A 270,303-nucleotide genomic window follows, 5' to 3' on the forward strand; every position below is an offset into this window, starting at 1 on the left:
AATTACACACACCATATTTGCTTCCGGATAGTGATGACTTCTGTAAGTTGCCTACCTTAGTACAGTATGTTCCCGTGTCCCCTTGGCGCTCTCAAAGTTGATTAGATATCCGGGGTAAAAACAAACAAGCAATAGATCGGGTCGTAGTCCCTTTTCTGATCCCTCGTGTCAGCACCGGGTGTGTCTCCAAATAGCACTCAGATCCAGTGTTGCACAAGACCAAGTCAGACTCGTGGTCATGGGGACTCTGAGTCAGATTGGGTCCGGACTGGGTGTCTCGGTCCGTCAGGTCTGAACTAACGGACTTATAACGGACTAACGGATTTAGCTACAAGCGCTTAACGTGTCACCGCAAACATTCCACCCTGCCACCGTCTCTAAGCTCCCATCTAGGTCTAAGTTCCTCTCTCGTGTTAAGAGGTCTTCCATCTCTGTTTCTAGCACTAAGTTCCGCTCACCCTGGATCCAGTAAAGGTCCCACATTGAATCTCGCGTCAAGTTGAAAATATCTCGTACCCTTTTCCCCTGCAAACTTACACCCTAACAGCAGGCTGTAAATAGATACTTTGGGAGGAATGGAAAATATAACTTACTTGGGGGGATCTTGATGGTAGACTCCGTGCAAAATTCATTTCAGATTGTTCTGCATTGTAGTCACTGGTGAGGTCTTGAAGAAGATTGGCACGGAAAGGATGGTAGCCATGGTTTATGTCATCAGGAATGCAGGAGGGATGTCCATGCTCAGGCTCCAAATGGCCCCCAGAGGGGTCATGGTCGCTAGCGGAAGGAGCAAGTCTGAATGAACGACGGATTCTCTTCCTATGTGAACCATCGACTGCATGTTGGTGGTTGAGGTCTAGTTTGATAGATGAGATTTTCACCATCTTCTCAACAGATAGTCGATTGCGTGCAGGGTTCTTTGTGTCCCCAGTGATAGAGAAGAAGCGCTCCAAATCAGCTGAATTACAAACAAATGAGAAGATGAGAATAGTGAGTCGTGCCAGTGGGTCGTCATTGTAGGCACATTTCCATGCCATGATTGGATTGGAATCCTAGCAAACACATGCAGAACAATAACATTGATCAGCTTGGGTAGGATGTGAAAGAGGATTTGACATACCGGTATGCGGACGCGAAGATTAGTCAGACTCCAATCCCCACCCTGGTACCCAAATGCGTCATAGCTATCTGTCAGGTAGGCAATAGCGCGCTGACCCAATGTATTTGGAGGAGTGGTGGTTTCAAACACACGACAATATAGACGCTCAATCATTGTCACCAGGATCCCTGTAGAAACTAGGGGGTGAAGAGGGAAGTTTTGATGAACGGGTTAAGGGTGACTGCGACTATAAAAAAATCATGATCCACTTTACTCCAGCAGGCCTCAAGGCTGGAGAGAATAGCGTCAACAGGAGAGTGTCCATTAAGAGATAATATGTCGGCAAAGGACATATCGGTGTAGTGCTTGTAGAGTCGACCAAAGATGAGTGCAACTTGGTCTGCCCTAGTATTGGAACCTTGGCAAACATTCACGGCAACAGCAAGGGGCTCTAAATGGCTCTTTATCCTAGAAATTAAGATTCTAAGTGGAATTATTGCTGGCAATATTGTATTAGCGTGCTCACTGTTTTAAGTCATTCCAAAAACAATAATGGAGATGATTTGGCAGGCTTTATTCACCGCATCACACCTAGTACCAGCAGAAGACTCAAGTTCACTCCGGCTTTTCAACACTATAGTTCGAAAGGAAGCCTCTAGGAGAAGACGTTGTATGGCCAATACATGTGATGTCCATCGCATGATTACAGGCCAAATGAGGGCTTTTGCTTGATGTGCAGTATCGCGGATAGTGCGCTGCTCTCTATATAGCAAATGAAGCGCCAGACAATGGTTATTGAACCAATTGATTATCTCATTAGCCTGTGCCAATCGCAATGACATTTCACCGTTATGCTTAATATAATCACCCAGAATTAGCTGCATCTATGAGAAATGGATTACTGTGGGGAGTGATTTCAATCAGAGGAACATACCTGATGGGCATAGCAATCTGTTACTATGAGCCGTGGAAAAAGATCCAATAATCTGAGACGTGCGGCCCTGGATTCTCCCGATGCGTCTGATACCCATCCAATGAGCCTCAGACCTAAAGTGTCTTCGATATAATCCTTTTCTTTCTTGATGCATGTAAGTAGGTTCTCAGCTGTCTTGCGTTCCCCTGTGTTATCATACACATTTGTCACCCACACCTTTGAATGATTGATTGATGAATATGACAGCGAAGTCTAGTTCCACTAGTAACCTACCATCCCTCTTGATGAGATCATAAATGCAACTAGGTGGTTCCGCGAAGTATCCTTCCACCCATCACATTGCCCAGTAGCATATGCACCCTTCATCAACCGAGTCAACTCCTCTTGTCGTCAATCAAATTCTGTGGTTAGAATCCGTCCCGAAAGTTTGTTCCGATTTGGAATTCTGAAGGCTGAGTTCAACATTGAAAATAATTTGACAACCTCTGGATCCTCAACACAAAGGAAGGACCATCCTGCAGACACAATAGCACGAAGTAATTGTTCTTCAAGTGCTACTTGTTCTTCATTTAACAGTGTGGGAGTTGTGGGTGAGGTGCTTCGACGGCGGGGAATATGAGCTGGAGGGACAAGCAGCATTACAGAGGAAGATGCTTGGCTATGAGTTGATGATGGGTTGTTGACAGGTGTTATATGGACATGAGGCATCGGACTTGTTGAACGCTGGTCTAACCACGCTTGTCCTTCAGCACACCCCTCTACGGAAGTGTGTGTGCATTTCACAAGATGACGAGCCAGCTTTTCTACTGTTCCTTGAATATCGGATGCGAGTGCAAGAGCTTATGTTTGCCATTTGATGAATATTTCTCAAACCAAATTAATGAGATATATGCATACCAGCTTCATGTAGTTCATCCGCTGAGCGTCGTTGTGTAATGCTTCCAGTTGAGATGCCCTCGGAATCCTTTGCCTCCAGTGTCCTTGTATGCCAAGTGAAAGGTTGTCTTACTGGTTTGGGGACGGTAATGTTCCGTTCCCCCGTTCGCCTCAGGCCTCAGTAATCCGTCTAAGTATACGCTTGATTTGGCTGTATATTGACGGGGTAGAAGTAAAGGCTACCGGGCCTTTACAACTACTCCGAGGTATATATATGTAATTTACATATCTCGGCACAAATAAATAAAGAAATAAACACATCACTATAATGGGAATTATAGTGATGCAACATAATATAAATATCACTATAATCGGAATTATAGTGAAGTAAGGTTAATCCCTTACATCCTCCTCCCTTGCGATATTGAATCGCAGACAGGGTACAAGCATATGAAAGGGAAAGCAAGCATATTAAGGAAATATAACACTCTACATACAAAGAATGTATGCAAGCGGGGGTACACTCATTGCAGGAGGCTATAGTAGTAGTTTGTAGGCAAAGCCCACTTAGAGTTTCTCCTGGAACATATGTACCCAGCTCTCGACAACAGCATTGTCGACGATGAAGTAGCAAGTGTCAATATGACAAGCTAGAGTAACGGTTGAGTCACCGTCAAAAATCAAAAAAGGAAAGGAAAAGAACCAACAACGGCATTGTTGTTGATGAGAAAAGGCAGTGACACCTGAATTGGTCCGCTGCGGGATTGGGCACATACTGTGCAGTTGAGTTTATAATGCCCACAAGTTTGCGGCATCATGGCTTCCACCAGCAAGAGATGAAGCAGTCAACCCGAAGGTTGATACTCCAGTGACAGAAGTAACTCACCGAAGGTTATACCCCGGTGATAGTCAGTGAGTCCAAACCCGAAGGTTGATACTCCGGTGACACAGGTAACTCACCGAAGGTCAATACCTCGGTGATGGCCAGTGATTCCAAAGGTCACTGAGGCCGCTCCTCCCTAGAGTGTTGTCTGGGGAGTAAGATAATAATTTGATATGAGTCAGCGCGATGCTGACCCACAAAGATAACCACTAAAGAGTGGCACAGGTTTGTTTCTCCTCCCTAGACAGTTGTCTGGGGGAGTAGTTGAAAATTCAACCTAGGAATCTAGGTTAAAAAAATAAGACAAAATTTCCGCCACACTTGAATGTGGGCCGGAGTTCTGAGCAGTGATCTGCTCCTCCCTAGATAGTCATCTAGGGGAGTAGAGAGGTCATTCTGTCCATATGAGTGACAGAATGGAAGCGCGGCCCATGAACTGGGCAGGCCTGAGCATGTCTGATCATTCAGACACGGGTTTTTGTTGGGGGCAGCTTGTCCGTCGGTGGGACAGCTTGTTCACTATGAAGTGAACAATAGAGAGAAGCCCTTTCCTTAGAAAGGGCCAGCCTTCCAGATGGGAAGGCAATAAGGAAATGAGCGTGGTGCAGAGAGGCACCGCGCATTTTGATGACCTGGCACTCAACAATGCCAGGAAAACACAGACCTTCCCTTGGAGGAGTGTCTGTTGGCAAGACAGATCGTTCACTCTGCAGTGAACGACAGAAGGGAACCCTTTTCCAGATGGAAAAGCAACAGAGAAATGAGCGCAGTACAAAGAAGCACCGCGCATTTTGGGGACCCGGCACCCAATAATGCCGGGAACACACAGACTTTCCTAGAAGTGGAGTGTCTGTGGGTAGAACAGATCGTTCACTATGTAGTGGACGATAGATGAGAACCCTTTCTTTGGAAAGGGTTGGCCTCCCTTCCGCGGAAGGGGTAGAAAACAATGCATCACCAGGTCCGTGGTCCGGAGCATCCTGGTGACCTGGCACTCAAAAGCGCCAGGAAAACGCTCCTCTTGGTGTGAAGAGGGCCTCTGAGGCCCTTCAAATCCATACTCCCTCAGATCAGGATGAGTAGGGGGAGAGTGTAATGAATCACCAAAATCGCGATGTAGAACAGCATCGCGCGCATCTTGGTGACCTGGCATTTAACAGCGCCAGGAAAGCGTCCCTCTTGGCCTGCAGAGGGCCAAGGAGGTGGTTTGGATTCGACTTCCTGCAGAGTGGAAGGAGTAGGTGCTCCTGGGTTGTTCAACCCAGGAATTGCCGAAGCGCTGGGCAGCTCTATGAGCTGGCACTCGGCAGCAGCTGAAGCGCTGCCGATTCCATCTAAAACCGATGGTAAACTAGTCGTTTGGGCCTCCAGTATGACGCTAGATCGACATTTGGCTCCCACTGGGGCAGGAGAGTCAATGAGACTTCCACACAGCGAAGCGCTGGGTGGCTCGGTGCCGTCACACTCTACAGCATTAGAGGAATGGTTATTCCATCCCAAACTGGGTGGAAAGAAAGTCTTAAAATGCCTCTCCAGTGTGCAAGTGAGTGGGGAGGGAAGTCGGGCCTGAGTGGCCATGGGTGGGTCAACTCGCGTTTTTGTCCGCGGTTCTAACTTTGTTGACGCGTTCACATAATACTCATGTGCTCTTGAAATAGGGAGAGCGGGCCCGTGATGGTGAACGCGAGGGTGGCAGTAGGACAGACACCAGGTGAGATTGAGATGCTGCAACAGGTTCAGCACCTCCTGAGATGGTACAACACGTATGAGACGCGTCGCTGGGCCCTCATGGGCCCAGATCACCACTTCCAGATGGAGTGGTGTTGACTCCCACCATGGGACTGGAGGAAGGGCCAGCCGTGTGGGTGTGAGTCCGGAACTTCCTGGTTGTGAGCATCAGGAAGTGAAATCAAAGGTTCCGGTGTGAACCTTGATTGAATGTGCGCGTCGTCAGGGACAACGATGCGTGGGTTGCCAAATGGGGTTCTGGCACCGGTGTCGTGGTAGCTTCCCAGATCCTGAGATTGGGAGGGGTTGCCTCTACTCTGAGGCACAGCCTAGGTGAGCGTGCGTCTAGGAATGGCGCACGCGCGATTTGCGCGTGAGAACTAGGCGCAAATGCGCGTTGTCGGGCTAGACAACGCGTGTGGGACACAGCAGGGTTCCGTCACCAGTCACGGTGCCGAGATTGTAAAAGGAAACTAGCTTAAAAAAGTGAAAGGTTGTCTTACTGGTTTGGGGACGGTAATGTTCCGTTCCCCCGTTCGCCTCAGGCCTCAGTAATCCGTCTAAGTATACGCTTGATTTGGCTGTATATTGACGGGGTAGAAGTAAAGGCTACCGGGCCTTTACAACTACTCCGAGGTATATATATGTAATTTACATATCTCGGCACAAATAAATAAAGAAATAAACACATCACTATAATGGGAATTATAGTGATGCAACATAATATAAATATCACTATAATCGGAATTATAGTGAAGTAAGGTTAATCCCTTACACCAAGCCACGCATCCCTTGCACTTGGCAACGCAGTGACTTTTATTATTTCCATAAAGCCTTTCAAGTTGGTGGAAGTATTCCCACATAGGACTAGAAACGCCCATGGTGAACTAGAGGAGGATGGGGGGTGGGATTGTGTGGGATTGTGTGAAGTTTTCGAAAATCCTAACATGAAACATGGCAAATCAGGCGGCAAAGTCACAGTTGTGTAACTCAAGCTGTAGTAGAATCATGCTCAGCATCTCTTGTGTGCTAGCAAATAGTCATTACAGCATCTAATCCATAACAAACAAAACATATCCTATGAAGAAAGGTTGCGGACAGGTCTGAATATCGGGATCCCCCGATGAAAAGTCCGACTTACACTGACTGTGGGAGAGACTTGTGACCATCTAGTCAGACTCCTTCCCAGTCGCTCACATGATTTCTCCGAGGTTTAGCCGCAACTTACGTTGCCTCCGAAATCTGTCGAGTGACTGGTACAACTTGCAACACGTGATGTTCCCACGCTAAGTTGTAATGAGTTGTACATAGGTTGCGGAATATAATTTTTGGTATTTACGCATGCGGTCATTGCACCCAACCCAACCCGTGGAGACTGGGGGAGCACATCCAGGGTTGTGAAGTCAATATCCGGGTGTGTGCAAAGTTTAATAGTTTATATATTACTTGGTTACTGGTCACCTGTTTGTACCCGGTGGCATAAGTGGTACAATGTTAGCTGAGGCTATGCAGTTTTTTTAAGTGGCACATGTTCGATTCTCACTCAGGAAAACTTTTTTTTTCATACCCTCCACTCCTTAGTGTACAGAAAACAACCATTTCACACAACCACTCCACGGGAAGGCCCGAAAAAAGTTTTCCTAAGTGAGAATTGAACATGTGCCACTTAAAAAAGCTGCATAGCCTCAACTAACGCTGTACCACTTATGCCACCGGGTACAAACAGGTGACTAGTAACCAAGTAATATATAAACTATTAAACTTCGCACACACCCGGATATTGACTCCACAACCCTGGATGTGCTCCCCCAGTCTCCACGGGTTGGGTTGGGTGCAATGACCGCATGCGTAAATACCAAAAATTATATTCCGCAACCTATGTACAACTCATTACAACTTAGCGTGGGAACATCACGTGTTGCAAGTTGTACCAGTCGCTCGACAGATTTCGGAGGCAACGTAAGTTGCGGCTAAACCTCGGAGAAATCATGTGAGCGACTGGGAAGGAGTCTGCCATCTAGTCAGACTCACGGACTTCGGTCTTTGTGACCGTTTGTGACCAGGTCTGCTCAGATCTGAACGTTGATCGATCCTCCGCGACACTGCCATGGATCCAGATCACTGTGTCCACCCAACTTCCACCTCGGGAAGTACTTTGAGAATCGACCGATACTAGTGTTTGCCGGTCCTTCTCTCTCGCAGCAACCAATCACGCTCTTCCCATCCTACTGTCCACATCTCACTGACAATCTTTTAGCACCCATCCAACTCACTTCAAACAGTCCCCCACTTCTTCATCCCCGCCAATTTTTTTGGCCCATTCACCACTCAACGATAGACCAGACGGGACTACATCGAGAGCCGACAACCCACGCATCCGGACCATGTTCAATTCGGATCGCGTTTCTTTACGTACCCAGCACCAACAAACGGGATTTCCAGGTGCCGCTGTGAGATCTTCATTTTTCCATCCTTCTTGCGGCCGAAAATACGCACCTTCCCATTCTCCTGACCGGATATCGGGCATAATCAACCTCTATCCACAGTTCCTTGTGATCGGGCTCATCAATCCTCATTTGGATGCGTCACGAAACAATACCAGACGGTTCTTTGTAAGTACAGCGCAGACAGACCGAGGGTAGAGTGCATCCCGATTCGACAATAAAGATCATCGTCTTTGGTTCAATCCGCTCTGAGATTCCTGGTGCTCCCCTATCTTGATCACTAGTCCACACAATACTCTGTCTAGGTGATGGTACGGGCTATTTGTTCACCTAGCCAACCGCAACCAGTAGAATGTCCGGGTGCTCGCACGTGGTCAAGCTCACGAGCAACATTTGTGAACCCACTCGTCCTGAACGTAACGCAGCCGACGTAACCAATGATTGCGCGCTGCCTTGTTAGGGATCAATCGTTGCACAAGCATGCACTCAAGACGTCTGAGGGCCCTTGTGGCTGAACCCTCAGAGACTAGACGACCAATCCGTGTGATCGCACATGTGGAGGAACATGCATTCGCATCAATAGAGGCTTGCTCAAAGAGAGATCGGACCAGGTACATCATGTAGAGGTATATGCGCAATAGAAAAATGCTTTCATCGTGAACCGAGTACACTAAATGACATGCGACGACATGCAACAAACAGACACGAGAAAGAGTGGGCAAGGCGATGACGTGAAGTGATACTTCTGTACGGTCATGAAGGCGTTCATAGACCACCACGAAGACGTAAGACAAGGTGAAGAGTGGACTCCTTCTGAATGTTATAATCAGACAGAGTACGCCCGTCCTCAAGTTGCTTGCCAGCGAAGATCAAACGCTGCTGGTCGGGAGGAATACCTTCTTTGTCCTGTATTTTCGTCTTCACGTTGTCAATCGTATCGGACGACTCGACCTCGAGAGTGATCGTCTTTCCGGTGAGACTATAAAGAGAAAAAAATTATTCAGTATTCCTACGCCCATAATCCACACAAGGCTCACGTCTTGACGAAAATCTGCATGCCACCACGCAGACGAAGGACAAGGTGGAGTGTTGACTCCTTCTGAATGTTGTAATCCGAAAGAGTGCGACCATCCTCGAGTTGCTTGCCCGCAAAGATTAAACGCTGTTGGTCTGGGGGGATGCCCTCCTTATCCTGTATTTTCGTCTTGACATTGTCGATCGTATCGGAGGACTCGACTTCCAGGGTAATCGTCTTTCCAGTGAGAGTCTTGACGAAAATTTGCATTCCACCACGAAGACGAAGAACCAAATGAAGCGTTGACTCTTTCTGAATGTTATAATCCGAAAGGGTACGACCGTCTTCAAGCTGCTTCCCGGCGAAAATTAAGCGCTGCTGATCCGGGGGAATCCCCTCCTTATCCTGTATCTTAGTCTTGACATTGTCAATCGTATCGGAAGACTCGACTTCCAGTGTAATTGTTTTGCCAGTAAGGGTCTTGACGAAAATCTGCATTCCACCACGAAGACGAAGGACCAAGTGAAGGGTAGATTCTTTCTGAATGTTATAGTCAGAGAGTGTACGTCCATCTTCCAGTTGCTTTCCGGCAAAGATCAGGCGCTGTTGGTCTGGAGGAATGCCCTCCTTGTCCTGAATCTTAGTCTTGACGTTGTCAATGGTATCCGAGGACTCGACCTCAAGTGTAATAGTCTTCCCCGTCAACCTAACGGTGGATTCGGCCGATCAGCAGGCTGCACAGATGAAGGAACGAGAAGTGATCGTCACTTACGTCTTAACAAATATTTGCATGCCACCACGAAGGCGAAGGACGAGGTGAAGAGTCGACTCCTTCTGAATGTTGTAATCTGACAACGTGCGACCATCCTCCAACTGCTTGCCGGCGAAGATCAAGCGCTGCTGGTCTGGAGGAATCCCCTCCTTGTCTTGGATCTTGGTCTTGACGTTATCGATCGTGTCAGAGGATTCCACCTCGAGGGTGATGGTCTTGCCGGTGAGGCTGTGAGGAGTGGTGATGAGTAAGGGTGTTGGGTTCGACGGGAGAAAGGACTGGATATGCATAGCGAGAGGGACCTACGTCTTCACAAAAATCTGCATGATATCTCGCGTTTCTAGAAAGAAAGAACGGACATCAGCCTCTGGGAGGGTGACGCAAGAAGGGACGACGGGCGCGCCCACGAAACTACATACAAGGTGAGGTTACTAGAAGATCGGGCGAATGGGCGAGGTCAGCCATGAGGCACATTGCATGTCAGAAACGTTCCCTTGCTCACCTACAGCTCTGAGAGGTGGTAGTGGTGGAGGATCAAGCTGAGTGGAAGTCGATCGGTCTTTATATCGGTTCTCGCAGCTTATCTCCGTCGGACTTATGGCACAGCTTACTCAATGTAACTTATTTCTCGGTTCTGGCTAAGTCATTAGGCCTTTAATCGATCAACCGGCGTCAAGTGCCAACGCTGTGTTGGCGCCATACGGCTATACTCATCGCTACCGTTAATACAGGCGGTTGCACGACTTTGGTCGAGTGACGCAACTTGCCGTATGCTGGGACATGAGTCCTCAGCTGTGCCGTCTTAACTCCAAGAATTTGTAATTTGTGCGTAAGTTTCCATGCTCGAGCTTGGGTACCTCATGGGGATGCATCACGGAGCTTAATGCATGCCACCGACCGATCTCCGCCTCGTTTTGCTATCTAGATCTGATGAGGTCAAGAGAGAAGTGAGGGGATGCACAGCATGCCCAAGTGGGGCTCGAGGAGATTTCAATTAGCCAGATCAGCCTTCGGAATCCATTCCACGCTTGAAAACTGGACATAGGAAACACAAGAGGGCTGATAGGTCTACGTAAATCCACGAAAATCGTCTTTGAGCTGCCTAATGCGATCGATCACCAAGCCGTTATTCGTTCTCCTTTAAGTGATACTATCAAAGCAAGCACAAATGCAAACATTGTCAACAAACTGATCGACTGAGCATGATAGGTTGGGGGCAGATGGTTGGAAGGTGGCGAGAAACCATCAGGAAGCAGAGACTGCGTTTCAGCGCTACTAGAATTGGTTTCCGCAGGCTCAGGTACAGTATCGTCGTTGAACTGCGTAGTAGAGGGTGCAGGCCCACTTTCAGAGCGTGCGGGTGCGACTTCGTGCATTTGCGCAGGAATTTGGGCCTTTGGCTTGGCCGCTTCCTTGGGGGATGGCGGTGGTTTTGTATGTTTGACAATTGAAGACTCACCCTCAGGCTGGGTGACCACCCCTGGTGCAAGCTCGCAGTCTTTGAGCGTTGCACGCTCGGCTATGACGACGTTGCGGCTCACTATACAATTTTCTAGCTTGGCGCTAGAATAGAGCACAGGCACCTGAACTTCCCCGACTAAACAAACATTCTGAGAGGGATGCTTACCCATCTTTCACTTCGACGTAGCCTATCAAGGTGCAGCCGCTCAGTTTTACGTTTTTCCCAATGACGCAATGGGGTCCAACGACACTTTTCTTGATGGAGGTCTTTGTTCCTATGCGGGCTGAAGATGCAACCAGCGAATCAGAAGAAATCTGACCCTGATGCAGGGGATTGGCAGCCATCTTAGGTGGCTGCTCCGAGTGCGCCGCCGCAGAAGCCATCGCCGACAGTGCTTGTCTGTTCAGTTCAGCATATGCACCAATAGTATTCGCCCGGGCAGCGAAACCATCCTTGAGATTGTGTAGCCTCGCACTCACGCGGAAGTCCGATGTGGTGGCTTCATCCAGGATTGCGGATGCGCTCGGGGGAGAGTCATTGTAGTTCCCGCTGGGTGCGGGGGAGCTGGTGTGAGACTTGCCAAGACCGGGTGACGTTGTGGCTGTCTCCAACTGCGGCTGCGAAACTTTCGAAAGTGAAGACACACGCGTCAATGAAGGCGAAGCGCCAGCGTCTAAGATGGGGCGCGAAAGGGCACCACCAGACAGCGCAAGTTGGGAACTGGTTCTAGATTTTCCGGAGACGGTTGTCGTAGAATAGGCGATAGCAAGTTCATTGGGGTTCGTTCCAAAGTTGATGGCTATTAGAGCACATCGCATTAGAGAATTGTTCACTCGTCAAGCCAGCAGGAGCTCCAAATAGAATAACGCGTACATGAACCCCACTTCTTGATGTAGCTCTGTCTGTAACTGAAGCTCGCTAGCCAAGGTATCACATCGTCCTTCAGTGACTCTAGGCTTGGACGTTGAGCCAGCAGTTCTATGCATTTTTGTTTGACTATGTAGACGTGGGAGTCAAGGTATGTTGTGGTCAATGCGATATTCGGAAATCTGAACATCGTCAGTACAGTGTTTTAGATCAGCAAAGAAAACTTTTAATACCTCCAGAACATCGACGTTCTCAACTCCAAATCATCCCCTGTACTTTCGCCCTGCACGAAGACAAGAGAATTACTCTCCTTGTCTCGGCCAAACAAACATGGGGGTGGCCCTTGTGTTAGTGTTAGAGTAACCCAGCAGAGCAACACGACACAAAGGGCACATACCGTCTTTCCCTGTCTCTGCTCGCTCATACAACAGCACGCTGACCATCGGTGGGTGAAGGTCAACACGATAATCATTCAAGATAGAGCTGAGAGGCAGCGATCGAGGGGGAATGAAGTCGCATGGAAGCACTATTACGTCTGCCTTGGGTTAATTGCGGAATACGCGAATTTGCAACTGCTTCTGGCGGATGAGGATAATGCATCGACATACCAAAAACAGATGGGAAAACTTGCGCAAAATATCCGCTGTTCCAAGAGACATAGATTCGGAGTCCTCAATAGTCTCTAAAGTTATGGACAAGGATGAGAGTGATGGATAACTTTCGTCCGAATGCCAAATTGTTTGTGAGATGTCAGACTTGTGAGAGTGAGGCAGAATGAGTAAAACATCTGTTCAATCGAGCTAAACAAGGGGGCTTAAGAGCCATTACGCGCCCATACCAGAAATACTAGCATCTCGTAACCAGACAAGAGGATAGAATATCATGGGCCAGTTAGCGATGGGCAACAGGGCTTTTGGTGTGGGTGTCGAGGAATTCCCTCTCGAGAGCTCATTTGTGAGTGGCTGTAAGCTACGACAGAGGAGGGGGATTCACAAGAGTTTCAAGGCAGGTCCATTGAACTAGGCATGTGGCAAGCACGAGTCGTGGCGCTTACATACTTTGAACCAAAACCAGCGAGGATAACTGCCTGGAACTCCGGAATGCGAGTAGGACGTTCTGGCTTTCTGTCAAGAGGCAGCACATTCATTTGGGAAGCGCAACTACTGTTCGTGAGGCACAAGCAATAGAACAAATCTTGTAAAGAAGAGAAAAGCTTGATAATCTTGAGTCACCTCTGAATTCAATCTTCAGTGCCGGCATTCACCGCTATCCCACGGTCCAAGCAACAACGACAACCATGCCGAGGATTTTCGCAGCATGCAGGACGTCATTGCTCTCCCAAGCAGCTGTTTCTCGCGCATCCTGTCCCACTCCTTCGACCCGCCTTATTGGAGACCCTACACTCATTTTTTCAACCAAGATCAATACCGTGACACCTCCGTCACTGCGAACACTTGGACGTGTTGCTCCATTATTGTCGACATTCCGACCCCGCGTATCGCCGTTAGCTCCCCCCCTATCCATGTTACCGACACCATCCCTCGCTTCATGCGCGCAAGTGCGTCATGCGGTTTACGGAGCGGAATATCAGCCATCGCAGCGGAAGAGGAAGCGAAGACATGGGTTTTTGGCCCGAAAGAAAACGAAAGGTGGACGAAAGATTTTAGCTAGAAGGAGGGCGAAAGGCAGAAGATTTTTGTCACATTAAAACCATCGTTCGTTGTCGCAGACGGTTTGTGTCAAATCCCCCATCTCTTGTTGTGCATTACCTGACATGCGTAATGGATATATTTCACTACGTAGTGTTATTGCTCCATCGTAGTGCTTCTCACCATCTCTGCTCCGACGCGGATAAGGCGAAACGGCATTTAAATCGGTTAGCAGCAAAATAATAGACATAAGGTGTTTAATGTAAGATGTAAGGGAGTAATGGAAACCGTAAGGAATAGCTTGTGTTGTCTTGGAATATTTGAGCTGGTGACCTCAAGCGAGTGAGTGACGGACATTAACACGGACGTCACCTAGAGCAGCGCGGTATTCTCGCCTTTTTTGAGACTCAAGGTCACCATCGAGTGAGCTTCGCTTCTTCTGAAAGAGAGATGGTAACGTATTCTCGATGTTCTCACCCTGCTCAACTGGCTTCATACGCATCTCGCATACGTCGGTGACTTGAGGTGGTTCCACTTCCTTGAGTTCCTCGGAAGCAGGAACTATGTTCTCTTGAGGGGCAACGGGATTGTCGGCATCATCCCCGATGTCGGTGCTGCCTGTCTCTGTGGTGTTGGATGGGGCATTGAGTTCGGAAAGCAGCATGGGTGGTGCAGGCTCCTCAATGACCCCGGTATCCAATGCTGCTGCAGGTTCATCACGAGGGCTTCCAATGGGAGGATCGACCGGGCTGGCATGCTCAAGTTCATCTGGCGAATGTGAAGCGTGAGAGGCCGGGGCTGAAACTGCAGGCTGAGTTTCCACAACTTCCAGTTCTGCCAATCTGAACTCCCCCTCGTCAATTTCCTCGATCTGTAAAGCCTCGGTATGCAACGCGCCCTGTTCCCCCTCCCCACCCGGAACCATTTTCACCGATAATGCATGGATGGGCAGCCCCGCTGGAGCCAGAGACTGGCGTTCATTATTCTCGAGTACGTCGCTTAGCCGGGTCTTGAGACTTTCAATGGTTGGGAAATTGGGGATTGGAGGTGTAAACAGTGGCGGTCTATCTTTAGAAGTTAACGGATCAGATTCGGCAGGCTCCCGAAGGGGCATCGACTCCAGGATCTCCCGAGTTTCCGTAACCACAGGTTGAGCCCCCACAGGCTTGAGGCTACGGGGGAGGGGCACCTGGGGGGCAGTAGGTGCCGCGTCCATCTTGGGACTGGGAGGAAGGGGGATATTTACAGCCATTTGTACCTCAGGAGTTTTCTTTGACACAGTGATAGACGCGGTCTTCCTCAACCTGTGCGGTCCAGGAGCTGGTCCAGAAACAGGTCGCGTCTTACTCGAGGGGACAAACCCAGGACGCCTAACTGGAGGCTTCTGCTTGGCTGCCTGGGACGCTGTGGTTGCTGTCGCGTTGCGAGTACGACCTTCAGGTCCAACCGGGTTCGTAGCGCTGGCCGCTAGCTTTGACGGCTGAGCAGTTGAACGCAATGGAATCGAGGTGACTGTGAAAGCAGGGGGAAGAGGGGGCAGTGGAGGGGTTTGACTGCTTGCAAACGGCTTAGTAGAAGTAGTTTGTCGAATTTTTGCGGATGAGGTTGAGCTCACGGATGATACTGATTTGGGAGCAGAAGGTCCAGATGCAGAACGAGAAGCAGTTACTTTTGCTGACAGGGTAGAGACACTCTTCTTTTGCTTCAATATTGGTTGCTCTGCCGCCCTCATGGGCCCCTCGAAAGAATTAGGGACTGAATCCTGCTTAGAATCAAGAGCTGGTTTTCCCGGAACCGCAACCACCGCTGCAACACCAAACTTACTAGCCTTTCTTGGCTGGATGAGTGGTTCGGGAGCATCAGCGATGGCAACTTTGACTTTCTCAACCCGAGCATCGCGCGATGGAGTAGGTCTGAAGCCCGGTGCACGATGCACCAGGTTAAGGTAAACAGGGCGGCGGGTGGCTTCAGGCTTCGTGGAAGCATGTCCCGGCGCTCTGGCCGCTACCCGTGCATTAGAATTTATCCCGGTGCTTCCCCCACTGTTAGTCCCCGCATCACTATCGTCACATATCCTTGCATTTCTCCCCGGGGGGCAGGTCACTTGATCGATCGTAACAGCATCAGCACCCGATTGTTGAGGCTTCTCGCTCTCTGTAGTCTCTAACTCAGCGCCAGAATACGAACGACATGGCCCGATGGCAGCCACAACATTTGGTTGAGGGATTAAATCCACCACATTCACACTGGATTTTGGGACCTCCCCAAGTTGCGCAGGAATTGACATAGCCACATTTGGTTCTGCGACATGTGGCCGACTTTTCGACGTAGGATGCAAACGGGAAGATGGTGCGGCGATGTTCGCACCAAAATCACTCTCAGAATCGGAGTCAGGCAAAGGGGTTTCGCGAGGGTGTCTGGTGCGCGAGCCTCTTTGCCTATCCTCGGCCCTGAGGAGCTCATCTAATACGTCCTTCTCCTTTCGCGTAGGCTTGAACTTCGGCGCCACTGGACGCCCCGTTCTCGAAGGTGGACGCCTTTCTCTTGTTTCAGTCCTATACGCGCCAGAGCCTGGAAGTGAAGGAAACACCGCGTCAACTTGACGCTCTTGTTGTACCAAAGTCGGGTCCAGTCTCCCGGAAAGGACCTCAGGTGGAGGCAAAGGTTCTGCTGTCGCTGCATCTCGGTAAACTGGAGCAGCAGCGTGAGAGGGAGGACGAGGATTATGTCGGGACTCTGGCCGTGAGGGCGGACGGGAGGGGGGCCGGGGCGCAGCACCCTGTGTAACGGACCGCTGAGCGGGTGCTCGTGTTGAGGCCGGGGCGGCGGGGCCACTCAGGGTACGAGCGTGAGATGCCAGAGGGCGGGACCGGGTGGACGCACCACCAGAGGCCCCAACTTCATCATATTTGGTTCGAACATTAACACCCGATGCACTATGAATGTGCGATGTGGCTTTGAGTGGTTGAGCTACAGCAGCAGTGTTGGTTGAATCATTGATATCGAGGTAACGCCGTGTAGTGGGTGAGAGTGGTTGCGCAAATCTATTAGCGTCAGTTCAGTAATCTGGACTTGCATAATCGATATAACCTACCCGGCCATACGTTCCGGCCATAGTTGAATGTATGACGCACAGGCTCGACGTGCAAATTGGCGGGCCTCGGGACTCGCATCTCGGGCAAACGTCTTAATCATTAGCTCGACATCGTCGATCCATTTTCCGGGACGAGGAGCGCCGTCTCTTGATGAGGTACTTAAAAAATCGTACAGGGCGTCAGCGACAGCAATACGAAGGGTCTGACTTTTGTCCACCACAACGAGCCTCAGTTGACTAATGATTGCCGGCATACGGCAGTGGGTTGCGAGCAATTTCAAGCACGAAGTTCCTCGAGAGATGTAGATTTTGCTGGGCTTCGTGCAAAGCTTTAGCACGGTGGGTAGATAGAGAGGAATGAGAGGCTCGAATCTAGGGCCCAACCGTGCGCCAACGACAGACACAAGTTCCACAGCAGGACCAGAGAGCCGTGTTCTATCCGATATAATCTGCATATTCGTAACTAATGAGCTTCATTACTCCCAGGAAATCTTTTCGATGTGCTGACCGCTTTGCACGTGGGTCTGGAGAGGCTCCTCATGCCAGGCAGGAAGTCTGCCTCCAGCTTGTAGGCACCGCCACGAACAATTGAGGCCAGAGTGAGAAAACATCTCTCCATCTTATTCCAATTCTCTTCTGTCTCGGGCTGCTCGATGATTTCGAGCGCGTCTTTGACATGTTGATTCCACTCTGCAATCGTATTACACTAAGCAAACTTCAGCAAGATCAAAGCGAACCACTAAAAAGCTAGACCATACTGGAGTCTTTTCAGGCACTGGAGCCGGCGGCATGCGATGTGCGCGGTTAAGGGCGCGTGAAACTGCACCGTTCTCTCGAGATGAGGGCGAGTTATTTGCGTCGATGTGGGGGACAAATAAGCAACAACAAACAAAACTCAGACATCTAGTACTAGCATTTCTTCGCGTTGAGTCACGCTAACGACTGATACAGAAATCCAACGGAGCATCCCCTTGCATAATAAGTTGAACAGAGGTGGTGGAACTGCCTTGGGGAATCCTCGAAACCGCAACACCTGCATTGTCTGCCGCAATTTCAACCACCAGACCGGTCGACAAACATACAAAGCATGGATGCAAGCGCGACGAAAGCTCAACAGGGTTTGAGGAAAGTTCAAGAGTCCAGACTGGGAATTCCTAATGAGAGATCATAGCTGGTCTGCCACGATCATGCAGGGCACCTTTGAGTCCAATGGAATTGAGTGAGCGTAAATAAGTGTTATCATTGTCGTAATGTGTAGGTAATCGATGGAAAGGGCAGATCATTCCAAGTCGTGAAAGAAAGGGGGAGCGTGGAGTACTTAAACAACGACGCATTTGTTCCTAGTCTTCTTGATAACAGGAGGTTCTAAAGCCGCAACGATCGCCTGCGATGAACACCATCAACGAGTGTGAATAGATAAAAACAATGAGCGTACCTCATCAAAGACGTTTTTCAGACCTTTTTGTGTCAAGGCGGAGCACTCGACGTACTTGACAGCACCCAACTCTCTCGCCAAACGCTCACCCTGCTCCGGCTGGACGGGTCTCTGCTTCTGCCTCGCAAGCTTTTCTAGAACTTGAGAGTCGTCTCGCAGATCAACTTGCGTCCCAACAATAAGGCAAGGCACCCCTGGGCAGTGGTGATGAACCTCAGGAAACCATTTTTCCTTTACGTTCTCAAAAGAAGCGGGTGATGTGACGCTAAAGCAAACGAGGAAAACATCCGTCTGGGGATACGACAAGGGTCGAAGACGATCATAATCCTCCTGACCTAAGCAGAGCAGCGAATGAGAATCACGGTTCCAGAGACAAAGTAGGCCGCGAAACCGTAGGACATTACCTGCAGTATCGAATAAACCCAGAGTATAGGGATCGTCGCCGATCATAACGGTCACAGCGTAGTTGTCAAACACCTGGCAGACAAGATTAAAATGAGGCGTTTCAACGCGTCCGTAGTGCACTTACCGTAGGGACATATTCGCTTGGAAATTTGTTGGTGGTATACGAGATGAGGAGGCATGTCTGATGAGGTCTCATAAGTGTTGACCGCTTGGGCTGTGCTTGGCGACGAGGTCAAAGCACACCTTTCCGACAGCACCATCACCAACGACAACACATTTAATGGTCTGCATGGTGGTCTAGAATACGCCGACTAGTGCCAGATGAAATGTAATGAGTTATGGCAGAGAGGCTCAAGAAAGTGGGGAGTTAAGTTGTTTGTTGCTTGGTTGCGGCTGCTTCCGCGGGGCTCGTATCGAAGCCGGTAGGATGACCCGGCCACATCTTGGGAGGCCAATGCAGCGAACGCACAAGACCGCGGCTTTTTTGCCAGTCCACATTGAGCCTTCCATTGAGGGTTGGTCGATTTCAATCAACAGGGATGCATACGTCTACCTGAATATAAATTGTGTCATGGTCGTCTATGCATGTGCATCACACGAGGCCAAATCATGTATCACGCAGATCCTGCAACTAATGTGGCACACATCCGCCGGGTGGATTTTCGGCCCCCAGTTCACCTGGATGGTCCCACCAGTCCCTCGATAGGTGGTGCGAAACCATGAGAAATGGGTGCCCCCCTGAGCTGAAATTGCAACTGTCCTTCCCAACCTGTTACATACTCCAGGTAAGATACACCTTGGAATTACAGACGCCATCGCTTTCCAAGATGAAGAAACGCTTTACAGGAAAATCCCATCCATACGCAGCGAGTGTCGCCGTCCGTAACCGCACATTGATGACTCGCTTGGATCATTACATTATAACAATTACTCCCCTGAAATGTACCCAAATAACGTAGACGTACCAGAATCATTACTCGGAGTTATCCCCCTCGTCATCAAGCATTCCGATTGGTGGAGGCAACGATTTGGTCGATTCAAGATTATACTGGACATTACGTCGATATGTCATAAAAAGTTGCGCTGCTACTTCGATATCTGCATTTGCGGTATTCACTTGCTTCAACAGGTCATCGATACTGCTGGAGACAAATGCAGCCAGCGGACATACCGAAATCATTGTGTTCAACTCAATGAGGGCTTCGAAGCACAGTGCCTACACGATCATTGGCACAGTAACACACTACTTGGATAGTGAATACGCTATAAGAACGTAAGACGTACTGCATGCTTGGAGATGCGTTCCAACAGGATAGCTTGAGTCTGGGTATGTGGGGACTCCATTTATTCACGACCACGAGAGTTGTTGTCGTCTGTTGTGATCGACGCACATCATTCATTACCTTCCAGGGGAAGATGGATCGCATGGTGACTTGGGACCCCCTGGGGTCAGAGAGGTTCTTGGCAACCTCGCCCTCGGAAATTAGGATGTACGAGTGGAATCCTCGTGTACGATACGTCGCATCCGTCTTCATTCCCACTGGCGATGCTCATCGGTCGCTTGCGCGTTGCAGACGAACAAAATAAAGCATTTGAGCTCAAAGAGTGACATGGGAGCTATAAGGGTAACCAGACGGTGCCTAAGATAGATGTGCTGCTAAGTCCATATTCAATATAGGCGATTGCATGGGCCCGCCACCCAAACTTCCATGATCTCATGGCCGTTTCGACACTGAAAGGGCCCATAGAAATGTTTCGAATGAACTCTAACCCAGAAGAGGCGGAGCATTATGTCAACCCTTCGAACACATCCAGCACGTCAGCCACGGCCGTCCTCAAGCTCAATGTTTTGAGATCTTACCTGACAGTTGAGTCACTGCCCATAAACCGAACCTCTTCGTCTTATTTCTTCCGAATATCCTTTAGCTATCGTTTTGTCCCTCAAACCCCAATTATCTAGCTGGCTCAACGGAAAGGGGTCGAGGCCATTTCTCTATCTCACTTTGGGATGTGGAGAGAGCTTCTTTCGCAGTTTCTTCAAATGCCAAACTCTCTGATACCAACTGGTCTGTTGGTCTCCCCAAGATTCCGGTGAAACCAGCTTCGGGAGGCGATGCAGATCCACTGAGATCATATCTATATGGCCAACTGGTCACTTCTTTGACCTTCCTTCCTACGATTCAACCATACCTGCTTGTTGCTGGAGTAGAAACCCATCATTTGGTAGTCATCGATATCCGGGACCACTCAGATCCACCCGGTCTCGGAAAAAAAGACCCCTCATCAACGACCAAGCACCCTCCGGCGTACGGAATTTGTTATGATCCTTTTGATGATTGTCGTCTGGCAACTTATGATGAGGAAGGAGTTGTTCGTATCTGGGACAGACGCCGTCTTGAGCGTCCCCTGATGATATTTTCCAGCGTGGATGTCCCTGGCCAACACACGCGCAAGAATGATGGTCTGATCCAGATGGCATTTTCTAACGTGCGAAGGGGAACTCTAGCAACTCTCGGAAAGAGCACTCCGAGTGTCCGATACTGGAGTATTATTGACTCCGGAATCACATCTCGTCGTTCGGACCCTTCAAGTGTGAGCCATGACGAAGCCATCCTGCAACCGCACAACGAAATGACACGATATCCCTTCGATCTTGAGCGTCCCCACACATCGAACATTCCAAGTTTAGTACATACTCGGCGCGGTAAGTCTGAATTCTGCTTCATCTATTTCTCTTTTTCTGAACGACCCGTACAGGAAAGTCGTTCGGTCACCAAGTCGCATCATTTTGTTTTGTTCCTGACATTCCCGGAGCGAATCACCTTCAGCACACACTCGTAATGACAAAGGATGGTTTCCTCGACATCAACCGCCCGCCTGTGCCTGCGGTACATTGCTGGAGTCCTCGTGGCGAACTAGTGGCAGCCGTCGGAAATGGATCAAGCTATCTCTATACTCCCGACCGCTCTCTTCCTGAGGCTCTCTCCAATATTGATCCGTGGCAGCTCACCATCGAGCATTCCACAACATACAGTCCACCTACTGGATCTGGATCTGCAGCGCCGCCACAAGAAGTGCAGGGTGACACACTAGAAACTGAAAACACCGAAACCATTGCGGAGCCACCCTTGGAAAGCCCAGCGCCGGCGGAGAAGCTTGGTTCTACTCAGACCCGACCAGGATACATTCCATTTCCCGTCTTAGATGATGCACTAAACAGCAGCCTCACTGCCACGTCCTCTCTTTCAGTTTCGAGGGAGGCGTCTCAGGATAAACGAGAGAAGAGTCCAGCTGCTATCACAAGCCGTCGATATGGTGGCACCGATCGACCTCAAGGCCCTGCCTCTACGCGTCCATCTCGGCAAAATTCGAGAGGCCCCGCCAGCAGAAAGAACATTTTAGACACCTCGGTAACCCCGTCCATGACACCGGTGCAAAAGATACCTAGGCCATTGAAGGATGTCCATAAAGCTTTCCAGTACGACATTTCTGAAATTATGAGAGCCAGGGTCCTCCAGGGATATGGGTTGGATAGTGTGAGCATTCCGAGCATTGTGGCCCCTGGGTTGAACTGAACTCTAGCCATTAAAAGATGGTTCACAACGCGCTTGTGACGTCGAGGAATCCTCTGGGAGCCGAAGGGAAGGACTTAATGCCTATGATGTGGGCGTGGCTTGAGGGTGAATGCTTCTTTCGACCATTCACTTATATTTCGATTGACCCTAGCATAAGAATCCCGCACCGTCAATGAAGTGGAACCTTCAAAAGTATACAATTTCGACTTCGCTTACCAGGGTGTGCTCAGCGTCTGGGAAGGTTTTGCACCACTCTCGGGGCCAGGAAGAGTACCTATTATGATTGTCTCGGATGATCCAGCCGCTATGCAACGTTCGACATCAGGTCGTGGACATAAAAGATCATCCGCACGAGCGAAGGAAAGAGCTCAGGCAGAGCAAACGTCATTACGTCAACAGTACGAAAATGCTGTTGATATTATGAACGGTCGAAAGCATCATGGAACACAGAGGGTGTGGCCTAGATGGGCGACCTCCACGTCCAAGGTTTCACGAAGGCAGCTGGGTTTAACGCTATGCGACTGGAATCTGATCGACGACGAACTTGTCGAGCAGATATTGAAGTAATGAATTTTCATACACAACGTTTGGAGCGCTAAATTCCTTCTCTAATAGATGGGATACTGACGGTGTGCCCGAGAGAGCAGCCTGTTGGGCTATCTTCCTTGGGAAATCCGACCTCGCTATGCAGATACTGATGCGGAATAGAGGTGGGTCTATCATTCAATCTGCTCCACCGATGAGAGATGCTTGAACAAGTTCCAGACGAGAAACTGCAGATGTTGTCCGGCGTTGTTCGCACACTAGTGGATCCAGTCGTTCGGTCGGGCAGTTCGTTTGACTCATGGAGAGAACATGCGAAGCGACTTGCTCTACGGTCGCAAAGCATATATGTCCGGGCGCTGTTATCTCGACTCGCCGGTGATGAATGGATGGATATTCTCCTGGAAGAAATGACCATGCCATTGAGGGAGAGATTGGCCATTGCACTTCTATTCTTGCCGGACGAGCAAGTATGCAAACACCTGCGATGTGTATACCCAGACCACTGACTTTGACGCATTCAGCTCGGACGGTATCTGCGCGAGCTTCTTGATGGCTTGGTCCGTGATGGTAATATTGAGGGGTTGCTCGTCACTGGTTTAAATCCACTTGGGCTGCAGATTATCCAAGGCTACGTGGACAACACAGGTGACGTGCAAACGGCTGCTTCTCTTTTTTGCTGCATCTCCCCCGCGAGATGGCACCACGTACCATCTCTGTCAGATCGACGTTCTGCCCACGCCCAGCATTCACAAACAGCAGCCAATCTAACAGACCTCGCCCGTGCTGAGAAGTGGGTAGAAACGTACCAGGAACTTCTCGATTGCTGGAAGTTCTTTCATCACCGCGTACATTTCGATATGCTGCGAGGGAATGCTGTCGTCAATTCTATTCGAAACGGTGAAGTCGCTCATCATGAATGGGTTCCTCGACAATTAGAAGTTCGTTGCAACTACTGTAATAAAATTGCCAACTCTTCCGCGCCAATGGCATTGTCCACTCCCAGCGAAGGGGGACCAGAAGGAAACTCGGAGAGTACTCCGGCACCTGGCGTGACAGGTTTGGGTACTAGTCCCACATCGATCTCCAACGTCACTGTACCCCCCACCAACGGTGGCGCCTCCAATCAACGAGTCCAGGTGCGATTCTGCAGTTGAGAGTGGGCACGAACATGCTTTGACATCTGTGTCGTAGACGGATTTCTGTCCGTGGTGCAGTCGACGGTTGCCCAGATGCTCTATTTGCCTCATGTCCATTGGGATTCCAAACGATGACATCCGAAATATAGAATTGAGCGAAATGCCAGAAAAAAGAGGTGCCGTTGCCATTGCCCGCTCTTCGATTTCATTAGAGGCTGATGTTCTTACAGACACCGCGAACGACGCCATGGTGTTTTGCCAAACATGTCGACATGGGGGCCATTCGGGTCATATTCTCGATTGGTTTTTAGGCCCAAATGGGGATGGAAATGGTCATGAAGTCTGTCCAGTAGCTGACTGCGACTGCCGCTGCTCTAGCTTCTAGTCCTTGTGGACGCAACACCCATGCACACCATTTGGATTGTGGCTCGCCAATGCATTATGACAAATTTAGCCTCACGCATAACTCACGCCATCTTTAAGATCCTTGGCCACGCACACTTTGTCCTTGTGAAGCCTGAGCCGTCCCAAACCATAGTCGTTGGATCGGAACAATCTCCCATACAGCGCACGGAAGGTAAGAAGATGGGAGAGGTTTTCGTAGATGAGCATTAGATAGTGAAGAGTGGAGTCATGTTGCGCAGGCGAGAAGTTCGGTCAAAAGATGGGTCAGAAAACTCTGGCAGATGGTGCAGTGATGGTTTAATTGAATAACAATATTGGCCATATAAGCTCCAGTACAGTAACAGCTATCATGCCCGAAGTATAGATGATCTTAATAATACTATAAACCCTGTTAAGATTGTGGTATTTTGTGCCTTCAAGGCATGCAACGACATCGTCGCGAGTGAAACGCAGACGGAATTGAAAATGAAGAGACTGACGAGCTTTCCCCGTTTGTGCCTTCTCCAAAGGAAGATGGATGCTGGCTAAAGGCTCGGCATCATCACCGCGATCGGATTGACACCTGCCCATACCAAAACAAAGCTCAGAGGCACGATCTGGGGGCGTCGTGATGTGATCGGCTCCTGTCCGCACTTATAAGGTGGACGAAACTTCGGAATGACGGGGCCTGGTTGTCAAATATACGCCTTTCAACACCTCGGTCAATACCGCCTTGCCATTTTCCCTGATCAAATATTTCGTCTTGTCTCCCGTGGGACGACTCGGCCCGAATATGGCACGCTGCAAACTGGAAAAACGTCCTCTTTCCATCATATCCAACAATTGATCGTGCCAATAACTGCTTCCCCCGGTCCATACGAATTCTCTCAAAAATGGCAAGTCTCCAAGTATTCTAAGACTTTCGAACCCTTCCTCGGAATGGGTTTCAGTCCAGCACCGATGGGACATCCTGAGATAGCGGAGACTGGGGATGTGCTGTATGAGGTCAGGACATAGTGATATAGTTGGCGATCGAACGTTGAGGTCAACATGAACTTCCAAGTGCGTGAGGTCGCGGGTGGAGAGCTGAATGTGTTTAAGTATCCCGGGCGGATCTTCGGCTTTAAGATCGTGTATCGTCAGATGGGTCACCGGACTACCACACATCAAAGCGGTATATGACACGCTACACACAATGAGTTCGGTTAAATTTGGAAGTGGGTTTCGTAGTGGCGAAATGGGCATCTCGGATTGGAACACTGTACTGTTGGTCATCCACCGGATCGACTTGATGGATTGCATTGTGAGGAATAATTCATCGAAACTCCTGACCTGAGCGGAGTGAAGGTTTGTGGCGAAACGCTCCAAGTGGGGGGAAAAGGTCATTCCGCGTAGTGCATGAGCAAAATCGCGTTGGTGAACAAGGATATGGAACTCGAGCGATCGAAGATTAGTTAGCCTGCGTATTCCTTCGAATAGATAATCAATCCCTTGCATAACCATAAGCTCTCCACCTTTTGGGGGGCCAATCGGGGAATGGAGCCTAATGCGGAGGTCTTGGATATGACCTGCTCGAGGCTTGACAATGATGAAGCGGGTTATCAGTTGGAGAAACTCTGATCCTAGCTTATAATTTCCCCTCGTGAACCGATAATCAATGCAGATGGTAAATGCCTTCCATAATCGCGAAGATGAGGCCAGCCTGCAATCCCGACTGACGAGCGAGAATGATTTTAGGGTTTCAAAGTCGAGCAACGCGACGGTCTCGTAGAGCAGATCGTAAGGTAGGTGTGATCGCCTCAGATCGCGAGACTTAGAATTGGTGAGCGTTGGACGCGACTAAAACACAAGATAAAGTAGATCATACCAGCATAATGCTCACGATTCACTGTTGGTGCAAGTCTGGTGCACTAGCTGCACGTGTAAGTTGGACATCGCTGGCTTTGGCCGAATTACCAGTCGTATTTCATCCGCTGTATGATACTCCCCTTTCAGCATGTTATCACTCCTTCATGTCCTGCAGAAAAGGAAACGTATTTTTTCCCCCTATCTCTGCGCGAATTCATATACCGTGCGAGGTAAAGTGGATTCAGTGGAACTGACCGAAAATCCCGGACAAATTTGAACCCCGATCATCGAGTGTACATACAGATAAGAAATGTGCCGAAATGGAAAATCGGTAGTACTAGTGTCGAAGCAGAATTTAGACAGCGCTGGCGATGTTTATACTTGGGCGAACAATTCATATGTATGTGAATATGAATTTGACAATCAAGATAAAACTAGTGTACATGTTTTCGCACAGAGGACACTTTTAAGCGTCAGAATTGCCGCGGGCAAATAAATCGTTAAACGAATTCATTTCCGCAAGATGTTAACCATTTCTGGGTAAGAAAAACTGGCGCTTTAGGGACTGGCGAAACGATGCCCACACTTGTGCCACGACAAAGCTTGCCGATAATCGGACAAGTCATCAAGAATGAAGCCTCGAAACTGTTGCGTAGCGCGATCAGAATTCAGATAACAGGAGGAAAGCTTTTCCCCATCGAGCCGTCATATCCGTCAGTATCATTTGCATCTGGTTCATGTCGAGGTGACGTTTTCACACTTCCACCTCCTTTTTCGACATCAACCGTCGAGGAAGATGCAGCAGCTGTTGTGCGTGGGGCACGGGTAACATCGCGGGACCTGGGTTCATTTGATAAGAAGCCTACAGGCTGACAGGAAATGGAAAGTTCTTACGTGTAATCATCCATGTTGATTGCTACTGGTAGCCCTGTCCGATCGGTTGTGAAGTCATCAATAGTGATGTCCATGCCCCGACGGAGCGGATTTTTGGCGGGCCTTGCCAAACCAGAGCCCCCCTTGATCACCACACGCGATGCAGCTGCACTGAATGGGCGAGCAGTGCTTTGTGCAAAAAATGGGTTCGGGTACACTCTACGAAAGATGACATAATACGCACTGCACATACACCTCCGTTGACTTGTAATCCGTCAGGGAAACAAAGGAACGGCACGCGACAATGGAGGTTGCAGTTGCAGCGGGAATAGTGAACATGATGTTCATGATTGCTAGCAAGATTGGCTATTCAGCATGTATAACGCGGGCACGGCTAATAGTTACTTACGATTCAAGTCCAACAAGAGGAAGACCTACAATTTGGAATTGCGTAAGATGATATGTGGACAAAGGTACTAAATGTCTCACCGCAGGAATCAGATTAGCAGTGAATGCTACGACGAAGTACACGACGCCTTGCTTGAACAGGAGAATCCACAGACTGGAGCGGCCTCCAGTATAAAGAAGACCAACAACGGAGGCGACCATGACAACAAAATCAAACGACATCGCTGATATCACGGATGAGCAAATCCGCAAGGCAAACATCTCAACAGAACATGACCCACTGTATAAGTAAATAAGATCGATGAATGCTGGCTTCGTACCAGTCACGACGCAGGCATGTGAAACCTCCGACCAAGAGCTCTTGACTGGAAAGGGTTTATCAGCATCGCAAGAATATGGGATGTGTGTGAAATGCATACCCGTAGCAACGCCTGATATGATCAAGATTCTTAGGAGCTGCAGGATCTTTGAAAGGATCAAAAAGCGCGCCTACCATGAAATAAGATTGCCCATTGACCAAGACTGAGGACCACCAAGGGGATAGTGATCGCATGTTTATGAGACCATATTGCAATGGTTCGCAGCATAAGCAAAGTGGACGCGCTCCCTATTGCTGTATTTCCCGCAAATTGATTAAACACATACTGTTATGGAGACGACGTTCAGCCAACGTTGCTCATTGATCGTCCACCTATCGACAAAGAAACGTTAAACGCACAAGAGACTGACAATCGACTTTGGACGTGACGTTCAAAGCGACATTGACGCCAATGACCGCGAACCACAGGCTGTACTTGCAGTAAAGGTAAATGATAAGCGGCCAGCGAGCCTTGCGCTGTGAGAGGCGATGGTAATCAATTTGTACCTCTCATCCGATCCATACTAGAGATCAAACTCACCTGACCGGTAACCATGGAATAGTCAAAAGGAAGCTGCGCAAAGACCTCCCATGTCGATACGCCGAGAAGAGCAAGACAGAACTTCTGGAATATGCCTATGAAACTTGAGCCAAAAGCTTGAAAGTTTACAAGGTATCAGCGAAACGTGAGAGGCCTACCCGCATCTCTCACAATTTCCGCGGGATCAGACCAATTGGGCATTCTCAAGAAACTAGCTTAGGGCTAAGAGGGGACGGAAAGGAGAGGAAGGGGGAAAACCAGCAAACTGTACCTCGACGAATATTTATAAGTGGATGCATCGACGGCGGTGGTGATAAAGTCCCCGACATGATCATGGACCCTTCAACGTTTCGTTTGGCGTAATTTGCGATGAGAAACGTTAAGTACGAGTATACGAATAGTTGCGTTGGCAGACATCCGTGGCACTTTGTTGATAAATATGCAGATGTGTGCGGATCCCATGCAAAGAAGTACTCTGGGTGAGGTTATCTGCATCCATGGTTCAGCCTGCCGATTGTCATGAGTTGAAGTATATTTGGCCATTGGGGTCAACACTCTCGACTGAAGTGATTGCGAATTTGTTGGGGTACTTCGCCAAGAGAAATCACGAACGACCGGGAGCCGTAGTTTGAGAACAGGCACCTAGGCCCGTCCACTGACAGTGGGCATGCGGTTGATCGACAGTGTTCCGTCTCAGAGTGACACGGGAGGTCAATACGCCGTCCTTAGCCGCTGGTCACACGCAAGCCATTAAGTCCATTGCTGGGAACGAGGAAGGAAAAAATAATAAATCGGGTGAAATTTCATAGAATCACCGAACGTTGGCACAGATGTGCCAAAGGGGCGATTCTGGACGATAGCGGCAAAGCCGAATTGCACAAGTGCATATCCCCTGGATATAGGACTCGGCTGCATGGCGGACAAAGGGCTAAGACCAAGGGTCGCGAGAATATCCATCACTTGGCTGCAAATAGGCAGCTAGGAGCTAGTTTATGGAACTGGAAGAACCAATGCCAGGGATACATATGCTCGTGACAGTAGTCTTCTATCCCAGAGTTGCAATATAAAGGCTCAGGCATAGGGCCCTTGCAGGGAATGGAGGAGCGAGGACAGGCGAAACCTGCAGCGCATGGACATACCAATTGATTGCTTCACTGCCTGAAGCCGTTGCCGCACTAACTCTTACACCCGGGCCGGTGCTGTTAGAGCAGACTGGAACGGGTCAGGAGAGAGGAGACACTCCGGGACAAGATCCCGAGAATGTTCAACGAGAATTATGAGGTGGGCCAATCAACGAGAGTACCGTAATGCGTTTCCTGAGCGGGTGCCACGGCAGCCAACGTGATCTGGAGCGTCTCGCTTACTTGAGAGAGCAGCCACTCCATGGAAAGGTTTTCCCGAGGTTATAGCCCAACTCGAGCCCTGCTCGCGATTAAAGTAAGAGCCCAGCCCTACCAAAGAAATGGTGGCCCGCCTTTTATGACTACTTCGGGGACATGTCCTAAACTTTCTCACGGATCTCGCACCACCATAACGAGATTCTAGCGTCCTGAATCCAAATTTCCATCTTCCCTATCTTGTATGCCTTACATGGGATTCGTAGAACCATCACAGCTCCAGTCTGAATGTCACCGGCTCTGAGGCTACGAGGAATCGGCCCTCTATGATGGAGTTTATGGCGATACATATATACTCCGGATGGATAGATAGGATGGGGTGAGGAACCGGAGCAGCTCTTTGGGCAAGATAATTCATTTTCCCGGATATCTACAGGTATGTGCCTGCGACGGGCTTCACGGCACTCTTTATACACTCATTTTTCCTCGTCTACCCCCCAACACGCGCTGCGGCACATGGGGTTCCGATAACAGAGAGTTTAGACCTTCCCGCTCGCTTGCAACGGGGAAAGCAGTAGCGTTGCAACACCTTCGATCATGGAGCTCGAATACCTTTATGTTTACTGTTGTGCCTCTCGAGCTTGTGCATGGCTTCCAACACCTCCATGAATCCTCGCCTGAGCGAACTTGCCCTCCCCCCTTGCGTCCCACCTCCGTTAGTAAGTGCTCCATGCGGTAGATTTTCATGAGCAATCTTTCTAGTACTTGCCTGGGTCTATGCAATCGATACGGCTGCCTTGTGATTGCTGTACCATTTGCGCACCTCTTTGTTCCCATTATCGCCTTCGTAAACTGCCAAATTCTTATAGGGCCGTGGAAGATGTCCACCGTTAGGGATTCGCGCTCGGAGAGGCGGTTTTGCAGGTCAACAGCCTCGCGAGCGCAATTGCAGGCCCCGTCCTATTGTTCGTCTCGGGCGCGCCTCTGGATTAGCTGCAAACAATTGCCGAGAGAGCGAAAGAAATGCCCAACAGCTTTCCGTCCGAGAGCTCATGCGCAGCTAACCTGCGCTGTTCACAGCATACCATACTTCGACCGTTGTGGTACAAGCTGGGGAGCGCTTCCCAAAAGTATATGCTTCCTTGGATTGGCTTAAATACGGAAAAATCACTCGAAGGAAGGTAGTCATGCATAATTTTGGAAATGATTGGGTTTGTAAATTTCGCATGGGTGTATATCACAGTACTTATTTCAGTGGCATCTTTGCCAAACTCGAGAGCTGCAGCACTGCCTGCCCTAAGACGGAAACTAGGTTGACAGCTGCGGAACAAATGTAGATTTGTCCTGCATATGAGCTCGTGTTGGGGTGGCTTCGCCGTTTATGGCTTGAATTGAGGCTACTTGGAGGAATATCTCCGCTTCGCCCAAATTGTCCCCAGCAACTTATAGCGAGAGCCGGCTTCGGGCATCATCTCGACACCACACTAGAAGCAACAACCCGGAGGACCACAATTCAGGTGACACGCACTCACTGTGCATCGGAGACACCCCCTCACGCGCACGAAGATGTAAATAGTACACACAGGAGAGCACTGCCACGCGACCATGGGCTGCAGGGCCGTTAAATAAAGGCTTGTGGCCAGCCCGGCTGCAGGGTGTCGAGCAGGTGCCGCACCCACCAAGATTCTAGCGTCCTGGACGGGTCTCTTGCGAATTACCATGCTACTTTCAGTGGGTCGATACTGCATGGTTGCAGTGACTCTTTGGTGCTTCTGGTATCTCATCACTCGGCGCCTCAAGAAACTCAAGGCATCCGATGACGTCTACCGTCTTCCCTGTCCTGTGTGTCGCACACAGGTTTCATGGAACTATCACTCATGTAAAGAGTTCGTAGTCTGGGAGTCATTGGCTCTGGGGTCACGAGAAACTGGCGCTCTACGATGGAAATTACGGCGATACGTACTCCGAATGGATAGATAGGATGGGAGGGGTCATCAGGACAAGAGCGGCTCTTTGGGTAAGATATATGATCTATCACGCCCGAGCGCAACTAGCCCATTATCCCCCTCTAGCATCCGGATATTGTGGGTCTCCTTTATTTACGGCCATTTCTCGGGTCTTAAATCCATTATTCTGTAACTTGCATCAGCTCATCGTTGCGGATCCTGTCGCCGTCTCTCATATTCAATCGAGGAATGTCTACAATTATATAAAATCGCCTGTAATTCGACTCTTGGTTGAACGGATGCTCGGAAGAAGTCTGGTGTGGGCCGAAGGGGATGAACATAGGAGAATGAGGGCTACTCTTGCCCCTTGTTTCTCGTTCGTGTTTAGTTTGCGTCTCATGCCATGCCATCTCATCGATCACGTTCGGATAACACAGGGCAGCGAGGGTCCGCCTAATGGAAAGCGCCGTCCTAGATAGTGCCCACAAGGTACGACGGATGAGATGCTTTGTTCCAACGTCATCATGGTTACCCGCACTCTTTTGTTAGCTGGTGGACGCTCTGCGAGACCACATATCTCAACCAAGACGTGTAGGGTGCATCCCAAATATTGTGAATATCATGGAGTGGACCTCAAAGGCAACGTACATGAAGTGTGACATGCTTTCTTGCGACCGATACTTATGAACCCACTAGTTTGGATGTTATTGGCCGTGTAGTACGTGACCATGGTACCCTCAAACCCTCACACGCTCACTCCACGCCACCAGGGATTTGGCTACGACTTTCGCTTCGGCGAATCCTCTGGAGCGAAAGACATATTCCGCTTATGGAAGGAGCAATCGATGCTCGGGATGACTTTTGTTGGCTTCGCAGTACGTTCATTAGACTGAAAGTTTCGCCGTTCCCTGGGGGAACCGACCTTCCGAATACACAGACTCCTCTCGTTTTGCGGGCATTCCCGTCCATCGCATCCCTCCCCGTTGGTAGCATACGTAAACAGGGCGAGATAAAACTTCGAGTTGGCGAGATCGGAAAGGATATTGTGGAATCGAAAATTGTACAATTGCGGGACAAGCAGGAGGGTTTGACAGATGACGACCTACTGGGCTATCTTGGTGAGTCCTTCTCAGGCGCGTTCCATGTACTATGCGCTTATCTGACCGTTATAGTCCGGATGTGCTGTGAGAGCGACGGTAGCGTATCAAGGAGGGATATCTTAGACCATGTTTGTGCTAGTTCGAACGCTTAGGGTTGAATGCTTACACCATTAATCTAGATTACAACCTTCATGTAAGGTGTATGCCAATGGCATCAGCGTTGCTTCTAACACCCTGTGCCCTCATTCTAGCATGGTTGGACAAGAAACGACAGCAGGAGCTTTGAACTATATACTCCACGCTCTAGCACAACACACAGACATCCAAGATGAACTTCGCGCCGAATTGGAAGTTTTTGGTAGGGAGCCGACATACGACGATTTTCAGAACAAAGAACAGCTCAAATTGCTAGATTCGGTAACAAAGGAAGGGTCTGTGCATTCCTCGATTTGTAATCGAATTACTGAACTTATGCTCTCTATCAGGATGCGGTTGTTCCCTCCGGCTCCGCACACTGAGCGAGTTGCCATCGAAGATGACGTTGTTCCTCTGGGCCAACCCGTTCGCACAGCAGATGGATCATATCTCCACTCCCTCCGCATTTGTAAAGGCCAAGTATGTCCCCAAGCATTGAGAATTGGTGCGACGAGCTTCACGGCACTTCTTACTTAGGTACTCTTCATTCCTCGTCTCTCCCTCAACACGCACTGCGGCACGTGGGGACTTGACGGCAAGGTGTTCAGACCTTCTCGCTGGCTTGCGACGGGAAAGGACGCTCCGCCGCGCGCCACGTTAACTGGTTGGAACAATATCGACACTTTTAGCGAAGGGGCACACATGTGTCTTGGCTACCGTCTCGCTGTGTTCGAGGTCAAAGCTGTTCTGTGTGCACTCCTGAAGACATTTAGATTCGAGCAGGTGACGGGTGTTAAGATTGTGAACAAGTTTTCAGCGACGTTGCAACCTCAAGTGGTGGAGAATTCAGGAGAGGCGAGGGAGATTGTGATGAATGAACCATGGTTGCCTGTCAAAGTCACTCCCGTGGACCACCAATGAATCTTTCGATCCTGCAGTTCATAAAGCTCGAATATCTTCCATACATACGGTTCTGACATTGATCCGTGGAGTCGCTCATTCGCACACTAATTGGTCATGAAATTCTAAAACTCCTAATATACAATACGTTCCTCAATCTTGCGCACGGCTCCCAAATTTAGCCACCTGCATGAATTCTAGCTCGTGCGCCCCATTTCCACCAGTAACAGCCAGATGCCCAGGAGGCAAATTGGACACAGACACAATGTCAATTTCCTCTTCAGAAATACAGAAGTGTGCGGCAGAATCCAGAAGTGGACGAATCATTTGTGCTCTTTGCAAAAGGTGTTTCAGTCATTACAATTTCACTACGCGCTATGCCCCTATCCCGACGTTCTGTAGTGCTTTCTAAGCTCATCACATACGTGCAACCCAAGCTCGCTGCTCACCTAGCGGAGCGCAAGGAGTATCTCTTTCGCGCACAACGCGAGAATCGCCTGACGACGTTAGGGAGAGTGGAGCCACCAGTCTGAGGGCACAATACGACGCCGGAGAAGGTAGAGAATGGACTGGTCCTGGATGTGATAATCGGAGAGCAAAGAGCAATCATCTTGCAGCATATTGTTATCGAATAAAAAGCGTTGTTCGTCAGGTGGAATGCCTGTCCTGAAGTGCACCCTTCGCTTGAGATCATTGACCGTAAAGTTTGGATCGACTTGGACATTTTGGCTCCACCCGGACCTGTGAGGATGAGCATGACCCAAGAGGCATCGTTGTCGGTTGAGACTCACGTTTTGAGAATGATACGCATTACACACAAAAGTTGAAGATCGAAAGTGGCCGCCTCTGGGGCAAAAGTCTCACTCGCTCGATGGTTATTGGCTTGGACGAGTTATAACGGGAGGGTTGGAGAGACAGACTATTCCCGCTACTCCGTAGCGGCCTGCAAATTTAGGTCCCACTGGGTCAGGATACCAGCCTCTACGATAACCTAGGGTCCTCTTTTCCTATTATGACAATCTACTAAATATAAAGGGCGCGGACGAATCGCGAACGCTGATTGGTTGGATCGAGTCTCAGACGCTTACTTCATCGCCCATTTAGGGCAGTTACGCTAACATCCTCACCCGTTTTGGTTCTACTTGCATTGATCATCACCCCGGTGGCTTATGTAAGTCATCGCTTGTTGAGGTTCTACATGCGGAGCCAGCTAGCTTATCTCATCTCCGGTTGCCTTAATCGGCTGGTGTTTTCATCACATGCGTCATCCATCTCATCTTCTTCACATGCCCCTCCAACCCGACCCCCCTGACTCCAATTTCCATTGATCCATGCACTTATCCTAGTTACATTGACAACACGCTCCCTCTCATCGGGGTGTTTGGAGCGACTCCCTGCTGTGACAGAGATGTCCAACGCGCCTATGCACTCTAACCATCGCACTAGCTATACGTCATGTTGGTCTTCCTCACTTCCGCGTGATCCACGCCCGGTTGTTCCCCGGTTCCAAGGTGTCTCATCGCTTCTCTCCAGTTGTAACTTCCTCCAGGCTGCTGGGTTCATCACCAGAGTGCAATTGCTCGAACTTGTATCTCTTGTTCATTTTAGGAATGATGTATTACATAAGTAAATTTCCACAGGAAGAATCTGCCACTTCATCTCGTTGCGATAACCGACGACAATAGGAGAGTCAGCCACAGAAGCAGTCTTAGCTAGCGCTTAGTAGACTTCTTTAGGGCGATGATGCGAGTGTGATCTAGCTTTTCATCACTATCTGCGAATGACAAGATCAGGAAAAATGATGCTGTTCTTGGCAAAGTAGCAGAACGAACCTTGAACAACTCTACTTCACGGTCATCCCCTATCAATCTCGAACATCAGCATACATATTGTAGCTTGGTATAAACTCACCGAAGCGGGAGGCAACTTCTTCAAGTTCTGCAGCCGTGAGGTAGTCCTTGTTGGGCATTTCAGCGAATACCTCGAACACCTTCCTAGCCTCGCTCTCGCTGTCTATATCCTTCATTTTTCTTGCCATCATCCCCAGGAATTCAAGGAAATCGATTGTCTTGTTTGAGTCGACGCCCGCTTCCCTAATCATGGCAAGGAGTTCGGCCTCTGTTGGGTTCAGACCCAATGAACGCATAACCGAGCCCAATTCACCCGTAGTTATGGCTCCATCATCGTCTGAAGGGAGCGGAAGACGTCCGGTTCCCATTTCTCGGTGTTAAACTTGGCCTCACCTTTGTCAAACAAGGAAAATGCTTCCCTGAATTCTGAAACAGGATGCGTCTTTCCTCAACATCCCAAGGTCAACCCAAACTCTACGTACCAGACTTTTGCTCTGCCGATAAAACGGTCAGTTGAATCATCACTTGGCGAGATTGATTGGGCCATTGCCAGAATGAGATACGTACCTTTGGACTACCAAATTTTGTTGGACAAAGCGCATGTCCGCGACCATGATTTAGCCAAGAAACACGGGATTGCATGGTGAACGGTCGACCGGTAGAACCGGAACGACACAACAGTGAAATATGGCAGACATCGATGGCATTAACATTAAAGTTCTCAAATCGCAACGACTGTGCGTACTAGTTGATCAGCCATTATGGGGGGAGTTGGTCGTAAGCCAAAAGTATGTGTTTATGGAATTACATATTCCCGCTACTCTGTAGCGGGTCTTGTAAATTTTTCGACCCTGATTGAATGCGTTTGATGACAAGGTCCTCTATTATTGCCAATTCTAGATAACCCAGGGTTCTCCCAACTCACTAACCAATTTCTCTTATACCGCACCACCTCACTGTGCCTCTCTCATGCTTTCCGGACCGCCGCTACCTTCCAGTTCCTCCACCGTTTGTACTGTGCCGCATATTCGTGATCGCCTACTTGCGCATATTCTGTTTGGCGACTGTTGCCAAATTCCCCCTTTCCCCGCGTGCACGTCCATCTTTGCATCCGATTTCCGAATTATGACAGATATCTTCATGATGTCTGTATGCCCAGTTCGAATATCATTGTTGTTCACCCGATTTTGGTCGCGCATTGAGACGTCCGAGATTGGAAGGGCCAATGACCTCAACAATTCAGTGCGGGTCATGAAAATTGAATATCATTGGTTCATCTGACGCGCTGATCATTTTGCGTTGATGCATTTGTGCTCTGTTGTGTCTCGTTCGCTGCGCTTGTTTTAAATTTAATGGAGGAACGAGACCAAATGGCCGTCGCCAGGCTATTCTTGTCGCATTCGCTCACCAAGAGGAGGACAGAAGAGTGGCGGGACCTGCCGCACCAGTTATAATATTCGTAATCAATACGCGCGCACAGAATGTGTATTGACGGGCGTGCACAAGGCCATGAGCACTTGCCGTTCAGCGGTTCAAAGCCTCATTGTCAATCTTGAAATTATTATAACTAAATATAAACCGGACCCCAAATTGCACAGAGTCAAGACAGGGCGAGGGCTGCAATAGAGTTATCCAGGACGGGTCGGAAAATTGCGCGTTCTGCTGTCCGGGCGAAATGGACGAATTCTTATTCAACGACCAGGTGCTCCAACTTCTGGATGGCATGATCAGATGGAAACATGCTGATCTTCTATCAGCTTGCTTTGTACCAGAACATTCCCTGCAGACCTGCCGATTGATTCCTATCGAGTCTCAGAGTCGATGATTGGACTGAAAACAATAGAAATCGTAAATGACATTGAAAACGCTCAATGTGGTGCCCATGACTTTCCGTATTCAGATAATCTGAATGCCGCCAGGCCAGGCACAGTTCTGATCTGTCAGTGAAGAACACCGTTGATTGTCCACATTCGCCTCAAAATTGTCAGTAAAGGAAACTGATCTAAGGAAGTCGGCGCCACACTGCAGTCAGCAAGCAGCGAAGAGGAGTAACCATCGCTGAGGGGATGTCTAGAGCGGGGACGCAACCCACTTTATTGCAAGTGTCAAATGCAATGGCGTGCTCCCTCGCAGATCCCCGATCCTGGCAGTCGCGCCATCGACGAGACCGATAATAGCATCCTGGCGAGGGGGACGACCATAACACAATTTCGTTGAATGGTCACATGCTATTGGGAATCACATGAGAAGTAAATGTAATATGAACACATTTTTCCCACGCAATTGTGGGTTTGGAAGTGACCTTGCAAGCAAGGTAATTGCTCATTTGTTACTCGTCTAACTTCATACGCCGCTGATTCAGCTATGGCGTTGCCATCTGCGTCAATCACGTTTTTATCCCTGAGTCATGGGCGGAAAATCGTTATCATACTATCACACGGTCATACCACTGATGCATTGGAGGGTCTTGGAAGCCATGATGAGCTAGTCGCTGCACGCGTTCTCATGATGGTGGCGTTACGCAAGTCGCATGTCGCCTCACATGGATCAAAGGACATGTTTGGTGATCTCCCATCCGCCGCAAACCGAGAATACCAGTCCATAAAGCCAAAGTTTACTTCAACATACACTGAACCCGATCGTCATTCCGTGTGGGGCAAGGACATGTGTGCAACCCATTAAAGAACCAAACATCATTGGGCGTTCTGAGCGGAACAGTGGGCTAGCCCATTCCAGTTCTCATCGGTAGGAATAAACATGGTGGATGTTGCTGAAACAAGGTCTTGATGAGATATGCAGCTGCCCAGATGATGGGGTAGATGGTCATCAAGTTCGGGGTTTCGTCCAACGGGTTCAATGTGTGCGCGTTCCAGTGTGCTTTCATTTAGCTTATTCCTTCTCACCGAGGAATTGTGCTTCAAGGGCCACTGCGCGACCATGACCTTGCTTGCGGGGATTTAATACTTTTACGAGTGTACTTACGGCGTTTTCGAGGGGATCTGCCGGTTTCAAAGTGAATGGGGTATCTATTGCTAACAAGAAGTGGGCCATTCTCTTGTACGGAATTGAGAACAACATACCTTGACAGAGCAAAGCTAGTACTTTGAACTATCACCAATTCACAAACTCGAACACATCCGGACCGGAAAAGAAATATTCTGCGATTTTCTCCAGATATTTGGGTGTAGGTATGTCTTTCTTTCTTAATGCCTCCAAGTCCCCGCCCAACGATTCAGGACCAAACGAGATCACCTTGAAGCCGTCATCGGCAGTCGCGTTGATTGGGCGTGCCGTGCAAATCCAATGGGTAGATCTGTCGACGTATTCCATGATTTGGATCATGGCTACGTCGATTCGCCTATCCGTGTCGTCTTTGATGTCTAGGAAAGATTTGGTCTTGTCCCAATCGATCGCATAACCTTTAACATAACCGTTGGCCTAAGGGATTCTCAGGGTGTAACGAGGTGATGGGAAGTTGGAGCTACAGACCATATCTTGCTGGACAGTTGTGGAGAAATCGGTGAGTCTGGAACACAACCTGATGTTTGATGTTGCAAATGGGGGATTGCCGCCGGCTAATTCCTTCACGTACTTCACTTGTAACAAAGCCTTGACCGTTTGGTCATTCTTGGGCTCAATTCATTCACTATCTTCCCGCAACTCCGTCTTACCTCATTCGATTTCTCCTCTACGATCGCCTCTTCCGCATGGAAATGAATTCAGCACATCTTCAGGCGTCCGGCGATCAAGATGAGAGCTTTCCCTTAGGGAAAAGTTAAGTATTCGCTGGATTGTCGCAGTCGCCACTTCGGGTCATATGATGCACCACACCTTGCCACAAGAGGCCGTCGACCTAATGACAGTGGTGATGCTCCCATCAGTGAATTTCTCCTTTCACTGAATAGAACACACGATACTCGACCAGTTGTTGGTTCCATTTATTGCATTGGCACAAAGGAAGCAGCCATTGCTCTCCATGATTACCTTGAATCCACTGCTCGGTTATATGCCTCTGCTGACAATATGATGCGTGTCATAATAATTGTTAGGCATGAGTGTGAAGGACCACTACCATCTAGAATGAACATCCTATTATGCAGGAAGCAAGTAGAGCTTCATCTTCTCGAGTAACTGTACATATACTCCAGTCTCAAATGCTCGCGGCCAGTTCTCCCTAGTCACACACTAATCAGCTTTCAGTACTCCCAATATCAATTTGACCACAAACTACCGATATATACTGCCCCTTAGTCTTGTGCACGGCTCTCGAGTCCGGTCACCTCCATGAATTCTGGCTCAAGCGAACTTACCTCCTCCATGCGCCCCATTTCCATTAGTAACTGTCCCATCCGGCTGATTTTCATGAGCAATCTTTCTCGGTACTTGCTTGGGTCCAATCGATACAGCTGCCTTGTGAGTATTAGGTCATTTCCCCATAACCTAAACTCTTCTTCTTTGTTGCCATTCCTGCCCTCGTACACTGCCAAGTTTCCTAGCGCCGTGGAAAACATCCAGCGATAGCGATCAGGCTCGCGTTCGAAAAGGTACTTTCGCAGATCGACAGCCTCGCGAGCGTAAATGCATGCCTTGTCCCATTGTCCCATCTGCTCGTATACGCTTGCTAAATTATAAAGATTCGTTGCCAGATCTGGCCGGTGCGCTCCTGGATCTGTCGCAAACAACTGCCGCGAGAGATCTATGGCTTGAAGGTAATATTGAACAGCTTCGTCCGCACGATTAAGGTTCGACAGAGCCCATGCACAATCCCCAAGAGCTAATCCATACTGTTCGCGATGTATCATGTTGCGATCGCTTTGGTACAAGTTGGATAAAATGGGGACGGCCTCTCGGAGCAAGGTATATGCTTCCTCGGATCGACCTAATTGGTTTAAGAATGAGGCAATCACTCGAAGGCAGGTGGCTAGTGTCCTAGAAGTGACAGAGTCGCTGGGGAATCTTGCGCGGGTTTCACGGCACCATTGAATGGCATTCTTGCCAAACTCGAGAGCTCCAGTGTAGTCCTCTGTCCGCCCCAAGAAGGTAACTAGGTTGACCGCTGCAGCGCAAGTGTACAGGGAAGACTTGAAGGATGATTTGTCTTTCACCATATTGACCATCTCCCAGGAATTTCGACTCGCTGCCAGTCCCTCCGCGTTCTTTCCCATTTTATAGTAGATTTCTGATAGTGACTCATACGCATGTGACTTGAGCATGGAAAGCTCATCCTGCTCTCCTACGGCCCGTTCCAGCAATTGAGAAGCTTCGTGGCATAAACTCATACCCTCCTTTAGCAAAGACGTGTTGTAGAACGCAATAGAATCGGCCAGACGGATCAGGGATTCTGCATGGATGGCGATGGTGAGAGGATCATTGAGATACCGGCCACCGAATGGGTCTCTTTGTATGTGTTGACGGAGCACGGAAGGGGTGGCGGGCCGCCCTCGCCAGAGGACATTGAGCAGGTGTGTGTCCGTCCGTGAGAGGCGCTCGCAAAGACCAGACACAACCTCACGGGCAAAGAAACGACAGTTGGCAGTCAGCAACTGGTATTGGGGAGAATGGCGAGAGATGGACGTAAGAAGGTACCCAACCTCCGACAGCCAGATCGGCGCGCCGATAGCCGTTATACTGATTTTGGCTAGCTCGTCTGCGGGACTGAAAACAAGGTCTTGGGCAGATTTTGCGAACGAGACGCTTTCGCGGAGCGGTGCACCGCCGAACATTGGGGCAAAGCTGCTGAAATGGAGTTTTTCCCACTTTGCTGCCCTTTCGACTCGTATCCAACTTTCGGTGGTCCTATTCCTCCCAAACCCGATCACCGCAAATTCATGATGAAGAGGCGCTTTTTTCTCCCGATATAATGACGCAGTTAAAAGAGGACCAATCCGCTGCGATGACTCCGAACCTATCATGCCGGTGTGGGTTTGGGTCCATAAATTGAAGCTGGCCAGGTTCTTTGACGATGCATTAAGCGGATCGCCGCTTCTGTATAGCTGCTCTAGAATGCACTTGTGGCCCTTCGTCGGCGTCTCATCCGTCGGAGCAGAGTTGGACGGTGCCTCGGTGTCGCTTTCGGCGCGCTTCTGGAGATCAGAAATGGGAAGACACGAACGTTCGATCATTTTGCCACCAGACACCAACCTTGAGCTCTTCGACCTGCATGGATAGTCAGCTAAGAAGGTTTAGATCGATGGGTTCGGACACGGACAAGGTGTTCTCCCAACCATTGCTTGATACCCTTGGCAGACTCCCTAAAGATCTCCTCAGTACGCTCTCCGTCTGTAGCCTCATCGAGTGAGTGCTGAAATGATTTAAGATGCCTAGGATGGACACGTTTAAATGGGCAGATCCTTCAAGAGCGCAATGGAATTGAGCTACCACAACATCGCGCTGAAGCCACTAATGACTTTCTCTGCAGATTCCAGTCTCGCCTTGACTACGTTCCCATATATTTCTACGAGGAGGGTTTGAGTCTTTACGGCGTCGGCGACTCTATCCAGAAGGCCCAGCAATTCGCGAGCGACCTCGTCATGGTCCATTTCTACAGTAGGCCGGCCTTTCCGGGGAGAAGCGAAGTGATTAACAGCTGCAGAGGAACGGGATAAGATAGCCTCTATCTCTTCTGGGATTAGTTGTAGGAGTTTCTGGGCAAGTATTATCACCTCAACGACGGGGCGATCTGCTGCATCGGTGTAGGGAAGTCCAGTGACTAGGGGATCCTGATGTGTCCCATCGGGTGGATGACCCGAGGGTACTAAATCGGCTTGGGTGGACACCTGTTCAGTGGAGGACTCAGTCGTAGCCACACCCGTCCGATCCTCCATCTCCATACTGATTGTCGTATCAGGTGATCGGGTGTGCGAGATGTTCGAGTCACCAAGTGGCGATCAATATTATTGTTGCGACGTCCTGCTATAGATGGGAATACGGAAACGTAGGTTCGGAGGTAGACGAAACTTGAGGACTCAGTACCCTTCGAAAGCCACTTATTCAGGCACTGGGGTTGAACCTGAGGCTGGTTACCTGCCTACGTTGCACCAGCCAGTTGGTCAACTCTTATAATTTATTGCTGCGCAAGCTCCTCATCCCACCCCCAATACAGTTGCGGTCCGTGGGCTGTCTGGTGCGAACGGCAAGGGGAGATGGGGACTCGAGTGACTGTCCTCGTGGAGTGTAATATGATGTAGGCTTCTACTGCGAAAGCCTCGTTTGAGCTTCGTAGATGACTCATCACCTGACAGATTTGGATGGTATCGGGGTTTCGAGATCGGGCCGGCCAGGGAACCCCGCTGTTGGATTGTACATCTTACATAAGGATGCTCCGTTCTGTGCCCGTCTTGTTCAATAGCACAACAAAATCATCCTCCTGCTGTTTCTGTATGAGTTGTCCATTTCGGCAATTGTTCTCAGAGGCGACACCTACCGAGCAGAGAGTCCAGATGATGATCAGATAATTCGTAATGAATATTTATGAGCTCGAATATCAGGAATATACTGATAGGGGCTGTAATGACAAATGCAATGCAAAGCGATGACATTGACAATGAGCGTTGATATCCTGGCCTGCGCGGGCACGTGGGACCCGGCGCCGGGCGTATTGGTAAGGTTTGCGCCAATAGAGTGCCATATTTGGTAGCTGAGCGTGGAATCAACGGTAATATCCTTTCGAGGTTGCTCGGTCTTCGGAACCTCGTTCCACTGCCCACGAATTCTTCCCACTCAGCAACATTCGTCTCTCGAACCAATACATTTTTGGTCTGCACAATCATCGCTCATCGTGCGCGAGCATTGACCCTTGTGAAGTCGGATTGGGATCGTTCCACGACAGTCGTTCTTTGGCGATTTCGTGGGCAGCACCGATGTCGAGCATTCTGCCATCGCCGGCGAACGCAAGGGCATCTAACTCATCCAGAAGGAAACGCCTCCTTGCCTTGTTGAATCATGGATGGAGTTAGTGCAGGATCCTTAACTTCGTTGAGATGCCTTGTCCAACCCGCATTCGCTTTGTAGGTCATTTTTGCAAGAAACTCTCTGCGGTTCCTCCAAGTGATCACCTGGATGGTGGGCACAGCGAGACTGGCGCTGGTCCTAGCACCATCCAAACCCTAAGAGACCCAGAAACTTCGAGTCAATTCTCCTCTCCGGATTTCGATGAGGAAGGCCTCGTCGACGCTGTCGTGGTGGATAATGGAGGATTCCAAATATACGCGGCTGAGGAATCACAGGATGATCACCCAGATGGCCTAAAGCCCGTCGAAATGCGTCAAAATCTGGAAACGAGGTCTGACCTGGGCGAGTCGGCGCCAGACGAAGCACATCCGCCTGGTAGTTGGTCCCCGAATCCTAATGGAATCTGGACCCCTATGGTCAGATTTATCAAGTGGCCATTCAACTGTAAATTTGCTAGTCTATGTGAAGCCCAGAAAAGCATGGAAGACCGATATTGGCGCGAAAAATGGTAAGCTGTTCCTACGAAGGATATCCTATATCCACTATATTCCGCACAGGTTCAACTCGAAATCCCTGTGTGTATTGGGGTAAGCCATACGGCCGATATCAAGAGCCTTGCTCGATTTCTGATCCTCCGCAGGAGTTTGTGGCTGATTTCGGCTTGGGTTCTGGCAATGGCTTTCGCTCGGCGACCATTCAATACTTTCGATAACATCTATTTCTTCTTGGTATAGTTGCCCTTATTTGCGTCACAGTACAGTACAAACCATGTTGGACGTAGGTTTGCCCTATCATCCTGTTCCCACTTCCGATCATGGTCATCTATGACATGCCCAGTGGGGGGAAGTCTTTGATCTATCAAACCTGGGTCACACTGGCTATTTGGCATCTGTAAGTGTGCCTTATCTCAACTTCATCCTGTTTTCGCCTCACACTGCTCGACCCGCTCCCCATCAGTGCGATATTTCATGTCCTAGATACATATTTATGCGGCTTCTTTCACACACCGAAGAGAATTTCGTGTGCAGACAATGATTTCGTAAGTCTGGATAATGGAACTTGAATTCGACGATTCCTTGACGCGTTCTTGCAGTTCAACATTGTATAGTGAGCCAGAAAGCCATCCGTTGACTGATCATTATGCTTAATCCGCTGGTGTACAGTTACTCCTGTGCCCTACCCGCAATTGGCATGTACTCCCTGCACCAGAATCGTCTCCCTGCCGTGGTTGGCGTGTCCACCTTCCTTGGTCTGCTACTAGGACTCGTGTGCGTATCTGGTGACGAACCTGACTCCTGCACTCGCATATCTGTTTAATCTGCCGATTGCCTCTTCAGGGTTCCCTTTCGAGCGTCCTTCCTCAGACATGTCGTCGAAGTAGCTGTATTCCACGCATTTCTGCTGTATATGAATTACAGCCGTGAAGTGGTATGTCCTCTATCCGTTGGGTCGAGGCGACCTCTCCTAATTGTCAATCCCATAGGCTGGTCGTGGGATATTTGCGCTCAAAGAGCAATTGAAAGTGCAGTATAAAGCCACTCAAAAGGCCCAGGTGGCGGAGCGTAAGAGTGCCGACCACAGGAAGTATGCTAGTTCAAGTTGTGCTGTCCGACATGACTTCATGCCTTTTTTTCCAGGCGGCTGACCAACTATATCTTTCATGAAGTCCGCGTTCCTCTCAATGCTGCTAGTAAATGTCCAATTGTCCAGAAGTCTTCGTCCTTGCACTCACACAATTCTTAGCCCTCGCTTTTCAGAACTTGGAAGCCAGCGGAGTGGCGAAACCTGAGACTGCGCTCGAATTCACCGCTTTAGGTGGGTCGTTAGGAATGATGAGCAAGGTTCTCTCCGATATCCTGGATTTGTGAGAAGAAATCCTATTAGTCTACATGTACCTTGTATTGATTCGCTCATCTTAGCAACCGCATGGACTCGGGAAAGTTGAGCTCTGTCGAGAAACCGTACAACTTTCACCGAGTTCTTCGCTCTATGGTCCCCGGTGCACGAATGCAAGCGGAAGTTCGAGGCTTTGCTTTCAAGACTGATTTTGATGAGAATATCGATATCATCGCCCGTCGGGCTCTTTATGGGGCACAAGGACTTGATGAATTCCAGGCGGAAGAGAAGCTTCGTGAAAACCACGATGATACAGTCATCGTGGGCGATGAAATGCGGTTGCGGCAGGTCGTCACGAATCTGGTGAGCAATGCGATCAAGTTCAATATTCCTGGCCCGGGTAGTGCGGTTACGTTGCGGACGAGATTGCTACAACCATCCACAGCGTCTGAGGGCCCTCACGTTGACGATCGGGAGAGTGTGTCATTGGGCGGTTCGCAGAGCAGCCAGGAGAAGGGCATGCGTTTGCCTCGATTAGATGCCCTCGTAGTCCGGATTGAGGTCGAGGACAAAGGGGTTGCGATCAAGCCGAAAGACATGGTGGAGAATCGCCTCTTTTCCGTGAGTTCGTTAACCTACTTTGACCTGCCGATTGTCTTATCTTCTTATCGTTCGTAAAAGCCTTACGTGCAGACTGAGATTGGACGATCTCAAGGTGGAAAGGTACATTGGTCCTCAAGCATTTCGATAACTTGACTCAGGAATTACCTAGGGAACCGGACTTGGATTAGCACTGGTCAGGCACATTGTTGCTCTCGGTGGCGGGCGGCTCGGCGTTATTAGCCAGAAAGGAGTAGGATCTACCTTCTGGGCTGAACTAGCGCTTGGCGTCGGTGCAAGGGCAATACGCATACCTTCGTGGGCAGAAGTGATCGCCGAAACATCGCCATCACTAGGTAACGACTGGCTTCGGCTCCCATTGCCCTCACCTCCACAAAGCGCTCAGAACACTCCTTACGGACAGTTTGGGCACACACCATCCACTTTGGGCCCAGACTCCAACTCTCCTGCTACGCCTGCGGATTACATTGGACCTGTCGATGAGAACGGTGTCCCGTTGTCTGTTGCAAAGGACAGCCTGAACGAACGTCTACCCCGGCCTGTTTTATTGGAAGCGACGAGATTTTCAAGCAATTGCAGTGGTGGACTGGGATTCAATGTCCCTCCACAAGTTCTGGAGGTGCCCGAAGAAACAGAAGAGGCCCCGAAGCCCAACGCTCTCACAGCATCTACGCTACAAGTCCCACAGTTCATCACAAAATCGTCTCATGCTGTCAAACCAACCGTTGACCCACCTAGCCAGACTGTGCAGCCAGGGAATAAGGGTACCATCCCTATACCATTAAGATACGATGAGACCTCCTCGCTAACGTCGGGACCAGCCAAAGTTGGCAACTTGCTCAACGTCCTAGTTGTTGACGACGATGGCCTTACGCGTCGGCTAATGACACGGATGCTTCAAGTCGGTCTATCCTTCTTTTTCTACGATTCCCGACCTCACTCTTCGTCTTCAGCGACTCGGGTGTACCGTTGAGACTGCAGAGGACGGGCTTATAGCTTTGACTCTCCTCGTCTCAGGAGAGAGACCACCGTTGTCGCCACCTGCCACTCCTCTTGAGATTGACTGCACGCCGCCTGGAGAAGTGATGGAGAAGGAAGGGTGCTTTCATGTCATATTCCTTGACAATCAGATGCCACACCTTTCAGTCAGTATCACGCCTTGTGTCTCGCGCTTACCGTCCTACGTCACTCTTCGTTATAGGGCGTGGAAATGACGAAACGTCTACGCAAATTTGGGCGCAGGTGAGTCTCCGTTCACGAATCAACGTACCAAATAGTGACCTTCTCTTACCCAGGGACCTAATCAGTGAGTATGGGAAGCCCGATGTCATAATTATGCTGAATCTACGTTTCAACAGTCGGGGTAACAGGAAATGCTACAACGGAAGATCAAAAGGAGTATGTGGAAGCAGGAGCTGATCAGTGAGTACTTCGATAGTTGTAGGCACCCGATGACTGGCCTGACCATCGGTCTCACTACTCCAGCGTTCTAACAAAGCCTGTGAGAGAGGAAAATCTCAAGGCCATGTTAGTCCTCGCACGCAGCCGCAGCCAGTCTGATCCGCACTTGACAAATCAGCCCGTTCAAGCGACCATAGAAACCCCGCCACTCCCATAACGAATTTCAATGCTCCCCCCATTTCAACTCTTCTTGGATGTCCGGGAATCAGAGTTTCACTAAGTTATCGATTAGTTTAGTTTCTTTGGGATCATGTATCTTCAGTTCACACTTCACCTTGCCCAACGACCTTGTAGAATGCCTGCTACAATTCTTTAATGCAATTCCAATTTTGCTTCCGTCTGGAGGTTGCCGGAACGTCTTGAACCTCGACAAATGTCCGCGGTAAGGGATCGATGCGCCACGTTCGTTTGTGTCTTCCGAAGGGTTGATCTTTTGAACGATAGGTAACACCCGTCAATCCTAAACCATTCCTTCAGAACCTTACTGGGAAGCCCGTTTTCGTTCGGTTGAAATGGGGACTTGAATATAAGGGTTATTTGGTCAGCACGGACAGTTATATGAACCTCCAGGTTCGTGGCTGCATCTCATTGGGTACGAATAGAATTATTCTGACCCTCTGAATAATTTGGTCGATAGCTGGCGAATGCTGAGGAATTCCAGGATGATAAATCGAATGGAATGCTTGGGGAGATATTCATTCGGTACGTTATTTTTTTATTCATCATCAACAAATAGTTGTAATTAACGTTTTTGGATAGGTGTAACAACGTACTGTATATAATAAGTGTCACTTCCTTAGCTTTTCCTTGTGTCTGTGGCTAACACCCTTTGTTTTATTCCGCTCTCTTCACAGGGAAGTCGTTGTGGAAGGAGAGTAACATGACAATCACTTATAAATTGCCCCCCCACCCGTTTTCTTGCTCCAAACGTTGTCACTTTGATGTGCCGCGTGTCTGCCGCGTGTATCTCTGATCGTCCATGTTCCCGCTTATCTTGGAGAGTGTCTGGTCACAAGGATCTACTGTATAACCAACTGTGTGATCTGCTATGATACATGGAAATCAAACGACTATGTGATACAGCGGCGTCATAGGCCAGGCAAAATCAAACCAACGTGTAATCCTTAGAATCAACAATGAGGCGCAGGATAAATATGGTGATCGCGTCAATATCAAGTAGTTTGCTCGTAATGGATGGCTTCCCACTCCCCGTCAGCGGACTTCCGCTCGAACGTTCTCCCATGTCCGCCCCACCAATGGAAAGTTACTTTTCGTATGGATGGGCAATATTTGGAGCAAGCAACGAAGAAGTGTTCTTGCGCTTTCACGTCTGGGCCCCGTAGTCCTGCCCATTCTATAGATTCAAGGTCTCGCAAAGCTGCGAGGCCAATCATCGCAGTGACATGGTCTGGCCCCTTATCCGGCATTTTCTCCTGCGTGATACGAAGCGATCTGACCGAAGGGAGATTCCCAAGGACCTCTGAATATGCGGTGATGCTGGTCTCGGAAAACCTGGCAGCGAGCGAGGTAATTGGCTTGGTAGATGCCTGAAGATTCCCCAGAAACAGTGTGCATTGCTCGTCTGACAGTTCTCGGATGTCAACGCTCGTCACCGGTCGGCCCCGCACCATACAGGAATGCTGTGGATGGAGGATGTGAATCGTATCGAGGTTTGGTAAAGAACCATCGGGGAGGTTGAATGGATGGTATATGAATAGCTTCAAGTAGGTTATCTTTGGATGGGAATTCCAGAATGGATCTATTTGGAGCATGTCATAGAAAGGTCCGAGGTCCAGGAAGAAATGTGATAGATCCGGAGTAATGGCGGGCTGCTCTGCCAACCCTTTGAGGATGCGGGGTTGGTGATTGTATGCGACTATTTCGAGAAACTGGAGCTTGCTAGTGCTTTTAAGCAAGCCAAAGACTTTTTGCAATGTTTCCTCGCTCTCCTTTCCGTCGTCTGATCCAAGTGATGCCCATATTTGTATTCGAAGGTCCCGGAGGTATGGCAGTCGCCTATCAGAAGATATAAAGGAGATCCTCTGGTTTATATTACGCCTTGCTACCAATCTGGATGGGGGCATACGAGTAGCAATCGTGAAGGAGTGCCAAAGTCGTGGAGCAACTCGCCGATGTACATTTTTGCTCAAGAGGCTGAGAGTTTCTAAACATTGAAAATCGGCTTGCTCTATGACAAGGCATAATATATCGTAATCAAGGGTCACTTCAGGGGCCACTGGATCCGGGTCATGGGAGGGGAGATGGTTGGGATCAGGAGATGGGAGCTGATGGCCCGTATGAAGGTAGGGCATCTCGCAATCGTCGTACTCTGTAGGAGTCAACTGAGTAATGTGTTGTGTAAACAAGTGCTACGTCAGACAGAAACCCGGCTACTGACCTACGAAGGGACACCAAGATGTATCGGAAGCAAAGCCCAGATACATGCGCATGCTTAAATTGTTACAAGATCACGGCTGTGTTCTTTTTTTTCAGCTGGACCACCGTTTTCTCGCTCTCTGATTGGCTGAAGCCTCGCTCTTTAAGGTTTTAGCCTTGACCTCGAGTTATGACGGATCCGAGATGGAATTCGATTGACTTTCATCAGTGTTGGAGAGTCTCCTGTGCGTGTTCAGAACAGATCGGCTTTCTTTCGGCTAAGTGGTATGTTTTGACATCGATTTGTTCACGATGAATGCGGCCAAGTTTTTTACCTTCCATCCAACTACTATTGGATTAGTGACACCCGTGCTCATTGACACTTTGACTTTGTTTTCTTTCATTTGACACGTCACCTAACGGCCAGGTTATACCTTGGTCGACACACTTATCCAATGATTGCGACGACACAACCCCCTGGAATCGTTCAATGTACAGAGTCTCAACAGTGCATTGAAACACGTTCTTGCTCTCTCATTGGCTGGCCGGGCACCCAGCGTCATTCCGGTTGTGTTCACTTGTCTCGCATCCGTGGTATATACCTATATCATTCCATGGCTTTAGAGCGCACTTTCAGGGCTTGACATGACCTCACATCAGATGAAAATCTCGCCCCTCAACGACGACTCAGACAGTCGTAAAAAGGTGGGTACATGGGATTTCTTTTATCATCATGTTTCACACTCCGCGAAACCTTTGAATTGTGCAGTACTCCGGGAGCGTACAACGTTAGGAAGAATGGGCACGGTTTACAAACGGATGTGGAGTGTGTTCGCCATGTTAGACTCAAGGTAGCAGTGCAGAGTGTACAACATTAGCCATGCTGGGCTTGTCGTTGTCAATCAGGATCGATAGTCGCATCATTGCGATGTCACATTCTAGACAACAGATTAGGTGAAGAGGTTGGAGCGGCATGTGAAGAAGTGCGCATCGATGAGATAGATGACGCATGTGGGCCGGTCAGGAAACTCAAACACAACCGGAGATGAGATAAGCTAGCTGGCTGGCCCCAAACAGGCGATGACTTAAGCGACCGGATCCCAAATCGGTGATGATCTAAGCAAGCAGAACCAAAATGGGTGAGGAAGAGCCCTAAAGGGGCGATGAGCTAAGCGAGTGCATCCCAAATGGGAGCTGAAGTAAACGCCTTCATCCAATGAGAGTGTGTGAGACCTCGCTCCAACCAATCGACATTCGCGATTCGTGGAGCGTGTCCGCGCTCTTTATATATAGTAGATACTGTCACAATAGGAAAAGAGGACAGAGTGCCCAGTGCACAGTATGGGGCCTAATTTTGCAGGACCCGCTACGGGAATAGTCTGTCTTTCCAACCCTCCCGTTATAACTCGAGGCTTAAGTCCAACCCAACAACCATCTTGCGAGCGAGACTTTCGCCCCAGAGGTGGCCACTTTCGATCTTCAACTTTTGCATGTAATGCGTATTGTTCTCAAGACGTGAGTCTCAACCGACAACGATGCCTCTTGGGTCATGCTCATCCTCACAGGTCCGAGGGGAGGCACAATATCCAAGTCGATCCAAACTTTACGGTCAATGATCTCAAGAAAAGGGTGCACTTCAGGACAGGCATTCCACCTGACGAACAACGCTTTTTATTCAATAACAATATGCTGCAAGATGATTGCGCTTTGCTCTCCGAGTGTCACATCCAGGACCAGTCTATTCTCTACCTTATCCGGTGTCGTACTGTGGCGTCAGGCTGGTCCCACTCTCCCTAACGTCGTCAGGCGATCCTTGCGTTGTACGCGAAAGAGATACTCCTTGCGCTCCGCTAGGTGAGCGGCGAGCTCGGGTTGCATGGATGTGACGAGCAAGTTAGAAAGCACTACAGAATGTCGGGAGAGGGGCATAGTGGGTAGTGAAATTGTAATGACTGAACACCTTTTGCAAAGTGCACAAATGATTCGTCCGAGTTCTTCTCCACCCCTGTCTTGTACCCGATGGACGCTTCAGAGTTCATATCATGATCGCTCGATTTGAAGCTACGGAAAGCCTCAGCGTCTACTCTCTTTAGATTCCATTTTCTCTCATCCATGCCCTCTGTCTTTACCCGTGTCGTCTGTTTTTAGAGCGAGCTTGGGGCTAGTAGCCCCAACACTTCTTTCGCTTGACGAATCCGGGTTTAAGGCACATCTGAAAGACTATTCTAGTCCCTTGATTTCACGTAGTAATGTCTTCGGACGCTAGTTTGCTCGTTTGTTTTTGGTCATAACTTTTACTACTCTAAAATCTGGACAGAGTTGTTGGGTCCTATGCCTTTTCTCCTCGTTCGGTGCCTGCACTGGGGTGATGTCATTTCTTTATTCTGTCGCACGCTTAGTTGCCGTTGAGATTCGGATTCCCAAGGGTTATACGTCAACAATCTGTGCACCAGCTTCCGGGCTCTCACATCGCTGCACTCACCCTACGCACTTACATCGTGTCCGCTGCGCCACCGGACTCACGCATCGCGTCCGCTGACTGGGCTCCGGGCCCTTACATCGAATCCACTGTGCACACTGGCCTCCGGGCACTTGCATCATGTCCGATGCACACATCGGCCTCCGGACCTTCATTTCACCTCGGCCTCTGGGACCTCTGGGCTTTGAGCACGTTGGCTGGGTACATTGTTTTCTAGACCTTCTTTTCTTACAATGCATACACTGAATGCATGGGCCTCTGGGTTATTCATTTCTTGCATTGTGTCCGCCATACATGACGGCCTCCGGGCGTTTGAGCGCATTGGCTAGGCACTTTGGCCTCTGGACCATCATGATGTCCCGAATGCTTTGGCTTTAGGGCCATCTTTTCTTGCATTGTGACCGCCGTATGCATTGGCCTCCGGGCGTGGAGCGGATTGGCTGGGCACATTGTTTTCTGGGCCTTCATTCCTCGTATTACATTGCATTAGCCTCACTCTAAATGTTGTGTCTGCTGTATGCATCCACCTCCATGCCTCATTCTTTTTGCTGAGTGTATTCGCCTCCATACATTGCTTCCGCTGGAACGCTTCGGCCTTTGAACCTTCATTCCTTTATGCATTGGCCCCATGCCTTCAACGCTGCTGTACGCATCAACCTCCGTCCTTCCATTCTGTTGCAGAATGCATCAACTTTCACGCCTTCAATTTACGTCTGCTAGGCACATCGCCCTTATGTCTGCCCCATGGAATGTCTTGGCTCATATATGTCTGGACTATGCTGTCCCTTTTCTCTTGCATGCGCGATCGACCTATTCATTCCGTTCATTTACATCCACCGAATGGTTGGGATTCATACGGTTTTTCTTCTGCTCGTCTAACCCTTGCTAGTTTGGTGTGCCGTGTCCGCTGACCGGTCACTCGCGTTCGCTGAACGCGCCTGTTTTGTAACCTCTTGCGCCGTACTCGCTGTTTGGCCTTATCGCATGCTGTCTTCGCCGCATTTACAGCCATGCCAATCGAGTTCCCTTGTGTTCTCGAGGGTCCTGAATTGATGATTCATATGGGTCGGTTCGTCCATTCTTGCGCCGTACCCGCTGTCGGCCTTATCGCATGCTGTCTTTGCTGCGTTCGTACAGCCATGTCAACCTAGTTCCTTGGATTCTCGAGGGTTCTGGATGATTTCATCGGATGATCTACGTGTGTCGGTTCGTCTGGTCTCTCCTATCCATTACACCGTACCCGCTGCCGGCTCTATCGCATGCTATCATCGCCCTGCTCGAACAGCCATGCCAGTCTAGTTCCCTTGAGTTCTCATGTCCTGGATTGTTTTCATTGGATGATCCACGTGTGAAGCTGACTTCGGCCCTTTATTATTTACCGCCTTTCTGGATTTTTGCTTCAGTGCTTTGTAGGTTTCTTTTGGTTGGGTGTTTCCTGAGTGTGTTCTCTCTTATCGATCGCCTGCGGCTCGTGCGCTGTATTCGCTGACCGGTCACTTGTGTTCGCCGAGTGGGCCGGTATTTTAATCTCTTTCACCGTATCCGCTGTCGGCCTTTTCCATGCTGTCTTCGCCGCGCTCGAACAGCCGTGCCAGTCTAATTTCTTTGGATTCCCATTGGTTTCATCGGATGATCAACTGTTTTCAAAAACTAATGCGTTGTATAGCCAACGATCGGCGGACTTCATTGTTTTCAACAACCGTTGCGCGTGCAATTGGTGGTCCAACAATCGACATTTTTCATGAACTTCCTTCCCCCTTTCTTCTTTTCACCACCTTCCCACCCCTCCTCCTATGTACTAGCCTGTTACCGGGTCGTGTCCTCAATTCAGAAGTCTCGGCGCAAGTCGAGGCTGTCATCACGCTACATATCCCTTGAGCCACCTCTGCATGAAGACAAGGCAGGATCAAAAACTTAGAGTTTTCAGTCACCCTGATTGGGAGGCAATGTCCGTTGCGTTCCTGTATAGCGAGGCAGGATGATTCGGCTAACTCCATCATTTTACCCCGCTGCGAGTGGCACTGCCACCCCCGGGCGCTGTGTAAGAGTGAAGGTACATTGTTGGGGGTTTGTTCGCCAGACAGCACAGCATGGCCACTTCTGAACATTCCTTAACGCTAGATGCCCTCGAGCATGAGATTGAGAAGGTTACCGTGTATAATGACCGGGCAGCAGTCACCCGAAGATTCCGAGTCGATTTCAAGGTAGGTTGCTTGTGCGATTGTTATATTTTGCATTGACGTAGTACCGTTATCGTGGTAGGTTGGGCAAAATGAAATCTCAATCGGCCGCCTGCCAAAGGTTCTCGAGTCTGATTCCATTCGAGTTGAAACGGAGACAGCCAGCTCTTCTCAGGCGCTCACTGTCTTTGATGTCATATACGTTGCTCCGCAGCTGGGTGGCGATTCATCACAATCCGACCCCTTTAAGGGGCTCGAGGATAAGCGCGCTGTTCTACAGAATAAGCTCGATATCATTCAACGACAGAGCAACCTCCTCTCGTCCTATGCAGAAGGTCTCAATGACAAAGTTAAGAAAGTCGAACAACTTGAGTCCTTCCTCGAAATGTATTCAACTCGAAGCGAGAAATCTCATGCTCTGAAGCAGGAGCTGAGCAATGAGCTAGCTGGCCTCACGCTCGAACTTCAGGAACGGAGGGAGCAATCGAATTCGGAGCATGAGGCGAGGAAGTTTGCTGGCGTCAATGTTGTCATCTTGGCTGAAGAGGAAGGCCCCGCCGATGTCATCTTATCGTATAGTGAGTAATTACGGAGCTTCGTCTCTTCGATCCACTAAGCAAGGTCTCAGTTGTCACGGCCGCATCCTGGAAAAGTCTCTATGACGTTCGGGCGGATGTCGGCTCACAAATTGCATCAAGCCAGTCAGGATCACCCACGATCACTCTTCAGTATCGCGCTTCTATTTCCCAAGCTACCGGAGAGGATTGGATGGGTGTCGCACTTACCCTGAGTACCGCTTCGCCACTGGTGGCGTCAGAAATACCGGACCTGCAGCCGTGGACGATTGGGCCACCTCCGCCGCCACCGCCGATCCCTTCACCGTCGTATGGTGGTCGTGTTGGGTGGAAGCGAAGCGCGATGCGCTTGTCTTCCAATGATTCTCCGATGCCCATTCTAACTCCTGTGGCCGAGGAAGCATGCTCGGAGGTGTGGTCAAATAATGAGCTCATTCTTCCTGGGACCTTCAAATCCAAAGTGGTTGTGGCGAGGGCCAGTGAAGGCGCTGTCAGTTCATCGTTCGAGGTGGAGGGACGTTCGACGATTCCAAATGACAACTCTTCGCACAAGGTCTCGATCGTGGTAAGTGCGGCTTATCAAGTCTCTGCTCGTCTATTTCTCATGTTCCAGCATGAATAGACTCTTGAGCTTGCCTCAACTTTACAGTGGGTAACTGTTCCAAGGAAGGCAGCTTCTGCATTCCTCCAATGCCGCATCAAAAATACCAGCAATTATATGTTGATTGCAGGTTAATTAAACTCATAATTTATTCAGCATAAATCACGTTTATGATTTGCTCACATGTAGGGCCCAGCAGCGTGTTCATGGATGGCAACTTTGTTTCGAAGTCAACTATTCCCGATGTCAGCCCCCAAGAAAGTTTCTCATGTTCTTTGGGTGTCGATCCGTCGGTCAAAATCACATATCATCCCCAAACAAAACTTGTGCGCTCGCAGGGCGGCTCGTTTTTCTCGGCATTACCCAAGCAGCAAATCACTAAATTTGTTCAACGCATCACCGTCAAAAACACACGTCCTTCAAGCCTTTCACGTCTTACCGTTCGGGATCAGGTCCCGAACAGTGAAGATTCACGCATCAAAGTGACCATGCTCCAACCTGATGAAAGGTATATTGGAGGTCCTGCACAGGGCTATACCACTGGGAAATACAACCAAACTTCGTCGTCGGATGCGGGGACACTCTCATGTACCATCCGCAAAGGGGTGGTGGCACAATGGGCGCAAAGGAAAGAGGATGACTTCGGGGGCACTGGCGGGGCGCGGGGAGATGGTGTAATTGAGTGGCTTTGCAGTGATGTCGAATCCTCTTTGGATTTGGAGCTTGAGTACGAGGTCTCTTCCCCCATGACATTCGCTGGACGACGGTTTAAGCTTGGGGGAGGATGGCAGATTCATCTGCTCGCCGTTTTAGTGGCCTTATGGCAGGAGTCATATCCCGATGTTTATTTCTGTACCGCTTTGCTGTGGTGGTCTATACATGTGCGTACTGGAGACAGTGGGGTGCAGCTGAGATACAATTCATGGTGATCAGTCGAGAGAGAAATGGACCTGCAGAAATGGAGGTACAATAAATGCGTTGCATGAGACCTGCACAACAACATGCGTCCGCCCACTTAGCGTGCGCTAAGTGGGCGGATGTATGTAGGTGCGTTTCCGCTAGACCATCGCGTCACTACCATCGCCTGCTGCCACGGCCAACATTATGAGCCTCTGGACCGTGGAGGCTTCCGAGTCCTTGGTGACCAGTCGAAGATGCGCAGGGACCGCGCCCCGGTTGCGTCGCCGCCACCTGCAAGAAAGTAGAGAGGAATCATCATTGCGCAAGCAAATGAGCAAGAAAAAATGGAGGGAAGACATAAAAGATGAATCTGGAATTGGTTATGGGACAACGATGCCAAGCATGAGATCTGGCCATGGATATGCAGAGATTTGGGACGGGGAACAAAAAACATAGAGAAGATACCAATGATCAATTTCGTGCCGCCGTTAAAAATACCAGGAGTTATAGGGCCTAGACGCGATGGGGAACGTCTGCACGCGAAATTAAATGAACGGGATGCTTGTGATCGGTGAAAATCGGGGACCATGAATTATTGCCATTTGCAAAATTCGAGGCAAACTCCGAAATTCAAAATTCCGCAAAATCTTTCGCGTCACTGCTCACTCAAAACTGGGCCGATTTTGGTGATTCAACATGCGTTGGAAAGCGTCCGAGTAGCGCATGAAGCAGGTGCAAACCAAATTGTTTTTAAACAAAAATTTTTTTTCTCGTGTTTTCCGTGCTGAGAGGTCTTGAAAGTCTGAATCAGCCCTGCCCCAGGTTACACAAAGAGCGTATGACTTGGTTTAATTCCTGGAAAGCCAAAGGGAACAACATAACAATGTGTAAGCGTAATATAATTCGGACAACTCCTAATATCATAGTCACGAGAGCAAAGTCACCGTTGTTGAACAAACCCGCTAGACCATGGACTATCCTCTGAGTGGCACTGTCCCCTGTGCACCTACAAGTGCGCCTACTGTTTTGGTGACTTCAGGTGTCCAGAGGATCACTGAGGAACATGGCAATGTTGTTGCAAGGATGTTGGCACTCCATGTCCATCCTGAACAGATTGCATTGGTAGCTGGTGTGAGCTTACGGACAGTGTATCGTGTACGTGAAAACTGCCAGGCGAATGGTGGCGCATTCAGAATTTCACATGGGCCATCCAAAGCTGGTCGGCCACACCTCATAGAAGAGAATGATATCAGTGTAAGTATTTTTCCAATCACTATATTCCTGGCCTCTCTAAGTGCATAGGTTAGTACTTGTTAGGTCTGTTGGAATTCCGCAAAGATTTTTACCTCAAAGAACTCCAAGCTCACCTGCATGAGTTCCGGGATCTTGATGTATCCCTTTCCACCATTTGGCGTGCATTACAGAATGCTGGATTGACATGGAAAAAGGTGGCTATTTATACCCATTTCCCTTGTATTTATTAACCATGATTTCGTGACAGATGACGAAGGTGGCAATCGAGCGCAGCGAAGTCAAACGGGCCAATTTTCTACTTGAAATTGGACAATATAAGCCAGAGCAGCTGGTTTTCATTGACGAGAGTTCATTTGATAAGCATACTACATATCGGGATTATGGTTGGTCTCTCCGTGGGGAGCGCGCGACAAAGCGCTGAAGGAGCGGAGCTGGATCACCTTATGTAACCAGTTTCCTACGTCCAATAACGATATTAGAGTTTGTGCTGATTTGCGTACTGACCGTGTTTTGGTTGCCAAATATATGATTGTTCACTGTCTAAACAACAATAAACACCCCCCAACGATCTCACCTGATGTATAGATCGTCTACGGATAAAATTCTATATTGACTTTACTATGATTTCTAGTCAATATTACACCTATATTTACCACTTTTCAGTAGGATGTGATTTTCCTGATAATTTACTGAAGGAAAACTGCTAATAAAATAATTCCGCAATAAATGTTACTCAATACAGGAGTGACCAAACTGCTCTTTCTATCGCTTAGAGTGCGTGCTAGTTATCTAGCAGGTTCAGGATCGCTCACTTTTCTCCTGTGGTGTGATAACCAAGTATTGCTGAGAGATTATTCAATTAAGAAGTCCCTCCACCAAATTCTCACTAATTCTCACTATGACACTTTTGTTCAGCTGTGTCTAACTGACCCTAACTCACGCTTAGAGTGACGTGTTAGTTTTATATTAGCTAACAACTAATATTTGCTTTTATCTTTTGGAGCAAACGAACCAACCACTGGTGAGGAGAATTAAACTTTTATTTCTACCTGAGGTTTGAGAGGGGGCAGAAGCGGTGGCCTTTTATGCTTTTCAGAGGCCTCTCTACTCCCACGCCTCGCACTAGTTACATGTGCTACATTTGTATTATAGATAGTTCTAGAATGATATAGGGGCTTGGGCTGTGTAAGCTTAATAATGGACTTAGGACATGACTCAGCAATAAGTAATTCATTTCTTTGTCTTTTGGGCCGATCTCAGCGGGATCTTGTAGCGCTGAAGCTATGCTCTACACCGCCTTAATTACGAACGGTTATCTTTAGAAATGACTCGGCTATAAAGGAACTTTCTAGACTGTTCTCTAATTGACCCCTTTTTGTGAAGCCACATCATTACTAATGTTCTAGAGCCTTCCCAATTAATTAACTGATCCGCGGACTTCTGAATCACTTCATGCTTATGATCCGAGATCCAGATCATCAATCATTCCTTTGTTCCGATTTATTTGGGCTTAAAATCAAAAAGTTTTGATGAATCATGGGAAAATATACAAGATCCGGTTTTTTAGCATTTTCTCCTCTTCTGATGCGATCAAAAACTGTCCGCCCGCGCCGGGGAATACTCTATCATATGGTATTCGGTCCGCCTGACTTCCGGCCGCCAATATATTTCCCTTGAGTCACATTACCTTTTGTAAGAATTAGCAAATAAATATATATGAATTATAAGGTGTTTCGCCGTTTGAGCGATATCTCCGTCAGTTTTGAAGCTTTTAGAATGAAACAAAACCGTGGATAAAGTTAAGAAACAGTCCTTCCAGATGGTAAAAGGATTACAGTCAAAAGTTTACTGGTTCCCGAGATATTTACATTTCTTTCCCAATGTTCCTTCTTATTCTGCCGTCTATGTGCTATTTTCTTGTTGTAGGGATATATTCTTTGAATATTACACCTATGTCAAGTTCTAGGCATGATTGTAGTAGATTAAATCTCATACTACATGGGTGTAGATATTTTATAATGATCTTCTAATGTCTGTCCAGTCTCATAAAGATCATGAGATCTGTTAAACGTCTGAACTTGTCACCTGTTCGTTGACTATTCTGATAGATCATTGTTTTATTCTTTGAATATTATTTCTCCTACAGCGCTGCCACTTCATTTGGGGTCGAAGGTATGAATAATCCTCATCTTTTGTGGAAAATAATCTCATACAAAGGCTCAGATACTCCATCTTGCCAGCTTTATGCCTCGATGGCATTATTTGGCTGAAGATTGTGGAAGGCTCATTCACTGCCGAGCTATTCACCGATTTCATCAATGGGCTACTGGCGCAAATGAGCGATTTTCCTGGGCCGAATTCAGTTGTCGTGATGGACAATTGCCGTATTCACAAAGGGGAACACATCAAGTCAATGATCGAATCTGTTAGAATGGGGCGGAAACGGTGTAGGAGAAATAATATTCAAAGAATAAAACAATGATCTATCAGAATAGTCAACGAACAGGTGACAAGTTCAGACGTTTAACAGATCTCATGATCTTTATGAGACTGGACAGACATTAGAAGATCATTATAAAATATCTACACCCATGTAGTATGAGATTTAATCTACTACAATCATGCCTAGAACTTGACATAGGTGTAATATTCAAAGAATATATCCCTACAACAAGAAAATAGCACATAGACGGCAGAATAAGAAGGAACATTGGGAAAGAAATGTAAATATCTCGGGAACCAGTAAACTTTTGACTGTAATCCTTTTACCATCTGGAAGGACTGTTTCTTAACTTTATCCACGGTTTTGTTTCATTCTAAAAGCTTCAAAACTGACGGAGATATCGCTCAAACGGCGAAACACCTTATAATTCATATATATTTATTTGCTAATTCTTACAAAAGGTAATGTGACTCAAGGGAAATATATTGGCGGCCGGAAGTCAGGCGGACCGAATACCATATGATAGAGTATTCCCCGGCGCGGGCGGACAGTTTTTGATCGCATCAGAAGAGGAGAAAATGCTAAAAAACCGGATCTTGTATATTTTCCCATGATTCATCAAAACTTTTTGATTTTAAGCCCAAATAAATCGGAACAAAGGAATGATTGATGATCTGGATCTCGGATCATAAGCATGAAGTGATTCAGAAGTCCGCGGATCAGTTAATTAATTGGGAAGGCTCTAGAACATTAGTAATGATGTGGCTTCACAAAAAGGGGTCAATTAGAGAACAGTCTAGAAAGTTCCTTTATAGCCGAGTCATTTCTAAAGATAACCGTTCGTAATTAAGGCGGTGTAGAGCATAGCTTCAGCGCTACAAGATCCCGCTGAGATCGGCCCAAAAGACAAAGAAATGAATTACTTATTGCTGAGTCATGTCCTAAGTCCATTATTAAGCTTACACAGCCCAAGCCCCTATATCATTCTAGAACTATCTATAATACAAATGTAGCACATGTAACTAGTGCGAGGCGTGGGAGTAGAGAGGCCTCTGAAAAGCATAAAAGGCCACCGCTTCTGCCCCCTCTCAAACCTCAGGTAGAAATAAAAGTTTAATTCTCCTCACCAGTGGTTGGTTCGTTTGCTCCAAAAGATAAAAGCAAATATTAGTTGTTAGCTAATATAAAACTAACACGTCACTCTAAGCGTGAGTTAGGGTCAGTTAGACACAGCTGAACAAAAGTGTCATAGTGAGAATTAGTGAGAATTTGGTGGAGGGACTTCTTAATTGAATAATCTCTCAGCAATACTTGGTTATCACACCACAGGAGAAAAGTGAGCGATCCTGAACCTGCTAGATAACTAGCACGCACTCTAAGCGATAGAAAGAGCAGTTTGGTCACTCCTGTATTGAGTAACATTTATTGCGGAATTATTTTATTAGCAGTTTTCCTTCAGTAAATTATCAGGAAAATCACATCCTACTGAAAAGTGGTAAATATAGGTGTAATATTGACTAGAAATCATAGTAAAGTCAATATAGAATTTTATCCGTAGACGATCTATACATCAGGTGAGATCGTTGGGGGGTGTTTATTGTTGTTTAGACAGTGAACAATCATATATTTGGCAACCAAAACACGGTCAGTACGCAAATCAGCACAAACTCTAATATCGTTATTGGACGTAGGAAACTGGTTACATAAGGTGATCCAGCTCCGCTCCTTCAACGGACGACTCCGGAGTGGAATCGGAGACTTAGCATGGAGGGACCTTGGCCTCAGCGACTCAAGCGGAGCGCTGTGCCATTGCTGTTTGTCCATTTGGTCCTTAATTTCACAGTAGGTGAGCAGGAAGTCTCTTGGGGGCATTTCAGGTCGATTTCGGACTAAACCAAAACGAGTATGTACAAGCGCCGATATATATAATGGAAGAGGCAAAAGCACAAAGAGAACAAAGGGTGACCGAATCGGAACGAAGACGTCCGAACGGGAACAAAGGGTAGAGGGAGCGGAGCGGTACCGAAGGTCATAGGGCAAGACCTGTGATACGTCCGAAAGGAGGTAGAGAGGGCGAGGCCCAGAGGGGCAGGAGGATGAGGGGAAGTGGGGATGATGACTAACTGGCTAGAATAGAAAGAAGCAGTAGTCCAAATAGGGATGAAGGGAAAATGTGAGAAATACATTACAGGTGGCGAGAGTGCCGAAGGCGGTCCGCGAAGCTCGGGGGTTGCGGAGCTTATGGAGGTTACGGAGGCGGGGTTGGAAGTCCGAGGAATATTGGCAATGGTGTTTACGTAGTATGAGGTCACCAATGCAATGGACTAAGGCCGAGGTGGAGTCAAAGTCCGAGGTAGGGACTATGACGGAGGCTCGGAGTAAGGTACAAGCGGTGTCCGAGTGCGAAGTACGGAACAGCGGTGGAAGGTCGTAACTTGGCGGAAGGGTGGCAGAGGAGTAACGGAGGGAGGAGAGAGGGGACAGGTAAGGGGAGAAGGAGTGGCGGAAAGGAGAGTAGTCAGGTCCGAAGGTGAGTATCGGAGCGGACGGGGGAAGCGTAGGAGGATAATGGGAGGGTGGAGGTGTTGTGAAGGGGGAGCAGAGTAGTAGGAGCGTGGCGAGAGGTAAGGAGGAGGTGTGTTGCCAGGACCAAAGGTGAGTATCGGAACGGCAGCGGTAGGTTATGACTCCGGAGTGAAGAGGGTGGAGGTCCGGAAGTCGGGTCGGGGTCGGGTATGCATGGATATGACAGAATCAAGGTATATACATGTCTACTTCTATTTCAACAAGTGATGCTAACAAGTCTTTATTAGTGGCAAAAAAGTTGTCTATCTTTCACCTTACAGCCCTGATTTCAGCCCAATCGAACCATCCTTTGGTTGGCTGAAAGGTTTGACTCAACGCGATGAGGTGCTTCGTGAGGATATGTGCATCACTGATAATGATGATGCCAAAATCGCGACAATCACCCGTTTGCATGAATATATTTTCCATATCACACCTGAACTTGCACATTCATGGTTCCGTAAATGTAATTACATTTTGTAGAATGTTCAAAGGCAATTACGTTTCTCAACCTCCTCGACGAGCTCATCAATGGGGAAAATCCCGATAACGGAGGTGAGAAGGCTTTTGATAGTCGCTTCATCGCAGTCAACGTCCAGGAGGCCACCCACAACCTGAGGCATGCGGGCCACATTGATGCACTGAACATAAACCTCGATAAACTTGACCAATCCATTTTGATAAAGATAAAGAACAAAATCGTGCACAAAGTCGAAGCGATCGCAGACGATGATAAGCGGGAGTTGATCGGAAAGTTTCACCTCCTTGAGGAAATTCTTGACTTTTTCTGGATTGTAGTAATTGCTCTCACAGCAGATTCGTTCAACCTCGCGGATCTGGCCAGTCCGAGTAGCGGCCTGGATGTACTTGAAGTGAACCTCGGAGTCTTGACTGAGATTTACAACCGAGCCAAGGTAGTAATATAGCCCCTCGAAGCTCTTATACAACTCGAATAACTCGATGAGTTTGACTGGACCAAGAATGTCGGAATACTTGGTTGTGATCTGGACCACCACCTGAAGGTTTTCGCACATATTGATCCGATCCTCGTAATGCTCGAGAGCCTGCGGAATCTTGGTCAGTGAAAAATAGTCTAACTTTGAGAATCGCATACACACTGCAATGTGGTCGGTCGTAATGGCTGAGCATCTCATTTCCGAGAATTGCATCTGCCACCTGGGGAGCATGAACTAAATTCATCTCAAGGAGACGAGTCTGAAGATGACCCTGCTCAGGTTTATTATCTTTGAGGGCATCGAGGAGGAAGGACATGGTGGGTTGAATAAGGTTCTGTGACATGAAGATGTCTATGACGCGTTCGATATCTACAAGGGGCCCATTCTCATCGTTTACGAGCTGGGCTGCAAACTCGGCACCCTTCTCAGGGTTCGCTCGCATAATGTGCTGAAGAAGCGCCGCATAATCAGGGTGGTAGCCAACTTTCTTTGTGTACAATAGAATCTTGTCAAATTGGCCCATCTCGGCGAAGCATGCGACAACCTTATTGGGGACGTTGGCGCAAAGATATACCGAGAGAGCGAGGGTCATGTTGTGTAAGCGAACAATGTCGCCAAGTTCTTCTGTGCATTCAAGCTGGAGCAATTTATGTGGTCAACCTCTATGCTCACGCTGGATGAGGAGTTGTTACCTTGTTCTCTTTGAGCCATTTCTCAAGCAGTTGCTTACGGCCCTGGGCAAGAACAGGGCGCGCCAATTCAAGTGACTCATGCTTGTTAAGCTTGCCTTTCTCAAGTAAAATACCAAAGTACTGAAATATGGGTGAAAGAGTGCCTGGTTGAACAGGAACTTGCTTGAATTGCTCTATGGTTTGCGGTGTATGAAGAATGCCCTGAGAGCAATCGTCAGTGCGTAACAACATAAGAGTGTCGAATTATCGCTCACTCTTGGCGAATTGGCCGCAATCTTGGCAGCTTCACTATATTGGCCGGAGGCGAAAAGCTGCTGATACTGCTGAACATACAGCTCGTCAGCACCAGGTAAATTTGCCTGGCTAGCTAATTTGACTGCCAGCTCGGTGTTGTTCAGAACGGTAAGAATGTAAGGGATGACGGTCTGCTCGTCAGCGCTCACACTCAACACTGGGCCCTGCTTATTAACCCCGATAATACCGTTAGTGGCCTCATGTTCTGCAGTAACGAAGACAGTTTCGCCGCTGATACGGTTCATGTAGACGCATGTGCCAGTTTCGAGATCATATAGGTGAATGAAACCGGCAGTGGTTGAGCTCCGCTTCCTGAAACGGGACGTGGGATACGCACTGTTGCTGTTGCTGAGATGGAGCCCGGGATCTGGCGTTGGCTTTGAGTTGGGGCTAGGAGTAGTCCTAAAAAGCCAATTTCGGCTCGTTGAAGGCGACGCTGGGGTGACAGCTCGCGAGAAAGATGGCTCTGGTGTTTTAGGTGGTTGGTAAGGGATGCTGGTACCGGAATCGACAGAAATGTCTCCAGCGAAATCTTTGCTGGTCTGAGAAGATCTGCACGATCGCCAACATTTCACGGAGCTGATACGGGAAAGCAATGGGGCTTTTGTCGGTGGAGATGATGGCGTTGGAACCGGGAAAGCAGCAGGGGAATCGTTGGACATCAGTCGGGGACTCGGAGACTTTATTTGCACCAGTAATGGAGTGATGGTACCCGATACACGCTCCTCAGGAATATCATCGAATAACGGTTGATCTTGATCTTCATCGACACAGCTGAAGGGAGTGTATGAGCGCAATCCTGACGAATCGCCAGAATAGGAATTCACAGCATTGGGGTCAAAATCTTGTGGACGCGACTTCTTGTGCAAACGCCTACAAGGGCGAGGCGGAGACGTAGGGGGAGGGGTAATCAACGGGCGGGATGAGGTTGCAAAGCTAACCGCCATGTGAGACGGACTTGAAAATGTCGACAAGGTGGGTGACGTTGTAGGCGGGATAATTGCCCATGCACAGACTCGGCTCGGATATCCGATTCTACAATTAGGAAACGACCTTCATTCACGTGACGACTCGGTACAAGTTTGGTATCTAAAAATAGTCCTAATTCCTACGATCCCGTCGATACCAAGAACGTCCCAATCGGTGGAGATTTGACGGAGTTCCGTGTTGGAGAAGTTAGGCACAGCAGGTCACGGGCATGTGCGGGCGTGGGAATCTCAAGCGGCAACCCAGAATTCCAGCCTCACTCGTTCCCACGGCGTCTAATAAATTGGTAAAAATGCCCATTGGCTGTGTGAGAGTTATCTCCGGCTACATTTCCAATTTAGGCTCTTAATTCCGTAAATCCGTTGAGATATCGCTTATTTTCCTTTATTTTCATATTTTGCCATCATTTCAGTTATTGATTGATATTCTTTTATTGTTACTGTTATCCTTTTTTATTATTTCGCCTAATAAGGTATGCAGGTACCATATGGTACCAATATTTCTCATCAATTATTCTAAAAATAATTGTTCCTTATATCCTGTACATACCGGGTTTTGGAAAAGAAGTTCTCCCCTCCCCCAATTTTCTCTAAGGTGCTAGGACGCGCTAGAGAGGGTGTGAGTGTGTGGAATTCCAACAGTAGGAATAAGGGCAGTGATCTAGCTCACAACGAGTGAGTAGTGGACGCTGAGCCCGGACCTTGCGGAAATCCCGGAGAACCCACCACGGAGTTTCAGGATCGAGCATAGCGAAGTCAAGAGAGAAAGTAGAGGTTTTGGAGAGTTTGGCCCCACGAGCTTAGTCGGCATAGAGAGCTGCAAGCCCTCTTTCAACGTGGCTAAGGGAAGAGGATCTGGGGTATGAGACCGGTTTTGCAACATAAAATGGCTAGTTAGGTTTAGCGATGAAGAGGACGGGGTCTGGTAGCCTTTCAAGTGGTGACAGGAGCTGGTCGATGCTATGGAGGATGAGCGGGCATGAGCTATTGATGAACCCGCCTGTGTGGCACCTCCGAACTCATGGCCATGAAGGCTATCGCCCATCCCATCAGGGCCTGTGTGATACATGATGTGAAATGGAGGATGATGGCTGAGGTGGTGTGGAGTTGTGGCTCCGATGTCCCCTTGCTTGTGACAGTGCGCAGGCAAGGCTTGTAACACGTGATCGGTCATAATTACTAAACATCATCCGCCACCTGGGGAGCACGAACTAAATGAGAAATGCAAGGTATTTACATGAAAGGTATATATTTGCACGGGAAAAGAGTGTGAATGGGGAACCGAGGGTGTGAAGCAGTTGTGAAACCAAGTACTAGATGAGAACCAACCTATTGCCAGACAAATAAGCATCTTGAGTGTGTTGTACTTCATCCTTCGCACGCCTTATAATGCGTACACAGGTCGCAAAGGGGGGTTTAGGCTCAAGGAGTTCACTGAGTACTTTGGGGCTGAGATAATTGGTATCAGTCAAATCGTAGATGGTGCGAAAGCCGTGTGATGCAAACTGCTCTTTGTACTTCATCGCGAGGTGAGATTTTGGCAGCAGTTCTTCTTCATCAAGCACTTCAAGGAGTCTTTCAATTGACATGTAGCGTAAATTTAGCGCTATAAACAGAAGCAACAGTGAGCAACACATGAGATCATCCTAAAATGCGAACTGACGGATTGGAATTGCACCGGGATTTACACCTGCATCATGACTTGCATATGCCTGAGGCACGGCGGTATTGAACGGCGCAAATCCTGTGGGATATGGCCACATGGCACCTGGAATTGGTGGTGGAGGATAACCGGATGTCGCACCAGGTGTTTGTTTAGACTTGCTGGGTTTGGGTGGACGAGTATCATTCTCACTTGAAAGTTTGAGCGAGTCAGGAGGAACTGAGAGGGTTGCACAGTGCAATTCCTATGTATTCATAAGTTTTACATAGCAAGCAAACCAATATCAGACTTACGATGGAAATTGCCCACAAAGTGAGCTCTGCAATGGTCAAGTGCCGATGAGTCCCATCAGGCCGGACAAATGTCAGGGCCCGGCCTCGGACTCGGAGGCTCCCTGACCTCAGCCCCCATCTAACCTGTCCTCACACTATGCGGGGCATGAGATGTATAGTAAAAGGAAAGATAATATACACTTGCCTATGCGGGGCATGAGATGAGAAGAAGGGTAAAGGTCTCATCTCCCCACATGGTTGCTATATAAAGGAATGGGTCACATGCCCACAACTATACAGCTCCTAGAGTTGTGTAGTGTGACCCGGAGGGAACATCCAGGTGGCAGTGCCCAGTAAGCGTGGGAACGTTCTGGGCGAGTTGCTTGCCCAGAACTGTGGCTGTGACCCGTGGGAACATTCTGGGCAAGCTGCTCGCTCAGAAAGTTCCCACGCTATCCCATGTGTGCGCGTGTACACAACACACAAAGGCAACAACAAGGCAACAGTCAAAGAATAAAGGGGGTAAAGTAGGTGGGGAGTCCGGGGCACCCTAAGGCAGGGTGCTGAACCCTGACAACAAAACAGGATTCCCCTCCATGTTGATTACAGTTGCCATATTTGTTTGTGAGTTGCCGCATATACGTTGCCAATGTGGACTCGACCAAGTCTGGATTGGCACTATTGTTGAGCTTAGCACAAGAAGTTTTTGAGGCGGTTTTTGGTTTCGCGATGGTCTTACAAATTTGTTAGCATTAGCGTTGCATGAGATTCTTGAACATCTATCTACTCTCACACCTTTTTTTCAGCCTTATTTCGCCTGTCCTTAATCAACACTTTCAACGCCTTCGGAGGCTTCATCTTGGACACCATTTTCTGGAGGACCACCCGTTTCTCGCGTTCTGAGACTATTTCTTGTTGCATTTCGGAATACTCGTCCAGTGTCTCGAGGCTGTGTGCCTTCTCTCCCGCTCTTGCAGTGCTGAGCCTATAGCCCAAGCGTAGCCGGGTCTCATGGCAGCCCATTGTCTCGGCAATCTGATCCTGGAATGTCCACCATGACATAGATATGGGTAGTCGAAGAAGTTTGACGACATCGTCAGTCTCAACTTCGAAGTCTATAATGTAGTCTATAGGAGTAGGTAAACATGAATGACACCAGTCTCAGCGGGGTGAGGAATGAGAATTGGCACTCACCTTCAACTGCCTCCTCTTGGACTAGCGCCGGAGCATCGTCTGCGCCCAGCACACCAGTGATCTCAGATTCATCACTAGATAGATCTTCAAGTTCACTCATCATCGCATAGTCGGAGTCAGGAATGACTGCAGAAACTTTCGCTGCATCTTGCAGCTTTTTGTTCTCATGCTTGACATTTATAACTTCTTTTGGGTTAACTGCACCCAAAGTGGCAGGACCGCTGGGTGCCTTAGGCATTTCTTGAATTATTCGCGCATTTGCGACTGCAAATGTGTACTCTGGAATGCCGATCTGCTCTGTTTGGTCAGCCTCAATTGCTTTGGCTTTAGTGCGCGGCTTTCTGGTCTTCCTCACGACGGGAGGGTCAGCGGCAGAGGCGAGAATAGGAGAAATGGGGGCGAGAATGGGGGAAACAAGGGCAGGAACCGAGGAAACAACCTGGGGCTCACTTGGTTCCTCAACCACCAGGCCCACAGGAAGGGGGTTGACGATCTCAGGCGGTGGCATTTCTTTTCGACGCCTACCACGTTGTTTCTGATTCACCATGGGCTTAGCCACAGTCACTACTGCGTGAGTGGCGGTGGGATCAGATTCGCTCGGTGGTGGCACATCCACTGCCCGTCGCATTCCTCTTGTTGTTGTTGGAAGAACGACCTCGAAACCCATATTTACATATATTTGTATTGTATACCTTCCTAATTAAGAGTCCACCATATTCTCGTCCAGCCGCCCTCAACTTGGTTCTCTCTATAGTTGTGACCATGTGGACATGTAGATGGGAGTAAGAAGAGAGGCGGAACTGTACAGTTGTGAGAATCCGAACTCAGATGATTTACCAATTTGTCGCGCATTTTGGTGGCTGTACTTCAGACTCATCCCCAGTGCCAATGTCATGTCCATTGCCTCCATAATCTAATATTAATGTTGTGATGTTCAGAAAGTGCTAAATAAAGGACATGCGCGCACAACATTGCACTCAAATCACGATACTATTCCACTGTTCATGTGCAAATCGGCAAGAAAAAAAATCTTCTCATATTGCTGCGCCATCCGAACAATCATGAAGCGCTACTTGGACGCTTTCCAATGCATGTCAAATCGCCAAAATCGGTCGAGTTTTGAGTGAGCAGTGACGTGAAAGATTTTGCGGACTTTTGAATTTCGGAGTTTGCCTCGAATTTTGCAAATGGCAATAACGGGACTGTTAGAAAACTGTGCAATGTAAAATTCCACCAGTAAATGTCCGAAACGGTGGCTCCAGAGCATAAAGTTGGACAGCGGCCGGATGACCGGGGTCGGTAAGATCCCGTACAAAAAAACCGGGCCTCGTATGAGGGACGGCCAGTTGAATTCATGGGTCAGCCACGTGAGTCGTGAGTCACCATCGACGCTGACTCGGTTCTGACGTCGCACTGCCACTAGACGATAGATATATAAATGTGGTTGCCAACTTGCAATCCTGTTCGTCTTGAGGGTTGGTTCCAGGTAGCACAGCATGGCATCTTCTGGCCTCCCCTTAAAACTCAATGCTCTCGAGCATGATATCGAGAAGGTCACCGTATACAATGATCGTGCAGCAGTCACTCGAAGATTCCAAGTCGATTTTAAAGTGAGTCGCACTTGGGACGGATCACTCGGTCATATTAAGTATTAATTGACACCGCACTAACACGTATCATGGTGATAGGCAGGACAGAACGAGATTACTATCAGCCGCCTGCCAAAAGTCCTCGAGTCTGACTCGATTCGGGTCGAAACAGAAACAACTAGCTCTTCGCAGGCGCTCACTGTCTTTGATGTTGTCTATATCGCTCCAAAATCAAGAGGCGGTTCTTCTGGGTCTGACCCCTTTATCGGGCTTGAAGATAAGCGCTCTACACTGGAGAACCGGCTCCAGACTATTGAGCGGCAGAGTACCATCCTGTCGTCTTATGCCGAAGGCCTTAGTGGTAAAGACACGAGTGCAGAGCAACTTGAGTCCTTCCTCGAAATGTACTCAGCTAGAAGTGAGAAGTTACACGCTCTGGAACAGGAATTGCGCAAGGAAATGGCGGATCTCTCGCATGAACTCCAAGAAAAAAGAATGCAATCAAATTCCGAGCATGAGGCAAGGAAGTCTGCTGGTGTCAGTGTCACCATCCTCGCTGAAAAGGAGGGCCCTGCCGATCTGATTTTGTCATATGGTGAGTAATCACGAAGTTTTTTTTTTGCTTGACTAAACTAGGTTACAGTTGTCACGAACGCCCACTGGAGAAGTCTATACGATGTTCGGGCGGATGTGGGCACTCAGCTTGCGTCAGGCAAGTCAGATTCACCAACGATTACCCTACAATATCGCGCTTCTATTTCACAATCTACCGGAGAGGATTGGAAGGGCGTCACTCTCACCTTAAGCACCGCTTCACCACTTGTGGCATCGGATATTCCGGACTTGCAACCATGGACCATCGGGCCACCACCACTGCCTATAGCAGTGCCGCTCACCCATAGAGTCCGAACAAAGCAAACTGCAAGAAAGTCGACTGCGCCCCTGCGAACACATGAATCAGTATTCGATGAATCGGATGAGGATATGCTTCTTGCGAGTTCCATTGCTTTCAAATCTAGGCAGGCTACAGCAAGGGCGAGTGAAGGTGCTGTCAGCTCGTCCTTCGAAGTAGAAGGCAGTCCAAACATTCCTAGTGACCGCACGTCACACAAGGTGTCTATCGTAGTAAGTGGGACTTATTGATCCTCTGTTCACTCGGTTCTCACATCACGACATGCGTAGTCTCTTGAGCTTGCCGCAACATTGCAGTGGGTGACCGTTCCGAGGAAGGCACCTTCCGCATTCCTTCAATGCCGAATCAAGAATACCAGCAACTATCTGTTGATCTCGGGTTAGGGGCAGATCATTTCTTTTGTCACGAAACCTTGACATTTATCCGTGCACAGGTCCAAGCAGTGTGTTCATGGACGGCAACTTCGTTTCCAAGTCCAGCATTCCAGATGTCAGCCCTCAAGAAAGCTTCTCGTGTTCTTTGGGCGTCGATCCATCGATCAAAATTACATACCACCCCCAATCTAAGGTCGTACGCTCACAGGGGGGTTCTCTCATCTCAATGTCGAGCAAGCAGCAAGTTACCAGATTTGGTCAACGTATCAGTATCAAGAATACACGTCCATCAAGCCTTTCACGTCTCGTCGTTCGGGAACAGGTACCAAACAGCGAGGATTCGCGCATCAAAGTCACTGTGCTCCAGCCTGAGGAGAGGTACATTGGAGCCCCTAGCCAAGGCTATGCCACCGCGAAATACAACTCAGCTTCAACCCAAAATGCGGAGACGCTTGTTCACACTGTCCGCAAAGGTGTGGTGGCACAGTGGGCACAAAAGAAAGAAGATGACTTCGGGGGAACTGGTGGTGCGAGAGGCGATGGAGTAATTGAGTGGCTTTGCAGTGATGTGGAATCGTCAATGGACTTGGAGCTAGAGTACGAGGTTTCTGCTCCCTATGGCACTCATTGGACAACAATCTAACCCACATGGAGCATACTAAATATCTCTGTTGCTTGCTACTCCTGTTTGTTCTGTGATGTATTACATAGGGGACCCAATACCATTGATCATTACGATCCAGCTATCGAGACGGAAGTTGTTTGATTCGACAATAGATCACTATTTCCAATCCAATCCTTGTGGAGCCGAAACTTCATACTCGAGTTCCAAATCGAGTACGGCCTCGACGTCTGAGCAAATCCATTCGATGATTCCATCCCCCTTCGCACCTCCGTATCCCCCAGAGACGTCTTCATGCTTTTGTGCCCACTGTGCAATAACGCCATTTTGCAAAGTGTAATGCAATTTCTCTTCAAGGCCATTGGTTGACCCCGAGTTGGCACCAGTGCCTCCTGGAATGCTGTAAGACTGACTCGGTGCGCCTATAAGCTTCTCGTCAGGGTTGACCACTGAAACTTTGATACGAGAATCTTGACTATTGGGTATTTGGTCCCGAACGATAAGTCGTGAAATGGCTGAAGGACGCGTGTTCTTTATCCTGATCTGTTGATTAACGGAAGTGATTTGGCGTTTGGGTGTTCTGCTCAGGAAGGAGCCTCCTTGGGTCCTCACGTTCCTCCTCTGAGGCTGATAAATGATTCGAAGAGATGGATCCACACCCAAGGAACAGGAGAAGTCTTCTTGAGGGCTGACATTAGGCAATTCGGATTTGCAGACAAAATTGCCGTCCATGAAAATATTACTGGGGCCTTAAAGAGGCATACATGTCCACCATCTGTTCTTGAATAAACACCATGGATACATGGACGTACCTGCCAAGAGAACGTATGGACTTGTATTCTTGATGTTGCATTGTAGGAATGCTGCGGTCGTTTTTCTTGGGACCGTCACCCACGTTAGCGTTGATGGCAAATCCAACGACTAAATTCATACCAGTTGGCCTCGAATGATACGGAATCAGAAAGTATTGTACTTACTGCAATGGACACTCTATGCGACGAACCACCACTTGGAATAGTGGATGGGCTTTCTATCTCAAAGGTCGACCCGATGGCGCCTTCTTTAACCCAGGCAGTCACCCGTGGACGGGACGAATGTCGGGGTTCTCCGGTAGGCTCGCGTGGTGTATTCGGTCGCCAGCTCCTGGAGGGGCTCCAGGACCTGTTGCGGCGAGGCGATCTGGAAGAGTTCGTCCGCGTGTGAGTGCGTCTTCGGCTTCGAACGGGACTTCTGCTTCTAGGCCGTTCCCTCCTGCTGTATACCTTATCGATGTCCCTATCATATGAGACAGTGGCAGGGTGAAATAGACGCGGGTCAGAGCCTGTGCCGATATTCCATGGTCGTAAAGTTGGAATCACCGAGCCAGTCAACGGCGACGTGGTACTCAGTGTGAGCGTGACACCATCCCAATCCTCTCCGGTGGATTGAGAGATAGATGCACGATAATGGATGTTCATAGTGGGAGGGTTTTTCGCATTGGAGGCAAGTTGAGAATCGATGTCGGCTCTAATGTCATATACAGGATACCATGAAGCGTTCGTCACAACTCAAGGTCTAGATTCAGATTACCGGAAGTAGGGTGAGTGTTAGGGCTCACTGACTGTATGACAATATCACCCATGCATTTCCATCTTTATTGGCGTCAAGAACCACATCAACCCCGGCGTACTTCAGACGACCGAGCTGAGAGTTATTCTTTAATCGCATCTCGGAAAGTCGTCTCTCAACCGTACGCATCTCTTTCCTCGCTTCCGTAATGGAAACATGGAGCTTCTTGTTCTGGGCTATGTGTGTATCAATGAATGATACCAGTTGTTCGGATGTAGCATGTTTCGCTGACATGCTGTGGGCATAATCGCTAAGGATTCGCTCCGCATCTCGAAGAGCTCTGAGATGATTCGAAAGGGCAGAACGTTGGTCTTCTAGCTCGGAAAGCGGGTCGGGCAGGGATAAATCCTGAGTTTGCTCGCGAGGATCCATCGAGACAACGTTTAGCACGGTCAAGAGTTGGAAAGTATCTACGCTCTCCGTTTCAACGCGGATAGAGTCCGGATCGAGCAGGCCCGGTAGTCGAGTTATGGAAATATCATTTTGTCCAGACTATGGTGCAAGAATAAAGGTTCAGTTGGAGCAAGTCCTCCAAAGTGTTTGTGGGCACCGTATACCTGCCTTGAGGTCGACTTGAAACCTCCGTTGGACGGTGGCGCGGTCATTGTAAACAGTGACCTTCTCAATACTCTGCTCGGATGCGTTGAGCTCTATCATCTTGGTTGAGAGGTGAGCCGAGACGACAACAGAGTTTGACACCGGCGGCACTATAGACCAAGGAGGGGGGGGGAAGTGCCCTACTCACTTGCCACTGTCTTATGTTCTAACGAACCTACCCGTGGCTGTTTGTCACCTCGTGTTCGCGCATCGCAATCGTGATACCAGTTACATTGCTCAATTCAATGACAGGCCATTCCAGGCCGCTGTATTCATTTCTCCTGTTGTTACTCTCTGGTGGGCGCTATATATTTCCCCGGATCGTCACGAACTATCTTGAATGCAGCAGAAGGAAGCATGCAATTCGCTGATTCGATCGAAGCGACGGTTGGGTGGTCACCGGTATCGAGTCCATGCATAGCCAACGTTGGGGACTCGAGTATTCACATTCGCTACATAGCGAGTGGGGCACTTCTCAGTGACATTCAGACACTTCGACCAACCAACACTCGATCTTGTGAGTAATGTTCTAAACTTCTAACGGTCCGAGCTCGGGCCATCCCGGATTTAATTGTCTCTTATGAGACACAGCTGAGGATCCTTCCACCGGATGACTTGAACCCCTCAATCGCGTATTGCTCATCTCTAAGCCCGAAGCACCAAAGTGAATATGTCACACCCAAACCACTCTCGTATAAATGAGAATTCCACTGTTCTTTGGTCTGTTAAACATATTCAGTTTCGTGTCATGGTTACCACTGTCGTGGTTCAATCTCCCCTCCAAGTTAGATGTGCTTGTACAAGCCAACCAAATGATGAATCCGATGCGAAGGGACTCCCTGCGAGTTGAGAGGAGCTCAGGAAGATTTTACAGAGCCTCCCTATGTATCAAAATCATGGGAGTTGGTAACCTTCTTTCGTGTACTCGCGAGAATGAGTACCATTTAACCTCTCTCAACAATTGGCCAGCCATGATAGGCACGATGTAGGACGTCTACAGTGAATCGGGAGAAAGTGCTGTGAGGAGTCCCTAAGACTTCTCTGCCCATTGAAGCCACCATTGCATCAACGAAAGGTAATAAGAATGTGTCCACCCTCAGCCCTTCGTCATCATTGAAAAATATATCGGAGGTCTTGAGCGGTGAGAGCACGTTGTCGAAGTCCGAGAGGAAGAATACACAGGGTAGCGTTTTACGGAAAAGTTCAAGAGCGAGATGCACTCGAGGTTTTTTGACGTCTGTTGCAATGAAAATTGGGGTGTTCAACGCAGAGTGTTCCAAGCGAGAATGTAAAGTGCCCAGGCAATTACGATGGTTTGACTGGTTAAGGTATCTAACATCCGAGAGAGGAGGATGAGGATATCGGTGAGCAGTCTCATCGATATGTAAATTCGGAGGGGTGAGGTCGTGGGCACCGTTGGGTCCCAAAGTATCGGACTCTATACGCGCGATCTCCGACATATCAAGATGGAAACCTTTGTGAAGGAGTGTCCACCACATAGACCTTGAATTCCTGTATCCATCAATAGCGAAGCTGTCTCCTAATCGAAGATGGATCCCAACGTATCCAGCACCTGTTTCATCTCCCCCAACAAGAGAGCTAATAGAACGAGCAATTCGTAGCAAGGCAGGATTCTGGAACACCATTCGCTCCCGAACTTGCCGTCGGAACCGTATGCCATCTGGCGAGGTGAGACGAAGTCGTGTTGTACCAAACAGGGTACCAAAGTGAATCAAGCGGTAGCTCTCGAGCTCAGAGGCCATGTCAGGAATATTGATCCTTTGATAGTATTTTGGTTTCAAAGGGTGAGAATCATGTGCGTTATCAAAGAGCTGAAAATGGTACGGGTGGAGATCTTTTATATGCGCCGTTTCCACCGTGCTCACGTTCAGGTAGCGGCGCAGCCACGCAGAGGATGTGTCCCAACGCTCGATTATGGGGCACAGATCTGAAAGGTGCTGTAAATCCACGAGCATACTCCATGGTATAAGAGTATATTCATGATATTGGGTGCACTCGGGAGGGACAATCGAGGATAGCATAGTGGAAGCGTGACAATGCTCCAGGCCAACTTTGGAAGACAAGGCGACATTGCGATACAACTTGTCAAACTCGAGATGACGGATCGGCAACCCTAGCCTTATTGGAGGGATAATAAGGGCCCTATTCGTCAGGTGTGCGAGTACAAGAGCATTCTCCAGGGACACTCTTTGATTGTGAAAGCCACTGTGGGGCAAGTAGGCAAGGTACTTTTCATTACGTTTAATTCCATAATGTTGCGACGGTGGGAATAAGGAGCTCCGAGATCCTTCATTGAAGTTGGCTGCGCTAGAAGATACTGCAGACATCGAGGACTCAGAGATACTTGTCGGCAGGAATTGATGATGCAGTTCCCACCTCCGGACGTACAGGACGAGATAGAGTCCCAGTATGATGGCAAGTATCCCAGCGAGGGATGCAAGCAATATGCGTAAGGACCGTTTAGAGTTATTTGATAGCGTTTGGCGGCGATGTTTGCGAGGGAGAGGTGAGGGCGAAGGGGTAGTTTGTCGACGGGTCGGGGGCCGTAAACGTCCCAGACCCTTCTCCAGCGAGACAGACGGGGAGTTCGCAGCCTGCAGCTTGCTCTGATTCAGCACTTCGCAATCCAAATGGTAAGCTAACCGCTATGCTCTTGACTGAACGACAGGGTGTAAGGAACTCACTTGTGGGGGAAGAAAAATGGTCGGAGGCAAATTCACAACGACGCGACGCGTTGTTTACGCGTGTCTTCATCGGCGCTCATTCGCTCCAATATTATCGATGCCCAAACCGGCGAAGAGGAAACAATCTTCAAATGCGTCTCGCTTGGACTCCCGTACCCCTAGTGCAGGGCCCGAAGGACCACGGAAAAAATCGAAATCTACTGTCTTAAGCGAAGAGACAACAACCGAAAAACAAGCGGATCCTTCCAGTGAATCTCCCTCGTCCACTTCTGAGGGACCCGCCCTAGTGTGCGCCTCGATGACCTGCACCGGGTAAGCTTCTATAGGATTTCCTCTGGGTTTTTGATAAGGGTTGTGTAGGGGGAGACTTGGAGGGGCGTACTTCAACCCAGAAACTTCGATTCTTTACCTTCTTGAAGACACTATGGATAGCTTCCATTTTGACGTGGCCCGCATGTGTACGCCTCTCTTCGGCGTGTAGAATGGCGTATTTTCATTCACTGAGTCATAAAAGTCCTCGAACAGGCCAAACCCGATATTGTTATCGCCCCTTCTCGGGCGGATGAGCGCTTTCTGTCGGCTTGCAGGGACTACAGTAAGTATATCCCTCGTCTCCAGTTCAGCCGCGTAGTTACACCACTTTTTGTGCGTTCAGTGGAAGAACACGGAGGTACATTCCAAGTACGACCTCATAGAGAATTCGTACCCGAGAAAGGACGAGACAAGATGCTTTGTTTGAATCTCTTTTCGCACGCCTCCTACGATAATTCCGAAACTTCTGATTCGTCTACTTCGAGGAACGCTTATGACTTCATGAAGAAGAGAGCGGTTCAAATTGATCCGACCGTTCAGCAGCGACTGGCCCGTGTTCGCTCGGCGAACTACTCTTACGATATAGCTCCGTTATGCGTGAGTGCGGCATATTCGATTCGAAACGTCTTCCCAAGCCCTATATGCTGTAGTTCTCATCTGCGGGAGCGCTCCTTGATCACTTGTGTCGGGCCAAAATTGCTGGAGATCTGCATAACGAAGGAATAAGTAGTCTTGACATTCGTTCTATTGAGCCGCTTGCCATGTGAGTTCTTTATCCGCGTTTTGTTTCGGGTCTGAGCTCCCAGTCAGGAGCGAAGTAATGCAAATCAATTCTGATGCGTTATCGTATGAAATTGCGTGTGCAACCTAGAGTCCAGCTAACTGGATCCACAGCTCCCTCCAAATTTTCGAGGACGAAGACCACGCCTCAGTACACTCTGACCGTTCTAAGGAGGGTCTTTCGCTTTTTGGTAATGCACAAACGTCTTTGCGAACTGAACAACATTCACATCTTCTCGTAGGGATATTGAACTTCACCAAAACGAGTTTGGGGAAATCGCTTCTGAAGCAATGGTGCCTTCGACCTCTACTTTCGATCTCCACCATCACAAAGCGACACGATGCTGTTGAATGTTTCATTCGAGGGGAGAACTTGAATATCTCGGACACGATACATACCCACCTCAAGGGTCTCAAGAATGCCCCTCGCTGCATCGGGATTATAAAGGCAGGGAAGGGGAATGCAAGTGATTGGCAGGCGATCGTTAAGGTAGGTGACAAACACCTTATGAACTTCCAGAGGCTCAAGAACTACACAGGCCGTTTTTCATTTCAGTATTATGGCAGAGGTCGTTAGCGACCTTTCCAATTCCAAGCACGTAGCCATTCTGCAAAAGGCTAGTTTTCCGTCAGCTTCTTCTACTTCTACTGAGCCTTCACGCCAGCTGACGGCTTCGGTTGATGTGGTCAACTTGCGAGAAATGGGGGCATTGATTAACGAGACCATCGACTGGGAGGCCTCCGAAAATGAGCGTCGAATTTGTGTGCGCCAGCACATCGACCCCGAACTCGATGAATTCAAGAGAATATATCATGGCCTGGACAGCCTGCTTTCTAAAGTCGCGCTCCAAGTCAGGGAAACCGTTCCTTATGGATGGGCTTCGTCGTTGAACGTTTTGTATTTCCCTCAACTTGGTGCGTAAGTTCATATGTCTGAAAACCCTGGTTTAGAGTATGCTTTAGGATACCTCATCTCTGTACCTTTAAGGGACCAATGGAAGCACCAGTCGGACTTCGAGGTGGTCGAAGGATGGAAGCATCAGGTGTGTGCTGAGTTCGGAGCCACATACGCAGCCTTACGTTAAGGACAGTTCTCGTCCGAGTAAGATTCTTGGTGATGGAGTGATAAAGCGGGCTGATAGAGTCATCAGGGATTCGGCCTACTTCAAGAGCAAGGAAATGCTCGGTTCGTTGACTGTACCCCCTGCACGCATGCAGTTTCCGATCAAGTCATAGATTTGGACGAATACATCGGAGATCTTCATACTTGCATCTCAGGTACTCTATCTAGCTTCGTTACACCAACGTACTGAACTTATCCCAGATCGGTGGGAGGATTCCAAGCGCAACAGTGCTTGCACTGGATGATTTCTTGCAGCGAAATCGAGATTATTCATCAACTACAAAACAACGTTTTACCGTACCTCAAGAATTTGCTTCTGACGTGCGAACTTTGTGCTGAATTAGATTGGTGAGAATAACGAGTCCTCTTCACATGTTGACGGACGAGAGCTCTCCACCCGACAGCTTATTGTCTTTCGCTACTGCATCTCGCCTATACGACTATTGCCGTCCTGAAATAGTGCACGAGAACGTTATTGACATAAGGAAAGGACGGTACGTGTCGTTTCTTGTGATGACGCATACTTGGAAAGTGACATGCATTTTCAGGCATCCACTCGTTGAACAACTTTCAGATCTCTTTGTGCCTAATGATTTATACCTCGTTGGAGGTCGTGAGATCTCCGCCGAAAACCCCGAAGCCGAGGTGGTCGAAGAGGCTTCGTCCGCGCTTCAACATCCTGAACACCGCAGTGTGATGATATGTACAGGAGCTAATGCTTGTGGGAAGGTACTCCCCACCGGATCTCATTCATTAACGTTGCTAAGACAACCCCAGAGTGTGTACTTAAAGCAGGTACTAATATTTTGTATCTCCTTGCATGTGTCGAGTTTGCACTCTGAAGACCCGCAGAACGCTCTTATTCCATTCATGGCTCAGGTACGTCATAAATTCCCCTGAGGGCACATCTCACTCCCTCTCTAGATCGGCTGGTAGGGAAGCTGCAAGCAACATCTAGCAAACTCACCTCAGACCTCTGTGTAGTTTTGTCCCGGCAGAGTCTGCACGTTTGGGGGTCATAGATAAAAGTATACAAGATCTTTTGTTTACCTGACGACAACTTACCACGAGGGCACTCGAGTTTTCACGCGTCTTCAAACCACGGAATCGGTATCAAAGGTAATTACACCTAAAACCCTATTTGCACGAGCACTCAAATGTCTAGAAGATTCAATCGTAAGGGCACAGATCTAGGGCAATGATCCATTATTACGTTATCGCTTTCGATCCAGGGCTTTTATGATCGACCTCAATCAGGTGTCCCTGGCCCTTCGCAACGCCACAGCCCGCAGTTTGGTACTTCTCGATGAGTTCGGGAAGGGGACACTCTCTACAGGTTAAATGTGTTCCAAGCAGCGTTCGGGTTCTGCGACTGATCACCAATCTGTTCATCTTACGGGTCCTCACTTCTTTTGGCTATCAGATGGTGCTGGTCTTTTCTGCGGCGTTATTCAGCACCTCCTTCAGTCTTTTAATGATCAAAACATCCGTTCCGATGGAACGCCCAAAGTTCTCGCTGCTACTCATTTCCACGAAGTATTCACAACAGGACTCATAGATATGTCTCTTCCGATCCGATTTGTACACATGGAGGCCATGCTGACCAGCGGAGGATCTGAGATCAGTCAGGTACTCGGCTCGACCGCTCATGGCCAGGCATTCGATGATGACGGAAACAATGTGAACATTCATTACTTGTATCGGTCTGTGTCTGTATACCTTGCCGTGTGCTAGGACCTCAAACGTTTATGCATCGATCGATCGATTATCCGCCGCACTGCGTGCATGATCAGAGTGGCGGAAGGGTTGTCAATGACGTCCTCCCATGCGACAAAGTGTGCTTTATTGTACGGCATTCCCAGACGCACAGTAGCCCGTGCGGAATACGTTAGGTAAGCATAGAATTTAGAAGACGTCGTTCGCATAAGTCATTCGCATAAGTCGTTCGCATAACTGGCTTTCCATTTTCCAGTGATATTGTTTCACATCATCACATTGATGCCTTGCTGGATGAAGAAATGACGGAAACGGAGAAAATAGACTTAGAACATGCTGAAGAGGTGTGCCGAGCGTTCTTGGAGTGGGATCTTGAAAATGGGGATGAAGATCAAATACACGTGAAGGAGGAGTTAAAGCAGATTCTTGAGGTCTGGATGTCTTAGATTGATCGCAGCTTTGCTTCTCGGAGATCGGGTAGTAGCCATTCCAACAAATTGCAAACAGCTGACAACAAACTTGATCATTTTCCTTTCTCCCCGGTCACCTCGCTAAACTAAGTGCACTAGGATAGTCCTATCCACTCATCAATTTCTGAGAGATTACTTGCTCATAGAATAGACTCATGCTTGAAGCTTCAAGTAACATAGCTATTTCCGTGATCTGAACGATCGATTGACATTCTGCCCTTCTTTCATCCCGCTTCCTGAATAAGCAGAGATTCTAGGGGGCTACTTGAGGCCCCTCCCAACCCTCCATAACCGAGCCGGGTGGCCGCGTCATGTTGATTTGGCAGGCCGTTCAAATACACTGCGTGTAGCTGAAGCTGCGTGGTTTGAATGTCCTGCAATTGCCTACCGTGACCTTTAACCCATCAATGGGATTACTTCTTCTGGCGGTATCGCATCCGTGCTTGTTCCTTGAGTAGGGTAATATCTTTCACCGTTCTCACACAACACACGGACTGGAATGTTGCTCTTTCGGACCGACAAGTCACTCTCGACATTTAAATAGCTAGAACGTTCCGTCATGTATATAATGTCTTGCCTCTTTCTTGTTAAACCTTCGCAAGACATCTTCCCTTCCTCTCACTGGTTCTTGGTCGGCTGGCGATTTCCCACGTGGCCTTGGATCGTTTGTCATGGCACCTCCTGGCCCCGACTTCTTTCTTGGTGGTACCCTTGAAGTCAGAGTCGAATTGTTTAGCCAAGCAAGCTGTATGTCGAGTTCTTTCACCTCCTGTGTCTCATTCTTGTATGGCTCATAAGCCTCACCTAGCAATGGTACATATTCCTCGATCACGCATCGAAGAATTCTCTGGACATATTGCAAAATTCTTCGCGCATCCTCCTCCTGCATATTTCTTCAGCATCACAACCACTGTGCATGAAACGACGATTATTGGTGACGAAGATTTCCTGGTAGATTTGGTCGACGTTGCCCGGCAGCATACCACACCCCTTCGTCCTGGGGCGACCCATGGCTTCGATGAAGCCCTCGAAGTATCGGAGGAACTGTGGAGGATCTTTGAGGTCGAAACCTTTATTCACCATCCTCACGTAGGCCAAATACAAGAGGGTCTAGGTACATGCATGGCAATTCGGCGTTTATCTCGCTCACATGGAATATTAGCGTCTTCCAGCCGCATTAGAAGATTATCAGAACCTTTGGCAACGGCGGGAATCCCAATTCTTTGGCTTGTAAGCACTTTATTACAGGCATAATATGCGCTTGTTGATTCGACTCATATCATACGAAGACATCGCATGAAAGTGATTTTATCTTGGTAAGGGTAACTTTGGAACACATTTTCGTTGTTGAAGTTCATGTTATTCCATCTAGGTTCAAGCCAAGCACTTGGATCAAACCCTTCAGAACATGAAAGCGGCTGGTTACACTTTCACGCACCAAAATGATTATGGACTACCACCCCGCGACGACAAACCTGTGATTGTCGAAGGGAGGCGATTCTTCGGCGAGGCAATGATCCACAAGCAATCTATTGAGGAGTTGGACCATACCTTCTGGTCCCCTTCGAGAGGTTCTTATGGGAACATTGCCGTTATCCCAGAGGGGCGCAAGATAGCGGAGGACTTGGCGGATGCTCGAGCTGATGCGACAGGTTTGCGTCGACCGAAGCTGAGTCTATCAACAAGACCACGCTCCTCTTTTGGAAATCCACCCCTATCTCCAACCATCAAACGTATCACGTTGCCCTCCCCTAGCCCATCCGTGAATAGTGCTATATCGATATCAGGTCCACCTGCAGTGTTCGGCATTGTCGGTGTCAAACGTTGCCCAGGCACGCTGACCAAGTTGCTGCGCTTGTTTCTGTTTCCTGAAGCTATCCATCCATTTCTGGACCAACCGAGAAACTCACCAGATCAAGCTTCGCTAGAGAGCAAACTTCGAGGATTAAATCTTGATGTCATGTCTAATGTGAGGGAAAGCTCCCATAAGATCTCAGCATCCCCGGGCCCTTCCCTCTATTCTCCTCCGCTGAGCCCACCAGCCGCATCGTTGTCGCCCGGATCGCAAACCCGAAGTCGGTCAGGGTCTCATATTAGCGTCAAGCGGCTTGGAAGATTGGAGGCTAGCGTTCAAACACTTCCTTTCTGCTGTTACATCAGCGCTCGACAAGTCCAAACTTTAGTCTCGGACGTTCATACTCTTGCGATGTTGTTTCCAAACGAGAACGATCGGTTTGAGAAGCTGCAGGGTGCTTCTGCTGCTCACTGGTTCGATGACTTCCCACGCTACACCGATAATTTTACGGAATACCATGATCCTTCGGATATCTCTGACGGAAGAAGCAGGGCGAGAGGGATGGAAAAAGCGGCGACAAGGAATGAGACGTATCGATGCATCCAAATTGATCTACGCGAGTTTGAACTTGGTATGACTTCAACAAATCATCGAACCTTTCCCTTTCCAACTCATTAACTATAAATCTTACCATCTCCAGATAAGGTCGGCGTGATAAGCCATTTGTCCACGTTACTGCACATGCGTAGCATCAACCACGTTTTCTTTTCCTCGTTTAAGACTACCACCATCTTGGTACGTACTTCCCTGCTTTTGATTCTTTCGCACGGATTAACCATGGTAATTTGGGGGGGAATAGATTCCGTGCGAAGATGCAGAGGAGGCACTTAGTCTGCTGACCTCAGCGGGTCTTTACTCTATAGGATAGAGAGGAATGTATTACTTTATATACGAGTCCTGAAAGGCTCCCAATGGCTCCCACAACGTGGGTCTCGTTAATGAATTTGACATTGCGCTTTGCATGTAATCGGATCCTTGGGTTCGTGTATAGGAATCCGCCAGGTCCCGGGTTTGCAAACGAGGTTGATGTGTTTCGCATTGCCGAGGTGTCCGTCATATGGGTTTGTCGGCGGATTCGCACCCCAATACCTGGGACAATGTTACCGTTCTAACGTACTCAACTAAAAGTGCAGCTGACAAGCTCTTGTGACCTCTCTCGACCATGATCTTCTCCTCGCCATTGGAAGAATAGTAGCTTCATTATTTAAGACAAATTGAGTCTGAAAGCGTGCAGAAAGGGGGTTCATGCGTGCTTCATGTCAATCACGAACTCTAGTGGCATTCCTTGTAAGGCAATACGTACACGAGGCAGTAAAAAAAAATTCGGTTTCAATGGTCAATATCAGAAAAGGGGGGAGTTGATGAGAAAATGGATTACCTCGTGCGATCTATAGGGCTTGATTAGGCGACGAATTCAGCGACAGCGGGTATTGGGGGCCTCAATCATACATGGTTGGGGGGGAAGCCCGGCGAAAGCTTGACCAATCACTTGCCAAGCACTAGACACGTTCGAAGAGGGATATAAACCTTGTTCGGCCGTAACTCATCAGGGTCCAGGGCGGCAACGGGAAAATGAAAACAAGTCCCCACACTCACCTGGAGGAAATTCTTTCTGTTGTTCCATCCCAGTGGGGTTGTGAGATACTTTCCATTCAGGTCGATCCGGTCGAAGCCTCCGAATCGTTTTTCGTCAGAAGAGAGAACAACGTGATATTCGCCAGGCTCCTCGACACCCACACGGTAATCGGCGAACGACTGTGTGGGATGGAAGTTGAATATGAAGAGTAGACCCGCACGTTCGAACACTATGACTTTGTCAACCTAATGGTAATGGTGAACTTAGCAGCTTTGGCGACCTAAATTCCAACTACAAATTCCATTACCTCATGCTTGAGAGAGACATACGCCTGGGATAAGGTGAATGAGTCCTGTGAGATAGCGGTCCTGATGCGATCGAGCAAGTCACCGCTCACGAACCTGTGGCGCCTTGAGCCAGCCATATTTCTCATCCAAGTTGTTCATCTCAGCATCGAAATCGTTCAGATACTTGTATCGCAGGAGTTGATCGTCGGGGAGATTAAATTGCCTTCGAGCATAGTGGAAAGAATTATTATTTCCCACCCTTGGGAAGTCGAGCCACTGGAAGGAAATGTCGATCAGCAATTCATCTTGGGGAGGGGGAGGAATTCACCTCTGGATGACCGAATTCGTTCCCCTCGAAATTTAAATATCCTTCACCACCTAACGAGTGTACCAGTAATCTGGATCACGTCGGTTCAGCCTTCGTGGGGAACTAACGTCATATAATGAGGTTACCTGATGATCTTGTGGAGCGATATGCCCCGCTCGATGGTGGGAGTGAATGGGGATAGATCCGACATATTCGTATCTTAATTGCAAAATTTCCATCAGCATGTCATGTCCACGTTCGGATCACACTAACAACTCACACATCTCCTTGTCCATGAGCCAGAACGCAAGTGTCTTGTCTCCAACCAACGCTTGGTCATGACTTTCAGCATAAGCGACACTCTTCTCCCTCCAGCGACGGTTCGTTAGCGTGTGCACGATATCGCCCATTTTCCAATCATCATCGCTTTTCTCCTTGAGAAGTTTTATCCACATGTCCGGGACGGCCATTGAAAGCCGGTAATCAAAACCAAGTCCTCCATTGGTCGCCGGAATACAAAGAAGCGGCATCCCAGACACGTCTTCGGCGATCGTGATCGAGTTGGGAAATAACTCATGGACCAGATCGTTAGCCTTGGAAGCCATTTTCAATGGGTGGAGGTGGCGTTAGAATTCTTGTGGCTTACCACCATAAGGTATACGACTCCTTCCAAGTCGACTTGGTCCGCAAAGTACTCATGATATCCTCCCGAGAACCCCGTTCCGATTCCATGGTGAATGTAGAGCATACTAGTAACCCCATCAAAGCGGAAGCCATCGAATCCGAAGGTTTCGATGTAGAATCGAAGATTTGAAAGCAAAAATCTAAGCACTTCGTGGTGGCCATAGTTGAACAAACGACTGAGAAGAGAGCAGAACGCCCTTAGAATCGTGCTGCGATGAAAGGGAGGTGGCGTACCTATCCCAGAGATCGTGACGACCTTTACCGCCTTCATGGAAGTATTGATGATCGGTACCATCAAACTGATTAAGGCCATCGAGGACGTTTTTGGATGCATGAGAATGCACCACGTCTAGGAGTACAGTTAGTCCTAAACCGTGTGCAGTATCGATAAGCTCTAGCAAGTCTTCAGGGACCCCATATCTCGAACTCGCGGCAAAGAAAGACGTGACTTGATAACCGAATGCTGATGTACGAAGTCTTTCAGCACAGAATATTGCTAAGAAAAGGATTTCGAAGGGCCTTACAGGCGTAGTACGCGTGTTCCATTATCGCCATGAGCTGAATGGTGTTGTAACCCAGTTTCTTTATTCGAGGAAGTATGTTTTGCGTGAACTCCTTATAGGTACCAACTTTGCCCTCGGGAGTCGAGATACCAACATGTGCTTCATAGATGCGGATACTATCGGGCTTGGGTGGGGAAGAGTGTTTGCGGATGTATTTTTGAGTAGGAGGCGGGTTCCAGAAACGAGCGTCGTACGTCGGAGAAACAGTAAGATCCTGGGTAACGCGTGTTATCCAGGCAGGGAGACGGTCTACTTGCTCTCCAGAGGGCAAAACCAAAGCGATCTGTGATGAGAAGGATAAGGGCATGAATATTGGAATAGGAGTGACATAAATGTATGTGCTATTCGCTAACTTTGACTTTAGAGTCGTGGGGGATGGCGCAATCACCGGTCGGGAGGGGGGGTATGGCGATTGACCATACACCAAACTCATCCCTCGCCAAAGAATGTGATGATCGGTTCCACCCATCTTGTTAACGCAAGGCCCATCCCGTCAGAAACAACGAGATCGAGAAGGAAAGATGCTATTCTTACTGAAGTCTCCAATCAGATATGCTTCCTTTGCATTCGGTGCCCATTCCCTGTAAATCACCGTGCCATCGTTGGCGACGTTGAAACCCAACTTGTTGTAACCTTTCGAAAAGGGATCGTAGCCTCCTTCGGTTCGTTGGATCTGTTCCTTCCACTTCTCGAAGAGTTCATGCCGAGCCCTGATGCCAGGAAGGAATGGTTCCAACCATGGATCGAGCTCTAAGACTGCTTTCTCGTCGAGGACCATCGTGCAGTGATAGTGAAGTTCTGGTTCGGAGGAACCATGTGCCTGAAGTGAACTGTATAAATATATTGGCGCCACACATTGAGTGGAGTATGCTGCCGGTCGGGCACTAGAAAGTATCGCGGCGACGTCCCCGACAACCGCCGAAGCCTCTTAAATTGAGAGCGACCCGGTAGAAGTACATTGAAAGACTGAGGGGGAGGTGGAGAGAGAGCCGAAGAACGGGCAAACGGGCTTAAAGGACATAAGAAAAAAAAAGCCTAGCGCCGACACGTAAATACACGGGCCAAAGGTTACAACCACCTTCAACAAGACCAAATACTACTTACAGCTAGTACCATGCCAAAGGCAACGAAAGAAATTAAGCCGATAATAAGAGATCGCCATTAGAACGTGAAAACAGATATAGGCACGCGAGCCGAGGCGTACGGCGGACGCAAGGTAAGATTGACAGAGTAGACACGAGGCCTGGGGTACGGGGGCCGGTGCGTGCAGCGGACGCGAAAAAGAAAGAAGGCCCAGAGGCCAACGCGTGCAGCGGGTAACTTACCTAGGACTAGTGAAGAAACTAGCCTTAGGAACAACTTACAAGATCGCAAAAAGAGGTCATCCAGATATCCCGAGGCATGCAGCGGACGCGAAGGAACGGTCTATCTAATGTCCTGCCTAAAGGATGTGAGCACACATGCACAACTCTCATTTACAGTTACATAACGCACAACTCATGTGATTGACAATTCGGGGAAGAAATGAGCGCTCATCATCATGTCCGATGGAACTGCCAAAAATAGAAATTGGTGGAAACGCTGGGATGGGTCGCGGGGGTAACAAAATAGAGTACAACAACAACATCCCTCACAACCCGGACCCTTGCATTCACCCCAAGTTGAACATGCCTCACGATGCAGATATCTCTGACTTCAAGGAGTGCACAACCAAGCGGTTGGAAAACTACTACTATCTGACCTTCAAGTGATTCTACAATATTCGTACAGAACATGGGTCGTCACCTCAGGTTTTACACCACCAGTATGCCATCGCCACCAAAATCTGGATGACAAACTACCACTTTCCCTCCTCGTCCATATACGGAAGAGAGGATAAACAACTTCTATCGCTACATTGATGGCATATTGCTACTCTTCACCGGAGTCTATTACTGAGTACATTTCCCCTCACTCTTAGCTTTTCTAGTTTCGCCAATGTTCACTCTATGCAGCAAGTTCTTGATTACGTTTGCTACCAATCTTGCGACCCAATGGATTCTTGATGTCCTCTTACCTCAGAATCTGTCTGGCAAGGTTGGGTATATCGCGAGTGAGGCTGCGTGAGTTCTCAGACAGATGCCTGCATTCAGACGCTGACTGCAGACACTGCATATATCTATGTGACAGATTGAAGCGACACCGTGCTGACACGGGCATCCAATGCCGAACCCTCGACTCCCCAAAGTTCACGGTAAATGACACTTTCACGTTCCGTGATTCTGCCAATCACGATCACAAAGTACACATCATGGACCGGGTTGCAAGTGCGATCAAGGGTAACTATTATGTCGTCCACCGAGACGGGGAAGAGATGGATGTACCATGTGATGAAGTGGAGAAGTGGATGAAGGCAGCGATTTCATCACCTTAGAAGAGAAGAGTCATGTGCATTCGGACAGAGCTTCATTAATGAATTGCTGATCACAGAATTTTGAGGTTGAGTTGAGTAACAACGGGACCGTGCACATCATGCCCAGCATAGATGAAGACAAGTCACCTCAGTACAGCTGTGGGAGAAACTTCCTTCGTGGATGAAAGTGTTGACCCGTGGCTGACAATAGCCGGAATGGCCCAGAGCAATTGCAGAACGAGAAGAGAGAAGAGAATGGCCGATGGATGGTCAAGTGCCAGTAATTTGCACCACAGATAAGAGTCGGGAGTACAGCAGTCTGAAGCTAGTTTTGCACCATTTTTAGAAGGTCACAAGGAACACAGGTTTTTTTCGTTTAGCTGTAATCTCGCGCCCTAAAATGCCAAATTTGGATGGCAGTCGGCACGAAAAAATCGGGCAACAGTTGTTGAAAGGGCGACCTTGGACGATTAGAAATTGTTCAAACTCATGTGCTTTGATATACATGTGCGGGCTATAACCAGATTGCTCGAATTGTCCAATGGTTAAGGAATTGAAGGCGTCAGTGTATTATGTAATTGTGAATTGCCCATGCTACTTCCGATGCGTTGAGTCCTGAAAGAAAATGGAAATATACAGTATCTCCTGCCAAATTTAATCACCACTGTTGGTATTGCGAGTTCATGAACTGAGGTGGCGGAGGCGGGGGTGCATATGACTGCCGTGCGTAGCCTGGCTGCACGCCGGGCTCATATCCCCCATAAGGTTGGCCCTGGGTCGGCTGTATCGGGGGTGACGGAGTTGTGGAGGGGAGTGGCGGTGGCGGTGGGATATTCGAGTAAGGTAAAGTGCCTCCAAAAGCCTCAAAAGCAGACTGAGGCCGATTAGGGAGTCCAGCTGGAAATGGTGGAAGACCTGATGGCCGAGGGGCATATTGCCTACCGTTCTGCGGTCCAATACGTCCATCTTCCTGGGTGACGTATGAGTTCCGATGGGGAGATGTACTACCATCTCGGAGGGGCTGCTGCAGCTGCTGATAAAGGGTGGGAGGGGGTGGTGGTGGTGGGATGAGAGAAGACAAAGACGGAGGTGGGGGGATATTGAACCCACTACTGGCAGCGTGCTGATAGCTTACCGTTGGCTGCGATTGCGAATGAGGTGCCTGGTTTTGTTGCGGATTCGGTAGAGGACGCCCGCCAGGAGCAACTGCTCCCAGAGGAGAGTTCACTCGCAAGGACTGGGGCGAAATGCTTGGAGGCGGGCTGGCAACCAAATGTGGCGCGTCGTATCTATTATCATGCTGGGCTGTTGCACCATAAGTCTGATTCAGGGATGGAATGAAGTGTTGCTGAACCAGGGTGACAGCCTCGGGATCGTGTTCCTGAGGACCATAACCAGGGTAAGGGGATAGGGGCGACCCAAATTGTTCACCATTCGGTGACTGCTGATAACGGTTGAAATGATGTTGGGAAGGAGATGGTGAAGGTGAAAGGGAGTCCCTGCTACTTGGATGGGGAGGAGTTGAATAGGCCTGCTGATAGTTTGCTTGCAACCGAAGATCAGGAGCAGTGAGGTCATTGAACGAGGCACGACGATGCGAAGGCCTAAAACTTGGCGTAGGACTTGGTGAAGGATACGGTATTGAATATGCATCTTGGACCCCTGGAACGAAGGGGGAAGGAGTCCTTCGGATGGGAACAAATCCGGAACTCCCGTTCTGAGAACTTTGGAAAGGGTTGAATGACGAACCGGATGATCTGGTTGGTGAAAGATGTTGGGTTGGGACTGATCATAATATGGATCGTGATACGTCTGGGATGCATTCGGATAGCCACTAGCACCCGTGGAATGACGCGAATGACGGGGATTTGAGCTTGTGGGACTCTGAATCGAAAGCGAAGACATGCTTTGAGTCAAACTCGCTTCAGAAAGACGTGAGAGACCGTGCATCGACGAATGCGTCGGATGCACCCCCTTCAGGTGGTCAGAGTGTGGAGGAAAACTGTCCCTGCGCCGAGCTGGCTGAACCGCACCAAAATCATTGTATTGCGGACGGGGTGTGGTGATTCTGTTTGGATCTTCCCATGGTGCCACATATAAATCCAGTTTGGCAAGTGAGCTCGATGGCCTAAGAATTTCGGGTGGAGAGGCTGATAGATTGTCATTCGGCATAATGTCGTTGGCGTGTTTGTATGGAGTGGAGAATGAAGACTGGCGTGAACGGCTTGAATTTGTGGCAGTAGATGGTCTCAAGGTGGAGCTTGACGCAATGCGTTGCGATTCTGGTGCCGCCGCTTCAAAGATCCCTTCTCTGGAAGGTCGGGATTTGGCTGGCGGCCTAGCCTGTGGTCAAATCGCTAGGTCACCCTTGTCGCCCGAATGGTGCGGGGAGAAACTCACGTTTGACCAAAATGTCATCTCAAGGTATATTTCTCCACTGTACTTCCCTTTGTAGGTGAGAGGGTACCATTCTATTTTCACTATTTGAACTTGTGATTTCGCAGCATAAAGAGGACGCGACACACCATCAGTCTCTCCCTTTGTAAGCACGTCCTTCAGCTTAATATTCACTTCCCCTATAAGCTCCGGCTCTCGTGGATCATCTGCGTAACAAGATAGGCGCATTGTTCTATCCCTGTTCCAGTTTGCTTTTGGGGATTTCGAGGGAACGGGTGGAGGCTGGTCCCCTGTAGCGCCGGAGGGTGCATCTTCATCATCATCCAAAATGGCGAACCGTATTTCGTCATCCCACTCTGGATGCTGACCTCCTCTCTTGACTATCTTAGTGCGAAGGCGCTGCTTGCCAATGTCTAGTGTGCAGTAAGGGTCTTGTCTGCGAATAAAGCAAAACACTCTTGAGTTCACTCCACGCCGCTAACGCATCTCCACTCACTTCCCGATGTGGCGCTTATTTGGCAGGTTTTTCTGGTTATTTTTGCGTTAGCAGATGCCCATTGTTCACGTGGAAACGCGCGCACCCCCTTAAGAACCACTACGATCAGCGTCCCGATCTGATCAGGAAGAGGAGTGGACATATTCGATGGGCGTCACCAGCGTCCGGAGCGCTCTCGACACGTTGGATGCAATTTTGAGAGCGTCGAGCCCGATTAGTGGCGAACTTCAGAATGTTCAGCAATCCCTCCGATATACACAAAACATAACAGGGCTGTGTTAAGTAAAGTCCCACACTTTGCTCCTTTGTTCAGTTTCACAGCTTGCGGGGCGGTAAAAGGCCAAGCCATTCAGGTTCACCCATGAACACAGCAGTATCAAATTAAAATACATATGTAGGGGTTTGTCTCAGTCCCTGGTGCACTGCGGCGACGTGCACATGGCTATGCTTCTGGTCAAGCCAAGAACACAACAGTTTCAGCGGCACAACAGTGCAGTCAACATCTCCACATTGCATGGACTTAGAGTTGTGTAAGATTGGTGGCGACGGCACCAGGTACGCACTAGCAGATGGTGGAAGACGCTCGGGATAGGAATCAGTCACTCGGGTCTATGCAAGTAGTCTGCGAAGTTACAACGTCCGCCAACGCGTGCCACACAGGATGCTCCGGGACTTGACAAGCGACACAGCATGAAATCAATGTGCAAGGAAAACTCTTTATTAAGACCCTTTGGCCAGTGACCCATTACTTATTCATGCCTCAGAAGCAGCAGCAGCAGCTTTGCGTCTGCAAGAAGACCGTGGTTAGACACAGGCCGAAGTTCGCACGTGTCTTGGACTCACAACTGGTACCCAGCGGCAAGGATAGGAATGCTAAAGCCAAAACCGAGGAATGCGACAGTCTTAAAAGCGAACGCCTTTTTATTCCTGTATTGGAAAGGCATATTCTGCGCATGGATGAGAACAAACGTGTGATTTCACAGCAGCGACGTGAGCCACCCACATTATAAACAGTGTTCTCAATATGCACACCCCGCACACCCTTGATGGCTGCAGGGGATTGCCTCAGCATCGTGGTACGGGCCGTCGCTCGGAGTAAAGTCGACATCACTGCACTCGAATGGCCGAACGTTAACGGACGTCGCTGTTCCAGACCCACGTGATACGACTGCAAGCTTCAACTCAATATTCGATCCACTCGTCTAAATTTGGATCAGCTCCTGCGGTCTTAATAGAGGCTGGTGACCTGCCTACTGTGGTCTCGGACATTAAGACGAATGTGAACTTTAGGGCCCCAAATGTCGCACTCTCGCCCCCATCGGGGGAACGGGGCTGGCCCTCACCGAGGAATCCCGTTGGACCAGTGCCGCTGGATTGACTCGTCGGCAAATGCATCAAACAGAGTTAGAGGTACGGTTCCGGGTTCATCGCGATCTAGAAAACCAGCATTTACGCCTCGCTCTAGGAGCACCAGAAGTGCCCTATCGCCGTGGTGCGGGTCCGGGATTTCGGCCATGGAGGGGAAGGGGAGGACCTGCTAGACAATATGGGACACGGAGTAACCATCCCCTTCAAACACCCTTCAGCATTGTACTGATAACTTTTGCTCTAGGATTCCGCCTCCCGGTCCCAGTTATTCCAACTCGGCCACGACCGCCAACTCCTGAAATTGACCCGGAAAACGGACGTGTGGATGTGAATGATTTTGACCTCTCCATCATCACGTCCCCGGAACCCGGTGACGCGAAGTCCATTACCGATTTTCCACAAGGCACCTCACGATCCTCAACACTCGGGATCGGGTTGTCCAGTGGCTTAACCTCAAAAGACCCTGCATGGCCCAGGATTCAGGTCGACGGGATGGTCCCCAGAGCTAAAATGCGCAAAGCTGACATATTAAAGACTCCCTCTGAAGCAAGTCGGATTGGCGACGCTCGAACTTCGTCTCCGATGGACCATCACCGCTTCACACCCCCGCAGTCTTCTGTTTGTGTTGCCTCCCCACGATCTGTGATCTCTTCAGAGAAGGCGCCTGCTTCCTCACATCCGTACAACGTGGGCAACTCAGGTTCCGATGTCTCCCGAGCTCAGTCAAGCTCTTTCCCCAAAATCCTTTTCAGACCAAAGATTGTTGTGAACAATGAACGGCTACAGCGCAAAACATGGTCTTCACCACCAGTCAAACTTGAAAGTGGCGATGTTTGTCTTCCTTCATTGAAGCGAAGAAGAGACCCGGACAGCGTGGTCCAACCCGAGGATCGCGGGCCTACTGGGAAAAGGGAATATAACAATAGCAATATTCTCCCCAATCATCCATTGAAGCAAAGGAGCGACGATGTTGTGCCGCCCGAGGACCGTGAGGTTATCGTGAAAACGGAGTCGAATGATGAAGTTGATACTCCGCTGCCACCTTTCGACGACCGCCAGGATGGTGTCCTTTTTGAGCCCATGAACGACGCCTGCCGTTGGATTCCCGGAAGATCCGACCGTGAAATCAAAGCCTCACGTCGATTATGGCGAAAGGAATTCTCAAATGGTCCATCTATGCGGGGGAAAATCATACACAGGGTGATATATCGGTTCGTTCCCTGCTCTTCGAGTGGTTGTCGAGGCTAATTCGAGTTTGTAGGAGCGATGGTATGGCCATTCACTGGTAAGTCATAGCAAATTATCTCTCCTTTAAATGATCAAAGTGTGCGTAGGCGAAGGGCAACATCAGGCATCCAAGCTGATCCAACCGACTTTGGATCACCACATCGTAGTCACCCACCTCAACCCCCCGGGGCGCGAATGTCAGACATCGAAAGCGGTATGCTGACCCACGTTTGGTCGTTTACCAAGCCAACCGGTTCATCGATCCCTTCTTTTATTATAGCTGACAATGAAAAAGGAACAAAGGAACCCGAGAACAAAGCAGTCCAGGTCAAGCGCGAGGCTTCGGTTGAATTTGAGCACGAGTCGCCCAGGGCCGAATCATCTGAACCGAATCGACTTCCTACCGGCGATGACTCGCTCACAGACATGCTCACTGATGATTCTTATGACGAGTTGTTGCCCACCCCTTCAATCCTTCCCACCTATGATTCACAGAACAACTCCGATCTTTCGACCACAGAATCATTCCCCAATGTTCAAGGACTTCTTTTAAGCAGAAGTGACCTTATTGGCCTTGCAGAACATCGTGAGGGATACCGCCTGCTTTCTCTGCCGTTTCATGTCATGTCAGTGTCCAAAGATGGTGACATGGAATTTACCACTAGAGGGCCCCCGAGGTATTTGTTCCGGATCACATGTGGCCTAAGTTTCAAACTCGTACACATTAGATCTCTAATACCTGACTGGGAAATTCGCGCTTCTGCTGGAAACAAGCTTTGCAGTGTTGATCAATGGGAAGACGGTCGTTCTTCGAGTGTCTACTTTGCTTACAGCTCCGCAGCCTATCCGATAGCCCGGCTCCAGATGCAAGGGAACGATCGGGTGCGATCCCGTTCTTCGCTGCACCAACGGCGAACAGTTAACTCGATTTGTTCTTAGGCTCCCACTTTGGACCACATCCAAGCAAACCCGCATCGACACGCAATAGTCGATCGTGTGTGTGCTTTACCATCGTCTCCGTCCAGCGTTAGGTTCGTTACTTCAGCTAATGATGGGACATGTTTCCATTGGAGTGCGGAATCTCCAAGTAGCGAACCAACTGTCGAAAGACTGAATATATACACCTCAGCCCCTTTGAATGACCTATCATTTTGTTCTGAAACCTCATCTTTATATCTCTGCGGTAACGATGGAACCGTTTCTAAGTTTGATATGCACTCCGCAACCAGCAGCACAGTTCTCTCTTTGGACGCTGCACCTCGTCATCTTCACGTTCATTCCTCCAATGTCATTCTGCTCGAAGTTAGTATTCTTTTGGCATCTGTATATTTACTCCCAGCTAATGGTTCGACACAGACAGACGATCCTGATCTCGAGTTTGAGATTCGCGATCTCAGAACGCCAAGAAGTTCCTGCAGATTTGGTTACGACAGGAGATCTCATTTGTCATTCGAGGGCCGAGGTGAACATATGTACTCCTATCATCAGCTTCATTGGGTTCTCATGCTTCGTTTTTTAGGAGATCTGCAGAGCGGTTTATTTGCTCGAGGCGATGCAAAAGGCACTGTTCGTTTATGGGATTTAAGAAATGTGGAAGATCATTTCTCCGTAAGCTGACATTCCATAAAAACCTTGCTGCTGACCCTTATGCCTCCTCGATCCTCGAAGTACACTGTTGCCCGTGGTCGACAAGTCCCTCACGTTATCTTCAATAGCATAACGCGAGATCGTGTACAATTAATCTCGTGCCTGGCCGACAACCGGCTCTCTTTCTCCACCCTTGTTGCTACACCATAAGTATATGATCTTAAGTACTATTGTAATCATGGTTATAATGTTGTATGGCAGTTCACGTCGCTAAAGGAATGGGCGAGTATATTCAGTTCCAGCACAACGTGGATTCGTGCTGCTGAATGCTAAACACTCATTCCTTAATCTAGATCGCCAGCGAGGATTTCCACTTTCCGGCGGAAAGTCACAGTCTTCGACATCTCGCCAACTTTGCCGAGGACTTTCAGTTGCGAACGAAGTCGCTTACTCGCCGCTTTAAAGATTATTTCTCGATGCTCGTGCACTCGTTCAGCAAACGCTTTGTAAACCCGATCGTCTCTTGCAAAATAGTACGTCTGAACCGAATCATTCATTGATGAGCAACATCGATAACGTGCAATGATATGCTTTTTGGATTCTGCTCACGGGGATTGGCTTGCAGTTTGGGCATATACGGAGAACCAGTGACCACGCTGTCAAGAACTACGTTAATGTTCAACACGAGTGATTGGCTTTCGTTGCCCACCTGCCATCGCAAGAAGGTCAAACGTGGCATTTGCAACACTGAAAGAAACTATTAATACCGCAAGTCTCGCTCGTACCAGGGCGAACCGCTGCCCTACGCACTAGTCCTCCAATGCCGCGATTCCTTCCGCTTTAGTCATCTCTTTTGTAGCAAAACTTCGCACAGCGTTGTTAGCCGCTGCAACTGGCTTTCCCTCAATACCACCTTGAAGGCAAAGAGACACGCTTTCTACCGAGTTCCTTACCCATTTATCTCCTTCTGACATGATAAGAGTTTGGAGGTAGCTTGCGACCAAGTCGCTTTGGGAGCGCTGTAAACCATAGTCTATGGCTAGCTTTAAATTTGTGCCTTTCCAAGGGAGGCCATAAGAGACAGGTCAGACCCGTACGAATGTAATGGCTTACGAAGAGCTTTGAGCAGAGTCTTAGTTTTTGGCTTCTGCATTTCTTCATCTTCGAGATGATTTACCCAGCGACTTAGGGCACCAACGAGGAGGATAGCCACATCTCTGTGGGTTTGACCTATCCTCATCGCGTGAAGAAGCGCTTAGCGTTAGAACGCATAAACCCTGTTAATTTTAGGATCGGCGCAGAATGCAGAGGGGCAATATTTACGAGTCACGTCCCCGGATTTTTGCAGAAGTAACTGGAGAGAGATTGGAGGCAAGTCGACGCAGGCGGAGGGATTGAACCTACATGGAATGCATGGTCTCGTACCTCCATCCTGAGATGACTAGCTGTAATTCCGGGGTTGTGCAAGTCAAGAACGTAGGCCTACAGGAACATAATATCCTTGCGCTCAACAGCCCGAAATACCTCAAATACTTGGGGCTCTTTCCATTGAAGCGGCTTAGCTGGGGCCAATGCTGATCTTACCGTATTTGTGGAAGTAACGGAAGTCGATCTTCTCCTTGTTCCGCCTTCCTGATCGACATCCGGCTCATGATGCTCTGTTTCACTGAAGGAAGGGTGTGACCGTATTTGCCTGATGATAGCTTCTGCCGCGCTTAATTCCCCTTCTCTTCGCAAAAATGCAAGGTTTGGAAGTCGAGACAAAAGGCAAGGGGTGCTATTGACCCGACTTCGATGGGTAGGCCCCTTTTGGTCTTCTGAGAGGTGCTCGATGATATAAAGGTTATTAAACATATGATGGGCAGTATGAGGAAACGACAGGAGGGTCACCGGCCGCTATTAGAGCAGCGAGAAAGGGATAATTAGAGGCAAGGGGTCAATCTAATGCTCACGTAATGAATCAATTCAATCAGAACCACCACAAAATTGTCATGCACACATGGCCGAAGACGAGGAGGCAATACTTCAGGCTTTAGAGGCTCATGGAAAGGATTTCATGAGCCAATTCGGCATGCCGGAGCTCATGGTCAATAGAAAACGCAAGTCTGAGGTTGCGCATGATCAACCAAAATCAAAACAGGATGATGTTACCGGTGAGTACCCAATGCCCCACTACCTGTTATGCTCAAACCGATGTGAAAACTCGTGAGATGCCCCCGACGTCGACGCGGAAGCGCATATTCTTGAGAAGGCTTCCGCCTCAATAATCAAGGATGAACACGGAGTTGAAGTTGTTTTCTTTGCCAACTCCACACCCAAGGCGCCTGAGCGAGTGAATGACAAGTCTTTCATGGTATGTGTTGTGGCGTCACAGCGGTAGCTGATGTTGACATTATATCCGAGTCATCCAAAGTGTCCCATATCACTGCCGAATCTGTGGCCCAAAACTCTGGTGCGATGGCAGCTGAGGCTGAGGGGTATGATTTGTTATCTTCTTTAATACGCTCAAGGCTCAAGGCAGCTCTGTTACTGTAGCCTTCTTCTGAACAATGACAAAGAATTATATCGACTTGTCCACACGGAACTCCTTCCCAAGTCTATTGAAAATTCATTGGACATGACTCCGGGCAAACGAGGTAGAGCCCTCGAAGCTCGAGTGCTCGAATTGGCTTCCATAGCCAAGCTAGGGCAGGGGGCAAGGAAACTTAAAGAGCTTGACGCTTTGAAGCAACCATTGCGTATTCAAAAAAACATCAAGATAACCCAAAAAAAGCGGGAGGCAGAGGAATTGGAAAGGGTATGCAATCTTTTCTAATATCATTTCGCCTCTCATGGATTGTTAGGCCAAAGAAAGCGGAAATTACCACCCTGTGTTAAAAAAATTTTTCAAATCTCAAGTCCAACCCAAATCTGTGCGGAAGCGACCCCGTGGCCTGTCAATGGGTATCGGGAAGTATACCAGCTCAGGGTTACAGTTAAGCAAAAGGGATGTTGCTAGAATAAACGGTGGAGATTCGTCAGAGTCCCATGGAAGCCGAGGGAAGCCGAGGGGGCCAAAAGGTCAAAGATGAGCGTGTTGGCGTCCGCTACTGCACAGTTTTTGCAGCTTCCTTTGATAAGCTATTTGAATTTACACCTCGCCCCCGTGCCTGGGAGCCTACCCTGGCTTTTCCTCCGCTACCGCTGCCTTTCACGCCGCTCTTCCCTCTCCGCGAGACCATGAGACCCTCCTTAGTATTTGCCTCACTCATCGTTGCGCTGCGCCTTCGTCTCTTACCCATCAGCCCCTTATCAGTTGACGTCGGGTCGACTTCGGTATCATTGTCCACTCCATCATCCAAAGTTAGCACCTCGACATCCTCAACGTCCGTCATTGGCGTAGAGGTGTTGTGGGCCTCATGTGAAGCTTGATTTGGATGCGACGCATCGGAATGCCTGTTTTTCGCATCGTTGCCCAAGTCAAAGCCAAGCTCCCAATTTTGGGTGAACTTCCTTCGACACATATTTGTGCCCCCTTCCAAGTACTCCTCCTTCGTCACACATTTAGCAGAGTAGCTCGTTGATGGAGACTTTGCATTTTTCGATGTGCTCTTCCCAGCTTTTGAATAAGTCACTGTTGAGGAAACGTTGGCCGTGCGCACGAATGAATGGAGTGATTCAAATGTCGCAGTAACAGGGCTTATTTCGGGGAATCGCAAATAAGTTTTGTTGCATACCCAACGTATTTGCACATGTACATACTCTTTCGCTTCATAAATCCCGACGTGGGCCTCTGGTGGCGCCAAGGCACGTAATTCCGTTTTCCTAGAGAACATTGTTCAGAACTGCACATAAAAAAAGCAAGCATTCCGTACAATCTTGGCACTATCCCTTCCATGCAAAAATTCCCACCTACAAGGCCGATATTGGCCCAAAATAACCCCCGAATATCATCTGGCACATTGAGAGAGTAGATACATTTTGCTATTGTTTCTGGCAATCCAGACTGGTGAAGACCTGGGTTTGAATTGTGAACATGAATCAACTGGGTGGGAACACTGAACTGACCTATATCACTTGGGTGGAAGAGAACTTCCGGTACAGTGAAGCGCTCATTTGCCATGTACAGTACAGGCTCGGTTCCATCCTGCTTCAATGATTGTGAGATAGCCCCATCGAGGTCCATAGGGGACGGATCAGCGGAGGAATCCTTTAAGGAAGTTCGAGGAGCAGCATTTGGCCCACTGCGGATATAGCCCTTCATTCTGGCACCAAAATCCGGAAGAACGTATTCTTGCACAATCGGGTTCCGGCGTGGATGCAACCTAATCATGTAACCTAAGAGAGAGGCATCTAGATTCCCGATAGAGCGTAGTGACTCACCGGCACGATTCTAAATCCGAACTGAAGCTGCTCGAAACGAAGCAGCACTTCTCCTTAACTTCATTCATGACATAAAAATGCTCCATCATATCCCAGTGGCGAAAGGAAACTATCTCTTTGAGATAATTCGTTAAAAGCTTTCCACCGATGTCGATCCTGTGGAAGAACCGCACATGAACAATTGTTAGCTGCAGGGGCTGTACATAAACAAGCCTTTTGATACTGGGGGTTAGGACTTTCCCTTTCATAACTGGGATAACATGAGTAAATGAAAAACCCGAGTCCACTAATATGTAGCATTCGGGAGGAGGCATGTCTCGTTGAGCGAACAAAGGCCCATACTGAGCCAGCGGTGCGGCTAGACAGATGGTGGAACCGATTCAGGGGCTCGCTTTTCCGATGCAAAATGGGGACGCACCAGGGGTGCGGAGGTAGGATTTGAATTCATACTCCTCGAAGACAAGTTGATCGTATGTATCTTGTACGGAGGGAAGGTTGAAATAAGGTTCGGTGACAAGAAGGGACGTCGCACGAGTATCGACCTTGCAGAAACGCATTTGCCAGTCGTGATATCAATTACCGCGTACAGTGCTTACATTTAAGCATTCTGGAGAGAATAAATTATCCCATACTGCCTTTTCCGTATCCCAATCCGTTAAGATACCCTGCTCGATGTGATGAGTCGTGCGACTGGCCGTGAAGTTGCACTACTTGCTCTTTCGAATGGCCTCCTATAATATATCCCAAAGAAGTCATCGCAGGTCTCTATATCTTGCCCAATATAAAGCTTTGATCCTCCGCCTTTGGATTTGACAACAGCGTTGGGAACCAGCCTATGAAAATGGGCAAAATCTCAGTTGAATGCGTTGATTCATCCTATATCTGATCAGTATACTTTCCTTGGCTGTTCATCGTTGTTAGCGAATCCGGCTTTAATGGTTGACGCTCCATTGTCGAGAATGAGAATTGGTGTCATTCAAGCGCCGCAGTGAATTCATCGGACACAACCCAACCTCAACTCTATTGAGAGCGCTTTGGGCGTGCCGCGCTAGTCTTATCACAGAGTGTCTAACGGTGCTCATGATCCCATTTCAATGTCGGTTTCATGTCCCTATCTCGCTATGCCTCGCCCACAGGCATGCTTCTACCTCGTCTAAAATATGGCTACATCGCCAATCTCGCGATGCGTTCGTAAAGCTACGTTCCACTGAGGGTTTACGCTCTCGAAGTGCATATAAACTTCTGGAAATAGACCAGAAGTATAAAGTATTCAGGGGTGCAAATGTCGTGGTGGATTTGGGTGCGGCCCCTGGTGGTTGGAGCGAAGTCGCCGTGAAGCGAATAAATCAGGTCAAACCGAACGGGACTGGCCAGTCCCGAGTCATTGCTGTGGACGTTCTGCCTATAGACCCTATTCCAGGCGTCGAATCTATCCAGGGAAACTTTCTGATTCCCGAAACTCACAAATTATTGATATCCAGCCTTGGCGGTTCCTCTGTCGATGTCGTGATTTCTGACATGTGTGCAAACATAACAGGAAATCGTGACAGAGATTCTGAGAACAGTTTAGACTTGTGCCGTGCAGCCTTCGGATTCGCGAAAATGCACATTCCAGGAGTTATCAGACCGCAGGAAGGAGGAAATTCTACAAACGGCAAGGGCGGCATTCTTGTGTTAGCAACTGGCTTTTTTCTCTCAATCTCCCAATCTTATGTCTCTCCACCTAGGATGAAATATTTTGATCACCCAGTCATGCGAGAATTTGAACAGGAGCTCAAGCGAGCCTTTCGCCGAGTGAATATTTTCAAGCCGAAGTCGTCAAGATCGGAATCGGGCGAGAGATATTTTGTTTGCATAGGCCACAACGAAAGGACTTCGTCTAGCCACCAACGAAATATATTGTAGCAGTGTTACCAACAAAGAGTCCATTCGAAAACATCATACAACCTCTAAAGAAGTTCGTAAAAAGTCCGTACAATATGCTCACTTGGTTCACGCCTGCGATTCCCCAGGGAAGCTTCATATTCGTTTAGGAGTTGACGTTTTGCTGTTAACGAGTCGTACTCCGCCGCGGTTTCTCGTCGGTGTGTCTTGTGTATCATCAGCATCCTCCTCATCCGTTTCCTGCGATACGAGACTCTCGTGTGCCTCCATCTCGTCCTCGCTGCTCGTTCTCCGCTTATCTCCTGGATAACTGCGATTAATAGAACGGGAAGGGGTGATAGGATGGAAGTTTTTGTAATCAGTAACGGGTGTTGTCGGTCTCGAAAGCAACAAATCATCATGGGAGTCGCCAGCGATGGGGCTGATATTTGCGATGGACAGTGGCAACGACGGGAGAAGAGCCTGCTCTGATGAGGCAGTATTCGTTCTATGTTTGTTTGGAGATGCGCCATTTTCTTGCTGCCAACCTGATTGCCCCAAGGTCGGGGGAGGCGAGCGAAAGCGCTCATGCGGCATTGGAGGTGCTTCGTCAGCGTCCAGGTGAACGGTACTTCTTTTGTCATGTTCGGATATTGGCTCTAAGGATTCCCGGCTTAGCGAAGCACCCACTCTACCTGGGGTTCTCTTCTCGTGAATGGTAGGCCCTGATTTGCCCGGACTGTGGTAGTAATACGCTGCGTCGGTTTCTTTGAACTTAATCGTCGTTCGATGCTGTATTGGACCGGACTGGGTGCTGGCTCCTTGTTCCTCCAACGGATGATCACCTTCGAAGGAATGCTCCTGAACCGAAGAATTGAACGATGGCATGGGCGTGTCATAAAGCTGTAGCCGTGGCAAATCAGTGAGATTATGCCCATCTGCGCCGGCATTACTGGACATTGATATTCCCGCCTCCACATCGTTTCCTCTCCGACGGTTCCGAACAGAAGCAGTTGTGTTTATTCGGCTAACACTCTTAGCCCGAATGATACTTCCGAACGCACCGAAAGAGCCACGGAGAGCATCCATCCCTGGATCTTCGGTAACGCTGACATTATCACGTTTTTCCACGTTCTGCCGTGATGCCTGCAGAAGCAATGTAGTTTTCCGGTCAAGATTGCTGAACGACGTTGGGTCGACTTTGGACATCTGGAGGAGCGTTATACCAGCACCTATCACGGTTTGTTTGAGAATCTCGTATATTTACTTAAAGGACGATACGTACAAATTATAAGAAAAGCCCTATTTTATGTTAACCATTAGATCAATAGTTGTGCCGACATAATACTGCCACTCACATTACAACTGTTATAATCTGCGCTACGGTAGCATGTAGGCCTTGATAGAGAACGACCTGTAAGAGATCAATTAGAGGATAGTTCCGTAGAGACAAACCGGTCTGCTTACTGATGTGACCAGAGTGAAAAATGTAAAGATGACCTTCGGATCGGAATATCAGGAGCAAGTGTGCACTAAGACAGAGGACTAGCTTACATAATACGTTGGAGTAACTATGCGCAATGGCGTAAGACACATCGCACAAGCAACTATAAGGGGAAATGCACCGCTCACCCATTGCTATAACAGGGAACGACGTAATGGACTTGTATGAGTAACAGGTAAAAGATGATCAAATCAAGGGTGCCAATACCTGTGTTGAAAAGCGCCAATGCCTGAAAATAGGTGAGAATAATCTAGCCTTCAGGCCAAGAAACTCACCAAGTTGAGGAAATAAATCTCGGTCACTGAAGGGCTGTTCAACTGTTTGATATAATGGCTCAGATACGGAACCACGCACCAAGTGTTATCGCAACAAAGCCAATGAGCTTCCATAACGACATTCGTTAAGCTTGAAAGGCGCCGAGGGGTGAAACAAACTCACGAAATACATGAACCAATATTTGAACTGGAAACGCCCTCGTTGTTAAGTTAAACGATCATCCATTCTACTTCATTCACGTACTTGGTTCTGACCACGGGCAGTGGTCACAATCGAGCTTCCCAATCCCTGCGTGCAGCTAACGCTGAGACCCCCAAACAAACTACACACCAAAATATACCAAAGCATATTCTTCTTTCCGTATTTTGGAGCAAAGAAAAAAATGATAACCAAAGCAGTTAGGATAATGAGGGAACCGAAAATGATGAAACCCAGTGATAAGAAGAGGTGTTGGAATTCACTGATGGTTGAGGCGGCCTGCTCCTGCGGTCCGTTCAGGGCAATTATCACGGAGCCAACCTAAAGACGGACACATGGGGAGAAGTTGTGGTATGGGGGGAAATACACCCACGATGCAAAGAAAGCAACCGATCCACCCGAAAAATGTGAGCGTCTCTTCCAGGAAAATCGATGATAGTATGGCGCATATAACCACGGACAATGCGCCAAGCGGTGTAACAATTATAGCCTGAATATCGAGTAAATCTGAGGTGAAAAAATGGCCAAGAACGATATGTGTGGAGGACACACGGGTATGAAAGCGTAACTCCCAAAGTTGCAAATTTCGCCTGAGATGCGGCATCAAGGAAGACTTTCGGGCATTCCTGGAACAGAGCACTTGCCTAAGATCATCATGATCATACCTGAGAATCAACCGTGTTCTATGTCACCCTCCGACGTAATTGAGTGGCCGGCCCAGATCGCAGACATACCTGTCCACCACAACGGTGATTTCAGATAGGCCACCCCCTCTCCTGCAGTTTCTTGGGACGACTGAAGACCTAATAATAAGGGGGCAAAACAAAGAACAAATAATTGAGCATTCAGGGATTGTACCATGCACCGCAGTGGTATGGTTACCAAACCTTTCTTTTTAAAGACGAATGAGGAGCCGATGAGAACGCCGGAGATGACTGCTAGTAACACCCCAACAACTTTGAACTGTGGTGGTGTAGAGAGGTGAGCACTCGAAGTGGACGATTCGGCTGCCCTCGCCGAAATGATAAACGAAGACATTGTTGAGAGGTACTCCTTTGCAGTGAGAATGTTTCTGAAAAAGTCCCGGATTTGCTCTCCACACCAGAAGAACTTTACCCTCGGTCTCTCGTGGTGAACGACAGACTCGGCGACGATGATCCGTTACACGGTGAGAGTGATGTTGAATCACTGATGTTACCAATTTAGTTTATGGATCTACACTGCCACTATGCTGCGGATTTGCCCACCAAGACCGTGGGAAACTGTGCTTTGCATAACCTTGGCGGTTTTCAAGTTACGTGAAGTCTCGAGTTTACATCAAGCTCGATGGTGAAACATTATTTTTTTTCCATTGAGTGCTATCGTTGCTCACCTAGTTTAGTTGGTCATCGCCGTTCATGGAGGCGCTGGGCATCTTGGTCGTTCTCAAGCTGCCGAAATAAAACTCGCCCTGAAAAGGTACGACGGGTCTGCACAAGGAAATCTCGACTAATTACCTTAAAAAGGAAGGGCATGCAGTGTCTCGATACAATCCATGATGTCCGGAGAATGTGACGGCATAGCTGCCGTGTCACTCGGTATCAGTGTGATGGAAGACGATGGCAGCCTCAATGCAGGTGATTTCCCTAACGGAATATCCCCAGAAAATGCCCTGATTTCCTTATGAAGGCTATGGCTCTAATCTAAATATCGAAGGAAACGTGGAATGTGACGCTTCCATCTATGCGGGGGCTGATGGAGCATTTGGTGCAGTGGCAGCCGTTTCAGGTACGCTTCTCCCTTGACGGTTCCAAGAAAGGACGTCACGTTGAGAGCACTGGCAGGAATTAAGAACCCAATCAAAGTTGCACAAAAAATCTTAGAGCAATCGCGAATCCCATCCCCAATGGGAATGATACGACCTTTGTTAGTCCTCTTTCAAATGCGTTCTTTTCCATATGGCTCACCTCACTGACAAGGATGCTCGCCTCCCAAGGCGCCGTTTCATTTGCGCAGAAGACCGATATTCGAACTGTCTCTCCCGAAGAACTCATCACCCCTCGAGCAACTCAAAATTGGAAGACATGGAAGTGGCGCATGGAAGAACAAAGACATGAGATGGGAGTACCAGAGCACGACGTACAAGATACAGTAGGTGCTGTAGCACTGGATAGCAAAGGGAGGCTAGCAGCTGGTGTGTCAAGGTCAGCCGAAGTCAAAATCTGGATCCAAATTATGTTCCTAAATCGTCTAGGCCTCCGCCAGTGGTGGGATTCTACTAAAGCAGCCAGGTCGCATTGGCGAGGAAAATTCCCATCCATTCGTCTTGATTCTCGCTCCTTAAATTCTCTACCAGGCTGCGGTGTACGGTGCGGGCTGTTGGGCATGGTCCCCCGATGGATCACCTAATGGTGTTGCTTCTAGTGTCTCAGGTCAGTCTTCGGATTGTGAAAAGAGTATCTGGGTCTGACTCCATAGTACCCCTTGTTTTAAGGACAAGGAGAGGCTATCATAAGGCTATCCCTAGCGCGAAGACTTGGCGAGATGGCTTCAACTCGCCTCGATGAAATAGATGAGATAATTAAGGAAATATTTGAGCAGCCTCGCAATGGTACCCCAGTTCAAATGGTGTAGAACCATCTGCCTCATCAGTTAACTGATCATTCCAGATAATCCCTTAGAAGCTGGGACGCTACTCCTAGTTAAGGAAGCGCAAGATGACGGAACTTTCAAAAGTAGGTTTTTTCCTCTCACGTTCTCTTCGTCGCCGGCTTAAGCAGCCGTGGACCAGCACGTTTATGGTGCGCATTCACAACAGCAAGCATGGCAATAGCGTTTGCGACGTCTGAGAGACCTCAACCTCAGGTACGATGCCGAATTATAACCATTTGGTCTGAAGAACTGAACAAAAGTAGAGTGTGATATTGCGGAAGCCACCTGGTCAAGAACAGAATCGTGGCCTGTACCTCACTTGTCTTTCCCTCGTGTAACCGTATCCTGCCGACCCATCCATACACGATGAACCAGTGCAATTTCCAGTTTGCACTGGTGGAAGTATGATCTAAATTATAGGTACATGCAACATCGGGTTGAGATTCGAAAGTGAAATGATGTAAAAAATGCTAAAAGAGTTACAACTTTTGAATGACGATAGCTGAAGAGCCTCCTCCACCATTGCAAATGGCAGCAGCGCCATATTCACCCTGCTTGAGCTCATGCGCAAGAGTGACGACAATACGTGAACCGCTGCTTCCTAACGCGTGGCCAAGAGCGACAGCACCACTACGAACATGCGCATTAATAAGAAAGAACTTCATGAGGTTCTAGACACGGTGACTTACCCATTCGGGTTGACTTTTGCAGGGTCAATGTTGAGGATCTTCTCGATTGCACGAATGACGGCGCTGAAAGCCTCATTGATTTCGAAAACAGATATGTCCTCCAACTTCAAGCCAGCTTTCTTGACAGCAGCAGGTAGCGAAATACTCGGGGCGAGGGGGAAATCGATCGGTGGTAAAGCAGCATCGGCATAGGCTACGAAATAGAAATAACTTAGGCTGGGGGAAGTAGACTCGGGGAGCAAGGACATACAAATGATACGTGCCAATGGCTTAACTCCCAACTCTGAGCCCTCCTAGCGCTTGTCAGGACCAAAGCAGAGGCACCATCATTCAGGTTTGAGGCATTGGCTGCGGTGACAGTTCCATCTTTCTTGAAAACGGGTTTCAAGCTCGGAACTTGTCGAACAACACCTTCTTGTACTCCTCATCCTCAGCAATGACCGTCTCCTTACCCTTCTTGTCCTTAATAGTAACAGGGACAATCTCCTTCTCGAAGGCCTTCGCTTCGTACGCCTTCGCAGCACGCTTGTAAGACTCGATGGCGTGTCCATCCTGATCCTCTCGAGTGATACCATGCTTAGCAGCAGCGTTCTCGGCACAGTTACCCATGTGGAAGTCATTGTACACATCCCAAAGCCCATCTTTCAATAACCCATCGGTCGCCTGGATGTGCCCGAACGAAGGATTGACGCGAGGCACGTAATATGGCACTTTGCTCATGCTCTCCATGCCACCGACGAGCAGGACATCGCGATGGCCAAGCTGAATCGCCTGGCTAGCGAGGGTAATGGACTTCAATCCGCTCGCACAGACCTTATTGATGGTCGTTGCCTCGGTCGAGGTGGGCATGCCGGCACCGAGAACCACTGACGAGCGGGTGACTGACCCAAACCAGCTTGAAGAACGTTACCGAAGTAAACTTCCTCTACGTCTTCTGGTTTGATGCCCGCGGCGGAGATAGCACCCTTCGCAGCAATGGTACCAAGTTCTGGAGCACTAAAGTCTTTGAGGACACCTGTCGAGGACGCGAATCGCAGGGTCAGCAAGCGTGTCTCGATGGTTTACTTTTCGATCATACCTTGGAATGACCCTACAGGCGTTCGGACCGCGGAGACAATGACAGTTTCGTTAGGCGACGAGAAGTTTGCTTGAGCCTATTGCGAACATCGGCATTGCTTATTATAGCGTTCCGAAACAACAAGCGTGAAACTTTTACTCGCCATCGCAGTTCTTGAAAATGATCTGACTAACTGACGAGAAATGGGGAGGAGGCTCGAGGAAACATGGAGTTTATTTATAATGAATCGAGTCCCTTTAGCGAGTCGTCTGATTGGAAGATGGTACGATCAGTACGCGAAATCAAATTCAACAATACTTTGAGTCTGACCGTGTTAGTATTTAGGTCCTCGGGATTCCTTGACACTCACGGACAAACGAGGCGTATAGTTTCAGCTAGTTATATACATCTTGCACACTGGGCAGGGCTTCCCGGTCAACCGGCATTGCCGACATCACATGTTCAGTATGAACTGATTCTTGCAAAGTTCCTACATGTAGTTAAACGGTGTGTGATGGATGATCAAGAATATTAAAGAAAAGTGAAGAACCCCACCAGAGGCGTGATAGGAGTGCAAGTGACAAAGTGAGATGACGAATAAATAATGAAAGCCCCAAGCTAGCGTTGCCGGATAATTTTTGTTGGGGTCCCAGCCGTGCAAAATTGGGTGAAATATCTGACCACCACGCATCTCACGAGGGGTGTTGCTTTGCACGTTTGGACAATTGCATCAAAATTATTGCCACACTCCAATCCAACCTGAACGAGCGGACAAACCAACGACATCCACATCGGACAACAAGAACATGTGCAATGAGAGCAAGAGCAAAACGCTCCTGCCAATCTGACTCACGCTGCTACCTTCGAAAGGCCGAGAGTGCTGAGAATCAGGTTTCCGTGATGGCGATAGTTGAGCCATTCCCTCTGCACTCAGTCAAACTGATGACGGTGCCTCCTGCTATCGGAGTCAGGTCCCAGGAGTTTCGAACATCAGGATAAGATCAACTTCGGGACGTTCCGTATGTGCGGTAGAAGGAGCAAGAGTCGTAACTCCAGTGGAAATCGAGTGGGGTCCTGTGCATGTGGCATCTAGTGCTCGCAAGAGGTCTATGTAGTGGCCCTCCTGTTGATGGCTGACTCTAGTAACTGGGTACTGAGACAACACGCCCGCTCCCACAGCAAAAATTGTCTGTTGAGACCAAGCAGAAGCAGTGGTCTCGAGTGCCAGGTTGATTCGTAGCGGAGCGCCATCCAACCAAAATTAGAAACGCTACTTCTCTTGCACCGAAAGCATGAAGCTGGAGATCAATCTTAAGGCAGAAAAGCAGATTCCGTCCGCTCAGCCGCGGATATTTGAGTAGTACAATACCGCATTCTCATATCAAAGGACGGCCAAGGATGATGACAGTTGTGGAGTGGATGGAATGGTAACAATTCCTAGTCAGCTCGCATAAGATGCCACCGCACGAATATCATGCCAGACGTGGAGCATTAATACTACAACCTTTGGTTCAAATTACAATAAGTGAGGGAGTGAAAATTAAGTACGAAATATTCTTCTGCTTACTCATGAGCCACCGAAATCAAGATAATCCCCAACGCCTCTTGAGCCAAGGGTCTCGCCATATGCACCTAACCCAACACCAACACCGGGAGGAGCACCAACTTCGTCTATTTCCTTCATCTCAAACTCTTTATTGAACTTCTGCTGTAAATCAGCAATGAGGGCAATGACTTGCTGGCACGCCTCCTGAAGCGCTTGAGAGGGAGATATGGAGCCATCAGTTTGGACTTTGAGGATGAAGTAAGGTTCAAGCGGGTGGGGGACTTTGTAGCCTGCGAAGAGAACGCTGGCCCCTCTGAGAAGTTGTCTGTATCGAAAGATGTGACAAAACAAAGAAAGCTGAACATGCGCCACAAGAAAGGGATGCAGGCGAGCTTACGAGCGTATCATATTCGCCATGGTATGATCTTGTTTATTGATTCTGAACGTCGCCGCATTGGGAATTTTCGTGTCTCCTGAATCTCTAATCTTGCTCATAGCAGCACGAAAATGCAAGTAAGGAGCGGGGTCCATTCATCAAAATGGTAATAATCTACATACAACTTCTCCCCATCCCCTAACGTATAAAGCTCAAATCGATTTGGAGCATTCATAACTACAGTTAAATATGTCAGATGCAATGTAGATCGAAAAGCCAAAAGAATCATTTAAATTAAATTGTCCTCAAGGCTCCTTGAGCTCGGAGGATTGACAGATTATAGATATGGAAATAATCACTTGAACAGGGCAACCGAACGGAAGCTTACCAAGTGCTTTTCAACCCGCTCCTGAAAGAATAATCACTAGAAGCGAGGACCACCGGACTGAGATGGTTAAATACGTTTACCAGCAAGTCAAAGGAGACAAGGAAAGGTCAACGTTTTATACTCAGGGCTCGGAAGCAAAAATATCAACCTAGTTTTGAACCTTCATCCACATTTTCAAGGTATGGAAATTTTGGATTACTGGGCCATTCTACCTTCCTGCTGCGTTTTCATGCTTTGCGTTGCTCCTCAAGGGGGTGGTGTTTGAAATTCGCATGATTTCGGCCTTGATTCAAGTTGATTTGGATGTATCTTGAGCTGACTGTGCGACCTTTTTCCTGAAGAACAGACAATGCCGACCCGGTTCTCCAAGACCCGTAAGCACCGCGGACATGTTTCCGCCGGTTATGGACGTGTAGGGAAACACCGTAAGCACCCAGGTGGTCGCGGTCTTGCTGGTGGTCAACACCACCACCGGTGAGTGCTCCCGTTGCACACCAACTCCTTATTCAGTTTACTCACCCTCGACTTTAGGACAAACATGGATAAGGTGTGGTCGGAAGATTTGGCGATTGAAAAATCCTATTCCTCATTTTACAATCTTAGTACCATCCGGGTTATTTTGGTAAAGTTGGTATGCGCTATTTCCACTTGAAGCGCAACCCGTATTGGTCCCCGACTATCAATGTGGACAAGCTATGGTCGCTCGTCCCTGAAGAGGAGAAGGCAGGACTCACCTCAGAAAGCGAGGTTGTGCCTGTCATCGATGTTCTCGCTCACGGGTATAGTAAACTCTTGGGTAAAGGATTGTGCGTATATTCATCCATTGTTGTATTGATATTCTTCACTCATGTCATCATTCTTTCAGTCTGCCAAAAATGCCTTTGATCGTAAAAACTCGGTCGGTTTCTTCCAAAGCAGAGTGCGTCCCATCCCAACTTTTGAACTACCGTCATCCTCTAATTTGACAATTGTGATGCCAACAGGAGAAAGATAAGAAGGGCTGGTGGTGTTGTCAAGCTTATAGCATAATCCCGGCGTCGTCACTCTGTCCCCTTTCTCATTTATTATCACTTCATTGCCACCGTATTTGCCCGCCGATACGCCATATCTGAATCATGTCTTAATCTTGCTTGCTTCGGCGATGCGGACTCTACACCGTCACCGAGTCTGGAGACGATAGGTTGATCTTACCTATCCAATGGGTAACTGTTGTCGCACCCTGTGGGGGCCCTCGTGTTCTCAACTTGCATGATTGTGTATAAATGCCTTGAGAGCCCTTCGACCGGAAAAGACAGCACTGTTTGCCAACTTCGCGGTGAACACCAGATCCTGCACATTCCTCATTGCTATGAGAGCGCTTTCTCAGTGTATAGCTGCGTGTATGACACAGTTTGCAGTACACATTGCACATCGTATCAGTTAGGTAAAGTACCTTGCTTCCAAGGTCATTGCCAGGTCACAATTGCCGGGTATCGTCACCATACCCGTCACCACTATCGGCGTTCTGTCATCTCTGGACTTCTCCACTTCATGTGTGTGACATCGTTCCAGCAACGTAATCCTGTTCCCAATGGTCCTTTGTCTTGCTCAACTCGTCAAACCGTGTCAAGTCCGCCCGCTTCAGAGCCTCACACACAGGCTGCGTGAAAAGGGTTTCATCGAAATCTTTCAACAGGCGAATGTTTTCTCTCCCTGAGCTACGTGATAATGGACTGAATGATGTCAGTGCACCCGTGAGTGGTATTGCGAGGTCGATGATTGTCTGTCCGGTCATTTGGCCTTGCACCCAACAGTCCGTGAAAGCAGATGCTTCAGCTGTTTCCAGACACGTACCACGTCATGCCTTTGCACTAAGGCTTAGGATCATGGTATTTACGAGGGCACATGTATTCAAGTGGGCATGTCTGAGCGTTGATAGGGAGCAGGAGACCTGATACCGGACAACAAAGAACCGCCAAACGCATGCATCCCCGCTCATGTCCCAGCATGGACGCGATATGCACGGTCTAATGTTAGGTGTCGCTGAGCTTCCGAACCACAACGCTTTTGTGAGGCACGAGAGCTGTAGAGCGAAATGTTATTGCTTATTGGGGAGGGCATCTCGATCAACAATAACCAAAAAAAAAAACAAGACGAGTCGAGATGTATTTGTCGCCCAAGCGCCAAATGAGTCATCACGTGATGATTTTTTGGAGGGCGTAGGAACTGTATAGTTTTTTCGGTTGCAGCCCTTTCGTTCCGTCAGGTTAGAAAGGCCCGCCGAACCGCTGCCCCATTATTTGCTGACAGTCGAGCCGCTACAGAACCTGGTTGCATTATCTCTCCCTCCCCTCCCAGAAAAGTATGGCTGTTGGCAAGGTAAGATAAACTAACGCGAACACGGAAGTGCTACGAATACTGAGGGGTTTGACTCTTTGCTGCATGATGCTACATAGACTAAGCGCGTAATCAAGGGCGGTAAGAAGGGTTTAAAAAAGAAAGCCGTCGATCCCTTCTCTCGCAAAGGTGGGTACAATTCCCTACATTGACTTGTATTGTTTGATTGTTCAATCCCATCCATCAGAATGGTTTGACATCAAGGCTCCAGCCTACTTCGATGTTAAAACTGTCGGCAAGACTCTCGCCAACCGGACACAAGGCACCAGTACGTTGGTGTTGTTCTGAATAGCATTACTGTTCTGATCAAATAAACTTCAATTCACATACAGAAACTTCCGCGGAGGCTGTCCGTCATCGTCTGCTCGAGGTTTGCCTCGCTGACCTCACCAAAGATGAAGATCAGTCCTTCCGTAAGATCAAGCTCCGTGTCGAGGATGTCCAGGGCAAGACCGCTTACACAAACTTCCATGGCTTAAACTTCACCTCTGACAAGATGAGGTCACTTGTCCGCAAGTGGCAGACGCTCATCGAGGCCGACATTGACCTAAAGACAACTGACGGCTACCTTCTTCGCCTTTTTGCCATTGGATTCACCAAGCGTCGTCCAAACCAAGTCAAGAAGACCTGCTACGCCACATCGTCGCAAGTTCGTCAAATCCGCAAGAAGATGTTTGAAGTTATGACTCGCGAGACTGTCAACGAGGACCTGAAGGGATTCGTACAAAAGCTTGTACCGGAGGCTATTGGGCGTGAGATCGAGAAGGCTTGCCGGGGGATATTCCCATTGCAGAATGTCCACATCCGGAAAGTGAAAGTGCTGAAGACCCCCAAGTTGGATGCCTCCAAGCTCGCGGAACTTCATGGAGACGTCGCTGACGTGCGTAGCGGTGCTGTATGATTTGGATGATTGGGGCGTGAGTGCTAATATTCATCTTTATAGGATACTGGGACAAAGGTGGTACAGAAGGGGGAATTCAAGGAGCCAAAGATCCTCGATTCTGTCTAACTGTTTCGGCCCTTGTTGTGCACCTTCATCATCCCACTCATGCATCCATATGCCTGTCTTTACTATTAATTCGAAATTAGGAGTAAGCGCATGCTATCGACTCGTATGGTTGGAGCCACAATCCATAAACCCAGTAACGACATGCACGAAATCTCTTTTTTTGTCTGGAAGGCTGTGTTTCTTAGGGCAAAGCTGAGACCCAAAGCTTGGACATGGTGTTTCTTGCGTAACTGGCCAACGACGTGAATTAGTGTCGCGCTATTCGAACTTCAAAATGATATTGGTGAAGTCTTGACACTTATGTTCCACAGACACTTACGTCGTTCAGTTGACAGTTGCGGGTTCGGTTACCGAGATCTACTCACTTAGCAACTGATCACAAACCACTGCGCCGACAAGTGAGTGGGTTGTTTCTGAGTATCTATGGTTTTTGGGGTGCTGCGCAACTTCACACTGAAGTGGCAGGAGTTGCTGTAAGCTTCCCCAAGATGCCTGTGGAACCCCGTCTGCTTCGTCACTCAATAACCCGGCATTCAGCGTCTTGATGTGTCTGAGTGTCCGCCGTTGAAGTCAGCACGGTGCTGTATATTTTACTTCAGTTAAAAGCTTATCCCACTTGGATAATGCACATCTCAAGTCCCAAAAAAATTGTGAAAGACCTCGGTCACTGGTAATCTGTCCCTGCGCCATGACTATTGGCCACTTCTGTGGTTCCTCCGTCTCAAGGCAAGAATTCTCTGAATTTATAATATGCAATCTTGCGTCTTCGTCGTATGCGTGATCTCATCATCAAAATGAACATCTAATTGGGCTAAACACGGAATGGTGCCTTGTACTTTCTTCGTTTCGTTCTGACGGTTGTGGCTCCAAGATGTTAGCGATGCTCTTGTTGGTGTCTACGATCCGTCGTGATGGGGTTCGTATCCTGAAGTTGATTACGCAAATCCTAGTACCAGTAGACTATTGTAACTGATTCAACTGCAGGTCAAATGGAAACCAGATACTTTGGTTTCTACCCCTGCGTTACTTTTGGTCCTCCCAGATCTCCCGCGAACTATCGCTTCTCTCTCACTGCGATATCTGGAGGTAACTCTCTCCACAATGGTACGGTTACATCACTGATGGCTGGTCGTCATTATGTACCCCCGTTGAGACGAAGCAAAGGTGCAGCGGTTGGCTTTATGATATCAGCAAATTTAGCGACAACCCTCTGACGCGGATAGCCTTGTAAATTTTCGGCACTTGTTCATTACAGGGTAATTGTTGCTTCATTCCCTATCTCTAATACATAACTTTGATGGCACCCTTTGCAGATCAATGACTCCCGAAGGCTCGCATTCCCGCTCGTGATGTCACGGTCAGTCTGGGATCACCCTGCACCAATCGTAGGCTCCCTATCTTTCCTTCATTGTCCAGGTTTCCTTGCCATCCTCAGCCCCGATACGCGAGAGGTTGAATGATAATCCAACCATGAAAAGTTGCCTGAAATTAATCGTTATTATGGGAGTCTGCCCATTACCTGCTAATTGCTACATCTTGTCAATGTTTTCTCGCTGCAGCATGTGGTGATCACGCAATTGGCGACGTGCACGATCGAACGGTACATACCAATCCCAATCGTGAGCAACTAGGGATGATTTGTCGAACGCCGTCGATGATCACAACGTCAATGATCTGCAATACTGGACTGCCATGCCGCTTATTCTTGCCCAAAGATCTTCAAGTAACGTTATCTGTGCCGGCCGGAGGATCTGAATCTTTCACGCTCGTTATACTTCCTCCTAACAATATTGATGAGGCAATTTTGAAAGTGTGATGGCGGGAGGAACCTGACTTGCGAGACATGGTTTCGGACTCCAATGATCTGCGGGGACGGGTGAAAAGTACCAGAAATAGAAAGCGTATTTCTCGTGAGGCACCCTCAACGTCGATCGGCAAAAGCCACACTTCCAACTCTGGTTATTTGAAGTGTTCCTCTCGAAGTTCCGTGATTGATTTCAAATTCCTCTGCAACTGGACGTCCAGGTAATCGAAGTTGTGTCCCCCCCATCAATATTTGCATATACACTAGTGAAGATTATCTCCGTTGATGGCCCGGATTTTGGTACTACGCCAGACGCTCGGCTCCCTGCTAAGAGTGCATATATAGTATACCTCCCGTAGAAGTTCGTCCTGGACGGCCCCCTCTCTGGCCTCGCTCTGATTGTTTGATTGTTATCTCGAGCTTTGGTAAATCTGATGGATTCCAACTCTCTGCCCTCCCTGGAAACTATTGTCTCGTGGTATGGATATTCAGTTCTGGGTCTGGATTTCTCAGCAATGTGGGTGGTGCTCCTATGGGTCTTCGAGTCTTTCGAGCTCTAAAGCGCCCTGTCTTCGGGTGTTTTTTTTTTTTGCACACGCGAACAATGCAGACTTTTCGGCGTGATTACAGTACAGACCTTCCTTTACTTCGAACGATTCCGTGCCGATGGAAGGTTCTTGAAGTTCATGGTGAGTGGTCGATGGGTCCGAGCTGCTGCCCGTTCGCTTGGGCATTCCATAACTCTGATGGGCACTGGGGCTGAACTAACATGCTGTGCACTATCATTAGGTTGGCCTTTTATGGTACGTTGAATTGCTGGGGATAGCGAATTGGCCCCCGCTCCGAACCTCGCTAACTGACAGGCTATGCATCCCTCGCAACATATAGGGTTCTGCAATCATTTCAACTGTTCGTCATCATCTTACTGTATCCGAGCCACGCGCTCGGTGCTGATTGCCGCCGATCTTACATTCAAGAGTCATATGTGCAACTACATTCTACGCGAGCAGAATGTACCCATTTTCTACGTTTATGGAGCGTTTGACATGGTAAATTTTGGTCCCGCGGCTGAACATTGCTGCACAGTATTTGCACTAAACCACATGTTTCAATTAGGGCCTTCACCTTTCCACAACTTCTCAATGTTGGTATGACTTCCTAGACACGCGCTCGCCTTGCTCTGATGAGTCTCGTCGCCACACCTTGTGGGTCTTTTTCTTAGCTCATTTCCTCCGTCATATCGCAAGGATTCTTCGTTTATACCACATATCGTCGTAAGTCCTAATATGCTGCGTCATCATAGTTGGGAGGGTTTGATTCTAATGACTTCTCCATAGTTATATCAAACATTTCCTTAGCACTTTTTCAGGTGGGGGCGTTCTCGTATCATACTTTTTACCGAAGCTGTCTAACCGCTATTCAGCTTTTCTTAATATTGAACGAGACTGCTTTTGGATTGAGTGCGTCCCTGTTTTATTGCTTGGTATCATATAATGATGGGATTGACTGAAGTCGTGTCCAATTATTCACTCAGTGTTAGCGGTGAAATTGTATGTGTGCGGTCGGTCTTTTGGGTCCGCTTTCTTTGATCAAATTCCATATCGCAAAAGTTTTCGATGGTCTTTGGGATCCGCGAACCCGCTGGGCTTAGCAAATGCATGGTACACTCGTGTGTTTGCCCTGTTGGCGTCAATTTGTGACCTTGTTACAGCTGGCGCGCTCGCTTGGAGCGTGAACCGACGTCGGAATGGCTCCCAAAGGTATTTCTCGAGTCAATTGGTAACGACGGTACGATAAAAACTATTGCTTCCCCCACCCAGGGACAGTATCCTTAAGGTTATTATCCTTTATGTTGTCGGAACTGGGCTCATATCGGGGTGAGTGTCCGTCTTGCTACTGTGAAATATCTACGATCGTCACGCTTTTAGGGCAATTTCTGGCTTATTGGCTGTGGTATGTATGGTCTTCTATCACTAGATCACTTTGGAATGTAATGCTGGATCAATAGGGAGGCTTCCTTCATTTGACGCCAGTTTTTCCCCTATTTGGGCAGTGTGTTGGATCAGGTATATTGATTAGCGTCAGAGCCGTTGGTTATTGACAACTGATATGGATGATTTCTAGTGTCAACAATCGGTTTTCTAGCCAAGTATGTTCATGTTTTCGGCTCATTGGCCGGGACAATATCTATAACTATTGAAGCCTTCATTCTCGTTCCCCATTATACAGTTCTCGTCCTGATAGACCAAAGGGGTTAGGAGGGGCAAGTTGTCAAACTTTCCTTCCTACATTGACCGAATTCTCATTTCCATAATTCGCATTAGGGTTTGAGCACTATGCTTATCACTATCACACGAGACATGGATCAAGAGTCAAATTATGACGGACAGCGGGAAAACGAACTACAGAATCGAATGACGAGACACTATGTGAGTATTAGAATTGGCTGGTCCCTTGATTGCCCCGGGTCCACGATCTCGTACTGACTAGGTGTGCGAACAGCATGAGTATGATGTGGAGGAATCAAAGACTTATGGTGACCGTCCAATGTTTGAAGGTCGTCTCACACCCGACACACCCCTGACTTCACAAACCCTGAACAAGCCTGACTTTTAGGTGAGTCCCCATCTGCGATGCCGAGCGGCGCATCCACGTGACCACAGCGCTACACATATTGATACCATATTAGGTAATGGGCGCCGGGTCGCGGTTCCGTCGAGCTGGGCTGGTCGGAGTCGCCGAGCGTGAACGCCAGAACCTTGGAGGCAGTGCACAGCAATTTTGAACTGGAGTCAGTTGCACCACGGACTTTTAGGTCCTTCTGCTCATTGCACATCTGCAAGCGAATGAAATGCCTAAATTTGTTGTCAATACCTAACCCATAGGACAGCTTTCCTACGACGAATACGTGAACGATTCTCTCAAGTATGTAGATACTTCGAGGTTGACCTGAGGAGCATGGTAAACTGTTACCTATCAGCCGTCCCTGCCGTGCCAACGGGAAAAGAGAGGCGAAAAGATTGGCCTGTCAAACCCTGAATTCTCCATTCTAAATATAGTCCAAGTACAGCCCGGGAACAATGAAGTAAATTATGGCGTGCGCATTGAGCTCGGTCCAACTTCCGGGGCATAGTTTATTGCGAGATCAAGGGAGCTGAAAGGCACACGAATGACACTAGTGAGACTTTGATGGATGGGAAACTGGGATCACGAGATACATCATCCCACAAGTACGGCCGCTGGGACTGCAACAAATCCGTTCTTACACTCGAATAGGCACGTCTGGGCTCCAATTGTTCAAACAACAGAATTCGAATCAAAACCAGGGTCCAGTACTAGTATGGCTCTAACTCTGCGTGAACACGTGCATGTTATGCCTTTTCACTTGACGCTACTTATGGCTTAGGGAATATGCCACTAGTGGTGTCCGGGGATATGGTGAACACACATATTCAAGCGGGCATGTCTGATGCGTTGATGAACAGGAGAATCATCCGGGGCTACATGGATCCGCGGGCTTCTCACGCCCTCTCCAAGAGCCCAAACACGGACGGATATCATACGGACCGAGGGCAATCATTGCTGAGCGGCGATTTTTGGGGAATTATTCGATGCTTCCTCGGCACCGATGGCCCAGAGATTTGGTTACAGACAGAGACTACGTAGCTTACTTTTCATTATATGTGTGACGACGAAGACGGCAGGGAAAAGTGATATGCTGTATGAGAGATAATGATCTAAAAAGGAAACGAGCGTTTTTGATTGCCCTGATGCGATGAATTACTAATATACGATCCAATGTAGGGTGGACAGCGCTCTCCAGCTGCGGACAACTCCTGTAGCTCCGACGTGAGAGCTACGAGTTTCCTTGGATGCAACGTTATATAATGGACCTGATCAAGCTTTGGGTCCTCCCCGAACCTCGTCTCTCACGGGCCTACTTCCCAAGCCAAGAAGCTCAGGCTCGATACGCATGGATAGCACACACCGACCATCGCCAGAGGTCCTAAGTATTCTCCAGACATGGATTGCATTCTCTGTATTAGGCTCCGCACTTTCAGCAACGTAAGTCGCACTTCATCCTTCTGGCTGCTAGTACAGCTGGCTTTGTGCGGTTAGAAGCTACGTTACTTTTCAGAATTACTAATCCAAAATCTACACACAATAGGCTCTTTGGCATTATCACGGTCCAAACCTTTTTCTACTACAAACGCTTTCCAACCGATCATGTTTTCTTGAAGATCACGGTGAGTTAGGAGGATCGATTCCTAGGCGCCCAGTGTCGTCGCTGCCATTTGAGAGAGAAAAGTATGGATTTGGTGCTCACTTCTGACAAACCGTGCGCAGGTTGCTTCCTTATGGCAAGTTTCTGTCTTGTACCCGGTCAAGGACCTCGAGTGTGCTCATCCCCATCCTGCACATGTATTTAAGGATTTTGCTATCACTTCAAATGTGAGCCTTCCGTGGTGGATGCCTGTCAATTCGAATCTGACCTATCTCGATCTCCGCCCTCGCCTCCTCCCTCGCCCCGGGTAAACAGCTTGTTGACGGCAATCGATATTTATGCTTTCGCAATGTCTCTCGGTTCGGCAGCTGGTAGAAAATTGATCTGGTAAGAACGCTGACTGTTGTTTCATGGCGCGCAAGTGACGTACATTCTCTCCCCCATCCCTCTCCAAATATCGTCTGGGCGCCTATTAACTTCGAATTGAGCATAGGGCTCAAATATTACCGCAATTTACGAACGTATGCGCAGCCCTTCTGGAATCTCGCTGTTACATGTTTGATTTACACCTTTTTACCCAAGCTGCTAGCAGGTATTGTGTCGCAATCACTCTTCGTCTATACCACCTTCCGTCGTCAGTGGCCAGTTCTTTTCTTAACCGCATCTTCACATCCTCACAATCTGGCATGACCCTTTAACTTTGAACCGTCCCGATACTGCAGTATTGCGAAACATGTTCTTGCTGCTCGCTTTGGTATGTCGGGGACGGTCGTCTTTCACTACCCTTCATCGGACTGAGCTCCTGAGGAATAGGCACTCCTGATATCATTCGAGGCTGGTTGGGGGCTTTGTACGTTCCATTTAACTACCCACTCAACTTTCTCGAGCATATCTCACCAATATCGCGCATAAAATTTCTGTCTTGGTAGTTGTCTCCGTATCGATGTGAGTAACCCCAGATACGTGACTGTCCTCCTCATCATGCGCTAAATATTAATATTCGCTGGATCTCGACAGATTACAGCGTACATATCAAAACCCCAATCCACTCTACGCCGCACGATTGTGGCCCAGTCGTATATTCGGTCCCCTGAACGCTTGCTGTGATATTGTTGTTGCTGGTGCTCTTGCTTGGGGTATCCATCGACGAAAGAACGGAGCCGTGAGGTGAGTCACTGCTCGTTCCTTCGAGTTATGTTGAGCATAGGAAGCTGAATCTCTATTTTCTCACTACTGTTGGAAATCGTAAGCGATAACGTTTTGAGAGACATCATGCTGTACATTGCTTGTACAGGTTTATCAACTGCGTAAGTGGACTGTGCTATGATTCGTTCGAGCTTGACCTTCATGATGGAACTTCTTAGGTCAGTGTCAATTGTGCTAGCTGCGGTAAGTTCAGGGTTGTTTGGATTATCGTGAACCAGCGAGTTTTACGCCGCGAACTCCTAGGGTGTTGTAGTCGCTTCCCCAAGGGTCATCCCATTCATTGGGCCAAGTGTTGGTGCTGGTAAGCCACCACCTCCCTAGTAACGCTGTTGTCGAGCTGATGTATCCCTAGTCTCAATCATTGGATTTCTTTCAAAGTGCGTTACCCACTCAATCTATCATTATGAATGTATCGCATATTCATTGAGGCTGATACTTCATGATAGCCTTCACTCCCGTTCACTTCTGTATGATGCCAGGACTCAAAGAGGCGTGAGTATATGTTAGGGAATGATTCGTTCCAAGCGCCACTGGACTTACCTTGGAACGAAACGTAGGGGATAAGTTTTCTTATTTCTGTCATGCGTGACGTGCAGCAAGCGTCTGATCGTGAAGGCCAACATGAAGTTGCGCTGTGGTCAAGAGTTTCAAAGTTCGATGTGAGTTTACGTTTCGTTCGAGCTCTCTCAGCTTTACTATCTTTATCGCAACCCTTCCCCTTGCCCCACACATCTTATTTATTTGCTGACTTACTTGTATCGCACAGAATGAATACAACGTAGAGGAATCAAAAACATACGATGATAACCCAGCTTTCGAACGACAACCCACATGTACTAGGAGGCTAATCTCAATGCCTAAACGCGAGAATTCTCACGTGTCCGGGATCGAAGAAGAGATCGTGGAGGTTGATCCTCAGCTTGGGTGTGAAAGGACGACTAGATAACGTTGGTGGTGATGCCGAGCTTCCTCTAGGTTGGATCCTCTTCCATCTAGTAGAGACGGACATTTACGACGGCACACAGGCACACAGGCACGCGCGCACATACATCGCATACACATCCCGTCGCTTCTCGTTTATTCCCCGAAATCACCGCTGTGTTATTCCATGTTATTCAATTATCGTTATTACATGTCTGCTTCCATCTACTTCTCTAATTCATCCCACATCTCGATCTTATCTCACGCGGACCTTGCTTCGTTGTTGCCGCATTTTGAAAGTGTGATGCCGGCAGGAACCTGACTCAGCCTTCATGCGACAAGGACCCAATCACCTGTTGGCAAAAATGCTCCAGACATAAACAGCCTATCGGTGCCTCATCGTCCATTTCGGCATCTTCGATGTCGGGTGGGCAAAAGCCACAACTTCCAACTCCGGCTATCTGAGTGTTCGTCTCGAAGTTCCGCTTGAAGTTCCGTGATTGGCTACCAATTTCTCCCCACGTTCACTGAATCGTGGTTACATGGCATCAGTATGCCTGTGCACCAGTGTCAACTATCGCCGTTGATGACCCGGAATCTGGTGCGTCAGATGCTCGGTGTTCCTGGCTCCAAAGCAGCTGCGAATGCACATAGACTTCATCTCGGATGGTCCTTTTCTGGCCTTACTCGGGCCTTGTTCTGATTGTCGTCTCGAGCTTTGGCAACCCTTACAGACACGCCGACCTCCCAGCCCTCCTTGAAATTGTCTCGATATCCGGTTTCGGGTCTGGCTCCCTGAGTAATGTGAGCAATGCTTTTCTGATTGATCCTTAGCATCCTGGTCTTAATTAGCTGGATGGGGCTCCTTTTGCACATGCGAACAACGTAGACTTTTTTTGGCGTGGTTTACAGTTCAGATTTTACTCCGAACGATTTCTGGGCCGATGGGAGGTTCTTGAAACTCGAATGATTGGTGAGTCCAAGCCGCTGCGCGTTCGCTTGGACCATTCCATGTGGTTCATCACTTTGACGGACACTTGAGACTGAACTGGCATGCTGTGCACTATCACTAGGTTGGCCTTTTATGGTGTGTTGAATTGCTGGAAGTAGCCAATTGCCCCTCGCTACGAATTTCGCCCGCCGATAGGGTATGCATCCATCGCAACATAGGATTCTGCAATCGCTTGTCACCTATCTTACTGTACCCAAGCCGTTGCGCTCGCGGTCTTGATTGCGGCTCACATTGCATCGAAGGACCATATGTACAACTACATTCTACGCGCGCAAAATAGACCCTTATTGTGGCGTTTGACATAGTAAATTTTGGTCCAAGCTGTTGAGTGCGCATTGTGGGCACAGTATTGGGCTTGAGCCATATGTAGGGCCTTTCACCTTTCCACAACTGGGGTATGAGTTCACTCGGAAGCGCGCTCGCCTCGTGCTGATGAGTCTCATCGCCATGTCCTGTTGCCCCCCCTGCTGGTTTTCCCTTTCAGCTCATTTCCGTCCTAATTCATTCACTTACGCATCGCCGTAGTGAGGCCAGCCGATACGCAATCATGGTTCTACATAATAGGTTTTCCATAAGTTATATCAAATGTACTTTTTTAGATGGGGGTTGTTCTTGTGTCATACGTTTAACGGAAGATGTCTCACACGGACCTTGCGCAATTCAGCATTTGTTGGTACAAGACTTCCCTGTGTTGAAGTTGCTTGGTATTAGATAATGATGGGATTAACATGCCCGATTATTCATCCAGTAAAATTCGAAAAGAAGAGATGGAGGAGTATCGGGGAGGAGGAGGGAGACAAGAAAATATAAGCTAGGGGCTGGAGCAGATGGGAATGTAGTCGAGAATCGCGGTATTGGCAGCAGCAAATCCGGGATAGAGTAATATGCAGGTGGCAGCAGCGGCAGCGGGTCAAAAGCGTGAGCCCGGAAAGGCAAGCGGCAAATTGGATCTCACTCACCAGGGGAGCGCGAGATAGGGAGAGGGGAAAAGGGATCCGTCAGGGCCCCTTTATAGGCACGACCTAGGTAGTATGAAACCTAAGGTAGTATGAAACCTCTCCTCAACAGCGAAAATTCAGTACGTACCTCCACTGAATGGTCCGCTTCGCGCATCTGCGCCGAAAACATTCAGCGTACGACTGAGGCAGCGTGATTTGACCCGTTCAGGCTAAGTTGCGCGATAAATCATGGGAAAACCGCGATCGGTGAGAGAAGGCATGTGAATGCCAAAGCGGTCGCGACTGGGCGCAGTCAGGTTTCCCAGCCAGTGGCAAACAAGGGCGGAAACCTGAGGTCAGCTGGGGGCAGACTGCTAACCCGTGATTAGTCTCGTGAAATGAAGACATTAAACAACAATTAACATGCCCGATTATTCATCCAGTAAAGGTACGCGTTACATATGGAGGTTGGAGTCTTAGAACCTCGGCATTGTAGCCCGCGCCGGACTTATTGTAAGGCGAGCCATCACATTGCGGGGCCCCATCAACAAACGGAGCTGGCCGAACATAATATTGTGTCAGGAGGCATCATCACCAGCGGTCCCGTCGAGCTACTAGTCGGAGTCGTCGAGCGCGCGGATGCCGAGACCTTCGAGGCAGTGCAGTGAATTGAACTACTTGGATTTCGACTGCACCGCGTTATCTTAGGTCCTTCAGCTTATTCAGGCATAAGTATCCGCTCTTTGATCACTGCCTTAATGCAGCGAATGTTACGGTGCATGATTTTGTAGGACACATTTCCTACGATGAGGTGAGGGATGTGAGTTAGTCCAAGCGCCACTGGATTCGGTTCAACTTCCGGCATAATTTGTTGCGAGATCAAGAAGTTGAAAGGCACATAACACATGAATGAACTCCACGAGTACGATCGCTAGGACTGCAATGAATCAGTGGTCTACTAGGACGGGCATGGCTAGCTATTTGACGGTTTTACAAGTGTCACTCGACAGTTCGCAGCAGCTCCAACTCTAACTGTTTCTGCGTAAACACGTACCACGTCATGCCTTTGCACTAAGGCTTAGGACCATATAGGACCATGGTATTTAGGGGGGGGGGGGGGGCATGTATGAGTGTTGATAGGGAACAGGAGACCTGATACCGGGTAACAAAGAACCGCCAAACGCATGGATCCGCGGGCTTCCTTTCTCATGTCCCAACAACGCAATATGTCCAATGAGAAACTTCTGGTTGTCATTGGCAAGTGCGCACACCATCATGAGCTGTGCACACTCCAGAAGCTATTTGGAGGAGTTTTCTCCGCATCGATGGCTGACCTAGAAGTGGATAGAGTTGATTAGTTGGGAAAAGGGACATGCCGTGCGAATCAATGGGAGATAATAATACTAAACTAAAAAGGTTCTGATCGCCCTGATGCAATTATAAGCTTCGGACTTCCCCCAACTCCGGCGTGAGAGGTATAGTTTCCTTGGGTACAACGTATATAATAAACCTAATCAAGCTTTGGGTTTCTCCCCAACCTTGCCCTCTGGCAGGAGACTTGGGGGCCCACTTCCCAAGCCAAGAAACTCGACACGCATGGATGGCCGCAGTTGCGCGCCCCCTCCAGGAGGCCCACCATCGCCAGAGATTCTAAGAAATCTCGAGACATGGCTTGCATTCTCTGTATTGGGTTTCGCACTTTCAGCAACGTAGGTTGCACTTCAGCCTTCGTTCTCAACCTTAAATCTGTCAACGCTTCGCTGGCATTTGTGCCGTCCAAAAGCCGTGTTACTCCTGTAAATCACTAATCCAGAATCCGCACTCATTAGGCTCATTGGGGTTGTCACCGTCCAAACCTTTTTCTACTACAAACGCTTTCCGACCGACCATCTTTTCTTGAAGATTACGGTGAGTTAGGAGGTCCGGTTTCGTGCCACCTGTGCGAGGGAACAAAATATGATTTGGTACTTATTCTTGGTAAATCGTGCACAGGTCATTTTCTTGTGGCAAGTTTCTGCGATGTGCAAAGACCTCGAGTGCGCTCATGCTCATTCCGCACATGTATTTTAGGTTATTACAACCACTTCAAGTGTGAGCCTTCAATACTGGACGCCCGTCAATTTGAATCTGACTTGCCCTTGTAACCCATTTTTTGTAAATAGATTATTGATGGCGACCGACTTCTATGCCTTCACAATATCTCCTGGTTCCGCAGTTAGCAAAAGATTGATCTGGTAAGAACGCTGACTGTTGTTTTATGGTACATAAGTGACGTGTATTCTCTCTTCCCCATGCCTAATCCCCAACATTCGAACATCGTCTGGGCTCCGATCAACTTCAAATCGAGCCTAGGGCTCAAATATTCCCGCAATTCACGAACGTATGTGCAGCCCTTCTTGAATTACACTGTTACATGATTGATTTACACCTTTTCGCCTAGCTGGTAGCAGTTGTTGTGTCGCAATCACTCTTCGTCTATACCACTTTCCGTTGTCAGTGGTCAGTTCTTAACCGCATCTTCATATTTTCACAAGAGATTTTGGCACGACCCTTGATTTTGGACCGTCCCGATTCTGTAGTGCTGCGAAACATCTTCTTGCTACTCGCTTTAGTATGTCGATGACGGCTATCTTCTATCGTCTTTCACGGGACTAAATTCTGAGGAATAGGCATTTCTAGTGTCATTCGAGGCTGGTTGGGGGCTTTGTACGTTCCTCTCAACTACCACCCAACTTTCTTAACTCGAGTATATCTCACCCATATTGCGCATGAAACCTCGGTCTCGATAGTTGTCGCCGTATCAATGTGAGTAATTCTAGTTACACGACTTGTTGTCTTCATATCAATATTCACTAGCACGCAACAGATTACAACGCACATATCAAAACCCAAGTGATCCGCTTTTCGCCTCACGAATGTGGCATAGTCGTATATTCGTTCTCTCGAATGCTTTTTGTGATGTTGTTGTTGCCGGTGCTCTTGCTTGGAGTATCCATCGACGAAGGAATGGAGCCGTGAGGTGGGTTGCTCACTTCTTCGTGTTATGTTGAGCACAGAAGCTGAATCGCTCGTTGGCTCTATTTTCTTTCACCTTTGCCGCCGGTGCATTGGAAAAATAAAACTCAAGCGATAGCATTTTGAGAGACATCATACTGTACGTTGCTTGTACAGGTATATCAACTGCGTAAGTGGGACGTGCTGCGGTTCGTTTGAGCTGACTTTCACGATAGAACTTTTTAGGTCAGTATCAATTGTGCTAGCTGCAGTAAGTTCAGGGTTGTTTGGATTATCGTGAACGAGTGGGTTTTACCCTGCAAACTCTCAGGGTATTGTAGTCGCTTCACCGAGGGTCATCCCATTCATTGGGCCAAGTGTTGGCGTTAGTAAGTCACAACCTCGCACCCCGCTCCCTTCGCCGAGCTGAGGTATTTTTAGTTTCAACCATTGGATTTCTTTCAAAGTACGTATCCTACTCAATTTAAATATCATCATGAGGGTCTGCTGCATATCCACTGAGGCCGGTGGCACTTCATGGCAGCCTTCACTCCCGTTCGCTTTTGTATGATGCCACGACTCAAAGAGGTGTGAGTATTTGTTAGGGAATAATTGGTTCCCAGTCTCCGGAACTCACCTTCAAAACTTAGGGGATAAGTTTTCTTATTTCCGTCACCCATGACGTGCAGCATGAGTCCGATCGTGAAGGCCAACCTGAGCTTGAGCTGTGGTCAAGAGTTCCAAGGTTCGATGTGAGTTGATATGTTTTATTCGGACTCTCGATTTTTTGCTAGTACTCCACCTCACCGCAATCCCTTCTCTCGCCTCGCACGTCGTATTTGTTTGCTTACTTGCTTGTATCGCACAGCATGAATACAATGTGGAGGAAGCAAAAACATTCGGTGATAACCCCGCTTTCGAGCGACAGTCTAAATGTAGGAGGCCAACCTCAATGCCTGAACACAGGAATTCTGGTGTATCGGGGATTGAAGAGGAGATTGTAGAGGTTGATCCTCAGCTTGGGTGTGAAAGGACGACCAAATGATGTTAGTGGTAATACCTCGCGGCTTGGTTGGCCCTGTAGGCACCATCACTTATGGCTTGTAATCGTGATTTTTTTTTCCTCTGGTGAACGTCGGCCCGAGGGATTAGATGGAGGCTGGAGTCATGAATGCGGATTTTTACTGATTTGTTGTCATGTGTGTTAACGTTAACGTTCGGTTCTCGTGTTTACTCTTCAAACTTTCTTGCTAGCGTAGCCCGGTCACCTTGAGATGACCAAAGAGTGGGTTTTTATGACCGCCCCGAATTTGGCTTCTTCTGAGGAAAACAACGTACTATGGCCCACTTCATGATCAATCCCGCCCTCTCCATAGTATGAACATCCATACATAGAAGCAAAAATGTGCTGGGTCAAATGCCACGTTTTCGGGGCTGAAAAACAAAAAAAAACATATTATCCTCGAACCAGAGCAAGCAAAAATACTTAATTGTAATGTTGGAACATCAACGGCTATTACTGTCGAACCGAGTGAAGATGGGGATTGGTTTATCTTTACTTTTCACGTTTGTACAACGGTACAACGGACTCGTGCAGAAACGCGTATAAATTTTTGGACTTCCTCTCCCCTTTAGCTCCCTTCTACGAGACTGAGTCTTACATCATAACCTTGCGTTTAACATGTAATCCCCTACGATGATCTCCGAGGCGAGTTCTGCAATCGCATAAATTGGAATCTGAGGGTGGGCTGCAGGTATGAAAGGCTGGCAAAAAAAAAAAACATACTGTACTAACACGACCAACAACCGGTCACGCGTCACACGAAGGTCTTGGATTGAATTAAAAATCAACACAACTGAATTGATTGGGTGCCTCCGGCAATTGCCGGAGGCCGTGGGAACCGGTTGTTGGTCGTGTGAGTACAGTAGGTTTGCTCAGCAACGTAAGAAAGAGTAGTACAGAAAACCGGGCACGCACGAAAATACTAGCATCGATGACGCGGAGCTTCTTAATACCCTTCACAGTTAAGTCAGGGTTAACAACACCCTCAGGACTGTCCTTGGCTGAAATGGCAAGAGTGCCTAGTGAACAGGAAGTGAATCAAAAAATCAACCCATTCGCTAACCCAATTATAATCAGAACCTACTTGTAGGATGGAAAGCGGAGACTGGAAGATGGAAAGCAAACATCAGCATCCCCCCAAGATCAAAACGCTTCAAGTATCACATGCACCTGTATTGTTACGAATATACTATATAATCTCTTCATCCATTTGTGCTTGAGCTAATGAACCCCATTCTCCTAGAATGTAGTCTCTGAAAATAGGCGCAGTCAAGAAGTTTCGTGCATGCTTGAGGGCTAGTATGGGAAAGAGTATAGTAAGCTTAGCTTCAGCCAAGTCAGTCACACCCAAGCCTTACTGGCCATGGCGGTGTGGAGATCGGGTTCCTTTATGAAGAGTGCAAGATTGATCAAAGGAGCATCAAAAGGATTGCTTGACCCAAGTTTCACGCTTCCCCTAGAACTAGGAGACAAGTTGACCATCGCAATGGTCATGAAATTCCCCTCTGAAGGTTCAGGATAGAGTGTACTCGCAAATCCGTCATCTAAGATTAATTCAAAGTGTGGTGAATTTGGACCTGGGCAATCGTCGACGATGCCAGGTTGCGACCAGATGGGATCGTCAGAAGGTAAACGGAAGAACCCAATCAATTGAGCGATTGTGTTGGACAAATGACCTAAAAAAATGGATAGTTCAGTGTCAGGGGACGACTCCCGGGTCCCCATGACCCTCCCCTATGGCCCACAGCCTCAGGTCTGGCCAGCCCTATCCAGGGCACAATCTACTGTGGGTAAGAAGATGAATAGATAAACAGTAGGTAAGGTACACTTGCCTACTGTGGGTAAGAAGATGAGAAGGAAGCTAACTTCTCATCTTCCCACAGTGGCCACCATATCAGGAAAACTTCCGGGGATACCCGGAAGTCACATGAAGGAGTAGGAACCGGGCCCGGAGCATGCGGCATGCGGAGTGTGCAGGCATGCAGGAAGCGCAGCGGGTGGAAGTGGGTCTGGATGCGGGTCCGGGTCCGGGCTAGTCAGGGTGTGTGCCCTGACATTCAGCCATGTTGCAGTGCTTAGCTTGATCGACAGTACTAGTGCAGAGGTTGATTTACGTACCGGCTTTGTTTGGGTTATACAAAAATTCTCAATTGTACACAATGGGCATGATTCAGATTGGCCCCTCTAGTATTGCCACTCTAACTGGACATTCTGATTGGGTGAGATCTGTGACCTTCTCCCCAGATGGATTCCTCCAGGTATCGGCATCAGATGATCAGACCATCAAGTTATGGGACCCTCACACTCAGAGCCATCTCAAAACACTTGAGGGCCATTCTGATTGTGTGAGATCTGTGGCCTTCTCTCCAGATGGATTGCTCCTGGCATCAGCATCAGGTGATCATACCATCAGGCTGTGGGACCCTCATGCTAGAAGCTACCTCAAGACACTTGAGGGCCATTTGGATTGTGTGAGATCTGTGGCCTTCTCTCCAGATGGATTGCTCCTTGCATCAGCATCAGGTGATCATACAATCAAGTTGTGGGACCCTTACACTGGGAGCCATCTCATGACACTTGAGGGCCATTCTAATTGTGTGAGATCTGTGGTCTTCTCTCCAGATGGATTGCTCCTGGCATCAGGTTCAGATGATCATACCATCAGGCTGTGGAACCCTCACACTGGGAGCCACCTCATGACACTTGAGGGCCATTCTGATTGTGTGACATCTGTGGCCCTCTCTCTCAATGGATTGCTCCTGGCATCAGCATCAGATGATCATACCATCAGGCTGTGGAACCTTCACACTGGGAGCCACCTCAAGACACTTGAGGGCCATTCTGATTGGGTGAGGTCTGTGGCCTTCTCTCCAGATGGGTTACTCCTTGCATCAGCATCAGATGATCATACCATCAGGCTGTGGGACCCTCACACTGGGAGCCACCTAAGGACATTTGAGGGCCATTCTCGTTGGGTGAGATCTGTGGCCTTCTCTCCAGATGGATTGCTCCTTGCATCAGCATCAGATGATTGTACTATCAGGCTGTGGGACCTTCACACTGGGAGTCACCTTGAGACATTTGAGGGCCATTCTGATTGTGTGACATCTGTGGTCTTCTCTCCAGATGGATTGCTCCTTGCATCAGCATCAGATGATCATACCATCAAGCTGTGGGATCCTCACCCTGGGAGCCACCTCAAGACACTTGAGGGTCACTCTGATTGGGTGACATCTGTGGCCTTCTCTCCAGATGGATTGTTCCTTGCATCAGCATCAGGTGATCATACCATCAGGCTGTGGGATCCTCACCCTGGGAGCCACCTCAAGACACTTGAGGGCCATTCCCATTGGGTGAGATCTGTGGCCTTCTCTCCAGATGGATTGCTCCTGGCATCAGCATCAGATGATCATACCATCAGGCTGTGGGACCCTCACACTGGGAGTCATCTCAGAACACATGAGAGCCATTTATGTTTGGTGACCCCTGAGGCTTTTAGCATACTTGGCACCATTTATCTTTTTTCTATACCCCTTAGTATTCTAACCACTTTGGTGTCCCATGGACCTTTCACAGCTTTTGGAACTGAATCTGGAAAAGTCACCATTCTTAATATTTCACCTGCCCTTGATAAGTTTGGCAGTATATAGACTTGCCTGAGAGATACTTCAGTCACTATGGGTGTTATGGAAATGGGATTGTAAGGAATGGACAGGGAATGGATGATGCACACATTGCATGCATTCCTTTATTTCTTTATTTTTTTAATAATTGTCAGGGCATACACCCTGACCTAGCCCACACCCACATCCACACCTGCACTTGCACCCGCACCCGTGCCCGCACCCGGCTGTTGCACTTCCTGCATGCGCCCTGTGCCGGACGCTCCGTGTGGCCGGATGGCCTGGACCTCGGGTCTCGGGTCTCATGTGACTTCTGGATATCTCCGGAAGTTTTCGATCTATTGTGGCCACTGTGGGAAGATGAGAAGTTAACTTCCTTCTCATCTCTGACCCACAGTAGGATTGTGCCCTGGATAGGGCTGGCCAGACTTGAGGCTGTGGGCCATAGGGGAGGGTCATGGGGACCCAGGAGTTGTCCCCTGACAATAATCCCCAGACTAAACAATGTATAACACCTGTATGTGTCACGACCTGGCGTTCCCCGGAGTCAGATGACCTCCTCCCTGACCTTTTCCCATGCCCAAACACTCCCTGCACACTCTGCTTGCTGCCTGTCGCTGTCCAACCACTCCCCACCACATCTCAACGTCTCCTTCCCCAATTGTCATTAAATGACTCAGTGGTGCAGAGCGCCACGACCCCTTGTTCCACATTTCACTGCACCTGGTTATCTCACAGTGAAGGTCACATTGACTTTCGCTGTCTTAACCACATGCCTCTTTGTTTGTTTTCCTTCTTCTTTCTTCCACCCGCAATCTCTGCAAGATCTGGCGACTTACTTTCTATTCAGTTCCCTAGCGCTTATATACAGCCTGTAACTATTGCTTGTACAGTAGTTTGAAATCAACTAGAATTCCCCTCCTAAGCTTACCTCTGTTCCCCATAAGACCTCTGACCTTCTGAAGTATTGGGACCGCATCGAGAACAAGGCGCAATGCTCCTCCTCGAGTTGTTGAAGCTGAAATCCCGGCCCACTCACCTAAGTAGCCTTGGCCTCAAGATCGGTGAGGTTGACCCTCACTAAAGCTCGGTCGTGAGTAGGACACCTGTATCGTTAGTGGCCAACGTTCAGTTGCCGACGGCTACCATTGGCAAAGCTTCACACGGTTCTGACAGTATTTCGGACTCCCTATCGCTCTTGATGCCCTTACGATGTCATGATGTATGACTCGCTTGCAGGTCAGGAACCCTGCAGCAGGACCTTCTATGATGCCTTATAGAGACTACAGCTCTAGTACGCCATTTGAAAGAGGTAGGACAGAGGAGAGACAATTTGAGAGTTTTACGGCGGGCGATGAGTACTACCTACGCTCCTCAACCCTGAAGAGGTGACGCTGAGACGCTAGCAAAAGCGACTCTGATGACGACTTTGAGGATGGTAATGAGGGCAAGGAGACAGCTCAGGCTCCACCACCGCCGGTGACAGAGAGAAGGACATCAGGTGCTGCAGCTGAAGCAGCTGCTGTGGCTACCCAAGACAATGGTGAGGATGACATCGAAGAGATCAATCCCGAGGAAGTCGATCTGAAGGATAAAGTTAACTTCATGCTCACCAGAGCAATCTCGGAACTAACCCACACTACCCGCAGTATCCGCCTGATCATTCCTACACCTCCACCACCAGCACCACCTCCTCTGCCACCACACCGCGAACCCCCCCGCAAAAAGGTCCGCGAACCCGACCAGTTTGATGGATCAGACCCTAAAAAACTCCGCACATTCTTCGTTCAATGCAAAGTAAATTTCAAAACTCGAGCCCACACCTTCCCCAACAAATCTGACAAGGTGTTGTATGCGGTGTCATACCTAAAGGGGCCGGCCCTTGACTTATTCGAGCCCAACCTCCTCTGCAGTCATCACCTAGGTTGAGAACCACGATGGATGAATGACTGGGCAAGGTTTGTGCACGAGTTGGAGCGCAATTTCGGCCCACACAACCCTATCGGCAAGGCTGAGGAATTGTTATTTAACCTCACGATGAAGGATGGGCAGCGAATTGGTAAATACGTGATCGAATTCAACTGCTACACGGGCAAGTTGGATAATTTCAGCGAAGGGGCACTCCGTGCCATGTTCTATCGCAGATTACCCGATCGAATTAAGGACAAGATCACTTGTTTTGGTAAGCCCACGTTGTTGTACGACTTATGAGACCTAGCTGAAGATATTGATGGCCATCACTGGGATTGTAAGGTTCAGACCGAGTGGCACAACAAGCCCATTCACGATGCTAACAACAAATCACCGCATAAATCCTCTCCCGCAAAACACCAATGCCCTTCCGACCCTCCACCCACCACTAGTAACAAAACACTGAAGGACAAGGAGTCCAACGGTAAACCAAAATCCGACCTTGCTGCAAAACTCGGCAAAGATGGCAGGCTCACTAAGGAAGAGCACCAACGCCGCTTTGACAACAAGCTTTGTATGCTCTGTGGAAAGGCCGGTCATGTAGCCAAGGACTGCTACAAGGCTGGTTCTAGCTCAGCCAAGGACAGAGCAGCCAAGGTGGCTCAGACTCATCGTCTGATCCAAAAAATTAGCTGGCAACCATCCAGACCACGCATGATCGGATGGTTGTGGTCAACCGGTTCGTGCGCAGAGGGAGGTGCGCTTGAACGTGTCCACCCTCTCCAGCCCCAATTCTTTTTCTGTCCCGGTTTCTTTTTGTTCCATTGATGGTTGATTTCCTAGTTCAAGGGGGAATGCCCCCGGCTCTCCTTTGTTTTCCACTTCCAGGACTTCTGTCTCCCATTCGGATATGTTTTCTCCTGGTCTACTTTCTCCAGACAAATGTGATCCCTCTGTTGTTTTCTCCGCTCTCATAGAGGGGAGGAGTGGTGGTGTAGTGGTAACACCCGCCAACCTACTCTCTTGCTGGCGTTTGCCGATTGAGAGGACGTTGGTTCGACTCACCTGTTGGGAGGTCGCAGTTCTCCAAAGTCTCAAGAGGCACGTGTTTATGCGTCAGGCCAACAAGCCGAGGAGCCGGTCTCATGATCACTTGATCACCAACTTCTCCACTACCGATTACATTGAGTATAGAAAAGGTTCATATCATATGACTAAGTCTTCTATTCACTACCCGAAAGGGGCCTCTCATGGGCACAACCGGCCAGGAGTTAGGAGTTCAATTGGCATGGACCCAGACGTTCTATAGGGAATCACTCGCAGCATAATAGGCTCATGTGATACGGACTACCACTGTCACAATTCAGAAGAATTTGGATTGTTCAGTCGTGAATCTGGGCATTGGCGAACGATGTTGGTGTTATCCGGGAGCTTAGAATCATGTGGAACTTGAGTATAGAAACATGTATGATAATATGCCTTGGGCCTCGCCCCTTCCCCTTGGTGCCCTAACGGGCAGCCTCTATGGGAAGTAAAATATCGAGAATTACACACACACACACTCCGCTCTCATAGATTCTGGTTCCTCTGACTGTTTTATTGATACAAAACTGATTAATAAAATAAAGATCCCGACCTATACCGTGACCCCTATGCAGCTCCGCTTATTCGATGGCACCACAAACAATTTGATAACCCATGCCATTGATCTCCCCATCCATTTTATTACCGGTGATGTTACCCCGATGACATTCTTTGTCACCCCATTGGATGGCTCTTGCACTATCGTCCTTGGACATAACCGGCTTGCCTGATACAATCCGTTGATTGACTAGGTAAAGGGCAGTTTAACTTTCCAGACGTTGTAGGTGGGATAATCGCCCACGCACAGCACCGGCTCGGATACCCGCTTCCAGCATTCAGGAAACCCCTTCCATTCATGTGACAACTCGATACGGATTTGACATCTAAAAATAGGGCTAATTCGTACGATTTTGGAGATATCAAGAACGCCCCAATCGGTCGAGATTTGACGGAGTTCTATGTTGGGCAAGTTAGGCACGGCAGGTCACGAGTATGTGCGGGCGTGGGAATCTCAAGCGGCAACCCAGAATTCCAGCCTCACTCGTTCCCACAACGTCTAATAAATTGGTAAAAATGCTTATCGGCTGCATGAGAGTTATCTCCGGCTGAATTTTCAATCTCGGCTCTTAATTCCATAAATCCGTTGAGATATCGCTTATTTTCTTATATTTTCATATTTTGCATCATTTTAGTTATTGATCAATATTCTTTTATTGATACTGTTACCCTTTTTTATTATTTCGCCTAATAAGGTATCCAGGTGCCATATGGTACCAATATTTGCCATCTATTCTTTCTAAAAATAATTATTTCTTATAATCCTGTACATACCGGATTTTAAATAGAAGTTCTCCCCTCCCCAAATTTCTCTAAGGTGCTAGGATGCACTAGAGAGGGTGTGAGTGAGTGGAATTCCAACAGTAGGAATAAGGGCAGTGATCTAGCTCACAACGAGTGAGTAGTGGACACTGAGCCCGGACCTTGCAGAAATCCCAGAGAACCCACCACGGAGTTAAGGATTGAGTTAAGTCAAGAAGTAGGAGTTTTGGAGAGTTTGGCCCCACGAGCTTAGTCAGCATAGAGAGCCGCTAGCCCTCTTGCAACGTCTGAACAACCCAGTCCGATTCCCCAGAGCTCCCCTGAACCATCGCTGAATGTTGTCCCTCCAGCGGACACATCAGTTCCCATCCCTAAAGACACACCGAGTAATTGTTAGACACTGGTCCAGGGTCGGCACCGAAGGTCACCATTGCAGGCCGCTATAGGCTGCGATGGCCATGATGCTGCGAACAAGGCCCGAGGGTAGGGCATTTGGCCTCAGCAACTCTAAAGGGAGTGCTGTGCCCCCTAGCTGTCTCTTGGCCCTCATTTCAGACTCACTGGGGTTGCCTTGTTGGGGTCAGGACTTAGGGGTCATGGTCACATTGATATTAGAGCTAAGGTACAATAAAGTAACATACAGGATATATACATATAGGGAGAAAGAATGAATGGAAGCGGACCTGGGCCGAAGGCCGAAGGGTCCGGAAGCAAAGGGAACAAAGAGTGGGGTTGGCTGCATAGCGGCTGGCAATGACCGAGGGTCGAAACAAACAATAACAGATAAATAAAGGAAGGAGCGTAGGGCTGCAATAGCGGCGATGGTATCATAGCGGTGCTGGACTTGGAGTTGGGCCGGAGTCGGGCGCGGGAATGGTAGCGGCCCTGTAGGGGCCAAGTGGGCAGGGTAGAGGAGTCGCGCTGGGCACAGTGCCGGAGGCGGACTTGGGGCAGGGAGGTTGGTGTGGCTGTGGGGGAGTCGGCCAGGTGCAGGGGAGCCTAGGGGCAAGCAGGGGAGTGAGCAGGGAGTCCTCAGGGAGGATAGGGCTGAGGTCAGGGCTCGCGTAGTGGGAATGGGCTCGGGCGGCATCGGGATGGGCGGCTAACGGGCTGGAATGCACGGCCATGACAGTAATCCTGACCGCCAGGCTCCTATGATCGAGTTGGTCAGCCCTGCAGCGTTTGTCCATGCTGCCCAACTCAAAGGTTCTGTAACTTTCAGCCTGAGCATCCTGTCCCAAGTGAGCAAGCTGCGCTCATCCACCTTGTCCGAGCCCACCGACCTTGACACCATACCGAAGGTCTATCACAAATTTGCTGATGTGTTTAGCAAAAGCAAGGCTAACACTCTGGTGCCACATCGTGAGTTCGACCTGAAGATCAAGCTAGAGGAAGGTGCACACCCCCTGTTGGGAACCTTGTATTCCCTATCCCTGACCAAACTTGAGGCTCTTCGAGCATTCCTAGACAAGCACCTGGCAACCGGCTTCATTAGGCTGTCCTCATCGGCTCATGCTGCGCTGGTGCTCTTTGTCCACAAGAAAGATGGATCGCTCCGTCTTTGCATAGATTTCAGGGGCCTCAATTGGATTACAAAGAAAGATAGATACCTGCTGCCTTGCATAGCAGACCTGCTGATGCCCCGAGCCGAGCGAAGGTCTATACAAAACTCGACCTGCGGCATGCCTACCACCTTGTGTGCATCGCTGCAGGTGACAAGTGGAAGACCTTGTTCCAAACCCGCTATGGTTCCTATGAGTGGCTAGTTATGCCATTTGGGCTTACAAACGCACCTGCGGCGTTCCAGCGGTTCATCAACTCTATCTTCGCTGACCTCTTAGATGTCTGTGTTGTCATATACATGGATGATATCCTAGTATACTCTGAGGACGAGGCCTCCCATGAGGAGCACATCCAGGAAGTCCTCTGAAGGCTTCGGCAGCATGGGCTATTTGCCAACCCGAAGAAGTGTGAGTTCCATACCGAGACTAAGTCCTTCTTGGGATTCACTAACTTCTATTGGCACTTCATCCACGAGTATTCCGATATTGTGGTACCACTCACCCAGCTCACCCAAAAGGGGGCTCCCTGGGTATTCACTGATGATTGTCGTTTGGCTTTCCAACGACTTAAGGACACCTTCACTTCCGCCCCCATTTTGACCCATTGGGTTCCTGACGTGCTGATCATAGTCGAAACTGATGCCTCTGATTATGTGATTTCAGGCATTATCTCTATCCGCTGTGCGGATGACGAGATACGCCCTGTCGCTTTTCGTTCGAGGATGTTGACAGCGCCGGAACTCAACTATGACACCCATGACAAGGAGCTTCTAGCGATCTATGAAGCATTCCGAGGGTGGTGGCATTATTTGGAAGGTTCCAGTACCCCTGTCGATGTGGTTACTGACCACAAGAATTTGGAATATTTCTGCACCACAAAGCTCCTAATCCGCTGCCAGGCCCATTGGTCTGAGTTTCTCTCTCAATTTAACTTGGTTGTCCGTTTCCACCTGGGAAGACTCGGCACGAAACCAGATGTGTTGACCAGACGCTGGGACATCTACCCCAAAGAGGGGGATAGGGACTACGCTCATGTAAACCCCCAGAACTTCCGACCGGTGTTCACGCAGGAACAGCTCGTGTCCTCCCTAAGAGCTACATACCTCACCAAACCCGTGCTCCAAGCAAGTTCCCTCATCGACGTCGACGCCATCCACAAAGACATCCTAGCCACCCTCCCCACTGATCCTGCCATTGCCGACTACCTCGCCGGCCCGATCCCAGAGGACTCTCGTTGGTCTCAAGACTATTATGGCTAGACAACCGAATCTACGTCCCTGATGCCAACAACCTCCGGCTTCGCATCCTGAGGTATAAGCATGACCACCCACTCTCTGGCCACTTCAGGCAGAACCGAACCTGATCCGCCAAGAGTACACCTGGCTGGGTGTACACACATTCGTCAAGGACTATGTGTCCTCCTGTATGGCATGCACCCGCGCTAAGGCCCCATGACACAAGCTGTATGGCTTGCTCAAACAGCTCCCTATTCCCGAACGCCCGTGGCACTCCATATCAATGGATTTCATTGAGCACCTTCCCGACTCCTCTGGCTTCACAGCTATCTTGGTTGTTGTTGATCGGCTATCAAAGCAGTGTGTCTTCATGCCAACAACCGATACCATAACAGCCCCAGAGTTAGCGAAGTTGTTCCTTCTTCACGTCTTCTCCAAGCATGGCGTTCCATCCCACATAACCTCCGATAGAGGTCCAGAACCCATCTCCCACTTCTTCCGCTCCCTTGGCAAGGCTTTGGACATTTGCCTACACTTCACCTCGGGTTACCATCCTGAAGGTGACGGTCAGACCGAATGAATGAACCAAACACTGGAGCAGTATCTGCATGTCTATTGTAACTACCAGCAGGACAATTGGTCTGAGCTCCTGCCCCTGGCGGAGTTTGCCTACAATAATGCACTGAATGCTACAACCAGTGTTTCACCATTCTTTGCTAACAAAGGTTACCACCTGAACCTTGCTGTACACCCTGAGTGTTAGAACCAGGCAGATACAGACGACTCCGGAGTGGAATCGGAGACTTAGCGTGGAGGGACCTTGGCCTCAGCGACTCAAGCGGAGCGCTGTGCCATTGCTGTTTGTCCATTTGGTCCTTAATTTCACAGTAGGTGAGCAGGAAGTCTCTAGGGGGCATTTCAGGTCGATTTCAGACTGAACCAAAACGAGTATGTACAAGCGCCGATATATATAATGGAGGGGGCAAAGCACAAGGGGACAAAGGGAAACCGAATCGGAACGAAGACGTCTGAACGGGAACAAAGGGTAGAAGAAGCAGAGCGGTACCGAAGGTCATAAGGCAGGACCTGTGATATGTCCGAAAGGAGGTAGGGAGGGCGAGGCCCAGAGGGGCAGGAGGATGAGGAGAAGTGGGGATGATGACTAACTGGCTAGAATGGGAAGAAGCAGTAGTCCAAATAGGGATGAGGGGAAAACGCGAGAGATACATTACAAGCGGCGAAAGTGCCGAAGGCGATCCGCGAAGCTCGGGGGTTGCGGAGCTTACGGAGCTTACGGAGGCAGGGTTGAAAGTCTGAGGGATATTGGCAATGGTGTTTACGTAGTATGAGGTCACCAATGCAATGGACTAAGACCGAGGTGGAGTCAAAGTCCGAGGTAGGGACTATGATGGAGGCTCGGAGCAAAGGTACGAGCGGTGTCCGAGTACGAAGTACAGGACAGTGGTGGAAGGTCGTAACTTGGCAGGAGGGTGGTGGAGGAGTACCAGAGGGAGGAGAGAGGGGAAAGGTAAGGGAGAAGGAGTGGCGGAAAGGAGAGTTGTCAGGTCCGAAGGTGAGTATCGGAGCGGACAGGGGAAGCGTAGGAGGGTGACGGGAGGGTGGAGGTGTTGTGAAGGAGGAGCGGAGTAGGAGGGTGGAGAAGTAGTAGGAGGGTGGCGAGAGGGGCGGTGTTTGGTCCAAGGTGAGTATCGGAGCGGATGGAGATAGGGGAGGAGAGGGGAGGAGTAGAGGTGGTGTGAGGGGTAGAAGGAGGTGTGTTGCCAGGACCGAAGGTGAGTATCGGAACGGCAGCGGTAGGGTATGACTCTGGAGGTGAAGAGGGTGGAGGTCCGGAAGTCAGGTAGGGGTCGGGTATGCACGGATATGACACTGAGCGAGATCTGACTTCGGCATGAGCCCAGGAATACTTGGTCGATCTCGACTCTCTCCACCAATTTCTGCGTGAGGAAATGAACCATGCACAGCAGTGCTATCAAGGCCCTGTGGATGCTCGACGACTACCTGCTCCCCTGTTTGACATTGGCAGCTCCGCATTCATGAAGGCCAAGTACTTCCGCACCACTAGGCCTTTGGCGAAGCTCGCCGATAAGAACTTTGGGCCATTTGAGATCATTGTGCAGCCAGGTTCTCACTCCCGTACCCTCCACCTCCCTGACACCATGAAGGCTGTGCACCCAGTCTTTCATGTCTCCCAGCTTGAGCCCGCTGTCCCCAACTCCATCCTGAACTGCACGCAGCTGCCACCACCGCCAATCGAAATCAACGGCAAACTCGAGTATGAGATCGCTGAGATCCTTGACTCTGAAATTGATTGCCAGCGAAGCTGGAAGCTGTTGTATCTCGTACATTGGGACGGTTACGAAGGGATGACAGAAGAGACTGAGTGGCTCCCCACGACTGAACTTGGTCACGCTTCAGACCTCGTTGCAGACTTTCACTCATGATACCCGGATAAGTCGGGACCAACACATGCCTAAGACATGGGACGGAATGGATGGATTGCGTTAAGGATCATGTAAGAACAAAGTGGAGTAGGAGTCGGACGTGGATGTCGTGGGCTGATCAACTCTAGACCCTGTCACGCTCGCCTCCCTCTCCCCTGCTTCCCTCGCCTTGCGCCTCGCCCTCGCCTCCATCAACCGCCTCTCTTCAGTGTCACAAACGTGTTCCAACAGTCATCCTGCCACAGCGGTTAGACCAGAGATCACTTGATGGATGTCATGAAGCACATCATAGATCCTGTCCTTGTTGTTGACCACCTCATCTTCCTCCGTTTCCACATCGTCCACATCCATTGTTGACCCCTCTCCTTTTGGCGCTTTGATACAAGGTCGCTTCTTAGCTTGAGGCGTCCCCACTCCACATATGCACTTCTGCCTGGACTTCTGACACGCAGCGCAGATGCCACGATCACTGTTGCCTTTAACACACTCCATGCCTCCTTCATGCAACGTTCACAGGGGGGTAGTCCTTCCCCCGCCACTGATGTAGCAGCAGGATGCTTTGATCAGGACAATCAGTAAAGGTTCCTGGCAAAGATCACACTGATAAGGGTACTCACCTTGCCTGCAACCACATCTGATGCCTTCGGTTGCCTCTCCTCCTCAGCAGTGAGGTGTGCAGCCTCAGCTCGAGCCCTGGCTGCCTCCTCCTGTTGTTGGGCCTCACGACATGCAATCTCAGCCCTGCGACGCCACAACCTCGCTTGCTTCTGTTCCATCAGCTCTACATCGTCATTGGACTGATCGATGATGTCCTCCTTGCTCCACATCCTTATATCTGCTGGATTTTTCTTGGGAGCCATGAGGATGGAAGATCAGATTGTTGTGGTGGTAAGTTCGATCACCGTGCCAGCGGAACCAAAGTTTCGGGCTCAGCCAAACTGATTCCCATGCCAGTTCCTTGGGACTTCAAGGGTTCAGTCCTAAGAGGGGGATACTGTCACAACCTGGCATTCCCCGGAGTCAGACGACCTCCTCCCCGACCTTTTCCCATGCCTGAACACTCCCTGCACACTCCGCTCGCCGCCCATCACTGTCCAACCACTCCCCACCACATCTCAACGTCTCCTTCCCCAATTGTTGTTAAACAACTCAGCGGCGCAGAGCGCTGCGACCCCTTGTTCCATGTTTCGCCACACCTGGTTATCTCGCAGCGAAGGTCACGTTGACTTTCGCTGTCTTAACCATGTGCCTCTTTGTTTGTTTTCCTTCTTCTTTCTTCTGCCCACAATCTCCGCAAGATCTGGCAACTTACTTTCTATTCAGTTCCCTAGCACTTATATACAGCCTGTAACTATTGCTTGTACAGTAGTTTGAAATCAACTAGAATTCCCCTCCTAAGCTTACCTCTGTTCCCCATAAGACCTCCGACCTTCTGAAGTATCGGGACTGTGTCGAGAACAAGGTGCAATGCTCCTCCTCGAGTTGTTGAAGCCGAAATCCCGGCCCACTTGCCTAAGTAGCCTGGCCTCGAGATTGGTGAGGTTGACCCTCGCTAAAGCTTGGTCATGAGTAGGACACCTGTATCGTTAGTGGCCAACGTTTGGTCGCCGACGGCTACCATTGGTGAAGCTTCACACGGTTCTGACAGTATGTACATATATAGTATCTGGGGCCAGGAAAAGGGCTTTGCTTTTCTCCCCCCTGTTGAATACTATGGTTTGGGATGGTAGATCACTGCACCTCATTTTTGGAGAGTTTCAAAAAAATGAGGGGTAGCCAATGTTTTTGAAAAAAAAGTTAGAATTTATGAAAGATTGATGTAGGGGATGATGGCAGAGATCAGGTGGAACATATTTTTTGTAATTAAGAATCATATATACTCATTTTAATGAACCTGTGTGACTTGTATTTCCACACAGCATATCCTGCTTGTCCCCTGCTTAACCCATTCCTTGTTAGGGTTTAGTAAACAAGATAAAATTTCCAGAATGTTGCTGACATGCATTTTGGCTGCAAGGCAGGGCTTACACCATGTGATTTCACCACTATCCATCATGCTCAATGTCTGGTGTCACAATATAAGATTCAATATCCTCGCCACTAAAACTGCTTGATTGGTGTCTTTTAATCACTCCCTCACTGTGAGGCCCCAGCCCATGTCTATATTCCACTCACAACATCAATTGATGTTGTGTTGTCTAATAATTATGTTGCGATGCTAATATAGCATCATGGATGCTTCTCTATTTATTTGTGCTGAGAATGTATTAAATTGTATATAAACCCTCGGGGTAGCTGTAAAGGGTGTGTTAGACACGGGTCCGGGGTCGGCACCGAGGGTTGCCGTTGCAGGCTGCTATAGGCCAGGATGGCTGTGATGCCATGAACAAGGCCCGAGGGTAGGGCATTTGGCCTCAGTGACTCTAAAGGAGTGCTGTGCCCCCTAGCTGTCTCTTGGCCCTCATTTCAGACTCACTGGGGTTGCCTTGCTGGGGTCAGGACTTGGGGAGTCATGGTCAAATCGGTATTAGAGCTGAAGTACAATAAAGTATCATACAGGATATATATGTCAGGGATGGCTCTGAAGAGGCAGGGGTAGCGGCGTGATGCTTGGCGTTGGCAGCCTGGTGTCAGGGACTCGTCTGGGGTCGAGGGGGCCCGGGTGTAGCGTCCAGGACTGAGAGCCTGGTGGGGGGCGGATTGGGCATGCATACTGACAGGCCTGATGTGGGACAGTGGTCCCTGGCCACTTAGACTGAAGTGGAAAGTTGAGAAGAAGGCTACTTCTTCGGTTCCCACTTCAGGTTCGTTTATATACATGCGGCTTGGATCACATGACGGGTGCCACGTCACCCTCGCACACAGCCGTAACCACCCGGGTATCTCCATGGGAGATCCCGAGGGCATCCGGTGCAGGCATGCGTGCTGGGCACAGCGGGAAGTTGCCCGAGGTGCCCAGGCCGGGTACGTGGTGGGTGCGCTGCAGATGGGTCAATGGTACATTGATACAGAGAAAGTCATCCATGTAGAATAAAGAGAGAATAAAGAAGAAGTAAGATAGGGAGAAACTGAGGAGGGAAGGATGAGGGGGAAAGAAGGGAAAGGGGGAGGAGGTAAGGAAGGGTGGACCAGTGGGGTACTGGGTCAGGTTGGGCTGGGTGGAGCCAGGTCAGGTGGGTGTGCCCTGACATCACCCCCCCCTTAAGCCGCTTCGCCTCGAAGTGGCCAGGTGGTTCTCCCTTTCTCTCCCTGGGGCTTGGGGGTGCGTCCTGTGAAATTCTTTGATTCGGTCGGGGGCATGGGTTAGGTGGTCCCGCTGGAGCCATTGGTTTTCAGAGTTCGGCTAGCCAGTGAACTTTACCAGATACCAGAGTTTCCGGCGTAGCCACTTAGAGTTCAATATCTTCTCGACCTCATACTCTTCCTCTCCTTCTACCAGTTCCAGGCCTGGGTGTGGGTCAGCAGGTCTTTCTGCGATACCGTCCGGGAGGTGTGGCCTGACGTTTGTCACAGACACAACTGGGTGGATTCCCTTCTGTCGGGCGGTGAGCTGGAGCTTAATGGCAGCTGGGGAGATGACTTGAGTGATCCTAAAGGGGCCAAGCCACTTGTGGTCCAGTTTTTTAGTCAGACGGTCGGTCATGTAGTTGTGGGCATTGAGCCAGACTTGGTCACCCTCTCAATACTTAGGGGCCGGGTCACGGTCCCGGTTGTAATATCGTGCCATCTCGTCTGCTGCGTGCTCTAGGGCTGCCTTTGCCTCCTCTTGCATTTTCATCATCCTTGACGAGAATGCATCGGCGGCTTCCACCTTGGATGTGCGCATGGGTTCTGTCCCCATCCTAGGATGTTGGCTGGTGTCGAGTTCAAAGGGGGTTCGGTGAGTGGAGGAGTGAACGTGGTTGTTGTAGGAAAATTCTGCTAGCGGGAGCCAGTCCGCCCAGTTGTCTTGGCGGTGGTTGACGAACACCCGGAGGTAGGCCTCGATCTCTTGGTTGACCCATTCCGTCTGTCCATCCGTCTGGGGGTGGTAGGGTGTTGAAGGGGTCAGCTTGACGCCTAGGAGGTCTGCAAGCTCCTTCAAGAAGCGGGAGACAAAGGCGCTCCCCCTATCGCTGAGGATTTCCTCGGGGAGCCCATGGTGTCTCCAGACATGCTCCAAGAAGAGTCGTGCGATACCCTCCGAGTCCACAGTTGTCATGGTGGGGACCGCGTGGATGCGTTTGGACAGCTGGTCCACTACGACCAGGATGGCATTATATCCTCTGGACTCTGGGAGCTCCCCTATCATGTCCACTGAGATGACCTGCCAACGATGGGTGGGGATCTTATTCGGGGTGAGCTTCCCGACCTTTCGTGAGGGGAAGGATTTGACGCGATTGCAGGTGTCGCATCCGCGTACATATCGCCCGACATACTGTCAGGGGACGACTCCCGGGTCCCCATGACCCCCCCCTATGGTCCACAGCCTCTGGTCTGGCCAGCCCTATTTAGGGCACAATCCTACTGTGGGTAAGGAGATGAGAAGGAAGCTAACTTCTCATCTTCCCACAGTGGCCACAATATCAGCAAAACTTCCGGGGATACCCGGAAGTCACATGAAGGGGTGGAAACCGGGTCCGGAGCAGGCGGCGTGTGGAGCGTGCGTGCATGCGGGAAGCGCAGCAGGTGGAAGCGGGTCCGGGCTAGTCAGGGTGTGTGCCCTGACACATACTCAGCCATCCGGGGCCACCAGTAGTCACGGGAGACGAGTTCCAGGGTTTTCCATCGCCCTGGGTGCCCCGTCGCCCGTGAGTTGTGGTGTAGCTGTACCAGATCATGGCGGAGTTGGGGGTCTTTTGGGACATACACCCTTCCCTGGTACAGGATCAGGTCACCCTGCTTCTCCCATTCATCCGACCTTAACGTCCCTTCACCCAGCTCTCGCATGGCCTTCACTACCTTCTCGTCATGGTCCTTTGCCTCACGTATCCTTCCCAGAATACCCACCTCTTCACCTTCCACCGAAACTGCCTCTGTCGCATGGGCTTCGAACCAGGCAGGTTGGAGAAGAGTTAGCCCCTTGTTGTCGTCTCTCCCCTTCGGGTGGTCAGCACAACGGGAGAGTGCATCTGGCTTCCCCATGAGCTTCCCAGGATGGTGGACAAGGGTGAAGTGGAAGCGGGAGAGGAAGAGGGTCCATCTAGCTTGGCGTCGATTCAGCCTCTGGGCCATCTGGAAATAGCTCAGGTTGCGGTGATCGGTGTAGATCTCAACCTTCTCTTCAACGCCTTCTAGGAAGTGCCACCACTCTTCAAGGGCTCGGACGATCGCCAGCATTTCCTTGTTGTACACTTCGTAGTTGCGTTCTACGTCCGTGAAGCTTTTGGACATGAACGCTACCGGGTGGAACTCCCCATCCGACTGGAGCTGGGAGAGGACTGCACCGGTTGTGAAGTTCGAAGCGTCGCATTTGAGCTTGAAGCAGCCGGAGTCTGAAGGGAAGGAGAGGACGGGTGCAGTAGTGACGGCTTCTTTAAGGGCTAGGAAGGCACCGTCCGCATCCGGGCCCCAATTCCAGGCTTGGGTTTTCCGGGTCAGCTTGTGGAGGGGGCATGCTTTCTCTGAGAAGTCCTTGATGAACCGGCGATAGAAGTTCACAAACCCTAGGAAGGACTGCACCTCCTTCACTTTGGTCAGGGCCGGCCAGTCAAGAACTCCACGGACTTTCACGGGATCCATCGCCACATTGCCCTCAGAGATGACGAGGCCCAAGTACTCAATCCGTGTCTGCTCGAATTTACATTTCTCGGGCTTCAGGAAGAGCTTCCTCCTTTGCAGCGTCTCCAGGACCTCCCGTACTACCCTCCGGTGTTCCTCTAGGGTCGCAGTGAAGATGAGGATGTCGTCCATGTAGCAAATGACGACTTCCCAGTCGATGAAATCCTGAAGGATGTCATTCATCATGGTCTGGAAGGTTGCAGGGGAGTTGCACAGGCCGAAAAACATCACCATGGGTTCGAATAACCCCCTGGTTGGTCACGAACGCTGCCTTCCACTCGTCCCCATCTTTGATCCAGACGTTGTTGAACCCCCAACGTAGGTCCAGGGCCGAAAAGTACTTGGGTTGCGAAGGCGGGTGAGAACGTCTGAGATGAGGGGGAGCAGGTACGAGTTCTTGACCGTGATTTTGTTCAGTTTCCGATAGTCTTGGACTAAGCGCAACGACCCGTCCTTCTTCTTGACAAAGAAGACTGGCACCCCCATTGGGGATTTGGATGGGCGTATACGCCCGTTCTGCAGGTTTTCCCGTAAGAACTCGTCCAGTTCTTTCTGCTCGGGTTGCGAGAGAGGGAAGGTCTTTCCTCTGGGTAGCTTCGCATCTGGCACCAGGTCTATGGCGTGGTCCCAGGGCTTTCGGGGGGTAGCTGATCAAAGGCTTCCTTAGAGAACACGTCCCGGAAGTCCTGGTAGTGCTCTGGTACCAATGTCTCAAACGGCACGGGCTCTGCCCCCGGGTCGTGGGCCTCGTGGGCCATCCACTGGGATGGCGTCGTGGTTGCTCTCAGGTCGTGTCCCCACCCCGGGGGGATGATCGCAGCGTAGATCCCGTCCCTGGGCTCTACCATGAGGTTTTGGTCGTCTCCCGCTCGCGGCCCCCTGCAGGAGGATGGGCAGCAGGACATGACGACCTTCTGTTGTGCCCAGTCCACCTCTGGGTTGTGATGCAGCAACCACGAGTGCCCTATGATGAGGGATTGGCGTCCCAGGTTTGCAACTGCAAAGCGGGCCCGTTCTGTATGTTGTCCGAACGTCAGGAGGGCTTCCAGTTCTTCGGTTATGGCCCCATTCTTGTTCGGGGTGCCATCGACGTTGCGGATGGGTATGGGCTGTGGGAGCAGGGTGGTCTCAAGCCTGTGCTTCCGGACAAACTCAGGGCTCATGAAGTTCCCGGTGGCCCCTGAATCCAGGAGGGCTGACACTGATATGGGGGCGAGAGAGGTCAGGGCGGTGTAGGCGGGATAATCGCCCATGCACAGAGCCGGCTCGGATACCCGCTTCCACCATTCAGAAAACCCCTTCCATTCATGCGACAACTCGATACGGATTTGACATATAGAAACAGTCCTAATTCGTGCGATTCTGACGATATCAAGAACGTCCCAATCGGTGGAGATTTGACGGAGTTCCGTGTTGGAGAAGTTAGGCACAGCAGGTCACGGGCATGTGCGGGCGTGGGAATCTCAAGCGGCAACCCAGAATTCCAGCCTCACTCGTTCCCACGGCGTCTAATAAATTGGTAAAAATGCTCATTGGCTGCGTAAGAGTTATCTCCGGCTTCATTTCCAATTTTGGCTTTTAATTCCGTAAATCCGTTGAGATATCGCTTATTTTCTTATATTTTCATATTTTTGCATCATTTCAGTTATTGATCAATATTCTTTTATTGATACTGTTACCCTTTTTAATTATTTCGCCTAATAAGGTACCCAGGTGCCATATGGCACCAATATTTGCCATCTATTCTTTCTAAAAATAATTATTAGATATAATCCTGTACATACCGGATTCTGGAAAAGAAGTTCTCCCCTCCCCCATTTTCTCTAAAGTGCTTGGATGCGCTAGAGAGGGTGTGAGTGTGTGGAATTCCAACAGTAGGAATAAGGGCAGTGATCTAGCTCACAACGAGTGAGTAGTGGACACTGAGCCCGGACCTTGCGGAATCCCGGAGAACCCACCGCGGAGTTAAAGATTGAGCATAGCAAAGTTTAGTCAAGAAAGTAGGATTTTGGAGAGTTTGGCCCCACGAGCTTAGTCGGCATAGAGAGCTGCGAGCCCTCTTGCAGCGGTCAATGTCACCGTGAGGTTGAGTGACCTGGGGTGGGGGATTGTTTGGAAAGGACGTAAATGGCAGGTGGAGACACTGCTACTTCGGGTGTTAGCTCTGGGCGTCTCTCACTTCTGTGGGTAGAGGATGCGCTTTTCCTCTTTTTCTTTGTGATAACTCGATGGAATTTCTGCAGTGGCGTTGACTCGCGCACGTTGCGGTATTTACACGGGTTATCTTCTACAGGCGGCTGGGGTGCATCCCTCACTGGTCGCCTTCCTGAAAATCCTCTTCCTGGGGGTCTGGCCCTGTCTCTCCCTCTTCTGCCTCTGGTCCCTCACCCAACTGCCTCTTCAGCCCTTCTATCAAAGCTCATAGGTCCTCCGGATGCAGGCATCAGACTCGGTGGACCTTGGGGTGTGGGCACTCTCGTGCGACATGGCCCGGGGCGTTGCAATTGTAACACAACCCCTTCCGTCTTTGGTCAGTCCTCAATCGGTTGAGGTCCATTGGTTGTGGACCTGTTCCTGACGTGGGACGGGTTGCGGGGGTTGGGGGTGTGGGTGTGGGCATAGGTCACGAGGTGGTGGGTGTAGGCTGCGTGTAGGGGGGGGGTGGTGGCTAGAGGGGGCCTGGTTGGTGGGAGTGGGGGTCTAGGTGGGGGTGCTCGTGGCTGGGTGGCTTGGAAACGTCGCCACTGGTTGTTGAGGAGGGTGGCCTCGCGTTTCCATTCAGCCCAGGTGGTGGGCATAGGGCGGAGACGGTAAATGCTCTCGTGGAGCCGGGTGTTGATCGCTTGCTCGAAGCGGTCAACCAGCCCTACGTCACTTAGTCTTGAGGCAGGCCCTAATATCTCAAACTCCTGGATGACCTTGTCCATGGAGTCGCTCCCCTGTCGGATGGCCGCCAGCTTCTGCCGGGCGGTGGCTTCCCGATTTGGGTCCTGGAACATGTCATCGAGTTCCATGTTGAACTCGTCCATGGTGAGTGCTGGGGACCCTGCCGTCAGCAGCGAGATCGTGCGTTGCATTGCCCATGCTCCTGCCGGCCCTCCTTTCATGTAGGACAACACAAAGAGAATCTGGGAGAGGGTGGTGGGGAACTCGGATGTGCGGACGTGGAAGTAGATTCCACATTCGGCTTTGAAATGGTCCAGGTCCTCGCTGGCTCCCGAGAAGGGCGTGGGGGGGCGACCTTAGGTGGCTTGGGTCTGGGGGCGGGTGTGGGAGCGGGTGCAGGGGTGGGCGCGGGTGCAGATGCAGGAGCAGGTGGGGGATGGTTAAGGACTTGGTTCTCCGCAATAGCCTGCAGTTCCTGGAATCGGGCTAGGAGGTCATCGTACTGTTCTTCCATCACCATGGCAGGGGAGGCAGGGGAGGCGGGGGAGATGAAGTTGAAGCCTTCTTCTGCTGTCAGGGACTCGTCCAGGGTCGAGGGGGCCCGGGTGTAGCGTCCAGGACTGAGAGCCTGGCGGGGGGCAGATCGGGTGTGCGTACTGACAGGCCCGATGTGGGACAGTGGTCCCTGGCCACTTAGACTGAAGTGGAAAGTTGAGAAGAAGGCTACTTCTTCGGTTCCCACTTCAGGTTCGTTTATATACATGTGGCTTGGATCACATGACGGGTGCCACGTCACCCTCGCACACAGCCATAACCACCCGGGTATCTCCGTGGGAGATCCCAAGGGCATCCGGTGCAGGCATGCATGCTGGGCACAGCGGGAAGTCGCTCGAGGTGCCCGGGCCGGGTATGTGGTGGGCGCGCGCTGCAGATGGGTCAATGGTACATTGATACAGAGAAAGTCGTCCATGTAGAATAAAGAGAGAATAAAGAAGTAAGATAGGGAGAAACTGAGGAGGGAAGGATGAGGGGGAAAGAAGGGAAAGGGGGAGGAGGTAAGGAAGGGTGGACCAGTGGGGTACCGGGTCAGGTTGGGCCGGGTGGAGCCGGGTCAGGCAGGTGTGCCCTGACACCTGGGCAGTGGCAGGGCGGTGGGACCGTATAGCGGGTAGCCCTCTCTCAGGCTGATGTCCCTGTGCGGCTTCTTAGGCTGAAGCAGGAATGTATTATTATTAAGGTGAAAAGCTAAACTAGGTTGAAACACTTGCCTGAAGCGGGAATGAGAAGAAGGCTGCTTCTTCGGTCCTGCTTCGGCTAGGTTTATATACATGTGAAAACAGGTCACATGGAGGTGCCACGTCGACCTCGGATGAAGCTGGGTCGTCGCAGGCAACTCCGTGGTCTATCCAGAATATAAGAGAAGAGAAATACAAGTAAGGATGTGCAGCGTGTTTGGTGTTGCAGTACCTGTGCAGGGTGCTTGACATCGGACACGTCCGTTGTAGGCGGGCACAGCCGGTACCACACAAACAAACCGATTATCACGATTCTACCACCCATATCAAATACCCCACTCCCGAAACACATCTACCATTGTTCCATATATCCCTTCCACGTTTCCCATATTTTTTTCGATTTTTTCAAGCCATTTCTGACCACGCACAACCATCAGTTTCCAAATTGGGTAACTGTCACCCGCACCGCTTCCTCTGTATCTCCATCAATTCTCCACCGATCCGGACGAATATGGTATCGTTGGAAAGCCCTTGTCAACACGAGTCGAACGATGTTACGAGCGACGTATTTGGTTCAGCGGTTGAGGCGATTGCCATGTTTCTTTATTTCCTTAACAACGTTAATATTTCTTTGATATTGCTTTTTTCTTGAGTGTTCCTTGTGGATCTGTTTCCGTCCTAAACCCGTCGGATCATTCGGATTTCCACGTATTTCTTTCATATTTATAGTTACCCTCTTTCCTGTATTTACAAAAAAAGGACTCCCCTAAAACAGAGAGAGGTGCTCCTGTCAGGGTTCAGCACCCTGCCCTAGGGTGCCCCAGACTCCCCAACCAATCCCTTCCTTCCATTCCTTCATTGTTGCCTTGTTGTTGCCTTTCTGTGTTGTGTACACACGCGCGCACGGGATAGCGTGGGAACTTTCTGAGCGAGCAGCTCGCCCAGAATGTTCCCACGGGTCACAGCCACAGTTCTGGGCGAGCAACTCACCCAGAACGTTCCCACACTTACTGGGCACTGCCACCTGGATGTTCCCTCCGGGTCACACTACACAACTCTAGGAGCTGTATAGTTGTGGGCATGTGACCCATTCCTTTATATAGCAACCATGCGGGGAGATGAGACCTTTACCCTTCTTCTCATCTCATGCCCCGCATAGGCAAGTGTATATATTATCTTTCCTCTTACTATACATCTCATGCCCCGCATAGTGTGAGGACAGGCCAGATGGGGGTTGAGGTCAGGGAGCCTCCGAGTCCGAGGCCGGGCCCTGACAGCTCCCCAACAAGAACATGAAGTTCTAGCAAAGTTTACCAGCGCCCAGAGCGGTGAATACGAAGCCAAAGAGGCTCAAGACATAGTGCAGGGACAGAGTTCCCATTAGTTTGATTATCAGTGAGATTTACGAGTTTTATCATTTTTTTTATCACATCGCACCCGGACCATTTCTCCTCCCCCCTCCTCATCATCCGAACCTCCCCTGAGCATTCCCAACACTTGGCCCCCTCTCTTTCTCGTTAGGGTGGTAGATCCCTTGCCCCCTTACACCGTATAAGGATAGAAAGGAGAGAGAGAGAGAGAGGAGAGAAAGAAGGAAAGGAGGAAAGGAGAAAGAGAGGGCAGAGAGGGGTGCAGCACGGTGCGGCACGGTGTGCCCTGACATCACCCCCCCCTTAAGCCACTTCGCCTCGAAGTGGCTAGGGGGTTCTCTCGTTCCCTTCCAGGGGCATCCGGGTGTGCTCCGTGAAACTCCTTGATTTGGTCGTGCACATTGGCCAGGTTGTCAAGGGGGAGCCATTCATTCTTGGAGTTTGGCCAGCCTGTAAACTTCACCAAATACCAGAGTTTTCTGCGGTGAAGGAGAGAACGAAGGAAGGTCAGTTGGGAGGTTCAAACGAGACCACCACCAAGCTGTTCCCTGGTTCTTTAGTTAGGATGGGGAAGTGTACTAGTGTTGTTTATTGTAAATATAGTACCAATCCGAGTGTTTTGGCTAATTCTATTTTTATGGGTTAGTTTTAAAGTTCCTGGGAATTGACTTACAGATAAACCGAGCCCTGCGGAGCTGTTTCTTTATTGAAATTTATTAATTTGTCTAGGTGTAATTCTGTGTAGCATTGTTTAATTTGGATTTAAACTTGAATTTAATCTTCTACTTGGTGAAGTTTCAAAGATTCTATTCAGTTAATGAATTTGGATGGTGTCTGGAGTGTCCCTTGAGTTTGTTCTATTTTTGTCTTATTTTATTGCTTGTTTTAACAGTAGCAAAATAACTGTTTTGTGTTTACACTTTGAAATCTGGAGTGTTAACCAGCTCTCCTGTTGAAATATCTACTTAATATTTCTCTCCTTAATTGCTGCCTTTTACTACAGTGGCAATCTTAACTGTATATCACTTTTTCGCACTGGAGTGACAACCAGAAATGCTTGAGAAAAATAATACTCTATTTTCTTACTTCTCTAAGGGGGGCGAAAAGTCGCAGAAAGGGTCTCCCTTTTATACTCCTTGGGTCGCCTTCCTTTTTCACGCTCTACCTTCTATTTACAGGATTTATTTACAGTGTATTTTTCTCAAACTGAATAAAAATGAAATTTTCATGCTATAGTTCTACTGCGCTTTTGCTGCGCTGAACTGCGGTTCTACTGCGGTCAGACTGCGCCTGGAATCCTTATTGTCCTTCCTCGCCTAAGCTATTTTAATGGTTAATTAGAATTTGTCTGCGCCGCATTTGCCGCAGTTCCCTATTTCAAATTCCCCATATTTCCCATTAAGTTCGCTATGACTCGGTCATACTGAATTCAAACCTCGCATTACTATGCGTGCGACTGTGCTGAGACCTTCAGCTGATTTATTCCAATTTTATTTAGTGACATTTAGTTAAAATGAGACTGAAATGATAAATGAGTGAATTATTCAGGTTTAAAACTGAAAGAAAAAGTTGCTAGTAATCAAGAATTACTCAAACGAATGTGTTATAGCTCTCTACTTCATTAGAACATTGTTCCCTAAAATTCCCGCCATGGTCCGTCATAGTTTAGTAGTTTTCGTGAATTTCGTTCATATTCCCTGATTCCCCTTTGTATTATCACATCCTAATCCTCCATATGTATTGTTCGTTGTTATAGTAGGTCTTCCTCGAAGATATCATATTTTTATGTATTTTATTTAGGGCTCTAGACCTCTTGAAGCTGTCTTCCCGCGTGTTTTCAGGTTTCTAACTTCATGTCCTTGTATCTCATTCATTTCTGGATGTTTTCTCACGTTCTTGGTATCATAAATTTCATTTATTCCCACCTTTCCAATGGTACTAAGGTTGTGTCCTATTTCCCTGTATTCGTTGAGTTAGCAAAGTTTCGCGCGCACATTCGGTAATCACGTGCGTCGTTCCCATAGTTGTTCGTATGCGGGAGCCGTTTTCGTTTAGTTGTTCGGGATTTATGATATGCGCGGGTGTTTATTTCTTTCATATGGGCTTCTGTGATTTATTTCAGATTTTTCCCTCATGATCTAAGGTTGTTTTGCACTTTTCGTGCTTTGTTTGACCGGGCTCTTCCTTATTTGGACGGAAATTGGTCTTCGCGATCTGCCGAAGTGCGGATCTCAGTTCCGACGGCCGGTTCCCTGCGCATCGCCACCCTCACGTGTCATTACACATGATGCGGATTCCTATATTCCCGTCATGGGTATAACTTCACAACGGCTGGACCGTTTGGGCTGAGAATTTGCATAACTATAGTTTCCTATTTTTCATAATTTCCGTGTAACTTTCGTTGTATGTTTTAATTATGGATCCTACGCAATCATCGTCTTGTCCCTGAGCTCGGACTTTTGATGTCGCTATTCCCGTTATTGGATTTCTCATTAACGCATGATCCTTTTATTATGAAAATTTGGGAGGATTAAGAGTAGATCCTTTCCTTTCTAATGGGCTATCAAGCTTGTCTCGGTCGTTACTAGTTAATCTTCACGCTTGCTTTTTAGACATTGTCCTCGTTTTGCAGGAGTTTTAGTCATATCTCCGTCGTTTATGGGTAGTTTCCCCTGTAATTACTCTCATTGGTTCCGTTTGGGTGACATCTACATTTCCTATTATAAACACGACTTTGACTTTTGCATTAGTTCCTGAGGAATCTTTGTTCCGTGGTACTTCCATCCTTGCTACGTGTGCGGACGTGGGAAAGTAGTTTCCGTGGAGGTTCTCTGATTATCTTTATAGTCAAATCTTGGTCGATTGTCCTAATTCTTGGTTTAATATTTGCTATAAATTCCCCCGAGAATTCCGTCTCGTTGATGGTAAGCTTGAAGTATTTTTGTTATTTTTCTTTCTTTCGATTTATCGTGTATAGTCGTAATAATTCGTAAAATTCGTAAAATTCGTTAAAATTCAGGTCCTTCTATGTTCTCATATCTACTTGTCGTATGAGGTTTTTGTGATTTATCTGGGATATTTCCATAATGGGTTTTCATAGTGTGGCCGTTATTTCTCCTACAGCGGTGCCAGCAGGAGTCGAGGACCTCCTCGACTTCATACTCTTCTCCCCCATCTATGATTTTGGGGCCTGGGCAGGGGTCAGTGGGTCATTCAGCAATCACGTCTGGGTGGTAGGGTTGGATGTTTGTTACTGACACCACTGGGTGGACTCCTTTTTGCCATGCTGTAAGTCGGAGCTTGACTGCAGTGGGGGATATGACCTTGAGGATTTTAAAGGGGCCTGTCCATTTGTGGTCTAACTTCTTGGTCGGGCGGTCCATGGTGTAGTTCTGAGTGCTGAGCCAGACCTGGTTGCCCTCCTTGTACTCAGGCGCTACTTCTCGATTTCGGTCATAGTAGTGGGCCATCTCCGCCGCATGCTCCAGCGCCACCTTCGCCTCCTCTTGCATTTTCATCATCCTCGAGGTGAATGCATCTGCGGCTTCGACTTCTGACATGTGCATGGGTTCTGTCCCCATTCTGGGGTGCTGACCGGTGTCGAGCTCAAAGGGGGTGCTGCAGGTGGATGCGTGGATGCGGTTGTTGTGGGAGAATTCCGCTAGTGGAAGCCAGTCTGCCCAGTCATCCTGGTGGTGGTTGACAAACACTCGGAGGTAGGCTTCTATCTCCTGGTTCACCCGCTCCATCTGTCCGTCCATCTGCAGGTGGTAAGGAGCGGAGGGGGTCAGTGTCAGGGACAGTGCAGGAGAGGCGGGGGTAGTGGCCCAGGTGGTGGCAGAGTGATGGGAATGTATAGCGAGCGGCCCTCACTCAGGCTCACATCCCTGTCTGGCTTCTTAGGCTGAAGCAGTAATGATTGTCATTAGGATGAAAGGCTAGACTAAGCTGGAGTAAGATACTTGCCTGAAGCAGTAATGAGAAGAAGGCTGCTTCTTCGGTTCTGCTTCGGCTCGGTTTATATACAGGCAGGAACGGGTCACATGGGGGGTGCCACATCAGCCTGGGTGGAGCCGGGTTATTGCAGATGGCTCTGCAGGTGATCCCGAGTGTCAGAGGGGAGAAGTACAAATGGGGATGCATGGTGTATCCGGTGGCGCAGTATTCACATGGAGTACTCGGCGTCAGACACATCTGTGCTACATGGGTAAGGGGAGAGGTCATCCGTATAAAGAAAGAAAGGAAAGAAGAGAGACAAAGGAGAAAGGGAAAGAGGGAGAAGAAGGAAAGAGGAGCAATGGGAGGGTGTGGTGCAGAGCAGAGCAGTGTGCCCTGACAGTCAGCTTGACCGCTAGCAGGGCTGCTAGTTCTTTGGAGAACTGAGAGACGAAGGCGCTCCCTCTGTCACTGAGAATTTCCTCAGGGAGGCCATGGTGCTTCCAGACATGCTCAAGGAAGAGTCAGGCGATTCCTGCCGAGTCTACTGTCATGACTGTGGGGATTGCATGGATGTGCTTGGAAAGGCGATCCACCACGACCAGGATGGCATTGTAGCCTCTCAACTCAGGGAGCTCTCCAATCATGTCTACGGAGATTACCTGCCAGCAGCGTTGAAGGAGAGAACGAAGGAAGGTCAGTTGGGAGGTTCAAACGAGACCACCACCAAGCTGTTCCCTGGTTCTTTAGTTAGGATGGGGAAGTGTACTAGTGTTATTTATTGTAAATAAAGTACCAATCCGAGTGTTTTGGCTAATTCTATTTTTATGGGTTAGTTTTAAAGTTCCTGGGAATTGACTTACAGATAAACCGAGCCCTGCGGAGCTGTTCCTTTATTGAAATTTATTAATTTGTCTAGGTGTAATTCTGTGTAGCGTTGTTTAATTTGGATTTAAACTTGAATTTAATCTTCTACTTGGTGAAGTTTCAAAGATTCTATTCAGTTAATGAATTTGGATGGTGTCTGGAGTGTCCCTTGAGTTCGTTTTATTTTTGTCTTTATTTTATCGCTTGTTTTAACAGTAGCAAAATAACTGTTTTGTGTTTACACTTTGAAATCTGGAGTGTTAACCAGCTCTCCTGTTGAAATATCTACTTAATATTTCTCTCCTTATTTGCTGCCTTTTACTACAGTGGCAATCTTAACTGTATATCACTTTTTTGCACTGGAGTGACAACCAGAAATGCTTGAGAAAAATAATACTCTATTTTCTTACTTCTCTGAGGGGGGCGAAAAGTCGCAGAAAGGGTCTCCCTTTTATACTCCTTGGGTTGCCTTCCTTTTTCATGCTCTTCCTTGTATTTACAGGATTTATTTACAGTGTATTTTTCTCAAACTGAATAAAAAAATGAAAATTTCACGCTATAGTTCTACTGCACTCTGCTGCGCTGAACTGCAGCTCTACTGCAGTCAGACTGCACCTAGAATCCTTATTGTCCTTCCTTGCCTAAACTATTTTAATGGTTAATTAGAACTTGACTGCGCTGCATTTGTTGCAGTTTCCTATTTCAAATTCCTCATATTTACCATTAAAATCGCTATGGCTCGGTGATTCTGAATTCAAACTTCGCATTACTATGCGTACGGCTGCGCTGAGACCTTCAGCTGATTTATTCCATTTTTATCCAGCAACATTTAGTTAAAATGAGACTTGAAATGGTAAATGAGTGAATTATTCAGGTTTAAAACCGAAAGAAAAAGTTGCTAGTAGTCAAGAATTACTCAAACAAATGTATTATAGCTCTCCACTTCATTAGAATATCGTTCCCTAAAAATTCCTGCCATGGTCCATTGTAGTTTGGTGGTTTTTGTGGATTTCATTCATCTCCCCTGATTCCCCTTTGTATTATCACATCCTAATCCTCCATATGTATTGTTTGTTGTTATAGTAGGTCGTCCTTGAAGATATCATATTTTTATGTATTTTATTTAGGGCTCTGGACCTCTTGAAGCTGTCTTCCTGCGCATTTTCAGGTTTCTAACTTCATGTCCTTGTATCTCATTCACTTCTGGATGGTTTTTCACGTTCTTGGTATCATAAATTTTCATTTATTCCCACCTTTCCAATGGTACTAAAGTTGTGTTCTATTTCCTGGTATTCATCGAGTTAGCAAAAGTTCGCGCACACATTCAGTAATCACATGCGTCGTTCCCGTAGTCGTTCATATGCGGGCGCCGTTTCTGTTTAATTGTTTGGGATTTATGGTATGCGCAGGTGTTTGTATCCTTCATATGGGCTTCCGTGATTTATTTCAGATTTTTCCCTCATGATCTAAGGTTGTTTTGCACTTTCCATGCTTTGTTTTGACCGGGCTCTTCCTTATTTGGACAGAAATTGGTCTTTGCAATCTGCCGAAGTGCGGATCTCGGTTCCGACAGCCGGTTCCCTTTGCATTGCCACCCTCACGTGTCATTAAACATGATGCGGATTTCTATATTCCCGTTGTTGGTATAACTTCACAACGGCTGGACCGTTTGGGCTGAAAATTTGCATAACTATAGTTCTCTATTTTTCATAATTTCCGTGTAAATTTAGTTGTATGTTTTAATTATGGATCCTACGTAAACATCGTCTTTTCCCTGAGCCCGGACTTTTGATGTCGCTATTCCCATTATTGGATATCTCATTAATGCGTGATCCTTTTATTATGAAAATTTGGGTGGATTAAGATTAGATCCCTTCCTTTCTAATGGGCTATCAAGCTCGTCTCGGTCGTTACTGGTTATTCTTTGCACTTGCTTTTTAAACGTTGTCCTCGTTTTCCGGGGGTTTCAGTCATATCTCCGTTGTTTATGGGTAGTTTTCCCTGTAATTACTTTCATTGGGTCCGTTTGGGGAACATCTACATTTCCTATTATAAACACGACTTTGAATTTTGCATTAGTTCCTGAGGAATCCTTGTTCTGTGGTACTTCCATCCTCGGCTACATGTGCGGATGTGGGAAAGTAGTTTCTGTGGAGGTTCTCTGGTTGTTTTTATAGTCAAATCTTGGTTGATTGTCCTAATTCTTGGTTTAATATTTGCTATAAATTCAACCGAGAATTCCGTCTTGTTGATGCTAAGCTTGAAGTACTTTTGCTAATTTTCTTTCTTCCATTTTATCGTATGTAGTCGTAATAATTTGTAAAATTTCGTTCAAATTCAGGTTCTTCTATTACCTCATATCTACTTGTCGTATGGGGTTTTGTGATTTATCTGACATATTTCCATAATGGGTTTCCATAGTGTGACTGTTATTTCTCCTACACTGTCCCCTAGTTCTTTCAGCGCTTTCACCACCCTCTCGTCGCAGTTCTTCACCATGTGTATTCTTTCCAGGATGGTCATCTCTTCCCCCTCTACCGTGATGGCTTCTGTCACACAGGCTTCGAACCACTCTGGCTGTAGGAGGGTCAGGCTTTCGTTGTCATCCTTCCCCTTCGGGTGGTTGGTGTGGCGGGAGAGGGCATCTGGCTTCCCCATGAGCTTTCCTGGCCAGTGGATGAGGGTGAAGTGGAAGCAGGACAGGAAGAGTGACCACCATGCTTGGCAGAGATTAAGCCGCTGTGCAGTGCGGAAGTAGCCTAAGTTGCGGTGGTCGGTGTAGATGTCAACCTTTTCTTCTGCTCTGTCAGGGGACGACTCCCGGGTCCCCATGACCCTCCCCTATGGTCCACAGCCCTGAGGTGTAACCAGCCCTATCCAGGGCACAACCTACTGTGGGGAAGAAGATGTATAGATAAATAGGAAGTAGGCTACACTTGCCTACTGTGGGTAAGAAGATGAGAAGGAAGCTAACTTCTCATCTTCCCACAGTGGCCACCATATCAGGAAAACTTCCGGGGATACCCGGAAGTCACATGAAGGAGTAGGAACCGGGCCCGGAGCATGCAGCGTGCATGCATGCGGGAAGCGCAGCAGGTGGACGCGGGTCCGGGTCCGGGCTAGTCAGGGTGTGTGCCCTGACATGCTCCTTCTACGAAATTGTCAGGGACGTGTCCGGGGTCGAGGGGGCCCGGGTGTAACGCCCGGCACTGAGGCTGTCGGAGGGTGTGGAGCGGGCATGTGTACTGACAGGCCCGGTCTGGGATGATGGTCCCTGGCCACTCAGACTGAAGTGGGAACTGTGAGTTTGTAAGGGATTAACCTTACTTCACTATAATTCTGATTATAGTGATATATATACCTCGGAGTAGTTGTAAAGGCCTGGTAGCCTTTTACCTCTACCCCGTTGAATATACAGCTCATTAAAGCTTATGTTTAGACGGACCTACTGAGGCCTGAGGCGAACGGGGGAACGGAACGTTACCGTCCCCAAAATAGTAAGCAACCTTTCAGAGTTGTTATTAAAAGGGATGCTATGCTACTTACCTGAAGTGGGAACTGTGAGAAGAAGGTTACTTCTTCGGTTCCCACCTCAGGTGCCTTTATGTACATGCGGCTTGGGTCACATGAGGTTTGCCACGTTGTTGTGGGGACAAGTCCGTGCAGGTCAAACCAACACTTATCACACATTTCACCCCCTACTGCATCAGGGACTAGGATTGGTGAGTCGTGGTAATAGTAGGGGTTGTAGAGACTGTGGAGGTGGTTCTGACGAGTCCAAGATCGTTGGATTTGGTGGAGTGGTTGAGGAGATATGACTTGTTCTTTACTTTCCTTACTATTTTCATTCATTCACGCATGTGACTTTCCTTTTATATTTGTATCGGACTCTTCCGTGACAACTGTACAGACAGTTAGTTAGAGGTTAGACAGAGTATCAGCACCGTACTCCAAGGACCATCCTACCTGAGAGATAGAGAGAGACCTACCCCCCCTAGACCTGAGCCACGAGTCTAGATTGATAGACCCGTTACAATGTCACCCTGCATACAGCTGCAGTCATCCAGGTGTCCCCATGGGGGATCCCGAGGGCATGTGCTGCACACGCACATACTGGGTTGCACCGCGAGGCCATCCGGGTCATCCAGGGCTGGGTGTGTCGTGCATGTGTCGTGGGCGGGTCAATAATACATAGATATGGGGAAAGGTTGTCCATGTGGATAAAGGTAGAAGAAAGAACAAAGGAACAAAAGAACAAAGGGGCAGAAAGGAGAACAAGAGATGAGGAACTGTGGTGCAGGGTGGAGAGTAGAGGTGAGCGGGATACTGGGTGAGGGAGGGTGGAGCCAGGGAGGGTGGGTGTGCCCTGACAGAAATGATGCCACTCTTCCAGCACTCGGACTATCACGAGCATCTCCTTATCATAAATTTCATAGTTGCATTCCACCTCAGTGAAGCTTTTGGACATGTGTCAGGGCTCGGCCTCGGACTCGGAGGCTCCCTGACCTCAACCCCCATCTAGCCTGTCCTCACACTATGCGGGGCATGAGATGTATAGTAAAAGAAAGGGAATATATACACTTGCCTATGCGGGGCATGAGATGAGAAGAAGGGTAAAGGTCTCATCTCCCCGCATGGTTGCTATATAAAGGAATGGGTCACATGCCCACAACTATACAGCTCCTAGAGTTGTGTAGTGTGACCCGGAGGGAACATCCAGGTGGCAGTGCCCAGTAAGCGTGGGAACGTTCTGGGCGAGTTGCTCGCCCAGAACTGTGGCTGTGACCCGTGGGAACATTCTGGGCGAGCTGCTCGCTCAGAAAGTTCCCACGCTATCCTGTGCGCGCGTGTGTACACAACACAGAAAGGCAACAACAAGGCAACAATGAAGGAATGGAAGGAAGGGATTGGTTGGGGAGTCTGGGGCACCCTAGGGCAGGGTGCTGAACCCTGACAACATGAAGGCTATGGGGTGGAACTTGCCATCGGCTTGGAGCTGGGATAGGATGGCGCTGGTGGCGAAGTTGGAGGCGTCATACTCGAGCTTGTAGTGGCCGGAGTCAGTGGGAAAGGCGAGGACAGGGGCAGAGGTGATGGCTTTCTTAAGGGCATTGAAAGCCTGTTCTTCACTCTCCCCCCATGCCCAGGCCTTCGTTTTGCAGGTTAGTGCATGGAGCAGGTGCACCATCTCGGAGAAGTCCTTGATGAAGTGGCGATAGAAGTTCACAAAGCCCAGGAAAGATTGTACTTCTTTCACCTTTGTCGGTGTTGGCCAGTCAAGGACTCCTTGGACCTTCACCGGGTCCATGGCAACGCTGCCTTCGGAGATGACGAGTCCGAGGTACTCGATGTGGTGCCGCTTGAACTTACACTTTTCTGGTTTGAGGAAGAGCTTCCTCTTCCACAACGTTTCCAGCACCTCCCACATGACCTCTCGGTGTTCCTCCAGGGTAGACGTGAAAATCAAGATGTCATCCATGTAACAGATAACGACTTCCCGGTCAATGAAATCCCGGAGGATACCGTTCATCATGGTCTGGACAGTTGTGGGGGAGTTGCACAGCCCAAAGAACATCACTGTGGGTTCGAACAGGCCTCGATTAGTCATGAATGCCACCTTCCACTCATCACCATCTTTAATCCGCACATTGTTAAACCCCCAGTGCAGATCCAGTGCCAAGAAGTACTTTGCGTTTCGAAGGTGCACAAGGATGTCCGAAATGAGTGGGAGGGGGTACAAGTTCTTGACTGTTATTTCGTTAAGCTTTCGGTAGTCTTGGACTAGGCGCAGGGATCCGTCTTTCTTCTTGACGAAGAATACGGGGGCACCCATCAGCAACTTCGACGGGCGTATGTGTCCGTTCCGCAGGTTCTCACGTAGGCACTCATCTAGTTCCTTCTGCTCTGGTCAGGATAGGGGGAACGTTTTGCCTCTAGGGAGCTTGGCATCAGGGGTCAGGTCAATGGCATGGTCCCAGGGCTTCTGAGGGAGTAGGACATCAAAGGCTTCCTTTGAGAACACGTCCTGGAAGTCCCGGTAGTACTTGGGTACCAGCTCCTCCAGGGTCCGCAGTTTCGCCTCCATGTCTTGGGCTTCCTCTGCTAGGCATTGAGATGGCATCGTTGTCGCTCTCAGGTCGTGTCCCCACCCTGGCGGGATTATGGTGGCGTAGATCCTGTCTCTGGGTTCTATTTCGAGGGTTTGCCTGACATCTGCTGTAGGAGAAATAATGGACACACTATGGAAACCCATTATGGAAATATGCCAGATAAATCACAGAAGCCCATACGACAAGTAGATATGAGAAAATGGAAGGACCTGAACTTTAATGAATTTTAACGAATTTTTTTTTACGAATTATTACGATTATATGCAATAAATTGAAAGAAAGAAAATTAGCAAAAATACTTCAAGCTTAGCATCAACAAGACGAAATTCTCGGGGGAATTTATAGCAAATATTAAACAAAGAATTAGGACAATCAACCAAGATTTGAGTATAAAAACAATCAGAGAACCTCCACAGAAACTACTTTCCCACGTCTGCACACGTAGCCGAGGATGGAAGTACCACGGAACAAGGATTCCTCAGGAACTAATGCAAAATTCAAAGTCGTGTTTATAATAGGAAATGTAGATGTCCCCCAAACGGACCCAATGAAAGTAATTACAGGGAAAACTACCCATAAACAACGGAGATATGACTAAAACTCCCGCAAAACGAGGACAATGCTTTAAAAGCAAGCGCGAAGAATAACCAGTAACGCCCGAGACGAGCTTGATAGCCCATTAGAAAGGAAGGGATCTAATCTTAATCCACCCAAATTTTCATAATAAAAGGATCACACATTAATGAGATATCCAATAACGGGAATAGTGACATCAAAAGTCCAAGCTCAGGGAAAAGACAATGTTTACGTAGGATCCATAATTAAAACATACAACGAAATTTACACGGAAATTATGAAAAATAGGAAACTATAGTTATGCAAATTTTCAGCCCAAACGGTCCAGCCATTGTAAAGTTATACCAATGATGGGAATATAGAAATCCGCATCATGTTTAATGACATGTGAGGGTGGCAATGCGAAGGGAATCGGCCATCAGAACCGAGATCCGCACTTTGGCAGATTGCAAAGACCAATTTCCATCCAAATAAGGAAGAGCCCGGTCAAAACAAAGCACAGAAAGTGCAAAACAACCTTAGATCATGAGGGAAAATCTGAAATAAATCACAGAAGCCCATATGAAGGATATAAACACCCGCGCATACCATAAATCCTGAACAATTAAACAGAAACAGTGCCTGCATACGAACGACTATGGGAACGATGCATGTGATTACCGAATGTGCACATGAACTTTTGCTAACTCGACGAATACCAGGAAATAGGACACAACTTTAGTACCATTGGAAAGGTGGGAATAAATGAAAATTTATGATACCAAGAACGTGAGAAACCATCCAGAAATGAATGAGATACAAGGACATGAAGTTAGAAACCTGATAACGCGCAGGAAGACAGCTTCAAGAGGTCCAGAGCCCTAAATAAAATACATAAAAATATGATATCTTCGAGGACAACCTACTATAACAACGAACAATACATATGGAGGATTAGGATGTGATAATACAAAGGGGAATCAGTGAAGATGAACGAAATCCACGAAATCCACTAAACTATGACGGACCATGGCGGGAATTTTAGGGAACGATATTCTAATGAAGTGGAGAGCTATAATACATTTGTTTGAGTAATTCTTGACTACTAGCAACTTTTTCTTTTGGTTTTAAACCCGAATAATTCACTCATTTACCATTTCAAGTCTCATTTTAACTAAATGTCGCTGAATAAAAATGGAATAAATCAGCTGAAGGTCTCAGCGCAGCCGCATGCATAGTAATGCGAAGTTTGAATTCAGAATCACCGAGTCATAGCAAATTTAATGGTAAATATGAGGAATTTGAAATAGGAAAACTGCGACAAATGCAGCGCAGTCAAGTTTTAATTAACCATCAAAATAGCATAGGCGAGGAAGGACAATAAGGATTCTAGGTGCAGTCTGACTGCAGTAGAGCCGCAGTTCAGTGCAGCAAAGCGCAGTAGAACTATAGCGTGAAAATTTCATTTTTTATTCAGTTTGAGAAAAATACACTGTAAATAAATCCTGTAAATAGGAGGTAGAGTGTGAAAAAGGAAGGCGACCCAAGGAGTATAAAAGGGAGACCCTTTCTGCGACTATTTGCCCCCCTTAGAGAAGTAAGAAAATAGAGTATTATTTTTCTCAAGCATTTCTGGTTGTCACTCCAGTGCAAAAAAGTGATATACAGTTAAGATTGCCACTGTAGTAAAAGGCAGCAATTAAGGAGAGAAATATTAAGTAGATATTTCAACAGGAGAGCTGGTTAACACTCCAGATTTCAAAGTGTAAACACAAAACAGTTATTTTGCTACTGTTAAAACAAGCAATAAAATAAGACAAAAATAAAAACAAACTCAAGGGACACTCCAGACACAATCCAAATCCATTAACTGAGTAGAATCTTTGAACTTCACCAAGTAGAAGATTTAATTCAAGTTAAATTCCAAATTAAACAACGCTACACAGAATTACACCTAGACAAATTAAGAAATTTCAATAAAGGAACAGCTCTGCAGGGCTCGGTTTATCTGTAAGTCAATTCCCAGAAATTTTAGACTAACCCATAAAAATAGAATTAGCCAAAACACTCGGATTGGTACTATATTTACAACTAATAATACTAGTACACTTCCCCATCCTAACTAAAGAACCAGGGAACAGCTTGGTGGTGGTCTCGTTTGAACCTCCCAACTGACCTTCCTTCGTTCTCTCCTTCACTGCTCGTGGTGACTGGCAGGAGGAGGGGCAGCAGGACATGACGACCTTCTGCTGTGCCCAGTCGACCTCTGGGTTGTGGTGCAGCAACCATGAATGCCCAATGATGAGGGATTGCTGCCCAGGTTTGCCACAGCGAAGCGGACCCACTCTGTGTGTTGGCCAAACGTCAACAGGGCCTCCAGCTCTTCAGTGATGGCTCCGTTCTCATTGGGTGTCCCATCCACATTGCATACTGGGATGGGTTGGGGGAGGGGGGTCGTCTCGAGCCCATGTCTCTGGACAAAGTCTGGGCTCACAAAGTTCCCAGTCGCGCCGGAGTCTAGCAGCGCCAACACAGCGACTGTGGCAAGGGATGGTAGGGCAGTCACCTTCACTTTCAGGTTGAGGGAACACGGGGATTGTTTGGCAAGGACATAGATAGCAGGTGGGGAGATGGCCACCTTGGGGGGTAGGCTCTCGGTTTTCGTGCCTTTTCTGGTCGAGGATGCGGTTTTCCTCTGTTTCTTAGCAATCACCTGGTGGAATTTAGACAGTGGCACGGATTTGTGCGTATCTCTGTATTTACACTGGGTGCCCTTGCTTACAGGCGGCCAGGACACATCCTTCACCGGTCGTCTTCCTGAAAATCTGGGGAGGGTTCCACTTCCTCTCTCCTCCTTGTTCCCTTCAGGTGTCCCCATCGGCTGGCTCCTTAGCCCTTCTGCAAGTGCTCAAAGGTCCTCTGGGTGCATGTGGTGCACTCGGTGGACCTTGGGAGGGGGCACTCTCATGCGAAGTGCCCAGGGGCATTGCAGTTGTGGCATAGCCCTCATTGTTGGTCTGCTCTCGAGCGGTCGAGGTCCATCGGTTGAGGTGGCAGGGCTGGGGGGCGCAGGGCTGTGGTCGTGGGGGCAGCAGCGGCAGCGGCGGCGAGTCACGGTGGTGGTCCTGGTGATGGGTGTGGGGGGAGTTGAGGGGTTGGTGGTGGTCTGATGGGGGGAGGAGGCAACTTAAATAGGGGGAGTCGGGGTTGAGTCGTCTGGAAGCGTCGCCATTGGTTGTCGAGGAGAGTAGCTTCTTGTTTCCACTCTGCCCAGGTTCTCAGCATGGGGCGTAGGTGGTAGATGCTTTCGCAGAGCCGGGCATTGATTGTTATGGAAATGGGAATTTCCCATTTTAGACTCTTATGGGTTCTGTATCACATGATTTGTATAGTAATTGAGTTTAACCAATGAAAAAACAACCAAAAACCCGCTGTGCTAACATCTGTTACAACTAATGTTAAACTGCCTGTGATAACATCTGTATAACCATATGAACCCCATTTCCCAACCTTTCCCTCTTCCTGCGCTAAGGACGGACGAAAATGGGCGCCTCCGGCCCCATTTTTGTAACATTGATCGCTTGTTCGAAGCGGTCTACCAGCCCTACATCGCCTAGCTGCGAGGTGGGGCTGTGGATCTCGAACTCCTGGATGACCTTATCCATGGAGTCGTTCCCTTGCCGCAGAGCGGTGAGCTTCTGTCAGGTGGTGGCTTCCCAGTTGGGGTCTTGGAACATGGCATCGAGTTCTGCCATGAACTCGTCCATGGTGATCGTGGGGGATCCCGCCATTAGCAACGTGATTGTGCGTTGCATCGCCCATGCTCCCACAGCTCCTCCCTTCATGTATGACAAGACAAAGAGGATTTGGGACAGGGTGTTGGGAAACTCTGCAGTGCGGACATGGAAGTAGATTCCGCATTCCGCCTTGAAGCGGTTGAGGTCCTCACTCATGCTGGCGAAGGCGGTGGGGGGGGGGCAACCTTGGGTGCTTTGGGCTTAGGCACAGGTGTAGGCATGGGTGCAGGCACGAGCGGGGGGGTTCTGGACATGGCTCTCAAGGATGGCCTGCAGTTCCTGGAACCTGGTCAGCAGGTCCTGGTACTGCTCTTCGGTTACCATGCTGGAGGAGGGAGGGGAGATTAGGTTGAAGCCTTCTTCTGCTGTCAGGGACGGCTCTGAAGAGGTGGGGGTAGCGGCGTGATGCTTGGCATTGGCAGCCTGGGCAGCAGTGGGGCAGCGGGACCGTATGGCAGGTAGAGCCCTCTCTCAGGCTGATGTCCCTGTGCAGCTTCTTAGGCTGAAGCGGGAATGTATTATTATTAAGGTGAAAAGCTAAACTAGGTTGAAACACTTGCCTGAAGCGGGAATGAGAAGAAGGCTGCTTCTTTGGTCCTGCTTCGGCTAGGTTTATATACATGTGAAAACGGGTCACGTGGAGGTGCCACGTTGACCTCGGATGAAGCCGGGTCGTTGCGGGCAACTCCGCGGTCTATCCAGAATATAAGAGAAGAGAAATACAAGTAAGGATGCGTGGTGCATTTGGCATCACAGTACTTGTGCAGGGTGCTCGACATCGGACGTGTCCATGCTACAAATATGGAAAAGGGAGAGGTCGTCCATATAAGGATAGAAAGGAGAGAGAGAGAGAGAGAGGAGAGAAAGAAGGAAAGGAGGAAAGGAGAAAGAGAGGGCAGAGAGGGGTGCAGCGCAGCATACCCTGACAATATATAGGGAGAAAGAATAAATGGAAGCGGACCCGGGCCAAAGGCTGAAGGGTCCAGAAGCAAATATGAATAAGGAACGGAGTTGGCTGCATAGTGGCCAGCAATGACTGTGGGTCAAAACAAACAATAATAGATAAACAAGAAAGAGCATAGGGCTGCGATAGCGGCAATGGTATCGTAGCAGCGCCGGACTCGGAGTTGGGTGCAGGAATGATAGCAGCCCGATGAGGGCCAAGCAGGCAGAGTAGGAGGAGTTGCACTGGGCACGGTGCCAGAGGCAGATTTGGGGTGGGGAGGCTGGTGTGGCTGGAGGGGAGTCAGCCAGGTGCAGGGGAGCTTAGGGGTAAGTGGGGGGGTGAGCAGGGGGTCCTCAAGGAAAATAGGGATGAGGGTTGGGGCTCATGCTCACGCAGCAGGACGGGCTTGGGCAACATCGGGATGGGCGGCTAATGGGCCAGAATGCACGGCCGTGACAGGGTGGACTAGTGTCAGGGCACACCCGCCCGACCTGCCTCCACCTGGACCCGCCTCACCTGGTACCACCCGGTGCCCCCCCTCTTCCCCCCTTCTTTATTTCATGTTCTCCTTTCCTGCTCCTCCTTCTCTCCACCTCCTCCTCTATTTCTATTTCTATCTTACACGGACAACTTTCTGTTATATCCATGTGTTAGAGACCGGAGCGAGACGAAGGAGTTGTCTCCATGGCGGAGGGCTTCGGCCTCAGCGACTCAGGCCAGGAGCGCTGTGCCAAGTTACACGTCCGTGCCCTAATTTACTTACTGGCAACGAGAACTAAAAAGGGGGGTCAACTCTAGTCGATTTTATCACTGGGGTGTAACCTATGTACAAGTTAAGTATATATAGTTACAGCGAGGACAGGCCTGTGAATGGTGGGGCCGAGCAGAGTGGAGCTAACGGAGTTAAACATTAGCCGATTGAATATTGCTGATGAGTCAGGTTACAGAGTTAGTGGAATGGCAGGCAATAACCCAAAAACAGAAAGGAGGGATAGGCCCGAAGGTAGACTTGCAGGGCAAGCAAGTGAATTGCCCAGCGGGGGCGGGAGTGCGCTAGCAGATGTCGGAGCTGTCCAGAAGCCTTTGGGGCTCCGTACTTAGGGAGGCATAGGTAATATATTGGAAAGAGGGGGTGGTGTCAGGGCACGCTGCCCTGTGCCATGCCATGCCGCCTCCTTCTCCCTCTCCTGTCTGTCTTCCTTGCTTTCCATCTCCCTTTCCTTTCCTTCTTTCTTTCTCCACACAGATGACCTTCTCCTTCATACCTGTAGCCCAGATGCGTCCGATGCCAGGTACCCTGCAGGGGTACTGCACCACCGGATGCTGTCATGACCATGCATTCTGACCCAGATGCCAGCCCTTATTCTGTTTCCTTTTGTTTCATTTTGTCACCTGACCCATTCAGTTTCTTACTATATATAGATGTATATTACATTATTATAACTTTAGTCTGAATATCGACATGGTTTGTCCCCCTAACAAGGCAGCCCAAGCCACTTCGAAATGTGGGCACTGAGACAGTAGGTGGGCACAGCGCTCTCTTGGAGTCGCTGAGGCCGAAGCCCAACCCCGGAGCCTTGTCCCGCCAGTCGTCCCCGTTTGCTGACCCGTACCTAACAGATGCACCATGCACCTCTACTTGTATTTCTCTTCTCTCTGACACTCAGGATCACCCACGGAGCCACCCGCGATATCCCGGCTCCATCCAGGGGTGATGTGGCACCCTCACATGACCGATTCCCACCTGTATATAAACCGAGCTGAAGCAGAACCGAAGAAGTAACCTTCTTCTCACTTTCTGCTTCAGGCAAGTACCCTAACTTAGTTTAGCCCTTCATCCTAATAACAATACACTTTCTGCTTCAGCCTAAGAAGCGGTGGAGGGACGTGAGTCCAAGGGAGGGCTGTCCGCTATACCACCCCACTACCCCGCTACCACCCGAGCCACCAGCACCGGGTGTTATGCCGCCGCCCCTACCTCTCCTGCACCATCCCTGACAGGTGGTGACCATCAAGGGAGTCGGAGGTGATTGTGGAATACGGGGGCTCTGAGGTTAGTGAAGAAGGAGTGGAGGTAGTCCGGAAGGATTGGAGGTAGTGGAAGGCGATGGCCATGGATGGATATGACAGTATCCCCTTCTTAGGCCTGAACCCTTGAAGGCCCAGAATTAGTAAGGTGAGGGGAGCTGTACTTACAGAAAAAAGAAATGGGAATGAGGAGTCGAGAGAAAGGAGAGATGGGAGAGGAGTCGAGGTTCCTAAGGAGCTTCAGGACCAGGCTTGTCTGGGTACTGAGAGTGGAAAGCTTCGACGAGGTTGGAGGAGGTACTATCACCAAGTGTAATCCACTTCATGAACCTTCATGAACCTTCATGGATCCCATGAATTTTTGTGAAACATCATAAAGGTTCATGAACCTTTATGCTTATATACAATATTTATATTGAAATCATTAATTTTCAACCCAAAAGTTGATTTTTTTGGCAAGCATGAACCTTCATGAAAATTTTCATGAAGCAGCATGAAATTTCATGCTGTTTCATGAAACTTCATGAAGGTTCATGACTGCTGACTTCATGGGGAGTCATGAAGCCATGCATCATGAATCTTCATGCAGAGCCATGAATGTCCATGCATGGTCATGCATGGTCATGACTCTTCACAGGAATTCATGAGCATGCCCAACAATTCCCATACCTGCACATGAATGCTCATGACCCTTCATGAATATTCCTGACTCTTCATGGAGAGTCATGACTGAGCAGCACATGGCTTGAGTGTGCAAGGTGCAACCAAATTTCCCCCCATTTGTCTCTCCTTCAATTCTCCATCAAATGTTATGTGGTAGGTACCATTTTTGTCACATGAATTAAGGCTTTTTTCTGTATCTCATTGTGATGCAATAGTCCCAGATTATATGAAGGAATTTGGATGAGCTGGTTCACTATATGTGCACTTATTCTGCTTACTGTGCTCTCAAAAAATATAGAAAATACTTTGGGTTACATGAAACACTTGATTTCTCTCAAATCATTGCCAGTTTTATTGCCAAAATCCATGAAGATTTGGTGTAGATATGGCCATGCACCCAGGGTGAGCACTTATTGTGACTGTGATTGTGGCTCTACTTGTTAGAAGGTGGCAGATTTGGATGGTTCCAGAAGTGGAATGGAGACTTAATACATGAGGACTGTCAGAGACCAGGTTGAGACGAAGGAGTGTCTCCATGGCAGAGGGCTTCGGCCTCAGCGACTTATGCCAGGAGTGCTGTGCCAAGTAACACGTCCATGCCCTAACTTACTAAACTGGCAACCAGAACTGAAGGGGGTGAACTCTAGTCAATTTTATTACTGAGGTGTAACCTATGTACAAGTTGAGTATATATATAGTTACAATGAGGGCAGGCCCGCAAATGGCGGAGCCAAGTGGAGCGGAGCTAACGGGGTTAGACATTAGCTGATTGAATATTACCGACAAGTCAGGTTACAGGGTTAATGGGATGGTAGGCGATAACCCAGAAACGGAAAGGAGGGATAGGCCCGAAGGTGGGCTTGCAGGGCAAGCAAGTGTATTGCCCAGCGGAGGCAGGAGTGCACTAGCAGACATTGGAGCTGTCTGGAGGCCTTTGGGGCTCCATACTTAGGGAGGCATAGGTAATAAATTGAAAAGAGGGGGTGACCATCGAGGGGTACCAAGGTGATTGCGGAATACAGGAGCTCTGAGGTTAGTGAAGAAGGAGCGGAGGTAGACCGGAGGGATCGGAGGGAGTGGAAGTCGATGGCTGGGGATGGATATGACAAGGACCTTGGCCTCAGCAACTCAGGTGGAGTGCTGTGCCACTACTGTTTTGTCATTAATTTTGGAGCTAACATATAAGGAGGGTCTGTCAGGGACAGCTCCGAAAGCAGCAAAGTCCCGGCGTGAGGGACCTGATGGGACAGATGCCAGCTGTGCATAGCAGCGATCCTGTCATGGGGGAGCATCCCCGACCACTTAGCCTGAAGTGGGAAGTTGAGAAGAAGGCTGCTTCTTCTGTTCCCACCCCAGGTGCTATTATATACATGTGGTCAGGGTCACGTGGGGGGAGCCATGTCATCTCCGCACACAGCCGGACCTCTCTGGGTGTCTCCGCAGGAGATCCCGAAGGTGTGCCACTCTGTAGGCGGGGATGCACATGGTGGGTGTGGCGATTGGGGGAGTGGTATTAGGTGTGTGATGATACATAGAGAAAAGGGAAATCAACCGTTGTAACAGGTCTATCACCACTAGACTTGAGACAGAAGAGAGTGGGAGGGTTGGAGTGGTCGCATGCACAGGTTTGTTAACTGGTGTCTGGATTCCACTACTCCTCACTGTCTAGCTAACTATACAGCTGGTCACGGTATCACGGAAGAGTCCGGTAATGACAAATAAGGAAAGAACAATGAGAAGGGGAAACATCAGGTGGAAATGGAGTCAGAAAAATAAGAAATGTGTAGGAGGGAACATTGGCTAAGGGTGGTAGAATTGCGGGATTTGGCTTGTTTATGGTACATCAGCAAATCCCCGTTACACCATGGAATAGAAATAGAGACAAAGAAGGAAAAAGGGCAAGGAGGGAATGAGGTGTGGTAGCGGGGGGAGCGGAGTAGGGCGGCATGGCACTGGGTGCGGTGCTGGGTCAGGTGGGGTGTGCCCTGACAGGGTCAGAGAAAACAAAGGGGGCTGAATTGGGACAAGGAGCCTGAATGGAGACAAAGGGGTCTAAGAAAAGGAACACCCTTACTCCTATTTGGGCAACCACTTCTTTTCATTCAGCCAGTTAGAGCCATACACCCCACTCCCACCCCTCCTCTGTCAGGGCACACCCGCCTCACCTGGCTCCACCTGGCTCCACCCGGCTCCACCCGGCTCCACTCCACCCACTACCCCCTTCTCCCCCTTCCTATTTCCTCCTCCCTCCACTTTCCCCTCTTCCTATTCCTTCTCTGTCTCATTCTCTGTTCTTTCTATTTCTATTTACACAGACAATGTAGGGGTGGTGGTCACAGACACCCCAGAACAGGCGATATATCGGGTCTCACATGAAGAATAAATGTTAGGAAAACATACAGTGGAAAGTTGGCTAGGAATTAGGTGACGAGGTTATAGTATGGATGGTAGAGGATGTCGAGGCAATTCCGATGCACATTATGCGAGGAGGATCGGTGAGATATTGACAGAGATATTGTCAGGGCAATAGCCCCGAACCCCGAGTCATATGTAAATTAGATACATATAGTCACGTGGGTAAGCGGAAACCTCCGGGTAACTGCTTACACACCACCGTAAAATACACATACTTGTATCACTTACGGCTTTGTGTGCTGAGCTACCCAAAGACCTCACAGATATGCAGATTTCAGTTGTGTATTGCGATGCATGTCACATGTTCATTGCGCACACGTGGGAAATGGGGTGCACAGATGGTCCCTGGCATCCCTCAGGCTTCATAAAAATGGGAATAAATATCCATTGTTCATGGTATGGCTGTTTGAGAGGATGTGCCAATTTTGGAACCATGGAGACATGTGGTTGGAAAGTTAGGAAAATGTGCCGGATATTCCCCACCTCAATGCTATCTTACTCAATTCTCCCTCAAATTGGATGCGGTTTGTTGCGTTGGATAGCTGTAGTTTAGGCGAGTTGGTTTACATGAAGGGAGCGCAGTTGTGTCAAGTGGTTTGGGCTGGAGATGCAGGTTGGGTTTTCCATGGCCACTTTCTATTGTTTTATAATTTGTTGCTTGTGATATTGTGTTTCCTATTCTATTTACTCTTGCGATGTGACCAGATGAGTCATGTGGAACATGCTGGAAGCTCGCAGATGTGTTTTCAGGGTTGTTTGTATATAAAATTAGCTAGTTACATTTGTAACAGAGATTTCCCCTCCGCTACATTTAGATCTGGTCACCAAGTGAAGTGTGCTGGAGGCGTGGTCGAGTGCAGTAGTCTTGAGGGAGGCAAGGAAGCCTCACAGTGTCCTCAGGGAGATCCACACCGAGTTATAGGATGCCAAGTCCCAGTTGAGTTTTGAGTTCGGTCTTGATTCTGTCCAAGGAAGCTGCTTGCTGGCCCCCCTTTTTCGTTTCTCATCCTGCTGGGTGGGAGTAGGTGTGGTGTGAAGTAGTTGAGGTGGTGGTGATCGTGGTGGTAGGTTGGTGCGCCACTGTGCCGTGCATCCATTCCCTATCCGGTCCCCAATCCCCCTTGTGTGCTCCGCTACCCTGCTTGCAACGACTTTCCTTGATCGATGTACTACTGACCCGCCCATGACCCACACACAATGCACCCAGCCCCGGATGCTCCGGATGACCCCTGGGTACACCCAGCACGCGTGCCTGCAGCGGATCCCTTTGGGATCCCCCATGGGGATACCCGGGTGGCTGGGGCTGTGCATGGGGATGATGTGGCAACTCTCATGTGACCTAAGCACCATGTATATAAACATACCTGGGGTGGGAACCAGAGAAGCAGTCTTCTTCTCACCATTCCCACTTCAGGTAAGTAGCTTAGTTTTCCTTCTAATGATAATAAACACCATTCCCACTTCAGGGACATTTGCCTGTGCCGGACCCGTTGCTGTACGTGCCCACTTCATACCCCACCGGGCCCTCAGTGCCGGGCGATACACCCGGATGCTCTTGACCCCGGACCGGTCCCTGACATCCTCCTGCTCCTCTGGGCCTGCACCCTCTTTACCCCCTCTCAGATGCACTGGGACTCTGGAGTTGGTGCAGGAGTTGGGTCAGGTCAGGTATGTATGGATATGACACTATTCTTCTTCACGGTGTAGGAGAAATAACGGCCACACTATGGAAACCCATTATGGAAATATGCCAGATAAATCACAAAACCTCATACGACAAGTAGATATGAGAACATAGAAGGACCTGAATTTTAACGAATTTTACGAATTTTTACGAATTATTATGACTATACACGATAAATCGAAAGAAAGAAAAATAACAAAAATACTTCAAGCTTACCATCAACGAGACGGAATTCTCGGGGGAATTTATAGCAAATATTAAACCAAGAATTAGGACAATCGACCAAGATTTGACTATAAAAATAATCAGAGAACCTCCACGGAAACTACTTTCCCACGTCCGCACACGTAGCAAGGATGGAAGTACCACGGAACAAAGATTCCTCGGGAACTAATGCAAAAGTCAAAGTCGTGTTTATAATAGGAAATGTAGATGTCACCCAAACGGAACCAATGAGAGTAATTACAGGGGAAACTACCCATAAACGACGGAGATATGACTAAAACTCCTGCAAAACGAGGACAAAGTCTAAAAAGCAAGCGCGAAGATTAACTAGTAACGACCGAGACAAGCTTGATAGCCCATTAGAAAGGAAAGGATCTACTCTTAATCCTCCCAAATTTTCATAATAAAAGGATCATGCGTTAATGAGAAATCCAATAACGGGAATAGTGACATCAAAAGTCCGAGCTCAGGGACAAGACGATGATTGCGTAGGATCCATAATTAAAACATACAACGAAATTTACACGGAAATTATGAAAAATAGGAAACTATAGTTATGCAAATTCTCAGCCCAAACGGTCCAGCCGTTGTGAAGTTATACCCATGATGGGAATATAGGAATCTGCATCATGTGTAATGACACGTGAGGGTGGCAATGCGCAGGGAACCGGCCGTCGGAACCGAGATCCGCACTTCAGCAGATCGCGAAGACCAATTTCCGTCCAAATAAGGAAGAGCCCGGTCAAAACAAAGCACGGAAAGTGCAAAACAACCTTAGATCATGAGGGAAAAATCTGAAATAAATCACAGAAGCCCATATGAAAGAAATAAACACCCGCGCATATCATAAATCCCGAACAAATAAACGAAAACGGCTCCCACATACGAACGACGCACGTGATTACCAAATGTGCGCGCGAATCTTTGCTAACTCAACGAATACCAGGAAATAGGACACAATATTAGTACCATTGGAAAGGTGGGAATAAATGAAAATTTATGATACTAAGAACGTGAGAAAACATCCAGAAATGAATGAGATACAAGGACATGAAGTTAGAAACCTGAAAATGCGCGGGAAAACAGCTTCAAGAGGTCCAGAGTCCTAAATAAAATAGATAAAAATATGATATCTTCAAGACAACCAACGATACATATGGAGGATTAGGATGTGATAATACAAAAGGAAATCAGAGAATATGAACAAAATTCACGAAAACCACTAAACTACGACAGACCATGGCGGGAATTTTAGGGAACGATATTCTAATGAGGTGGAGAGCTATAACACATTCGTTTGAGTAATTCTTGACTACTAGCAACTTTTTCTTTCAGTTTCAAACCTGAATAATTCACTCATTTACCATTTCAGTCTCATTTTAACTAAATGTCACTAAATAAAAATGGAATAAATCAGCTGAAGGTCTCAGCACAGCCGCACGCATAGTAATGCGAAGTTTGAATTCAGAGTCATTGAGTCATAGCAAATTTAATGGTATATATATAGAATTTGAAATAGGTAACTGCGGCAAATGCAGCGCAGCCAAGTTCTAATTAACCATTAAAATAGCTTAGGCGAGGGAGGACAATAAGAATTCTAGGCCCAGTCTGACCGCAGTAGAACCGCAGTTCAGCGCAGCAAAAGCACAGTAGAACTATAGCATGAAAATTTCATTTTTATTCAGTTTGAGAAAAATACACTGTATATAAATCCTGTAAATAGAAGGTAGAGCGTGAAAAAGGAAGGCGACCCAAGGAGTATAAAAGGGAGACCCTTTCTGCGACTTTTCGCCCCCCTCAGAGAAGTAAGAAAATAGAGTATTATTTTTCTCAAGCATTTCTGGTTGTCACTCCAGTGCGAAAAAGTGATATACAGTTAAGATTGCCACTGTAGTAAAAGGCAGCAATTAAGGAGAGAAATATTAAGTAGATATTTCAACAGGAGAGCTGGTTAACACTCCAGATTTCAAAGTGTAAACACAAAACAGTTATTTTGCTACTGTTAAAACAAGCGATAAAATAAAGACAAAAATAAAACGAACTCAAGGGACACTCCAGACACCATCCAAATTCATTAACTGAATAGAATCTTTGAAACTTCACCAAGTAGAAGATTAAATTCAAGTTTAAATCCAAATTAAACAACGCTACACAGAATTACACCTAGACAAATTAATAAATTTCAATAAAGAAACAGCTCCGCAGGGCTCAGTTTATCTGTAAGTCAATTCCCAGGAACTTTAAAACTAACCCATAAAAATAGAATTAGCCAAAACACTCGGATTGGTACTTTATTTACAATAAATAACACTAGTACACTTCCCCATCCTAACTAAAGAACCAGGGAACAGCTTGGTGGTGGTCTCATTTGAACCTCCCAACTGACCTTCCTTCGTTCTCTCCTTCAACGGAAAGTCATGCACATTCATGAACATTCATAAGAAGGCATGGGGGTGCATAATGTGTCCTGTCAATTTCCAACTTTAACTGGTTATATTTGGTCATGGAGGTTCATGAAAGTTCATGAAAACTTTCATGAGACCACATGACTGTGTATGCTCCTGCATGAACCCTCATGAATCCTCATGAATTTCTGTGCAGCTTCATGAAACTGCATGAATTCATGACCCTTCATGACTTGGGATTACACTTTTTTGCAGTTACTGGGTCGGAGGCATGATCGAGTTCGCCGGCAAGGAGCCATTGCATCTCCTTGTCAGTCCCTTAATAGCCTAGCCACTTGACCAGGTAGAGCAACTTGTTGCGTCTACATTGGTTGATCTTGGAGTCGAGTATCTCTTCAATCTCGAACTCCATTTTGCCTTTGATTTCTATTGGAGGTGGAGGTGGCTGGTGGCGGTTCAGAATGACGTTCGGGACAGAGGGTTTGATCTGTGGGACATGGAATACCGGGTGAATGGCTTGCATGTTTTTTCAGCAGGCGGAGAGTGAGGGAGTGGGTTCCAATGTGGGCAATGATCTCGAATGGGCCGAGGTTTTTCTCAGAGAGCTTCTTGGAAGTGTCATATCCATCCCTGGCCATTGACTTCCACTCCCTCCAATCCCTCCAGTCTACCTCCGCTCCTTCTTCACTAACCTCGGAGCTCCCATATTCCACAATCACCTCGGTACCCCTCGATGGTCACCACCCCCTCTTTCAATTTATTACCTACGCCTCCCTAAGTATGGAGCCCCAAAGGCCTCCAGACAGCTCCGATGTCCGCTAGCACACTCCTGCCTCCACTGGGCAATACACTCACTTGCCCTGCAAGCCCACCTTCGGGCCTATCCCTCCTTTCCGTTTCTGGGTTATCGCCTACCATCCCGTTAACCCTGTAACTGTCAGGGCACACACCTGACCCCGCGCCGCGCCGCCCTACTCCGCTCCCCCGCTATCACTCCCTGTGTCTCCTTTCCCCTTTTCCTTCTTTCTTTCTATTTCCGTTCCATGGTCGACTTCCCCTTCTCTATGTATTACTACACACTTAACCCTGCTCCCCCGATCGCCGCGCCCACCGCGCGCATTCCCGCTCACAGAGTGGCACACCTCCGGGATCTCCCACGGAGATACCCAGGGGAGTGCGGCTGTGTGCGGGGATGACGTGGCTCCTCCCACGTGACCTCAGCCGCATGTATATAATAGCACCTGGGGTGGGAACAGAAGAAGCAGCCTTCTTCTCAACTTCCCACTTCAGGTAAGTACTGTAGCTTCCCCTTTTAATAATAATTCAACTTCCCACTTCAGACTAAGTGGTCGGGGACGCTCACCCCGCAACGGGACCACCGCTACGCATAGCCGACATCTGTCCCATCGAGTCCCTCGCGCCAGGACCTCACTGCTTTCGGAGCTGTCCCTGACAGTAACCCAACTTGTCGGTAATATTCAATCAGCTAATGTCTAACCCCGTTAGCTCCGCTCCGCTTGGCTCCGCCATTTGCGGGCCTGCCCTCATTGTAACTATATATATTACTCAACTTGTACATAGGTTACACCTCAGTAATAAGTTAGGGCACGGACGTGTTACTTGGCACAGTGCTCCTGGCATAAGTCGCTGAGGCCGAAGCCCTCTGCCACGGAGACACTCCTTCGTCTCAACCTGGTCTCTGACAGGAAGGTTGGGTGGAACGGAAATACTTGGCCTTTACATAGACCGAAGTTCCTACCTCGAAAGTTGGGGCAGGACTCCGACAGGAGTCTGCCAGGCCTTGGTAACGGATCTGAGTGTGGTGCGTTTCCTCGCAAAGGAAGTGGTGGAGGGAGTCGAGATCTACCGAGTACTCTTGGGTGCATACTGATGTTAGGTCTCACTCTGGGTGAATGGTGATGTTCGGATGGTAGCCCTTATTGGCAAAGAACAGAGAGACGCCTGTGGTGGCATTTGGAGCGTTGTTGTATGCGAACTCCGTGAGAGGTAGGAGTTCGGACCAATTATCCTGCTGGTAGTTACTATAGATGTGCAGGTACTGCTTGAGCGTCTGGTTCATCTGTTCGGTCTGTCCATCTCCTTCTGGATGATAACCGGAGGTGAAGTGGAGGTGGATGTCAAGGGCCTTACCAAGTGAATGGAAAAGTGAGAAACGAACTCCGGACCCCTGTCGGAGGTGACGTGGGAAGGAACTCCATGCTTGGAGAACACATGGAGGAATAGCTTAGCCAGTTCCGGAGAGGTGATGGTATCGTGGGTAGGAATGAAAATGCACTGTTTAGACAGGCAGTCCACGACGACCAAGATGGAAGTGAATCCGGAAGAGGAGTGTTCAATGAAATCCATGGAGATGGAGTTCCAAGGAGGTTTGGGGATGGGGAAGGTGCTAGCGGAACATCAGATGGTTGGATGTCGGACGATGGCAGTGGTGCCAGAGACGATGGGGGAGAGCTCGGAGTAGCTGTCTTGGTAGGTTTGGAAGTTCGGAACGTAATACTGCTTGAGACCCAGTCAATCAACGGATTGTAGCAGGTAAGCCAGTTGTGTCCTAGGACTAGGGAACAAGATCCATCCAGCAATGTGTGTGACAAAGAAAGTCGTGGGGGTGATGTTTCCGGAAGCGAAGCAGGGGGGAATATCAATGGTGCGGGTTATGATTGAGTTAGTGCTACCATCAAAAAGGCATAGTTGTAGAGGTTTAATCTGATATGTCTTCAGGGCCAGCTTCTTCATGAATGTGTGTCAGGGACAGCTCCGAAAGCGGCAAGGTCCCAGTGTGCAGGACTCAGTGGGACGAATAGTGGCTATGTGTAGCGGCGATCCCATTGTGGGGTGAGCATCCCCAACCACTTAGTCTGAAGTGGGAATGTGAGTTATCATTAAAGGGGAGGGCTACACTACTTGCCTGAAGTGGGAATGTGAGAAGAAGGCTACTTCTTCGGTTCCCACTCCAGCGGTTATTATATACATGCAGGGTCAATCACGTGGGGTGCACCACATCACCCTCGTGCACAGCCATGGCTCTCTGGGTGTCTCCGCAGGAGATCCCGAGAGGGTCCATTGCAGGCACAGGGTGAGTGTGGCAGCAATGACGGCGATATAGGGATGGTAAGATACAGGAGGGGAAATGGGCATGTGCCCTGGTGATACATTGAACAGCGGGAAAGGTGGTCCATGTAAGAGAGAGAAAGAAAGAAAGAAGAAAGGAAGAAGAAAGAAAGAGGAAAGAAGGAAGACGTGGTGTGGAGTGGGGAAGCAGAGCGGGGGTCGGGCAGGGCATGTCGGGGCATGCCCTGACATCACCCCCTCCTTAAGCTGCTTCACCTTGAAGTGGCTGGGCAGTCTTCTCTTTCTCTCCCTGGGGCGTGAGGGTGTGTCCGATGGAAATCCTCCACTAGGTCAGGGGCATGGGTCAGGTGGTCGCACGTGAGCCACTGGTTCTCTGAGTTTGGCCAGCCTGTATACTTTACCAAGTACCAGAGTTTTCGGCGCTGCCATCTGGAGTCTAGAATTTTTTGACCTTGTACTCCTCTTCTCCATCTATGAGGTCTGGGCCCAGGCGGGCGTTGGCAGGGCATTCCACGATCTTGTCAGGGTGGTGTGGCCTGATGTTCGTCACGGACACAACCGGGAGGATTCCCTTCTGTCATGCAGTGAGTCGGAGTTTGATGGTGGCAGGGGAGATGACTTTGGTGATCCTGAAGGGGCTGATCCACTTGTGGTCTAGCTTCTTGGTTGGACGGTCAGTCGTGTAGTTCTGGGTGCTAAGCCAGACCTGGTCGCCTTCTTGGTATGTAGGGGCTGCCCCGCAATTGCAGTCATAGTAGTGGGCCATCTCATCCACCATGTGCTCCAGTGCCGCCTTCACCTCCTCTTGCATTTTCATCATTCTTGAGGAGAACGCTGTAGGAGAAATAATATTCAAAGAATAAAACAATGATCTATCAGAATAGTCAACGAACAAGTGACAAGTTCAGATGTTTAACAGATCTCATGATCTTTATGAGACTGGACAGACATTAGAAGATCATTATAAATTATCTACACCCATGTAGCATGAGATTTAATCTACTACAAGCATGCCTAGAACCTGGCATAGGTGTAATATTCAAAGAATATATCCCTACAACAAGAAAATAGCACATAGACGGCAGAATAAGAAGGAACATTGGGAAAGAAATGTGAATATCTCGGAAACCAGTAAACTTTTGACTGTAATCTTTTTACCATCTGAAAGGACTGTTTCTTAAATTTATCCACGGTTTTGTTTTATTCTACAAGCTTCAAAACTGACGGAGATATTGCTCAAACGGCGAAACACCTTATAATTCATATATATTTATTTGCTAATTCTTACAAAAAGTAATGTGACTCAAGGGAAATATATTGGCGCCCGGAAGTCTGGCGGACCGAATACCATATGACAGAGTATTCCCCGGCGCGGTCGGACAGTTTTTGATCGCATCAGAAGAGGAGAAAATGCTAAAAAACCGGATCTTGTATATTGTCCCATGATTCATCAAAACTTTTTGATTTTAAGCTCAAATAAATCGGAACAAAGGAATGATTGATGATCTGGATCTCGGATTATAAGCATAAAGTGATTCAGAAGTCCGCGGATCAGTTAATTAACTGGGAAGGCTCTAGAACATTAGTAATGATGTCGCTTCACAAAAAGGGGTCAATTAGAGAACAGTCTAGAAAGTTCCTTTATGGCCGAGTCATTTCTAAAGATAACCGTTCGTAATTAAGGCGGTGTAGAGCATAGCTTCAGCGCTACAAGATCCCGCTAAGATCGGCCCAAAAGACAAAGAAATGAATTACTTATTGCTGAGTCATGTCCTAAGTCCATTATTAAGCTTACACAGCCCAAGCCCCTATATCATTCTAGAACTATCTATAATACAAATGTAGCACATGTAACTAGTGCGAGGCGTGGGAGTAGAGAGGCCTCTGAAAAGCATAAAAGGCCGCCGCTTCTGCCCCCTCTCAAACCTCAGGTAGAAATAAAAGTTTAATTCTCCTCACCAGTGGTTGGTTTGTTTGCTCCAAAAGATAAAAGCAAATATTAGTTGTTAGCTAATATAAAACTAACACGTCACTCTAAGCGTGAGTTAGGGTCAGTTAGACACAGCTGAACAAAAGTGTCATAGTGAGAATTAGTGAGAATTTGGTAGAGGGACTTCTTAATTGAATAATCTCTCAGCAATACTTGGTTATCACACCACAGGAGAAAAGTGAGCGATCCTGAACCTGCTAGATAACTAGCACGCACTCTAAGCGATAGAAAGAGCAGTTTGGTCACTCCTGTATTGAGTAACATTTATTGCAGAATTATTTTATTAGTAGTTTTCCTTCAGTAAATTATCAGGAAAATCATGTCCTACTGAAAAGTGGTATATCTAGGTGTAATATTGACTAGAAATCATAGCAAAGTCAATATAGAATTTTATCCGTAGATGATCTATACGTCAGGTGAGATCGTTGGGGGTGTTTATTGTTGTTTAGACAGTGAACAATTATATATTTGGCAACCAAAACACGGTCAGTACGCAAATCAGCACAAACTCTAATATCGTTATTGGACGTAGGAAACTGGTTACATAAGGTGATCCAGCTCCGCTCCTTCAACACATCTGCGGCTTCCACCTCGGATGTGCATGTGGGCTCTGTCCCCATCCTGGGGTGTTGCCTGGTGTCGAGCTTGAAGGGGGTTTGGCAGGTGGAGGAGTGGACGTGGTTGTTGTAGGTGAACTCCGCTAGCAGGAGCCAGTCCGCCCAGTTGTCTTGGCAGTGGTTGACAAACACTTGAAGGTAGGCTTCTATCTCCTGGTTTACCTGCTCAGTTTGTCCATCCATCTGTGGGTGGTAGGGTGTTGAGGGGTGAGCTTGACTCCAAGGAGGTCTGCGAGTTCCTTCAAGAAGCGGGAGATGAAGGCACTTCCTCTATCGCTGAGGATCTCTTCAGGTAGGCCATGGTGTCTCCAGATGTGTTTGAGGAAGAGCCATGCGATTCCTGCTGAGTCCACCGTTGTCACCGTAGGGACTGTGTGGATGCACTTGGACAGGCGGTCCACTACAATGAGAATGGCATTGTATCCCTTCGACTCAGGAAGCTCCCCTACCATGTCGACAGAGATCACTTGCCAGCAGTGTGTGGGGACCTTGTTTGGGATGAGCTTGCGACCTTATGGGAGGGGAAGGACTTGACATGGTTACAAGTGTCGCACCTGTGCACATACCGTCCTACATACTTTGCCATCCAGGGCCACCAGTAGTCACAGGAGATGAGTTCCAGGGTCTTCCATTGCCCTGGGTGCCCTGTCGCCCGTGTGTCGTGGTGTAACTGCACCAAGTCGTGGCGGAGCTGTGGGTCCTTGGGGACGTATATTCTTCCCCTGTATAGGACTAGCTCCCCCTGTTTCTCCCATTCATCTGACCTAACCATCCCTTCTCCTAGTTCTCACATCGCCTTCACCACACTCTCATCCAGGTCCCTTGCTCTGCGGATCCTCTCAAGGATAGTCATCTCTTCTCCTTCTATGGAGATTGCCTCTGTTGCACAGGTTTCAAACCAAGTTGGTTGGAGGAGTGTCAGCCCCTCGTTGTCGTCCTTACCCCTCGGGTGGTCAGTGTGGTGCGAGAGCGTGTCCAGTTTCCCCATGAGCTTTCCTGGGTGGTGGATGAGTGTCAGGATACCGAGCTGCTCGGAGCTAAGGTTAAGAGATCCAGTGGAAGTGGAGGTAAGACTAGGAAGGTCTGGGTCGGTCTCAATAGGAGAACCGTGAGGTGTGCTAGGTGACACAGGCTCCAGCTGAGCAGCGAGGGGAAATGAGAGAAGAAAGCTGGTCTTCCTGCTCGCTACTCAGGGTGTAATATACTGTAGCCTACACACACAGCTAATCTACGAGGCACTGTACATACCAACAATCAATGATCCAGGTTTGTCTGGCTGTGTTGGATCATGGATCATGGAACATGGATCTTGGAGTGGGATCAGATCATAAGGCTGTACAGGGATCATGGATCATGGAATCTGGGTGATCATAGATCATGGAATCAGATCATGATGGTAAGTAGGCTGGAAGTGGCCGGAAGTGGGTGTACTCTGACAATGAGGGTAAAGTGGAACTGAGAGAGAGGAAGAGTGACCACTGTGCTTGGCACCGGTTCAGGCACTGTGCGGGTGCGGAAGTACCCTAGATTACAGTGGTTGGTGTAGACATCGACCTTCTCCTCTGCTCCTTGCAGGAAATGCCACCATTCCTTGAGGGCGCACACTATTGTGAGCATCTCTTTGTCATACACCTTGTAGTTGCGTTCCATGTCTGTGAAGCTTTTCGACATGAAGGCCACCTGGTGGAATTCTCCATCTGTCTGGAGCTGAGAGAGGATGGCACCAGTTGCGAAGTTGGAAGTGTCGCACTTGAGCTTGAAGTGGCCCATGTCAGTGGGGAAGGTGAGGATGGGGGTGGAGGTGACGGCATCCTTGAGGGTGTGGAACGTGCAGCCCTTGTCCGGTCCCCAGGCCCATGCCTTCATCTTGCGGGTTAATGCGTGGAGGGGGTGGGCTATCTCTGAGAAATCTTTGATGAACCAGTGGTAGAAGTTGACAAACCCCAGGAAGGACTGCACCTCTTTGACCTTAGTTGGGGTCGGCCAGTCGAGGACTCCGCAGATTTTCATGGGATCCATCGCGACACTGCCCTCGGCGATGATGAGGCCGAGATATTCGATTCGGGTCCACTCAAACTTGCACTTCTCCGGCTTCAGGAAGAGCTTCCTTCTTCACAGCGTTTCCAGAACCTCGCGGACGACCTTCCGGTGTTCTTCCAGGGTAGCAGTGAAGATCAGGATGTCATCCATGTAACAGATGATGACCTCCTGGTCGATGAAGTCTCGGAATATGTCGTTCATCATGGTCTGGAACGTTGCTGGGGAGTTGCATAGGCCAAAGAACATGACGGTAGGTTCAAACAACCCCTGGTTGGTCAAGAACACTGCTTTCCATTCATCGCTGTCCTTGATGCGGATGTTATTGAACCCCCAGTGGAGGTCTAGCGCCAAGAAATACTTGGCGTTTCGGAGGCATGCAAGGACGTCCGAGATGAGGGGGAGGGGGTACGAGTTCTTCACCATGATCTCATTGAGCTTGCGGTAGTCCTGGACCAGGCGTAACGACCCATCCTTCTTCTTGATGAAGAAGACTGGCACCCCCATCGGGGACTTGGACAGCCATATGCGTCCGTTCCACAGGTTCTCACGGAGGAACTCATCTAGTTCCTTCTGTTCTGGCCTTGACAGGGGGAAGGTCCTCCCTCTCAGGAGTTTGGCCTCCAGTGCCAGGTCTATTGCATGGTCCCAAGGCTTCAGTGGAGGTAGCTGGTTGAAAGCCTCCTTCGAGAATACATCTTGGAAGTCCTGGCACTGCTCTGGCACCAGTGCCTCAAACTGTGTGGGTTCTGCCTCTGGCTTGTGGGCCTCCTGGGCCATCCGCTGCGACGGCATCGTAGTCACTCTTAGCTCATGTCCCCACCCTGGGGGAATGATGGTGGCATAGATCCCATCCCCAGGCTCTATCGCAGGGTCTGAGTCGGCCCATGCTCATATCGACTGGCAGGATGTTGGGCAGCGGGACATGGTGACTTTCTGCCATGTCCAGTCCACTTCCGGGTTGTGGTGTAACAACCATGAGTGTCCTATAATGAGGGACTGCCTCCCAAGGTTCGCGACAGCGAAGTGGGCCCACTCTGTGTGTCGCCTGAATGTCAAGAGGGCCTCTAGCTCCTCGGTTATGGCTCCGTTCTCATTCAGGGTTCCATTGATGTTGTGCACAGGGATGGGCTGGGGAAGTGGGGTCGTCTCAAGCCCGTGTTTTCTGACAAACTCAGGGCTCATGAAGTTCCCTGTAGCTCCGGAATCTAGGAGCGCTGACACAGAGATGGTGGCAAGGGAGGTTAAGGCAGTTAACTTCACAGCAAGGTTGAGGGATCTGGGAGGCTGCTTGGACAACACATAGATGGCGGGCGGCGGGACCGCTACCTCCGGCACCGTTTCTGGGACTTCTCTGCCCTTGCTGGTTGAGGACGCGTTTTTCCTCTTCTTCTTGGTGATGACTCGGTGGAATTTAGATATCGGCACTGGATTAGGCACCTCACGGTATCTACACAAGCTAGTACTATCGCCTGCAGGTGGCTGGGGTGCGTCCCTCTGTTAGACACTGGTCCGGGGTCGGCACCGAAGGTCGCCATTGCAGGCCGCTATAGGCCGTGATGGCTGTGATGCCACGAACAAGGCCCGGGGGTAGGGCATTTGGCCTCAGCAACTCTAAAGGGAGTGCTGTGCCCCCTAGCTGTCTCTTGGCCCTCATTTCAGACTCACTGGGGTTGCCTTGTTGGGGTCAGGACTTAGGGGTTGTGGTCACATTGATATTAGAGCTAAGGTACAATAAAGTATCATACAGGATATATATAGGAGGAAAGAATGAATGGAAGCGGACCCGGGCCGAAGGCCGAAGGGTCCGGAAGCAAACAAGAATAAGGAGCGGGGTTGGCTGTGTAGCGGCCGGCAATGACCGAGGGTCAAAACAAACAATAACAGATAAATAAAGGAAAGAGCGTAGGGCCACGATAGTGGTGATGGTATCATAGTGGCGCTGGACTCGGAGTTGGGCCGGAGTCAGGCGTGGGAATGGTAGCGGCCCTGTAGGGGCCAAGTGGGCGGGGTAGAGGAGTTGCGCTGGGCACGGTGCCGGAGGCGGACTCAGGGTGGGAAGGTTGGTGTGGCTGTGGGGGAGTCGGCCAGGTGCAGGGGAGCCTAGGGGCAAGCAGGGGAGTGAGCAGGGAGTCCTCATGGGGATAGGGCTGAGGTCGGGGCTCACGCTCACGCTCGCATAGTGGGAACAGGCTCAGGCGGCATCGGGACAGGCAGGGAACAGGCCGGAATGCACGGCCGGGACACCCTCACCGGTCGCCTTCCTGAAAATCCTCCTGGGCCTCTGCTTCCTGCCCTTCTCCCTCTGTCTCTGGTTTGTCTACCAGCTGTCTCCTCAGCCCCTCCATGAGTGCCCTGAGGTCTTCAGGGTGCATCCATCTGGCTCGGCAGGTTTTTGGTTGCAGGCAATCCTGCACGATGTGCCCTGGTGTGTTGCAATTGTAACACAGCCCATTTCGCCTCTGGTCGATCCTCGAGCGGTCGAGGTCCATGGGCTGTGGCCCTGCTCCTGCCGCAGGGTGGGGTGCAGGGGGCTGGGGTGCAGCAGTGGTGGGTAGGGGGCGTGGTTGTGGGAGGGTGGTAGGGAGTGGGGGTCTCGTGGGCAAGAGTGGGGGCCTGGTGGGGGCCAAGCGGGGTTGCATTGCCTGGAAACACTGCCACTGGTTGTCGAGGAGGGTGGCCTCATGTTTCCACTCAGCCCAGGTCATTGGCATGGGGCAGAGGCGGTAAATGCTCTTGCGGAGCCGGGAGTTGATCGCCTGTTCGAAGCGATCCACTAGCCCCATGTCCCCTAGCTGTGAGGTGGGTCCGAGGATCTCAAACTCCTGGATGATCTTATCCATGGAGTCGCTGCCCTGCCGCAGAGTGGCCAGCTTCTGTCTGGCTGTGGCCTCGCGGTTCGGGTCCTGGAACATGGCATCGAGTTCCATGTTGAACTCATCCATGGTGAGCTGGGGGGAGCCCATTGTCAGTAGCACGATGGTGCGCTGCATTGCCCACGCCCCCACAGTCCCTCCCTTCATATAGGACAGGACAAAGAGGATCTGGGAGAGGGTGTTGGGGAACTCTGCTGCTCGGACATGGAAGTATATGCCGCATCCAGCCTTGAAGTGGTCAAGGTCTTTGGCTGCTCCAGAGAAGGCAGTGGGGGGGGGGGGGTGACTTTAGGTGGTTTGGGTCTGGGGGCAGGTGCGGGTGTTGGTGCCGGAACCGGTGCCGGTGCAGGCGTGGCTGGGGGCTTGTTTTGAGCTTGGCTCTCTACGATGGCTTGGAGCTCTTGGAATCGGGACAGCAGCTCATCGTACTGCTCTTTGGTCACCATGGTGGGGGAGGTGGGGGAGATGAGGTTGAAGCCTTCTTCTGCTGTCAGGGACAGCTCCAAAAGCGGTGAGGTCCCAGCATGCGGGACTCGGTGGGACGAATAGTGGCTATGCATAGCGGCAATCCCATCATGGGGTGAGCGTCCCTGACCACTTCGTCTGAAGTGGGAATGTGAGAAGAAGGCTACTTCTTCGGTTCCCACTCCAGCAGTTATTATATACATGTGGGGTTGATCACGTGGGGTGCACCACATCACCCTCGCACACAGCCATGGCTCTCCGGGTGTCTCCGTGGGAGATCCTGAGAGGGTCCATTGCAGGTGCAGGGTGAGCGCAGTGGCAATGACGGTGATATAGGGATGGTAAAATACAGGAGGGGAAATGGGCGTGTGCCCCAGTGATACATTGAACAGCGGGAAAGGTGGTCCGAGAAAGAAAGAAAGAAGAAAGGAAGAAGAAAGAAAGAGGGAAGAGGGAAGACACGGTGCGGAGCGGGGGTCGGGCTGGGCATGTCAGGGCGTGCCCTGACAATGTGTCGTCGATGAAGCAGTCCAAAGACCCAGAGTCTATGAGTGCGGGAACGTTCTCATAGGTGCAGAAAAGTTTATTTTTTGTCCTTACATCGGACAGAGAAGAAGAAACAGGAGAAGAGAGAGAAGAGAAGTGGAGAGAGGTGGAACGATCTACAGAAGTAGGAGGAGGTGGAGGAGGTGGAGGAGGAGAAAGTGATACATCAACAACACTATCTACAACGGGTAGAACATCAACTGGAGGGTCAACATTAAGAGGAGAAAATAGACCATCAGAAAGAGAAAAAGAAATGGGGATGTGGAGGGAGGACAAGTCGGAGATGGAAGACGCATTTAAGCACACTTCTTTGAGTGCATGGAGGGAAGAATTGCAACCCCTGGTCCATGCAAAGTCCACAGGGGTGCGGACTAATTTTTTGCCTCTGCGGAAGCAGATCCTTGCTCCTTGGTCTGGGCTGTGCAGGCCTTAGACGTGCAAGAAGAAGACTTGGGACAGTCCTTGACCATATGGCCATGTTGGAGTAACAATGACCCGTGACTTACCAACCAACACCACATGATCCCTCTTACATCCGTATTTGCCTCGTGACACAATGTATATAATTGTATATACTGTTTTCGCTCTACTTTCCTTTTCTCCTCAGTTCTTCATTTACGGAGACTGAGGTTAGTATCATTGTTTTTAGTTAGTTGTTACATTACTTACTCTGTACTCTTCTGTACTATAGCTCCCGCTTTAGGTTAGTATTTACCGTAGTAATTCAGTTCTTCATTTATGGAGACTGAGCTCCCGCTTTAGCCCTCCTATTAGGTTATGAGCCCAGAGGCTCTCTAATTCTAACCAGAAAGAACTCCCATCAATCCAGTATCAATCATGACCACCATTTCCCACAAAGTCAATACCAGAATCTTCGAGAATGACCGGCTACGAGCCGATGGATCGAACTACGGAACTTGGAAATCAATGATCGAACTCGTACTCGAGAATCACCACTTACTGGAATACATTGATGGTTCAATGCCTAAACCTTCCTCCACTGCCCCCGCTCCTGCACCCACTACTGTGCCTGCCACTACTGGTACAGGTTCAGGAAACACTCCCCCTGCTACTCCTGCTCCACAACCCAGCACCGCGTTAACTCCACTCCAAATATGGAAAGAGGGTAATTCTGCGGCTTTACTCCAACTTGTCGTGTCCCTCGATGAGGAAGTCAAACTCCTCATAAAGGGTATCAAAGAAGCTCCTATAGCATGGGCGGAAATCAAAAAGAAGTTCGAAGGAAAAGGTGCGAAGTCTGTCTTTTACCTTATGAAGAAACTCTTCCGCACCGTTATGCTTCCTGAAAAGGACATCTATAGTCAAATCCAGGAACTCAAGGATTTGTTCATTAAACTCAACTCACTCGGAACCAATATTAGCGAGGAAATCCAGACAGTTGCCATACTCATGGCACTTCCGGAAGAGTGGGAGATGATTCAGGAAATTCTCCTGAACAAGGACAAACTTACCCTGCAAGATACAATAGACGCGATCCTCGTACATGAGAGTAAACTCAAGCACAAGCAGGAAACTGCTATGCTAGTCCGAGTTGGGAAGGGAATCCCGAAAGGGAAGGCCTCTTCAGGCCAGCTGAGTCAGAGATCTAGGGAAGGAAACAAATTAACGTGCGGCAACTGCAAGAAAGAGGGGCACACTGCAGAGCAATGTTGGGCAGAAGGAGGTGGGGCAGAAGGAAAAGCCCCAAAGGGAAGAGGTCCGAGACGGAAGAAGTCAGGGAAAGGGCAGTCAGCTAAAGTAGCTGAAGCTGATGAGTCAGGAGAAGGATTGACAGTCTATCTTGCACATGAGACCCTAGAGTCTGAGACTGCGCTAGTAGCCTCAAAAACTTCCCTTTTCACCCACTTTGTCATCGACACAGGGGCATCATCACATATGACCCCTGACCGCTCCATGTTCTCGACTTATCAGGAACTGACTCGCCCAAAAAAGATCAAGACTGCCGATGCGCAGATTGACGCAGTCGGCATTGGTGACATCGAAGTCCACACTTTCTTGGGAGATAAGTCCTACCACGGTAAATTCACCAAGGTCCTACATGTACCCCGCTTAAACGAAAATCTCCTATCTGGCCGACAACTTGCAAAGAATGGCCTCAGGACCATCATAGAGGATGACCGCATCGACATCGTGAATTCCAAATCTGGAAAAGTCATCAATCGAGCATACTTACACGGTAGCCTCTACAGGCTCCGCATCAAGATAATTCATCCCGAAACCGCAAAGTTTTGTCGAGTCGAAGTTGCCGAAAATGATGAGCACGCACTCACAACCCAAACCATGTCAACTTCCAAAGCCAGCCTAGCCCTATGGCACCGGAGGCTTGGACACGTTACCGAGGATACAATCCTAAACATGGAGAAACATGGGTCAGTGGACGAAATGGAAATTACGGAGAAAGGAAAGGGACGCTGCATACCTTGTCTAAAGGGAAAGCAAACCCGCGATCCAATCCCTAAATCCACCTCAACCCGCTCATCCGAACCACTAGGCCGAGTCTTTAGCGACTTATGCGGCCCAATCACTCCAGAGACCCGCGAGGGTCACCGTTATTTCATCACTTTCACTGACGATTATAGCCGGTACACCCATATCGGACTTGCGAAGACCAAGGACTCAGCGCTAAATCTATTCAAAGCCTGGAAAGCGAAAGCTGAAAAGGAATCTGGAAGAAAGGTTAAAACCCTGCGCACAGATGGAGGTGGCGAATACACATCCGCCGACTTCAAAACTTACCTTGAGTCCGAGGGAATCACCCACGAGATCACAAATGCCTACACCCCGCAACAGAACGGAGTTGCCGAAAGGGTAAACCGCACTCTAAATGACCGCGCACGGTCAATGCTAGAAGATGCGAAAGAAGTGCTTAAAGTCAAGCAACTTCCTCCGAGTTTCTGGGGTATTGCCATATGACATGCCGTCTGGATTAAGAACCGGGTATTAACCCGAGCTCTAAACCAGAACCAGACACCCTTCGAGGCATATTTCGGTCGAAAACCTTCACTCAAATCACTGCGACTATTTGGATGTGTTGCCTATGCACACATTCCCCAAAAGTTTCAAACGAAACTTGGGGCCCGGACAGTCGAGTGCATTCACGTTGGTTTTGCCAAAGACAAAAGAGCGTATTTGTTGTGGGACCGCGCTAAACGCCGGATGATAGAGTCGAGGGACGTTGAGTTTATTGAGGGAGGTGAACATGAGAGGGTGAGGGTGAATGTAGATGATGAGGAAGAGGGAGTGGAAGACAAAGTTGGAAGTCCTAAAGTCCGAGTAGTCAGAATGCTGTTTCAGGGGGGGACAAGGATGGAAATGGCGAGAATGATACAAAGATCAACTCACCTAACGTACCCAAGAACCCGTCAATCGAGAACCAACATTCTGACCTTAATCCTAAACCCAACACCGCTCCGAACCCAAATCCCAATCCAGACCCAAATCCTACTCCAAATCCACCACTCTGTCGGACAACTCGTAAGAACGCTGGAAAGCGACCCATCAGACCGGATGAAGATCCGAAGATGGATTTGGGTTCAAGACGCACCCAAGTAACCATGCAACCAATCCCGAATGCGGAAACAGTGGGCGATTCTGAAAAGAATACAACTTCAGTGGGCGAAAATGAAGAGAAAGTTGAAACACTCAACTTTGCTATCATGCGTGATGGCGAAGAATTCGCCTATGTCGCAGCAACCTCTCCCCGGAGTTACCACGAAGCGATGAAAAGGAATGATGCTGATGGCTGGACAGCAGCGATAACCGAAGAATATCAGAACCTTGTCAACCGAAAGGTATTCAAGGAAACCGATGTTCCCGAAGGCATTCAAGTCCACGATGGCCAATTGGTTTTTGCCGAGAAAACTAATGCCGAAGGAGAAATCGTAAAAAAGAAAGTTAGACTGGTGGCAAAAGGATATACCGAGGTTCTGGGAGTGGACTACTTCCAGACTTACTCACCCACACTTGGCTGCGACACTTTATTTGCGTGCCTCACCTATGCCGCTGGACACGACCTCGAAATCCACCAGTTAGATGCCGTCGCCGCTTACCTGAATAGTGACCTCCAGGAGGAGATCTACATCAAACCTCCTGCCGGAGTCCCGACAACACCGGGAAAGGTGTGGTTGCTAAAGAAGGCCCTGTATGGCTTAAAGCAAGCCGGCCTGGAATGGTACCGCATGCTCCGAAAGCACCTGAAGTCACTTGGATATCAGCAATCTGGATATGATCCATGCTTATACTATGCGGATCACTCACGCTTCATCCTCGTCTATGTCGACGATCTGTTACTCGTTGCTCCGAAGTCCGAATTGGCCATCATGAAGGCCGAGGTTACCGGAAAATTCGAGATGCGGGACCTAGGAGAAGTCCATTGGTTTTTAGCGATGGAAATCACGCGCGATAGAGCTGCACGTACTATTACGATAAGCCAGCGACAATATGTCACCGACATCCTCACGCGATTCAGGCTGGAAAAAGCACGACCAATGAGTACCCCAATGGCCGCAAACTTAAAACTTGAAAAGTTGAACTCACCAGAAATCGATCAAACGCTTTACCAATCGATGCTTGGGTCACTCATGTATGCAGCGATCAGTACCTGCCCGGATATTTCTTTCGCTGTCGGACTATTATCTCAACATGCTGTGGCTCCCAGACAACAACACCTATCCGTGTCAGGGACTCGTCCGGGGTCGAGGGGGTCCGGGTATAGCGTCCGGGACCGAGAGCCTGGCGGGGGGCGGATCGGGCGTGCGTACTGACAGGCCCGATGTGGGACAGCGGTCCCTGGCCACTTAGACTGAAGTGGAAAGTTGTTATTATTATTAAAGGAGAAATATTGTACTACTTACCTGAAGTGGAAAGTTGAGAAGAAGGCTACTTCTTCGGTTCCCACTTCAGGTTCGTTTATATACATGCGGCTTGGATCACATGACGGATGCCACGTCACCCTCGCACACAGCCGTAACCACCCGGGTGTCTCCGTGGGAGATCCCGAGGGTATCCGGTGCAGGCGCGCGTGCTGGGCACAGCGGGAAGTCGCCCGAGGTGCCCGGGCCGGGTACATGGTGGGCACGCTGCAGATGGGTCAGTTGTACATTGATACAGAGAAAGTCGTCCATGTAGAATAAAGAGAGAATAAAGGAGAAGTAAGATAAGGAGAAACTGAGGAGGGGGGGATGAGGGGAAGAAGGGAAAGGGGGAGGAGGTAAGGAGGGGTGGACCGGCGGGGTACCGGGTCAGGTTGGGCCGGGTGGAGCCAGGTCAGGCAGGTGTGCCCTGACAATCCGCTATTAAGCGGGTGTACCGATATCTGAATGGGACGCGCGACTTAGTCTTGACATTCGATGGAAAGAGGTTGAAAGAGGGGGTATGGGGATATTCTGATGCCGATTGGGCTGGAGATCCTAGCACAAGGAGATCAGTGTCAGGTTATTGCTTTATTTTTGGTGGTGCCGCGATAGCGTGGTCTTCGAAGAAGCAACCAACAATCGCTTTATCAAGCACGGAGGCCGAGTACATGGCCACAGCACATGCTGGAAAAGAAGCTACATACCTTGACAACTTATTCGACGATTCCGGGATGTTTTCCGACGAAATCCCAGTCAAAATCTTTGTCGACAACCAATCAGCACTCGCTATTGCCGAAAATCCCATGTTCCATGCTCGAACAAAGCATATTGATGTGCGACATCATTGGATCCGCGAGAAAATCGAGAACGGTATCTTGGAGCTTGAATATATTCCTACAGCCAATCAGGTTGCGGACATATTCACCAAAGCGCTGCCACAGGTAAAATATGCGAAGTTTAGATCGGAGTTGGGTCTAAGGTAAAGTCAACAAGCGTTGAGTGGGCGTGTTGGAGTAACAACGACCCGTGACTTACCAACCAACACCACATGATCCCTCTTACATCCGTATTTGCCTCGTGACACAATGTATATAATTGTATATACTGTTTTCGCTCTACTTTCCTTTTCTCCTCAGTTCTTCATTTACGGAGACTGAGGTTAGTATCATTGTTTTTAGTTAGTTGTTACATTACTTACTCTGTACTCTTCTGTACTATAGCTCCCGCTTTAGGTTAGTATTTACCGTAGTAATTCAGTTCTTCATTTACGGAGACTGAGCTCCCGCTTTAGCCCTCCTATTAGGTGTCAGGGCCCGGCCTCGGACTCGGAGGCTCCCTGACCTCAACCCCCATCTAACCTGTCCTCACACTATGCGGGGCATGAGATGTATAGTAAAAGAAAGGGAATATATACACTTGCCTATGCGGGGCATGAGATGAGAAGAAGGGTAAAGGTCTCATCTCCCCGCATGGTTGCTATATAAAGGAATGGGTCACATGCCCACAACTATACAGCTCCTAGAGTTGTGTAGTGTGACCCGGAGGGAACATCCAGGTGGCAGTGCCCAGTAAGCGTGGGAACGTTCTGGGCGAGTTGCTTGCCCAGAACTGTGGCTGTGACCCGTGGGAACATTCTGGGCGAGCTGCTTGCTCAGAAAGTTCCCACGCTATCCCGTGCGTGCGTGTACACAATGCACAAAGGCAACAACAAGGCAACAGTCAAAGAATAAAAGGGGGTAAAGTAGGTGGGGAGTCCGGGGCACCCTAAGGCAGGGTGCTGAACCCTGACATTAGGCCAGACTGACTGCAGAACATGCAAAGTTTCTCGTCGAGACGACGCTTACGCTCTTGTGGCATTGTTGCAGGGATAAACCCTTGCACTACAAAACACTGCTCTTTCATTCTTTCATGTATATACATTGGTGAGTGTAGTTGGGGTAGTCCCATGACTGCACAGCTACAAACTATACAGCACCGTACTACAAGGACCTTTGGTGAGATTGAGAGAGGCAGGCAGGAGATTACTGTACTCACACGACCAACTACCGGCTTAGTCAGCCACGTGACTTGTCACGTGATATAAACAGCAACCGGCAACTCGTTGTGACGCGTGACACCCAACCGGCAGGGCGCTGCGGAGTTGTCCGAATTATATTACTTATATTAAATTGTTAACCACCTTGAATTTAAAATTTAAACATTTGAAAACACCGCCCCCATAAAATTTCTGAGCATCTGTGCATCATCTCATGAACGGTTTTACCCTTGCACACCGCATTGCTTTGTGTACGGATGAGACTATCTCATATAGCGACATCCCGGGTGATTTTATTGGATCCTACTTTCCAGACGGGAACTTGTCTGTCACTGAATTTATCCAGTTTACACTTCCAGTCCTCCAAACAAATTTACAAGGTTCACATACTCCCTGTGCCTATTCATGAGCAGGAACTTGGCCGTGGAATGCGAGCAAGGCACACAAGAAACTTGGAAGACCAAACGAAAATTTTCCGTTTTTGAATGTAAATACATTCCAGAAATGGAAAATTTGAATTGCCTTGCACAGCCACCTTGCCTCAGCAAAACTGGCGTGACACCCAAACACCCAACCGCCAACCGGCTGTGACGCGTGACAGACCCTGAATTTCGACCGGACCGGGAGGTCTCTGTGACGCGTGACCGGTAGTTGGTCGTGTGAGTACAGTACTGTCCCCCCTGTGAGCCTGTGTGACGTTGGGATAAATTCCCTGTTACAACAGTGGTGGTCCTTACAGGGGGGATTGATACAGTTTTCTGCCATGCGGACATCATCTTTTTCTTTCATGCAACATCGCCATCATTTTCTGTTCTGAGCTTGATTCACCTGTGGACATCGACTACTACATCGCTGATTACAAGATTACAAGAAGAGACAAAGTTTTAACGAAGATCCACGCATTCTGGAATAGAGTTCACAAGTCACCATGGCTGCATCTCCTGGCGGATCCCAAGATGGGGCACAGGGGTGTGTTTGTCGTTGCCAAGGGAAATGAGTCCCCTCCTGGCGGATCCTATGATAGGGCACAGGAGCTTGTGTTTGGGATCCATGAGTGGTCCGCACAAGTTGTGCAAATACACACCAGCACTGTTTGATTGAACTGCCTGGCGGATCCCAAGATGGGGCACAGGAGTTCCTTTGTTATCACTAAGCCAATGGTTGTTCCCCCTGGCGGATCCTATGATAGGGCACAGGAGGACACCATTTGTTCGCGATGTTGGAGTTTCACCGAGTCTTTCAAGTTTTACCCGAGTTTGACGTGCCGCTAGTCATCGATGACACAATTCACGACCCCCTTTCCCCAGCCAGACAACATTCTTCCAAGTTTTCACATCGTTCTTACGATTTTTCAACAAATGCTACATGTGCGCTTATTCTTACATGCGAAACCACATCATCATTTCTGTCTGAGCTAATTCTACACCGCATATCGACGATTTTACACGCTGAGTACAAAAGTTTACAAGAGGAACAAGTCGAACTAAAGATGCGAGCATCGGAGTCAAGAGAAAAACACGTCATATTGCTGATTCCCCCTCATAAATCCCACAGATGGGTGTAGGGGCGTGTGATCGTTGCTCTCCTGGACCATCCTACGATAGGGCACAGGAGAAGCAGTTCGCGTTTGGGATCCATGAGTGGTCCGCGCGAGTTGTGCAAGTTGACACCAGTTGCCGTGGCTGTTGCCACTCAAGACTACGCTGAGTCCTCCTGGCGGACCCTACGATGGGGCACAGGATGGCTTCGACATTCGAAGTTCCACCGTTTCTCAGAGTTTTCCCGAGTCGGAGGCGTCGTTAGTCCTCGATATCGCGACATTCGAACCCCTTCCCCTAGCCAGGCGACCTTTGTTCGAGTCTTCACACAATAAACCCACATTCCTTCCACTTTCTATTCGATTTTCCCCGAGTTTTCGCGCTGGAGTCGCCAGACGGTGACGTCGTGAATTACGTTGAAGTCCCCCAAGCACAGAATGCGATGCTGCGACCGTACCCGATCTCACGGCGCCAGAGTGCATCAAGCTCAAGCCAAAAGAGCTAAGGCCTCCCGGCCCTAGCTTCGGTCTCCCCGCTCCTGATGACGATTCCGAGCCCGCGCACGAGTCGCACGAGTCGCACGACACCCCAGCCAAAGACGAGTCCAGTCCAGTACGCAATGACGCTGAGCACAGGCACGCAAGGACGCCAGTCAAACATCCGTGTTTGACTGAGTCTGAGTTCCAGTCGAAGTCGGTTGCGAGTCGGATCTGCGGAATTCTATGCCGATGTGAACGAAGTTAGTATCGTGCACATGCGGGTTAGCAATGGGAGTGGAATCTGGGCGTACTACTGTGCCCAATCCTCCCATTCGCCTGGTGGTTCTCCAGTGGCATGCATGGTAGCGCGAGTTTTGGGTGTAGTTTCCAGATGATGAGTGGTGATGTGATGAGGGTTGAGGGCTGAGTTGGATTGAGTGCCGAAGGAGGGAGGACTTGTTGAGCGCGCGCGCGCGCTTGTTCTGGGCGAGCTACCGGAATCTTCTCACGCCTTCGCACCGCATGTTGACTTCCGCGGTTGCAACTTCATCATATCTCAGCTTCCACTGGGCCAACTTGGGCGAAATTGGTATCACTGGAAAGCTGCGATTTAGGAGGTTTTTGTCGTGAGGATAGGAGAGACTGTATGGAGCAGGACGGAGCAGGACGGAGCAGGATGGAGTTGAGCGCGCACATTGAGATTGTGTGGGAAGGTTTAGAGGTAACATGGCATTTAACACCGTGCGGAGTTGGGACTTTCTTTTGTTTCTTTTTTTGGAGATTGCAAGGGACTGCAATCAAGAGCTAGGCCTGTATGTTGCAGGGATAAACCCTTGCACTACAAAACACTGCTCTTTCATTCTTTCATGTATATACATTGGTGAGTGTAGTTGGGGTAGTCCCATGACTGCACAGCTACAAACTATACAGCACCGTACTACAAGGACCTTTGGTGAGATTGAGAGAGGCAGGCAGGAGATTACTGTTCCCCCTGTGAGCCTGTGTGATGTTGGGATAAATTCCCTGTTACAGCGTGAGCTTGCCATTGTCTCCGAGTTTTGATGAAAGATCTGGCTTAGTGGAGCTGGCCTTGGACTTCTTGTTGTCCTTCGGAGGCTTGCTACTGGAAGTGGAGTTGAACAAGGAGGAGGAAGGAACAGGGTCGGAGCGAGAAGCGGTAGTGGTTTTGTCGAAGACATTGGAGGAGGAGGGTTTTGCATGGCGTGTCACTTCGGATTTACGCTCCCAATAGCGCACATCGAAAGTCTGTGACAAGGTGCAAAGTTCCGAAAAAGTAGAAGGTTTACCTACCCTGGCAATGTCATCTTTGATACGTTCCGGCAATCCATTATAGAAAAAACGACGGAGCGCGGCTTTTCCGTAACCATGAAGTTGAGAAGCGTGTTGATTGAACTCAACGACATACTTGTTGATGTGGTGCCCATCCTTCATGTCCAGGGTCATTAGTTGGACTTCAGCATCGCCCACAGGATCATGAGGGCCGAAGTTCATTTGAAGTTCATTGACAAACTCCTGATAGTTATTCATCTGTAAGGGATTAACCTTACTTCACTATAATTCCGATTATAGTGATATTTATATTATGTTGCATCACTATAATTCCCATTATAGTGATGTGTTTATTTCTTTATTTATTTGTGCCGAGATATGTAAATTACATATATATACCTCGGAGTAGTTGTAAAGGCCCGGTAGCCTTTTACCTCTACCCCGTTGAATATACAGCTCATTAAAGCTTATGTTTAGACGGACCTACTGAGGCCTGAGGCGAACGGGGGAACGGAACGTTACCGTCCCCAAAATAGTAAGCAACCTTTCATCATCCCTCAAGGACGAAGTGAAGAATTTTGATTGAATAACAGATCCAGCTCGAACCAATCAAGGGCCATCCCCTTGAGGTAGGATTGCACGAAGATGACCTTGGCACGGTCGCTAGCAAAAGCAAGGGGGCAGTCCTGGAAGTTCAGTTCACATTGGACCAGAAATACTCGGAGTTCATGGGGATCTTTTCCATCGAACTGTTTGGGCTCACGGACCTTGGTCCGGAGAGCGGAAGATGGTGGAGGAGGTGGACATCCAGTGTGATGAGCCAAACTGGCGATGGCCTGGGCTAGCTGTGTGATAGCTACGTTGGGGATGTGTCAGGGCCCAGCCTCGGACTCGGAGGCTCCCTGACCTCAACCCCCCATCTAACCTGTCCTCACACTATGTATAGTAAAGGAAATAGAATATGTACACTTGCCTATGCAAGGCATGAGATGAGAAGAAGGGTAAAGGTCTCATCTCCCTGCATGGTTGCTATATAAAGGAATGGGTCACATGCCCACAACTATACAGCTCCTAGAGTTGTGTAGTGTGACCCAGAGGGAACATCCAGGTGGCAGTGCCCAGTAAGCGTGGGAACGTTCTGGGCAAGTTGCTCACCCAGAACTGTGGCTGTGACCTGTGGGAACATTCTGGGTGAGCTGCTCGCTCAGAAAGTTCCCACACTATCCCATGTGTGCAGATACACAACACAGAAAGGCAACAACAAGGCAACAATGAAGGAATGGAAGGAAGGGATTGGTTGGGGAGTCTGGGGCACCCTAGGGCAGGGTGCTGAACCCTGACAGGATGGGTTCAGCATTGTCAGCGGTTGGGACAGTAGGGATGGGAGGATCAGCAGGAGGAGGGTCGACAAAGTCGGGGACCTCGGAACCAAGTCCAAAGAAGTGAACTGGATCTATGGGCTGTTCCGTGGCGTCTCCGAAGTTGGAATCTGCAACTGGTGATCGATTTCTGATGGGATGCATGATCAGAGTCGATGGGAGAGGGGTTTCTAAATTAGAGAAGCTGCGAAACTCAACTGGGTTTCTCACCAGACAACTAGGACCAGGCTGCGAGGGTTTGGGGGACGGTGAGGCAGAGTTAGGGACTAATGTGCATAGTTGCGAACGAGTGCAAGGGGCTTTGGGTGCCATACAAGACATGTACTGTCAGGGAGTGATAAAATACTGTTAGAGACCAGAGCGAGATGAAGGAGTTGTCTCTGTGGCAGAGGGCTTCGGCCTCAGCGACTCAGGCCAGGAGCGCTGTGCCAAGTTACACGTCCGTGCCCTAATTTACTTACTGGCAATGAGGGGATCAACTCTAGTTGATTTTATCACTGGAGTGTAACCTATCTACAAGTTAAGTATATATAGTTACAGCGAGGCAGTCCCATGAATGGCAGGACCAAGCAGAGTGGAGCTAACAGAGTTAAACATTAGCCGACTGAATATTACCAACAAGTCAGGTTACGGAGTTAGCGGAATGGCAGGCGATAACCCAGAAATGGAAAGGAGGGATAGGCCTGAAGGTAGACTTGCAGGGCAAGCAAGTGAATTGCCCAGCGGGGGGGAGTGCGCTAGCAGATGTTGGAGCTGTCCAGAAGCCTTCAGGGCTCCATACTTAGGGAGGCGTAGGTAATATGAAAAGAGGGGGTGGTGACCATCAAGGGAGTCGGAGGTGATTGCGGAATACAGGGGCTCCGAGGTTAGTGAAGAAGGAGTGGAGGTAGTCCGGAAGGATTGGAGGTAGTGGAAGGCGATGGCTGTGGATGGATATGACAATATCCATACATACCCGATCCTGATCCGACTCCCGGACCCTCATCTTCATCACCTCCAGAGTCCTACCCTATCTCCATCTGCTCTGACATCCACCTTCGGACCGAACATCACTCCTCACACCACACTCCTCGATCCTCATGTCACCTCCTCTTACCTCCCCTTCTCGTTCCTCCCCTCACTCCTCTCCTTCCGTCACTCTTCCACCAAACCTCCGCCAAGTTACAACCTTCTGCCACAGTCCCGTACCTCGGACACTGTCCATACCTTCACTCTGAGATTCTGTCATAGTTCTGACCTTGGACTTTGACTCCACCTCGGTGTCATATCCATACAATCCCGACTTCCGCTCCGGGCTCCCGGAACTCCGAAACTGACTCCGGAGCCTCACTTCCCTTCCGTCACCTTCTCCTTGCCGACTCCCAAGAGGTTATCCCACCTCCGGCTCTGACACCACCTTTGGTCCGACTCCGGAACATTCCGGGTCCGACCTCAACCTTGACACCTTCCAGATGAGCATGCAACACCCATGCTCCCGACTCCGGACCTCCGCTCCGGAATCCCATTTGCATCTCCATCTCCGGAACCTCCGGTCTTAGCTCCGACCTCGGACTTTGACCCCACCTCCGCTTATACCCATTGTATTGGTTAGCTCATTCCATTTAATTACCTTTGCCAATATTCCGGAGTTTAACCTCCAAGTTCGGACTTTCCAGACTTACTCCGGACCTTGCAACTATTGCATTGTCCATTTCAATTCCGCTATTCTCCCTCATTCCTATTTGGGCTGCTGCTTCCTTTCTATTCAGTCAGCTAGCCATTCCCAACTCCCATTCTCCTTCCTTCCTCCTTGGGCCTTGGCCCTTCATTCTTGTCAGGGACAGCTCCGAAAGTGGCGAGGTCCCGGCGTGCGGGACTTGGTGGGATGGATAGCAGCTACGCATAGCGGCGATCCCGTCGTGGGGTGAGTGTCCCCGACCACTTAGTCTGAAGTGGAAATGTGAGTCATCATTAAAAGGGAAGGCTACACTACTTGCCTGAAGTGGAAATGTGAGAAGAAGGCTACTTCTTCGGTTCCCACTCCAGCTGTTATTATATACATGCGGGAATGATCATGTGGGGTGCACCACGTCACCCTTGCACACAGCCACGGCTCTCTGGGTGCTTCCACGGAAGATCCCAAGAGGGCCTGCTGTGGGTGCAAGGCAAGTGTGGCGGCGGTGGCGGCGGTATAGGGATGTAAGATACAGGAGGGGAGATGGGCGTGTGCGCTGGTGATACATTGAGCAGCGGGAAAGGTGGTCCATGTGAGAGAAAGAGAAAGAAAGAAAGGAGGAAAGGAGAACAGGAGAAAGGAAGAGGGAGAGGAGGGAGAGGCGGTGCGGAGCGGGGAAGTGGAGCGGGGATCGGGCGGGGCATGTTGGGGCATGCCCTGACAATTCTCCTTTGTGTCAGGGACAGCTCCAAAAGTGGTGAAGTCCTGGCACAAGGGACCCAATGGGACAGATGTCGGCTGTGTGTAGTGGCGATCCCATCATGGGGGAGCATCCCCGACCACTTAGTCTGAAGTGGGAAGTTGAGAAGAAGGCTGCTCCTTCTGTTCCCACCCCAGGTGCTATTATATACATGCGGTCAGGGTCACGTGGGGGGAGCCACGTCATCTCCGCACACAGCCAGACCTCTCTGGGTGTCTCCATGGGAGATCCCAAAGGTGTGCTGCTCTGTAGGCAGGAATGCACACGGTGGGTGTGGCGATCGGGGGAGCGGCATTAGGTGTGTAATGATACATAGAGAAAAGGGAAGTTGACTGTGGAATAGAAATAGAGACAAAGAAGAAAAAGGGAGAGGAGGAATGAGGAGTGGTAGCGGGGGAGTGGAGTAGGGCAGGGCAGTGCCGGGTGCGGCACCGGGTCAGGTGGGGTGTGCCCTGACACTTTGAGAAACACCATTGAGTCAAACCCTTGACCCTTGGTGTTGTTCCTCTTTCCATCTCCTTTCATCCTACCCTTGTTCCTTTTGATTCTGGACCCCTCCTTATATACAATGTACCTAGTAACTTGTAACCTCAGTCCAAAATCAACTTGATTTCCCCCCAAGAGACTTCCCCTCTGCTAGATCCGAAATTAGGGACCCCTAGGACAACCAGCAATGTCACAGCGCTCCACCTGAGTCGCTGAGGCCAAGGTCCTTCATGCTAAGTCTCCGATTCCACTCTGGAGTTGTCCGAATCCGCCTGATCTAACACTCGGCTTAAGTCCATTGCATTGGTGACCTCATTCTACGTAAACACCATTGCCAATATTCCTCGGACTTTCAACCTGTCAGGGCACATACCCTGACTTAGCCCGGACCCGGACCCGCATCCGGACTCGCTCCACTTCCCACACTGCATGATCTGTGCGCCGCATGCTCTGGTCCCCGGATCCTACCTTCATGTGACTTCCGGGTATCCCCGGAAGTTTTTGCCATATTGGGCCACTGTGGGAAAGTGAGAAGTTAACCTTCTTCTCACTTTCTTACCCACAGTAGCATTGTGCCCTGAGATGGGCTGTTACAGGTCAGGCTCTGGGTTATAGAGAGAGGGGTCATGGGGACCTGGGTTTGTCCCCTGACACAACCCTGCCTCCATAACCTCCATAACCTCCACAACCTCCGAGCTTCACGGACCAAACTCAGCACTTTTGCCGCTTGTAATGTATCTTTCACGATTTCCCCTCATCCTTATTTGGACTACTGCTTCCTTCCATTTTAGCCAGTTAGTCATCATCCCCACTTCACCTCATCCTCCTGCCCCTCTGGGCTTCACCCTCCCTATCTCCTTTTGGATGTACCCCAGAGTCCAACCCATGACCTTCAGTACCGCTCCGTTTCCGTCACCCCTTTGTCTCCGTTCGGATGCCTTTGTTCCGATTCGGACCCCCTTTGATTTCCTTGTGCTTTCGTCTCTCCACTATATACAGGTGCTTGTACATACTCGTTTTGGGCCCTCAGTCTAAAATTGACCAGAAATGCCCCCTAGAGACTTCCTGCTCACTGCTTCTGAAATTAAGGACCAAAAGGACAAACTGTTAAAGGAGCGCAGAGTTGTCTGGAAGCAGAGAAGGGACTCGGAGTGGAGGGACCTTGGCCTCAGTGACTCAAGTGGAGCACTGTGCCATTGCTTGTTGTCTAAGGTGGTCCTTAACTTCAGGTTAGCAGGGGGAGTCTCTTTGGGGGACAATCCAGTCATCATGGTTGTTGATTTCAGACTGAGGGTACAGGAAACTAAGTACAGAGTATCTATATAATGATACAGGAGTGGAGTCAGAGAACAAAGGGAACTGGAAGGAGGACAAAGGGGGACTGGATGAGGGAACAACCCCAAGGGCCAAGGGTTGGAACTCTATGGTGCTTCCCAAAAGGGCAAGGCCAAGAGGGGAAGGAGTGAAGTGGGTTGTGGGGAATGACAGCTGACTAATATGGAAAGGAAGCAGCTGTCTAAATAAGGAGGAGGCAACAAGAGAATTAAATGACACCATACAGTAGTGTCAGGGACAGCTCCGAAAGCGGCAAGGTCCCGGCGTGAGGGACTCGGTGGGACGGGTGTCAGCTATGCATAGTGGCGGTCCCGTTGCGGGGTGAGCATCCCTGACCACTTAGTCTGAAGTGGGAAGTTGGGTTATCATTAAAAGGGAGAAGCTACAGTACTTACCTGAAGTGGGAAGTTGAGAAGAAGGCTGCTTCTTCTGTTCCCACCCCAGGCACTATTATATACATGCAGTTGGGGTCATGTGGGAGGAGCCACATCATCTCTGCACACAGCCACACTTCTCTGGGTATCTCCATGGGAGATCCCAGAGGTGTGCTGTTCTGTAAGCAGGAATGTGCGTGGCGATCGGGGGAGCAGGGTTAGGTGTGCAGTGATACATAGAGAAAGGGAAATCAACTGTGGAACGGAAATAGAAAGAAAGAAGGAAAAGGAAAAGGGAGAAATGGGGATTGATAGCGGGGGGAGCGGAGTAGGGCGGCGCGGTGCAGGGTCAGGTGGGGTGTGCCCTGACAAGTAGAGACTGCAGGGTCCGGAGTCGGAAGTCAAAGTCTGGAACATTGGCAAGACATAATAAAATGAAATGTAATAAGGAATACAAGGAGATAAGATGGAGGAGGAGGTCAAAGTCCAGAGGTGGAGATGTGACCAGAGTTCCGGAGGTGGAGGTGCAATGGGGTTCCAGTACAGGAGTCCGGAGCCGGAGGTGTGGAGCATTGCAAACTCTGGTCTGGAAGGTATGAGGTTGGGATTGGACCCGGAGTAAACCGGAGTCGGACCGGAGGTAGTGTTGGATGTTGTGTTGGAGCCAGAGGTAGAGTGGGCTCTCAACAACCAACAGGGGGAGGAGGTGGTGGAGGATGTGGAGTTCTGGAGGAGGAGATGGAAGTCCAGAAAAAGGAGTGGAGGTCCGGAGTTGTATGGATATGACACAAACAGCAATGGCACAGCACTCTGCATGAGTCACTGAGGCCAAGGTCCCTCCTTGCTAAGTCTCCGGTTCCCCTCCAGAATCATCCGCCCTTGCCCAGTTCTAACAGTCAGGATGTATTCTTGATCCAGGATGGAGTCTCATTGCTAGCATGCAACTAACGGCCCCCTTATTGGTTTGGGGGCCTCCTGCAATTGAAATTATTGTATTGTAGCAAAGTCATCCGAGATATTTTAACTCCTGACTCATTGTCCATGCACATTGCTGGCTGCTGTCCAGAGGGGTGTCAAGACTGTTTCCCACGGTCTAGACACACTTTACATAGTTGGATAGCCCCATTGAATAGCTTCCAGAATATACAATTTGAGAGTGAATTGACCAATAAATTATCGAGAAAAATGCAAAATACTTTTTTGGACACGAGTCTGCAAACACTTGTGGCTGTCCAAACTTACTGTCTGTGCACAATGCTGGCCACTGTCCAGAGGGGTGTCAGGACTGTTTCCCACAGTGTCAACCCACTTTACATTGATGAATACCCATTTGAATAGCTTCCAAAATTTATTGTATGATGGGAATTCAGGTAAATACATGTTAAAATACAAAGAAGTCTTGAGATGTTATTATCCAGGATCATCTAGATCATCCGGGATTTTCATCTGGTGGATCCGGATTGGCCATTGGGAGGTGTCCCAATCCGGGATTTCTGATCCTAATCTGATCCTATCCGATCCACCCTGTAAGGTTGTTAAGGTTGAGTTTGCGAGTGATCTTGTGATAGTCAAGTGTTGCCTCACACTCCCAGTCCATCAGATATACGCTGTATGTAGCTATATTATCAATGGGGGAGTAAAGGCTGGGGAAGCCTTTATCCCCTCTCATGTAGGTTATATATACATAATGTAATTACATGTGATTAGTGTCATATCCATCCACAGCCATCGTCCTTCACTCCCTCCGGTCCCTCTGGACTACCTCTGCTCCTTCTTCACTAACCTCGGAGCTCCTGTATTCCGCAATCACCTCCGCTTCCCTCAATGGTCACCACCCCCTCTTTTCAATATATTACCTACGCCTCCCTAAGTACAGAGCCCCGAAGGCTTCTGGACAGCTCCGATGTCCGCTAGCGCACTCCCGCCTCTGCTGGGCAATTCACTTGCTTGCCCTGCAAGCCCACCTTCAGGCCTATCCCTCCTTTCTGTTTCTGGGTTATCGCCTACCATTCCGCTAACCCTGTAACCCAACTTGTCGGTAATATTCAATCGGCTAATGTTTAACTCCATTAGCTCCACTCTGCTTCGCTCCACTCGGCCCCACCATTTACAGGCCTGCCCCCACTGTAACTATATATACTCAACTTGTACATAGGTTACACCTCAGTAATAAAATCGACTAGAGTTGATCCCCCTTAGTTCTCGTTGCCAGTAAGTAAATTAGGGCATGGACGTTGTAGGGGTGGTGGTCACAGACACCCCAGAACAGGTGATATATCAGGTCTCACATGCAGGATAAAATGTTAGAAAATCCTACAGTGGAAATTTGGCTAGGAATCAGGTGATGAGGTTATAGTACCGATGGAAGAGGATGTTGAGGCAATTCCGACGCACGTTACGCGAGGAGAATCGGTGAGATATTGACAGAGATATGCAGATTTCAGTTGTGTATCGCGATGCATGTCACATGTTCATTGCACACACGTGGGAAATGGGGTGCACAGATGGTCCCTGGCATCCCTCAGGCTTCATAAAAATGGGGATAAATATCCATTGTTCATGGTATGGCTGTTTGGGAGGATGTGCCAATTTTGGAACCATGGAGACATGTGGTTGGAAAGTTAGGAAAATGTTCCGGATATTCCCCACCTCAATGCTATCTCACTCAATTCTCAATCAAATTGGATGCGGTTTGTTGCGCTAGATAGCTGTAGTTTAGGCGAGTTGGTTAAAATGAAGGGAGCGCAGTTGTGTCAAGTGGTTTGGGCTGGAGATGCAGGTTGGGTTTTCCGCAGCCACTTTCTATTGTTTTATAATTTGTTGCTTGTGATATTGTGTTTCCTATTCTATTTACTCTTGCGACGTGACCAGATGAGTCATATGGAACATGCTGGAAGCTCGCAGACGTGTTTTCAGGGTTGTTTGTATATAAAATTAGCTAGTTACATTTGTAACAGAGATTCCCCTCCGCTATGTTTAGATCTGGTCACGAAGTGAAGTGTGCTGGAGGCGTGGTTGAGTGCAGTAGTCTTGAGGGAGGCAAGGAAGCCTCACAGTGTCCTCAGGGAGATCCACACCAAGTTATAGGATGCCGAGTCCCAGTTGAGTTTTGAGTTCGGTCTTGATTCTGTCCAAGGAAGCCGCTTGCTGGCTGTCAGGGACTCGTCCAGGGTCGAGGGGGTCCGGGTATAGCGTCCGGGACCGAGAGCCTGGCGGGGGGCGGATTGGGCGTGCGTACTGACAGGCCCGATGTGGGACAGTGGTCCCTGGCCACTTAGACTGAAGTGGAAGGTTGTTATTATCATTAAAGGAGAGATATTGTACTGCTTACCTGAAGTGGAAGGTTGAGAAGAAGGCTACTTCTTCGGTTCCCACTTCAGGTTCGTTTATATACATGCAGCTTGGATCACATGACGGGTGCCACGTCACCCTCGCACACAGCCGTAACCACCCGGGTGTCTCCGTGGGAGATCCTGAGGGTATCCGGTGCAGGCGCGCGTGCTGGGCACAGCGGGAGGTCGCCCAAGGTGCCCGGGCTGGGTACATGGTGGGCGCGCTGCAGATGGGTCAATTGTACAATGATACAGAGAAAGTCGTCCATGTGGAATAAAGGGAGAATAAAGAAGGAGTAAGATAAGGAGAAACTGAGGAGGGGAGGATGAGGGGGGAAGAAGGAAAAGGGGGAGGAGGTAAGGAAGGGTGGACCAGCGGGGTACCGGGTCAGGTTGGGCCGGGTGGAGCCGGGTCAGGCGGGTGTGCCCTGACACTGGCCCCTGTCAGAGACCAGACTCGAGACGAAGGAATGTCTCCGTAACAGAGGGCTTTGGCCTCAGCGACTTCTGCCAAGAGCGCTGTGCCTAGTGACACGTCCGTGCCCTAACTTACTGACTGGCAATTAGAACCTAGGGGGGTAACTCTAGTTGATTTTACTACTGGGGCGTAACCTATGTACAAGTGGGATATATATATGGTTACAGCGGGGACGGTTCCGCAATTGGCGGAGCTGAACGGAGCGGAGCTAACGGGGTTGAAACATTAGCCGACTGAATATTACCGACGAGTCAGTTCACAGGGTTAGCGGAAAGGCAGGCGTTAACCCAGAAACGGAAAGGAGGGATAGGCCTGAAGGTGGGCTCTGCAGGGCAGGCAAGTGTATTGCCCAGCGGAGGCGGGGGTGCGCTAGCGGACATCGGAGCTGTCCGGAAGTCTTCGGGGCTCCGTACTTAGGGAGGCGTAGGTAATAAATTGAAATGAGGGGGTGGTGACCATCGAGGGGTACCGAGAGGTTTGCGGAATATGGGGGCTCCGAGGTTGGTGAGAGAGGAGCGGAGTTAGAACGGAGGGAACGGAGGGACCGGAAGTCGATGGCCGGGGATGGATATGACAGCCCCCCTTTTTCGTTTCTCATCCTGCTGGGTGGGAGTAGGTGTGGTGCGAAGTAGTTGAGGTGGTGGTGATCATGGTGGTAGGTTGGTGCACCACTGTGCCGCGCATCCATTCCCTATCCGGTTGTTAGAACTTGCGGATTCGGACGACTCCGGAGTGGAACCGGAGACTTAGTGTGGAAGGACCTCGGCCTCAGTGACTCAGGCGGAGCGCTGTGCCATTGCTGGTTGTCCTAGGGGTCCCTAATTTCGGATCTAGCAGAGGGAAAGTCTCTTGGGGGGAATTCATGTCGATTTCGGACTGAGGTTACAAGTTACTAGGTACATTGTATATAAGGAGGGGTCCGGAATCAAAAGGAACAAGGGTAAGACGAAAGGAGACAAAGGGAGATGGAAAGAGGAACAACACTGAGGGTCAAGTGTTTGACTCAATGGTGTTTCCCAAAGGAGGAATGAAGGGCCAAGGCCCAAGAAGGAAGGAAGGAGGATGGGAGTCGGGAATGGCTAGCTGACTGAATAGAAGGAAGCAGCAGCCCAAATAGGAATGAGGGAGAATAGCGGAATTGAAATGGACAATGCAATAGTTGCAAGGTCCGGAGTAAGTCTGGAAAGTCCGAACTCAGAGGTTAAACTCCGGAATATTGGCAAACGTAATTAAATGGAATGAGCTAACCAATACAATGGGTATAAGCGGAGGTGGGGTCAAAGTCCGAGGTCGGAGCTAAGACCGGAGGTTCCAGAGACAGAGATGCAAACGGGATTCCGGAGCGGAGGTCCGGAGTCGGGAGCATAGGTGTTGCATACTCGTCTGGAAGGTGTCGAGGTTGGGGTCGGACCCGGAATGTTCCGGAGTCGGACCAAAGGTGGTGTTGGAGCCAGAGGTGGGATAACCTCTTGGAAGTCGGCAAGGAGGAGGTGGCAGAAGGGAAGCAGGACTCTGGAAGTCAGGTTCGGAGTTCCGGGAGCCTGGAGCGGAGGTCAGGATTGTATGGATATGACACCGGTCCCCAATCCCCCTTGTGTGCTCCGCTACCCCGCTTGCAACGTGTAACTTGGCACAGTGCTCCTGGCTTGAGTCGCTGAGGCTGAAGCCCTCTGCCATGGAGACAATCCTTCATCTCGATCCGGTCTCTGACAATTAGTGTGGCTTGGGACCGCATGGTAAAATGAAGGTATCGCATTGGGTACAAACCCGACATGATAAGGAATGAATAGGGAGGGCTGCGAGTATGTGGCCTATCTCCCTTACACACCCGGACCCCTACTCTGCACCCTTTTGTTCTGGCTGGCCACCCAAATAGGTATATAAGTGACAAGTCTTGAAGTGGCATTCTGATGCCCTTGTTGTTACGGTGTCAGGGCACAGCCCCTGACCCCACACACCCTCAGGTACCCTTCCCCCATTTTCTCCTATTTTTCCCTTCACTGTTCCACAATCCCGCATGCATGCAGACCCGTGGGAACGTTCTGGACGAGTTACTCGCCCAGAAACCATCACAGCCACGACCGTGGGAACTTTCTGGGCGAGCAGCTCGCCCAGAATCTTCCCACGGGGGGGTGCCAATTATGGAAAGTCGGCAAAGAGCCGAAAACTGTATAGTTCCCGACTCCCATTTGTAGCGGCTTCACAGGAGGTTGAGAAGGTTACCCTTCTTCTCAACTCATTTCCTGTGAAGGCTGGGGCTAGCCCCCTCAGTGAGTTTGAAGATCTCGGACTGGGACTAGATACCCCAGCGACTAGGAGGATCCCCCTGGGCCCATTGCAGAACGAGGGCCGGGCCCTGACATACGGCTAATCAGGGCTAACAACTGCTGGTACTGGGCAACGGCCACAAAGGGCCCATGTGAAATTAGCCGCATGTGCACGACACGTGACCCACGTTCTTGTACATACAAAGGGAAAGCAGGAAAATTACTAGAACTGATGACAGCCACAATTGAGAGTGCTAACAACTAAAACAGCAAACAGAAGCTAATGTACAGAGATGAAATACAATGAAGAAAAAGAGTAACAGACGATGTGAAAAAGTTCGAAAAGAAGAGATGGCAAAGGAGGAGTATTGGGGAGGAGGAGGGAGACAAGAAAAGAAGCTAGGGGCTGGAGCAGATGGGAATGTAGTTGAGAATTGCGGTGTTGGCGGCAGCAAATCCGGGATAGAGTAATATGCAGGTGGCAGCAGCGGCAGCGGGTCAAAAGCGTGAGCCCGGAAAAGCAAGCAGCAAATTGGATCTCACTCACCAGGGGAGCACAAGATACCAGGCAATAGGGAGAGCTAAGTTGCACAATAAATCATGAGAAAACCGCGACCAGTGAGGGAAGGCATGTGAATGCCAAAGCAGTCGTGACTGGGCACAGCCAGGTTTCCCAGCCAGTGGCAAACAGGGGCAGTGTTAGAGACCGGATCGAGACGAAGGGGTTGTCTCTGTGATGGAGGGCTTTGGCCTCAGTGACTCAGGCCAGGAGCACTGTGCCAAGTTACATGTCTGTGCCCTAATTTACTTACTGGCAACGAGAACTAAAGTCTAGTCGATTTTATCACTGGAGTGTAACCTGTGTACAAGTTAAGTATATATATAGTTACAGCGAGGGCAGGCCCGTGAATAGCGGGACCAAGCGGAGCGGAGCTAACGGGGATAGATGTTAGCCGACTGAATATTACTGACAAGTCAGGTTGCGGGTTTAATGGAATGATGGGTTATGACCCACAAGCAGAAAGGAGGGATAGGCCCAAAGGTAGACTTGCAGGGCAAGCAAGTGAATTGCCCAGCAGAGGTGGGAATGTGCTAGCGGACGTCGGAGCTGTCCGGAGAGCTTCAGGGCTCTGTACTTTACTCAGGGAGGCGTAGGTAATATATTGAATTGGAGAGGTGGTGACCACTGGGGGGGTCAGAGGTGATTGCGGAAACCGGAGGCTCCGAGGTTAGTGGCAGAGGAGCAGAGGTAATCTGGAGGAGTGGAGGTGGTCGAGGGTGATGGCCGTGGATGGATATGACAGGCAGAAACCTGAGGTCAGCTGGGGGCAGACTGCTAACCTGTGATTAGTCTCATGAAATGAAGACACTAAACAACAACTAATCAGGGCTAACAACTGCTGGTAGTGGGCAACAGCCACAAAGGGCCCATGTGAAATTAGCTGCATGCGTGTGATGCGTGACCTGTGTCCTTTCAATCCAACAATGGTGGAGGTGAGGGTGGATGGTGGTGGAGGAGATGATGATGAAGCACATGTGTGAAAATCGAGTGAAGGCGGGTGGCTGGTTGATCAGAAAGCAGCGCCATCGAAGGCTGATATTCCCATGAGAGTACCTTGGATTAAGATTGGGTTTTGCTGCACATAGATCAGTGTCCGAAGACCAGCGCCCAATGGCTTGGATGCGAGTCAATGGAGTTCCAGCAAGTGCCAACGCAGTAGCCCCACCTGATCGCAGCGAATGGCCACTAACATTGTTGTTAGGAAAGATCGATTGAAGGCACGATATGAACCAAGAACATGTTGGCACTGTTCCTTTGCTCATCAGCCAAAGCTCAGGTAGGTGAGGAAACTGCTGATCGTGCAAAACCAAATACTTAGCGAACACCACTAACGGGTCCAATCGATTTCTACGGCTTTCCAACATGATCTGAGACCCTTCAAACAGATGATCCGCTTTGTGCATTGGTAATGTGAATGAGATGTGTGGGCATGGGAGTTTGTTAAAATGAACACTGCAATGGGAAATGGTTTTTCGAAAATGGATCCACCAATTCTCCTAACCTCATCAAGCAATGCCAGCCTGTGAACACCATTGTGAGGAACAATATGTTGTCATGAGAAGGAGGGGTGGGCAAGCTACTTTGGATGCTAATGAGGTCCTCTTCTGTGAGGGCCCTCTTCCACCTGGTGGGTGTGTTGTGCAGTTTCATGCATCCATTGAGGCAATAGGGGGTTTCACGATGGGCTAAACTAGCCTAAAGTGCACCAAAACTGCCGATCCTTAACTGCACCTAAACTGGACAGAACTGGTTCTAAACTGTCAGTTTAGCTAAATTCGAAAACAGGCCTCTGATGGCCGAAGCTGTACTTTAGAGTAGTCCAAACTCAAATCCCAAACTCGGGCTTAGTATACATATGTCCATTCGGATAACTGTACAGATCCTTCACTGAATTAGTCTCTCCATCACTATCAGCACCGTTGTTGCAGTCAACCCCACCCCACCACATCATGCCATCACTTAGCTACCGACTGTGAATTCAAGCTATTGCTCATAACTTGTGCCTCCAAAGTGGGTTCAGGGAGTGTTGCTATGACTAGCCTGGTAAGGTGTTAGCACTCAGCGGCTACACTCACACTATAGTGGGGGACTTAAGTGGGACTGCAAAGGGCAGTGGCCATAAGTGACAAATATTATTAGGTGTATATATGATACCATGCAAAGGGTTGGATAGTGCACAGATGCATTGGAGAGACCGGATTACAATGGAGGTGGAATTGCTGAAGCAGCTGGTGACTCATAATCCAACAGGGAGATCACTCTCACCCTACTCCAAAGTGCCGATGCTTGATATACCTGTCAGGTGTTAGAACTGGGCAAGGGTGGACAATTCTGGAGGGGAACCGGAGACTTAGCAAGGAGGGACCTTGGCCTCAGCGACTCAAGCGGAGCACTGTGCCATTGCTGTTTGTCCATTTGGTCCTTAATTTCATGGGAGGCGAGCAGGAAGTCTCTAGGGGGCATTTCAGGTCGATTTTAGACTAAGGCCTAAAACGAGTATGTACAGGCACTGATATATATAATGGGAGGGCGAAAGCACAAGGAAACAAAGGGGATCCAAATCGGAACGAAGGCGTCCGAACGGGAACAAAGGGAAGACTGAAGCAGAGCGGTACTGAAGGCCATAAGGCAGAACCTGTGGTATGTCTGAAAGGAGGTAAGGAGGGCGAGGCCCAGAGGGGCAGGAGGATGAGGGGAAGTGGGGATGATGACTAACTGGCTAGAATGGGAAGAAGCAGCAGTCCAAATAGGGATGAGGGGAAAATGCGAGAGATACATTACAAGCAGCGAAAGTGCCAAAGGTGATCCGTGGAGCTCGGAGGTTGCAGAGCTTACGGAGGTTACGGAGGCGGGGTTGAAAGTCCGAGGAATATTGGCAATGGTGTTTACGTAGTATGAGGTCACCAATGCAATGGACTAAGGCCGAGGTGGAGTCAAAGTCCGAGGTAGGAGCTATGACAGAGGCTTGGAGCAAAGGTACAAGTGGTGTCCAAGTACGAAGTACGGGACAGCGGTGGAAGGTCGTAACTTGGCGGGGGGTCGACAGAAGAGGGCCAGAGGGGAGAGAGAGGAAGGAGGAAGGAGGAAAGGTGTGGAGGAGAGAAAAGGTGTGGAGGAGAGAAAAGGTGTGGAGGAGAGAAAAGGTGTGGAGGAGAGAAAAGGTGTGGAGGAGAGAAAAGGTGTGGAGGAGAGAAAAGGTGTGGAGGAGAGAAAAGGTGTCAGGACCGAGGTGTCAGAGATCTGGATTATTGTCAGAGGCTGGATTATTGTCGGAGTCGGAGGTGATGCAGAGGTCTGTTGGAGCGCGCACACGCGGATATGCGGGCGGAAATATGCGGTGCGTCCGGAAGCGCTGTTCAAGGTTAGCAGAGTGGGATCGCGGCCTCAGCGACTCAGGTGGAGCGCTGTGCCCTGAGCTTGACGTTTGGGGGAGATCCCATATTTACGGATTGACACTCACAGCGGACCTCAAACAAGACTTGCAGGCGGAGCGGACCTGTAGGAGGAGTGCAGACTCTGCGAGCACGGACTCAGAGGGGGGGAAGCCCCCTTTGCAGAAGGAGAGACTCAGACCAGACAGGGGGGGGTACTCTAGTTGATTTCAGACTAAGGTCCCCGAAAGTATTTACAGGATATAAATAGGCAGGAGGGAAACACAGAAGGACCGGTCAGTCCGGCGTGGTCCGGTGCGGAAATAAGCGGGGATTGTCAAACTGAATGAAGGACAAGAGCCCGGGAAATGGGAGGCAATGAACTAAACAAAAGTGGATCAAGTGCCAATATTGACAGGTAATAAGAAGTGCATCAGCACATGGATCAAGTGCCAATATTGGCAAGTTAAGCGAATGAATGGATGAACAATATAGGCACTCGGCAAGGAATGAATGGTATGCTGCCGAGTGACAAGATGGCCAGAGAAAAGCGGAGGTCAGTGTGCAGCGCTGTTAGATACTGATCCGGGGTTGGGCACCGAAGGTCGCCGATGCGGACCGCGATGGCCGCGATGCCTCAGACAAGGCCCGAGGGTAGGGCATTTGGCCTCAGCAACTCTAAAGGGAGTGCTGTGCCCCCTAGTTGTCTCTTGGCCCTCATTTCGAACTTACTGGGGCTGCCTTGTTGGGGTCAGGGCTTGGGGCCGTGGTCAAGTCGATATTAGAGCTAAGGTACTATAATGTAGTATACAGGATATATATATGAAGGTAGAATGAATAGAAGCGGACCCGGGCCGAAGGCCGAAGGGTCCGGAAGCAGATAGGAACAAAGAGCGGGGTTGGCCGCACAGCGGCCGGCAATGACCGAGGGTCAAAACAAACAATAACAGATAAATAAACGAAGGGGTGTAGGGCCGCGATAGCGGCGATGGTATCATAGCGGAGTAGGCGATGTTGCGGAGTCACGCTAGGTCGGTGCCAGAGGCGGACTCGGGGCAGGGAGGTCGGTGTGGCTGTGGGGGAGTCGGCCAGGTGCAGGGGAGCCTAGGGGCAAGCGGGGAAGTGAGCAGGGGGTCCTCAGGGAGGATAGGGCTGAGGTCGGGGCTCGCGCTCACGCTTGCATAGCGGTAACGGGCTCGGGCGGGATCAGGACGGGCGGCTAACGGGCCAGAATGCACGGCCGTGACAGGCGCCGATACAAGTCCGCAAATAAGCGGGGTCGGTGCGGTGCCGACACAGGTCCGTGAAGGGACATGGAAATCAGCGCGGTGCTGACAAGTCCACAACAGAGGGTGGTCCATCAGTGCCATCACAAACAAGGGCAGCATGATGGCCAGCAAGGTCGGAGGGGAGTGTTGGCCTGACCACAGGGTGTGGAGGGCAACCAGGAGTGGCAGAGGTCCAGATGCGGGTGGAGGTCTGGATGCAGTGCATGGTTGATAGGGCAGGGGGCCAGACATCGGATTGGGGGCTGGTTAGATTGGGTTTCGGGTCGGCGGATTCGCCTATCGGCATTGATTCGCCGCTGACGGAGCCCCAGGATTTGTCGGTCATGACACGAGGGTGAGTATTGGAGCGGACGGGAGAAGAGTAGGAGGGTGATGGAAGGGTGGAGGTGTTGTGGGGAGGAAGCAGAGGAGTGGGAGGAGGGGTAGTAGGAGGGTGGCAAGAGGGGTGGTGTTCGGTCCGAGGTGAGTATCGGAGCGGACGGAGATAGGACAGGAGAGGGATGGAGGAGTGGAGGTGGCATGAGGGGTGAGAGGAGGTGTGGTGTCAGGACCGAAGGTGAATATCGGAATGGACAGCAGCAGGGTAGGACTCCGGAGGTGGTGAAGAAGGAGGTCCGGGAGTCGGGTTGGGATCGGGTATGCACGGATATGACATCAGGGCACACCCGCCTCACCCAGCTCCACCTGGCTCCACCCAGCTCCACTCCACCCGCTACCCCCTTCTCCCCCTTCCCATTTCCTCCTCCCTCCACTTTCCCCTCTTCCTATTCCTTTTCTGTCTCATTCTCTGTTCTTTCTATTTCTATTTACACAGACGACTTTCCTTGATCAATGTACTACTGACCCACCCACGACCCATGCACAACGCACCCAGCCCCGGATGCTCCGGACAACCCCCAGGTACACCCAGCATGCGCGCCTGCAGCAGATCCCTTCAGGATCCCCCATGGGGATACCCAGGTGGCTGGGGCTGTGCATGGGGACGACATGGCAACTCTCATGTGACCTAAGCACCATGTATATAAACATGCCTGGGGTGGGAACCAGAGAAGCAGTCTTCTTCTCACCATTCCCACTTCAGGGACATTTGCCTGTGCCGGACCCGTTGCCATATGTGCCCGCTTCATACCCCACCGGGCCCTCAGTGCCGGGTGATTCACCCGGACGCTGTAAGCGGGCTAGGGATCTAACCCACTAGGAAAACAGGAAAGGACGGGGACCGGATTGGTATCCAGCAGGTCAGGAAAAAAAAAAGGGGTAATGGTGATAATGGTCCGGTGCGGTGCGTGGGTGGCTCTAATCAATCTCTCACCCCACCTCTCTGGGTGACACTAAAGCGAGGACTGATCTAGAGGTCTTCTTACTGATGTTCTTCGTCGTAATACTCCCTACTAGCTTGGAAGGGGCAAACTCGGTGGTTTCTAATCCAAGGGGAAAAGTAGATACATCCTCATGTACAGGTATATATGAGAAATGATCAAATAAAAATGATAAAAAATATCCGATGTGCCCCATGTGCTTAGGTGGATCATATGGGCAACAAACAATATCGAAAAAAAGAAGGGAAAACAATAATCAAGAAAACAATAAAGCAATAAATGATTTCCAGCCAAAAAATACCCAACTCTATCCATCGCCAATGAACTCCCGCTAATCATGGATCCTAATACTCCTAAATGACGCGTTTCCAACGGTACCAATATCGTCCAAATCGGTGCAGTGGTTGCTGAGATAAGTGAAATCCAGTCTGAGTGTGGCCGCGCTGCTGGGTGGGCGTGGGAATTTGGTCTGTGGGGACTGGGAATGTGTCTGGAAAAATAGGAAAAAATTATGGAAGAGTAGGAATGGTATATGAGGACGTGTGTGATGTGTTTATTGAAGTGGGGATGTGCAGGGATGGGGAAATCGCGATATTCGGTTCGTTTGTGCAGTACCGGCTGTGCCCGCCTACAACGCTCTCGACCCCGGACCAGTCCCTGACAATACCAGGGGCCCAGTGTGCAGAAATAGTTTCCACATGCCACCAAAGAGTCGGCATCGTTGGCCTTTGAATGAGTTCAGCATGTTGGATGGCAGCAGCAATGAGTTACATGATCCATTTAGAGCCACGTGGTGTCGGTGATAAGGAGCCAGCTGTGGCCTCAAGTGTTGGGTGGGTTTGGGACTAGTTTGGGACAGTCCATCATGAATGCTTCTCAACTCCCATCTAAACTGAACTCTTAACTGTCCCTCAACTTGGGTCACTTTAAGTCTAGTTTACATCCCAGTTTAGGACCACTTTAGCTCATCGTGAAACCCCCTAATGCACGATAAAAGGTGAGTTTCTGATTGTTCAAACCTCAGGCCAGGAACCTTCCAACTCTGCACAAATGCCTGAAAGGTAAGACTTTACCGATGAAGGCTGGATATAATGGCACATATAGACAATGAGGAAACTCAGTGTGTTTTCAGTGGGCTTTATCGGGAATTCGTGGGTGTCGCAAAAAACGACATAAGACATGAAAGCAGAAGAGTAAGCCTTGCAAGTACTCCATTCAAGGGAGGCACCTAAAGCACGAGTGCGCTCTCCCATCAGACACTCCATCGACCATCTCTCATGGACAGGATGTATGGTCGAGGAGCTCCCCTGGGAATTCATACCTTGACTGCCCCCAACATGTCCAGTGGAGGTGTGAAGTGCTTAATTAATAGTCCAGGCATATGCAAATGTGCGATGGTGAAGGCCTGTCATGAGAGTGCATCGGCAATGACATTTTTCTTTCCATCAACATGGAAGACACACAAGTTGATCTTTGACTCCAGCAAATGTAGAATCGGTGTGAATTGCCAGACGTTTTGGAGGGGGGTTAAGGGAGGCCGCCCATTCTAGAGCAGCAAGCACAGTGACCGCTTCGTTGAAGAAGATGTTGAATGTTCGCTCTTGATCAACAATGGGATCAGTAATATAGGCAGTTTTGTGGGCAGGGGAAAAGAAAGCCAAACCCATTGCCGAAGTGTCCCCCCAAATCTGGAAGTCCACATCTTCAGTGCCCCACTCCTCAGTGTCCAACATTCGGACCCCCTCCAGAGATTCCACCTGATCTGCAAACCAAAGTAAGTCATTCCTTGCAAGCTTGTTAATATAAATCAGTGTGCTCATAAATTTCCTGCCTGCGACCTTGTTATATGAGGAGTTCAGCACTGGTTTGAGGAGTGGGAAAACATTGAGGGCTGTAAGGGGTTGGTGTAGGTGCCAACCCTGGTTAGCCTAGTTCCTCAGGCTGCCAACAAAAGTAACTTGTATGAAGTTATTATTTGCAACAGTATGGGAGGAAAGGCTTCGTTGCTCTTTCCACTTTCCCACACTATTGTATGTACTTTGTATATACATGTTTATTACAAGACAATTATACAATTATGCAATGGGAAATGAGGGGTGGGTTACCACTCCTTACAAGGGCCCAGTTCGCATATCCAAGGATTCGCAGCCAAGATCGGAGGGATTGTTGCTGCAGGGTAGGAGGGTTGTTGACAAAATCGCAAATTGCTGTCACCAGGTTTGCCTTTGCATCTTTTGGCATCCAAATGGTCATTGCTGGTAGATCAACTTCAAACCAATGATTTCCAAGACTTCGCCATACTGTTGCTTATGGTCCTCATGAGGAACTCTGATGATATCCAAAAGTCGGAGGAACTCGGCCTGAGGTGTAGGTATACTCCGGTTGTAAGGTGCGTAAAAAGTGAGAGAAACTGGCAGAGAAGGCATCATCGACATAGTGCAATAAATTTGTGATTCCTCTATTGTGAATTCCGATCCAGCAGACCAGGCCAAAGAACAAGCACCACAAACGTCCAGATGCACGATTCCCAAACACGGCACACCTGTCCACATGATACTGTCCATCAATCAGTGTGGCCTGATGCACCTGCCAACGTGGGTGCATTGGAAGCCGTTGATAAGCCTGAGAAGCATCAGATTTCCACACATAGAAAGGTCTTTTACCACCATTGGTTGCCATCCATGCCCGGATGTTCGTTGCTAAATCTGTGAGGTTGTCAAGCTTAATGAAACCCCCCTCTGCTGGGATGAGAGAATTGAGGGACTTCGATCCCACGCTATGGTCGTTCACCAATCGGAGCTTTGAAGATCCTTTCTTCGAGACAGTGAAGACTGGCTGTGCTGTCATTCCTGGTAAGAGAGAAGCACCGAAAGACTCGGAATACCGCCCCAATAGCATCTTGGCATCACATTGTCAGCGAAGAAACTCAACTGATTCGTCATCCAGGCTCGGTAAACCTGAAGGACATGCAACAATACCCCCAGGTTGCAACTTGGGATCGTTGGTATCCGCAATTGGCCAGAAACCATGGCGTAACCCATGGCACATCGAATCCACAAGTGTGTGATTTGGATGATTCCTTAACAAGCTTTCGAAGAGGTCAACATTTATCGGCGTGACAATTTTAAACAAGTGTGGGTGCTTAGCAATTGTCTGAGTAATATCCTTGTATTTGTAATCACTGTCAGGCACATGTGGGATTGGGAGAGCACTCTTGGTGTAAGTTGCTGATGGCATACATCCACAGTCATTGCACTGTCAGGGCACACACCTGACCCCGCGCCGTGCCGCCCTACTCCGCTCCCCTGCTATCACTCCCTGTGTCTCCTTTCCCCTTTTCCTTCTTTCTTTCTATTTCCATTCCATGGTCGACTGTCAGGGCACACCCGCCTGACCTGGGCCCACCCGGCCACACCACACCCGCTCCCCGCTGTCTATCCCCCTCCCCCCTCCTTCCTCCCTCTCCTCCCCCTTCTTTTCCCTTTTCTTTCCCCTTTCTTTATTTCATTCTTCTCATCTTCTTCTTCCTGTTTATTTCTTTCTATCTACACGGACCACCTTCCCTTGTATCGATGTACTATTGACCCGTCCGGCCCACACACCCCGGACGGCTTCCCGCTGTGCCCAGCACGCGCGCATGTAGCGGACGCTCTCGGGATCCCCCACGGGGACACCTGGATGCCTGCGGCTGCCTCCGAGGATGACGTGGCACCTGTCATGTGACTCAAGCCGCATGTACATAAATGTACCTGAAGTGGGAACCGAAGAAGTAACCTTCTTCTCACATTCTCCACTTCAGGTAAGTAGTATAGTTTTCCTCTTTAATAATAATAACACATTCTCCACTTCAGTCTGAGTGGCCAGGGACCACTGTCCCGGACCGGGCCCGCCAGTACGCACGCCCGCTCCACACCCCGCGACGGCCTCAGTGCCGGGCATTACCCCCGGGCCCTCTCGACCCCGGACGCGTCCCTGACATCGACTTCCCCTTCTCTATGTATTACTACACACTTAACCCCGCTCCCCCGATCGCCGCGCCCGCCACGCGCATTCCCGCTCACAGAGCGGCACACCTCCGGGATCTCCCACGGAGATACCCAGGGGAGTGCGGCTGTGTGCGGGGGTGACGTGGCTCCTCCCACGTGACCTCAGCCGCATGTATATAATAGCACCTGGGGTGGGAACAGAAGAAGCAGCCTTCTTCTCAACTTCCCACTTCAGGTAAGTACTGTAGCTTCCCCTTTTAATGATAATTCAACTTCCCACTTCAGACTAAGTGGTCGGGGACGCTCACCCCGCAACGGGACCGCCACTACGCATAGCTGACATCTGTCCCATTGAGTCCCTCGCACCAGGACCTCACCGCTTTCGGAGCTGTCCCTGACATGCACCCAAAAATAAAGTGCATGTGTCGAGGTTGCCTACCCGCATGTTCCAGTAGTGGTTTGGTTTCTTCAGGCAGTCATCTTTTGAGCCAAGTCTTTTGTACATTGGAAGCATGGGTGATTCCTGTTGCAGTCCTGGCAGACGTGCCTGAATTTGCATGGGTTGAAAGAGCACCCCTTTTTTGTGTTGAATTCTCCACAGATAGGGATTGTACCCGGGCTTCTTCCTTGTTTACCTTTTCCCTTTCCTGGAGCAGAGTGTGCATTGTGTGCTGATCCTCCGCTGTTGAGATGTTTGAAAGCGATGTCGCCAAAGAGGTGGATATTGGCGAAGCAGAGGTGGTGTTGTTCTTGGACAAACTTGCGGACAGTGGAGTCGTATCTGATGACGCCAAGGGTGTTGTTGCAGACATTAAACTTGTCCAGCATGTGTGCATAGTGTCAGGGACAGTGCAGGAGAGGTAGGGGTGGCAGCATAGTGCCTGGTGTAACGGGTCTATCGCCTAGACTTGAGACAGAGAGAAGGGGGAGGGTGGTAGTGTGTGCGGGTGTGGTTCGTGGGGCCAGGTTTTGGTCCGTGGGCGCTACTGAGTCTGCAAAAACCTCAAACAAACACTCACCTACGTCTCTCTTGGATGTCAAGGCTGAGTATTATGATGTGAGGGGTCTTAGACGTGAGCAACTAGCTCAGAGGGGGCGTTAGGGTCGTGGATGGCGTCTTTGCCACTTGGATGTAACTTCTGCTTGTCCCTTCACGGGTCTATTCAGTACTAACTTGTTATGTACAAGCTATTTTATATGAGTTGGAAATGGAATGAATGGAGTCGGGGAATGTAAACGGGCCGTTAGGCAACCGTAAATGATAAATATCCAATTGGGAACAAAGAAACAATAAAAGAAATATGAATGAATGGGGAAAATGTGACAACGGGTCCGAAATGGGAATTGTGAAGGTTAACTCCGCAACACTTCGCCGCAGCGCCCGCCTATCCTTCCGTCAGCAACCTCCTCGTCTCCAGCTTTCCAACGAGCCCTCATTCATCCCAATTGGTGCAGTACTTCTTGAGATGTGGCCATTGACAGGTGCTGTCGGGACCACATGAGGCTATACACCATGCTGAGCCATCCGAATATGGGGTTGCCATTCTGGGAAGTGCTCCGGGGGTAAAGGAGGAAGGTATAGCATCACCAACGGGTAGAAAAATGGCTGGGTTGTATGTGTGGTTATGGAGATCTGGAGAGGGGGTGAAATTAGCGGCGTGGTTGGGCGTGGGAATTTGGCTTGGGGCTGTCAGGAATGATGGGGAAAATATGGAAAAATATGGAGTGAGTGTATGGAGTGTTGGATAGTGATAGAATGAGTATCGGGAGCGTCAGCGGATATGTACTGCGTGTTAGTGACCAAATTCCGCAGAATCCGACTTTTTGCGGTACACGGAGTTGTCCCCACAACACCGGCACTAGCGGCTCAGGCAGTAGTGGAGTAGCAGGGCAGTATAGCAGATAGCCCTCCCTCAGGCTCACGTCCCTCTGCAGCTTCTTAGGCTGAAGCAGAAAATGTATTGTTATTAAGATGAAGGGCTAAACTAGGTTAGGGTACTTGCCTGAAGCAGAAAATGAGAAGAAGGTTACTTCTTCAGTTCTGCTTCGGCTCGGTTTATATACAAGTGGGAATCAGTCATGTGAGGGTGCCACGTTGCAAGTGGGAATCTGCTACACTCTCCAGGAAATGGAAGGTAGCACTCCAACTCACTCCCCAAAGGCTAGGGAAGAAAGAGAAAGGGGGCTGAAAGGGGTGTTTGTCAGGGACCGACCCGGGGTCGAGAGCGCCCGGGTGTATCGCCCAGGGCTGAGGGTCCGGTAGGTATGACACGGGCGTGTGTAACAACGGGCCCGAAGCAGATAAGGGTCCCTGGCCACTCAGGCTAAAGTGGGAAATGTGTTATTGTTATTATCAAGGGAAATGTAGGCTACTTGCCTAAAGTGGGAAATGTGAGAAGAAGGTTGCTTCTCAGTTCCCACTTAGGCTGTGTTTATATACATGTGGTTGAAGGCCATGTGGGAAGCGCCACGTCATCTAAGCACACAGCCACATCCATCCGGGTACCTCCGTAAGAGGTCCTAGGAGTGTCCAGTGTGCAGGAGGTCATCCAGTGTGTCCGGGTCCGGGCACGTTACACTGTGGCCGGGTCAATGGTACATTGATACAAAGGAAGTTGTCCGTGTGATAAGAAAAGAATAAAGAGGAAAGAGAAGAGAAAAGAGAGGGAAGAAGAAGAGGAAGAGTAAAAGTAGAAGAGGGGGGAGGTCGGGAGGAGCGGATGGTGGGGCACCGGGTCAGGTGGGGCCAGGTCAGGCGGGTGTGCCCTGACAGTGTTGCGGTTAGAACAGGTCTGTATATCAATGGAGGGAGGTCCATGTGTATGATGAAAATGGGAATGTCATTATGCACAATGATCTGGAGCTTCTGTTTAGGGTGGGCGTTGCTGTAGTTGGGACTGCCATGTTGCATTTGTAAGTCATGAATTTGTCACATTACACTCCAGTCTCAATCTCTCTCAATGCTGAGCATGCATGCATGAAATACCACTCATGGAAAGATCTGCAGCTTCCAGATGCATTGGAACGCTGTAAGCGGGCTAGGGATCTAACCCAGCAGGCAAACAGGAAAGGATGGGGACTGGATTGGTATCCAACAGGTCAGGGAAAAGTGGGTAAAGGGAAATATGGTAATGGTCCGGTGTGTTACAGTGTGTGGTGTACTCCAATCAATCTCTCACCCCACCTCTCTGGGTGACACTAAGGTGAGGACTAATCTAGAGGTCTTCTTGGCTGTCTTCTAGGTCATACTACTCCCTTTTGGGAGGGGCAAACTCAGTGGTTTCTAATCCAAAGGAAAAGGTAGATACATCCTCATGTACAGGTATATATGAGAAATGATCAAATAAAAATGAAGGAAAATATTCGATGAGTCCCATGTGCTCAGGTGGATCATATGGGCAACAAACAATATCGGAAAAAGGAAGGGAAAACAATAAAAGAAAACAATAAAGCAATAAATGATTTCCAGCCAAAAAATATCCAACTCTATCCATCACCAATCAACTCCCACTAATCATGGATCCTAATACTCCTAAATGACGCGTTTCCAACGGTACCAATACCATCCAAATCAGTGCAGTGGTTGCTGAGATAAGTGAAATCCAGTCTGAGTGTGGCCACGCTGCTAGGTGGGCGTGGGAATTTGGTCTGTGAGGACTGGGAATGTGTCTGGAAAAATAGGAAAAAATCATGGAAGAGTAGGAATGGTATATGAGGACGTGTGTGATGTGTTTCGTAAAGTGGGGATGTGCAGGGATGGGGAAACTGTGATATTCGGTTCATTTGTGCAGTACCGGCTGTGCCTGCCTACAACACTCTGCAAATTTTAGGGTCCACTCAACTCCTGGAGGAGGACAACAGTGCTCAGTCCATTGCCGGAAAGAAACATGCACGTGATGATGAGTTGCACCCACCTTCTCCCAAACAAGGCCCATTTTTCAAATGCCAGGAGGACATGACTAGTAAGCTGGAGAAATGATATTTGGAGGGCTTGAATTTGAATGGAACGACAATGGCTGTAAAGGAAGGTGACAACCTTCTCTGTGTTTCCATACCGGTTTCGTGTCATTTAATTCTGTGAAGTCCCATTCAGCTTCTGTTGGTACTGCAATGGTGTGAGGTCTCAATGGGTAGCTCAGCACACAGAGCCATAAGTGATACAATGGTGTGTATTTTACGGTGGTGTGTAAGCAGTTAACCGGAGGTTGCTGCTTACCCACGTGACTATATGTATCTTTAGTTACATATGGCTCGGGGTTCGGGGCTATTGCCCTGACATTCTCCCCCCTTGCATTGCATTTGCGACACATACAAGGTTAATGATGAAGAGAATAAAGTTTAAAAATTGAGTTACATTGAGTTTGGAATTATCAATGAGTGCTTTATTGTTGCCACTTTAAAGTGGGTGATTTGTACATGTCGGTGAAAGAGAGAAAAAAATTTAGGGAATAAATGAGTGTGGGGCTGTCACTTTGAAGTGAACAGCAATACATAGGTATCACAGAGAGGAAAGAGGCTCCTTTCAGATGTACCACAGGTTCTGCCCTATGACCTTTGGTACCACTCCGCTTCTGTCATCCCTTTGTTCCCGTTCAGATGCCTTCATTCCGATTCGGACCCCCTTTGTTTCCTTGTGCCTTCGCCCTCTCCATTATATATATCGGCGCTTGTACATACTTGTTTTAGGCCTTTAGTCTAAAATCGACCTGAAATGCCCCCTAGAGACTTCCTGCTCACCGCCTATGAAATTAAGGACCAAATGGACAAACAGCAATGGCACAGCGCTCCACTTGAGTCGCTGAGGCCAAGGTCCCTCCTTGCTAAGTCTCCGGTTCCCCTCTGGAATCGTCCACCCTCGCCCAGTTCTAACAATGGGCGTGACATTGAGAATAGAGTTTGCGTTGCGATTTCTTGCATCGATTACAGTTTGTAAAGAACTGTCCTTCTTTGCAAGGCAAAGAAGTGGGGCAGCCATCATGACTGCCTTGCGTTCCCACCACTTGGCTCGCTCATACCAAGCAATTTTCTCTCAAAGCTGCGGTTCGAAAGCTTGAGGGCACATAGCCCTCCTTTCTATATATTTTTTATTCGGATCAATCAAGTTGATCCGGTGGTTAACCTCCCTGAATGGAGGTAGGACCTCAGGGGCTGGTGCCATGATGTCCTTGAAATGTTCACACCACCAATTCCTGAGTGGCACGAATTCAGGGTCTGTCATTGGCAGCCCTTCTAGATGGGAACAGTCAGGAAGCCTGAGGTCTTTCGACCTCGGGCTTGGCCAGTGATTGGGCCACTGGGGGGTGTCCATGTCTTTTTGAGTGGACATGGCAAGTACGCATGGCAAAGGGTTTACAGCCTTCACCGTATTGTGTCATGCCATCTGTTTAGATGGCAGTTCGGATCTCGGTGCACAGGGAAGTTTGGGGCAACTGTGTGCAGCAGCCCCCATGGAAGTTTTACCCTGTTCTGTTAGGACATCAAACGTTTTGATGTTGCCCGTCTTTATGTAGTGAGTAGTCGTAACCCCATGAATGGTTATGGGAGTACTGTCCCATTATGACCATAGGTTCATTCCCACGGGTTTCGGGGATTGCCAGCTCCTTCTTGCATAGTTCATCCCTCAGTGTGACATGTGCCACACATCACGTGAAAATATTGAACTGAATTAAAACTGAATTAATTTGCTGTTTCCGGCAACTCCCGGATACCGTGGGAATTAATTGTCAATACATTCATCTGTTCAAAGTCTCGTTGTGACATGTGACTGAACCAACGGTCATAATGCGACAGTATTTGTGCCATACATTATGCACAAACGACTGTTTTTGGTCCCCATTTGGAGAACCAAGGGGTTTGGCAACTCAAGCAGTGGAATGTGCACTGCTTGGACAAAATCTGGAGATAGGGCATCTGTTTCAGCGCCACTATCAAATAGGACAAAAGCATTTACCCCGGCAATGTTAACTTCACTGGTGAGCATCCACCTTAAGTCGGCGCTGCGGTTTTCAGGGTATTTACCTGCCTCTCACAAGATTCTAAACTTCGCATCGAATATTGGCGGATTTTCTTCAGGAGTTTGTTAGGCACTGAAGAACTCGTCTGTAAGGGATTAACCTTACTTCACTATAATTCCAATTATAGTGATATTTATATTATGTTGCATCGCTATAATTCCCATTATAGTGATGTGGTTATTTCTTTATTTATTTGTGCCGAGATATGTAATTTACATATATATACCTCGGAGTAGTTGTAAAGGCCCGGTAGCCTTTTACCTCTACCCCATTGAATATACAGCACATTAAAGCTTATATTTAGACGGACTACCTGAGGCCTGAGGCGAACGGGGGAACAGAACGTACCGTCCCCAAAATAGTAAGCAAACCTTTCATCGTCACACTTTGCATTGACGGTTTGGTGGATGAAGATTTAGGGACCGGTATTACGCCGTCCCTTTTGTAAGATTTTACTGCATCGTCGACAAGCTCAGCCACTATCTGCTCATCAGATGGCAGTTTGTCCGCTTGCCGAGCAGATGCTAATTTAATGGAGAAATTTTCATCTGTGGGGTCCACAAACATCATAGCACTGACGAACATGTCAGCGTCCACCTCCACGTACTCCTCATCCACCTCAGTGAGGAGGTTGGGATCATACAGGTTGTCCACAAGTTTATCATATAATCCTGCACCTCTGCAGGATCATCAACACCTTCCGGTTCTTCTACAGGCTCTGAGTCCTGTAGGTCTTGCTTGTCAGATTCGATGGCTATGTTGTACATGCACGGTTTGGGCTTGTCATGATTTGGGCAATCACATTGATACCCTACTTTCCCGCATTTATAACAACATGGTTTCCCATCCTTATCCAAGGATGGCATCAATTTTGTCGTTGTAGACGACATCAACTTCTCTGTTTTTGGAGCTGGCAAGTAGCTCGCGGAGAAGGTCGAGCGTTGCCCGCTCTTCTGAGTTGACGTGTTCCCGCCAAAGGTGTTTTTATACTTCTTGGTGGATGAGGAGTCAGCAGCCTTCTTGGTTGCTGTTGCAGTATTGGTGTTGGGTTTTTGCATCGATTTCGACACGGTTGGCACCTGCGAGTCGTTACGATATGCAGAGATTGCCTTAATTGAATCGTATGCATGGTCCAGGCGGAGCATGGCAGTCCACAACTCATCTTTCATTGTGTAATCCACGGAAATTCCATGGCACATAACCATCTCCCGACACATTTCACCAGGGATGGCGTTCAGGAAATGTTCATTGAACATTGCCTGGTCAGGAGGCGTGATCATCTCCTCAGCTGCACGATACAGCTGATTATAGAAGTGTTTGATTCCCTTCATGGAATCATATGAAAGGGTTTTGAACGCTTTTGTGGACGCTACTGCTGCAGAATTCTTGATGAAGGTGCAGATAAGGATCTCCAGTAGATCCCAGAATGGGGGAGCTACCCCGTTCTGCACTCCAATCCATATATAGTGCATTAGGAGGTCTTGTGCCTCACCTTCAATGGCGGTTGTCAAAGTGTGGATGTGAAACTTGTTGTAAGCTTCACCCTTCCACCCACACGACAACATATAGGCTAGCCAGGAGTGCAGCCAGTTGTGAAATAACTTTGAGTTATTTTCTCCAGACCATTTAATGGTCGGAGTTAGTCCCTGCATCTTTTTGAGCAGTTCTGGACAGACATCTGCAGGCAGTGGCTGCAGGATTCGAACTTCTACACTTCGGCATGCAGATTCAAGAAGCTGAGCCATGAACTCAGATGGATCAGGCACTATTTGTGCTGCAGGTGCTGTGTATGAATGCATGGTTGAGTCAAACAAACCGGGTTGTACAGACGAGCGGTTTGGAAAATTAGATGAAGGCTCCTGTTTTATCTCGGTGCCAAATGGGTCAGGGAATGGTGGGTTGGGCCAGGACGAGCCACCCTCACCACCATCCTCATCATCACCATCCCCATTTGGATGGCGAGGCCTTCTTCCTGAGTTAGACCTAACTTGGTCTACACACCTCTTGCTCCCTTCTGGAGCCACAGGCAGTTGTGAGAATCAGTGGTAGTTATCCGGCACCCGTCTGAGTGCTGTGCCATGGGACAGTCTTTTGGGGTCTTCACTGTTTGCCCCATGACCCACATTGTATATGAATGCCGTGTCTGTATCCAGGCGGGCATTAAAGTTGAAAGTGGATTCGCTGAGACTATGCTCAGCGAAGATTGGTCTGACCCTGGCAGGCTGTCTGCCAATGTCATCTACACGATCTTGGACATAGATCGGGTGCTTTTTCCATGTGTGATAATCATACGGAACATTGATGACTTCTGCGTCATCGTCCTCCTCCTGTACCACCTCTACAGTGGCCTTCATTGGCACTGTTTTCTTTCTCCCATAGTCAGGAGAGAAATTATGCATTTGAGTGGCGTCAATGCATGGTATTTTCACCCCACTGTTCGTGGGTTGTGATGACAGAATGAACAGTGCGGGCATGAAGCCTGGCCTGAAGTGGAGTGGAGAAATTCCACTCTCCCCCACAGTCGACGATCCAGCCAGTTGTCCTGGGTTGATCTCCCTCCCTTTCCCCTTGGCGTCAGTGGTTACTGGCACCATCAGCAGGGTAGGTGGCTTAGTTCCACTAAAGATGGGAACAAATCGTCCGTTGGGTTCTTGTACCTTGACAGACGGGCATGAACTTGCCACCTCTGTGATGACAGCAGTGGCAGTGGGGATCCCTTCAGATACTGGGATCCCAATGATTGGTTGACCCGTTTGATTGATGGGGACTACAGGGACCTCTTGGGGCGCTTGTGCCTCAACAGGGGTTTTTTTTCGTCTGCTCAGAGATGATGATGGGATCCCCATCGGTTGATGGGTTTGCAGGTGGGTTTTCCACCATCGCTGCAGGTGGCTTTGGCTCATCACATCGAGAGAGCATGAGGAGAATTTCGTTTAGTTTCTTGTTTAGTCTTTCTTCCACCTTAATGATGTTGTGATCTAAACGAGTGATGTTATCGCTATTCCCAGAGATCTGGGTATTCATGTTATGGACATCACCCCTCAAGTCAGCAATGTCTTTGTCGACTTGGTCAATGCGATCTCGTAATACTCGCACCATTTCAGATGTGAGGGAGTGGGATGGGGATGGAGGACATGATGCATGCATTGGGACGTATGCTGCGAGAGTCTCAGCTACGAGAGCTTCAGATGTTGTGACTTGGTCAACATCCCTCATATAGATTCGACATGTCTGAGATGCATTGCTGGGCCCTTGCAGGCCCAGATCACCACCATCACTTGAGGTGGTGTTGTCTTCTGCCCTACAGCCAGTGGAGGGGCTGGCCGTGTTGGTGGGAGCGTTAGATGTTGTAGGGGTGGTGGTCACAGACACCCCAGAACAGGCGATATATCGGGTCTCACATGCAGGATAAAATGTTAGAAAACCCTACAGTGGAAGGTTGGCTAGGAATTAGGTGATGAGGTTATAGTACGGATGGTAGAGGGAATCGAGGCGATTCCAACGCACGTTACACGAGGAGAATCGGTGAGGAATTGACAGAGATATGCAGATTTCAGTTGTGTATCGCGATGCATGTCACATGTTCATTGTGCACACATGGGAAATGGGGTGCACAGATGGTCCCTGGCATCCCTCAGGCTTCAGAAAAATGTGGATAAATATCCATTGTTCATGATATGACTGGTTGGGAGGATGTGCCAATTTTGGGACCATGGCGATATGTGGTTGGAAAGTTAGGAAAAATGTGCCAGATATTCCCCACCTCAATGCTATCTCACTCAATTCTCCATCAAATTGGATGTGGTTTGTTGCGCTAGATAGCTGTAGTTTAGGCGAGTTGGTTGACATAAAGGGAGCGCAGTTGTGTTGAGTGGTTTGGGCTGGAGATGCAGGTTAGGTTTTCCGCGGCCACTTTCTATTGTTTTATATTTTGTTGCTTGTGATATTGTGTTTCCTATTCTATTTTCTCTTGCGACGTAACCAGATGAGTCATATGGAACATGCTGGAAGCTCGCAGACGTGTTTTCAGGGTTGTTTGTATATAATATTGGCTAGTTACATTTGTAACAGAGATTTCCCCTCTGCTACGTTTAGATCTGGTCACCAAGTGAAGTGTGCTGGAGGCATGGTCGAGTGCAGTAGTCTTGAGGGAGGCAAGGAAGCCTCACAGTGTCCTCAGGGAGATCCACACCGAGTTATAGGATGCCAAGTCCCAGTTGAGTTTTGAGTTTGGTCTTGATTCTGTCCAAGGAAGCCGCTTGCTGGCCCCCCTTTTTTGTTTCTCACCCTGCTGGGTGGGAGTAGGTGTGGTGCAAAGTAGTTGAGGTGGTGGTGATCGTAGTGGTAGGTTGGTGCACCGCTGTGCCACGCATCCATTCCCTATCCGGTCCCCAATCCCCCTTGTGCTCCGCTCCCCCACTTGCAACGTGCTCCTGGTGTTGTATCTTGACAACATCAAGAGGATGTGTCGAGTCGTTCAACAAGTTCAAACTTGATCAAAGTCGTGCATTGTCAGGGGCCAATGATGTGCGCATTGCCAAATGGGGTTTCGGTGCCGGTAACGCGGTGCCAAGAGTGGAAAGAAAATAGAGCATAAAAAAGTGAAAGGTTTCCTTACTTGTTTGGGGATGGTACGTTCCATTCCCCCATTTGCCTCAGGCCTCAGTTATTCCATCTAGTTATAGGCTTTGATGGGCTGTATATTAATGGGGTAAAAGTAAAGGCTGATCCACCTTTTACAGCTACCCTGAGGGTTTATATACATTCTAATGCATTCTCAGCACAAATAAATAGAGAAGCTTCCACAACGCTAAATTAGCATTGCAACATAATTATCAGACAACACAACATCAATTGATGTTGTGGGCAGAATATAGACATGGGCTGGGGCCTCACAGATATAGAAACCGCCTTAGCCCATCTGAACGAAGAAACCCAACCTCTGATTCCAACATTACACTGGGAAATCCACCTCCCTCCCCCATTCTTTGAAGACTCCAACCCTATGTCAGGGCACACCCACCTGACCCGGCTCCACCCGCCCTCGCCTGGTATCTGTCAGGGACTCGTCCAGGGTCGAGGGGGCCCAGGTGTAGCGTCCAGGACTGAGAGCCTGGCGGGGGGCAGATCAGGCGTGCATACTGACAGGCCCGATGTGGGACAGTGGTCCCTGGCCACTTAGACTGAAGTGGAAAGTTGAGAAGAAGGCTACTTCTTCGGTTCCCACTTCAGGTTCATTTATATACATGCGGCTTGGATCACATGACGGGTGCCATGTCACCCTTGCACACAGCCATAACCACCCGGGTATCTCCATGGGAGATCCCAAGGGCATCCGGTGCAGGCGCGCGTGCTGGGCACAGTGGGAAGTCACCCGAGGTGCCCAGGCCGGGTACGTGGTGGGCGTGCTGCAGATGGGTCAATGGTACATTGATACAGAGAAAGTTGTCCATGTAGAATAAAGAGAGAATAAAGAAGAAGTAAGATAGGGAGAAACTGAGGAGGGAAGGATGAGGGGGAAAGAAGGGAAAGGGGGAGGAGGTAAGGAAGGGTGGACCAGCGGGGTACCAGGTCAGGTTGGGCCGGGTGGAGCCAGGTCAGGCAGGTGTGCCCTGACAGTATCCCACTCACCTCTACTCTCCACCCTGCACCACGGTTCCTCATCTCTTGTTCTCCTTTCTGCCTCTTTGTTCTTTTGTTCCTTTGTTCTTTCTTCTACCTTTATCCACATGGACAACCTTTCCCCATATCTATGTATTATTGACCTGCCTGCAACCCGTGCACAACACACCCAGCCCCAGATGACCCGGACGGCCTCACGGTGCAACCCAGTACGTGCACATGCAGCACATGCCCTCGGGATCCCCCACAGGGACACCCAGTGTAGGAGAAATAATATTCAAAGAATAAAACAATGATCTATCAGAATAGTCAACAATCAGGAGACAAGTTCAGATGTTTAACAGATCTCATGATCTTTATGAGACTGGACAGACATTAGAAGATCATTATAAATTATCTACACCCATGTAGCATGAGATTTGATTTACTACAAGCATGCCTAGAACCTGGCATAGGTATAATATTCAAAGAATATATCCCTACAACAAGAAAATAGCACATAGATGGCAGAATAAGAAGGAACATTGGGAAAGAAATGTGAATATCTCGGAAACCAGTAAACCTTCGACTGTAATCCTTTTACCATCTGAAAGGACTGTTTCTAAACTTTATCCACGGTTTTGTTTCATTCTAAAAGCTTCAGAACTGACGGAGATATCGCTCAAACGGCGAAACACCTTATAATTCATATATATTGATTTGCTAATTCTTACAAAGAGTAATGTGACTCAAGGGAAATATATTGGCGCCCGGAAGTCTGGCGGACCGAATACCATATGACAGAGTATTCCCCGGCGTGGGCGGACAGTTTTTGATCGCATCAGAAGAGGAGAAAATGCTAAAAAACCGGATCTTGTATATTTTCCCATGATTCATCAAAACTTTTTGATTTTAAGCTCAAATAAATCGGAACAAAGGAATGATTGATAATCTGGATCTCGGATCATAAGCATAAAGTGATTCAAAAGTCCGCGGATCAGTTAATTAATTGGGAAAGCTCTAGAACATTAGTAATGATGCGGCTTCACAAAAAGGGGTGAATTAGAGAACAGTCTAGAAAGTTCCTTTATAGCCGAGTCATTTCTAAAGATAACCGTTCGTAATTAAGGCGGTGTAGAGCATAGCTTCAGCGCTACAATATCCCGCTAAGATTGGCCCAAAAGACAAAGAAATGAATTACTTATTGCTGAGTCATGTCCTAAGTCCATTATTAAGCTTATACAGCCCAAGCCCCTATATCATTCTAGAACTACCTATAATACAAATGTAGCACATGTAACTAGTGCGAGGCGTGGGAGTAGAGAAGCCTCTGAAAAGCATAAAAGGCCGCCGCTTCTGCCCCCTCTCAAACCTCAGGTAGAAATATAAGTTTAATTCTCCTCACCAGTGGTTGGTTTGTTTGCTCCAAAAGATAAAAGCAAATATTAGTTGTTAGCTAATATAACACTAACACGTCACTCTAAGCGTGAGTTAGGGTCAGTTAGACACAGCTGAACAAAAGTGTCATAGTGAGAATTAGTGAGAATTTGGTGGAGGGACTTCTTAATTGAATAATCTCTCAGTAATATTTGGTTATCACACCACAGGAGAAAAGTGAGCGATCCTGAACCTGCTAGATAACTAGCATGCACTCTAAGCGATAGAAAGACCAGTTTGGTCACTCCTGTATTGAGTAATATTTATTATGGAATTATTTTATTAGTAGTTTTCTGTCAGGGCACGCCGCTGTCACCGCCGCTGCCACCCCCTTTCCTTTCGTCTCACCCTCTCTTTCTCTCTCCTTTCCTCTTCTCTTTTTCTATCTTTATACAGACGATCTCTCTCTTTCTTTCCTACACTTGTAGCACGGATGCGCCCGATGCTGGGCACCCCATAGGGGCACCGCCACGCCGGACGCGCCACGCACTCCTACTTGTACAGTACTTCCCCTCCAACACTCGGGATCGACCGCGGAGCCACCCACGGTAACCCGGCTTCGTCCGAAGGTGACGTGGCACTTCCACGTGACCCGTTCACACATGTATATAAACTAAGCCGAAGCAGGACTGAAGAAGTAACCTTCTTCTCATTTCCCACTTCAGGCAAGTACCCTAGTTTAGTCTAGCTTCCCACCCTAATAACAATTCATTTCCCGCTTCAGCCTAAGAAGCCACACAGGGATGTAAGCCCGAGTAAGGGCTATCCACTATACGGTCTCACCGCCCCGCTGCCATCCGGGCCGCCAGCGCCGAGCGTTACGCCGCTGCCTCTCCCTTCCTCGAGCCGTCCCTGACATTTTCCTTCAGTAAATTATCAGGAAAATCACATCCTACTGAAAAGTGGTATATCTAGGTGTAATATTGACTAGAAATCATAGTAAAGTCAATATAGAATTTTATCCATAGACGATCTATACGTCAGGTGAGATTGTTGGGGGGTGTTTATTGTTGTTTAGACAGTGAACAATTATATATTTGGCAACCAAAACACGGTCAGTACGCAAATCAGCACAAACTCTAATATCGTTATTGGACATAGGAAACTGGCTACATAAGGTGATCCAGCTCCACTCCTTCACTGGATGACTGCAGCTGTATGCGGGGTGACATGGCCAACCTCATGTGACCCAAGCCGCATGTACATAAAGGCACCTGAGGTGGGAACCGAAGAAGTAACCTTCTTCTCACAGTTCCCACTTCAGTCTGAGTGGCCAGGGACCATCGTCCCACACCAGGCCTGTCAGTACGCACGCCCGCTCCACACCCCACTCCGGCCTCAGTGCTGGGCATTACACCCGGGCCCCCTCGACCCCGGACACGTCCCTGACACCCTACCCCTGGCACCCTGAACACCAGACATGATCAATGGGTTCGTCTTTTCAGAGAAACCTCCTTCTCCACCCCCACTAGCAACAACGGGTCAGCCAGTGGCTCCCACATATTCTGTCATACCTGCAAAGGATTGGACCACACATTTTCAGTTTGCCCAATCCATGAACACTACATCTGGCATGAACTCAACCCAAGCCAAGAGACCCCCCAAAACAAAATCCTGAAGCCCCCCACCCAACTAAATGTGGCTGTGGCAGAACCCCAGGATGCAACTGAGGTCGTGGAAGGCAATATGCCTAAGAACTGCCACAGATGGTACAGTTATATATTCCCAATCCTGTCTACCCTCCTGTAAAATACTCCCATCTAATATAATCAATGTATGAATGGAATTGTCAGAAACATTACAAACTATTAACCAAGCAAACTGTGCAGGCCAAAGTGCACCCACATTTACTGAACCAAAAGGTGACAGGAAAGTAGCCCCTCCCCCCACCTCCCCTGTCCCCTCCAATGGCTGGCAACCAAGAGGGGCTCAAACAAAAAGCCAGTAACTATGCAAACCCAGACAACAAACACTGGACCCCCAATCAGGTCCCAGAATGAGCTCAACTGGTTAAAGGCCTCCCCCCTTTGCCCCTAGAGGACCACTGGCTTTCACCGTTTTCTGAATGTCCAAGGACAGAGGCAAAGGATCTGAAAACAGCCCCCCCCCCACACACACACCCATCTGCCTAAGAGGTGGTGCCCCCACCTCCCATGACAACTTACCTAGCTTAAAAATTGGCACCCTCAATACCAGGGCAAACAGCTCCACCACCAAATACAAATGGACCACTCATACAAAAAATGAAAAAAGAGAAATATGGCATCATGTGCCTCTCTGAAACACACACCGACCAACTTCAACAAAATTACCTAAACAACACCTACAACTCCAAGTGGACAATCATCCACTCCTTCAACCAGGCACACACCCACACTGGTGGGGTTGCAATAATAATCAACAAAAATATAATAAAAAAACCCCCCCAACACCATCAGAGACATTGCCCCTGGCCAGGCCCTCCTTGTAGAAACAGAATGGCCACCCAATTCCCCCATTAAAATCTTAGCTGTATATGCCCCCAATGCCCACAGTGACAACTCTCTATTCTGGGAAAACCTACATCAGGAACTTCTTGACACCCCCATTGACATAATGCTAGGGGACTTCAACATGGTAGAAGAAGCCTGTCAGGGGACGACTCATGGGTCCCCATGGCCCACAACCCTAAAGGAACACAGCCCTGTCCAGGGCACACCACTGTGGGTAAGAAGGTGAGAAGGAAGCTAACTTCTCACCTTCCCACAGTGGCCCAATATAATCGAAAACTTCCGGAGATATCATGAGGCCCAAGACCTGGGGCCCAGGGCATCTGGCTGCATGGAGCGTCCAGCACAGGGCGCACGCAGGGGGTGCAACGGCCAGGTGTGCATGCAGATGCAGGTGCCAGTGTGGGTGCGAGTGCGGGTGTGGGCTAGGTCAGGGTGTATGCCCTGACAAAGCCATTGATAGACTCCCCCCACACCCAGACCCCAACATAACCATCACAACCCTTGGAGAGAATCACACCCAGCCCCAGAAAAAAACTACACCTTTGGCAATGCCCCAGGAATGAAAGGTTGCTTACTATTTGGGGACAGTAACGTTCCATTCCCCCATTCGCCTCTGGCCTCAGTAGGTCTGTCTAAATATAAGCTTGGATGGGCTGTATATTCAATGGGGTAGAGGTAAAAGGCTGCCAGGCCTTTACAACTACTCCAAGGTATATTACATATCTTGGCACAAATGAATAAAGAAATAACAGCATCACTATAATCAGAATTATAGTGAAGTAAGGTTAATCCCTTACACCCATACAGTCTATATCTTGACAGCCTGAGGATTGACATAAGACAAGGCCACTGATATACATGTGATCTGTCATGAACCCACCCAGGGAAGATCTGATCGCTACCCAGGTGGGTGTGTCTGGTGGAGGTTGATGTTCCGGGTCATCCAACGGTGGGTCGGAGACAGGCTGGGGGTGGGGTGGAGCTCTGAGGGTGATGGGGTGTTGAAGGGACTCGGCTTCAGTGACTCAGAATGGAGCACTGCGCCCATTACGTCCTCGTTGTCCCCAATTGTCAGGGGAGCTGGCGACAGAGGAACCAAGGCCACCAGCAGAAGGGGGCCAGAGGCCCCCCCTCACTACTTAACAATGGAGGCGTTAGCGAGGGTCAATCGTTCATCATGTGATTCATTGGGGTTTATACGAAGGCACCTGTCATATCCATACATACCCAATCCCAAACCGACTTCTGGACCCTCCTCTCAACCACCTCTGGAGTCCTACCCTACCTCCATCCGCTCCGATACCCACCTTCGGACATGACACCATTCCTCTCTCCACTCCACTCCTCTCTTCACTCTCCTCCCTCCTCCCCTCTTCCGCCAACCTCCGCCAAAGTTACGACCTTCTGCCACAGTCCCATACCCCATACGTGGTGAAGGAGAGAACGAAGGAAGGTCAGTTGGGAGGTTCAAACAAGACCACCACCAAGCTGTTCCCTGGTTCTTTAGTTAGGATGGGGAAGTGTACTAGTAATATTTGTTGTAATTATAGTACCAATCCGAGTGTTTTGGCTAATTCTATTTTATGGGTTAGTCTAAAAGTTTCTGAGAATTGACTTACAGATAAACAAAGCCCTGTGGAGCTGTTCCTCTATTGTAATTTCTCAATTTGTCTGGGTGTAATTCTGTGTAGGATCATTTAATTTGGATTTTAACTTGAATTAAATCTTCTACTTGGTGAAGTTTCAAAGATTCTTCTCAGTTAATGATTTAGATTGTGTCTGGAGTATCCCTTGAGTTTGTTTTATTTTTGTCTTATTTTATTGCTTGTTTTAACAGTAGCAAAATAACTGTTTTGTGTTTACACTTTGAAATCTGGAGTGTTAACCAGCTCTCCTGTTGAAATATCTACTTAATATTTCTCTCCTTAATTGCTGCCTTTTACTACAGTGGCAATCTTAACTGTATATCACTTTTTCGTGCTGGAGTGACAACCAGAAATGCTTGAGAAAAATAATACTCTATTTTCTTACTTCTCTGAGGGGGCGAAAGGTCGCAGAAAGGGTCTCCCTTTTATACTCCTTGGGCCGCCTTCCTTTTTCACGCTCTGCCTTGTATTTACAGGATTTATTTACAGTGTATTTTCCTCAAACTGAATGAAAAATGAAATTTTCATGCTGTAGGTGGGCACAGCCGGTACCACACAAACAAGCCGATTATCACGATTCTACCACCCACGTCAAGCATTCCACTTCCGAAACACACCTACCACTGTTCCAGATACCCCTTCCACATTTCCCATATTTTTTCCGATTTTTTCAAGCCATTCCTGACCACAGACAACCATCAGTTTCCAAATTGGGTAACTGTCACCCGCATATTCCGCTGCTTCCTCCATATCTCCATCAATTCTCCACCGATCCAGACGAATTTGGTATCGTTGGAAAGCCCTTGTCAACACAAGTCGAACAATGTCAAGAGTGACGTATTTGGTTCAGCGGTTGAGGCGATCGCCATGGTTCTTTATTTCCTTAACAACATCAATATTTCTTTGATATTACTTTTTTTCTTAAGTGTTCCTTGTGAATCTGTTGCCGTCCTAAACCCGTCGGATCATTCGGATTTCCACACATACCTTTTTCATATTTATAGTTACCCTCTTCCCTGTATTTACAAAAAAAGGACTCCCCCAACAGAGAGAGGTGCTCCCCAACAGACATGAAGGTTTAGAAGAGGTTTAACAGCGCCCAGAGCGGTGAATACGAAGCCAAAGAGGCTCAAGACATAGTGCAGGGACATTAGTTTGATTTCTAGTGAGATTTACGAGTTTATCATTTTTATCACATCGCACCCGGACCATTTCTCCCCCCCTTCCCCTTCATCTGAACCTCCCCTGAGCACTCCCAACTCTGTGGCCCCCTCTCTTTCTCATTAGGGTGGTAGATCCCTTGCCCCCTTACAACGCTATAGTTCTACTGCGCTGAACTGCAGCTCTACTGTGGTCAGACTGCACCTAGAATCCTTATTGTCCTTCCTCACCTAAGCTATTTTAATAGTTAATTAGAACTTGACTGCGCTGCATCTGTCGCAGTTTTCTATTTCAAATTCCTCATGTTTACCATTAAGTTCGCTATGACTCGGTCATTCTGAATTCAAACTTCGCATTACTATGCGTATGGCTGCACTGAGACCTTCAGCTGATTTATTCTATTTTTATCCAGTAACATTTAGTTGGAATGAGACTTGAAATGATAAATGAGTGAATTATTCAGGTTTAAACCCGAAAGAAAAAGTTGCTAGTAGTCAAGAATTGCTCAAATGAATGTATTATAGCTCTCTGCTTCATTGGTATATCGTTCCCTAAAATTCCTGCCATGGTCCATCGTAGTTTAGTGGTTTTCGTGGATTTCATCCTTCTGCCCTGATTCCCCTTTGTATTATTGCATCCTAGTCCTCCATATGTATTGTTCATTGTTATAGTAGGTCGTCCTCGTAGATATCATATTTTTATGTATTTATTTGGGGCTCTGGACCTCTAGAAGCTGTCTTCCCATGCATTTTCAGGTTTCTAACTTCATGTCCTTGTATCTCATTCATTTCTGAATGGTTTTTCACGTTCTCGGTATCATAAATTTTCATTTATTCCCACCTTTCCAATGGTACTAAAGTTGTGTTTTATTTCTTGGTATTCATCGAGTTAGCAAAAGTTCGCACACACATTCAGTAATCACATGCATCGTTCCCATAGTTGTTCATATGTGGGCGCTGTTTCTGTTTAATTGTTTTGGATTTATGGTATGCATGGGTGTTTGTATCCTTTATACGGGCTTCCGTGATTTATTTCAGATTTTTCCCTCATGATCTAAGGTTGTTTTGTACTTTCCATGCTTTGTTTTGACCGGAGTCTTCCTTATTTGCATGGAAATTGGTCTTCGCGATCTGCCGAAGTGCAGATCTTGGTTCCGACGGCCGGTTCCCTTCGCATTGCCACCCTCACATGTCTTTAAACATGATGCAGATTTCTTTATTCCCATCATTGGTATAACTTCACAATGGCTGGACCATTTGGGCTGAAAATTTGCATAACTATAGTTTCCTATTTATCATAATTTCCATGTAAATCTCGTTGTGTGTTTTAAATATGGATCCTATGTAAACATCGTCTTTTCCCTGAGCCCAGACTTTTGATGTCGCTCTTCCCGTTATTGGGTATCTCATTGATGCCTGATCCTTTTATTATGAAAGTTTGGGTGGATTAAGATTAGATCCCTTCCTTTCTAATGGGCTATCAAGCTCGTCTTGGTCGTTACCGCTTGTTCTTCATGCTTGCCTTTTAAACATTGTCCTCATTTCCCAAGAGTTTTGGTTATATCTCCGTTGTTTATGGGTAGTTTTCCCTGTAATTACTTTCATCGGGTCCATTTGGGAGACATCTATATTTCCTATTATAAACACGACTTTGAATTTTGCATTAGTTCCTGAGGAATCCTTGTTCCGTGGTACTTCCATCCTCGGCTACATGTGCAGGCGTGGGAAAGTAGTTTCCGTGGAGGTTCTCTGGTTGTTTTTATGGTCAAGTCTTGGTCGATTGTCCTAATTCTTTGTTTAATATTTGCTATAAATTCCCCCAAGAATTCCGTCTTGTTGATGCTAAGCTTGACGTATTTTTGCTAATTTTCTTTCTTCCAATTTATCGTATGTAGTCATAATAATTCATAAAAATTCGTAAAAATTCAGGTTCTTCTATTTTCTCATACCTACTTGTCGTATGGGGTTTTGTGATTTATCTGGCATATTTCTATAATGGGTTTCCATAGTGTGACCGTTATTTCTCCTACAGCAGACACCGCTCGTACCTTCACTCTGAGATCCCATCATGTCCCTGACCTTGGACTTTGACTCCACCTTGGCTTAAGTCCATCTGCATTGGTGACCTCACTCTATGTAAACACCATTGCCAACATTTCTTGGACTTCCAACCCCGCTTCCGCAACCTCCAAGCTCCACAGACCATACCTGGCACTTTTGCCGCTTGTAATGTATCTTTTGCACTTTCCCCTCATCCCTATTTGGACTACTGCTTCCTTCCATTTTAGCCAGTTAGTCACCATCCCCACTTCACCTCATCCTCCTGCCCCTCTGGGCTTCACCCTCCCTACCTCCTTTGAGTTGTACTGCAGAGTCTAACCCATGACCTTCGGTGCCACTCCATTTCCGTCATCCCTTTGTCTCTGTTCGGACGCCTTTGTTCCAATTTGGACCCCCTTTGTTTTTCCTTGTGCTTTCATCTCTCCATTATATACAGGTGCTTGTACATACTCATTTTGGACCTTCAGTCTAAAATCGACCAGAAATGCCCCCTAGAGACTTCCTGCTCACTGCTTCTGGAATTAAGGACCAAATGGACAAACAGCAGTGGCACAGCGCTCCACATGAGTCACTGAGGCCAAGGTCCCTCCTTGCTAAGTCTCTGGTTCCCCTATGGAATCGTCCACCCTCGCCCAGTTCTAACAGCACCTTTAGACACATCTGTCACTCAGTTCTTGGTTCAGGGTGGAGCAGCAGGTGAGTAGAGTGCGATAGACATCATGGGAGAGGGTTTGGATTCAAGGACTTAATATTATAACTGGGGGGGAACTATTTACTAGAGTTGTACACACATACATATAGCAGAGGTAACAGGATCCAAAGGTAAACAAGGGTCACCAAGGGGAAGAAGAAGTAAATAGAAAGACTCCACAGGACAAATACAGAATAAGCAAAAAGCCTGAGTTACATCTGAAGTTTGTGGAGTGAGAGAATTAGGAACCAACTGAATGGTTAGGCCTGGGCCCATCTATGAATGAGCAGGGGAACTACAGGGGAAGATGTCCGGAAGGGTCTAGAGCCCAGAAGTTGTAGTCCGGAATATTGGGGTTGTAGAAAATATCAAATGATAAAACAATAAGGAATAACATGACTGGAGGTAAGGTAGGAGTGGGGAGGTACTGGAGGTGCACGACTGGAGGTGCCGGAGGTGCAGAGACCAGAAGTAAGAAGGAGGGTGGATAGACAAGTTGAGGGTTACCAACAACAAGTAGGTGACCGAGGTCCATATCCTTTGAACAAGAGGTCTGAGAAGGTGGAGGTATGGTAGGGGAGGTCCAGAGGTAGGAGGTCCGGAAAGAGGAGTGAGAGTTGAGGTATGTCCTGAGGTTCCCGACAGCTTGTCAGTACTCTAGTAACTTACCAGAACAATGTAGGAGTTCCAGAGGTGATGCAGACATAGATGGGATGGAAGGGCAGAAGAGAGTCGAAGGAGGAGGTAGTCCTAGGATCATTGGCATCGACTGGAGGCAGCAGAGAGAGATTGGGAGGGCTGGTGGAGGTTATAAGAGTCATCTAGGACTAGGGCAGATGTCAGAGACTGGATGCGAGATGAAGGAAATGTCTCCATGGCGGAGGGCTTCGGCCTCAGCAACTTAGACCAGGAGCACTGTGCCTAGTTACATGTCCATGCCCTAATTTACTTACTGGCAACAAGAACTTGAAAGAGGGAAACTTTAGTTGATTTTATCACTAGGGTGTGACCTATCTACAAGTTATGTATATATAGCTACACAGAGGGCAGGCCCGTGAACGGTGGGGCCAAGCGGAGTGGAGCTAACGGAGCTACCTGTTAGCCGACTAAATATTACCGATGAGTCAGGTTATGGGGTTAGCGGAATGGCAGGCTATACCCAGAAACGGAAAGGAGGGATAGGCCTGTAGGTCGACTTGCAGGGCAAGCAAGTGAATTGCCCAGTGGAGGCAGGAGTGCACTAGCAGACGTCGGAGCTGTCCAGAGGCCTTTGTCAGGGCACGCCCGCCTGACCCGGCCCCACCTAACCCGGTGCCCCACCATCCACTCCTCTTGACCTCCCCCCTCTTCCCCTTTTCTCCCTTCCCTTCCTTCCTCTCCTTCTTTTCTATTCTCTCTCCTCTTTATTCCTTTCTTATCACACGGACGACTTCCTTTGTATCAATGTACCATTGACCCGGCTGCAGTGTAACGCGCCCGAACCCGGACACACCGGACGACCCCCCGCACACCGGACGCTCCTAGGACCTCCTACGGAGGTACCCAGACGGAGGTGGCTGTGTGCTCGGATGACGTGGCGCTTCCCACGTGGCCTTCAACCACATGTATATAAACACAGCCTAAGTGGGAACTGAGAAGCAACCTTCTTCTCACATTTCCCACTTTAGGCAAGTAGCTTACACTTCCCTTGATAATGACAATAACACATTTCCCACTTTAGTCTTAGTGGCCAGGGACCCTTGTCTGCTTCGGGCCCGCTGCTACGCGCGCCCGCGTCATACCTACCGGACCCTCAGCCTCGGGCGATACACCCGGGCGCTCTCGACCCCGGGTCGGTCCCTGACAGCCTTCAGGAATCCATACTTAGGGAGGCATAGGTAATATATTGGATTGAGGGGGTGGTGACCATCAAGGGAGTCGGAGGTGATTGTGGAATACAGAGGCTCCAAGGTTAGTGACAAAGGAGCAGAGGTAATCTGGAAGGGTCGGAGGTAGTGGAGGACAATGGCCATGGATGGATATGACAGCAGAGGGAGGTGGAAGATCCGGGATATGACATGATGGCCAGATCCTGTGGAAGGAAAGGTGAGAGATAAACAGGATAAGGGCAAGATAAAGGCAGGAAAATGACAGTACCCCCAAGTCACATGTACCAGGTTGTATTTGTAGTCATGTGATCAAGCAGCACCTTCTGGTACTGCTTAACACTACCATAAAATACACACCATTGTAACACTTATGGTTTGGTGTGCTGAGCAACCCCTCTGAGACCTCACACCTGTTCTGTTACATACATATGGATATTATATACAAGATTGTATATTTACTCTGGAAACAGACTGGGATACAACAAACAACAAACAGCAAACAATAATGAAAGATGTGCAGCAATGCCTTACAATGAGGTATAAAGGCAAAAGTGTATGAAATCCCATAGGTGCCAATTATCCATGCACAGGAGTCCAAAAAACCATAACATGAAAGGTGTCATATCCATCCCCGGCCATCAACTTCCGGTCCCTCCATTCCCTCCGTTCTAACTCCGCTCCTCTCTCACCAACCTCAGAGCCCCCGTATTCCGCAAACCTCTCGGTACCCCTCGATGGTCACCACCCCCTCATTTCAATTTATTACCTACGCCTCCCTAAGTACGGAGCCCTGAAGACTTCCGGACAGCTCCGACGTCCGCTAGCGCACCCCTGCCTCCGCTGGGCAATACACTCGCCTGCCCTGCAGAGCCCACCTTCGGGCCTATCCCTCCTTTCCGTTTCTGGGTTAACGCCTGCCTTTCCGCTAACCCCGCGAACCGACTCGTCGGTAATATTCAGTCGGCTAATGTTTCAACCCCGTTAGCTCCGCTCTGTTCAGCTCCACCAATTGCGGAACCGTCCCCGCTGTAACCATATATATATCCCACTTGTACATAGGTTACGCCCCAGTAGTAAAATCAACTAGAGTTACCCCCCTAGGTTCTAATTGCCAGTCAGTAAGTTAGGGCACGGACATGTCACTAGGCACAGCGCTCTTGGCAGAAGTCGCTGAGGCCAAAGCCCTCCGTTACGGAGACATTCCTTCATCTCGAGTCTGGTCTCTGACAAAAGGCCAGAGCATGTTGTGCACTTTGGTTGTATAAGATTTGTGGCCATCCACCTTTAAGCCCATGGTGCCTGAAGGCTACTCTAGGTGCAATTAGTAGCTGTTGGGTAAGTTTACATACTGCCAGACTTATCAAGGGCAGGTGAAATATTGAGAATGAAGACTTTTCCAGATTTAGTTCCACAAGCTGCAACAGATCCATGGGAAACCAAAGTGGTTAGGGAAAGATTAAGGGGTATAGCGAAAATATAAGCAGTCCCAATGCAAACCCACTGCCCTTTCATGATGTTAAGTATGCCAAAAGCCTGAGGGGTCACCAAATGTGAATGGCCCTCAAGTGTCTTGAGGTGGCTTCCAGTGTAAGGGTCCCACAGCCTGATGGTATGATCACGTGATGCTGATGCCAGGAGCAATCCATCTGGAGAGAAGGCCACAGATGTCACCCAATGAGAATGGCCCTCAAGTGTCTTGAGGTGGCTCCCAGTGTGAGGGTCCCACAGCCTGATGGTATGATCATCTGATGCTGATGCCAGGAGCAATCCATCTGGAGAGAAGGCCACAGATTTCACCCAATCAGAATGGCCCTTAAGTGTCTTGAGGTGGCTCCCAGTGTGAGGGTCCCACAGCCTAATGGTACAATCATCTGATGCTGATGCCAGGAGCAATCCAACTGGGGAGAAGGCCACAGATGCCACCCCATGAGAATGGCCCTCAAGTGTCTTGAGGTGGCTCCCAGTGTGAGGGTCCCACAGCCTGATGGTATGATCATCTGATGCTGATGCCAGGAGCAATCCATCTGGAGAGAAGGCCACAGATCTTGCCAAATCAGAATGGCCCTCAAGTGTCTCAAGGTGGCTCCCAGTGTGGGGGTCCCACAGCCTGATGGTACAATCATCTGATGCTGATGCCAGGAGCAATCCATCTGGAGAGAAGGCCACAGATGTCACCCAATCAGAATGGCCCTCAAGTGTCTTGTGGCTCCCAGTGCAAGGGTCCCACAGCCTGATGGTACAATCTTCTGATGTTGATGCCAGGAGCAATCCATCTGGAGAGAAGGCCACAGATATCATCAAATCAGAATGGGCCTCAAGTGTCTTGAGGTGGCTCCCAGTGTGGGGGTCCCACAGCCTGATGGTACAATCATATGATGCTGATGCCAGGAGCAATCCATCTGGGGAGAAAGCCACAGATGTCACCCAATGAGAATGGCCCTCAAGTGTCTTGAGGTGGCTCCCAGTGTGAGGGTTCCATAGCCTGGTGGTGTGATCATCTGATGCTGATGCCAGGAGCAATCCACCTGGAGAGAAGGCCACAGATCTCACCCCATGAGAATGGCCCTTAAGTGTCTTGAGGTGGTTCCCAGTGTGAGTGTCCCAAAGCCTGGTGGTATGATCATCTGATGCCGATGCCAGGAGCAATCCACCTGGAGAGAAGGCCACAGATCTCACCAAATGTGAATGACCCTCAAGTGTCTTGAGGTGGCTCCCAGTGTGAGGGTCCCACAGCCTGATGGTATGATCATCTGATGCCGATGCCAGGAGTGATCCATCTGGAGAGAAGGCCACAGATCTTGCCAAATCAGAATGGCCCTCAAGTGTCTCAAGGTGGCTCCCAGTGTGGGGGTCCCACAGCCTGATGGTACAATCATCTGATGCTGATGCCAGGAGCAATCCATCTGGAGAGAAGGCCACAGATCTCACCAAATAGGAATGGCCTTCAAGTGTCTTGAGGTGGCTCCCAGTGTAAGGGTCCCACAGCCTGATGGTACAATCATCTGATGCCGATGCCAGGAGCGATCCATCTGGAGAGAAGGCCACAGATCTTGCCAGATCAGAATGGCCCTCAAGTGTCTCAAGGTGGCTCCCAGTGTGAGGGTCCCACAGCCTGATGGTACAATCATCTGATGCCAATGCCAGGAGCGATCCATCTGGAGAGAAGGCCACAGATCTTGCCAGATCAGAATGGCCCTCAAGTGTCTCAAGGTGGCTCCCAGTGTGAGGGTCCCACAGCCTGATGGTACGATCATCTGATGCCGATGCCAGGAGCAATCCATCTGGAGAGAAGGCCACAGATCTTACCAAATGGGAATGGCCTTCAAGTGTCTTGAGGTGGCTCCCAGTGTAAGGGTCCCACAGCCTGATGGTACGATCATCTGATGCTGATGCCAGGAGTGATCCATCTGGAGAGAAGGCCACAGATCTCACCCAATGAGAGTGGCCCTCAAGTGTCTTGAGATGGCTCCCAGTGTGAGGGTCCCACAGCCTGATGGTGCGATCATCTGATGCCAATGCCAGGAGTGATCCATCTGGAGAGAAGGCCACAGATCTCACCCAATGAGAGTGGCCCTCAAGTGTCTTGAGGTGGCTCCCAGTGTGAGGGTCCCATAGCCTGATGGTACGATCATCTGATGCTGATGCCAGGAGTGATCCATCTGGAGAGAAGGTCACAGATCTCACCCAATGAGAGTGGCCCTCAAGTGTCTTGAGGTGGTTTCCAGTGTGAGGGTCCCAAAGCCTGATGGTATGATCATCTGATGCTGATGCCAGGAGTGATCCATCTGGAGAGAAGGCCACAGATCTCACCAAATCAGAATGGCCCTCAAGTGTCTTGAGGTGGCTCCAAGTGTGAGGGTCCCAAAGCCTGATGGTATGATCATCAGATGCTGATGCCAGGAATGATCCATCTGGAGAGAAGGTCACAGATGTCACCCAATGAGAATGGCCCTCAAGTGTCTTGAGGTGGCTCCCAGTGTGAGGGTCCCACAGCCTGATGGTATGATCATCTGATGCTGATGCCAGGAGCAATCCATCTGGGGAGAAGGTCACAGATCTCACCAGATCAGAATGTCCAGTCAAAGTGGCAATGCTAGAGGGCCAATCTGAATCTTGCCCATTATGTACAATTACAGTTGGATTGGGCCCTTGTTGGAAAGCTCCCAAGAGCTGGCTGTTGGTGGGAAGGAATGGTAAAACAGACTGGCTGATGTGTGCTGCACTAGCTTCAATGGTTGGTGCATGGGCCAAAACCATCCGGACAGCTTCATGCAAAACCACAGCAATGTGGGCCAGGAGACTTTTTGATCTCTAATTCAATAGTCAGTAATATGATCCTCAATCAAGCAGTTTGATCACTGACCATCCAGGGAAGAATTTCCCATATGCCCCTAGCAGCATCACTTACACAGCCCATCATGCTCATCATGGCAATCCACCGTAATAAAAGGCCCTTTCCCACATTATTCCCAAGACCAGTAAACCTCTCCAGCATACCCCTAACCTCATCATCAACCTGCTGAACCTTTTCCAAATGGGATGTCCAAAAGCGGCAGGCATACTGCACTTCTCTTCCCACTACTGAGGTAAGCTTGGCACTAAGATTCTCCACACCTGCATTGAGTGAATTCCACGGAACAATCTCATCTATAGCAGGAACAAGGTTCTCATTGAGAAGATTGAGGCACCGAAGGGCCATCCACCTCTCATGCTTCTCCACATCAACCCTCAGTTCAGGATCCTCACACCGTCCCATGATAAAATCTGGAAAGGAAGGGTGATAGACCTCCACTTTTCCCTCCAGCTCTGAGGGTAGCGGAATAATGGATTGTATGCGGGTTAGCAATAGTTTAGGATCAGGGACTGTGGCAAAAGTGCCAAGTGCTTTCATAGGCAATGGATCCTTCAGCAGAACCACAGCATGGAGAAGACGGTAAAGCTGGGCAGGTACATCTAGAGGGGTTCCATCCACACTTGCGGACAGGACTGTTTTATAAAGGCTATCCAGGTCAGCATAAGGACTTGCATCAGTCGGATCTGTACCACCTAATACAGCACGCAGTCGACGCTCGGGATCCATGACCTTATCATCTCCGATGAACTTGGATGCAGTAGCAGCCCAGATGAAGAGTCCGCCAGCTTTCCTTGTGAGATCCGAGACAGTTTGGGATGAAGGCCACTCATCCTGGACAATATCACTAAAATCCTCGCGAATAGACTTGAACCGATCTTGGAGATATAGCTCAATGTCATGAGAAACAATGTCCTTATCAACTTCATGAACCACGACCTTGTCGATATTCGCAGCCTGGTCAAGCTTGACAGTGATATGGCGCTCCGGGCGGCTTGTTATGAGTATACGGAGGCCAGGGATGCCAGTGCAGCCGTCGACAAGGTGGCGGAGTATCCCCTTCACGCCGTCTGCTTCGTCTCGATTACACTCATCTAGAGCATCAATCACTAGTAAAAGAGGCGCCGAAAGATCGACACATCGAAGGGGCATGAAGAAGAGGTCGGAGCATTGGGTTCCAAGGGAGGCATGAGCAAGCTTCTCATCTTTCTTCAAGGCTTCCACAACAGCCGCACCGAAAGCCGGAAGCTTCTTAGCGAGGTCCCGTACAATCGTCCCAAGGAAGAATTTCGCACTGGATAACCCTGCATGTTGACGGACGAAGAAGAAGCTTGACCCGAGAAGGCCAGACTCCTTGGCATACCGCGCAATGGTACAAGCGATGGTCGACTTGCCGATCCCGGCCAGGCCGTTCACCCAGAACACGGATTTACTTGTATCGCTGATTGGTCGGTGCAACCATTGCTTGATGTGATCAAGAATCTTGGTTCGCGTTCCAGAGAAACAGTTGGATGGGGCACCCTGCCGGCTGGTGTCATAGCCAGCATCGAGTGTATGAAAAAGAGTGTTAAGATGGGACTCTAACTGCTTCGTTTCTTCATCCGAGCGAAGTTGCTGCACGACTGGTTAGCTTGGGAGCTAGGGGAACAGGTGTAAACCGAACCGCACCTCAATCCCTAAGGCAAGTCGGACTACCTGCGCCGCCTATGTCCATTGATTAGCGTTCGATGCATGACTCACACGTAGTGGAGAATACCTACTTGAAAGGCCCTCACAGCATCACGTATCCCTTCCCCAGCTGCCTGGACATCGCCACCGATTTTATCACGATCCGCCCACCGCTGACCACGACTTTGGCCCTGGTACGATTTCAACGGCGAAATAACCTTATCAAGATTACTGCCAGGGAAATTCAGCATTATTCCGACTCCGAGATACTCTCAAACGCACGCCGATAATGCATCGATTGCTTGGGCAAGCTCGGGTGGAACAGCGCCTTTTCCCTTATATTGTTCGAGCGGCTCCGATACCGACTGGTTAAAGAATTTGACACCGTTCTCGAGTTGACGAATCGCATCGGCGTTGCCACTGACTTGCTGTAAGATCCGAAATTAAGGGCCCGCTGACGCAGTTCTGGATCTCACTCACTTTCAACTGATTGGCTACTACAAGGAAACCACTGATCGCGCTCTGGAGTCCAGGAACCGGGACACTACTGAGAGTCTTTTCAGCGATACTCAACAAGCTCAGAACACCATTCCAAGCGGTGCTAAGTCCTGTGCTGAGTCCCGTGTCCCGGCTTGACGATGGCAGCGGCGTGGTTATGGCAAAGGCCCCTACATGTGGCAGACTTTGCGATGATGTATCCTTCTTCTTGGAGAATTTTTCTTTGAGTTTCTCCTTGCCTTCTTTGACTTTCTTGAACATTTTGGACATATTGCAGCAACGATCAAGTAGAACAGTTCAACAGGTTATGTGTTTGAGCCTTTGCAGTGCGCACAGCCCTCAAGTCGCCTAATCAGGAAGCTTTTTTAGAGTGCAATAAGCGCCGTTCTGGCAGTTCTACGTGAACTAATATGCAAATACTTCTTACTCGATACAACATATCGCGAAAGCTACTGGGGTTCCACAAAAAAAAGAATAAAAAAAGAAAGAACTTTACTCTGTTGGGAACACCTGCGATATGATCGGGGGAGTTAGCAAAACTACTTAGCTAGGTCTCCTTTACTATATATATACCTCCATTGAGGCATCAACCCAACGCGATGACGAATTAATCATGCGGAAACGCGTAGCACAACAGATGGGAGATTCAATGAGAGGTGTTCTGTTCTTGTGGGAGGACTGCTCGCAACGTGGATAAAGCCCTCCTTCGGCTCCACTTCGTCAGCTCCACAACAATCAAACACTCTCACCTGTTTCACCCCGATATTCTCTCTCTCAAATTAATCCACGCCTCCCGATCAGCTAATTTGGGCACCATTGTCGATATCTTAATACGCCAATGACCGAAAGACAGTCGACCCCACCTAACTAATACTCGTTAGAGTCCACTGTCCAGACAAACCTAAACGCGCTTGTCCTGGGCCATACAATCGCGTCAGAGCGTTGGACCTCACTCGTAGACTTCAACAGAAGTGAGCCACTTGTATCACTGCTTACATACTGTGCCTTCCCTCGCGTGCTAGCCGCGTTTGGTACGGCACCTGTCGTGTCAATGGGAGACTTTCGTTCGTTGCCCCTGGTTTCTGCTCATATCCCTCCCACTCACGGTGTCTACCATTCTCCGTCGTGCCACTTCAGCTTTGTCATGGGCGTTTACGCTGACGCGGTCGTTTTCGTGCCATTATTCTATCGAGACCGAGCAGGCATCATGCAATCAACGCCACCGATGCCGACCCCATTTATCACTCACATTCGAGTTGACGCCACATAAACATATTTATTACATCGGAGTATGGTCCACGCAGTCTATTAGTACGAAAATTCCTCGTTGTACAGCGAGTAGTGGTCTGTTCCGTTGCCGCCCCCACCTCACATCGCATCAGTTTACTTCCTGGCTGCCTTTGGTTGACGCGTACGGACCCGGTGACAAATGGCTCCGCCGTCCTTGATCCTCATCAGCCAAGGGCTGAACCCCATTTAGGAACGCAAAACAATCGCTTACCCTAGTGTCGTGGTGTATCGTTCACGATCGTGTGCATGTGAGTAGATTCTTGGGATCGGACGTCCCGCGTGTCTGAAAGATTATATAGCAGAACTATCCCCGCTTCTTTCTTCATACCTCTCATCGATCCGCAAACTTGATTTGCTGCAGTGAAGTATTTAATTCGATGCGAAACGCGGCCGCGTGGAACACTAGTTATTGGTTCGTTCACTTGTTGATTGCTTCGTTGGGGCGTTTCACACATACGAGGCGGCGATATGTGGCCTAGTCCCCCTTTCTCCTTTTGTCGACGCACTCGGACTATCTTCCAATTAGATATACTATTGGGCCAACCTAAGCTGGATAGTTTACCACAGCAACCTGTTGGGGATTCCTATGGGGCTAACAAGGTGAGTACAAACCATCATTAATCGTAAGTGATCTCTTCGACTTCTCAATACCTTCATTGCCGCCGTTACTGTCGTTTTACCGGATGGAGGTGAGGGGACATGGCGTTTTCTGCAGCATCCTTCAGAAACTCATTTTTTTGGTCCTCAATGAGTTATTTGCCTGGATCACGTGTGATTAGTTCCTCGGGTTCGATGCCACTGACATCATCTCCCTCGAATGAATAAAGTGTAGCGTGATTTAACAATGCACTCTAGTTAAGAAAAGCACGAATCAATGGGAATGAGAGATGACGTGAGAATGCCAAACGCCAGCCAACGAGAATGTCGAGTCAATCAATTTACCGCCCCATCTGCGGAGCCTCGCGTCGCCCGAGCTTTAAGTAAAAGAGTGATTGACGGCGTGCGAAATACAGCCAACACCCTGCAAACAATATGAGTTCACCGCGCGCGCAAGTTAACCAAACATTCAATAAAACTCTATTCTGGACGCAACCAATGCACTGGGACCCTCAGAAGCGATGCTGCTATTCTTGTGCCGATCCAAATTTGAGTGGCTGGCCCGTTCGATTCGGGAACATGCTTATATACACCTGGGTGGGTCACAAATATATAGTATATACCCCGAAGATGTCCGCACAGGAGAACAAATAATTGGCAGATAGCACGGATCGGTAGAGCCCTAGGTAAGCGGGTATTTATCAACTAGCTTCTCTGAAAGTACATACAGCACGTTCTGCATTCATGGTGGCCTTGCTATCACCACGGCCAACTGAAACCTTGAAGCGCGACATCAGGAGACTGGTGGAAAACCCAAGTCACTGAGGGGTTGCTTAGAGATGGCGAGGCCATATTTAGTTCGAACCCTGCAGGCTCACTCCATCCGACACCAGCATGCAACTGCTGCTTCATAGTCATGGCCCCCCGCACCAGAGGTCGAATTTCCCAGTCTCTGACCTTGGTGAAAGGGTCCTGAGTGTATCTGCCTGCCGGATAGGATTTCATCCAGCCAAGTGCTGGGTAAGCTATAATGTTGCCACTGCCTGATAGGGGTGCCGTGGTTCGGTTCGGTTCGGTTCTGGGGCGATTTTTTGAGAACCAGAACTGAACCAGTTCTGTGTTTGGGCGATGATGTCAAACCAGAACCGAACCAGTATACGAACCGAACCGAACCACAGCTCGGTTCTGGAACGGTTCAAGCAAGCCTTGTATTACTGTCCAAGTTAATTATTGTAATTACACTTACGAAGTGCACTAATAATACTTGGAACGCGAAATTTCAACCAAACATTAAGAATCTGGGTTGATTCCCACTCTCGATCTCTCTGCAGACATAAGACTTGCTCCATATTCACACCACTCTTGAGTCTTCGCTGCCTCTGAGGTCTTCTTTGCTTCCCTTTCCTCACAATAACGACGCTGTACATCGGCCTTGGCGATTTGGATAGCACCAAGGTGCTCAGTGTCACAAACCTCTCGGCGCTAGCGAGCGTGAGAACGGAATGGAACGGAGCGAGAGTTGTGAGATCACGAGAAGCGAGGTCACGAGCAAGAAGATCACGAGCCACAAGTCACAAGATCACAAGAAGTCAATTCAGGTTGGCAACCTGTGTTGACCAGTTGAAGAGTCCATCTTCACTGGTCAACTCCTTATATACATGAAGATGTGCTAAAACATGCGAGGTGAGACATATGAGACAAGAGAAACATACAGGAAGTCTTGAGCTACATGAGCTGAAATGGAACTGAGATATGCAGAACATGTGAAACCTCCATTAAGTCCATCCGGGGTTACGGCTTAACCGTAACACTCAGGTGATTCCGATTGTTGTTGTCAGTGTGTTTCACAGCAGAAAATGCCCTTTTACACAGAACAGACGAGGCTGGAACCGAAAGTAAGTCCTGAGCAATAGACATTAAAACCGGGTATGTGGCACCTTTTTTCTGGAAGTTGGAAGGATAAGTCCAGGTTGCAGTTGAGATCAAAATGAGTGCTGGCAACATGGCTTACCATCCAGAAGTTGAGAATGTCAGTTCCTGGCAATTCAAGTGGTTCAATAAGATAATGTTCGAGTTCTGCACAAGGATCATCACTTGGGCACGTCGAGCTTGACTGGCTGCAAGACTGGTCCGGTTTATTGGCAGCATCACGCAGTTCACCCAGCATAGGATTTTCAGGGTCTGTATGCCACTCACTTTCGTTGCCACAGAGAGTTTCCATTTGCTGAAGGGAGTGTGTCGATTTTGTTGAAAAAATCGTATGAATGCATGCATAACATTAGCTAAATCCTGTGATGGTTCTGTGGTTCAGTTTGGTTCAGAACTGGTTCACAATATCCCCCAACATTCAGAACCAGAACCGAACCATCATAGAACCAAATCAGAACCAAACCATGGTTTGGTTCTGCTGTGGTTCAGAACCGGTTCTCTGTGAACTTCGGCACCCCTAGTTGCCGGGCGCTGGCCAATGGGTGAGCGAGAAGCTCGTGCTAACTAATGAGCGCTAGTCGGTGAAGCCCTTCCTGAGCCCCAAGTGTGAGGTAGAATAGTTGTTATCAGCACAATATCGAGTAGATATTGCACTCTGGCTAAGTCTTCATTGTTATAATCGCAGTATTGCAGCCCGATCCTCTGAGCTAATGAAATAGGAGCTATCGCACGTAACTCAGTCTCAAAATGGAGAACCAGTATTAAGATTTTTTACCTATCGCGTGTAACTATAACATGAAAATACAATGAGTTATGCGCAAACACAGATAGGAAAGAAATGGTATCACCTCAGTCTTGAAATGGAGAACTGAGGGAGGGAGAAAAATTATGGCGTCCAGCGTAACTTATACAACTGGAGCCAATATCGCTTAAAGCGATTGCCAGTGACAACTGGCGATGTAAGACAAAGTAAATTGGGAGCACGTGGTACTGCGACTCTGAAACAAAAAGGTATAGTCATTGTTAGTCACGACGATATTAAGTTAAAATAAAAACTCCCCAATCCACGCTGCAGCTCGGCCATTATCGATGAGCGTTGATATTCCAACACGCCCACTCAACGATCATGACCATTGATAATTCCCATACCTCTGGTGAACTTGTCGTGTTTAGCCAGTGCAAGTCCTTTAGTAAGAACGTTGGCCACCTGATTGTCAGGGCACACCTGCCCAACCCAGCTCCACCCACCTTCACCTGGTACCCTGCCCACCTCCACCCCTCACCCTTCACCATTGTTTCTCACTTCTTGTTCTTCCTTTGTCCTTCTGTTCTTTTGCTCTCTTGCCCTTTCTTCTATCTTTATCTACATGGATGACATTTCCCCTTATCTATGTATTATCGACCCGCCTGCGACACGTGCACGACGCACCCAGCCCTGGATGACCCGGACGGCCTCACGGTGCAACCCAGCACATGCGCGTGCTGCACACACCCTTGGGATCCCCCATGGGGACACCTGGATGACTGCAGCTGTATGCGGGGTGACGTGGCAAACCTCATGTGACCCAAGCCGCATGTACATAAAAGTACCAGGGGTGGGAACCGAAGAAGCTCACGATTCCCACTTCAGGTAAGTAGCATAGCTTCCTTTTTAATAACAACTCATGATTCCCACTTCAGTTTGAGTGGCCAGGGATCGTCGTCCCAGATCGGGCCCGTCACTACACATGCCCGCTCTACACCTCGCAACAGCCTCAGTGCCGGGCATTACACCCGGACCCCCTCGACCCCGGACGCTGAAGGAGTGGAGCTGGATCACCTTATGTAACCAGTTTCCTACATCCAATAATGATATTAGAGTTTGTGCTGATTTGCGTACTGACCGTGTTTTGGTTGCCAAATATATAATTGTTCACTGTCTAAACAACAATAAACACCCCCCAACGATTTCACCTGACGTATAGATCGTCTATGTTAGATACTGATCCGGGGTCGGCACCGAAGGTCGCCGATGCGGGCCGCTATTGGCCGCGATGGCCGCAATGCCTTAGACAAGGCCCGAGGGTAGGGCATTTGGCCTCAGCAACTCTAAAGGGAGTGCTGTGCCCCCTAGTTGTCTCTTGGCCCTCATTTCGAACTCACTGGGGCTGCCTTGTTGGGGTCAGGGCTTGGGGTCGTGGTCAAGTCGATATTAGAGCTAAGGTACTATAATGTAGTATACAGGATATATATATGAAGGTGAAATGAATAGAAGCGGACCCGGGCCGAAGGCCGAAGGGTCCGGAAGCAAATAGGAACAAAGAGCGGGGTTGGCCGCACCGCGGCCGGCAATGACCGAGGGTCAAAACAAACAATAACAGATAAATAAACGAAGGGGTGTAGGGCCGCGATAGCGGCGATGGTATCATAGCGGAGTAGGCGATGTCGCGGAGTCACGCTAGGTCGGTACCAGAGGCGGACTCGGGGCAGGGAGGTCGGTGTGGCTGTGGGGGAGTCGGCCAGGTGCAGGGGAGCCTAGGGGCAAGCGGGGAAGTGAGCAGGGGGTCCTCAGGGAGGATAGGGCTGAGGTCGGGGCTCGCGCTCACGCTCGCATAGCGGTAACGGGCTCGGGCGGCATCGGGACGGGCGGCTAACGGGCCGGAATGCACGGCCGTGACAGTCTATGGATAAAATTCTATATTGACTTTACTATGATTTCTAGTCAATATTACACCTAGATATACCACTTTTCAGTAGGACATGATTTTCCTGATAATTTACTGAAGGAAAACTACTAATAAAATAATTCCGCAATAAATGTTACTCAATACAGGAGTGACCAAACTGCTCTTTCTATCGCTTAGAGTGCACGCTAGTTATCTAGCAGGTTCAGGATCGCTCACTTTTCTCCTGTGGTGTGATAACCAAGTATTGCTGAGAGATTATTCAATTAAGAAGTCCCTCCACCAAATTCTCACTAATTCTCACTATGACACTTTTGTTCAGCTGTGTCTAACTGACCCTAACTCATGCTTAGAGTGACGTGTTAGTGTTATATTAGCTAACAACTAATATTTGCTTTTATCTTTTGGAGCAAACAAACCAACCACTGGTGAGGAGAATTAAACTTATATTTCTACCTGAGGTTTGAGAGGGGGCAGAAGCGGCGGCCTTTTATGCTTTTCAGAGGCCTCTCTACTCCCACGCCTCGCACTAGTTACATGTGCTACATTTGTATTATAGATAGTTCTAGAATGATATAGGGGCTTGGGCTGTGTAAGCTTAATAATGGACTTAGGACATGACTCAGCAATAAGTAATTCATTTCTTTGTCTTTTGGGCCGATCTTAGCGGGATATTGTAGCGCTGAAGCTATGCTCTACACCGCCTTAATTACGAACGGTTATCTTTAGAAATGACTCAGCTATAAAGGAACTTTCTAGACTGTTCTCTAATTGACCCCTTTTTGTGAAGCCGCATCATTACTAATGTTCTAGAGCTTTCCCAATTAATTAACTGATCCGCGGACTTCTGAATCACTTTATGCTTATGATCCGAGATCCAGATCATCAATCATTCCTTTGTTCCGATTTATTTGAGCTTAAAATCAAAAAGTTTTGATGAATCATGGGAAAATATACAAGATCTGGTTTTTTAGCATTTTCTCCTCTTCTGATGCGATCAAAAACTGTCCGCCCGCGTCGGGGAATACTCTGTCATATGGTATTTGGTCCGCCAGACTTCCGGGCGCTAATATATTTCCCTTGAGTCACATTACTTTTTATAAGAATTAGCAAATAAATATATATGAATTATAAGGTGTTTCGCCGTTTGAGCGATATCTCCGTCAGTTTTGAAGCTTTTAGAATGAAACAAAACCGTGGATAAAGTTTAGAAACAGTCCTTTCAGATGGTAAAAGGATTACAGTCGAAGGTTTACTGGTTCCCGAGATATTCACATTTCTTTCCCAATGTTCCTTCTTATTCTGCCATCTATGTGCTATTTTCTTGTTGTAGGGATATATTCTTTGAATATTACACCTATGCCAGGTTCTAGGCATGCTTGTAGTAGATTAAATCTCATGCTACATGGGTGTAGATAATTTATAATGATCTTCTAATGTCTGTCCAGTCTCATAAAGATCATGAGATCTGTTAAACGTCTGAACTCGTCACCTTTTTGTTGACTATTCTGATAGATCATTGTTTTATTCTTTGAATATTATTTCTCCTACAATGTATCCCTGACACTGATCAGCTGTCAGGATGTAATCGAGCTCTACGTCTCCATTGTCGATGCATTCTTGAATGAAATGTTGCCTGATGCTGTAGGCAGGATAATCACCCATGCACAGAGCTGGCTCGGATACCCGCTTCCACCATTCAGAAAACCCCTTCCATTCATGCGACAACTCGATACGGATTTGACATATAAAAATAGTGCTAATTCGTACGATTCTGACGATACCAAGAACGTCCCAATTGGAGGAGATTTGACAGAGTTCCATGTTGGGCAAGTTAGGCACGGGCATGTGCGGGCGTGGGAATCTCAAGCGGCAACCCAGAATTCCAGCCTCACTCGTTCCCACAACATCTAATAAATTGGTAAAAATGTCTATCGGCTGCGTGAGAGTTATTTTCGGCTTCATTTCCAATTTCGGCTCTTAATTCCGTAAATCCGTTGAGATATCGCTTATTTTCTTATATTTTCATATTTTTGCATCATTTCAGTTATTGATCAAAATTCTTTTATTGATACTGTTACCCTTTTTTTATTATTTCACCTAATAAGGTATGCAGGTGCCATATGGTACCAATATTCACCATCAATTATTTCTAAAAATAATTATTTCTTATAATCCTGTGCATACTGGATTTTTGAAAAGAAGTTCTCCCCTCCCCCAAAAATTCTCTAAGGTGCTAGGACGCGCTAGAGTGGGTGTGAGTGAGTGGAATTCCAACAGTAGGAATAAGGGCAGTGATCTAGCTCACAACGAGTGAGTAGTGGACACTGAGCCCGGACCTTGCAGAAATCCCGGAGAACCCACCACAGAGTTAAGGATCGAGTTAAGTCAAGAAGTAGGAGTTTTGGAGAGTTTGGCCCCATGAGCTTAGTCAGCATAGAGAGCCGCTAGCCCTCTTGCAATGCGAATGTGTTTAGTCTGTGCATGGAAGGTGGGATTAGCAGCAAGTGCAAGAGCACCCTGATTGTTGCTGAGGATGGTGTGAGGAATAGAAGGGGGTTTGAGGACGTCACCAAGAAACTGCTGAACCCAAATGGCTTCTTTAGATGCATGAGTCAATGCCATGTATTCACCTTCTGTGCTGGAAAGAGCCATTGACGATTGTTTCTTTGAACTCCAAGAGACGGCAGCACTGGCAATCTTGAACACAAAGCCAGAAATGGATCAATGATCATGCGAGTCACCCACCCAATCAGAGTCGGAATAGCCTGTAAAATCATCATCGCAAACTTTACCGTTATAGACTAGCTTGTAGTTTTGTGAATGGTGGAGTATTGGCTCAGCGCGCCCACTGAATATGCAATATCAGGACATGTACCGAGCATCGCGTACATGATGCTACTGATTCGATTGATAATCACGTACATTGACTTCAGGAGCATTGAGGTGGGGTAGTTTGAAGTTGGATGCGATGGGAGTGGAAAACGGACGAGAGTCAGCAAAACCAAAACGTGAGAGAATGTCTTTTACATAGTGGGTCTGGGATATTGAGATTAGGTGCCGGGATCGATCACATGTGATCTCAAGTCCTAAAAACCAATGAGTGTCCCTGAGATCCTTCATCTTGAAGGCCATCATGAGCTGGGACTTCTTGGTGTTAAGAACCTTGACATCGTTGGATAAGATCATCAGATCATCGATGTATAGCATGATACATGTCCCTTCCCATGATGGATGAACATGGCATGGTCTGAATCACACTGGAGAAAGCCGAGTTTCGCAAATTCCTTCTTAGCCTTCTTGTACCATTCCTGCAAGGCCTGCTTCAAACCATATAGGCTCCTCTCTAACTTCCATACCACATTCTCCTTCCCATAGTCCACACTCCCCACTGGTGGATCCATGTAGATAGTATGTGTTAGAACTTGTGGATTCGGATGACTCCGGAGCGGAATCGGAGACTTAGCGTGGAAGGACCTTGGCCTCAGCGACTCAGGTGGAGCGCTGTGCCATTGCTGGTTGTCCTAGGGGTCCCTAATTTCGGATCTAGCAGAGGGAAAGTCTCTTGGGGGGAATTCAGGTCGATTTCGGACTGAGGTTACAAGTTACTAGGTACATTGTATATAAGGAGGGGTCCGGAATCAAAAGGAACAAGGGTAGGACAAAAGGAGACAAAGGGAGATGGAAAGAGGAACAACACTGAGGGTCAAGTGTTTGACTCAATGGTGTTTCCCAAAGGAGGAATGAAGGGCCAAGGCCCAAGGAGGAAGGAAGGAGGATGGGAGTCGGGAATGGCTAGCTGACTGAATAGAAGGAAGCAGCAGCCCAAATAGGAATGAGGGAGAATAGCGGAATTGAAATGGACAATGCAATAGTTGCAAGGTCCGGAGTAAGTCCGGAAAGTCCGAACTCGGAGGTTAAACTCCGGAATATTGGCAAAGGTAATTAAATGGAATGAGCTAACCAATACAATGGGTATAAGCGGAGGTGGGGTCAAAGTCCGAGGTCGGAGCTAAGACCGGAGGTTCCGGAGACGAGACGTGAACGGGATACCGGAGCGGAGGTCCGGAGTCGGGAGCATAGGTTTTGTGTACTCATCTGGAAGGTGTCGAGGTTGGGGTCGGACCCGGAATGTTCCGGAGTCGGACCGAAGGTGGTGTCCGAGCTGGAGGTGGGATAACCTCTTGGGAGTCGGCAAGGAGAAAGTGATGGAAGGGAAGTAGGGCTCTGGAAGTCGGAGTTCGGAGTTCCAGGAGCCCGGAGCGGAGGTCGGGATTGTATGGATATGACAGAATTGACTTACAGATAAACTGAGCCCTGCGGAGCTGTTATTTTATTGAAATTTCTTAATTTGTCTAGGTGTAATTCTGTGTAGCGTTGTTTAATTTGGAATTTAACTTGAATTAAATCTTCTACTTGGTGAAGTTTCAAAGATTCTACTCAGTTAATGGATTTGGATTGTGTCTGGAGTGTCCCTTGAGTTTGTTTTATTTTTGTCTTATTTTATTGCTTGTTTTAACAGTAGCAAAATAACTGTTTTGTGTTTACACTTTGAAATCTGGAGTGTTAACCAGCTCTCCTGTTGAAATATCTACTTAATATTTCTCTCCTTAATTGCTGCCTTTTACTACAGTGGCAATCTTAACTGTATATCACTTTTTTGCACTGGAGAGACAACCAAAAATGCTTGAGAAAAATAATACTCTATTTTCTTACTTCTCTAGGGGGGGGGCAAAAAGTTGCAGAAAGGGTCTCCCTTTTATACTCATTGGGTCACCTTCCTTTTTCATGCTCTACCTTGTATTTACAGGATTTATTTACAGTGTATTTTTCTCAAACTGAATAAAAAATGAAATTTTCACGCTATAGTTCTACTGCACTCAGCTGCGCTGAACTGCAGCTCTACTGCAGTCAGACTGCACCTAGAATCCTTATTGTCCTTCCTCGCCTAAGCTATTTTAATGGTTAATTAGAACTTGACTGCGCTGCATTTGTCGCAGTTTCCTATTTCAAATTCCTCATATTTACCATTAAATTCGCTATGACTCGGTGATTCTGAATTTAAACTTCGCATTACTATGTGTACGGCTGCACTGAGACCTTCAGCTGATTTATTCCATTTTTATTCAGTGACATTTAGTAAAAATGAGACTTGAAATGGTAAATGAGTGAATTATTCAGGTTTAAAACCAAAAGAAAAAGTTGCTAGTAGTCAAGAATTACTCAAACGAATGTATTGTAGCTCTCCACTTCATTAGAATATTGTTCCCTAAAATTCCCGCCATGGTCCATCATAGTTTAGTGGTTTTCGTGGATTTCGTTCATCTTCTTTGATTCCCCTTTGTATTATCACATCCTAATCCTCCATATGTGTTGTTCGTTGTTATAGTAGGTCATCCTCGAAGATATCATATTTTAATGTATTTTATTTAGGGCTCTGGACCTCTTGAAGCTGTTTTCCCACGCATTTTCAGGTTTCTAACTTCATGTCCTAGTATCTCATTCATTTCTGGATGGTTTCTCACGTTCTTGGTATCATAAATTTTCATTTATTCCCACCTTTCCAATGGTACTAAAGTTGTGTTCTATTTCCTGGTATTCGTCGAGTTAGCAAAAGTTCACATGCACATTCGGTAATCACATGCGTCGTTCCCATAGTCGTTCGTATGCGGGCGCTGTTTCTGTTTAATTGTTCGGAATTTATGATATGCGCAGATGTTTATATCTTTCATATGGGCTTCTGTGATTTATCTCAGATTTTTCCCTCATGATCTAAGGTTGTTTTGCACTTTCCATGCTTTGTTTTGACTGGGCTCTTCCTTATTTGGATGGAAATTGGTCTTCGCGATCTGCCGATGTGCGGATCTTGGTTCCGACGGCCGGTTCCCTTCGCATTGCCACCCTCACGTGTCATTAAACATGATGCGGATTTCTATATTCCCGTCATGGGTATAACTTCACAACGACTGGACCATTTGGGCTGAAAATTTGCATAACTATATTTCCCTATTTTTCATAATTTCCGTGTAAATTTCGTTGTATGTTGTAATTATGGATCCTACGCAAACATTGTCTTTTCCCTGAGCTCGGACTTTGGATGTCGCTATTCCCGTTATTGGATATCTCATTAATGCATGATCCTTTTATTATGAAAATTTGGGTGGATTAAGATTAGATCCCTTCCTTTCTAATGGGCCATCAAGCTCGTCTCGGTCGTTACTGGTTAGTCTTCGTGCTTGCTTTTTAAACGTTGTCCTCGTTTTGCAGGAGTTTTAGTCATATCTCCGTCGTTTATGAGTAGTTTTCCCTGTAATTACTTCCATTGGGTCCGTTTGGGGGACATCTTCATTTCCTATTATAAACACGACTTTGAATTTTGCATTAGTTCCTGAGGAATCCTTGTTCCATGGTACTTCCATCCTTGGCTACATGTGCAGACGTGGGAAAGTAGTTTCCGTGGAGGTTCTCTGATTGTTTCTATAGTCAAATCTTGGTCGATTGTCCTAATTCTTTCTTTAATATTTGTTATAAATTCCCCCGAGAATTCCGTCTTGTTGATGCTAAGCTTGAAGTATTTTTGCTAATTTTCTTTCTTTCAATTTATCGCATATAGTCATAATAATTTGTAAAAATTCGTAAAAAATTCATTAAAATTCAGGTCCTTCTATTTTCTCGTATCTACTTGTCGTATGGGGTTTTGTGATTTATCTGGTATTTCCATAATGGGTTTCCATAGTGTGACCATTATTTCTCCTACACTGTCACCAGATCCAACCATACTTCCCTTGTCAACCACATGTGAGAGAGAATCCACTATGGGAGATTCAATCGTAACATGTTCAGACTCAGGTGAACCCTCGAAGAAGTGGATGTCACAAGACTCATGGATTTTTCGAGCGTCAGGGTTGTATATTACAAAGGCCTTTTTGCCGACAGCGAGACCTAGATGTCAGAGACAGCTCCGGGAGCGGTGAGGTCCCGGCACGAGGGACTCGATGGGACAGATGTCAGCTATGCGTAGCGGCGGTCCCGTTGCAGGGTGAGCGTCCCCAACCACTTAGTCTGAAGTGGGAAGTTGAGAAGAAGGCTGCTTCTTCTGTTCCCACCCCAGGTGCTATTATATACATGCGGCTGAGGTCACGTGGGAGGAGCCACATCACCCCCGCACACAGCCACACTCCCCTGGGTATCTCCGTGGGAGATCCCGGAGGTGTGCCGCTCTGTGAGCAGGAATGCGTGCGGCAGGCACGGCGATCGGGGGAGCGGGGTTAAGTGTGTAGTAATACATAGAGAAGGGGAAGTCGACCATGGAACGGAAATAGAAAGAAAGAAGGAAAAGGGGAAAGGAGACACAGGGAGTGATAGCGGGGGAGCGGAGTAGGGCGGCACGGTGTGGGGTCAGGTGTGTGCCCTGACATCACCCCCCCCTTAAGCCGCTTCGCCTCGAAGCAGCTGGGTGGTTCTCTCTTTCTCTCCCTGGGGCCTGTGGGTGCATCTGGTGGAACTCCTCGACTAGATCTGAGGCATGGGTTAGGTCGTCGCGCGTGAGCCATTGGTTTTCTGAGTGTGGCCAGCCTGTATACTTTACCAGGTACCGGAGTTTTCAGCACAGCCACTTAGAGTCTAGGATTTTCTCTACTTCATACTCCTCTTCTCCATCCACGAGGTCTGGGCCTGGGTGGGGGTCGGCGGGGCGTTCCGCAATCTCGTCCGGGCGGTGCGGTCTGATGTTTGTTACCGATACAACTGGGTGGATCCCTCTTTGTCGGGCGGTGAGCCGGAGTTTGACAGCGGCAGGGGAGACGACTTTAATAATCGTGAAGGGACTGGTCCATTTATGGTCCAGCTTCTTGGTTGGGTGGTCTGTCGTGTAATTCTGGGTGCTGAGCCAGACCTGGTCGCCTTCTTGGTACGTAGGGGCTGCCTCACGGTTCCGGTCGTAGTAGCGGGCCATCTCGTCCGCCGCATGCTCTAGCGCCGCCTTCGCCTCTTCTTGCATCTTCATCATCCTCGATGAGAAGGCATCAGCGGCTTCTACTTCGGATGTGCGTGTGGGCTCTGTCCCCATCCTAGGGTGTTGGCCAGTGTCGAGCTTGAAAGGGGTTCAGCAGGTGGAGGAGTGAACGCGGTTGTTATAGGCGAACTCCGCTAGCAGGAGCCAGTCCGCCCAGTTGTCTTGGCGATGGTTGACAAACACCCGGAGGTAAGCCTCTACCTCTTGGTTTACTCTCTCCATCTGCCCGTCTGTCTGGGGATGGTAGGGCGTTGAGGGGGTGAGCTTGACGCCGAGGAGGTCCGCGAGTTCCTTCGAGAATCGCGAGACAAATGTGCTCCCTCTATCGCTGAGAATCTCTTCAGGGAGACTGTGGTGCTTCCAGACGTGTTCGAGGAAAAGCCGCACGATCCCCACCGAGTCCACCGTTGTCACCGTTGGAATTGCGTGGATGCGTTTGGATAGGCGGTCCACTACGACCAGGACAACGTTGTAGCCCTTGGACTCGGGGAGTTCTCCAATCATGTCTACCGAGATTACTTGCCAGCAGCGGGTGGGGGTCTTGTTCGGGATGAGCTTTCCCACTTTACGAGAAGGGAAGGATTTGACACGGTTGCAGGTGTCGCATCCGCGTACGTACCACCCAACATACTCCGCCATCCGTGGCCACCAGTAGTCGCGGGAGATGAGTTCCAGGGTCTTCCACCGCCCTGGATGCCCCGTCACATGTGCGTCGTGGTAGAGGCGCACTAGGTCATGGCGGAGTTGCGGGTCTTTCGGGACATATACTTTTCCTCTGTACAGCACCAGCTCTCCTTGCTTCTCCCATTCATCCGACCTCAGCGTGCCCTCTCCCAGTTCCCGCATCGCCTTTACTACTTTCTCATCCAGGTCCTTTGCCCTGCTGATCCTCTCGAGGATGGTCGCCCCTTCGCCTTCCACCGTGACCGCCTCCACCGCACGGGCCTCGAACCAGGCGGGTTGGAGGAGAGTCAACCCATCGTTGTTGTCCTTGCCTTTCGGGTGGTCAGCGCGGCGTGAGAGTGCATCGGGTTTTCCCATGAGTTTCCCTGGGCGGTGGATGAGGGTGAAGTGGAATTGGGAGAGGAAGAGTGACCACCACGCTTGGTGGTGGTTCAGTCGTTGTGCGGTGCGGAAGTACCCTAGGTTGCGGTGGTCGGAGTAGACTTCGACTTTCTCCTCCGCTCCTTGTAGGAAATGCCTCCACTCCTCAAGGGCGCGTATGATCGCGAGCATCTCCTTGTCATACACCTCGTAGTTACGCTCTACGTCCGTAAAACTCTTGGACATGAAGGCTATGGGGTGGAACTCTCCATCTGTCTGGAGCTGGGATAGGACCGCACCGGTCGCAAAGTTAGAGGTGTCGCACTCGAGTTTGAAGTGACCCGTATCAGTGGGGAAGGCGAGGACCGGGGCGGAGGTGACAGCGTCTTTGAGGGCCTGGAAAGCGCGGTTTTCGTCAGGTCCCCAGGTCCATGACTTGGTTTTGCGGGTCAGCGCATGGAGGGGGCAGGCTGTCTCGGAAAAGTCTTTGATGAACCGGTGATAGAAGTTGACGAACCCCAAGAAGGACTGTACTTCCTTGACCTTGGTTGGGGTTGGCCAGTCAAGGACACTGCGGACTTTCACAGGGTCCATTGCGACACTTCCCTCGGAGATGACGAGGCCGAGGTACTCGATCCGCTTCCGCTCGAACTTGCACTTTTCCGGCTTCAAGAAGAGCCTCCGCTTCCGCAACGTCTCCAGGACCTCTCGGACAACCTTCCGGTGTTCTTCCAGGGTGGCAGTGAAGATCAAGATGTCATCCATGTAGCAGATGACGATGTCAAAGACTGGATTTTTGTCAGAGGCTGGATTATTGTCGGAGTCGGAATACTGTCAGAGATCTGGGATGCTGTCAGAGACTGGGAATATTGTTAGAGTCTGGCAGACTGTCAGAAGGCAGATAGAAGACAGATTGGGTTTCTGTCTGAGTCGAGGTCGGAGGTGATGCAGAGGTCTGTTGGAGCGCGCGTGCGGATATGCGGGCGGAAATATGCGGCGCGTCCGGAAGCGCTGTTCAAGGTTAGCAGAGTGGGATCGCGGCCTCAGCGACTCAGGTGGAGCGCTGTGCCCTGAGCTTGACGTTTGGGGGAGATCCCGTATTTACGGATTGACACTCACAGCGGACTTCAAACAAGACTTGCGGGCGGAGCGGACCTGTAGGAGGAGCGCGGACTCCGCGAGCACGGACTCAGAGGGGGGGAAGCCCCCTTTGCAGAAGGAGAGACTCAGACCAGACAGGGGGGGTACTCTAGTTGATTTCAGACTGGGGTCCCCGAAAGTATTTACAAGGTATATAAATAGGCAAGAGGGAATATAGAAAGGCCGGTCAGTCCGGCGCGGAGATAAGCGGGAATTGTCAAACTAAATAAGGACAAGAGCCCGGGAACTGGAAAGGAGGAACAGATCACTAAACAATAAGTGGCAAGGGTTATTGATGAATAACTGAATGAGATCAATAACCTAGTGCCAATAAAGAGGGGATCAAATGCCGATATTGGCAGGGAAGCAAACAATAAATGGCACTCGGCAAGGAATGAATGATAAGCTGCCAAGTGACAAATGGCCAGAGGAAAAGCGGAGGTCAGCGCGCGGCGCCGATACAAGTCCGCAAATAAGCGGGGTCGGTGCGGTGCCGACACAAGTCCGCGAACAGAAGTTGATCTGCCAGCACTGTCACACAAGGACAGCATGAAGGCCAACAGAGGTACAGAGGGGAGTGGGAGTGTTGACCTGACCAGAGGTGTCAAGGGCAACCAGAAGTGGCCAGAAGGTGCAGAGATGGGCAGAGGGTGCGGAGTGGGCAGAGGGTGCAGAGTGGGCAGAGGGTGCAGAGTGGACGGAAGCGGGGCATGGCTGTGACCACATAGCGGGAAGCGATGAGTGT

The 270,303-nt window shown here is 49.0% G+C and overlaps 53 protein-coding genes across 53 annotated transcripts; 25 read left to right on the forward strand and 28 right to left on the reverse strand.

Annotated features, from left to right (window-relative positions):
• Positions 1-214: 214 nt before the first annotated feature.
• Positions 215-1,180, reverse strand: EI90DRAFT_3054231 (uncharacterized protein; the record flags this gene model as incomplete). Its single annotated transcript, XM_039060072.1, has 3 exons — positions 1,121-1,180; positions 594-1,052; positions 215-540 (listed from the first exon to the last, which is right to left on the reverse strand). Coding segments are annotated over exons 2-3 (656 nt in total), but the record flags the coding sequence as incomplete, so codon positions are not given.
• Positions 1,181-8,518: 7,338 nt separating this feature from the next.
• Positions 8,519-10,537, reverse strand: EI90DRAFT_3054238 (uncharacterized protein). Its single transcript, XM_039060073.1, has 6 exons — positions 10,254-10,537; positions 10,171-10,182; positions 10,058-10,091; positions 9,752-9,979; positions 9,002-9,685; positions 8,519-8,943 (listed from the first exon to the last, which is right to left on the reverse strand). The coding sequence occupies exons 3-6, from the start codon at positions 10,075-10,077 to the stop codon at positions 8,730-8,732; spliced, it is 1,146 nt and encodes a 381-aa protein (XP_038917037.1). The 5' UTR covers positions 10,078-10,091; positions 10,171-10,182; positions 10,254-10,537; the 3' UTR covers positions 8,519-8,729.
• A 145-nt stretch (positions 10,538-10,682) lies between these two features.
• EI90DRAFT_3054241 (uncharacterized protein) lies at positions 10,683-13,049 on the reverse strand. Its single transcript, XM_039060074.1, has 6 exons — positions 12,689-13,049; positions 12,478-12,619; positions 12,314-12,422; positions 12,087-12,262; positions 11,379-12,012; positions 10,683-11,314 (listed from the first exon to the last, which is right to left on the reverse strand). The coding sequence occupies exons 1-6, from the start codon at positions 12,737-12,739 to the stop codon at positions 10,867-10,869; spliced, it is 1,560 nt and encodes a 519-aa protein (XP_038917038.1). The 5' UTR covers positions 12,740-13,049; the 3' UTR covers positions 10,683-10,866.
• A 292-nt stretch (positions 13,050-13,341) lies between these two features.
• EI90DRAFT_3054245 (ribosomal protein L34-domain-containing protein) lies at positions 13,342-14,034 on the forward strand. The gene is given in 3 exon segments (XM_039060075.1): positions 13,342-13,812; positions 13,925-13,998; positions 14,009-14,034. 1 exon segment carries the CDS (start codon positions 13,378-13,380, stop codon positions 13,786-13,788), a length of 411 nt encoding a protein of 136 aa, XP_038917039.1. The 5' UTR covers positions 13,342-13,377; the 3' UTR covers positions 13,789-13,812; positions 13,925-13,998; positions 14,009-14,034.
• A 29-nt stretch (positions 14,035-14,063) lies between these two features.
• Positions 14,064-17,614, reverse strand: EI90DRAFT_3122481 (uncharacterized protein; the record flags this gene model as incomplete). The annotated part of the gene is made up of 4 exons (XM_039063515.1): positions 14,064-16,773; positions 16,824-17,272; positions 17,332-17,529; positions 17,582-17,614. The coding sequence occupies 4 exons, from the start codon at positions 17,612-17,614 to the stop codon at positions 14,064-14,066; spliced, it is 3,390 nt and encodes a 1,129-aa protein (XP_038917040.1).
• A 527-nt stretch (positions 17,615-18,141) lies between these two features.
• Positions 18,142-18,954, reverse strand: EI90DRAFT_3122482 (P-loop containing nucleoside triphosphate hydrolase protein; the record flags this gene model as incomplete). The annotated part of the gene is made up of 5 exons (XM_039063516.1): positions 18,142-18,207; positions 18,259-18,593; positions 18,663-18,735; positions 18,788-18,844; positions 18,907-18,954. The coding sequence occupies 5 exons, from the start codon at positions 18,952-18,954 to the stop codon at positions 18,142-18,144; spliced, it is 579 nt and encodes a 192-aa protein (XP_038917041.1).
• Positions 18,955-19,527: 573 nt separating this feature from the next.
• On the reverse strand, positions 19,528-20,023 carry EI90DRAFT_2971553 (uncharacterized protein). The gene is made up of 3 exons (XM_039055730.1): positions 19,948-20,023; positions 19,835-19,879; positions 19,528-19,783 (listed from the first exon to the last, which is right to left on the reverse strand). Exons 1-3 carry the CDS (start codon positions 20,005-20,007, stop codon positions 19,637-19,639), a joined length of 252 nt encoding a protein of 83 aa, XP_038917042.1. The 5' UTR covers positions 20,008-20,023; the 3' UTR covers positions 19,528-19,636.
• On the forward strand, positions 19,952-20,362 carry EI90DRAFT_3054260 (uncharacterized protein). Its single transcript, XM_039060076.1, has 3 exons — positions 19,952-19,990; positions 20,074-20,288; positions 20,342-20,362. Exon 2 carries the CDS (start codon positions 20,080-20,082, stop codon positions 20,248-20,250), a length of 171 nt encoding a protein of 56 aa, XP_038917043.1. The 5' UTR covers positions 19,952-19,990; positions 20,074-20,079; the 3' UTR covers positions 20,251-20,288; positions 20,342-20,362.
• Positions 20,363-20,726: 364 nt separating this feature from the next.
• EI90DRAFT_698176 (uncharacterized protein) lies at positions 20,727-24,632 on the forward strand. Its single transcript, XM_039067966.1, has 11 exons — positions 20,727-21,064; positions 21,136-21,255; positions 21,322-21,367; positions 21,421-22,199; positions 22,256-22,343; positions 22,417-22,801; positions 22,854-22,948; positions 23,004-23,251; positions 23,306-23,920; positions 23,976-24,096; positions 24,151-24,632. Exons 1-11 carry the CDS (start codon positions 20,984-20,986, stop codon positions 24,303-24,305), a joined length of 2,733 nt encoding a protein of 910 aa, XP_038917044.1. The 5' UTR covers positions 20,727-20,983; the 3' UTR covers positions 24,306-24,632.
• On the reverse strand, positions 24,564-26,498 carry EI90DRAFT_696941 (uncharacterized protein). Its single transcript, XM_039067964.1, has 2 exons — positions 26,172-26,498; positions 24,564-26,116 (listed from the first exon to the last, which is right to left on the reverse strand). Exons 1-2 carry the CDS (start codon positions 26,175-26,177, stop codon positions 24,959-24,961), a joined length of 1,164 nt encoding a protein of 387 aa, XP_038917045.1. The 5' UTR covers positions 26,178-26,498; the 3' UTR covers positions 24,564-24,958.
• Positions 26,499-27,244: 746 nt separating this feature from the next.
• EI90DRAFT_2917914 (uncharacterized protein) lies at positions 27,245-28,533 on the reverse strand (the record flags this gene model as incomplete). Its single annotated transcript, XM_039054628.1, has 8 exons — positions 27,245-27,378; positions 27,435-27,459; positions 27,515-27,657; positions 27,715-27,798; positions 27,927-28,077; positions 28,152-28,268; positions 28,333-28,427; positions 28,491-28,533. 8 exons carry the CDS (start codon positions 28,531-28,533, stop codon positions 27,245-27,247), a joined length of 792 nt encoding a protein of 263 aa, XP_038917046.1.
• Positions 28,534-29,871: 1,338 nt separating this feature from the next.
• Positions 29,872-30,471, reverse strand: EI90DRAFT_3054274 (uncharacterized protein; the record flags this gene model as incomplete). The annotated part of the gene is made up of 2 exons (XM_039060077.1): positions 30,260-30,471; positions 29,872-30,147 (listed from the first exon to the last, which is right to left on the reverse strand). Coding segments are annotated over exons 1-2 (276 nt in total), but the record flags the coding sequence as incomplete, so codon positions are not given.
• A 944-nt stretch (positions 30,472-31,415) lies between these two features.
• EI90DRAFT_3122485 (cytochrome P450) lies at positions 31,416-33,771 on the forward strand (the record flags this gene model as incomplete). The annotated part of the gene is made up of 14 exons (XM_039063517.1): positions 31,416-31,511; positions 31,564-31,686; positions 31,742-31,753; positions 31,819-31,991; positions 32,053-32,104; positions 32,165-32,259; positions 32,312-32,333; positions 32,386-32,490; positions 32,553-32,733; positions 32,788-32,843; positions 32,895-32,908; positions 32,967-33,146; positions 33,201-33,330; positions 33,388-33,771. The coding sequence occupies 14 exons, from the start codon at positions 31,416-31,418 to the stop codon at positions 33,769-33,771; spliced, it is 1,623 nt and encodes a 540-aa protein (XP_038917048.1).
• An 80-nt stretch (positions 33,772-33,851) lies between these two features.
• On the reverse strand, positions 33,852-34,757 carry EI90DRAFT_3054279 (ubiquitin-related domain-containing protein). The gene is given in 3 exon segments (XM_039060078.1): positions 33,852-34,491; positions 34,542-34,696; positions 34,707-34,757. The coding sequence occupies 2 exon segments, from the start codon at positions 34,559-34,561 to the stop codon at positions 34,257-34,259; spliced, it is 255 nt and encodes an 84-aa protein (XP_038917049.1). The 5' UTR covers positions 34,562-34,696; positions 34,707-34,757; the 3' UTR covers positions 33,852-34,256.
• A 645-nt stretch (positions 34,758-35,402) lies between these two features.
• Positions 35,403-36,374, reverse strand: EI90DRAFT_3054282 (uncharacterized protein). Its single transcript, XM_039060079.1, has 7 exons — positions 36,346-36,374; positions 36,188-36,192; positions 36,083-36,096; positions 35,994-36,026; positions 35,662-35,937; positions 35,583-35,611; positions 35,403-35,524 (listed from the first exon to the last, which is right to left on the reverse strand). The coding sequence occupies exons 1-7, from the start codon at positions 36,358-36,360 to the stop codon at positions 35,507-35,509; spliced, it is 390 nt and encodes a 129-aa protein (XP_038917050.1). The 5' UTR covers positions 36,361-36,374; the 3' UTR covers positions 35,403-35,506.
• Positions 36,375-37,964: 1,590 nt separating this feature from the next.
• EI90DRAFT_3015782 (uncharacterized protein) lies at positions 37,965-38,282 on the forward strand (the record flags this gene model as incomplete). Its single annotated transcript, XM_039056924.1, has 1 exon — positions 37,965-38,282. One exon carries the CDS (start codon positions 37,965-37,967, stop codon positions 38,280-38,282), a length of 318 nt encoding a protein of 105 aa, XP_038917051.1.
• A 1,548-nt stretch (positions 38,283-39,830) lies between these two features.
• EI90DRAFT_3054296 (uncharacterized protein) lies at positions 39,831-41,866 on the reverse strand. Its single transcript, XM_039060080.1, has 3 exons — positions 41,809-41,866; positions 41,742-41,756; positions 39,831-41,683 (listed from the first exon to the last, which is right to left on the reverse strand). The coding sequence occupies exon 3, from the start codon at positions 41,510-41,512 to the stop codon at positions 39,848-39,850; it is 1,665 nt and encodes a 554-aa protein (XP_038917052.1). The 5' UTR covers positions 41,513-41,683; positions 41,742-41,756; positions 41,809-41,866; the 3' UTR covers positions 39,831-39,847.
• A 1,372-nt stretch (positions 41,867-43,238) lies between these two features.
• On the forward strand, positions 43,239-48,401 carry EI90DRAFT_3288937 (uncharacterized protein; the record flags this gene model as incomplete). The annotated part of the gene is made up of 25 exons (XM_039067135.1): positions 43,239-43,550; positions 43,611-44,058; positions 44,108-44,137; positions 44,191-44,278; positions 44,332-44,441; positions 44,508-44,589; positions 44,644-44,657; positions 44,714-44,818; positions 44,888-44,978; positions 45,034-45,134; positions 45,188-45,240; positions 45,294-45,414; positions 45,470-46,007; positions 46,068-46,109; positions 46,159-46,908; positions 46,961-47,152; positions 47,209-47,249; positions 47,303-47,313; positions 47,366-47,429; positions 47,493-47,534; positions 47,814-47,850; positions 47,913-48,008; positions 48,071-48,170; positions 48,228-48,242; positions 48,323-48,401. Coding segments are annotated over exons 1-25 (3,339 nt in total), but the record flags the coding sequence as incomplete, so codon positions are not given.
• A 78-nt stretch (positions 48,402-48,479) lies between these two features.
• On the reverse strand, positions 48,480-49,957 carry EI90DRAFT_3154087 (uncharacterized protein). Its single transcript, XM_039065909.1, has 2 exons — positions 49,867-49,957; positions 48,480-49,810 (listed from the first exon to the last, which is right to left on the reverse strand). The coding sequence occupies exon 2, from the start codon at positions 49,778-49,780 to the stop codon at positions 48,641-48,643; it is 1,140 nt and encodes a 379-aa protein (XP_038917054.1). The 5' UTR covers positions 49,781-49,810; positions 49,867-49,957; the 3' UTR covers positions 48,480-48,640.
• A 1,070-nt stretch (positions 49,958-51,027) lies between these two features.
• Positions 51,028-51,695, forward strand: EI90DRAFT_700676 (uncharacterized protein). The gene has a single exon (XM_039067969.1). It carries the CDS (start codon positions 51,186-51,188, stop codon positions 51,639-51,641), a length of 456 nt encoding a protein of 151 aa, XP_038917055.1. The 5' UTR covers positions 51,028-51,185; the 3' UTR covers positions 51,642-51,695.
• Positions 51,696-53,357: 1,662 nt separating this feature from the next.
• Positions 53,358-53,937, forward strand: EI90DRAFT_700663 (uncharacterized protein). Its single transcript, XM_039067968.1, has one exon. It carries the CDS (start codon positions 53,513-53,515, stop codon positions 53,810-53,812), a length of 300 nt encoding a protein of 99 aa, XP_038917056.1. The 5' UTR covers positions 53,358-53,512; the 3' UTR covers positions 53,813-53,937.
• A 476-nt stretch (positions 53,938-54,413) lies between these two features.
• Positions 54,414-56,608, forward strand: EI90DRAFT_2918099 (uncharacterized protein; the record flags this gene model as incomplete). Its single annotated transcript, XM_039054634.1, has 5 exons — positions 54,414-54,527; positions 54,586-55,081; positions 55,132-55,643; positions 55,701-55,809; positions 55,869-56,608. 5 exons carry the CDS (start codon positions 54,414-54,416, stop codon positions 56,606-56,608), a joined length of 1,971 nt encoding a protein of 656 aa, XP_038917057.1.
• A 6,721-nt stretch (positions 56,609-63,329) lies between these two features.
• Positions 63,330-65,730, reverse strand: EI90DRAFT_3122492 (armadillo-type protein; the record flags this gene model as incomplete). The annotated part of the gene is made up of 4 exons (XM_039063518.1): positions 63,330-63,905; positions 63,940-64,434; positions 64,490-64,690; positions 64,744-65,730. 4 exons carry the CDS (start codon positions 65,728-65,730, stop codon positions 63,330-63,332), a joined length of 2,259 nt encoding a protein of 752 aa, XP_038917058.1.
• A 4,567-nt stretch (positions 65,731-70,297) lies between these two features.
• EI90DRAFT_2971572 (uncharacterized protein) lies at positions 70,298-72,645 on the forward strand. The gene is made up of 5 exons (XM_039055731.1): positions 70,298-70,508; positions 70,587-71,082; positions 71,131-71,612; positions 71,670-71,778; positions 71,834-72,645. The coding sequence occupies exons 1-5, from the start codon at positions 70,395-70,397 to the stop codon at positions 72,415-72,417; spliced, it is 1,785 nt and encodes a 594-aa protein (XP_038917059.1). The 5' UTR covers positions 70,298-70,394; the 3' UTR covers positions 72,418-72,645.
• Positions 72,427-75,117, reverse strand: EI90DRAFT_3054326 (uncharacterized protein). Its single transcript, XM_039060081.1, has 5 exons — positions 74,566-75,117; positions 73,998-74,496; positions 73,374-73,942; positions 73,209-73,317; positions 72,427-73,145 (listed from the first exon to the last, which is right to left on the reverse strand). The coding sequence occupies exons 1-5, from the start codon at positions 74,659-74,661 to the stop codon at positions 72,556-72,558; spliced, it is 1,863 nt and encodes a 620-aa protein (XP_038917060.1). The 5' UTR covers positions 74,662-75,117; the 3' UTR covers positions 72,427-72,555.
• A 211-nt stretch (positions 75,118-75,328) lies between these two features.
• On the reverse strand, positions 75,329-76,911 carry EI90DRAFT_3054329 (uncharacterized protein). Its single transcript, XM_039060082.1, has one exon. The coding sequence runs from the start codon at positions 76,641-76,643 to the stop codon at positions 75,546-75,548; it is 1,098 nt and encodes a 365-aa protein (XP_038917061.1). The 5' UTR covers positions 76,644-76,911; the 3' UTR covers positions 75,329-75,545.
• A 492-nt stretch (positions 76,912-77,403) lies between these two features.
• Positions 77,404-81,683, forward strand: EI90DRAFT_2918244 (uncharacterized protein; the record flags this gene model as incomplete). The annotated part of the gene is made up of 21 exons (XM_039054645.1): positions 77,404-77,618; positions 77,667-77,764; positions 77,821-77,901; positions 77,962-78,215; positions 78,269-78,381; positions 78,429-78,464; positions 78,513-78,589; positions 78,641-78,888; positions 78,938-79,313; positions 79,362-79,452; positions 79,723-79,869; positions 79,926-80,015; positions 80,070-80,250; positions 80,299-80,345; positions 80,506-80,549; positions 80,603-80,640; positions 80,690-80,697; positions 80,754-80,857; positions 80,945-81,224; positions 81,315-81,413; positions 81,494-81,683. The coding sequence occupies 21 exons, from the start codon at positions 77,404-77,406 to the stop codon at positions 81,681-81,683; spliced, it is 2,817 nt and encodes a 938-aa protein (XP_038917062.1).
• A 376-nt stretch (positions 81,684-82,059) lies between these two features.
• On the forward strand, positions 82,060-84,815 carry EI90DRAFT_700802 (uncharacterized protein). The gene is made up of 7 exons (XM_039067970.1): positions 82,060-82,454; positions 82,663-82,937; positions 82,997-83,023; positions 83,080-84,133; positions 84,203-84,297; positions 84,362-84,487; positions 84,554-84,815. Exons 1-6 carry the CDS (start codon positions 82,379-82,381, stop codon positions 84,428-84,430), a joined length of 1,596 nt encoding a protein of 531 aa, XP_038917063.1. The 5' UTR covers positions 82,060-82,378; the 3' UTR covers positions 84,431-84,487; positions 84,554-84,815.
• Positions 84,816-85,047: 232 nt separating this feature from the next.
• Positions 85,048-87,757, reverse strand: EI90DRAFT_2918210 (glycoside hydrolase superfamily; the record flags this gene model as incomplete). The annotated part of the gene is made up of 12 exons (XM_039054643.1): positions 85,048-85,089; positions 85,159-85,383; positions 85,446-85,469; positions 85,540-85,701; positions 85,754-85,823; positions 85,879-85,951; positions 86,013-86,325; positions 86,379-86,592; positions 86,651-86,879; positions 86,941-87,262; positions 87,333-87,448; positions 87,514-87,757. The coding sequence occupies 12 exons, from the start codon at positions 87,755-87,757 to the stop codon at positions 85,048-85,050; spliced, it is 2,034 nt and encodes a 677-aa protein (XP_038917064.1).
• Positions 87,758-90,029: 2,272 nt separating this feature from the next.
• Positions 90,030-92,406, reverse strand: EI90DRAFT_3288948 (uncharacterized protein; the record flags this gene model as incomplete). Its single annotated transcript, XM_039067136.1, has 6 exons — positions 90,030-91,088; positions 91,121-91,714; positions 91,772-91,842; positions 91,897-92,204; positions 92,265-92,296; positions 92,350-92,406. The coding sequence occupies 6 exons, from the start codon at positions 92,404-92,406 to the stop codon at positions 90,030-90,032; spliced, it is 2,121 nt and encodes a 706-aa protein (XP_038917065.1).
• Positions 92,407-92,622: 216 nt separating this feature from the next.
• Positions 92,623-93,391, reverse strand: EI90DRAFT_2995067 (uncharacterized protein). Its single transcript, XM_039056182.1, has 3 exons — positions 93,268-93,391; positions 93,108-93,211; positions 92,623-93,051 (listed from the first exon to the last, which is right to left on the reverse strand). The coding sequence occupies exons 1-3, from the start codon at positions 93,370-93,372 to the stop codon at positions 93,018-93,020; spliced, it is 243 nt and encodes an 80-aa protein (XP_038917066.1). The 5' UTR covers positions 93,373-93,391; the 3' UTR covers positions 92,623-93,017.
• A 48-nt stretch (positions 93,392-93,439) lies between these two features.
• EI90DRAFT_703168 (uncharacterized protein) lies at positions 93,440-94,703 on the forward strand. Its single transcript, XM_039067972.1, has 4 exons — positions 93,440-93,674; positions 93,730-93,822; positions 93,877-94,332; positions 94,385-94,703. Exons 1-4 carry the CDS (start codon positions 93,563-93,565, stop codon positions 94,399-94,401), a joined length of 678 nt encoding a protein of 225 aa, XP_038917067.1. The 5' UTR covers positions 93,440-93,562; the 3' UTR covers positions 94,402-94,703.
• On the forward strand, positions 94,704-96,723 carry EI90DRAFT_703169 (uncharacterized protein). Its single transcript, XM_039067973.1, has 8 exons — positions 94,704-94,843; positions 94,894-95,073; positions 95,140-95,536; positions 95,588-95,741; positions 95,799-96,161; positions 96,216-96,321; positions 96,379-96,467; positions 96,528-96,723. Exons 2-8 carry the CDS (start codon positions 95,055-95,057, stop codon positions 96,654-96,656), a joined length of 1,257 nt encoding a protein of 418 aa, XP_038917068.1. The 5' UTR covers positions 94,704-94,843; positions 94,894-95,054; the 3' UTR covers positions 96,657-96,723.
• A 67-nt stretch (positions 96,724-96,790) lies between these two features.
• Positions 96,791-98,300, reverse strand: EI90DRAFT_2918273 (uncharacterized protein; the record flags this gene model as incomplete). The annotated part of the gene is made up of 8 exons (XM_039054646.1): positions 96,791-96,985; positions 97,056-97,102; positions 97,156-97,193; positions 97,257-97,503; positions 97,560-97,700; positions 97,770-97,800; positions 97,851-97,878; positions 97,933-98,300. The coding sequence occupies 8 exons, from the start codon at positions 98,298-98,300 to the stop codon at positions 96,791-96,793; spliced, it is 1,095 nt and encodes a 364-aa protein (XP_038917069.1).
• EI90DRAFT_702057 (uncharacterized protein) lies at positions 98,029-99,525 on the forward strand. The gene is made up of 6 exons (XM_039067971.1): positions 98,029-98,244; positions 98,312-98,599; positions 98,681-98,799; positions 98,850-98,923; positions 98,982-99,243; positions 99,290-99,525. Exons 2-6 carry the CDS (start codon positions 98,446-98,448, stop codon positions 99,515-99,517), a joined length of 837 nt encoding a protein of 278 aa, XP_038917070.1. The 5' UTR covers positions 98,029-98,244; positions 98,312-98,445; the 3' UTR covers positions 99,518-99,525.
• Positions 99,526-99,532: 7 nt separating this feature from the next.
• On the reverse strand, positions 99,533-101,938 carry EI90DRAFT_2971596 (actin-domain-containing protein; the record flags this gene model as incomplete). The annotated part of the gene is made up of 10 exons (XM_039055732.1): positions 101,708-101,938; positions 101,500-101,641; positions 101,405-101,473; positions 101,227-101,350; positions 100,809-101,166; positions 100,494-100,750; positions 100,301-100,442; positions 100,188-100,250; positions 100,088-100,124; positions 99,533-100,015 (listed from the first exon to the last, which is right to left on the reverse strand). The coding sequence occupies exons 1-10, from the start codon at positions 101,782-101,784 to the stop codon at positions 99,533-99,535; spliced, it is 1,752 nt and encodes a 583-aa protein (XP_038917071.1). The 5' UTR covers positions 101,785-101,938.
• On the forward strand, positions 101,827-102,929 carry EI90DRAFT_2995078 (ribosomal RNA methyltransferase). Its single transcript, XM_039056183.1, has 2 exons — positions 101,827-102,481; positions 102,536-102,929. The coding sequence occupies exons 1-2, from the start codon at positions 101,889-101,891 to the stop codon at positions 102,711-102,713; spliced, it is 771 nt and encodes a 256-aa protein (XP_038917072.1). The 5' UTR covers positions 101,827-101,888; the 3' UTR covers positions 102,714-102,929.
• On the reverse strand, positions 102,650-105,871 carry EI90DRAFT_3154103 (magnesium transporter NIPA-domain-containing protein). Its single transcript, XM_039065910.1, has 16 exons — positions 105,537-105,871; positions 105,384-105,452; positions 105,294-105,314; positions 105,202-105,239; positions 105,023-105,139; positions 104,695-104,970; positions 104,614-104,637; positions 104,530-104,557; positions 104,451-104,476; positions 104,383-104,404; positions 104,304-104,309; positions 104,226-104,242; positions 104,139-104,171; positions 104,030-104,085; positions 103,957-103,973; positions 102,650-103,903 (listed from the first exon to the last, which is right to left on the reverse strand). Exons 1-16 carry the CDS (start codon positions 105,685-105,687, stop codon positions 102,828-102,830), a joined length of 1,977 nt encoding a protein of 658 aa, XP_038917073.1. The 5' UTR covers positions 105,688-105,871; the 3' UTR covers positions 102,650-102,827.
• A 165-nt stretch (positions 105,872-106,036) lies between these two features.
• EI90DRAFT_2917978 (nucleophile aminohydrolase) lies at positions 106,037-107,550 on the forward strand (the record flags this gene model as incomplete). The annotated part of the gene is made up of 10 exons (XM_039054630.1): positions 106,037-106,107; positions 106,159-106,265; positions 106,318-106,416; positions 106,473-106,554; positions 106,608-106,832; positions 106,894-106,951; positions 106,985-107,060; positions 107,123-107,239; positions 107,298-107,363; positions 107,420-107,550. Coding segments are annotated over 10 exons (1,032 nt in total), but the record flags the coding sequence as incomplete, so codon positions are not given.
• A 209-nt stretch (positions 107,551-107,759) lies between these two features.
• On the reverse strand, positions 107,760-109,254 carry EI90DRAFT_3145397 (thiolase; the record flags this gene model as incomplete). The annotated part of the gene is made up of 7 exons (XM_039065284.1): positions 107,760-107,910; positions 107,970-108,162; positions 108,216-108,339; positions 108,381-108,835; positions 108,856-108,984; positions 109,048-109,123; positions 109,225-109,254. 7 exons carry the CDS (start codon positions 109,252-109,254, stop codon positions 107,760-107,762), a joined length of 1,158 nt encoding a protein of 385 aa, XP_038917075.1.
• Positions 109,255-110,593: 1,339 nt separating this feature from the next.
• Positions 110,594-111,183, reverse strand: EI90DRAFT_2918114 (DNA-directed RNA polymerase; the record flags this gene model as incomplete). The annotated part of the gene is made up of 3 exons (XM_039054635.1): positions 110,594-110,897; positions 110,970-111,062; positions 111,131-111,183. The coding sequence occupies 3 exons, from the start codon at positions 111,181-111,183 to the stop codon at positions 110,594-110,596; spliced, it is 450 nt and encodes a 149-aa protein (XP_038917076.1).
• Positions 111,184-111,674: 491 nt separating this feature from the next.
• EI90DRAFT_2995090 (ribosomal protein L18e/L15P) lies at positions 111,675-112,743 on the forward strand. The gene is made up of 5 exons (XM_039056184.1): positions 111,675-111,810; positions 111,868-111,883; positions 111,940-112,142; positions 112,202-112,255; positions 112,320-112,743. The coding sequence occupies exons 1-5, from the start codon at positions 111,686-111,688 to the stop codon at positions 112,363-112,365; spliced, it is 444 nt and encodes a 147-aa protein (XP_038917077.1). The 5' UTR covers positions 111,675-111,685; the 3' UTR covers positions 112,366-112,743.
• On the reverse strand, positions 112,685-113,154 carry EI90DRAFT_3054369 (uncharacterized protein). The gene has a single exon (XM_039060083.1). It carries the CDS (start codon positions 113,108-113,110, stop codon positions 112,865-112,867), a length of 246 nt encoding a protein of 81 aa, XP_038917078.1. The 5' UTR covers positions 113,111-113,154; the 3' UTR covers positions 112,685-112,864.
• Positions 113,155-113,573: 419 nt separating this feature from the next.
• EI90DRAFT_2995092 (40S ribosomal protein S1) lies at positions 113,574-115,148 on the forward strand. The gene is made up of 6 exons (XM_039056185.1): positions 113,574-113,581; positions 113,640-113,694; positions 113,772-113,841; positions 113,900-113,980; positions 114,045-114,592; positions 114,656-115,148. Exons 2-6 carry the CDS (start codon positions 113,680-113,682, stop codon positions 114,719-114,721), a joined length of 780 nt encoding a protein of 259 aa, XP_038917079.1. The 5' UTR covers positions 113,574-113,581; positions 113,640-113,679; the 3' UTR covers positions 114,722-115,148.
• A 761-nt stretch (positions 115,149-115,909) lies between these two features.
• On the forward strand, positions 115,910-116,719 carry EI90DRAFT_3054374 (uncharacterized protein). The gene is made up of 2 exons (XM_039060084.1): positions 115,910-116,274; positions 116,330-116,719. The coding sequence occupies exons 1-2, from the start codon at positions 116,192-116,194 to the stop codon at positions 116,535-116,537; spliced, it is 291 nt and encodes a 96-aa protein (XP_038917080.1). The 5' UTR covers positions 115,910-116,191; the 3' UTR covers positions 116,538-116,719.
• EI90DRAFT_704477 (uncharacterized protein) lies at positions 116,704-118,460 on the forward strand. The gene is made up of 13 exons (XM_039067974.1): positions 116,704-116,746; positions 116,838-117,042; positions 117,136-117,214; positions 117,315-117,328; positions 117,414-117,434; positions 117,503-117,574; positions 117,642-117,669; positions 117,748-117,799; positions 117,863-117,894; positions 117,949-117,985; positions 118,038-118,075; positions 118,136-118,285; positions 118,346-118,460. The coding sequence occupies exons 2-12, from the start codon at positions 116,960-116,962 to the stop codon at positions 118,223-118,225; spliced, it is 546 nt and encodes a 181-aa protein (XP_038917081.1). The 5' UTR covers positions 116,704-116,746; positions 116,838-116,959; the 3' UTR covers positions 118,226-118,285; positions 118,346-118,460.
• Positions 118,461-118,654: 194 nt separating this feature from the next.
• EI90DRAFT_3054380 (uncharacterized protein) lies at positions 118,655-119,603 on the forward strand. The gene is made up of 5 exons (XM_039060085.1): positions 118,655-118,674; positions 118,728-118,788; positions 118,850-118,954; positions 119,028-119,141; positions 119,215-119,603. Exons 3-4 carry the CDS (start codon positions 118,862-118,864, stop codon positions 119,139-119,141), a joined length of 207 nt encoding a protein of 68 aa, XP_038917082.1. The 5' UTR covers positions 118,655-118,674; positions 118,728-118,788; positions 118,850-118,861; the 3' UTR covers positions 119,215-119,603.
• A 685-nt stretch (positions 119,604-120,288) lies between these two features.
• Positions 120,289-122,926, forward strand: EI90DRAFT_3054385 (uncharacterized protein). Its single transcript, XM_039060086.1, has 16 exons — positions 120,289-120,461; positions 120,499-120,590; positions 120,694-120,772; positions 120,892-120,896; positions 120,957-120,977; positions 121,066-121,137; positions 121,239-121,395; positions 121,564-121,604; positions 121,768-121,917; positions 122,001-122,057; positions 122,115-122,139; positions 122,200-122,257; positions 122,309-122,333; positions 122,403-122,448; positions 122,514-122,615; positions 122,723-122,926. The coding sequence occupies exons 2-16, from the start codon at positions 120,499-120,501 to the stop codon at positions 122,900-122,902; spliced, it is 1,110 nt and encodes a 369-aa protein (XP_038917083.1). The 5' UTR covers positions 120,289-120,461; the 3' UTR covers positions 122,903-122,926.
• Positions 122,927-126,280: 3,354 nt separating this feature from the next.
• EI90DRAFT_705634 (uncharacterized protein) lies at positions 126,281-129,121 on the forward strand. Its single transcript, XM_039067975.1, has 19 exons — positions 126,281-126,302; positions 126,352-126,536; positions 126,657-126,735; positions 126,820-126,833; positions 126,898-126,918; positions 126,990-127,061; positions 127,180-127,207; positions 127,268-127,319; positions 127,407-127,438; positions 127,497-127,533; positions 127,617-127,632; positions 127,694-127,846; positions 127,955-128,011; positions 128,068-128,092; positions 128,153-128,210; positions 128,263-128,287; positions 128,345-128,411; positions 128,472-128,573; positions 128,690-129,121. Exons 2-19 carry the CDS (start codon positions 126,424-126,426, stop codon positions 128,864-128,866), a joined length of 1,128 nt encoding a protein of 375 aa, XP_038917084.1. The 5' UTR covers positions 126,281-126,302; positions 126,352-126,423; the 3' UTR covers positions 128,867-129,121.
• Positions 129,122-129,483: 362 nt separating this feature from the next.
• Positions 129,484-130,366, reverse strand: EI90DRAFT_2917798 (uncharacterized protein; the record flags this gene model as incomplete). The annotated part of the gene is made up of 4 exons (XM_039054624.1): positions 129,484-129,585; positions 129,800-129,875; positions 130,075-130,180; positions 130,243-130,366. 4 exons carry the CDS (start codon positions 130,364-130,366, stop codon positions 129,484-129,486), a joined length of 408 nt encoding a protein of 135 aa, XP_038917085.1.
• An 82,792-nt stretch (positions 130,367-213,158) lies between these two features.
• On the forward strand, positions 213,159-213,448 carry EI90DRAFT_3054417 (uncharacterized protein). Its single transcript, XM_039060087.1, has one exon. It carries the CDS (start codon positions 213,171-213,173, stop codon positions 213,336-213,338), a length of 168 nt encoding a protein of 55 aa, XP_038917086.1. The 5' UTR covers positions 213,159-213,170; the 3' UTR covers positions 213,339-213,448.
• A 31,343-nt stretch (positions 213,449-244,791) lies between these two features.
• Positions 244,792-245,317, reverse strand: EI90DRAFT_3122537 (uncharacterized protein; the record flags this gene model as incomplete). The annotated part of the gene is made up of 2 exons (XM_039063519.1): positions 244,792-245,125; positions 245,166-245,317. 2 exons carry the CDS (start codon positions 245,315-245,317, stop codon positions 244,792-244,794), a joined length of 486 nt encoding a protein of 161 aa, XP_038917087.1.
• A 6,781-nt stretch (positions 245,318-252,098) lies between these two features.
• On the reverse strand, positions 252,099-253,211 carry EI90DRAFT_706032 (uncharacterized protein). The gene is made up of 5 exons (XM_039067976.1): positions 252,864-253,211; positions 252,666-252,811; positions 252,472-252,614; positions 252,384-252,419; positions 252,099-252,329 (listed from the first exon to the last, which is right to left on the reverse strand). The coding sequence occupies exons 1-4, from the start codon at positions 253,149-253,151 to the stop codon at positions 252,385-252,387; spliced, it is 612 nt and encodes a 203-aa protein (XP_038917088.1). The 5' UTR covers positions 253,152-253,211; the 3' UTR covers positions 252,099-252,329; position 252,384.
• Between the last annotated feature and the right edge of the window lie 17,092 nt (positions 253,212-270,303).

The sequence above is a fragment of the Cantharellus anzutake genome (genome assembly GCF_015039405.1).
Source record: "Cantharellus anzutake strain C23 chromosome Unknown EI90scaffold_19, whole genome shotgun sequence".
NCBI lineage: Eukaryota > Fungi > Basidiomycota > Agaricomycetes > Cantharellales > Hydnaceae > Cantharellus > Cantharellus anzutake.

Bases quoted from the DNA above. Each gene is read 5' to 3' on its own strand.
- EI90DRAFT_3054238 (XM_039060073.1), bottom strand. From the start codon at position 10,077: ATGCAGATTTTTGTGAAGAC. The intron at 9,686-9,751 runs GTAAGTGACGAT...ATCCACCGTTAG, and splicing joins ATGCAAATATTTGTTAAGAC to GTTGACGGGGAAGACTATTA. The intron at 8,944-9,001 runs GTGAGCCTTGTG...TTCTCTTTATAG, and splicing joins ATGCAGATTTTCGTCAAGAC to TCTCACCGGAAAGACGATCA.
- EI90DRAFT_3054241 (XM_039060074.1), bottom strand. From the start codon at position 12,739: ATGTCTCTTGGAACAGCGGATATTTTGCGCAAGTTTTCCCATCTGTTT. The intron at 12,620-12,688 runs GTATGTCGATGC...AATTAACCCAAG, and splicing joins AGTTTTCCCATCTGTTTTTG to GCAGACGTAATAGTGCTTCC. The intron at 12,013-12,086 runs GTACGCGTTATT...GTGCTCTAATAG, and splicing joins CATCAAGAAGTGGGGTTCAT to CCATCAACTTTGGAACGAAC.
- EI90DRAFT_3054245 (XM_039060075.1), top strand. From the start codon at position 13,378: ATGCCGAGGATTTTCGCAGCATGCAGGACGTCATTGCTCTCCCAAGCA.
- EI90DRAFT_2971553 (XM_039055730.1), bottom strand. From the start codon at position 20,007: ATGGAGTCCCCACATACCCAGACTCAAGCTATCCTGTTGGAACGCATC. The intron at 19,880-19,947 runs GTACGTCTTACG...ATGATCGTGTAG, and splicing joins AACGCATCTCCAAGCATGCA to GCACTGTGCTTCGAAGCCCT. The intron at 19,784-19,834 runs GTATGTCCGCTG...GACCTGTTGAAG, and splicing joins AGTTGAACACAATGATTTCG to CAAGTGAATACCGCAAATGC.
- EI90DRAFT_3054260 (XM_039060076.1), top strand. From the start codon at position 20,080: ATGGATCGCATGGTGACTTGGGACCCCCTGGGGTCAGAGAGGTTCTTG.
- EI90DRAFT_698176 (XM_039067966.1), top strand. From the start codon at position 20,984: ATGATCCTTTTGATGATTGTCGTCTGGCAACTTATGATGAGGAAGGAG. The intron at 22,200-22,255 runs GTGAGCATTCCG...AGCCATTAAAAG, and splicing joins AGGGATATGGGTTGGATAGT to ATGGTTCACAACGCGCTTGT. The intron at 22,344-22,416 runs GTGAATGCTTCT...CCGTCAATGAAG, and splicing joins GATGTGGGCGTGGCTTGAGG to TGGAACCTTCAAAAGTATAC.
- EI90DRAFT_3054279 (XM_039060078.1), bottom strand. From the start codon at position 34,561: ATGCGTATCATTCTCAAAAC. The intron at 34,492-34,541 runs GTGAGTCTCAAC...TCATCCTCACAG, and splicing joins ATGCGTATCATTCTCAAAAC to GTCCGGGTGGAGCCAAAATG.
- EI90DRAFT_3054282 (XM_039060079.1), bottom strand. The intron at 35,938-35,993 runs GTGAGGCCAAGT...CGCTCCCTTCAG, and splicing joins ATTTTCCTTGTTTGACAAAG to ACGATGATGGAGCCATAACT. The intron at 35,612-35,661 runs GTGAGTTTATAC...CGAGATTGATAG, and splicing joins AGAAGTTGCCTCCCGCTTCG to GGGATGACCGTGAAGTAGAG.
- EI90DRAFT_3054296 (XM_039060080.1), bottom strand. From the start codon at position 41,512: ATGATAGGTTCGGAGTCATCGCAGCGGATTGGTCCTCTTTTAACTGCG.
- EI90DRAFT_3154087 (XM_039065909.1), bottom strand. From the start codon at position 49,780: ATGCCCTACCTTCATACGGGCCATCAGCTCCCATCTCCTGATCCCAAC.
- EI90DRAFT_700676 (XM_039067969.1), top strand. From the start codon at position 51,186: ATGGGGCCTAATTTTGCAGGACCCGCTACGGGAATAGTCTGTCTTTCC.
- EI90DRAFT_700663 (XM_039067968.1), top strand. From the start codon at position 53,513: ATGATCTACGTGTGTCGGTTCGTCTGGTCTCTCCTATCCATTACACCG.
- EI90DRAFT_2971572 (XM_039055731.1), top strand. From the start codon at position 70,395: ATGGCATCTTCTGGCCTCCCCTTAAAACTCAATGCTCTCGAGCATGAT. The intron at 70,509-70,586 runs GTGAGTCGCACT...TCATGGTGATAG, and splicing joins GATTCCAAGTCGATTTTAAA to GCAGGACAGAACGAGATTAC. The intron at 71,779-71,833 runs GTTAGGGGCAGA...ATCCGTGCACAG, and splicing joins CAACTATCTGTTGATCTCGG to GTCCAAGCAGTGTGTTCATG.
- EI90DRAFT_3054326 (XM_039060081.1), bottom strand. From the start codon at position 74,661: ATGATAGAGCTCAACGCATCCGAGCAGAGTATTGAGAAGGTCACTGTT. The intron at 73,943-73,997 runs GTCAGTGAGCCC...CTAGACCTTGAG, and splicing joins ATGGGTGATATTGTCATACA to TTGTGACGAACGCTTCATGG. The intron at 73,146-73,208 runs GTACGTCCATGT...TGCCTCTTTAAG, and splicing joins TCCATACGTTCTCTTGGCAG to GCCCCAGTAATATTTTCATG.
- EI90DRAFT_3054329 (XM_039060082.1), bottom strand. From the start codon at position 76,643: ATGCTATCCTCGATTGTCCCTCCCGAGTGCACCCAATATCATGAATAT.
- EI90DRAFT_700802 (XM_039067970.1), top strand. From the start codon at position 82,379: ATGGCACCTCCTGGCCCCGACTTCTTTCTTGGTGGTACCCTTGAAGTC. The intron at 83,024-83,079 runs GTAAGGGTAACT...TATTCCATCTAG, and splicing joins ATGAAAGTGATTTTATCTTG to GTTCAAGCCAAGCACTTGGA. The intron at 84,298-84,361 runs GTACGTACTTCC...GGGGGGGAATAG, and splicing joins TTAAGACTACCACCATCTTG to ATTCCGTGCGAAGATGCAGA.
- EI90DRAFT_2995067 (XM_039056182.1), bottom strand. From the start codon at position 93,372: ATGTCGACTTTACTCCGAGCGACGGCCCGTACCACGATGCTGAGGCAA. The intron at 93,212-93,267 runs GTGGGTGGCTCA...ATCCATGCGCAG, and splicing joins TTGAGAACACTGTTTATAAT to AATATGCCTTTCCAATACAG. The intron at 93,052-93,107 runs GTGAGTCCAAGA...GTCTTCTTGCAG, and splicing joins CTTGCCGCTGGGTACCAGTT to ACGCAAAGCTGCTGCTGCTG.
- EI90DRAFT_703168 (XM_039067972.1), top strand. From the start codon at position 93,563: ATGTCGCACTCTCGCCCCCATCGGGGGAACGGGGCTGGCCCTCACCGA. The intron at 93,675-93,729 runs GTACGGTTCCGG...GCCTCGCTCTAG, and splicing joins TGCATCAAACAGAGTTAGAG to GAGCACCAGAAGTGCCCTAT. The intron at 93,823-93,876 runs GTAACCATCCCC...CTTTTGCTCTAG, and splicing joins TAGACAATATGGGACACGGA to GATTCCGCCTCCCGGTCCCA.
- EI90DRAFT_703169 (XM_039067973.1), top strand. The intron at 95,742-95,798 runs GTGCGATCCCGT...ATTTGTTCTTAG, and splicing joins AGATGCAAGGGAACGATCGG to GCTCCCACTTTGGACCACAT. The intron at 96,468-96,527 runs GTAAGCTGACAT...CGATCCTCGAAG, and splicing joins ATGTGGAAGATCATTTCTCC to TACACTGTTGCCCGTGGTCG.
- EI90DRAFT_702057 (XM_039067971.1), top strand. From the start codon at position 98,446: ATGGCCGAAGACGAGGAGGCAATACTTCAGGCTTTAGAGGCTCATGGA. The intron at 98,800-98,849 runs GTATGTGTTGTG...ATTATATCCGAG, and splicing joins TGAATGACAAGTCTTTCATG to TCATCCAAAGTGTCCCATAT. The intron at 99,244-99,289 runs GTATGCAATCTT...ATGGATTGTTAG, and splicing joins AGGCAGAGGAATTGGAAAGG to GCCAAAGAAAGCGGAAATTA.
- EI90DRAFT_2995078 (XM_039056183.1), top strand. From the start codon at position 101,889: ATGATCCCATTTCAATGTCGGTTTCATGTCCCTATCTCGCTATGCCTC. The intron at 102,482-102,535 runs GTTAGCAACTGG...CTCTCCACCTAG, and splicing joins GGCAAGGGCGGCATTCTTGT to GATGAAATATTTTGATCACC.
- EI90DRAFT_3154103 (XM_039065910.1), bottom strand. From the start codon at position 105,687: ATGTCTTCGTTTATCATTTCGGCGAGGGCAGCCGAATCGTCCACTTCG. The intron at 105,240-105,293 runs GCAAGTGCTCTG...GCCGCATCTCAG, and splicing joins TATGATCATGATGATCTTAG to GCGAAATTTGCAACTTTGGG. The intron at 104,405-104,450 runs GTGAGTTTCTTG...ACCTATTTTCAG, and splicing joins AGATTTATTTCCTCAACTTG to GCATTGGCGCTTTTCAACAC.
- EI90DRAFT_2995090 (XM_039056184.1), top strand. From the start codon at position 111,686: ATGCCGACCCGGTTCTCCAAGACCCGTAAGCACCGCGGACATGTTTCC. The intron at 112,143-112,201 runs GTGCGTATATTC...TCATTCTTTCAG, and splicing joins AAACTCTTGGGTAAAGGATT to TCTGCCAAAAATGCCTTTGA. The intron at 112,256-112,319 runs GTGCGTCCCATC...TGATGCCAACAG, and splicing joins TCGGTTTCTTCCAAAGCAGA to GAGAAAGATAAGAAGGGCTG.
- EI90DRAFT_3054369 (XM_039060083.1), bottom strand. From the start codon at position 113,110: ATGACCGGACAGACAATCATCGACCTCGCAATACCACTCACGGGTGCA.
- EI90DRAFT_2995092 (XM_039056185.1), top strand. The intron at 113,842-113,899 runs GTGGGTACAATT...CCCATCCATCAG, and splicing joins CGATCCCTTCTCTCGCAAAG to AATGGTTTGACATCAAGGCT. The intron at 113,981-114,044 runs GTACGTTGGTGT...ATTCACATACAG, and splicing joins CAACCGGACACAAGGCACCA to AAACTTCCGCGGAGGCTGTC.
- EI90DRAFT_3054374 (XM_039060084.1), top strand. From the start codon at position 116,192: ATGAAAAGTTGCCTGAAATTAATCGTTATTATGGGAGTCTGCCCATTA. The intron at 116,275-116,329 runs CTGCAGCATGTG...AACGGTACATAC, and splicing joins ATCTTGTCAATGTTTTCTCG to CAATCCCAATCGTGAGCAAC.
- EI90DRAFT_704477 (XM_039067974.1), top strand. From the start codon at position 116,960: ATGGATTCCAACTCTCTGCCCTCCCTGGAAACTATTGTCTCGTGGTAT. The intron at 117,435-117,502 runs GTTCGTCATCAT...CTTACATTCAAG, and splicing joins GTTCTGCAATCATTTCAACT to AGTCATATGTGCAACTACAT. The intron at 117,670-117,747 runs GTTGGTATGACT...TCTTTTTCTTAG, and splicing joins CCTTTCCACAACTTCTCAAT to CTCATTTCCTCCGTCATATC.
- EI90DRAFT_3054380 (XM_039060085.1), top strand. From the start codon at position 118,862: ATGCTTATCACTATCACACGAGACATGGATCAAGAGTCAAATTATGAC. The intron at 118,955-119,027 runs GTGAGTATTAGA...GTGTGCGAACAG, and splicing joins ATCGAATGACGAGACACTAT to CATGAGTATGATGTGGAGGA.
- EI90DRAFT_3054385 (XM_039060086.1), top strand. From the start codon at position 120,499: ATGGATAGCACACACCGACCATCGCCAGAGGTCCTAAGTATTCTCCAG. The intron at 120,591-120,693 runs GTAAGTCGCACT...TACACACAATAG, and splicing joins GGCTCCGCACTTTCAGCAAC to GCTCTTTGGCATTATCACGG. The intron at 122,140-122,199 runs GTAAGTTCAGGG...GCGAACTCCTAG, and splicing joins TGTCAATTGTGCTAGCTGCG to GGTGTTGTAGTCGCTTCCCC.
- EI90DRAFT_705634 (XM_039067975.1), top strand. From the start codon at position 126,424: ATGGATGGCCGCAGTTGCGCGCCCCCTCCAGGAGGCCCACCATCGCCA. The intron at 127,847-127,954 runs GTGGGTTGCTCA...ATAAAACTCAAG, and splicing joins CGAAGGAATGGAGCCGTGAG to CGATAGCATTTTGAGAGACA. The intron at 128,211-128,262 runs GTAAGTCACAAC...AGGTATTTTTAG, and splicing joins TGGGCCAAGTGTTGGCGTTA to TTTCAACCATTGGATTTCTT.
- EI90DRAFT_3054417 (XM_039060087.1), top strand. From the start codon at position 213,171: ATGAAGAAAAAGAGTAACAGACGATGTGAAAAAGTTCGAAAAGAAGAG.
- EI90DRAFT_706032 (XM_039067976.1), bottom strand. From the start codon at position 253,151: ATGTCCAAAATGTTCAAGAAAGTCAAAGAAGGCAAGGAGAAACTCAAA. The intron at 252,615-252,665 runs GTGCGTTTGAGA...TTTCCCTGGCAG, and splicing joins GCAATCGATGCATTATCGGC to TAATCTTGATAAGGTTATTT. The intron at 252,420-252,471 runs GTATTCTCCACT...CAATGGACATAG, and splicing joins TGTGAGGGCCTTTCAAGTAG to GCGGCGCAGGTAGTCCGACT.